This window comes from Oncorhynchus mykiss, chromosome 5 (genome assembly GCF_013265735.2).
Source record: "Oncorhynchus mykiss isolate Arlee chromosome 5, USDA_OmykA_1.1, whole genome shotgun sequence".
In the NCBI taxonomy this organism is placed as follows: Eukaryota; Metazoa; Chordata; class Actinopteri; order Salmoniformes; family Salmonidae; genus Oncorhynchus; species Oncorhynchus mykiss.
The window spans coordinates 48,606,270-48,880,463 of NC_048569.1; the positions used below are offsets into that span (position 1 = coordinate 48,606,270).

The 274,194-nt window shown below is 41.8% G+C and overlaps 3 protein-coding genes across 12 annotated transcripts; 1 reads left to right on the plus strand and 2 right to left on the minus strand.

The window, feature by feature from the left end:
• The first annotated feature begins 3,471 nt into the window (after nt 1–3,471).
• Nucleotides 3,472–35,399, plus strand: setd9 (SET domain containing 9). Of its 5 annotated transcripts, none has more exons than XM_036977746.1 (8): nt 3,474–4,005; nt 4,816–4,992; nt 7,999–8,192; nt 11,821–11,976; nt 19,789–19,912; nt 20,822–20,937; nt 21,108–21,213; nt 34,939–35,399. In XM_036977746.1, the coding sequence occupies exons 2-8, from the start codon at nt 4,895–4,897 to the stop codon at nt 35,024–35,026; spliced, it is 882 nt and encodes a 293-aa protein (XP_036833641.1). In that variant the 5' UTR covers nt 3,474–4,005; nt 4,816–4,894; the 3' UTR covers nt 35,027–35,399. The 5 variants fall into 5 exon arrangements, with proteins under 5 accessions (XP_021458901.2, XP_036833641.1, XP_021458902.2 ...); XM_036977748.1 differs by having other exon boundaries at nt 3,636–3,736; XM_021603224.2 differs by lacking the exon at nt 3,474–4,005 and adding an exon at nt 4,391–4,549.
• Nucleotides 35,400–40,636: 5,237 nt separating this feature from the next.
• Nucleotides 40,637–86,753, minus strand: mier3a (mesoderm induction early response 1, family member 3 a). Of its 4 annotated transcripts, XM_036977749.1 has the most exons (14): nt 86,613–86,753; nt 77,809–77,833; nt 73,722–73,867; nt 62,325–62,459; nt 60,867–60,987; nt 60,314–60,387; nt 60,094–60,166; nt 59,606–59,754; nt 59,453–59,534; nt 59,276–59,370; nt 58,662–58,789; nt 42,858–43,012; nt 41,851–42,314; nt 40,637–41,639 (listed from the first exon to the last, which is right to left on the minus strand). In XM_036977749.1, the coding sequence occupies exons 1-13, from the start codon at nt 86,619–86,621 to the stop codon at nt 41,851–41,853; spliced, it is 1,656 nt and encodes a 551-aa protein (XP_036833644.1). In that variant the 5' UTR covers nt 86,622–86,753; the 3' UTR covers nt 40,637–41,639. The 4 variants fall into 4 exon arrangements, with proteins under 4 accessions (XP_036833644.1, XP_036833645.1, XP_021458906.2 ...); XM_036977750.1 differs by having other exon boundaries at nt 40,637–42,314; nt 73,722–73,825; XM_021603231.2 differs by having other exon boundaries at nt 40,637–42,314; nt 73,722–73,849.
• A 36,960-nt stretch (nt 86,754–123,713) lies between these two features.
• Nucleotides 123,714–241,281, minus strand: LOC110523989 (calmodulin-regulated spectrin-associated protein 1-B). Of its 3 annotated transcripts, XM_021603236.2 has the most exons (20): nt 241,130–241,281; nt 240,423–240,592; nt 220,813–221,075; nt 193,169–193,330; nt 192,194–192,274; nt 169,378–169,519; nt 162,270–162,409; nt 161,514–161,610; nt 161,187–161,319; nt 155,431–155,522; nt 154,766–154,850; nt 151,973–154,469; nt 149,701–149,840; nt 148,922–149,139; nt 141,764–141,826; nt 132,936–133,026; nt 132,716–132,831; nt 127,737–127,855; nt 126,964–127,084; nt 125,319–125,448 (listed from the first exon to the last, which is right to left on the minus strand). In XM_021603236.2, exons 2-19 carry the CDS (start codon nt 240,589–240,591, stop codon nt 126,971–126,973), a joined length of 4,722 nt encoding a protein of 1,573 aa, XP_021458911.2. In that variant the 5' UTR covers nt 240,592; nt 241,130–241,281; the 3' UTR covers nt 125,319–125,448; nt 126,964–126,970. The 3 variants fall into 3 exon arrangements, with proteins under 3 accessions (XP_021458909.2, XP_021458910.2, XP_021458911.2); XM_021603234.2 differs by lacking the exon at nt 126,964–127,084 and having other exon boundaries at nt 123,714–125,448; XM_021603235.2 differs by lacking the exons at nt 126,964–127,084; nt 141,764–141,826 and having other exon boundaries at nt 123,714–125,448.
• Between the last annotated feature and the right edge of the window lie 32,913 nt (nt 241,282–274,194).

The following is a 274,194-nucleotide window of genomic DNA, read 5'->3' on the forward strand; positions in this document are numbered from 1 at the left end:
AACAGATTTTATCAATAAATCCATTCCAATAAGGCATGACAAGATATAGATACAACATCCTGCTGAAACAAGGTTCATATCGCTCTGTTGTTGAATGGACCAAAAGAGAAACAAATATTTTCTACTGATGAGTCAACAGGGTCAACAGAAGGTAGGCTCTGAGGGTCAGGTCTTGACATGTTCCTGAATAATAAAGCAACACCTGAGGGAATGGCATCTAAAACAATTGCAAAATCTTTAGGTGTTACAGGGATCTTGTAAAGTGATAAGAATTCCTTATAACTGAGTAAAAGACCCTCTGCATTTACCAGTTGGCTCACCAATAGGATATTATTTTGGAACCAATATTCTAAAAACAAAGAATTATTTTTATACAATATATCCCAATTATTCCATATATAATATCTGTGTGGAGGAAAATTATGCTTATAAATTAAGGACCATAACAAGAAAACCTGCCGATGAAAATCAGAAAGTTTCACTGGAACTTTGTCAATATTATAATTGCAAACCAACATGAAGTTAAGGCCACCAAAAGTAGAGAAGACTTGATGAGGAATAATAGAAGTGTGTCTACATAGAAGTGTGTCTTCTTAGGAATTGTTTTATCCAATTGATCTTAAGTATTATTTAAGATAGTAAAGTCCAGAAAATTCAGCCCACCATTCACATAAGTGTTCATTACAACAGTTTTCCTAATGTAATGGGTACGGTTTCTCCACAGAAAGTTGAAAAGCATCTGGTCTATCTCCTTGCTTATTTTACTGTCAAGATATAAAGATAGCGCACCATATGTTAGTCTAGAGATACCTTCAGCTTTGGTTATTAGGACTCTTCCTTTTAAAGATAAGTCGCTCTGTAGCCATTGATTTAGCATATTTCAATTTGATAGAGCTGTTACCTTTTGTATAGAGTCTTAATAGCCTTACAGAAAAAATCCCCAAAGCCAAGTCTCCCAAGGGAGTGGAAGAGGAACTAATCCTCTACTGTGTCAAATGCTTTATAAAACTCTAAAAATAATATGAAGCTATCCTCGGTTATTAGGTCTGAGCAGTCAAGTATGTCTAATACTAGTCTGATATTGTTAGAAATATGTCTGTTCCTCATGAAGCCAGACTGTGTTACATCAATGATTGCATCCAGGACTTCTTTCATTATTTTTGCAAGTAGTAAGGCTAATATCTTATAATCATTATTAAGAAGACAAATTGGACGGCAGTTATCGACGAGCAGCACTTCTTTTTTAGGCTTAGGTATCAGTGTTATTAATCCGACTCATTGTAGGAGAGAGAACATTGTTTTTAATACTCTCTAAAAAAAGACATCAAATAGGAAGGGAGCTACTTGTTTAGAAAATAATTGGTAAAATTCTGATGTAATTCCATCAACACCTGGTGATTTATTGTTCTTCAAATGTTTGATAGACTATAATCTCTTCAAATTTGATGGGTTCATCAAACTGTTTAGATTCTATATCACTGATAGAATGAACATTATTCAGTGAGTCAAAAAACATATCTGTGGATTCCTGATAGTAGGTAGAGCTATACAATTTTCTGTAAAAATTGCTCAAGTATTTAGCGATTCATTTCTGCTTATCTGTAATAACACCATCAATGTTTAACTTATGGATAGTGTTATTTGTAGAGTGAAATTTCTCAAGGCTAAAGAAAAAGGATGAATTCTGTTCTCCCTCCTCAATCCATTTTTTCCTAGATCTAATAAAGGCTCTGCTTTGAATCTATACATATTATCCAGTTTATTTTGTAACTCAATCAGTTCCATTTTCTCCTCCCCCGAGAGGCCGGCTGGGGACCTCTGAGAAAGGGAAGTTATCTTAATGATCACCTTTTCCTCCTCAGCTCTTCTGGTCTTAGCAAGATTGCTACCATATTTTCTAAGGTATTTGGACGCCTCAAATTTAAAGAGCTCCCAGTTCTTGCAATAAGATTTTTCTTCACAAGCCCTTTCCCAAAAGTGTGAAAGCAGATCTTTAACCTCAAACTTAACTATATCATTATTTAATAATGAGCTATTTAGCTTCCAGTAGGATGCTCTACCAAGGTTAGTATCAGGGGTAAATATTTTGATATTAATGTAAATGGCCCTATGGTCTGTGAAGGGAGTAGTACAAATATCAGTAGTAACACACTCACTATCAATACATTTGGATATAAGCCAAACATCTATTCTGGATTGTCTGGAACCTGTTTTGTTACTCCAAGTGAATGATCTGTCAGCCGGAAACCTCTCCCTCCATATATCAGTAAGATCAAACTTTTCCATAAAAAGTATTAAACCCAAATTCTGATTGGTTGGCCTCCCTGGGGGCCATCTATCAGTTGAATTATCTATAGTAATGTTAAAGTCCCCTCCTATCAATAATAACACATTTGGAAATTTAGATAACCAATGAAGTATGTTTCTCTATAGATTCAAGCAACTCATCATTCTCATGTTTGGTGTTGTACATATAGAAGTATACAGTAATGAGCGTAATGTCATTGTAACTGATCACAAGACAAATAAAGTGACCAAAGGGGTCACATTCCGAGTGTAGAATATTACCACCAAAGGTATTTTTCATTGTAGTGACACCAGCGGAGTGTTCAGATCCATGGGAAAGCCAAATATCATTGCCTCACTGTGACCTCCAGAAGTTGGCATCAGCCGAAATTGAGTCAGACTCTTGAAAAAAGCAAAAATCTTGTTTGAAATTGTTTAGCAAATAAAAATAAGGTCTTGCGCTTCACATTGTTTCGTAACCCCCTAGCATTAATAGAAACTATAGACAAAGACAAAATAACAAAGATTATATAAAGGTATAAACTGTAGTAGGATGAGTCAAAAACGTAGGAGCAGTGAACGTAAGCGATAAGGAACCGAGATCTGCACCATTTAAGTCAACTTAAAGTGAAAATAGCTTATTCCATAAACTCTGAGCTAGATGTTATCCGGCTTTTGAAATTCAACTCAACTGAAAATTATGTTCAAGACCAAACCAAGGGTTCTTTGCAGTAAGAGAGACTAAAAAGAGACTTTAGTGTAATCAGAAACTATTCTGAAAAATAAAATACAAAATAGTTTAAATAAGGGTTACCTACTATTTTAAGTGCATATGAAAACTGATCTTAAAAAATGAATAAGAAATGTTTTACATATACACGTTCCTAAGACCTTTTCACTTGGAAATAAGTATTAATAACTAAATGGAACAATTACCTTGTAAAGTCAGAGCAGACCTGTATGCCCTTTAAAACAGTATCTTAGTTACTGTATACATAAAAATATATATATATTTTTTTAACTTTGTCTTCTTCGTAAGTTTGTAAACAAAATAGGTCTTCAAGAACAATTTTTTTTTTTTTTACCTTTATTTAACTAGGCAAGTCAGTTAAGAACAAATTCTTATTTTCAATGACTGCCAAGGAACAGTGGGTTAACTGCCTGTTCAGGGGGTTAACGACAGATTTGTACCTTGTCAGCTCGGGGGTTTGAACTTGCAACATTCCGGTTACAAGTCCAACGCTCTAACCACTAAGCTTCCCTGCCTCCCCATAAATTGAAGTACCTGAGTATTCCGAAAAATAGTCACCTGATGCTTGTTAGTTAAAGTTAAACAATACCAGGAAAATGAGAATACCATGGCCGAAACCATCAATCTGTTCCTTCACGTGAGATTTTAGGGAGAAATATGGATTTCTGAACCGGTGATGAAGCTTCGTCCTCCTACGAAGTAAGCAGCCTTTCCCTCATTTTGTGCTATCTTGGTCATTGGCCACAACTTGTTCCTTCTTTCTATGTCCCCCGGGCTGAGATGCTCGGCGAAACGCATAACCATGGCTCGGAAGGAAGGCGTTCTTCCTAGCAGCTTTTCAGACTGCATCCCTGTAGAATCTGACAGTGAAGAGGATGACCCCTTGGTCTTGAATCGTTTTGCTGTCGCTTCTTGCCGAGGCGATGCACAACGTCGATGGTATCACCAACTGTTGTTCTTCTCTGCAGGTATAACTTCTTGGTAGATGGGGATAGCCTCTCCTCGCACATCCTCCACCTCTGGCACGCCGTAGAGTCTCAGGTTCTATCTTGTGTATTGTTCCAGATCAGTGAGACATCTATATTAGACATTGTTATTATTTTCCACGCTTTTTAATAACTTTTGGCACTCTCATTTTCACATCCTTTCACCACATGCAAACAGGAAAGTTGGAAAGTTGTTATATCTTGAATAACTAAAAATAGTAATGACTGTTTTTTTCCACAATCTTTCCGAAGTTTAGTGCGGAGCTCGGTAAAAAAAAAGCGTCTGTTCAAGCCGCCATGTTGGCCTCCTTCATAACGCTACAAACTCCGCCGTCACCCTCTTTCTTGCCCTGCCATGCCTACTGGTATGACTGTTTTTGCGTCACTCGTTTTAACGGAGCATAACTTGTTCACGGGCTGACCGGCAGATGTTTCCACCTTGCGCACGATTTGAACAAGTTCATGGTTAATATTGGACAGTTAGAAAAGATTGCATAACAATTTGGTAGTGAGGGTCTTCATAAATGTACGTATACAGTGTATATGTATCCGTGTATATGCTATTGTTGCATACAGTCATGGCTACTGGTATTCATTGTCTAATGGGCTATAATGACAATACCATCCATTTCAAAACGCTATGTGTTTTCAATGTTTTTGGGCTGCAAATTAACATATTTTTAAAACTAGGCTAGAGTAAATTCAACTTCTTCGTGTAGGTCTATAAACTATTGGTACGATGTGTTATTTTTATTTTACTGCTTAAGTAGGCCTGTTTCTCCCTTCTTTCAGCAGATGGCAGTAGCGGTTTTTTCCACCAGCTACTTGATTTACGGGGAGAACCCAACATGTCAGCCTCCATGTCCAGATTATGTTCAGATTTGTAATGAAAAGAATTCTAGACAATTGGAAGTCCTACAGACACAGATTCGTTCCGTGGATTGCATTGAATCTTCGTAAAAATGAGAGGTAATTCTGAAGCCTCTGAATTACGTGTACAATGTCAAGGGTTTTATGTATGAAGAAATTGATCGAGAAAGGTGCACAATTCAGTGCAATTGTGTTGGCCTATGTTAATATAATGGTAACAATTTAGTTAACTACAGTAATTTAATTCATGTAATTAAAGTACTTGCTAAAGGCAAGACCACTCTAGATTTCTGAAATACTCGTAATATTCCATTTATTCCCCTCGCTCTGGTGCTTAAACGATTTAAGCTATTAACAGGAAACGAACTTCTAAATGGGCAGACTGACCCAATTTAGATTGATTGATTGAGAAAATCTTAATGATAGCATATATACTTTTTGAACTGCAAAAATATTTAAATGAGCTCCCAATGCATTTCAATTGAAATTAAAAGGGCCAGAAAAACAAAACGTATAAATCTATATCTCTTTCACCGTTTAAGCTATCAACTCCAAACCAACTTTGAAATGTTAAGACTGACCGTACTTAATAGCTTTTTGAATATTATGTATCGTTTTTGAACTCTAACCAATTTTGAATGTGTATAACTTAACATGGATTTGAATGAGAACCATAGTTCTACAGAGGTAGCTATTCAAAATGGTCCTGCTCCTTGGCCAATTAAAGGTTCTATATGCAGAAATCACTATGGCATTTCACTGTATCACAATTCCAGTGAGTCAGAAGTTTACACGCACTAAGTTGACTGTTCCTTTAAACAGCTTGGAAAATTCCAGAAAATTCCATCATGGCTTTAGAAGCTTCTGATAGGCTAATTGACATAATCTGAGTCAGTTGGAGGTGTACTTGTGGATGTATTTCAAGGCCTAAACTCCATGCCTCTTTGCTTGACATCATGGGAAAATCAAAAGAAATCAGCCAAGACCTCAGAAAAAAAATTGTAGACCTCCACAAGTCTGGTTCATCCTTGGGAGCAATTTCCAAACGCCTGAAGGCATCATGTTCATCTGTACAAACAATAGTACGCAAGTATAAACTATGGGACCACGCAACCGTCATACCGCTCAGGAAGGAGACACATTCTGTCTCCTAGAAATAAACGTATTGTGGTACGAAAAGTGCAAATCAATCCCAGAACAACAGCAAAGAACCTTGTGAAGATGCTGGAGGAAACGGGTACAGAAGTATCTATATCCACAGTATAACAAGCCCTATATTGACATAATCTGAAAGGCCACTTAGCAAGAGAGAAGTCACTGCTCCAAAACCGCCATAAAAAAAAGCCAGACTACGGTTTGCAACTGCACATGGGGACAAAGATCTTTGAAGAAATGTCCTCTGGTCTGATGCAACAAAAATAGAACTGTTTGGCAAAAAGGGGGATGCTTGCAAGCCGAAGAACACCATCCCAACCGTGAAGCACGGGGGTGGCAGCATCATGTGGGGATGCTTGGCTGCAGGAGGGACTGGTGCACTTCACAAAATAGATCGAGATCAAGAGATAGGAAAGTTGCTTCAATATATACACAATGTCTCAAGACATCAGTCAGGAAGTTTAAAGCTTTGTCACAAATGGGTCTTCCAAATGGACAATGGCTCCAAGCATACTTCTAAAGTTGTGGCAAAATTGCTTAAGGACAACAATGTCAAGGTATTGGAGTGGTCATCACAACGCCCTGACCTCAATCCCATAGAAAATATGTGGGCAGAACTGAAAAAGCATGTGCGAGCAAGGAGGCCTATAAACGTCACTCAGTTACACCAGCTCTGTCAAGAGGAATGGGCCAAAATTCACCCAACTTATTGTGGGTGTGGAAGGCTACCCGAAACGTTTGACCCAAGTTAAACAATTTAAAGGCAATGCTACCAAATACTAATTGAGTGTTTGTAAACTTATGACCCACCCATTATACCATCTAAACCGCTGTGAAATATATTTTCAATAACCAAAAATATTGTATGTTCAGCTGTTTTGAAGCTGGTGTACAAAACCAAAAAACTCAAAAACAAAACTTATAAACGGGAAGCATAGAAATGGCAGACATAGAACAGATCTAGCGCTTCTTAGACTTGCGTTCAATTACAATAACATATCTATAGTTCTTTGTGAATTTGGTCAAGTCGCCCAAAAAGTTACATATTGTATTTTTAAGCTACAAGACCATAGAGATATAATAGAGGACTCTTCTGTGTATCTGTGCCATTATGACATCTGTGGCTCTATGGGCAATGCCATTGAGGCCATCTCCATTTTGAAGTAGACAATTTTTTTCTCTACTAATATGAGTTGGTATACAAACTGAAAGTGTGCATACTGCCATCTGGAGTGTGTTGTTTCGACAGGTAGAAAGCCAAGGTTGGCGAATTACTGCCACCTCCAGTTATAGAATGTTTGCTCAAGAGTGTAATTCATTGGTTGATCCCTTCTGATGACTTGGATGGAATCGTGATCCTTCCTCAATCCATAGGAAGTCCCACCTAGTTGACTGCTTCAAAATGTCCCTGCAAAAACAAGTTTTATCCATCTAGGGTCCTCTATCATTCTCTATGTATAAGACCAACTTTCAAATGTTCAAGCTATCCTAACTTTCTGTTCTTTTAAAACCTTTATTAACTCTAAAAATATGCATAAAATAACCCACGGACAATAACTCTTGACCGTTCAAGTTAGACACCAAACCAACATATTCAGGCTATCCTATCCAATCAATCAATCTTTCCATCTACCTACTTTTTCCAACTATAATCAGTCACTACCACTACTGCAGTCACTACTTATTTCACAACAATAGACACTTTAAGACAAGCTAACAAGCATATATTTTCTTTAGGAAATGTACTTTTCTAGTTTCATTGTCTTTACTTTGCATAATCTGCTGATTTATGTTGGCTATCCCCTTGATTATTAGGGCTTGCATTCTTGTTCTCAAGCAGGCAAGCACCTCTGTAGCATCCAGACATTTAGTGGCAGCATATTTTCTTTAGCCTCAAAGTAAGTGAAGAGCTGATTTGAAATTGCCTATTCTGTCTTTTTTTTCCCACAGAACTATTCGCCAGGTCACAGAGCGCTCAAAAGACAGGCTGGTCTCGGATGAGGTGGTGTCAGAAACACTACTACGCCTTTTTAGGGCACTGCTCAGAAATGACGTTGCACACCAGGGAGAGGCGTTACGTCTGCTTCCCGCCTCGACTCAAACCCGCTACCTCAGCCCAGAGACCACTGAGGGACCAGACATAGGTTGTGTTTTTGTTTCTGCCTTTTGTTAGGGAATGGAATCATGGGTGGGAAAGACATAGAAGCACAGCATTCGTTAAAACCGGCTCCTAGGCACAGGGTGTGCAGGCTTTTGTTTCAGCCCAGCACTAACGCAGCTTATTCAATGACTTAGGGGCTTGATGAGTTGTCGATTAGTTGAATTAATCGTGTTAGTGTTCTATTTACCAGTGATAAGAATCAGACCTAGTTCAAATGTATACAATATCATATACTTTTAAATACTTACTGACGTGTGCTTGATCTAAACTGTTCCAGTATACAGGGGAAACTAAATCAAGCACAGCTCAACTATTTGGAGTGATTCCTCACTAACCCTAGACAAATATTGACCATGATTTGGGCGATTTTCATGAAATGTAATCCGTAGAATGGTCCTTTGGAGGAAGGATTGTTGACATACAGTGCATTCTGAAAATATTCAGATCCCTTGACTTTTTCCATATTTTGTTACATTACAGCCTTATTCTAAAATGGATTCAATCATTTTTCCCCTCATCAACCTACACACAATACCCCATAATGACAAAGCAAAAACAGGTTTTTAGAATTTTTTTGTACACTTATTAAAAAAATAAAAAAACGCAATCACATTTACGTAAGTATTCAGACCCTTTACTCAGTACTTTGTTGAAGCACCTTTGGCATAGATTACAGCCTTGAGTCTTATTGGGTATGATGCTACAAGCTTGGCACACCTGTATTTTGGGAGTTTCTCCCATTCTCTGCAGATCCTCTCAAGCTCTGTCAGACTGGATGGGGAGTGTCGCTGCACAGCTATTTTCAGGTCTATCCAGAGAAGTTAGATTGGGTTCAAGTTGGCTGTGTGCGTAGGGTCGTTGTCCTATTGGAAGGTGAACCTTTGCCCCAGTGTGAGGTCCTGAGTGCTCTGGAGCAGGTTTTCATCAAGTTTCTCTCTGTAATTTGCTCCGTTCATCTTCCCCTCGATCCTGACTATTCTCCCAGTCCCTGTCGCTGAAAAACAGCCCCACAGCATGATGCTGCCACCACCATGCTTCACCATAGAGATGGTGCCAGGTTTCCTCCAGATGAGAGACTTGGCATTGAGGCCAAAGAGTTCTCATGGTCTGAGAGTCCTTTAGGTGCCTTTTGGCAAACTCTTAAGCGGGCTTGTTAGAGTTCTGCAGAGTTGGTTGTCCTTCTGGAAGGTTCTCCCATCTCCACAGAGGAATTCTGGAGCTCTGTCAGAGTGACCACCCTGACCAAGGCCCTTCTCCCCCAATTGCTCAGTTTGGCTGGGTGGCCAGCTCTAGGTAGAGGACAACCATCTCTGCAGCACTCCACCAATCAGGCCCTTATGGTAAAGTGGCCAGACGGAAGCCACTCCTCAGTAAAAGGCACATGACAGCCAGCTTGGAGTTTGCCAAAATGCACCTAAAGGACTCTCCGACCATGAGAAACAAAATTCTCTGGTCTGATGAAACCAAGATGGAACTCTTTGACCTGAATGCCAAGTGTCACGTCTGGAGGAAACCTGGCACCATCCGGTGAAGCATGGTGGTGACAGTGTCATGCTGTAGGGATGTTTTTCAGTGGCGGAGACTAATCAGGATCGAGGGAAAGATGAACGGAGTGAAGTACAGAGAGATCCTTGATGAAAACCTGCTCCAGAGCGCTCAGGACCTGAGACTGGGGCGAATGTTCACCTTCCAACAGGACAACAACCCTAAGCACACAGCCAAGACAACACAGCAGTGGCTTTGGGTCAAGTCTCTGAATGTCCTTGAGTGGCCCAGACAGAATAGAACCTAATCGAACATCTCTGGGGAAACCTGAAAATATCTGTGCAGCGACGCTCCCCATCCAACCTGGCAGAGCTTGAGAGGATCTGCAGAGAAGAATGGGAGAAACTCCCCAAATACAGGTGTGCCAAGCTTGTAGCGTCATACCCAAGAATACATGAGGCTGTAATCGATGTTAAAGGTGCTTCAACCATGTACTGAGAAAAAGGGTCTGAATACTTATGTAAATTTGATATTTCAGTTTTCTATTTTTAATAAATTAGCAAAAATGTCTAAACCTGTTTTTTGCTTTGTCATTATGGGGTATTGTGTGTAGATTGAGGGGGAAAAACTATTTAATACATTTTAGAATAAGACTAACATAATAAAATGTGTAAAAAATCAAGGGGTCTGAATACTTCCGAATGCACTGTATGTAAAAGCATTATTGAGAAATAATTGATCAAGTTTGCATATTTATGAAATTTTGGCCTTCTCCTCCTTTAAGACAACATAATGTTTCATTGGTAGGTGCTACAAAGCAAACATTGGTGTCATTTGAAGCTTTACCGCTTGTTCTGTATTATTTTGACCCCCCCCCACCAATTTTTTTTTCTTCTGAAATATAGCAAAATATAAACATGAATATTGGAAATATACAAATTTAGATTTGGCAATTTTTTTGTATATATTGTAGAACATAATATACTCAACGGGCATATTAGTTCCAGAGTGGCATCTCTGCTAGTTTTAAAGTTATGGCCCATTTTATACAGAGAAATTGGTGTAGTAGGCAATGTAACCAATCACAGACTTCCTTTTATTTATCTATTGCACTCCCTGCAAATCACCAGGAGAGGGTGACCCTTTTGAATCCATTTTCACAGTCAATCTGTTAAGGTTTACAAATCGGATAATAACTCTAAAAGTATCAGACATCCCACTCTGGAACTTTGATATGCCCGTGGAGTAAACTATGTTCAATAATATGTAGAAACATTTGCCAAACCAAAAATGGTATACAGTATTTTCAATATTCATGTTTATACAGTTTTCAAAAATTAATGTAATTCTTTATTGAAATCAAAATACTAGTTATATTACATATCAAGAGCTTCATATGACACTTTTTTGCTTTGAAGAACCTAGAGATGAATCATTAGGGAGTCATAAAGAAGTCCTGGGTAAAGCCAAAATGTCACTTTGAATGTATTTTAAGTGTTTGACTCAGGTCTGATGATGATGATGATAATAATAACACTTATACACTGAGTATACCAAACATTAGGAACACCTTCAGAACAGCCTCAATTCGTCGGTGCCTGGACTCTACAAGGGCCACCGGTTCGCCTGGAACCTACTACCATACCCCTTTCAAAGGCACTTAACTTTTGTCTTGCCCATTAACCCTGTGATTGGCACATATACACAATGTCTCAATCTATCACCTTCTCTTTGTCTACACTGATTGGAGTGGATTTAACAAGTGACATCAATAAGGGATCATAGCTTTCACCTGGTCAGTCTATCATGGAAAGAGCAGGTGTTCCTAATGTTTTGTACACTCAGTCTGTATTGATGTTATATGTGTAACTAACTATACCATGTTCAGATAAAAAAAAAATGTAAACTATTTGTTATTCAAAATAATGATGAGCCAACTCAAGAGCACACATCCTATACATCCTATCTATACATGCAACAAATAACAATCTGTACCGTTCCCTTCTCAGCCCTATTAATTGTGCATGTCTTCCTTTCTATACCTGTCTTTCAAATATCTGGCTGGGGCCAACCATATGGAACATGTTTTCCTAAAATGCATGACTAATTATTATAATTTGACACAGGAGAACCAAAAGGAGAGCATAGGCCCATCGAGACGATGTTACTCACGGTTGGGTTCTGTATTGAGCGAAAGCCTAGTTCCTTGCCGTTCGCTGGAACAGGAGTCTTTGTTACCAGGGGCTTTGTGCATAAAGGAACTACAGTGGCCATGTACCCAGGTAATTCTCACCACTGATGATGACTATGGCTGGGATTCAATCTGATCGCGCTTGTCGACAATGCACCATTTTAAAGGTAATTTCCAATTGAGCCCACATACGATATGTGTTTTTCTCCTATTCCCCCCCCCCCCCCCCCTTCAGGGGTGTAACATTATGATGTTACTATTATTGAGATGGGTTTCAAATACATGATCTGAGTATGTGTGAACCTAGAAGCATACTCAGTCTGTCAGTCTGATACTGTATGAGCAACATAGAGGCAAATTGTAGGGGAGAGTGGGGTAAGTTGAGTATACTTTAAAAAAAAATATTCAGCATCACTCCATCAAGGGAGATGTATAGCATTCTTTCCAACAAATATATCTACATATATTTCAAGATGTTGTGTATCCTTGGAAATAATCAGAATTCATATTAACATGCCAGTTTTGAAAACAGATTGTCCAAAAGAAAAGTAGTCTCTTGGTGCAATTTACCCGGGTATGGGGTAAGTTGAACCACCGGACAGGCTCAGTTAACCCACCTACAAATTTCTGTACTGAATGAAATATTACCACTACCTTTTTAAAACCATGTTTAGCTTTATTACTCGAACACAATCACAATCGCTTTCTTTGTATTTATTCATTTTAAGCATCTTTTAACACAGGTTTAATGCCTAACAAACACTTTGTACTTTTTATCGCTGGGATATGAACTTCCTTACCACTTTTTTTTTATTTTAATTTTTTCCATGTGGTTTCTTCCTCCACAGACTCCATGAAATGACCTCTTCCTCAATATTTTGTCAAATGATATATTTTGTTTATAGTTTCCTAGAAACAAGGGTGGGTTAACTTACCCCTTTGGCTCAACTTACCCCACTCTCCTCTATAGCTAGCAGGCTATGTGTTCGTAGTAGAGGTCGACCGATTATGATTTTTCAACGCCGATACCTATTATTGGAGGACCAAAAAAAAGCCGATACCGATTAACCGGTCATTTCTTATTTTTTTACAACAATACTGAATGAACACTTATTTTTAACTTAATATAATACATCAATAAAATCAATTTAGTCTCAAATAAACAATGAAACATGTTCAATTTGGTTTCAATAATGCAAAAACAAAGTGTTGGAGAAGAAAGTAAAAGTTCCTTGCTCAGAACATGAGAACATATGAAAGCTGGTGGTTCCTTTTAACATGAGTCTTCAATATTTAGGTTGTAGTTATTATAGGACTATTTCTCTATTTCATGTACCTTTGACTATTGGATGTTCTTATAGGCACTATAGTATTGCCAGCCTAATCTCGGGAGTTGATAGGCTTGAAGTCATAAACAGCGCAATGCTTGAAGCACAGCGAAGAGCTGCTGGCAAATGCAGGATAGTGCTGTTTGAATGAATGCTTATGAGCCTGCTGCTGCCTACCACCTCTCAGTCAGACTGCTCTATCAAATATCAAATCATAGACTTTATAATATAATACACAGAAATATGAGCCTTAGGTCATTAATATGGTAAAATACGGAAACTATCATTTTGAAAACAAAACTTTTATTCTTTCAGTGAAATACGGAACAGTTCGGAACACAACCTTCAATGTTATGTCATAATTATGTACAATTCTGGCAAATTGTTAGGAAGAAATGGTCTTCACACAGTCCGCAACGAGCCACGTAGCCCAAACTGCTGCATATACCCTGACTCTGCTTGCACAGAACGCAAGAGAAGTGACACAATTTCCCTAGTTAATAAAATAAATTCATGTTAGCAGGCAATATTAACTAAATATGCAGGTTTAAAAATATACTTTTGTATTGATTTTAAGAAGGGCATTGATGGTTATGTACACATTGGTGCAACGCCAGTGCTTTTGTCCTTGAATGTCCTTGTTAGATCATGACCCGTTTGGTGAAGTAGGCTGTTATTTGATGATAAATTAACAGGCACCGCATCAATTATATGCAACGCAGGACACGCTAGATAAACTAGTAATATCATCAACAATGTGTAGTTAACTAGTGATTATGTTAACATTGCTTGTTTTTTTTTTATAAGATAAGTTTAATGCTAGCTAGCAACTTACCTTGGCTCCTTGCTGCACTCAGGTAGTCAGCCTGCCACGCAGCCTCCTCGTGGACTGCAATGTAATCTGCAATAATCGGTGTCCAAAAATGGCGATTACCGATTGTTATGAAAACCCGAAATCGGCCGACCTCTAGTTCGTAGATCAACTGAGGTGAATGAAGCTACAGAAGCCAAGGTGATAATGGCTGGTGTCATTTTTGTTTTTCAATTGCATAGAAATGCAGTAAATGAGCTTCAACTTTCAAAAATGTATTGGAATACCATTTGGATCAAGTTCAGCTTTCCCCAATTTAGGTCCCACCCTGTTCATGCTCCCTCACTGATGCTTGCCTCGCCTAACGGTCCCCCACCACCTTGCTTGTCTTTCATTGAAAATGGATGGCTTCCGTTGTTTCATCGTCCCCAGTGGAAATTCACTGTTATCATGAATGTGATCTGCGAATACGGGAATATTGCCTTTAAAGCTGCATTGTCGACAGCCTGCGGTCGTATTGAATTCCAGTGGGGTGATACTGATGGTTTGTGAGGACTGATGGTTTGTTGACAATTGTAGCATTTTAGCTAAGCCAACCCAGCTACGGACAGAAGTGACATTTACGTAGCAGGTTATGAGAATTTAACGTAACAGGTTAGGAAAATGTATGTAGAAACTGGGATTATATGTAGAAGCCAGACAACAGTTTAAATTAAGCATTGCAAGTCGATAGATCGATATATCCCCAAGCAACCAGGAGAAAGTGAGCTGTCAGTTATGCACAACTGCAAACCAATCTGAGTAAAGCGACAGACTCGAACCTAACAAGCAATGGCTTCCCTTAAAGACAAAGAACAACTTGGCGATGCAAATGAGAGCAATGAACAGCTGAAGGATATCCAGGAAAACATAGCTAAAATGCTCTCTATGCTTACCACAAAAAACTGTTACAATCTGTTAAAGTAGATTTCCTCAAAAGGAAAGTAAAGTATCGTGTCAAATGTATATACAGGGCTGGCTCGTGGATGAACAAGACAAAATTGGCCTTCTGGAAACAAAGGTGCAAACTTTAAAAGTTTATCTGAATTAGCTAGAAAACAGACAAAATAATGAGAATATCGTCCCTACTGGAAGATGAGGAAAAAGGGGACCTTTCCAGCTACGTGATCAAGCTGATATCGGAGGAGCTAGGCGTGGATTTATCACCGGAGCATCTGGTGCGATGCCATCAGATCGGCGTGAAGCAGAAGAACGCTAAATACCCTTGCGATCAGATAGTCACGTGGAGGAGAAAGAAATCAAGTCTCAACTCCGAATCCCGGCAGTGGTTTTTGGTGGTGGTTATTTGTGAAAATAGAGAGGGGCTATATCCGGGGGATTGTGATGGGGTGACTGGGATCAGATACTTCTCTCGGAGGACCCACACTAAGTAAACCCCCCACCAGCAACTATACTTTAATTGCATTTATTAGGTAATACAAACCAATGCTCTATAATATGCCTTCGGAAAGTATTCAGACCCCTTGACTTTTTACACATTTTGTTACAGCCTTATTTTAAAATAGATTGTTTTTAAATGACATTTTCTTGGGTATTATGCTATAAGCTTGGCACACCTATATTTGAGGAGTTTCTTCCATTCTTCTCTGCAGACCCCCTCAAGCTCTGTCAGGCTGGATGGAGTGTGCACAGCTATTTTCAAGTCTCTCCAGAGATGTCCGATCAGGTTCAAGTCCGGGCTCTGGCTGGGCCACTCAAGGACATTCAAAGACCTGTCCCGAAGCCACTCCTGTGTTGTCTTGGCCATGTGCTTAGGATCGTTGTCCTTTTGGAAGGAGAACCTTCGCCCCAGTCTGAGGTCCTGAGCGCTCTGGAGCAAGTTTTCGTCAAGTATCTCTCTGTACTTTGCTCCGTTCATATTTGCCTCAATCCTGACTAGTCTCCCAGTCCCTGCTGCTGAAAAACTTCCATACAGCATGATGATGCTGCCACCACCATGCTTCACTGTAGGGATGGTGCCATGTTTCCTCCAGATGTGACTTAAAATGCGTCCTCAGATCTTCAAAAGGTTCTACATCGGCACCATCAAAAGTATCTTGACTGGCTGCATAACTGCCTGATATGGCAACTGCTCAGCCTCCAACCGCAAGGCACTACAGAGGGTAGTGCGAACAGCCCAGTACATCACTGGGGCCAGGCCAAGCTTCCTGCCATCCAGGACCTCTATACCAGGCAGTGTCAGAGGAAGGCCCTAACAATTGTCAAAGACTCCAGCCACCCAGTCATAGACTGTTCTCTCTGCTACCACACGGCAAGCGGTACCGGAGCGCCAAGTCTAGGTCCAAGAGGCTTCTAAACGGCTTCTACCCCAAGCCATAAGACTCCTGAACATCTAGTCAAATGGCTACCCAGACTATTCGCATTGCCCACCCCCTTCTCCACACCACTGTCACACTCTGTTGTCATCTATGCATTGTTACTTTAATTAACTCTACCTACATGTACATACTACCTCAACTAACCGGTGTCCCCGCACATTGACACTGTACTGGCACCCCCTCTATATATTGTTATTTTTTACTGCTGCTCTTTAATTACTTGTTACTTTTATCTCTTATTCTTATCCATATTTTTTGAAACTGCACTTTTGGCTAGGGGCTCGTAAGTAAGCATTTCACTATAAGGTCTACTACACCTGTTGTATTCGGCGCATGTGACTAATACAATTTGATTTAATGTGACGCTTGGCATTCAGGCCAAAGAGTTCAATCTTGGTTTAATCAGACCAGAGAATCTTATTTCTCATGGTCTGAGAGTCTTTAGGTGCCCTTTGGCAAACTCCAAGCGGGCTGTCATGTGCCTTTTACTGAGGAGTGGCTTTCGTCTGGCCACTCTACCATAAAGGCCTGATTGGTGGAGTGCTGCAGACATGGTTGTCCTTCAGGAAGGTTCTCCCATCTAAACAGAGTGACAGAGCTCTAGAGTTCGAGACCATCGGGTTCTTGGTCACCTCCCTGACCGAGGCCCTTCTCCTCCGATTGCTCAGTTTGGCCGGGCTGGCAGCTCTAGAAAGAGTATTGGTGGTTCCAAACATCTTCCATTTATGAATGATGGAGGCCACTGTGTTCTTGGGAACCTTCAATGTAGCAGACATTTTTTGGTACCCATCCCCAGATCTGTGCCTCGACACAATCCTGTCTTGGAGCTCTACGGATAATTCCTTTGACCTCATGGCTTGGTTTTTGCTCAGACATGCACTGTCAACTGTTGAACCTTTTATATAGACAGGTGTTCTTTTTCAAATCATGTCCAATGAATTTAATTTACCGCAGGTGGACTCCTATCAAGTTGTAGAAACACCTCAAGGATGATCAATGGAAACCTGCACCTGAGCTCAATTTCGATTCTCATAGCAAAGGGTCTGAATACTTATGTAAATAAGGTATTTCTGTTATGTTTAGCATATGGTTATCGAACACTTAGATTGTCAGTAGATGTGGTTTTCTTGCATGAGTTAAAACATTTTTTTTTTTTTTAAAGAAGATAAATTTAATATTTAAAGAGGGGCTGGGTTGAAGAGGCCTATGCTGCAACTTACTGTAGTAAAAGCAGAAGTGTAGGCATCCTTATAACTAAGAATACACTATTTTACCTTATTTTACCTTTATCCCAGAACCCTGTTTTCTAATGTTGAATTGTACCTTAATGGTTGTTAATCTCACCAGAGGCAAATCTAGTGGTTTTAGAATTCAAGCTATATTAGATCAAATCCAGACAGGAACTTTTATTTTAGCAGGTGAACTAAATCATACATTTGATATGATTGACAGACGTAGTAATAAAAAAGGCACATTCAGCCTCCAGAGGCTGAAAATGTTAATCTCTACAAATAGAGGACACCTGGAGATTATTATTACAAAATACTATTCAATTTTTTCTCAAAGTAAGAAAAGCTATTCAAGAATTGACTACATTTTTATTTCCAGAAATGCACTCAACTGGATTCAAAAATGTATGAAATGGTGAGATCATCAGTCAGATCATTCATGATACCAGATCATTCTCTGGTATCATGTTTAATTACATAATAGAAAATACACTTAGCAACCATTAGGAGAATGAATAGAGTGCATCTTCTGGACCCAAAATGTATTAAATACATAAACGAACAAATAACATTTTACAATTACAAATGTAGACCGAGGACAGAAAAACCAAACCCCAATATAATGTGGGATGCCTTTAAGGCATACATTAGGGGGATGATGATGATCTCAAGGCTTTTACTTGTGACATAGTTAAATGCACTAAAGAGGAGCAATGGGTACATATTTAAGATGTGCATGCTCATCCCCAGAATCGTTTTACTTGTCTATTTTCAAAGTAGTATAAAGCTAAGAATGTTAATAACTTCATAGTTTATAACAATGTGGAAGAAAATTAAACTTATTCTACAATAACCAATATAATTCCCTAAAAACACAGCCTTATCCTTACATAGCTTTTCAGAATTCAGATTTTTTATTTGATTTATTTTTTAAATATATATATTTTATTGGTCCACATGGAAAACTAAATGCATAGAAACCATAAATTACTTGGTAACAGGAAATACATTGATTTACATGACAGAATTAAAAAGCAATTTTGTCTGACCAATGTAGATGGTTTCAAATACACGCAACTTAAGTTACATTACACAATTAAATTTGAAATTTTGGACATCAGAGCAATCTTGATGGAATCTTTTTTGAGCCAGAAAAGGACATTCATAAGATATACAAAACCTTGCAGAGAGTATATCCAACTGACAATCTTTTTGAATCAAGACTGATGTTGGCACAAGACGGAGGGAAAGTTGGAGCATAAATAATGACATTATAGTTAACTAAAATGTACGCTTAATCTGGTATAAACTAATTTATTATACAAGAAACTAAATTCACAAATTCTACAGAACAACTGCAGAGTTATGTCTTAAGTGTAAAATGAATAATGACTCAATAAACCATGCTTTCTCGGAATCCTAAAAAGTCCAGAAGTTGTGGGCGGAGCTAGAAAGTTGGCTGTCAGAAGTATTACAATGTAAACTTCCTTTTAATCTGTGTCATATTTCAAGACGAGGCATATGTCCCAATGAGCTGGCCGATTCTTTTATCACTCATCCTGAAAAAACACATACTAAAAACTTGGAAATCAATCAATCCGCCATCATTAACACAATGGAAAAATCTAATGATTTATTGAAATAGCATGGGCGAATGAGGAAAAACAAATTGACACAATTTAAGACCAAGTGGCAAACAATAATGCAGGCACTAGGGATGGGGCTGTGAGCATGCGGGTCTGGGCATGGATGGGGGTGTGAGCATATGGGTCTGGGCAGATGAGATGTAGTCATTGTTTGTGTGTGTCTGTAAGTTGTTCGTATGTATAAGTTTGTATCTGGAGTGAAAAAAAACTGGGTTAGGCTCAGCTAAAATGCTATTGTCCACAACTGTTATCCCCAACAGGACAACTAGATGGAGCTGTACTGATAACCACAACGGTACAAACCATAATTTATCATAACGCCAACCTAAGAGGGATACGTATTTATACTCGTATCTTTTTAGTATAAGCAAGAACATGGTTTAATTAAGTACCCCTTTTAATACATAGCATAGCTATTTTGAAAGTAAATAAGGAAATGCATATCCCTTGGACAAGTGTTGTGATTTACCATTCTGTGAATGAGTGATTCATTTCTGTGTTATCTATGCAGGTACCATCTATCAGGCATATGAGCCCATTCTTTTCCAGTCCATTCGGAACCCTTTTGTATTCAGATGCATAGATCATGTTTTGATTGACGGCAATGACAAAGGCATCTCTAAAATAGTGTACAGGTAAGAAATGTGGCATAGAAAAATGGGTAACAATTTTACTTGACACCCAGTGTCATGACACGGTTATAACCATTGCATAATGTCATAACAGGTGACATAACTTGTCATAACACTGTCATAACACATATATTACGTTATTTTATGGCTGGTTATGACACCTCCATAAATGTCAAAACCCACATTTTTTTCACTGCCAAGAAGTTTCCTTTCATTTGAAAGTTTGTTTCTTAAATCCTTTGTTGTTGTAATTAATTCTCTAGTCATGTTTTTTTCAACATATAGCATGTTTTTGTTATTATAACTTTATGACTCTGTCAAGAAGTGTTATGACCATCCTGTGTCACTTTACTTGGACTAAGAAAATACACTTTATGACACTGTCAAGAAGCATTGTGACTGTCATAATCATACATGCCCTTATATCAGTCAAATAGAGGTTATCTTTTCCTGCACCTGAAATCTGCTCCTGCATTCATCCCAGTCGTCAACAGAGCATTGGGGTAGGTGCATGTCTGACATCAATGTGTCCGCAATTACAATGATAGTTTAATATGGTCAATTTATAAAATAAAAAAAAAATCTATAACAAACATACTGTTGTCATGTAGGATATGGTGTAATGGAATGTTTTGCCTTGTGTGGTAGGTTTTGTGGGTTTTGACACTCTTATGTGGGTGTCATAACCAGCCATAAAATAACACAATATATGTCACAACAGGTCTAAATATGTCATGAAAGGGTTATAACCATGTTATGTCAATTGGTATGACATGGTTATGACCGTGTTATGATGCTTGGTGTCAAGTAAAGTGTTACTGTAAAATGTCCTAGGGCTTGATGACTGTCCTACGACAATTTTTCACATGTAGATGGACAGCATTCATATTTAAAAGTATTGATGTTTTCCAGGTCGTGCAGTGGAAGAGACAGGCTTGGTCCTTTCAGTTTGAGTGACATCACTTGGTTGACAGCCAATACAAAAAACCCGCTAGCAGTGGGTCAATATGTGAACAACTGCTCAAATGGTACCATCACATCTCTGCTCACCCATAGGAGAAATGGGGCTAGCTATAATTAGATTAAATATTTATATATTTAATTTTACATAATCATTGCAATGTTGCGAATGCTGTGACCACTGACTATCTAAATATTCATTTTCCTTTTTTTGTGTAATTATACTCTTGTCTTTCAGAGAGGGCTGCAAATGTGTGCTATCAGGAGTATGATGTGCCTGAAACATTTCCTCTAGAACTTCGCCAGTACCTTCCCAATGTGAACTACAGACATGACACGCAAAGGCAAGAATTTAAAGGATGCATGAAATAATGTTGGTCCCTACTTCCTACAGTATTTGTTTGATTGTGTTACTGTTGACTGCTCCCATTGCAATCTCAAAAGTTAATTTATTAATTCAGCAGCTGTGTAGATTGATTCACTCATAAGTAAGCAATTAACAGTAAGTGTGTAGGCCAGAGCTATTAATATGGATACGGCTCTGGTCTAGGCTACTGGGGTGTTTATTTAACCGTTTTCTACCAGGGATAGCAAACCTAGTGTTTGTTTGAATTCACAGCTATAAATGTATTAATACAAATGTTAATGACTTTCTGTTTTGGCTCCATTTCCAAACAGCAGCTTTTGCTGTTGTTGACTACTGAGTAGTCTTCTGAGCCAGACTGTCTTGAACTGGCTTAGTCTCGATGTGGCATGTGGCAACGATTTCCATTGCCTGTCCAGCATAGCCACGCCTTATTACATAGAATAAAACCTAAATGTCCCTTGTCTGTCAAGAATGTTTTAATAAAATTAGGTTTGAACTTACTCTGACGATTGTTGGTTATTATTCGGGTTGAAATTTGAGACAAAATATCCACAGGAAATTATTATTAAACCAACTTCAAAACGCAGGTCTCTGTGTGGCAATCAAGATTTTTTTTGCTCATCCCCCTAAGGCACGTGCACAAGACTGAAGAACATGCATGCAATGCATACTAACCAAAGTCTTGCTCGTGTTTACATGGTTGTGCTTATGTGCCAGGTTATAGAAATCTCGATGTTGTGGCCTGTGTGTTCCAGCCGCTGACCCACATGTATGCCAGAGTCAGCATGGGTTCGAATCTGACCCACTGCCGTTTGACTCCCCAATCTCCCCTGTTTTTCCAACACTTTACTATCTCTTTAATGAATCAAAACAATTATGCAAGGAGTGGGACTGCCCCACTCCTTAAAAATAACTTTTTAAGGAATGTTATGGCAAAATGTAGATTTCCTTCAAAATATAAATACCCAAATGTAATTTATTTTCATGAGATGGCCATGAACAATAACTAGTAATGCTGCATATATCTACACAAGTCTAACTCACCTTTCTGGGAAAAGTAGTTGGAAATTCCTAAGGTGTACTCAAGTCTATACAAATATTCAGAAAATATAAAACACATTTTTTCCTATTCAACAAAAGTGGGGGAATAGGGCTTGCAATGACTGAAAGGTTTTTTAAATATAGTAACAAACAAGATACAAACAACTTACTTTAAGATTTCACCTTTATAACTGTAAAATAAATATGATCATATTTAGTGACAGTACAAATTTTCATATAACTGATGAGGGCATTTTCTGACAAGCCCCTCTGAGTGATGCAAAGACACCATTCGTATGTCTGCAGTGATTACGTCCCTCATTGACCAAGAGAATGTGGTCGTGCTTCAATTCTACAAAATTATTTAATATTTTTTCATGTTGAGTTCTAAATCCGGCTGAGAATATCACAGCGAGATGAAAGTACGATTGCTGAAATCGCTAGACTTTCCCCTCTAAAATGCCATCTCTCAGGCTGGGGGCTCTGTCACTCAGATGGAGGGGAGAGCAGACAGGTCAGGGTCTTTCTGGCATTATAAGGCACTGAACCCTGCGACATTCACAGAGCGCATTGTACACATGTCAGTCAGAACTGGTCCAGAACCGCTTCAATTCCCTTAAATAGAGGACTTAACATCTAAGCGGTTAAAAAGTTATAATAATCTCAACGGCAGTCCAATAAATAATACTTGAATATTTTGTCTCAAATTTCAAACCAATAAGAATCAACACCACAGACAATCAGCAGAGTAAATCCAAATGTCATTTGGGACGTTTTAAGTTTTCTTATATGTAATAATGCGTGGCTATGCTGGACAGGCAATGGAAAGTATCGCTATGGAGTCAAATCCGGTTCAAAAGTTGAAGGGGTGCCAGATGAAACCTCATTGCGTGTGCAAACAGAAGAAATGTGGTCGAACAAGCAGAGGACGGGTCCCACGAGTCCACAGGCCAGCTCAGAGCACAAATTAAACTTGAGAGCTTGCAAGTGTGACTTTGAGTGAGCAGAACATCAGAGCCACAGATAAAAAATATAAATTTCTTAAACAATAAATATAGAATTGTAATCAAAGAAATGTGTAACAAATACATTTTAAATCATTAAATTGTCCACCAGCAATAGTCACTTGTCATGGTCAAGTATTCACTGTCAATTTCTCAAGTTGCTCACTTTTAAGTCTTGCCACCTTGGGTTTGGTTCTATATTGTGGCGCTCCGCCCTATAGTGGGCTTTGCTCCTAGTGGTTTACCCCACTGCCTAGGCAGCCAATAGCCTGACAAAATAATTATGCATGTGCTCCAGCCAATTGGAGTACAGCTCTCCCTGTATATAGGAGCGCGCCGCTACAGTCTTCCTATTTTCTTCAGCGAGACTGAAGATTATTCTGAAGACTTGCATGGCAAGATAAGTCTCTAGATGATCCTGCCGCTGTTGATCCAGTGGGGTTACGCCATTCAATTTCGCTGCCCCTCCACCCTTTACAGGAGTCGTGTAAATGCTGATGGCGTCACCCGAGAAGGTTACAGCTCTGAACAAGGAAATTGCAGAGCTTCTGGTGAAGGAAGCGCTAACAGTAGTTCCCCCAGAGCAGAGAAACAACGGGCTTTACTCTTACCTATTTCCTCATGCCAAAGATGAGGCAGATTCTGGATATGCGGGTTTGAAAGAAGTCCGTACATGAGTGCCTTTTCGGTTTGCCCAAGCACCTCGCGCTCTGTCAACCCGACCTGAATGTCTCGCCATCAATGGTGATCTGAGCAGGGCGGTGTTGTTTCCTAATCCGGTGGTCATGCCTGTGATTATTAAGAGCTCTTACATATCGCAGACCTTAGAGCTATAGGCCTTTTTTCCTCCTCTTCATGCTGGAGAGAGGAACCACTCCATCTGTGTCCTGTCCCCACCTTATGTGAAGGGCACAGCAATGGTTAGCGGTTTGTGTGCTATGGTGCTGGAGCGCTTGGTCGACCACTCTCAAAACAGAGGTTGTCTCACTGGCTCTGCGATGTCATTGCCTTGGCCTATGAGACTAAGGGGCACCCAGTGCCTTAGGGCATTAGGGCTGGGTGGGTTTAGGGCATTAGGCTGGGTTTCTGTATATGCACTTTGTGACCTCTGCTGATGTAAAAAGGTCTTTATAAATAAATTTGATTGGCTGTCTACATCCCTCATTCTCAACTCTAGACCTCGAAGCCAGTTCCACTGTGCCCCCCCCCCCACACTAATCAGAAACTGATTTAGACCTGGGACACCAGGTAGATTCAATTATTTATCCGGTAGAACAGAAAACCAGCAGGCTCAGGACCTCGTAGTGTAAAAGCTGAGTACCACTGGTCTACATGTTTAGTTCAATACATGATTCTCTTGCCCACCAGCCTATTTATATATTTTTTTATTAACTCTTCCTGGGGTCCAGCAACATTAAGGCAGTTATATACAATTAGAAATATTAACTTTCATAACACTTTTCACAACACATTGTGTGCCCATAGGCCACTACTCTACCAAATATCTACAATACAAAATCCATTTGTACGTGTGTAGAGTGCGTGTGTAATCATGTGTATGCGTGTGAGTATCTGTGCCTGTCTCCGCTATTGCATAGGTCGGTATTTATTTTTATGATTCTACTGCTTGCATCAGTTACCTGATATAGAATAGAGTTCCATGTAGTCACTGTGCACCTCCCATAGTCTGTTCTGGACTGTTCTGGATTGTGAAGAGACCTCTGGTGGAATGTCTTGTGGGGTATGCATGTGTGTCCGAGCTGTGTGCTCGTAGTTTATATAGACAGCTTGGTGCATTCAGCATGTCAATACTTCTTAGACTTCATCACTACTTGTTTTTCTATCTCCTCTACTTTGAGCCCTGAGAGATTAACATGCATTGTGTTCATGTTAGCTCTCAATGTACATTTAAGGGCCAGCCGTCCTGCCCTGTTCTGAGCCAATTGTAATTTGTGGCACCTGACCACACGACTGGACAGCAGTTCATAGGGTTGTTAAGGCAAAGTAACACTTTATTAGGGACAGACTTCTCCCCATCTTAGTTACTGTTGCATCAACATGTTTTGACCATGACAGTTTACAATCCAGGGTTACTCCAAGCAGTTTAGTCTCCTCAACTTGCTCAATTTCAACATTATTTATTACAAGATTTAGTTGAGGTTTAGGGTTTAGTGGATGATTTGTCCCAAATACAATGCTTTTAGTTTTAGGACCAACTTATTTCTTGCCACCCATTCTAAAACTGACTGCGGCTCTAAGTGTTGCAGTAATTTCACTTGCTGTAGTAGCTTTACTCAAAGCCAGTGGCATGTCATTAGTAAAGACTTTTAAAAGTAAGGGACCTAGACAGCTGCCCTGGGGAATTCCTGATTATACACCCTCTGTGGTCTGTTAGACATACTGCCTGGTATGGCAACTGCTCTTACTCCGACCGCACGTTATCCAAGATGGCGTAGCAGTAGGACGTGTTGTCGTGTCCCTTGTATATATCGTTTGTTTTCGTTTCGTTTTCGTTTTTTTTCTTCACATATCTTTAAAACTTTTTGCTGAACCTCAACTTCTTCTAAATACTCTCCTGCAACCCGCCTCACCCAACGTAGCTTTTTTTCCTAAAGTATTTATATTTACTTCGGATCTGGAACCCCTCAACTGAAGCTAGCCAACTAACTACCAGCTTCAGCAAAACATTGCTAGCGGTCTTCAGCTAACCGGTCATCAGCTAACCTTTAGCTCGGAAAGCTCTCGCCAGTTCGAACAACGCGACTCTAACCAGAGCATAACGGACCTATTTATTATTTTATTTTTATTTTTCATCCCCGGATTCCCATCGCAAACGGAACATTTTGAGCTCCTGGGCTACAATATCCAGACCCACGACCGGTCCATTGATGTCACCGCATGAAGAGGAATAAACAGACTCCCCCCATCGCGACGTCCCCAAAGGCTAACTCTCTAGCCCTTGCTATCTCCTTGCTTGCAAATTCGGCCTGCTAACTGCTAGCTTGTTTAGCCCGGTCCGCTAACTGCTACCGTGTTTAGCACCGTCTACTAACTGTTAGCTTGTTAGCACAGGCCTGCTAACCATCTGAATCGCCGCGTCCCAAACACTCACTGAACCCATATTTACTTTCTATCCCTTTTCGATTTTTAATTTGTTTATACCTTCCGGTAACCTGCCTCACCCAATGTGATACGGAACCGCTATTATCTTTACATTTTTAGAACACACTCAAGAACCTTCAGAAGCTAACCAGCTAACTGGCTACAAGCTATTTAGTCATTGTTAGTTTTCTAACCTGGATAACACTCGCCAGTCCAGCTTCCCTGCCCCATCCACCGCTGCCCCTTGGACACTGATCACTTGGCTACATAGCTGATGCATGCTGGACTGTCCATTAATTCACGGTAATCCATTCTGCTTGTTTATGTTTTATCTGTCGGCCCCAGCCGCACTTAGGCTCTGTGTGTAGTTAATCCGACCCTCTCTGCCTAATCAATCGCCATTCTACCTGCTGTTGTTGTGCTAGCTGATTAGCTGTTGTTGTCTCACCTACTGTTTTAGCTAGCTCTCCCAATTCAACACCTGTGATTACTGTATGCCTTGCTGTATGTCTCTCTCAAATGTCAATATGCCTTGTATACTGTTGTGCAGGTTAGTTATCATTGTTTTAGTTTACAATGGAGCCCCTAGTTCCACTCTTTATACCCCTGATACCTCCTTTGTCCCACCCCCCACACATGCGGTGACCTCACCCATTACAACCAGCATGTCCAGAGATACAACCTCTCTCATCATCACCCAGTGCCTGGGCTTACCTCCGCTGTACCCGCACCCCACCATACCCCTGTTTGCGCATTATGCCCTGAATATATTCTACCATGCCCAGAAACCTGCTCCTCTTATTCTCTGTCCCCAACGCCCTAGGCGACCAGTTTTGATAGCCTTCAGCCGCACCCTCATACTACTCCTTCTCTGTTCCGCGGGTGATGTGGAGGTAAACCCAGGCCCTGCATGTCCCCAGGCACCCTCATTTGTTGACTTCTGTGATCGAAAAAGCCTTGGTTTCATGTCAACATCAGAAGCCTCCTCCCTAAGTGTGTCTTACTCACTGCTCTAGCACACTCTGCTAACCCTGATGTCCTTGCCGTGTCTGAATCCTGGCTCAGGAAGGGCAACAAAAATTCTGAGATTTCCATACCCAACTATAACATCTTCCGTCAAGATAGAACTGCCAAAGGGGGAGGAGTTGCAGTCTACTGCAGAGATAGCCTGCAAAGTAATGTCATACTCTCCAGGTCCATACCCAAACAGTTCGAACTACTAATTTTGAAAATTACTCTCTCCAGAAATAAGTCTCTCACTGTTGCCGCCTGCTACCGACCCCCCTCAGCTCCCAGCTGTGCCCTGGACACCATTTGTGAATTGATCGCCCCCCATCTAGCTTCAGAGTTTGTTCTGTTAGGTGACCTAAACTGGGATATGCTTAACACCCCGGCAGTCCTACAATCTAAGCTAGATGCCCTCAATCTCACTCAAATCATCAAGGAACCCACCAGGTACAACCCTAACTCTGTAAACAAGGGCACCCTCATTGACGTCATCCTGACCAACTGGCCCTCCAAATACACCTCCGCTGTCTACAACCAGGATCTCAGCGATCACTGCCTCATTGCCTGTATCCGCTACGGAGCCGCAGTCAAACGACCACCCCTCATCACTGTCAAACGCTCCCTAAAACACTTCTGTGAGCAGGCCTTTCTAATCGACCTGGCCCGGGTATCCTGGAAGGACATTGACCTCATCCCGTCAGTTGAGGATGCCTGGTCTTTCTTTAAAAGTAACTTCCTCACCATTTTAGATAAGCATGCTCCGTTCAAAAAATGCAGAACTAAGAACAGATATAGCCCCTGGTTCACTCCAGACCTGACTGCCCTCGACCAGCACAAAAACATCCTGTGGCGGACTGCGCTAACATCGAATAGTCCCCGCGATATGCAACTGTTCAGGGAAGTCAGGAACCAATACACACAGTCAGTCAGGAAAGCTAAAGCCAACTTCTTCAGGCAGAAGTTTGCATCCTGTAGCTCCAACTCCAAAAAGTTCTGGGACACTGTGAAGTCCATGGAGAACAAGAGCACCTCCTCCCAGCTGCCCACTGCACTGAGACTAGGTAACATGGTCACCACCGATAAATCCATGATTATCGAAAACTTCAACAAGCATTTCTCAACGGCTGGCCATGCCTTCCGCCTGGCTACTCCAACCTCGGACAACAGCTCCCCCCCCCCCGCAGCTACTCGCCCAAGCCTCTCCAGGTTCTCCTTTACCCAAATCCAGATAGCAGATGTCCTGAAAGAGCTGCAAAACCTGGACCCGTACAAATCAGCTGGGCTGGACAATCTGGACCCTCTATTCCTGAAACTATCCGCCGCCATTGTCGCAACCCCTATTACCAGCCTGTTCAACCTCTCTTTCATATCGTCTGAGATCCCCAAGGATTGGAAAGCTGCCGCAGTCATCCCCCTCTTCAAAGGGGGCGACACCCTGGACCCAAACTGTTACAGACCTATATCCATCCTGCCCTGCCTATCTAAGGTCTTCGAAAGCCAAGTCAACAAACAGGTCACTGACCATCTTGAATCCCACCGTACCTTCTCCGCTGTGCAATCTGGTTTCCGAGCCGGTCACGGGTGTACCTCAGCCACGCTCAAGGTACTAAACGATATCATAACAGCCATCGATAAAAGACAGTACTGTGCAGCCGTCTTCATAGACCTTGCCAAGGCTTTCGACTCTGTCAATCACCGTATTCTTATCGGCAGACTCAGTAGCCTCGGTTTTTCGGATGACTGCCTTGCCTGGTTCACCAATTACTTTGCAGACAGAGTTCAGTGTGTCAAATCGGAGGGCATGCTGTCCGGTCCTCTGGCAGTCTCTATGGGGGTGCCACAGGGTTCAATTCTCGGGCCGACTCTTTTCTCTGTATATATCAATGATGTTTCTCATGCTGCGGGCGATTCCCTGATCCACCTCTACGCAGACGACACCATTCTATATACTTCCGGCCCGTCCTTGGACACTGTGCTATCTAACCTCCAAACCAGCTTCAATGCCATACAGCACTCCTTCCGTGGCCTCCAATTGCTCTTAAACGCTAGTAAAACCAAATGCATGCTTTTCAACCGTTCGCTGCCTGCACCCGCACGCCTGACCAGCATCACCACCCTGGATGGTTCCGACCTTGAATATGTGGACATCTATAAGTACCTAGGTGTCTGGCTAGACTCTAAACTCTCCTTCCAGACCCATATCAAACATCTCCAATCGAAAATCAAATCAAGAGTCGGCTTTCTATTCCGCAACAAAGCCTCCTTCACTCACGCCGCCAAACTTACCCTAGTAAAACTGACTATCCTACCGATCCTCGACTTCGGCGATGTCATCTACAAAATTGCTTCCAACACTCTACTCAGCAAACTGGATGCAGTTTATCACAGTGCCATCCGTTTTGTCACTAAAGCACCTTATACCACCCACCACTGCGACTTGTATGCTCTAGTCGGCTGGCCCTCGCTACATATTCGTCGCCAGACCCACTGGCTCCAGGTCATCTACAAGTCCATGCTAGGTAAAGCTCCGCCTTATCTCAGTTCACTGGTTACGATGGCAACACCCATCCGTAGCACGCGCTCCAGCAGGTGTATCTCACTGATCATCCCTAAAGCCAACACCTCATTTGGCCGCCTTTCGTTCCAGTTCTCTGCTGCCTGTGACTGGAACGAATTGCAAAAATCGCTGAAGTTGGAGACTTTTATCTCCCTCACCAACTTCAAACATCTGCTATCTGAGCAGCTAACCGATCGCTGCAGCTGTACATAGTCTATTGGTAAATAGCCCACCCATTTTCACCTACCTCATCCCCATACTGTTTTTATTTATTTATTTTTATTTTTCTGCTCTTTTGCACACCAATATCTCTACCTGTACATAACCATCTGATCATTTATCACTCCAGTGTTAATCTGCATAATTGTAATTATTTGCCTACCTTCTCATGCCTTTTGCACACAATGTATATATAGACTCCCCTTTTTTCTACTGTGTTATTGACTTGTTAATTGTTTACTCCATGTGTAACTCTGTGTTGTCTGTTCACACTGCTATGCCTTATCTTGGCCAGGTCGCAGTTGCAAATGAGAACTTGTTCTCAACTAGCCTACCTGGTTAAATAAAGGTGAAATAAAAAAAAAAAATTTAAAAAAAAGGCACTGCTGAGGGTACTGCGTATGGCCCAGTACATCACCGGGGCCGAACTTCCTGCCAGCCAGGACCTCTCTAGCAGGCAGTGTCAGAGGAAGGCCCTAAAAATTGTCAAAGACTCCAGCCATCCTAGTCATAGACTGTTCTCTCTGCTACCGCTCTGCAAGTGGTACCGAAGCGCCAAGTCTAGGTCCAAGAGGCTTCTAAACAACTTCTACCCCCAAGCCATAAGACTCCTGAACATCTAAACAAATGGCTATCCCAGACTATTTGCATTGCCCCCCCCCCCCCCCCTTTTACGCAGCTGCTACTCTCTTATCTATGCATAGTCACTTTAATAACTCTACCTACTTGTACATATTACCTCGACTAACCGGTGCCCCCACACATTGAATCTGTACCGGCACCCCTGCTGCTCTTCAATTATTTGTTCATTTTATTTGTTACTTTTCTTTAGATATTTTTCTTAACCGCTTTCTTGGTTAAGGGCTTTGAACTGTAAGGCATACACCGGTTGTATTTGGCGCATGTGACAAATACAATTTAATTTGATTTGACATGTAACTTTTTATCCACAATATAGCAGTGGGTGTAAAGCCATAACGCATCCATTTTTACAGTGGCACTATGATCGATAATGTCAAAGGCCGCACTAAAGTCTAACAAAACATTTCTCTCAGCCAATCATCAGTCATTTGTGTAAGTGCCGTGCTTGTTGAATGTCCTTCCCTATAAGCATACTGAAAGTCTTGCCAGTTTACTGTTAAATAGCATTGTATCTGGTCAAACACATTTTTTTCCAATAGTTAGTTATAGGCTCGACAGGGATTTACCATTCTTGGGTAGCAGATTGACTTTTGCTTCCCTCCAGGCTTGAGAGCACACACTTTTTTTGTGGGCTTAGATTGAAGATATGGCAAATAGGAGTGGCAATATCGTCAACTACTAACCTCAGTTATCTACACTCACTTTTCAGAATTCAAAATTACAATGCTTGTCTTTCATAATTTGGTCAGTTATACTTGGATGTGTAGTGTCGGCGTTTGTTGCTGGCATGTCATGCCTAAGTTTGCTAATCTTGCCGATGGGAAAAAAAATCATTAAAGAAGTAGGCAATATCACTGGGTTTGTGATGAATGAGCCATCTGATTCAATGAATGATGGAGCTGAGTTTGACTTTTTGTCCCAAATTTAATTTAAGGTGCTCGAAAATGTGTTACTATCATTCTTTATACAATTTCTTTGTTTCATAGTATAGTTTCTTCTCTTTGTTCAGTTTAGTCACATTATTTCTCAATTTGCAGTACATTTGCCAATTGGTTGTGCAGCCAGACTTATTTGCCATTCATTTTGCCTCATCCCTCTCAACCATACTATTTTTCAATTCCTCTTCAATCTGCGGGGATTTACGTTTTTACAGTAATTTACTTAATGTGTTGATGCTTATTAGTGACTGGAATAGTCAACTTCATAAATGTGTCAAGTGCAGCGTCTGGTTGCTCCTCATTACACACCACAGACCAGCAAATATTCCTTACATCATCACAAAACTTATTGTATGACCTCATATACACTATATTAGGCCCAGCCTTTGGTACTTTGGTTTTCCTAGATATGGCTACTATATTGTGATCACTACATCCAATGGATTTGTAAAGCAAATTTCTGCAGCATTAGTAAAGATGTGACCAATACATGATTTCAATCCTGTGCTGTTTGTATATACCCTGGTAGGTTGACTGATAACCTGAACCAGGTTGCAGGCACTGGTTAGTTTGAAGCTTTCTCTTGATTGGGCAGCTTGATGAAAGCCAGTCAATATTAAGGTCACCCAGAAAATATACCTCTCTGTTGATATCACATACATTATCAAGAATTTCATACATATTTTTCCAGATACTGACTGTTAGCACTTGGTCTATAGCAGCTTCCCACAATAATAGGCTTCCTGTGAGGCAGGTGAACCTGTAGCCATACTATTTCAAAAGTATTTAACATGAGATCTGCTCTAAGCTTCACAGAATGCGGCTCTGAATATAGACTTCATCATGCCCCCATTGGCATTTGTCTTTTCTTTATGTATTTCTACCAGTGTATTATCTAAGTGTGTTTCAGAGAGTCAGAATATAAATGTAATATGTTACTAACAAGTTATTGATTTCATGAACCTTGTTTCTTAGGCTACATATGTTAAAGTGGGGTATTTTTAGCACTTTTCTGGGGTGCTTGATTTTTGTTAATCGCTTTACTGGGAAACTTAGACTTGACTATGTTATTCATGTTTGAGCTCATAGTACAGAGTGAGAAAAACAGTGGACTTCCTACTAGGGCACACTGCCTCAGTGCTAACAGTATAACTCTGGTTCATAGGCACATGATTGCTGTATACAATAGTTAGTTATAGGCTCGACAGAGGCATTCAGGGGAGTTAGAGGGACATAAATGAGATTACTTACATTGTGAATGCCAACACCCCTGGGATAATGTAAATCTGCTGCAGCATTACGACAAGTCGGCTACACAATGGCAGGGATTATCTGAGTTGGGCTTGGGTCATTGATAAATCATTGTCTCAATGCAGCCTTGAAATTCGTGGACAGAGTTCAGGAGCCAACATGACGCTGTCAGCACCCAGCAGCTGTCGTAGAACAGTTGGAAGCTGCCTTGTAACGTCCTGTACTCGTGCTCCAAGGTTTTTGCCCCAGGAACCAAGATGTTTCTTACCATAGAGCTGCCGATGACGACAGCTGGTGCAACGGCTGATAAGGTCCGGCCGTTCTTTCGCCTCGAGTGATTTCGCAAACCCCTCAAGGACCAAAGGGTGGTGGGACCCGATGGACCTGAGACAGCTGTAGTATCCATTGTGGATGATGAATGGGCCAGACTCTTAGTCTCACTGTCCCATGAGGGGGGGAAGCTCTGAAGATCTGAACCCGAGGTAGACTTCCATGGTGAGTGACATATCTCCACGGCTGGGAGGTAGGATCGTGAACAGGAATGTCGACTAAGTCACCAGACACATCCTCCTAAATCCATTCTCCAGAGAAGGCAGAGACTCCTCCGGGGAGGGATTCCTGCAGAGAACCGGCCAGTCGGCTGTGGCGAGCCAACACTTTGACTAGGTACGGCGAGTTGAGTTAGGTCACAGTAGTTGTTAGTCTATTGAACTACATTCTAGTACTTTGTGGCAGCCACAGCTGGGCCTTACCTTTTTTTCAAGGGAATTGTTGGGACCGGCAAGTAGTACAGACATCTAGCTCTATGATATAGAACTGGAATTACATACCCAGTAACTATCGATTTCAGGCTGATGGGGGGGGGGGGGGGGGGGGGGGGCGAGTGTCTAGAAACCTTAGCTTGTCTGTTATTCCAGTGAAAGTGGCCAAACTAACAAATTCCTTCCCTTGGCCAATCCAGTGTTGTGACTGGCTATTATTTGGCCTGTAACCCATTGTGTGATTGGTTGAGCCTTCTTGTTTGTGTGCCTTCAAACAGATGCACTGCAGAGCCGTCTGTTTAGCTCAGACTAAGGTTTAGCTTGGTAGCCTGCTTGAGCAGTAACCTCCAAATAAATTCAAATAGGCATACTATACCTTGAGTTGAGTGGAATCTACACGCTAGAGTAAGTTAGCTAATTACTTCTTAGCCAGCAACATTCATCTGTAAAACGAAAACCAGACAGTCAGCTCTAGCAAACACCATAAAATGAGTCCACTAATTGAAGGCAGGATCCAATATTTAGTGTATTAAGCCCAAGGACACAGCACAAATGGGGATTTTGAATTATATGTCCAAAATAATAGAAACTGACATGAATATGATAAACCAGCTAAACATGTCAGAATCTGCTTTATTTTCCCAGTACATTTGCATGTACAGGAATTTGACTCTGAAATGGTACTGTGACAACAAACAGACAAAATATATAGATGCAGAATTTCCACCCAGCATGCTTCTTTGCCCTGGAGTCGTGCAGGACCTTGGAGTGCAGGTGTTAGCCAATGTCCATCTCAGCAGACCGGACAATCCATTGCAGTGATTCAGGAGGTGAGGATGGACTGATGGTTGTTTAGAACTGAATCAGCACACACAGCATTCATGCAGCAATTCAGTTCTGCTCACTCAGTCACACTTGCAAACTCTCAAGTTTAATTTGCATTCACCACGCTGGCCTGTGGGACCTGTCCTCTTCTCACTCTACCACTTTTCTTCTTTCTCGACTCGTATTTGCTCACGCAATGTTTAATCTTGGTCGCATGGTCTATCTCACGCCCAATCGACGTTTGAATCGGCTGCGACTCTTTACATAGCCACATCTGGACAAGCACTGGCTCAGCTTGCATTGGCCAAAGCAAGTCTTAACTAGAGTGACAACAGCTTCTCTCTTGTCCTCCAGGCCTTTACGATGTGTGGTCCTTGTAGCATTAAGAGACATCTGTCCAGGGGAGGAACTATTTTCGAACTACTTCACTATCGTGCATTAGGTCTCATTTTAAAACCGGTACTACTCGAACTTGTTCAAGAAGAAACACTTGGCTAAAGTGTGCCTTAGTGCACACAACCCAGGTCTAAGATGTTTGAACACGTAAGATTATGAGAAGTACTTATTCAACTAGTCAAGTGAAAGCCCCTCTGAAGAACTGTGGCCAGATGATTCTGTGTAGCCTATGAGGGAAGGACAATGAAAGAGACTGAAGCAAGAATGGAGAACATGAAACTGAGAAGACCATATTCATAAGAACATTTTCCTTTATTTCTGCATCTGTACACATGATACGTCTGGAACAAAATATAAAATATTCAACGAAAGAGTATATAGTTTTATGAACAATAAACTTTACTTTTGAATTATGAGATTAAATCCTGTCTAGTCTACTTTACACTATAGTCTTAACCCCAATTGAACGGTCAACCTTCACAACTTTACTGTGGTAAGTCAAATACACTATATTTACAAAAAGTATGTGGACAAATGAGTGGATTCAACTTTTTCAGCCACACCCGTTGCGGAAAGGTGTATAAAATTGAGCACACAGCCATGCATTCTCCATAGACAAACATTGGCAGTAGAATGGCCTTACTGAAGAGCTCAGTGACTTTCAACGTGGAACCGTCATAGGATGCTACCTTTCCAACAAGGCAGTGCGTAAAATTTCTGCTCTGCTAGAGCTGCCACGGTCAACTATAAGTGCTGTTATTATGAAGTGGAAACGTCTAGGAGCAATAACTGCTCAGCAGCGAAGTAGTAGGTCACGCAAGCTCACAGAACTGCACTGCTGAAGCGCGTAAAAAATTCTGTCCTCGGTTGCAACACTCCCTACCGAGTTCTGGAAGCAACTTCAGCACAATAACTGTTAGTTGGGAGCTTCATGAAAGGGGTTTTCATGGCCGAGCAGCCGCTGACAAGCCTAAGATCACCATGCGCATTGCCAAGCGTCGGCTGGAGTGGTGTAAAGCTTGCCGCCATTGGACTCTCGGGAGCAGTGGAAACGCCACCTGACACAATGCATAGTGCCAACTGTAAAGTTTGGTAGCAAGTCCCCACAGCAATGTTCTAACATCTAGTGGAAAGCCTTCCCAGAAGAGTGGAGGCTATTATAGCAGCAAAGGGACCAACTCCATATTAATAACCATGATTTTGGTTATTAACACCATGGTTATTAACACCATGAGATGTTCGACAAGCAGGTGTCCACATACTTTTGGTCATGTAGTGTATTACAAAGGACTCACATTTTTCTGTACAGACGGAGGGAGAGGTCAAATATACACATTGAAGAAAAATGGTTACCACTAAATACTCTTTAACCTTTTACTTTAAATACAACCCTACATTTTGTTTTTCTAAAGCTCTGCAAAAAAAAGTGTTTGCTCCTCCAGAGTAGGGAGAAAATAACTGCACAACCTGTTACCCAATTGAGCATGTTTTTGTATGTCAAAATCAATGGTATAAATGCACTGAGTATACAAAACATTAAGGACACCTGCTCTTTCCATGACAGACTGACCCGGTGAAAGCTATGATCCTTTGTAAGCATTTCACTGTAAGGTGTATTCAGCGCATGTGACAAATAAAATGCTATTTTATTTTATTGATTGACAAATATTAATTTTCAAAGTCTGCTGCCTCAGTTTGTATGATGTCAATTTGCATATACTCCAGAATGTTATGAAGAGTGATCAGATGAATTGCAATTAATTGCAAAGTCCCTCTTTGCCATGCAAATGAACTGAATCCCAAAGCCCTGCCACAAAAGGACCAGCTGACGTCAGTGATTCTCTCGTTAACACAGGTGTGAGTGTTGACGAGGACAAGGCTGGAGATCACTCTGTCATGCTGATTGAGTTTGAATAACAGACTGGAAGCTTCAAAAGGAGGGTGGTGCTTGGAATCATTGTTCTTCCTCTGTCATCCATGGTTGCCTGCAAGGAAACACGTGCCTTCATCATTGCTTTGCACAGGCTTCACAGGCAAGGATATTGCTGCCAGTAAGATTGCACCTAAATCAACCATTTATCGGATCATCAAGAACTTCAAGGAGAGCGGTTCAATTGTTGTGAAGAAGGCTTCAGGGCACCCAAGAAAGTCCAGCAAGCACCAGGACCGTCTCCTAAAATTGTTTCAGCTGCGGGATCAGGGCACCACCAGTACAGAGCTTGCTCAGGAATGGCAGCAGGCAGGTGTGAGTGCATCTGGACGCACAGTGAGACGAAGACTTTTGGAGGATGGCCTGGTGTCAAGAAGGGCAGCAAAGAAGCCACTTCTCTCCAGGAAAAACATCAGGGACAGACTGATATTCTGCAAGAGGTACAGGGATTGGACTTCTGAGGACTGGGGTAAAGTCATTTTCTCTGAATCCCCTTTCCGATTGTTTGGGGCATCCGGAAAAAAGCTTGTCCCTACCATCAGTCCTGTGTCATGCCAACAGTAAAGCATCCTGAGACCATTCATGTGTGGGGTTGCTTCTCAGCCAAGGGAGTGGGCTCACTCACAATTTTGCCTAAGAACAAAGCCATGAGTAAAGAATAGTACCAACACATCCTCCGAGAACAACTTCACCCAACCATCCAGGAACAGTTTGGTGACGAACAATGCCTTTTCCAGCATGAAGGAGCACCTTGCCATAAGGCAAAAGTGGCTCTGGGAACAAAACATCTATATTTTAGGTCCATGGCCAGGAAACTCCCCAGACCTTTTAATCCCATTGAGAACTTGTGGTTAATCCTCAAGAGGCGGGCGTACAAACAAAAAACACATTTTGACAAACTCCAAGCATTGATTATGCAAGAATGGGCTGCCATCAGTCAGGATGTGGCCCAGAAGTTAATTGACAGCATGCCATGGCGGATTGCGGAGGTCTTGAAAAAGAAGGGTCAACACTGTAAATATCGACTCTTTGCATCAACTTCATGTAATTGTCATTAATAGCCTTTGACACAGTAATTATACTTCAGTATTTCATAGTAACCTCTGACAAAAATATCTAAAGACACTGAGGCAGACTTTATTAATTTATTTGTTAAAATTGTCATTCTCAACTTTTAGCCACGACTGTATGTGTGCCACAAATGGGCAAGACAAAATATTTAAGTGCCTGTATGGTAGTAGTTGCCAGGCGCACCGGTTTATGGCAAGAACTGCAACACTGCTGGGCTTTCCTGTGTGTAACAAGAATGGTCCACCACCCAAAGGACATCCATCCAACTTGACAACTGTGGGAAGCATTGGAGTCAACATCGGCCAGCATTCCTGTGGAACGATTTTGCGTTCTGAGGGCAAGTAGTGGGGGGTGCAACTGAATATTAGGACCGTATTCCTAATGTTTGGTATACTCTGTGTATACATCCTTCAAGTAAGTACATCAGGGAAAAACAATCAGTTACAAATTAATGGAAAGACCATGGGGAGGTACAAAAACAAACACTCAAAAGTGACTTTCCTGCAAAGTCCACCCTCATCCTCACTCAAATCATTAAACATGCCTGTATTCACACAACTGGATGTCAACCAACACAGCAACAAGTCGTAATCCTAGACAGGCCAAACATTCAGTTCAAACAAACTGTTTTTTCCTGTAGGTTGTGATACTAAGCACTTCAATGACATTCGCTTCCCTCAACACGTTAAATAGACAAGCAAAGACTAAAGGCTGTCTAGTACATTTTAATACTGCATACACCACTACTGCCATAGTTCCATAGCTAGCTCCCTAAGGACTTATCGCACACTGCTAGTTATATTTATGAGACAGTGAAATGACCCCAAGTACAGTCTGGGCACTGTACAGCGCAGGTCTATCAGATGCTCTTCAAAATACATAAATAATAGAAAAATGACAGTGGTTTAATACGGTTTATGCATCAAATAGCTTTGATGAGTACTCGTCTGTGGGACTGTGTATATAGAATTTCCACGACAGTAGACTGAGGGTTACAATTCCACGGAGAGGAAGGTTTACATACATCTTAACACATTTAGAAATTATTGCCTTGTAAAGAGGGAAGCAACACAGTACATTTGACTTCCAATAGAGTACCACATTAGGAGTCATAATGCCCATAAAACCTAGAGGTCAAACAGGGAAAGGGTTCCAATTGTTTTCCACCATTCATTTTTCCCCATAGGGGATTTTTAGAAACACTTAATAAGTGCTGTGTTTCGTGTTGGCTTACCCTCGCGTGACATTTTGATAACCGTGTAATTCTCTAGGACAAGGTGACATCAGTATATTAGCCTTTTTTTTCCTCCCCAAAATTAAATGCTAATTAGCTGTTAAAGAACTACAAATGCCATGATGATCTTGACAAGACTGCAGAATCGAGGTAAAGGTAAGAATCTCTGGATTAACTATCCAATGTTGGCTAAATGTAGTTTCATTAATTGGCTGCATTTCTTTAAAATTTGACAATTATGTGAATCGTCTTGTGCAAGTTTTAAATTGACACAATACCTTTTAGCAAAGGTGTCAGCTAGAGATGATGTGAAGGAGCTTGCATGGATGTAGTTTTGCATGTCTACTTTGATGCTAATTAGCATTCAAATCAGTAAATAGAGCTGAATATATTGATGTCACCTTGTCAGAGTGATTTACATGGCTATCAAAATGACACGCCAGGGTTAACCTACATGAAACAGACCTTATTTTAAGTGTTTCTAAAATCCCCTATGAGAAAAATGAAATGGTGGGAAACAATTTGAACAATTTCCCTGTTTGACCTCTGGGTTTTATGGGTATTATGACACCTCCACTGTGGGGCTCTATAGGGTTCAAGGGTGAGCACAGACAAAGCCCATAGTGATTAAGTCAAAGGAAAAGAGGATACAACTAAATCTGGTTTTACGCATTATGGGCTGGTTAATAAATTGCGTGTGTGGTAAATCAGGAAACGTTGGGAGCCCTAGATATGTTTGCACTTCAGCCAACCATAACTTCCGAACCAGCCTCTATAATTTCAATTGAAAACAAGTCAAACCTTTGCTAATAACCTCAAACACTCACACAGAGTTGCTCATCATTTTCAGATACACTTAATGCACTTCAAGTACTCAAAACCACCGACATTATCACGTCCATTCCAAGTGAGTTCAAATTATGCATAGATAAATGAAGTTGACTGAACGCTGGCCAACAGCACATCTTGACACACAGGTACAGATGGGGCAGAGGAGTAGAGACATTCACAGCAGCATTGTAAACCCCCAGGATTTGCATAATTGATGTTTAAGAGTGGGGGAATTCAACTCCCAAACAAGTCTTTTCACTACTTATGAAAAGTATAGCTTGCTGGATAAAAGATACATGCATTGTTTTAACTTAAAAATAACAATGTCAAACATAACTGTACTATAGCGCATTTAAAACTAAACAGCTGAATGTGCCCACGTCTGCTTACAAAGCATTTTCAGATGAACAAAGAATCTTATGTTGAGGACCATGTTGCAGTCCAATGTTTATAAATACCCAGGCCACCCAAGCTAGCCAACTGAAATTGGGAAAACATTTATCAAATGTAAATAAAACCAAAACTTAATTGATATTTTCATCTAATGAAATTCTGGGAAGGAGAGAAAAAATATTTTAAAAACAAGCCAATAAAACAGAATATACATCTCTTTATTTACAGTATATTTGGCGGCGCACAATCGGCCCAGCGTCGTCTGGGTTTGGCCAGGGTAGGCAGGCATTGTAAATAACAATGTGTTCTTAACGGACTTGCCTAGTTAAATAAAAGGATACACATACAGAGGCAAACATTTACAAAAAAGTGTTATGCACATGGATGACAAGTAGTATATCTGTACAAAATATACAAAACCTGGGGACCCTCTTACAAAATGCTACATTTAGGGCCAGGTCGTTGGTACCTGTAAACACTGGGAAAGTAGCAATGGTGAGAGAATGCTGCTCATACACCAGCGAGGAAGAGAACTAGTCATAGATGTCGTGGTAAGATTTGCCAACACTTGAAGGATAACGCTCATGGGATCCACTGATGTGGAACAGACCCCCAAAAGCACAAATCTCCCACCAGTAGTTCCGTTCACACAGTATTCGGACACAAATGGGCATTTCCCAAAATTCCGGACGGAAAAATAAATGGCTATATTCAATATTTTTTTTTTGCTGTACAAGAAGACATCACTGATGTCATAATAAAAAAACATCATATGTATATCATATAAACTGAGCGTACGGAACATGCTCTTTCCATGACAGACTGAACAGGTAAATACAAGTGAAAGCTATGATCCATTATTGATGTCACCTGTTAAATCCACTTCAAAATCAGTGTAGATTAAAGGGAGGAGAGCCTCGAGACATGGATTGTGCATGTGTGCCATTCAGACAGTGAATGTGCAAGACAAAATATTTAAGTGCCTTTGAACGGGGTATGGTAGTAGCTGCCATGTGCACGGGTTTGAGTGTGTCAAGAACTGCAACACTGCTACGGTTTTCAAGCTCAACAGTTTCCAGTGTGTATCAAGAATGGTCCACCACCCAAAGGACATCCAGCCAACTTGACACAACTGTCAGGATCCCTGTGGAATGCTTTCGACACCTTGTAGAGTCCATGCCCTGAAGAATTGAGTCTGTTCTGAGGGCAAAAGGGGGTGCAACTCAATATTAGGAAGCATTCTTAATTTTTTGTACAATCATACATACATATATGTATATATACACACGCACACACACACAAATGTATATATACACATATGTGTATGTATACACACACACACAATAAATATAATCTCCAATGAACAAATATGTACACAGATGGTGGGCTCCAGGCGTTCTCACACGGTTACCTAGCAACCATTCACTTCGACTGTAGGGCTGTGTGCGGTTGGTACCGGTGTCTTGTGTGTGCATGGTCGTGTTCCAATGTAGCCGTTGGCCTCATCGGTCACTAGGCTGCCAAAGTCTGTCACCGACACTGCCATCTTGCTGCTCGTGATAGGATGCGGGCGTGCCTCAGAATCCAGGCCCAGATTTTCTACAGTGGCCTCGGGCAAGCTCATTTTGAGGCGCTTGGAGGGGGGTCTGTCGTAGTTGTCCGTGCAGGAGGCCAACTGGCCCAGGTCGGAGTGGTAGAAGCCGGCGTCCAGCAGGTTGATGCAGTCGGGGTCTCCTGCGCCATTGGGGATGAATCCCAGGGACTCGTCATGGCTCAGGGAGCCCCGGTGGAGGCCCTCTAACGTAGGAAAGTTGTAGGACTCCAGGCAGCCCACGTCAGACGGGTTACATACAGACGCCACACTGCTGGTCAACGCTGGAGTGAGGGGGAGAAGAAAATTTAGAGAATTGGAGTTAACCTTGACTCTCCAAACAGACAACGTCTTTCATCAGAAACACTGCATTGTCGCTACAGACAGGAGTTTTTGGTGTCAATGTGACCTACTAGGAAAACATGCTATAGGGACCTAGGTTTTCCTTGTTCAAGTAACATGGTCAGGACCCTTCTCATAGCGGATGAGCTTGAAGATCAGGAGCCATATGTATCAAGCATCTTAGAGTAGAAGGGCAGATCTAACATCAGTTTCACTTTTATATCATAATGAATAACATTACATGGACAGGAGGGACCTGATCCTCGATTAGAACTCCTACTCTGAGAAGCGTACTATGTATGACCCCAGAAGCATACAGAGAAGAAAATAAAATCACTGCTTAAAATGTTACAGCCTCATGCTCCAAGCGGCTACCACTGCTAATCGCATTCTTCACTCTATCCATCAAAATTTATGTGGAGTTCACAAGCCTTCTCTCTCTCGTCTGCTCTGATTTCTCGGTCCTGGCCCGTGGCCCTGCTCACCAGAGAGGTCGCTGGCCGTGATAGAGTTAAGGAGGTTGAGCTGGTGCTCTGCCGAGTACTCCATCCGACCTCCTCCACTGCTACTGGAGCACACAGAGGCTGACCCGTCTACCACCAAGCCTTCAGCCTCATCCACCAGCCTGTCCATCAGATCTCTACAGGGAGGGTAGGAACAAACAAATAGGGGATTTATGTGAATAAAACAGTATCGTGTTCACCAAATTTTTGAAATGTGAGTAAAATAAGGAGGAACACCAAATTATCAATGGAATCCTCACATTTATGACATTAAAAAAAAAAGTGTGATTAGTTAATCTTTTTCTTAAATAGACCTCTCCCCCAATAACAGTTTTCCACTGGAGGGAATGCATATTATATTTGTAGTCAGTGATTTAAGGCAGAAACACCAATGACAAAATTGAGGGATTCATTATACTAATTATATTATAAAAGTACACTAGGGCTGTGGCGGTCATGAAATTGTGTCAGCCAGTGATTGTCAAGCAAATAACTGCTGGTCTCACGGTAATTGACAATTAAACATTTAGCATCTCCTGGATTCCACACACAGCCTACAAACCACTGATGCTGTACTTTGGAACAACTAAATTTGGAAAAAGTTGAATAAATCCATGTAATATAGCCTACACCATCAGGTCTATATGTTTCATATGACATGAAGAAAATTAAGTCTAATTCAGAAAAACAGAACATGATCTGGCTATGCCATATGGCTGTGGGCTACACTAGTTAATTTAGCAGAACTATATTATATTACTATATTATATTATGAAGAATACAATTGAACATATCCTTTGTATTTTATTCAGCTATTTTCTCTAAATGATTTGAAGGAGTGCACACATGCAGCTATTGTGTTGAGAGGTTAAACTGTTGAGTGTAGGGGGCAGTATTTTGATGTTTGGCTGGAAAAACGTACCCAAATTAAACTGCCTATTTCTCAGGCCCAGAAGCTAGAATATGCATATTTTAAATTGGCAGATTAGGATAGAAAACATTCTAAAGTTTCCAAAACTGTCAAAATAATGTCTGTGAGTATAACAGAACTGATATTGTAGGCGAAAACCTGAGGAAAATCCAACCAGGAAGTGCCTCTTATTTTGAAAACTCCCTGTTCCATTTCATGCCGTCCCTCCATTTAAAGGGATATCAACCAGATTATATTCCCTATGGCTTCCACATGGTGTGAACAGTCTTCAGACATAGTTTCAGCCTGTTATTCTGAAAAATGAGCGAGAACAATCACATCGCTTCATTGGATGGCTGGGTGTCCCTAGAGTTTTGCATGCGCCAACAGCTTGGAGCAGACATTTTCTCTCTCTCTGCTATTGAGAGAGCTACCACCCAGTTGAAATATGATCGATTGTTTATTGTAAAAACAACCTGAGGATTGATTATAAAAAAACATTTGACATGTTTCTACGAACTTGAGGGATACTATTTGGAATTTGCGTCTGCCCGTCATGACTTGCACGAGCCTGTGGATTACTAAACAAAACGCGCCAACCAAATGGAGGTTTTCGGATATAAAAATAATCTTTATCGAACAAAACAAGCATTTATTGTGTAACTGGGAGTCTCGTGAGTGCGAACATCCGAAGATCAAAGGTAAGCGATTATTTTTTTTGCTTTTTGTGACCAATCTACTTTGCTGCTAGCTGTTTAATGTTTTGTCTGCTGAGAGATGTCTTCACATAAACGCTTGGTTTGCTTTCGCTGTAAAGCTTTTTTGAAATCTGATACGCCAGGTGGATTAACAACAAGCTAAACTGTGTTTTCCTATATTGCACTTGTGATTTCATGAAAATGATATATTTTTTGTAATTTGAATTTGGCGCTCTGCAATTCAGCGGATGTTGACGAAAACGATCCCGCTAACGGGATGGGTGCGCCAAGAAGTTAACAAAGAAAACAGGTACTCGTATATGCTTCATTTAGAGTTGTAAAGTTGACAAGCACTTGATAATTCCTTGAATTTCCCATCTGAATCCCCTTTGTGTTACCATAACCCCCCCCCCCCCCCCCCCAAAAAAAATCTATGCCTTTAGTGGCGGTTGTGCAATGGGCTGAATATAATAATTATAAATTCCCTTCTCCCCGCTGCACCTCTCACTCACATGGCTCTGTCACATGATCGGGTCTTTCCCACAGGCTACAATTGAAGACAGACATCGGGGAAGCAACTGCGCTCGTCCTTAACGTTTCCGAAGCGTATATATTGGAAGAACTGTCCACATTTACTTTTCGTCAGCCAACAAGATGAGTAGCCTATCGAACAGCAAAAGCATTAGTGAAATTTATTTAGATTTTGAATGGACCATTATCCATACAACGGTCTCGATCTAAGCACTAAAATAGCAAATGGCGGACACATTTTCATGCCAGTCTGTTTTAAAAATAACCAATGTGCTTAATATTAGGAAGGTTGAGAAATAAATATAGTAGGTCTAGCCTATAGAAAGCTGATGGGATCTTCCTATTTTTAATAGAGGCCATCACTCTGATGTTTGAACAGGTTCAAGTCTGAGATCTGGCTAGGCCACTCAAGCACATGCAGAGACTTGTCCCAAGGCCACTCCTGCATTGTCTTGGCTGTGTGCTTAGTGTCATTTTCCTGTTGGAAGGGGAACCTTCGCCCAGTCTCAGGTGCTGAGCGCTCTTTTGGCAAACTCCAAGTGGGCTGTCATGTGCCTTTTACTGAGAAGTGGATTCCGTCTGGCCACTACCATAAAGACCTGATTGGTGGAGTGCTGCAGAGATTGGAGAACCTTTCAGAAGACAACCATCTCCACAGAGGAACTCTGGAGCTCTGTCAGTGTGACCATCGGGTTCTTGGTCACCTCCCTGACCAAGGCCCCTCTTCCCCGATTGCTCAGTTTGGCTGGGTGGACAGCTAAACCGAGCAATCAGGGGAGAAGGGCCTTGGTCAGGGAGGTGACCAAGAACCCGATGGTCACTCTGACAGAGCTCCAGAGTTATTCTGTGGAGATGGGAGAACCTTCCAGAAGGACAACCATCTCTGCAGCACTCCACCAATCAGGCCTTTATGGTTGACTAGTCATTAAAACTCGTTTTTCAACCACTCCACGTTTTTGTCAAGTTGAATGGGAAGAACGACAGAAAGACAATAGTAGACAGAATACTCAAGTCTCACAGAAGATGGCATACATGCTAGCTAGCCACAACGAGAACCAGAGTAGCATGGATACATAAGAAGCCACGAACTCAAGCAAGAGAAAGAACAAAACTGACCAGGATGAAATCCTTGCAACCTCAGACACCAATTAAAAATCCACAGGTGAAAAAAATGAAAGATGACATTTCCATGTCTGAACTTTTCTCTGCAATCCAGTCCCCGTCTACTAAACAAGACGCTACCCTCTCCAAAGTGTCCATCATAGAGTGGGCTACCGAAGAAACATCAAAGATCGATCATGTCAGAAACTATCAGTCAGCTACTCAACATTGTGAGCGAGAACAAGGAAAAGATAACGTTCCTAGAGAATGAGTTGAAGAAACAGCAATCCCAAAATAATGAGCTGTGTAAGAATGTATACAAACTTCAAAAGATACCCTCGCGGATGGAAACATGAAAATCCAAGGGGTAAAAGAGGTAGATGGAGAGGATATTAGTGAAGCAGTCATTAATATCCTGGGAATGGTGGCTCCGTGCATAAAAGACAAGCTAAGAGACGTGATCGACGTGGTACATCGACTTGGGAAACGAAGATCTGATGGACCCCCTCGCAATGTCATCTTGTGCTTAACTATGCGTCACTACAGAGACATCTGGAAAATGGCAAAGGGTAACAAGTTTCTGGACGAGCAGAAGCTCCGCATCAAAGAAGCTCTGATACCGCAGGATCAGATTGCCAGGGAGAAACTGTGGCCGCTTATACGGAAGGCACGACAAGAGGGAAAGAAAGCTGGGTTCAAGGGCCAACACGCGTTTATCGAAGGAAGAATGATTACTGGGTAACTCTGTTGACATTAACCAAACTGGAACTATAAGTCAAGAGTACAGTTAATGTACCGCCACGAGTAAATGTACCGTTTGAACTACAACTGATGAACACTTGCCAACTAAAAAAAAAAAAAGAAAAGGAAGTAAATAGATTTGTTATACTGTTAACCACCTACCCCAGCTGAGCGTAGTTTTCCGTCAGAGTAATCCTCTCAAGGTTCACTGGTTTGTTTTATTGTTCACATTACTACTTCTGTTATCTAATTTGTGTTCTCTTTAATGCAGGAGTTCGTTTAACTCACTCAGTATCGTTAGTCTGAATGCTAGGGGTTTGAGAGATCTTACAAAAAGGAAAGCCTTATTTTTATATTGTAAACGCAGTAACGCAGATTTTGTCGGGTGAAAGTGATTTGAAATTTTGGAAATCACAATGGGGAGACATAGCCTATTTCAGTCATGGATCAAACCATTCTGCTGGTGTTTTGACACTTATTCACAAGTTTGAAGGTAACATTCTAGAATCCACATCGTCACAAGATGGGAGATGGGTCAAAGTAACTGTTAAACTTGACAATTCTATTTTCATATTTTGTAATGTATCAGTGGGGCAAAAAAGTATTTAGTCAGCCACCAATTGTGCAAGTTCTCCCACTTAAAAAGATGAAAGCCCTGTAGTTTATCATCATTTATCATTCAACTATGACAGACAAAATGAGAAAAAAAAAATCCAGAAAATCACATTGTAGGATTTTTTATGAATTTATTTGCAAATTATGGTGGAAAAAAAGTATTTGGTCACCTACAAACAAGCAAGATTTCTGGCTCTCACAGACCTGTAACTTCTTCTTTAAGAGGCTACTCTGTCCACCACTCGTTACCTGTATTAATGGCACCTGTTTGAACTTGTTATCAGTATAAAAGACACCTGTCCACAACCTCAAACAGTCACACTTCAAACTCCACTATGGCCAAGATCAAAGAGCTGTCAAAGGACACCAGAAACAAAAATGTAGATATATAATATATAGATTTTTTCAAAATAAAAGCCTGAAACTATGTCTAAAGACTGTTCACAACATGTGGGAGCCATAGGAAAAGGAATATGGTTGATATCCCTTTAAATGGAGCGAAGGCAGGCAATGGAACAGAGTGCTTTCAGGAATAACACCACTTCCTGGTTGGATTTTCCCCAGGTTTTCGCCTGCAATATTAGTTGTGTTATACTCAGACAATATTTTGACAGTTTTGGAAACTTTAGGATGTTTTCTATCCTAATATGCCAATTAAAGTATGCATATTCTAGCTTCTGGGCCTGAGAAATAGGCAGTTTCATTTGGGTACGTTTTTCTTCCAAATTTCAAAATACTGTACAATTGAACACAAATTTTCTCTTTGGGTCACTTAGAATTTTCACCAAATCCAAAAGGTTTATCAAAGTCATTCGCATGTTTTACAAAGACATAAATAGATCTGTGTTACTAAATCTTAATACTTCCAAAAGATTCAGTATCAACAGAAGTGTACGACAGGGATGCCCAAGTTCGCCATTTTTATTAATTTTGGTTGTGGAACTTCTATCTCCAGATATTCTGAATAATGCAAATGTATATGGCTTAACCATTTTTAACAAAGAAATCAACATTTCCCAACTGGCTGATGATACTACTCTTTTCTTAAGAGACAGGTCGCCCACGCCCTTAATGCTATAACTGCATTTTCTATTGTATCAGGATTAAAACTGAATGTTTCTAAATGTGAAATCTTATGTTTATTTGACTCTGATAAAGAAATAGAAAATATTCCTGTAAAGGACTGCGTTAAATATTTAGGAGTACATCTGTCAAAAAAACAACATATGAATTTCTCTCCTAAAATTAAGAAAAACAAAAATATATTTAATAATTGGCTATAAAGAGATCTTTCTATACTTGGGAGAGTACTTCTGTCCAAGGCAGAGGAGAGGGACTGTCTTGTTTTGTGTACCCCTCATCATCTATTTTTGTAAATCCTGCTACTTGTAAAGAGATTAATAAGACCTTTCTTGACTTCATCTGGAAAAATAAGTCGTCTCAAACTAAAAAAGTCAGTCCTTTCTAATAAAAGAGCTGAAGGCGGTCTGCAAGTGTTGGATTTTGTTGACATAAATAACACTTTCAAGATCAACTGGTTGAAAAGATGGTTTGATAAATACTGATTCAATATGGTATTTCATTTCAAATAATGTGTTTAATAAATTGGGAGGTAATTCAGAAATGTAACTATATTCCTGAAAGATTAACCGCTAAATTGGCTAGGTTTCACCAACAAGCTTTAATGGCCTGGAAAATGTTTTCTGCACAATTTTTCCCCACATAAAGCTCTTTTGTGGAATAATTCAGACATAACTAAGGAATAAGTCATTGTTCTACCCCAGTTGGCGTGAGGACTATAGACTTTGTTCTTGATGTTTTCGACAACAAGGGTAATATTCTCACATATGAACAATTTGAGATCCAGGCTCTTCGCTGGCCATGGCAGAACACTGACATTCCTGTCTTGCAGGAAATCCGCCATACTGCTCGTTCTGTGAGTGGTGCATTGTCATGCTGACGGGTCACGTCAGGATGAGCCTGCAGAAAGGGTACCACATGAGGGAGGAGGATGTCTTCCCTGTAACACACAGCTTTAAGATTGCCTGCAATGACAACACGCTCAGTCCGATGATGCGGTGACACACCGCCCCAGAACATGACAGACCCTCCACATCGATCCCGCTCCATAGAACACTCATTCCTTCGACGATAAACGTGAATCCGACCATCACCCCTTGTGAGAGAAAACCGTGACTTGTCAGTGAAGATCACTTTTAGCCAGTCCTGTCTGGTCCAGCGGTGGGTTTGTGCCCATAGGCGACATTGTTTCCGATGATATCTGGTGAGGACCTGCCTTGAATTAGGCCTATAAGCCCCCAGTCCAGCCTCTCTCAGCCTATTGCAGACAGTCTGAGCACTGATGGCAGGATTGTGCATTCCTGGTGTAACTTGGGCAGTTGTTGCCATCCTGTACCTGACCTGCAGGTGTGATATTCAGATGTACCGATCCTATGCAGGTGTTGTTACACGTGGTCTGCCACATTGCAATTTATTGCCCTGGCCACATCTGCAGTCCTCATGCCTCCTTGCAGCATGCCTAAGGCACGTTCACACAGATGAGCAGGGACCTTGGGCATCTTTCTTTTGGTGTTTTTCAGAGTCAGTAGAAAGGCCTCTGTGTCCTAAGTTTTCATAACTGACCTTAATTGCCTACCGTCTGTAAGCTATTAGGGTCTTAATGACTGTTCCACAGATGCATGTTCATTAAACAAGCATGGGAAACAGTGTTTAAACCCTTTACAATGAAGATCTGTGAAGTTATTTGGATTTTTACTAATTATCTTTGAAAGACAGGGTCCTGAAAAAGGGACGTTTCTTTCTTTTCTGAGTATATAAGCACCTATCCACTACTGATATAAACCTTAATTTATAGTCAAGCAAAATTTCACCAATTATTTAAACTGGCATATCGGCTGCTGACTGGTCGAGTAACCTCTCTGCCAGGAAGTCCTTCATAAGGATTAGTGACACAGCCAATAAATACATCGCCATCCAGACAGATTGACTGGATGTAACACAGCCACCATCCGCTGGGATTTTGTGCTGTATCGCCACTATCCTTCTACAACACACACACACACACGCCATTATCTGGCAGCATTCCCACTCACACCAGTTTATGTTTGCCTACGCCGACCCTCTAGCTGACGTTACTGTTACGAGAACGAACTCTGATCAGGGAAAACGACCGGCTCAAACATGAACGGCTTCAGTAGTTTTATTAGCTCCCTAGCTAACATTATTTCATTCTCTGTAATAAACTCATTTTCAGACTCGGAGCTACTCTGTAAATTCAGCCATTTTTGGGAAAAGAATTGTCTCCTGCCAGTGACACAATGCCAATATGGCGATTTACAGTTAGCTTGCTTTCTAAATCATAGTGTTTCCATTGCCCTTTAAAATGGAAGAGGTTTGAACCACCAAGACTCTTCCAAGAGCTGACAGCCCGACTAAACCGGGGAAGAGAACCCGAAGGTCACTCTGACAGAGCTCCAGAGTTCCTCTGTGGAGATGGGAGAACCTTCCAGAAGGACAACCATCTCTGCAGCGCTGCACCAATTAGGCTTTTATTGTAGAGTGGCCAGATGGAAGCCACTCCTCAGTAAAAGGCACGACAGGCCGCTTTGAGTTTGCCAAAAGGCACCTAAGGGCCTCAGACCATGAGAAACAAGATTCTCTGGTCTAATGAAACCAAGATTGAACTCTGACCTGAATGCCAAGCGTCACATTAAATCAAATTTGCTTAGTCACATGCGCCGAATACAACAGGTGTAGTAGACCCTACAGTGAAATGCTTACTTACGAGCCCCTAACAGACAGTGCAGTTTCAAAAAATATGGATAAGATATCATCTGGAGGAAACCAGGCACTGCTCATCACCTGGCCAATAACATTCCTACAGTTAAGCATGGTGGTGGCAGCATCATGCTGTGGGGATGTTTTTCAGTGGCAGGGCATGGGAGACTAGTCAGGATCAAGGGGAAGATGAACAGAGCAAAGTACAGAGGGATCCTTGATGAAAACCTGCTCCAGAGTCCTCGGGACCTAAGACTGGGGCGAAGGTTCACCTTCCAATAGGACAACAACCCTAAGCACACAGCAAAGGCAACGCAGGAGTGGCTTCGGGACAAGTCTCTGAATGTCCTTGAGCGGCCCAGCCAGAGCCCGAACCCGATCGAACATCTCTGGAGAGAACTGAAAATAGCTGTGCAGCAACACACCCCATCCAACCTGACAGAGCTTGAAAGGATCTGCAGAGAAGAATGGGGAAAAACTCCCCAAATACAGGTGTGCCAAGCTTGTAGCGTCATACCCAAGAAGACTTGAAGCTGTAATAGCTGCCAAAGGTGCTTCTACAAAGTACTGAATAAAGGGTCTGAACACTTACGTAAATGTGATAAAATGTATTTATAATACATTTCCCAAAATTTGTACAATTCTGTTTTTGCTTTGCCACTATGGGGTATTTTGTGTAGATTGAGGTAACAATTTTTTATCAATTTTAGAATAAGGCTGTAACGTATCAAAATGTGGAAAAAGTGAAGTGGTCTGAATACTTTCCGAATGCACTGTAGTTGATTTGATTAAAACACATAGCCTGTGTGTTTTAATAAAATCAACTGTGTCTATATATTGAAAAATACACATTTAAAATTGAGCAATCGATTGGTCGAAGAACAGAATTTATTGGACCAAGATTTTTTTTTTATTAATAAAAAAAATAAATAAATTGGGGACAACCCTAGACCAGGTTTCCAATAGGAAAACATTTATCAAAGTGGGCAGAACAAGCAAGGAGGTGGGCAGAGCCAAGAATGAGTTAGTGAGATCCTATTGGTGTGTTTCAGCATTTATTTGCATATTTCTGTTAGGGAATACCTACTATGAAGTGTGGGTGTGCAATAACTCAATTCGCCCTTTTTACTTTGGCAAAGTCTACAAAACGCAGTCCACCATGTTACAGATTCTAGTTTTGGAAACAGAAAATTGAATGGAAATGTTTCATAGATGAGAAAATTTGCAGAATGTCGGCCAAAATCCATATCGTTCCATCTTCTCCCACTGCTGGCCACTGGGCTTCCTCTCATCACCATATTTTGTAGTGAGTGGAAAAGCCAACTTGGATGCTTCACATATAAATTCGGTGAAATATCTGGCGCATCTGTGGTTCAACTGTTTAACCCATCAGAACCATAATGTAAACAAATACTGTATATCTTCAAAACATGATTAAAACTATCATTAATTTGATCTCATGGTTGGTCAGTCCTTGCATCCCATAAGTCAGTCTATGAATTTAAGAGTGGTTACATTTCTCTAGGCCCATCCCAAGAGGTTTATCCAAAAAGGTGGCAGGTTGGTTGCCTTGTTGTTTGACCTGCAGATTGGCCCCTCAAAGTTTAGTTTGTGCATCTTTTACTTTTTTACACCATCTTCAAAACAGCAGAAAATGATAATTTGGGTTATTGAAAAGATTAACAGCAGTTTATATGTGAAAAGTATTTCTTCTTATGCTTGTTTTGTCAAACTGAAATAAGGCAAACATTTTAGAATGTTACTTTCACCGTAAAGCCTTTTTGAAATCTGACACAACGGTTAGATTAACAAGAAGTTCATCTTTAAGCCGATGTAGAACACTTGTATGTTTTATGAATTTTTATTATGAGTATTTCTGTTTTTGAATTTGGCGCACTGCAATTTCACCGGATTTTGACCAGGTGGGTCGCTAGCGTCCCACATACCCTGGAGAGGTTTTAACTACAAAAGCTAGTTACGAGACAACCCATATTGTTCCTCCAAAGACATTGCAACAATACTTCATTGGGTCGTTCCACAAAATTAGTGCCTTTTGCATCCTTTTGATATTTTAAGTAGAGAATATATACCAATATAGAATTTTAAAAGCCTGTTATATTAAATTAAGTGCCCTTTAATATTGACCAGATGGAGAACTCAATAAAACCTGATTTTTTTATGAATAAAGGCTAACGTTAGTTAAAGTGCGAAATTTCAGCATTTTGACATCCCTGTCACTTCTTGGAAGATTTAAACCCACTTAATTCCAAAATTTCACCATCATTGTAAAGCCCTAGTTATTTTGTTGCTTTAACAGTCATTTCCGAAGTTTAATTAATTTATGTCTGTCCCTCATTTTAAAAAGGTCAACCATGTTAAGGAAACTGAACTCTCGTTTTAATATGGTGAAACTATTCCTTTTAAATTATTTATTTCAAAAAGAAACATTGACCATCTAATAATAAAATCAGGGTAAAAGCAGGTGAGTTGGTTCTACTGTTTTTGGCAATTTCCTGGTGTGGAAAACTGAACATAAACACACCAACCCTGTTACCCATAGATAGACAGGCTAGAAATGTCTTAATAACTTTGTGAATCTTGCACTCAATTGCCACTCCACAAAACAACCTTCCATTCCCTGTGTCACAAGTTGGTTGATTTAAGAAGAAATGTTCAACCCTATTATGGTCAACCCTGTTACTGGTCTTAAAAAAAAAAAAATAATTAAACCAAGTTACGCTTCTCAAAAGGCATCAAAATGGTGGAATGACCGATGTTCTCACTGTTTTCGGGGCACTGAGCAAATTTCAGGTCTGGTGAGTGCAAATTAAACGCTGTGATAATGGCACCGGAGGGGATGGCTCCTAACTAACTGCTATTTTGTTAGTTTTTTCACCACTCATTTTGTACATAATGTTACTGCTACCATCTCTTATGACCGAAAAGAGCTCCTGGACAGCGATTAAGCACCTCGAACTGGACTAAGTTTTTTTCTTTAAGGAGTCTGATGCGAAGGATCTACTGCTTCCCCGAGACCAAGCCCAAATCCCCGTCATTCGTGTGAGGAAAATACGTAAATCCAGGGAGCAGAGGTCTGGGTGCCGTGTGTGAACTCGCCGGTGAGTGAGTAAACCACCACTACCCTCTGTATTATAGGCCAATGTGCAACCATTGGAAAACAAACGGGACGATCTACGATTAAGACTATACTACCAACGGAACACTAAAAACTTCTTATGTTTCTGTTTCCACAGACTTGGCTGAACGACGACACGGATAATAGAGCTGGCTGGCTTCTCAGTGTTTCGGCAGGACAGAGCAGCTACGTCTGGTAAGACGAGGGGGGGTGTGTGTGTGTGTGTGTATATGTCTAACTGCTGTTGCGCAATGTCTAATAATAAAGACGTCTCGAGGTATTGCACGCCTGAAGTAAAACACCTCATGATAAGCTGTAGACCACACCATCTATATTACTAGCCATCCATTTACCACCACAAACCGATGCTGGCACTAAGACCACACTCAACGAGCTACAGTTGAAGTCGGAAGCTTACATACGCTTAGATTGGAGTCATCAAAACTCGTTTTTCAACCACTCCACAAATGTCTTGTTAACAAACTATAGTTTTGGCAAGTCGGTTAGGACATCTACTTTGTGCATGACAAGTCATTTTTCCAACAACAGACAGATCATTTCCCTTACAATTCCAATGGGTCAGAAGTTTACATACACTAAGTTAACTGCATTTAAACAACTTGGAAAATTCCAGAAAATTATGTCATGGCTTTAGAATCTTCTGATTGACTCAAATGACATCAATTAGCCTATTGGAGGTGTACCTGTGGATGTATTTCAAGGCCTACCTTCAAACTCAGTGCCTCTTTGCTTGACATCATGGGAAAAGCAAAAGAAAATCAGCCCAAAAAAATTGTAGACCCCCACAAGTCTGGTTCATCCTTGGGAGCAATTTCCAAACGCCTAAAGGTACCACGTTCATCTGTACAAACAATAGTAAGCAAGAATAAACACCATGGGACCACGCAGATGTCATACCGCTCAGGAAGGATACGTGTTCTGTCTCCTATAGATAAACGTACTTTGGTGCGAAAAGTGCAAATCAATCCCAGAACAGCAGCAAAGGCCCTTGTGAAGACGATGGAGGAAACAGGTACAAAAGTATCTATATCCACAGTAAAATGAGTCCTATATCGACACAACCTGAAAGGCCGCTCAGCAAGGAAAAAGCCACTGCTCCAAAACCACCATAAAAAAAAGCCAGACTACAGTTTGCAACTGTACATGGGGACAAAGATCATACTTTTTTGGAGAAATGTCATCTGGTCATTTAGAACTGTTCGGCCATAATGACTATGGTTATGTTGGGAGGAGAAAGGGGAGGCTTGCAAGCCGAAGAACATCATCCCAACCGCGAAGCACGGGGGTGGCAGCATCATATTGTGTGGGTGCTTTGATGCAGCAAAATAGAAATAGACAAAATAGATGGCTTCATGAGGCAGGAAAATTATGTGGATATATTGAAGCAACATCAAGACATCATCAGTCAGGAAGTTAAAGCTTGGTTGCAAATGGGTCTTCCAAATGGACATGACCCCAAGCATGCTTCCAAAGTTGTGGCAAAATGGCGTAAGGACAACAATGTCAAGGTATTGGAGTGCCCATCACAAAGCCCTGACCTCAAGCCTAAAGAAAAGTTGCGGGCAGAACTGAAAAAGTGTGTGCGAGCAAGGAGCCTACAAACCTGACGCAGTTACACCAGCTCTGTCATGAGGAATGGGCCAAAATTCACCCAACTTATTGTGGGAAGCTTGTGGAAGGCTACCCGAAATGTTTGACCCAAGTTAAACAACTTAAAGGCAATGTTACCAAATACTAATTGAGAGTATGTAAACTTCTGACCCACTGGGAATGTGATGAAAGAAATAAAAGCGGAAATAAATCCTTCTCTACTATTATTCTGACATTGCATTCTTAAAATAAAGTGGTGATCCTAACTGACCTAAAACAGGTTATTTTTACTTGGATTAAATGCCACCCGGGAGGCCCTAGACTGGAATATTTTACAGGATTCCTCCAATGACATTGAGGAGTATACCACCTCAGTCACCGGCTTCATCAATAAGTGCATCAACGACGTCATCTCAACAGTGATCGTACGTACATTTCCCAAACAGAAGCCATGGATTATCGGCAAAATCCGCACCGAGCTAAAGGCTAGAGCTGCCGCGTTCAAGGAGCGGGACACTAATCTGGAACTTATAAGAAATCGCGCTATGCCCTCAGACAAACATCAAACAGGCAAAGTGTCAATACAGGATTAAGATCGAATCTTACTACACAGGCTCTGACGCTCGTCAGATGTGGCAGGGCTTGAAAATTATTACGGACTACAAAGGGAACCCTACCAGACGAGCTAAATGCCTTTTATGCTCGCTTTGAGGTAAGCGACACTGAAGCACGCATGAGAGCACCGAAGGTAATCTGCCGAAATGATTACTGCCCCATAGCACTCACGTCTGTAGCCATGAAGTGCTTTGAAAGGCTGGTCATGGCTCACATCAACACCATCATGCCAGAAACCCTAGACCCACTCATTCACATACCGTCCCAACAGAGCCACAGATGAAGCAATTGCACTCCCCACTACCCTTTCCCACCTGGACAAATGGAACACCTATGTGAGAATGCTGTATATTAAGTGCCTTGGTGTCCATGACACCAAACTATCATGGTCCAAACACACCAAGACAGTTGTGAAGAGGGCACACCACTTTTTTCCCCCCAGGATACTGAAAACATTTGGCATGGGACCCCAGATCATCAAAAAGTTCTACAGCGTCAAGATGCACCTTGCCAGTTGCATCACTGCCTGGTGTGGAAACTGCTCGGTATCTGACCATAAGGCACAACAGAGGGTAGTGTGTACAGCCTAGTGCATCACCGGGGCCACGCTTACAACCATCCAGGACGAGACGGTGTCAGAGGAAGGCCCTAAAAATTGTCAAAGACTCCAGTCTCCCAAGTCATAGAATGTTCTCTGTTACTGCACGGCAAGCAGTACCGGAGCGCAAAGTCTAGGATCAAAAGGCTCCTTAACAGCTTCTACCCCAAGCCATAAGACTGCTGAACTAAACTAATCAAATGGCCACCCAGACTATTTACATTGACCCCTACTCACCGTTTATTATCTAAAGTCACTATACAAATTACCTCGACTAACCTAACCTGTACCCCCGCACATTGACTCGGTAACACATTTCTTGTGTTGCTTTTTGATTGATTCAATTTTTTTTAAACTTTTTTTTTTATTAACTATTTCTTGAACTGCATTGATGGTTAAGGGCTTGTAAGTAAGCACTTCATGGCACATGTGACAAATAAAATTTGATTTGAAAATGCTGTGCAACTTCCTGTGATTGTTTACTGTGAACACTGAGGCTGTACCCACTTTAGTTAGTTTGAACAGTGGCCAAGTAGGCTACTGTGACTATTTGATCATGATGTTGGCCTAACAGAGTGGTCTACCATCAAAAACAATTGAGAAAAATGCATCCCACAACATTCTAAAAAGTATTCAGCCTACATTAGCAGCAAATGTGTGGTGTTCAATGTACTTTTGAAAAAAAAAAACATGCAGGGCTTAACATTAACCTGATTATCCACTTGTCCTTCAGACAAGAGCACATTGTGTGCTCTTGTAGGAAGCAACCACTCCCCCATTGTTGACTAGAAATTAGCTATAACTGGGCTAACTCACTAACTAGCAAAGAATATGAACAAAGCTCTCACTTTGATCTCACAACTACTCACTACCGCTCATGCTGTAAACACAATCCAGTTCAAAGTGAATGGCACATATCCATACTGTATATGGAAATGTCTATTTGCATATAGGCCTACTGCAGCTCTGATTGGTTATGAAACACCGGTCTGTGTCGAGTACGGGCCTGAGTCGTGCTTGTCAATGCAATAGAACCCTAAACCAATGCCCTCTGCCTACAATAAAATCTCTTGCACTGTTAGTTTTGCATACCATACCAAGTCTTGCATAGCTCATTTTGTTTCGAGATGTTACATTGAAAGTGCCTAATATTGCAATGATTCGAGCACAATTCCCACAGCAGAGCGAAACGTTGATAGGGAAAACTAAAGGGGAAAACTCTAGAAAGTTGAGCGAAATTTAATCTTGTGCTTCTCGGCGTAGGCTTGTATTGCTTCTGCGCAGCGGTCCAAGGGGAGCTGCGTGCCTGTGCGCAGCTTAGAGGGAACATTGGGAATGACCCCATTGTACTTTGGCAGAAGAGAGGGAAAGACACTTTCTGGGTTAACATCAGACAAAATGCGAGGTCAATCCATGACAAAGGGGCACTCACGTTACACCAGGGTAGCTGCTATACTTCTTTTTCCCAAACCGGTTCTGTTGGACAAAGAAGTCAAATCGTTCTGACTTTTTCCACATGTAGTAGAAGGCGACACATTCAGCGACTGTCCTTGTATTCACCTGAAGGAGAAAGAGTAGGTGAAGGGTTAAATGGAGAGCTGTATTAGGTCCTGTATCAAGAACATGACTGGCATTGAACAACAATATCCCCATTTCATCTAGAGTAGAACCTCAAAAGCTACAAAACTCAGGGCTGGTGTTCCAGACTAAGCATAGTCCTTGGAGAGGAAAAAAAACAGTTCCTATGGAGATCATCCATTGAGCATGATTTTTGGTTCAGAAACAGGCGTAATGTGTATGGGAAACTAGTCCTCAGTTACCAACTGACAGGTCAACTGAACAGGCAATATAAATGCAAAGAAAGAAGCTATAAAACACAGATTTACAAATTCTGGACAATTGATAAGTAAACATGTAAATATGGAATGGTTTGTTTGTTTTTAAATTAATTTCAAAGTTATAGATATTTCAGTGTTCCCGAACGAACTCCATTCCCGACATCATTGTATCTTTGAAGTCCTACTGTATTGATAAGACTGGTCTTACCTTATGTTTCTGGATGAGGTGAAAGTTCTTCTCATAAAGGAGGAGCGCAAGTTCAAAGTTTCTGCATTCTTCTTCTGACCAGGGAGGCATTTCACCTGAAATCAAAAGGTGGAACATTTATTTTTTACTCCACTGTTTTAATACAATATGAATCTGTGTGTAAAAATGTCAACTTACCCTCAGAGGACTTTTCACTCCGGCGATAACGCTCCAGTGCATCATGGACGGTGTAGTTACACTTCACAAGCTCATACAAGGCCTTGGGAGGGACAAATAACACTAATCAGTTAAGAGAGCTAGAGAGCAAGAGAGAAAGAAAGAAAAATGTACCTGCTCGTTGTCTTGAACGAGACCATTCTCCAGCGCAGGCCCCACCTTCCCATTAACTACTAGGGCGGAAGTGTCATGCAGGAAGTCTTTCACCGTCTGCTCCGGCAGGGCATCAGGTTGCCATAGCAACTGGTCTTCATTCTCATACACTAGGAGGATACATTTTTAGACAAGGACAACACTTGGACGCTTTGAAGGAAGTTTCCAACCTTTACATCATATCTGTTGAATATGACGTTACATACAGTATATTGAACAGATTTTGTACATATATTGAACAAATATCAAATCAAGTAAACTGATATCTGTTCAACATCTTAACATTCAATTTCACCACTTCACAAGCTAATACAATGCCTTGGAAAGGACAAAAAAAAATCACAAAAAAAAATCAATTTAAATTCAGAGTTGATCTTCAAGAGAGCTAGAGTGAGTGGAGTGTGCGAGAGAAATTCTAAATGTATATTTGGTATCTCACATACACTGACCTTTTTCATTGGCATCGTAGTAACAGACAAGGGCAGGGATTTCAGCTTGATACTGGGACCCGACCATGATTTCCTTTGAAATCAGATTTTTTTAAATTAGTAAATTTAAATACCATTATGTTGACATTTGCAGTGTAACAAGCCATCCACGTGTCATGAGCCTCATCTACTAGGAGTCGGTGGAGGAATGATTGATCATGAGAAGCACTGAAATACACACCTTCCTGGTGTCCTCAGGACACACACCATCTTCCTCACCCTCCGATTCCTTGTCTCCATCGTAAATAGCATTAGCTAGAGAAGCAGATAGTGGAAGGTGAGGGAAGTAAATGGGACTGCAGTGCATAGGGGGTGTCAACTTAAACTGTGAAACAGCGATACGAGCAGCAGTATGGAACAAAAAAATATTGCAGAAACATGATACAGGAGACCACACTTTTTAGCACCCACACAGAGCATCTGCACACACATGGGAGTTTGCTTCACTCTGCTACGAAGTGATAGCTGCATGGAAACAACAGTGGAGGAGATTAGCCTCTCACTTCGTTGTTGCCAAAGTCGGCTCGATATGCTACTTCCCGAAATTTGTATCGCGGACACTACCATTACACTTCACCACAAACCTTTTACATTAGGACTTAATCTCACAATATATTTCAGGTTGCTAAATGCACTGATGTCAGATGATGCATGTCAGTGGTAGCATTATAGGGAAACAAAAAGGAAGATATTCCACAGTTCAAGGAAGTGAATGATGCCAATGTTAAACTTACAACGTAGTGTTCTGGGGAAGAAATCACTGGTTTCATGGGATGTCACCGAGGGTGTGAGGTCATCAGCTGAGGACTGCGTTTCTTCATCGTCACCTGACAGAAGATCTTTTGCTATTTCTTCCTGATTAAAATACACCAATAAGTCAATACATACACTACCAGTCAAACATTTTAGAACACCTACTCATTCAAGAGTTCATTTGTACCATTTCCTACATTGTAGAATAATAGTGTAGACATCAAAACTACAAAATAACACATGGAATCATGTGGTAACCAAAAAAAATGACAAATCAAAACATACTTTATATTTGAGATTCTTCACCCTTCGCACACTCTTGGCATTCTCTCAACCAGCTTCATGAGGTCACCTGGAATCCATTTCAATTAACAGGTGTGCCTTGTTGGAAAGAAATTCCTTGTTGGAAAGAAATCTGTCCTTCGGTCTGGAGTCCAAATTGGAGACTTCTGGTTCCAACCGCCGTGTTTTCGTGAGACGCAATGTGGGTGAACGAATGATCTCTGCATGTGTATTTGCCACCGTAAAGCATGGAGGTGGAGTTATGCTGTGGGAGTGCTTTGCTGTTGACACCGTCAGAGATTTCTTTAGAATTCAAGGCACACTTAACCAGCATGGATACCACAGCATTCTGCAGCGATACACCATCCCATCTGGTTTGGACTTGAGACTATTATTTGTTTTCCCAAAGGACAACAACCCAACACACCTCCAGGCTGTGTAAGGGCTATTTGACCAAGAAGGAGAGTAGTGGAGTGCTGCAGCAAATGACCTGGTCTCCACAATCCCCTGACTTCAACCAAATTGAGATGGTTTGGGATGAGTTGGACCGCAGAGTGAAGGAAAGGCAGCCAACAAGTTCTCAGCATATGTGAGAACTCCTTCAAGACTGTTGGGAAAGCATTCCAGGTGATGCTGGTTGAGAGAATGCCAAGAGTGTGCAAAGCTGTCATCAAGGCAAAGGGTGGCTATTTGAAGAATCTCAAATATATTTGGATTCGTTTAACACTTTTTTGGTTACTACATGATTCCATATTTGTTTTTGTTTTGTTTTGATATCTTCACTATTATTCTACAATGTATAAAATAGTCAAAATAAAGAAACACCCGTGAATGAGTAGGTGTTCTAAAACTTTTGACCGGTAGTGTATATAATACATTAAAACAATGGTTTCGCTGAAACTTTTGGAAAAAGAGTGAAGTAGGAATACAATGTTCAGGATGTCATCACAATGACACCCCCAGTATCCAACAATGAAACCCCCAGCATCCAACAGTGAATCCGAGGCAAATTATTTTAAAAGGAAAGCCCTCTCACAACCTACTAACAATTTGTTTACAAATATGTTTTCACTGCAGGTGGGATAACTTTTCCAAGTGAATGGAAATATTACAGAAGACGAAGTCCAACGTACAAAATTGACACGGTGCTTACTTACTTTATCTAATGTCATATCAGGTAGCTCGTCCGTAAGTTCTACAGAAGAGCCGCCCACACTGGACCCTCCAGCGGTGCCAATTGATGCTTCGTATCTATACATAGCCAGCAGCTCCTCCAGTGGCATGTTGCCCTCCTGAATGATTAAAGATGACTTGATTTTGTTTTACAAATCATAACAAACAAAAGTTCATGCATAACAGTTAGGAAGATTTATGACAGAATGTTAACATAAAAAAATGGACAGTTCACTCAATACAAATTCATCTTGTTTCCCACACCTTGGCTGCTGTCAATCCACTGAGTCAGCCTTTCTAGCATTTTCTTGTACAGAGCGAGGCTAGTATTGTATTGAGGGGAGTTGTATCGGCCATTAATTATAGCCTGTTCAAAACTTCCAGTTGATCAACTATCCCATGTTAGCAAGGTAAGTTAGGTTAACCAGTTATTTAAATATTGCAGTTATCATGACCAGATTATGTTCCCATGAGGCCTCAACCACCAGGGGGGCCCCAATCAATTTTGTGGAGTCACTAAAGTATCATATGAACACGAGACAGGGCAAAATGTGTAGAATTCCAGGAAATTGGCTTTAAAACAGCAAAACAGTGTTTGCTCTGGAAAAAATGTAGAGCAGTGGGAGGAAAAAGTCACAGGGGGCAGCTCATAATAATGGCTAGAATAAAGTCAATTGAATGGTAGAAAACATATGTGGTTGATACCATTCCATGGACTTCATTCCAGCCATTACTATGAGCCATCCTCCCCTCAGCAGCCTCCACTGCCAGGGTCCCCCCAAAATTCTACTCCAAAATAAATAAAAAAATTATGCAGACACCATCTAGTTTAAAAGTTCCACCTCCTGAAATAACATACTGGTAAAATGATTTGTTAAAATATATTTGTTTTCATATTGGACCACACATATAGCCCATGCATGGTCCATATGATCAGGTATGCTATTAACAATAAGCATTATCACCTGTAGTAGCCTAACTGATGCAGCATAGTGGCTATAAATAAATAGGCTGAAGCATGGTGTTGCCTATCTGCAGTTACCCTATTGGGCTAAAACATAAATATCACATTTAGATTAGTATTCAGACCCTTTATTCAATACTTTGTTGTGAAGCCCCTTTGGCAGCGATTACAGCCTCGAGTCTTCTTGGGTATGATTCTACAAGCTTGGCACACCTGTATTTGGGGGGGGGGGGGGGGGGCATCTCCCATTCTTCTCTGCAAATCCTCTCAAACTCTGTCAAATTGGATGGGGATTATCGCGGCACAGCTATTTTCAGGTTTCTTCAGCGATGCTCGATCGGGTTCAAGTCCAGGCTCTGGCTGGGCCGCTCAAGGACATTCAGATACTTGTCCCGAAGGCACTCCTGCGTGGTCTTAGCTGTGTGCTTAGGGTAGTTGTCTTATTGGAAGGTGAACCTTCATCTCAGTCTCAACCTGCTCCAGAGCGCTCAGGTCCTTTCATCAAGGATCTCTCTGTACTTTGCTCCGTTCATCTTTCCCTTGATCCTGACTAGCCTCCCATTCCCTGCCGCTGGAAAACATCCTCACAGCATGATGCTGCCACCACCATACTTCACCGTAGGGATGGTGCCAGGCTTCCTCTAGATATGACGCTTGGCATTCTGGCCAAAGAGTTCAATCTTGGTTTCATCAGATCAGAGAATCTTGTTCTCAAGGTCTAGGAGTCCTTTAGGTGCCTTTTGGCAAACTCCAAGCGGGCTGTCGTGTGCCTTTTACTGAGGAGTGGCTTCCGTTTGGCCACTCTACCATAAAGCCCTGATTGCAGCACTCCACCAGAGACAGTTGGCCTTCTGGAAAGTTTTCCCATCTCCAGACTCTGGAGCTCTGTCTGAGTGACCGTCGGATTCTTGGTCACCTCCCTGGCCCTTCTCAGATTGCTCAGTTTGGCCAGCTCTAGGAAGAGTCTTGGTGGTTCCAAACTTTTTCCAATTAAGAATGATGGAGGTCACTGTGTTCTTGGGGACCTTCAGTGCTGCATATAGTTTTTGGTACCCTTCCCCTGATCTGTGCCTCAACACAATCCTGTCCTGGAGCTCTATGGACAATTCCTTCAACCTCATTGCTTGGTTTTTGCTCTGACATGCACTGTCAACTGTGGAACCTTATTTAGACAGGTGTGTGCCTTACCCAATCATGTCCAATTAATATAATTCCCTACATAAGGGATGCCAATGGCATTTCCCGTATGATTGATGAGGATCTCCATATTGCAAATGTATGGTCCCTTACTAGACGTCCGCAAATAGGCCAACAGCCTCAGGCCGTGCCCCAGGGTCAGATCTTCCAGGAAGTCATCAAATGAAGTCTCTCGGACATTTGGTTTCTGTTTTATTACATTTCGGTAATTTTTCCACTCTTCTGGAAAATGCCACCAGATGGCGACTGGCTGCTTATTGCAAATGGACAAAACACCAAAGTGACATGGCCATTTCCTGTAAACGGAGACGAAACTCGGTGAGCACAGGTTTGGCCAAATGGGCTTTTTAGCCCAGAAACAAGATGGCGTTGAGGCCTCAACACTGAGTTAAGGCCCATTTTCTGGGATTAAAAGGTCAAAAACTGTAATAAGCTTCGTCAAATTACATGAACCTACGGTGTCAGGAAAAAAGAACCAGCCATTTATCTACCGTAATTTATGAGAAATCGTACAATTGGTGATAGTTAAAGTACTTTTTTCAAAAAAGAAATTACAGCTCCAGTTGCGGCATTTCGGAGCTCTACGTGATTTTCTGAAATCATACACACGGGAGTGCCACAGTGTGAGGCCAATAGAAACAGAGCCTGCAAGTTACCTGCATTTGAACTATCAAAGAACCATCAGACCTAGAGCTCTGAAACTTTATATACATGTTCTAGAGCTTAAGTCGATAGTGCACTGTGAGTTGTGGCTCTAGAAGGTTCTCAGGCCAAGAAACAGCCTCGTACATTTGCAATGACTTCAATTCATTTTGACCATCGCAAAAATGATGACATTTAGAAAAGTCCCAGAGTCAGAAGACTAGGTGCATTGAAACCGCCTCGGCCCCTAGAGACGGACCCTAAAGTTTCTGTCCGATAGCTCTTTCAGGGATTCCGTAGCAATGCCCGGACAAAGTGCATTTTCAGCACTAATTAAGGTCGCTGCTTGAATGACCTATTGAGCCGAAACTCGGGATTTGGGGTCGCCTCAGCTAGGCCTACACAATATCATAACTGGACCCGCAGCTAGAATGTAACTACGTGATTTACGTTTTTATTATGGTTTAAACAGAAGGCGCTGTGAATTTTGGGCCTGCTCTGAAATATGTGATAGTTGGCTTCTAAACGTGTTGGACAAAGTGGGTTTGGTGTCAAAATGAGATCTTATTGACTGATGGACGCTGACTTTTGTCTATTTGCAATAAGTTTAAAAAGTGATGAACCATCACCAAAATGACAGACTGAAATCAACACCAACGATCGATGGAGAGGAACCACCATCGCTGCCCGGCCATCCCGAGTTCAACGGGCCAGTCAATTGGGCATTTCTGCAGCACATTAGAGCATGTCATATTCGTGATGGTAAATGCCCATTGTAAGTCATTGCAAATGGACAGCCATGCACCTGGTGATCGAAACTGATTTTTTGAAATGGTGTTTAATGCTAGGTAGGTAGGGCGCACCCCCCACCCGTGCACATCAATAGTTTGACGGGGGTTTTTAAAACCACAGAGTCCCACTTCTCTCTCATCAAACATGACAAATAGACCTAGGTTGATTCAGGGCTTAACATAGTGATATATCATTTGGTCAGTATAAATGCCATTTGGACATGGTTCACTGACTTTTGGGTTTGGAAACCGACTTCCTATGATCATATATGGCAAATGGACATAACATCCAGATTTGGTACTTTCCTTTCAAATATTTGTATTAAAACACACACAAGAATGGTGTATACAAGACATACAATTCTTATCTAAACATAAAAGAGCATACAGGAACAACAAGACCCAGAGTTCTGGGTGCAAAACAAATAATACAAAACACGCCATACAAAACAAGGACATGTAGAAAGAAAGAGGGTGGTGTCCGTCCGTCCGTCCGTCCGTCCGTCCGGCACTTATTCCCCCCTACCCAACTGCTCGGGTGGCAGGGCCAGCACATGCTGCCCAAAGGTAAATTAAAATATTACAATTGAGAGTGTGTTAATAAGTACAAATTCACAGCGCCGACTCGTCTAAGTAGGAGAGGAAAGGCTGCCAGATTTGATCAAATGTTGATAATTTATTGTTCAGAATATATCTAATTCTTTCTAAGTGTACAGTGTTTGCCAATTCGCTGAGCCATAATTTGGTAGAGGGCGCTTCCCTCCTTTTCCAAAACAACAAGATTCGTTTTTTTGACGAAATGAGACCGTAAGAGATTAGTTGTTTTGGGGGGGTTGGTTAATCCGTTTAGGGACTCAGATACTCCCAGGATTATCAGAAGCGGGTCTGGATCTATTGAAGTCTCCAAAACTTCAGAGAGGATCCCAAAAATTCCACACCAATAACCATGCAAGTTAGAGCATAGGGCAAAGCAGTGGAGTAGTGTACCCTGCGCAGCCTGACATTTATCACACGTAGGGGATGTATCAGGAAATATCCTATGCAGTTTAGTTTTGGAATAGTGTCATCTGTGTAATACCTTGAATTGTATGAGACGATGTCTGGAATTAATGGAGCATGTGTGGATATACTCCAAGCTCTCTTCCCAGTCTGCCACCGAGATGTCAGTCCCTAGTTCTTCCTCCATTTTGCCTTAATGGCATCTGTAGAAGTTGTGCTAACAGATTGAAAAGCATCATATAGACGCGATATCAGTTTCTGAGGTGGGGCATATTTTTATGCATCCGTCAAACATGGAAGGTTTAGCATTCCCAAATGTTGGGAGGTGTTTTCTAAAGTAGTATCTAATTTGTAGGCATCTGAAAAAATTACTTCTGGGAAGATAAGTTTCCCTCAGCAACTCAAAGGAAGCAAAAGGTCCCTTCTATGTATAAATCCCCTATGGTACTTATCCCCAACTCTCCCCATCGCTCAAAGGTGTTATCAAGGTTAGAGGGGGGCAAAGGAGGGATTCCTGGCGACAGGGAGCATGAATGACATTGGTCTAAGCTCAAAGTGGACTTTAATTTGCTTCCAGATTCGGACTGTGGTATGTATAACAGGATTGTTACAATAAAGTGACATCTCCAGATTGACAGGCGACAAAATCACAGCGCCGATAGAGAAGGGGTGACACTCCTCACGCTCCATACTAAGCCAGCTGGATGACAGAAGTGTGTCATCCAGCAGAAACGTAACAACGCGGAGGTTAGCGGCCCAGTAATAAAATATAAAATTTGGGAGAGACAATCCTCCTTCCATCTTGGATTTACAGAGGTGTTTTTTACCTATCCTGTGTTTTATAATCCCAGATGAAAGGATTGATAATTGAGTCCAGTTGTTTATGAAAGGATTTAGGTATGAATACTGGGATGTTCTGATATAGGTAGAGCAGTTGTGGGAGGAAGACCATTTTAATGGCATTAATTCTTCCGAGCAGAGAAATTGGGAGAGTTCTCCAAAATAGTACATTTGCCTTGAGTTTTTGTATTAAATAGTAAGGAGCATTGTTTGGTAACTACAATTCCCAGGTAGGTACATTTTTCTGAAGATGTTCTAGCCAGGAGGTGTTTTGCAACCGTATGGGCATTAATTCACTCTTGTTCCAATTTATTCTGTATCCCGAGAAGTTACCAAACAAATTGATCACATCAAGTATAGCTGGGATACTAGCCTGGGGTTCTGTTACAGAGGAGGATGTCATCTGCGTATAGGGAAATCTTATTTAGGAGTATCTTTAGTATTATAGCCGTGTATTGCTGCATGAGATCTAATCATCTGAGCGAGCGGTTCGATAATTAGGGCGAAGAGCATAGACGACAGCGCACAAACCTGCCTTGTCCCTCTGTAAAGGTTAAATCGGGGCGACAATGATTGGTTAGTGAGTATTCTGGCACAGGGGTTCCTATATAAAAGCTGGATCCAATTTATGAACCCATCTCCAATATTACATTTCTGTAGGACCTTGAATAGATTGACCAAGTTGAGCGGCCCTAAGGCCTTTCGGCGACAAGAGATATGACGGCAAGGTCCACGTTGGGTAACCTCTGAGAATACATAATGTTGAAGAGGCGCCTGAGATTGAAGAATGAGTTTCTGTTAGGGATAAAGCAGGTCTGATCCGAATGGACCAATTTGCCAATTAAAGTGCTAAACCTGTTAGCCAGAGTTTTTGCAAAAATCTTTTGGTTCTTATGTATAACTGTAATGAACGCTTCATCCAAAGTTGAAGGGAGAGCTCCATCCTCATTGGCCTGAACCAACATTTTGTGCAGGTAGGGAGACAGCATGTTGCTGAATGTTTTATAGAATTCACCAGGGTATCCATCTGGGCCCAGGGTCTTGCCACTCTTTAGAGATTTAATTGTTTCTCGAATTTCATCAAGAGATATTTCCTTATTCAGGAAGTTAGAATCTTCCTGGTTCAGGGCAGGACGATTACAGTCCTCCAAGAAAGTTTGCATAATTAAGGGGTTAGGATCCGCTTTAGATGTATATAGATTCCGTCAGTTTTATGAGACTGTCATTGATGTCTTTGGGGGAAGAGAGTAATTCCCCAGATGCAGATTTAACTTTGTGAATCATTCAGTCATTCATTTTTTCGTAGTTGTCTGGCGAGTAATTTGTGTGGTTTGTCACCAAACTCAATTTTTTGCTTGGCATAGAGAAAAGATTTAGCCATTTTAGCTGAGAGAATCTGATTATATTCAAATTTTAAAGATGTAATTTTTTATGTTTCTCCATAGATGGATGGCTAGCATTCTCCCTATCCAGTAAGTTAATTTGTCCCTCCAGTTCTTACAGTTTCTCTGTTTTGCCTACTCCTGGCAGCCTGAAAGGAGATGATACAGCCTCTCAGATAAGCCTTCAGTGTTTCCCACAATAATGCTGGGGAAGTCTCTGTGTTGTCATTGGTATCAAAGAAAAATGTAATTTGGTCTTTAAGATATTCACAGAATGTTGGTTCTGTGAGGATTCAACCTCCAGACCCTCTCGTTTGGTACAATGTCACCCAATCTCAGGGAGAAGGTGAGTGGACTGTGGTCCGAGATTATAATATCATGATACCTCACATTACAGGTATAGGGGAGTAGTCTAGCATCCATCAAAAAGTAGTCAAGTCGAGTGTAAACATTGTGAACATGAGAGTAAAAGGAGTATTCCCTACCCGTAGGGTTAGCGATCCTCCATATATCAAATAAGTTAGAATTTTTTACATAGGTATTCAAGAATTCGCTTGAATAGGAGGTAGGGGTAGAGGATCTATCCAAATATTGGTCTAGCACACAGTTAAGGTCCCCTCCAATGACCAGGTTAGTATGGGAGATATCTGGAATGAGGGCAAGGACTCTTTTGAAAAAAGAGGGGTTATCAATGTTTGGCCCATAGATATTTAGTAGAGTTACTGAGGTAGAGTGGATTTCTCCTATTACGATCACGTACCGACCCTCTTTATCCGCAATAGTGGTTTTATGTAGAAAGGGAATTCCTTTCCATACCAGAATCGCTGTGCCTCTCGTTTTCTAGTCGGGAGAGCGGCCCACGGCTAGACAAAGGCAGAACGGCACAAAACATCAACTTGCTAACCAGGTGTCCGCCCCTTCCCAACCATCACCCCCAGTCCCCTGCAAGCAATAAATAAATTAATTAATAAGAATAATGTAAGGATTGTAAAAAAAATGACGAAACAAAAACAAAAATGGGGGCAGTATATCCATCCGAAGGTGTCAGTGATCAAACCTGGAAGTAAAAATATGCATCGCTCTGAGCACAGCCGGGATGAAAGTGAATTTAACATTAAATGAGAGCTGACCGCCATCCATTGGTCAGCTCAGCGTCTTACATGTTCGGTAGCCCTTGTTGAGCCCGTTTAATACGGTTTCACCCATTATGGTATAGTATGGATTCGAGTCCATGAGCAGACACAATGACAAGGCATTCTAATCTGTACAAGGGATTGGCGTATATCCCCGGATAAACTTCTCTGCGTCCAAAACTGAGGAGAGCAAAATCTTCTCACCGGAAGGCGGGGTAATTCTTAGTCTTGCAGGGAAGAGCAAGGCTGGGCGAAGATGGAGTTTGTAGAGTTTGGTCATGACATCTCTGTAGTCGGTGCGGTGCTTTGCCACGTCGGGCGCATAATCCTCAGACACGGAATGGGTGCCCTTTATGTGACAGGTTGCCCCTCATTCGAGCTTCACGCAGGATAAGATCCTTGGTCTTGAAACTGACAACAGATGATTACTGGGCGAGGACGTTGACCCGGTCCAGGTACTGGGACAAGGGAGCGATGTGCACGGTCCAGCTGGGGATCCAAAGCCAAAACATCTGATCCCATTGCATCCTTCAATAGCTTGGCGAAGAAGTCGGTGGGGCGAGAGCCCACCTCTACCCCCTCTGCCAGACCAACAACGCAAAGGTTATTACGTCTGGATCGGCCCTCCAGGTCCACCACTTTCACAGAAAGCCTCTGCACACTATCCTGCAATGACGTGCAGAGCTTCTCTAACTCGTCAATCTTACCAGCGTTGAATTCAGAAGCTTTCTCAAGGCCCACAATGCTCTGGCCATGCGAAGCGACCGTTCGAATGATGCTCTCGATTTTGGTGTCCAGTTCAGCAATAGTGGCCTTAAGATTCTCAGCTATAGCAACATGTAGCTCCCCCAAAGCCCGGGTAAGTTCTGTAAGTGTCACGTTGTTGCATGTGCCTTCCGCCATGTCTGTCTCGTTTTTTAGTGGGGAGTAGGCCTCCGCTGTGGATTTATTGTCCTTTGGTCGCTTATTACTGTAACTTTTTATATGAAATGCCAAATCTTGAATTAGAAAGAAATGTTTGTTGTAAAAAGTGCCATAAAGTAGGTTAAATTAGATTATTTTGCAAAAAAGTTGCAGGAGCCTCACACAGCAGTTCACTCCAACATGCTAGCTCTGCCCCCCTGATTTGGTACATTCAATACCTATGTATGGCATTTGGACATTTCTTATGCCATTTGGCCATGGTTCACTGGGATTTTGATTTCCTAAGGTCATATATTGCAAACGGACAAAACCTATTTTATTGAGTTTGTCCATAAGGGCTAAGGTATGTTCATATAGTTGTTATATATGTATTATTGACAAATATATATATTTAAAAAGAAAAAGTAAATAATAAAAAATAAACTGTCCAGAAAGCACTTGAGGGAGTTGTATTTTATAATTAAAAAAAATAAATCCAAATTTGACCCTTGGGTCTTGACTTTATGTCCATTTGCAATATGAACATTTACGGTGGAGCACGCTCGCCATCTTTGGGATTTTAGCTGTGTGACACTTCGCATTTGCTTTGAATGAACTGCTGTCGATTTGAGTGGTATTTGCGATCGTGTATGTGCTTTGCCAAACAGCAATATGTTGCCAGTAATTTTTTGTACATTTCATGGGGTCTTCCAGGTGGACTCCAATCAAGTTGTAGAAACATCAAGGATGATCATGGGAAACAGGAGTCTCATAGCAAAAGGGTCTGGAATAAGGCATTTTATTTGTATATACATTTGCAAACATTTCTAAAAACCTGTTTTCACTTTGTCATTATGGGGTATTATGTGTAGATCGATAAGGAACATTTATTTAAACAATTTTAGACTAAGGCTGTAACGTAACAAAATGTGGAAAAAGTCAAGGGGTCTGAAAACTTTCCGAATGCACTCTGTCCCCCAAAAAACTTGCATAAACACACTGAATATAACGTAGACATACCTGTTAGGGTAACACGCCCCCTGCCTATATTTCTCACAGAAACCACTTAGTCTAAAAAAGGTTTAAATGGTGCAGTTTATACTTATTTAGGAGTTGAGAAATAAATTCAGAAAGGAACGCTGGGAACAAACACCATTAAAACTTGGGTCAGAATGGAGTACTCCCTCCCTGTGGCACTAGTAACTTGAATGCGCCTGGAAAGGAACATTTCTCACAGAACAAGCAGACTAGGTAAATATACTGAACAAAAATATAAAAATGCAACATGTAAAGTGTTGGTCCCATGTTTCATGAGCGGAAATAAAAAGACCCCAGAAATGTTACATCTCTGTTAGTGAGCGTCTCGTTTGCCAAGATATGCCACACCTGTTGGGTGGATGGATTATCAAGAAGTTGATTAAACAGCATGATCATTACACAGGAGCACAATGTGCTGGGGACAATAAAATGCCACTAAAATCTGCAGTTGTTTTACAACAAAGCCACAGAAGTCTCGTTGAGGGTGCAATTGGCATGCTGACTGGCGGAATGTCCACCATCCGGCTTCTTCACCTGCAGGATCGTCTTAGGAAGGAGGGAGGGAAGGGGAGTTGCTCAAGAGTATTTCTGTCTAATAAAGCCCTTGTGGGGAAAAACTCATTCTGATTGGCTTGTCCTGGCTCCCCAGTGGCAGGACCTGGCTCCCAAGTGGGTGGGCCTACGCCCTCGCAGGCCCACCCATGGCTGCGCCCATGCCCAGTCATGTGAAATCCATAGATTATGGTGTAATGAAGTTATTTCAACTGACTGATTTCCTTCTATTAAACTAACTCCATAAAACTTTGGAAATTGTTTCATGTTGCATTTATATTTTTGTTCAGTATAGATAAATTATTCTATGGGTTTGTCAGATTGTTCTATTCAGTACTAATTTTGTTTGTAGAGGAAAAGTAAAATGTGGACTGTTCTAACATCTTCAAAGTGACCATTGAAAAATATTTTTCAATGTTTCATATTTTTGAGGCGTGACGGCAATAATTTGCCGTGGCGCAGCTGCAAAGTGTTCTTTCCGCCAACAAGAGGTGTGTGAACTGTTTGGTGGTCGCGACTTGTAAGATTGTAACTACTACAGTAGTTGAGAACCCCTTACACACACACACACACACACACATTTATTATGTACCTCAAGGCTACACGTTGCTTTGGAGTGTCATGGAAAAACATTTGCGATTCAGAATATTGGCCCCATTGGATTACATTAGTGGGAGCTACTCTTTTGCCAGCGACAGCTAAAAGAAACAAAATATCCCAAATGTGAATGGTTTGTTTGTAATAAAATGCCCAAGTTCAATTTAGAAAAATCTGGTCCAACAAATATTGAACGATCCCTTAATTACAAAAAGAGCTCAAGTGTTCAATGAATGACATGTAAACCAATATGGGTGCATGCATGTGATGCATTATTTTAGATTTCTAGCCTGTCTAATTTTGCATCTTGTAACAATGACATCTGTGGAACATCAAATTGTACCTTCTCCAAATCTGCTATTTCAGCGCTGACGCTTGTCCCTTCCTCCTGCATCTCCTCGTCCTCCAAAGTTTGCTCATCGTCATAGTCATGGACCAACATCTCTGCTGTTGGATCAAAGTCATGATCTTCTGAAGACAGAGAGCCAACTGGATAATAACAACACAGTAACATTAGACTTTGCTAGTTAATACAGTGAATGAGGTAAAGTGCCAGTCAAAAGTTTGGACAGATCTACTCATTGAAGGGTTTCTTTATTTTTTCTACATCACAGAATAGTGAAGAAATCAAAACACACACATATGGAATCATGTAACCAAAAAAAGTGTTAAATCAATATATTTTATATTCTTCAAAAGTAGCCATCCTGTGCCTTGAAGCCAGCTTTGCACACTCTTGGCATTCTCTCAACCAGCTTCATGAAGACTGCTTTTCCAACATACGCTGAGCACTTGTTGGTTGCTTTTCCTTCACTCTGCGGTCCAAGTCATCCCAAACCTCCAGAGTGGAGGCCAGGTCATCTGATGAAGCACTCCACTACTCTCCTTCTTGGTCAAATAGCTCTTACACAGCCTGGAGGTATGTTTTGGGTCATTGGCCTGTTGAAAAACAAAATGATAGTGCCACTGAGCCCAAACCAGGTGGGATGGCAAAATCGCTGCAAAATGCTGTGGTAGCCATGCTGTTTTAAGTGTGCCTTGAATTCTAAAATATCATTGACAGCGGCACCAGCAAAGCACCATCACACCTCCTCCATGCTTAACGGTGGGAACCACACATGCAGAGATCATCCGTTCACCTACTCTGCATCTCACAAAGACATGGCAGTCAGAACCCCCCAAAAAATCTCAAATTTGGATTCGTCACACCAAAAGGACAGATATCCACCGGTCTAATGTCCATTGCGCGTGTTTCTTGGCCCAAGCAAGTCTTCTTATTGACATGCTTTAGTAGTGGTTTCAATGCAGCAATTTTACCATGAAGGCCTGATTCACAGATTCCTCTGAACAGTTGATGTTGAGATGTGTCTGTTACTTGAAGTCTGAAGCATTTATTTGGGCTGCAAGTTGAGGAGCAGTTAACGCTAATGAACTTAGCCTCTGCAGCAGAGGTAACTCAGTCTTTCAATTCAAAGTGTATTGGTCACATGCGCCGAATACAACAGATGTAGACCTTACAGAGAAATGCTTACTTACAGGCTCTAACCAATAGTGCAAAAAAGCTATTAGGTGAACAACAGGTAAGTAAAGAAATAAAAACAGTAAAAAGACAGTGAAAAACAGTAGCGAGGCTATAAAAGTAGCAAGGCTACATACTACCTCAATCAGCCTGACTAACCGGTGTCTGTATGTTGATATGGTTAAAGTAACTATGCATATATGATGAACAGAGAGTAGCAGTAGCGTGAAGAGGGGTTGACGGGTGGTGGGACACAATGCAGAAATCTTTTTATAGTTTCCTGAGGGGGAAATAGGCTTTGTCGTGCCCTCTTCACGACGGTCTTGGTGTGTTTGGACTATTCTAGTTTGGTCGGTGATGTGGACACCAAGGAACTTGAAGCTCTCAACCTGCTCCACTACAGCCTCGATGAGAATGGGGGCGTGCGCGGTCCTCCTTTTCCCGTAGTCCACAATCTCCTTAGTCCTGGTCAAGTTGAGGGATAGGTTGTTATTCTGGCACCACCCGGCCACGTCTCTGACCTCCTCCCTATAGGCTGTCTCGTCGTTGTCGGTGATCAGACACTGTTGTGTCGTCTGAAAACTTAAATGGTGTTGGAGTCATGCCTGGAAATGCAGTCGTGGGTGAACAGGGAGTACAGGAGGGGACTGAGCACGCACCCCTGGGATGCTCTGGTGTTGAGGATCAGCGTGGCAGATGTATCGCTACCTACCCTCACCACCTGGGGGCGGCCCGTCAGGAAGTCTAGGATCCAGTTGCAGAGGGAGGGTCCTTAGCGATGAGCTTTGAGGATACTATGGTGTTGAACGCTGAGCTGTAGTCAACGAATAGCATTCTCACATGAGTGTTCCTTTTGTCCAGGTGGGAAAGGGCAGTGTGGAGTGCAATAGAGATTGCATCATCTGTGGATCTGTTTGGGCAGTATGCAAATTGGAGTGGGTCTAGTGTTTCTGGGATAATGGTGTTGATGTGAGCCATTAACAGCCTTTCAAAGCACTTCATGGCTATGGACGTGAGTGCTACAGGTCTGTAGCCATTTAGGCAGGTTGCCTTGGTGTTCTTGGGCACAGGAACTATGGTGGTCTGCTTGAAACATGTTGGTATTACAGACTCAATAAAGGGACATGTTGAAAATGTCAGTGAAGACACCTGCCAGTTGGTCAGCAGATGCCCAGAGCACACGTCCTGGTAATTTGTCTGGCCCCGCAGTCTTGTGAATGTTGACCTATTTTTTAAGTGTTACTGACGTCGGCTACGGAGAGGGTTATCATAGTCGTCCGGAACAGCTGATGCCCTCATGCATGCCTCAGTGTTGCTTGCCTCGACGCGAGCATAGAAGTGGAGGGCTCGCGTCACTGGGCGGCTTGCGGCTGTGCTTCCCTTTGTAGTCTGTAATAGTTGGCAAGCCCTGCCACTTAATTAAGATGAGCGTCGGACCCGGTGTAGTATGATTCAATCTTAGCCCTGTATTGACACTTTGCCTGTTTGATGGTTCGATGCAGGGCAAAGCAGGATTTCTTGTAGGCTTCCGGGTTAGAGTCCCGCACCTTGAAAGCGGCAGCTCTGTCCTTTAGGTCAGTGCGAATGTTACCTGTAATCCATGGCTTCTGGTTGGGGTATGTACGTACAATCACTGTGGGGACAACATCCTCAACGCATTTATTGATAAAGGAAGAGACTGATTTGGTGTACTCCTCAATGTCATTGGAAGAATCCCGGAACATGTTCCAGTATGTGCTAGCAAAACAGTTCTTTAGCTTAGCATCTGCTTCATCTATAAAAAGAAAAGTGGTCAGATCAAGTCAACGATGCTTCCTGCTTTAATTTTTGCTTGTAAGCAGGAATCAGGAGGAACGAGTGGTGGTCGGATTTACCAAATGGAGGGCGAGGGAGAGCTTTGTACGCGTCTCTGTGTGTGGAGTACGGGTAATCAAGAAATTCTTTCCCCCTTTCCCTCCCGCTAGCTGAATATCCATGTCGTCATTCAGCCACGATTACATGAAACATAGGATACTACAGTTTTTGATGTCCCGTTGGTAGGATATTCATGATTGTACCTCGTCTTATTTATTGTCCAATGATTGCACGTTGGCGAGTAATATTGACGGCAACGGCAGCTTTCTCACTCGCCTTCTGCGGGTCCTCACAAGGCATCCCGCTGTGTCCCCTGTACCTGCGTTTCTTCCTCTTGCAAATAACGGGGACGTTGGTCCTGTCGGGTGTTTGGAGAACGTCCTGTGTGTCTTGCGTGTTGAAGAAAAAAACTGTCTAATCCGAGGTGAATGATCGCTGTCCTAATATCCAGAAGCTCTTTTTTGCCGTAAGATACGGACGGTCCTCATGAGAACCAGTTTCTTCATAGCACTTGATGGTTTTTGCGCCTGCGCTTGAAGAAACTTTCAAAGTTCTTGAAATTTTCTGCATCGACTGACGTTCTTGTCTTAAAGTAATGATAGACTGTCGTTTGTCTTTGCTCATTTGAGCTGTACTTGCCATAATATGGACTTTGTATTTTACAAAATAGGGCTACCTTCACACAACACAACTCATTGGTTCAAACATCCACAAATTAACATTTAACAAGGCACACCTGTTAATTGAAATGCAGTCCAGGTGACTATCTCATGAAGCTGGTTGAGAGTATGCCAAGAGTGTGCAAAGCTGTCATCAAGGAAAAAGGTGGCAACTTTGAAGAATCTCAAATATAATATATAACCCTAACACTTTTTTGGTTACTACATGATTCCATAGTTTTGATGTCATCACTATTATACTACAATGTAGAAAATAGTAAAAATACAGACAAACCCTGGAATGAGTAGGTGTGTCCAAACTTTTGACGGATACTGCACAACAAATTCATGGTTCCACCTGCATTAATACAACAAAAAGTCACAGGTAGAAAACTTACCTGGGCTTGTACTTCCAAAGGAAGCCTAAAAAAATAAGAGATAGTAGGGGGTGAGATTTGGAATAACGTTAGCTAGCTAGGCTACATCTAGTAAACAGGCAAAATCGTCGCAATGACAGTAAGTTATATATGAAACTATAACCCAATTTAGTTAACATAAAAGATAATCCCCCGTCTAGTTTACATCACCATATACAGTCATTGGTATTACCATTACACCATTTGCTGAGCTCTTAAATAGCAAGGTACTGGTAGCAAGTTATTTAGTTGAGTCAATTCAGGCGTTGTTGGGGGGGGGGGGGGGGGGGGGGGGGGGGGGGCGGCACAAATAACTGTTTATTAAATACTGATATCAACTTTGTCACTTCAGCATGCTTGTGTGTCAGTCTATCAAGCAGGGCTACAGACTAGAAGGCTGAGGGTTCACTGACCACCGAACTCTTCCTGCCTGTTTCATTACACTATGATCGGCTAGGGCGAAATCAGATTTTCTACATTTTGATGCAATATTCATAATTAAATAAAATATATGCAACACATTTTTCACCAACAGGCTTCTGTGTCAATGCAGAAAGCCAGTATGAGGGTTTGCGTTCAAGCTAGAATGAAAGGCGGCCGGCGCATGGAAGACAAGATATCTGTAGAGTTCAAAAAGTAATCCATGCTTGAAAGAATACAAAAAATGTGAAAGTGCAAGGTGCTAAAAAAAAAGGAACAAAGCATACATGTCAGCCTTATGCATTCACCAGAGCTGTAACAATGCACCGCATAATCAATTAACAAAGCATATCAACTTCAGGCACTTCAATAACATGGTTTGCGTGTTCAACACCGCAATAGTAGACTATGTCAATCTCGACAAACAGAAAAGACATCCCCCCCTACTAGAGCTAGCCCCATCTTGGTAGACAAATTTGAGTCGCCGCAAATATCTGATTTGCGCCAGTCTCAGTGGACTAATCCATTGCGGAGGCTGTGGGGATGGTACAGTCCATCACAAATACATGTGCTACTGAAATGTATAGGATTATATTATGTAAGAACAATGGTGCAACTAGGGTTGTAAAATCCCTGCAACTTCCTATAAATTCCCTGGTTTTCCAGAAATTCCAGTTTGAGGTGTGCTGGAATCATTATAGAATAAAACAGGAAATCCAGAATCCTCCAACCAGGTGCAACACTAATAAAAATGATATTTTATGACCAATGCGATTTCACCCGCGTTGGATAGCAGTCGCTGTCTGCAATTCTGAAATGGCACCTTTTCCTAGACCATGTTGATGTGCAAAACAGCAAAGTCAACCAGCATATTGGTGTTGAGAACAATGTGGCGAAGGCAGCAGCAGAGTGAGAATAGAAAACAGCGCTTGCCTTAATTGGCTAAGAAATGCGAGAAAACAAAACCCCAACTTAAGTTTGTAATCAATAGCCTAACTTAAACTATTCATGTATGTATGTATGTATGTATGCACGCACACAGTTGTTTCGGAAGTTTACATACACCTTAGCCAAATAGATTTAAACTCGGTTTCACAATTCCTGACATTTAATCCTAGTAAAAATTCCCTGTCTTAGGTCAGTTAGGATCACTGCTTTATTTTAAGAATGTGAAATGTCAGAATAATAGGGAGAATGATCTTTCAGCTTGTATTTCTTTCATCACATTCCCAGTGGGTCAGAAGTTTACATACACTCAATTAGTATTTGGTAGCATTGCCTTTAAATGGTTTAAATTGGGTCAAGCGTGTCGGGTAGCCTTCCACAAGCTTCCAACAATAAATTGGGTGAATTTTAGCCCATTCCTACTGACAGAGCTGGTGTAACGAGTCAGGATTATAGGCCTCCTTGCTCGCACACGCTTTTTCAGTTCTGCCCACACATTTGCTATAGGATTGAGGTCAGGGCTTTGTGATCTCCAATACCTTGACTTTGTTGTCCTTAAGTAATTTTGCCACAACTTTGGAAGTATGCTTGGGGCCATTTGGAAGACCCATTTGCGAACAAGCGTTAACTTCCTGACTGATGTCTTGAGATGTTGCTTCAATAAATCCACCGAATTTTCCACCCTCGTGACGCCATCTAGTTGTGAAGTGCACCAGTCCCTCCCACAATATAATGCTGCCACCCCCGTGCTTCACGGTTGGGATGGTGTTCTTCAGCTTGCAAGCATCCCCCTTTTTACTCCAAACATAACGATGGTCATTATGGCCAAACAGTTCTATTTTTGTTTCATCAGACCAGAGGACATTTCTCAAAAAAAGTATGATCTTTGTCCCCATATGCCGAAGCAGTGGCTTCTTCCTTGCTGAGCGGCCTTTCAGGTTATGTCGATATAGGACTCATTTTACTGTGGATAAAGATACTTCTGTACCCGTTTCCTCCAGCATCTTCACAAGGTCATTTTCTGTTGTTCTGGGATTGATTTGCACTTTTCGCACCAAAGTTTGTTCATCTCTAGGAGACCGAACGCGTTTCTTTCCTGAGCGGGATGACAGATGCGTGGTCCCAGTGTTATTACTTGCATACTATTGTTTGTACAGATGAATGTGGTACCTTCAGGCGTTTGGAAATTGCTCCCAAGATTAACCAGACTTGTGGAGGTCTACAATTATTTTTGAGGTCTTGGCTAATTTCTTTTGATTTTCACATAATGTCAAGCAAAGATGCACTAAGTTTGAAAGGTAGGCCTTGAAATACATCCACAGGTACACCTCCAATTGACTAAAATTATGTCAATTAGCCTATCAGAAGCTTTTAAAGCCATGACATAATTTTCTGGAATTTTGCAAGCTGTTTAAAGGCACAGTCAACTGAGTGTATGTAAACTTCTGACCATCTGGAATTGTGATACAGTGAGTTAAGTTTAATAATCTTCCTGTAAACAATTATTGGAAATTACTTGTGTCATGCACAATGTAGATGTCCTAATCTACAGAAGACCAACAAGAAATTTGTGGAGTGGTTGAAAAATTAGTTTTAAATTACTCCAACCTAAGTGTATGTAAACTTCCAACCCCAACTGTGTGTGTGTGTGTGTGTGTGTATGTACAGTGCCTTGCGAAAGTATTCGGCCCCCTTGAACTTTGCGACCTTTTGCCACATTTCAGGCTTCAAACATGAAGATATAAAACTGTATTTTTTTGTGAAGAATCAACAACAAGTGGGACACAATTATGAAGTGGAACGGCATTTCTTGGATATTTCAAACTTTTTTAACAAATCAAAAACTGAAAAATTGGACGTGCAAAATTATTCAGCCCCCTTAAGTTAATACTTTGTAGCGCCACCTTTTGCTGCGATTAAGTCACTTGGGGTATGTCTATCAGTTTTGCACATCGAGAGACTGAATTTTTTTCCCATTCCTCCTTGCAAAACAGCTCGAGCTCAGTGAGGTTGGATGGAGAGCATTTGAACAGCAGTTTTCAGTTCTTTCCACAGATTCTCGATTGGATTCAGGTCTGGACTTTGACTTGGCCATTCTAACACCTGGATATGTTTATTTTTTAACCATTCCACTGTAGATTTTGCTTTATGTTTTGGATCATTGTCTTGTTGGAAGACAAATCTCCGTCCCAGTCTCAGGTCTTTTGCAGACTCCATCTGGAGTCTGCATCATCAGGTTCTCCAGAATGGTCCTGTATTTGGCTCCAGCCATCTTCCCATCAATTTTAACCATCTTCCCTGTCCCTGCTGAAGAAAAGCAGGCCCAAACCATGATGCTGCCACCACCATGTTTGACAGTGGGGATGGTGTGTTCAGCTGTGTTGCTTTTACGCCAAACATAACGTTTTGCATTGTTGCCAAAAAGTTCAATTTTGGTTCCATCTGACCAGAGCACCTTCTTCCACATGTTTGGTGTGTCTCCCAGGTGGCTTGTGGCAAACTTTAAATGACACTTTTTATGGATATCTTTAAGAAATGGCTTTCTTCTTGCCACTCTTCCATAAAGGCCAGATTTGTGCAATATACGACTGATTGTTGTCCTATGGACAGAGTCTCCCACCTCAGCTGTAGATCTCTGCAGTTCATCCAGAGTGATCATGGGCCTCTTGGCTGCATCTCTGATCAGTCTTCTCCTTGTATGAGCTGAAAGTTTAGAGGGACGGCCAGGTCTTGGTAGATTTGCAGTGGTCTGATACTCCTTCCATTTCAATATTATCACTTGCACAGTGCTCCTTGGGATGTTTAAAGCTTGGGAAATCTTTTTGTATCCAAATCCGGCTTTAAACTTCTTCACAACAGTATCTCGGACCTGCCTGGTGTGTTCCTTGTTCTTCATGATGCTCTCTGCGCTTTTAACGGACCTCTGAGACTATCACAGTGCGGGTGCATTTATACGGAGACTTGATTACACACAGGTGGATTGTATTTATCATCATTAGTCATTTAGGTCAACATTGGATCATTCAGAGATCCTCACTGAACTTCTGGAGAGAGTTTGCTGCACTGAAAGTAAAGGGGCTGAATAATTTTGCACGCCCAATTTTTCAGTTTTTGATTTGTTAAAAAAGTTTGAAATATCCAATAAATGTCGTTCCACTTCATGATTGTGTCCCACTTGTTGTTGATTCTTCACAAAAAAAATACAGTTTTATATCTTTATGTTTGAAGCCTGAAATGTGGCAAAAGGTCGCAAAGTTCAAGGGGGCCGAATACTTTCGCAAGGCACTGTACATACACTGCTCAAAAAAATAAAGGGAACACTTAAACAACACAATGTAACTCCAAGTCAATCACACTTCTGTGAAATCAAACTGTCCACTTAGGAAGCAACACTGATTGACAATAAATGTCACATGCTGTTGTGCAAATGGAAGAGACACCAGGTGGAAATTATAGGCAATTAGCAAGACTCCCCCAATAAAGGAGTGGTACTGCAGGTGGTGAACACAGATCACTTCTCAGTTCCTATGCTTCCTGGCTGATGTTTTGGTCACTTTTGAATGCTGGCGGTGCTTTCACTCACATAATGGTAGCATGAGACGGAGTCTACAACCCACACAAGTGGCTTAGGTAGTGCAGCTCATCCAGGATGGCACAACAATGCGAGCTATGGCAAGAAGGTTTTCTGTGTCTGTCAGCGTAGTGTCCAGAGCATGGAGGCGCTACCAGGAGACAGGCCAGTACTTCAGGAGACGTGGAGGAAACCGTAGGAGGGCAACAACCCAGCAGCAGGACCGCAACCTCCGCCTTTGTGCAAGGAGGAGCACTGCCAGAGCCTGCAAAATAACCTCCAGCAGGCCACAAATGTGCATGCGTCTGCTCAAACGGTCAGACACAGACTCCATGAGGGTGGTATGAGGGCCCGACGTCCACAGGTGGGGGTTGTGCTTACAGTCCAACACCGTGCAGGACGTTTGGCATTTGCCAGAGAACACCAAGATTGGCAAATTCGCCACTGGCGCCCTGTACTCTTCACAGATGAAAGCAGGTTCACACTGAGCACATGTGACAGTCTGGAGACGCCGTGGAGAACGTTCTGCTGCCTGCAACATCCTCCAGCATGACCGGTTTGGCGGTGGGTCAGTCATGGTGTGGGGTGGCATTTCTTTGGGGGGCCGCACAGCCCTCCATGTGCTCGCCAGAGGTAGCCTGACTGCCATTAGGTACCGAGATGAGATCCTCAGACCCCTTCTGAGACCATATGGTGGTGCGGTTGGCCCTGGGTTCCTCCTAATGCAAGACGATGCTAGACCTCATGTGGCTGGAGTGTGTCAGCAGTTCCTGCAAGAGGAAGGCATTGATGCTATGGACTGGCTCGCCCGTTCCCCAGACCTGAATCCAATTGAGCACATCATGTCTCGCTCCATCCACCAACGCCATGTTGCACCACAGACTGTCCAGGAGTTGGCGGATGCTTTAGTCCAGGTATGGGAGGAGATCCCTCAGGAGACCATCCGCCACCTCATCAGGAGCATGCCCAGGCGTTGTAGGGAGGTCATACAGGCACGTGGAGGCCACACACACACTACTGACTCTCATTTTGACTTGTTTTAAGGACATTACATCAAAGTTGGATCAGCCTGTAGTGTAGTTTTCCACTTTAATTTTGAGTGTCACTCCAAATCCAGACCTTCATGGGTTGATACATTTGATTTCCATTGATAATTTGTGTGTGATTTTGTTGTCAGCACATTCAACTATGTAAAGAAAAAAGTATTTAATAAGAATATTTCATTCAGATCTAGGATGTGTTATATATGTTTTACCTTCATTGAACTAGGCAAGTCAGTTAAGAACAAATTCTTATTTACAAAAAAACTGCCCTATTGGACTCCGAATCACAGCCAGATGCGATTCAGCCTGGATTCGAACCAGGGACTGTAGTGTCGCCTCTTGCACTGAGATGCAGTGCCTTAGACTGCTGCGCCACTCGGGAGCCCACAACCAGTGACAATGTCGTTACCTTTTAATACTTTGGATGGAAACCTGTTTAATGTCAAGTCACTGAGGATGCTGAAATTATATTTCCTATGAATGTGAGCAGGCCTTCAAGAGACTTTTGAAGAAGCCTAATCAGATTAAAACATTGTGACTGGTTGTGTTGATGCCACATACAGGGTAAATATAAAATGTACTTTTTGGTCCACCAGCCAATGTGGCAGATAGATTTAAAAATCTACCACCCACTCAGATTTTTTACCAGACAAAATATTTTTTTCACCAACAAAACAAAATATGAGCATGCTTTAATGTTCCTAAAACAAATGTATTACTAGTAAGAAGTAATGTAGTAAATTGTTAACATTTATTGTTAACACAAGTCATGTTAGTGCCTGTGAGATTGAGACGCATTGTCTTCTCTTCTCTAGCAGTTGAAACGCAAACATAGAAAAACAACCTAGTGTGTGAACAAAACAATGTAAATCGACAAACAATGACAATGTCTCACTTCAGTAGACTTTTGTTTCAAGGAAATTAGACTAACTTTTAAGCCTGTGTGCAGCACTTTAAAAATGTATCTATCACTCAGCACTTCACATGTGCAGTCCCCAGCCAGGCAGTGTTGCAGCACCAGGTGGAATAGGCTATATGGGATTCATAGTGGACTTTGTGCGATTAATTTACCAGCTATGAAACAAAATGGCAGAAATACTTTGAAAAGTACTGCAGCATTTATTTTACTATAAAATGTGAACATACTTTCTATTCACAAATCCGAGTTACCTGCTCACACTGTGGAGCACTGACCACCCGCCAAAGTGGCTGGTGAAATACACATTTTACCCGCCAATGCCAAAATCTATCCACATTTGGCAAGTGTTAAATTTTAGGCCCTGGCCACATAAAAAGGTAATACATATTAAAAGTAAAATATTTAGGTTATATTGAAGTGTAGGTTCTAGGTGTGTGAAGAACAGCCTCTCGGAGAGGATGCACAGTGTGTACTACTAAGCTTTCCTGAATAACTGGGCCTGCCGGGAGCATATGTGGCCACATTATTATAGGATGATATGGGAGAATGATGATCTGCAACAGAGAGTATCAGTATCAGTATCAGTATCAGAGAGTACAGTATCAGAAGCAAAAATATAGCCAGACTGGCCTGCTACTCTTTCTAGACCTTATAAACTGTCAAGAGTAGACCCACAACTGAGCCAAATCGATTGAAACATTCAAATCACAGGGCTTTTGTGCAGTTACTCAAATTACATTTTCACTGCAACCTTGAGTAAAATGTTGTACTCGCTTGCATTGTTGTAGGATAGTCTAGGTAGGATAATTGCATTGCCCCTAAAGATCAATAGGGGAGCTTTTTGAGCTGTGTGTCATGTCTTCACTGATCTTTCATGCTCAATGATGCACCTGGCCTTTCCGATGCCTATCAGCTATTCCTATTTTTTTGTTGTGGATTTCTATTACAATTGATGCAGCTTTGAATTTTTTTATTGTGTGTGGTATGATCGCGAGTTAGCCTATTGCGGATCTGGACAAATTATCCCCCTACCACTATTGTCACTGAACGGTGGACAGAGTGCAGGATCGACCGTCAGACCACAGTGACCTGTGATATAGCGAAAGTTAACCGTGCATAAGGGATGTACCAAAACACCTTCAAAAATTTGATAAGGAAATGTGACTAGCATGGAAGAAATTATAAAGTAAAACCTTCGAATACCGAATGTAAACCGTGAGGGGGGCACTACCCTCCCCTGTGCCTAATAAATAAATAAAAATAACAACCCTCTCCAGAGCAAAAAATAATAATAGATTGCCCTCCCCCAGTAAATTGCATGAAATCTTAATCTATGTGCCTTCAGCAGTAACCACAATCTTGTAGCTAGTTAGCTCCCAGAAACGATAGCTTGTGTGCGAAGGAAAACTATGGCCCAACGCTGGATCTCGAGAGCTAACGCGTTAACGTTAAAGCCACTTAATGTAACGAAATGCAATGCCACTGAGCAGTTACCGAAAAAACGTTTGAATAATCTCAGTTGATATTGTAGAAAAATCGAATTTCACTGGATTTATCGGTACGAAACATTCTAGCTGTCCAGGTAACGTAGCTTGCTTACAAAGTATGCCCGATACGAACCCCTGCCATGGACCTAACGTTAGCGAACTGTTAGCTAGCTAGGCTACAACCACAGATAGGAGGGTTAGTTATAAATACATTTGCTGTAACCGAGGACGCCGCTGTGTTTGATTTTTTTTTAATGCTAAATGACAATACTGAAAATCGGCAATTCAGATTAAAACCTTAAAGACCACTGTCGATAGTGACACCGTTGACTTAACACAATCTATCTGAAAAATACATCTTTCAAATAGCTAAGATGCTTCTGCCCGGTTTTCTTACTCACCTCCGCCATATTTGTACATTTAATTCACAACGAAGATTGTCCTTTATGTTGACAAGATATTCAAGTGACCACTCTAACAATGGTAATACATGTCCTCAAAGATGGAAGTCAGGCGAGATCAGGTGGGAGTCGACCATTCTAGCCAATGAGAGGATAGATACGCGTGTGAACAACAGGCCATTGAGATAAATAGAGGGCTCATCTTTCCATCTCCTTTTTAAAGTAGTCAATTTTTATTTTTCATTGGCTGATTGCTCCCAACTCATAGGAATCCCCACCCAGTTTACTATTTTAAAATGGTGGAAGCCCTCATTGACAATGTCCATGCTAACATAGGTTACATCCATAATGAGTCCTCTATCAATCTCTATGACAACAGGCGCAACTCATTTTTGGTTATGGGACAAGATGTTTGTTTTTTGGCACAGCTGTACAAGTGGATAGTTCAGATGGTAGCGTTAGGGCAATTGATAACGGTGATAAAAAACAGTGATGATCAGCTAATTACACATGTTATAAATATGAGGAACAGGAGTAAGAGAAATCATAATTAGGGTGATGGGAGGGATGAATACCGCGAGTAGACCTGTAAAGTGCAGGACCACTCTAGAGAAAGAGGTTGGAGTAGAACGTTAGAAAGTTATGGTAGTGTCCCCAGAACCAGCTAGTAAATACTTCCAGCCTTTGCGTTTGACAAAAGCAATTAGGAAAGAGAGTGGGGTGATTAATGATGCCAAAACGCTGGATTATGGGAAGGTCCTGGTAATTTAAATAGTCAAATTGAGCAGGAGAACGTTTTGAAATGTAACTCACTAAATGGGGGTTGGGTGAAATGTCACATTCCAGGTGCTGTCTAAACTGAAAGGAGTAATTGCTGGGATGACATTGGAAATTACTATGGAATAAGTTTTTTATTTTTTATTTAACCTTTATTTAACTAGGCAAGTCATTTAAGAACAAATTGTTATTTACAATGACGGTCTACCCCAGCTAAACACTCTCCTAACCCGGACGATGCTGGACCAATTGTGCGCTGCCCTATGGGACTCCTGAGCACAGCCGGTTGTGGCCGCTCCAAGGAGGCTCCAAGGAGGCAGGTAGAACCTCTCCAATTGTTGATGTGATATGTGAGCATAAATACTTGATTATAGATAAAACCATGGCGGTAGATTATGGTAATAGACCATGGTAATAGACTTCTTGGCCTTCATCTGTAGGGCAATCAATATGACTGCTCCACATACGAGCAGGACTGCACAAATAAAATAAGTAGTGAAGGCAGCCAAAGATTTCTGGGTATTTCTGAAGTTACGATAAATATTATAAATCAGATGCTGAATCAAAATTGAAATGATGATCAGGATAATAAATACTTTTATGATGTTCCTTGTTCAATGGAACACTAGGAGTTTGATAGCCAAGGACAAGAATAAGAAGTTTATACATGATTTTGTTGTTTTACCGGATGTGGTGTGTATACAAGAAACATGGCTTAAACCTCAGTTGGATTATATTATATTATACCTGGGTTTATCTCTGTGAGAAGTGATAGAATGGAGGGTTTGGGTGGTGGGTGCGCTACATTTATCAAAGAAGGTGTAGGACATAAAATTCTGTTCTCCTATGGGAATGGAAACAACTGGGGGATGTGTTGAAAGGAAAGACAGTACAGATACCTTTGTTAGCAGAGTAAGATGTTATGGCTGTTTCAAATAGAAAAAGCAGACGCTCCAGGAAGAGCTTTTGCAGCAGTGCATATATTTGACAATCTAGTGATGAATGTAAAAGACATCTGGAAGAAAAGCTAAGAATACGTGAAGATGTATAGCATAAGTGTCACGTTCTGACGTTCTGACGTTCTGGACGTTCTGGAGGAAAGGAGTGCTAACATCAGGATGTTAAACGTGCTTTGGAGTTGCATTTTGTGAAGCCTGGTAAAGATTCATCCAGCGCAAATTAAAAGTACGTATCTCAGAGCATCGTAGCACCATTAGGTGCAAAAACTTGACTTGCCCAGTTGCGGCCCACTTTTTGGAGGCAAACCACTCGATTTCATCTCTGCGTTAGACTGGCATCGAACATCTCACCCTCCCTAGGAGAGGGGGTGACCTTGATAATTTATTGTTAATACGAGAGGCTGCCTGGATCTTTAACTTAAAGACCCTTGCTCCCTTCGGTCTTAACGTAGACTTTGATCTGAAGCCATTCTTGTGATTATTGTGACTTGTAATTGTAATTGTTTGTAAGCTTGTGTAGCCTAAAATGAATCTATGATTGTATGCTATCCATTTGTTGTTTATATGCCATTTGAATATTTGAGAATGAACCAATGATATTAGGACACCTATGTGTCTTTTGACACTATGTAAACACGTCATTCCGCAGTGTTTGTGATTATACCCTGATGAAGACAGCTTGGCTGTCGAAACGTTGGTAATTACATTTTTGCATCTGAGCGCCTAGAGTGTGGCTCTCTTATATTTTCAAGTTTTCTACTCCGCCAGCCAGCACCTAGCCTAAATTGGTGTGCGTTTCCTTTTCTTCTAGAAAGATCCATCCATTCCTACTAGTTGTAGACCTATTGCACTTACATCAAATCTCTAAACTAATGGAAAGTTGTTTGTAGGCAGATTGATGTATTATCTGGAACCTAGGGTTCTATTAAGTCCATACCAGAGTGGATTCAGAAAAGGAAGGACTACCCTTAATTAATTAAAGTTAGTACTGAGGTGACCAAAGCTTTGGCAATGATGGAAGGGATGTTAATAGTATACTTTGACATTGAAAAAGCATATGATATAATGTGGCGGAAAGGTCTACTAAAGAAATGGAATGGGTATTCTTTGCTTTTGCTCGGCTGGTGAGGGTTGTTTCACATGTGTTTTTGACTGTGGGTTCTATTGCTAGCGGGGTTAGAGGTAGCTAGTTGAGCTCTGGCATGCTGCTTTTTTAACTGTTTGTGTGAATTTCTGACATTTTATTGGATCTAAATCGCTGTCAGGCACCTGCCCACTGCCTCCTCTCTGTTCCTCCTGTTAGTGCTCTGTCCTGGATTACTATGGTTTGTCCCTCCCTGTTTTTCCTCCTACCAAATACTCCCACCTTGATCTTGGCCACCTGAATAATAACTATCGGCTCTCCTCTGATGTCCTTATCCCTGGCTGCTCATCGGGCATGGTGGCTCACGTCAAAACTGGTCTGTCAACTATACTGCTGGTAGCAGCATTAACTTTAACTTACTTTTGCTTGGCGACATGAATATTCATGTAGACTGATTAAACTCAAAACTTGCCTCAGATTTCTTTCCTGTTCTGGACTGTTTCAATATTACCCAACATGTACATTTTCCCACTCACGTCAAGGGACAAATATATATGATCTCGTCTGCTCGGTTGGCGTCTACCTAACTCATATTTCCCATTCCCTGTTCCCACTGTCTGACCACAAGATCCTGTGGAGAGAGAAATATCTTCCCTCATACGCCCCACAACACGGACAAATGCCTCATCTCTTTCCACAACATCAAAGCTGTTGACTCCCTCCAACTCTCTGATACCATCTGCTCTGCCCTGTCCCTTGACCACGCCCCCAACTCACCTGATGATCTAGCTGCCCAATTCAACCCCCAACTCACCTGATGATCTAGCTGCCCAATTCAAAACTGCTCTGTGTCCCTCAACTCGCTGAACCCCTTCCAAATGGAACCTGTCTCCACCTCCCCCTGGTTTACCCCTGAGCTCCGTGCCCCGAAGCAAACTGACCACCGCCTGGAGCGCCTGAGCAGGAAGTCTGGGCTCACTGTCCATAAGGCCTACAAACTCCACCTTACCTACAGAGATGGCCTCAGTGCTGCCAGGTCCACCTACTTCTCCAACATCATTAACAGCTCCAATAAGAACTCCTGGACTATTCTTCACTGTCAGAAAACTGCTTTAGCCCCGTGACGACAACTTTACTCCCTCCACTGAACTCGGTTTTTCAAGGACAAGACCAACAAAATGAACTCATCACTGACTGATTAATCCCCCTACCCCTGTCAACCTCCCAACCGTCACCCCTGAAACCCGGCTCTCCAAATTCGCCCCCCACTGACTCTCCCTATATCTCAAAACTCATTCAAGACTTGCTCCGTGGATCCTCTCCCCACTGTTCTCGTCAAAGCTTGCCTGCCTGCTCTCTGTCCATATATGACACGCATCGTCAACCTCTCCCTTCCCCACGAAACTGTCACCTCCAACTACAAAACAGCTACATTCACTCCCATCTTAAAGAAGCCCGGACTGGATACCGCCATCCTCAACTACCACCCCATCTCTAACCTTCCTTGCCAAGACTCTGGAACATACTGTTGCCTCCCAATTACAAACTCACCTGCTAATTAACAACCTGTTCGAGCACCTCCAGTCTGGTTTCCGCCTCCTTCACAGTACTGAATCTGCACTCCTCAAAGTTGTCATTGACCTCCTCATCCTGATTCTCATTGACCTCAGTGCCACTTTGACACAGTGAGCCATCAGATCCGCCTCACCAGGCTTGAGGTTCTGGGTGGTGAGGGTACCACACTCCTGGCTACAATCATACCTCGCAAACCGGACTCACTACATCTCCCTCAATGGCCACACATCAGACTCAGCTGCAGTTAGACAGGGTGTCCCCCAGGGCTCTTTTCTGGGTCCCTTACTCTTCACCATCTACATCCTCCCCGTTGGTCAGATCCTCCGTCACTTCAACCTCGACTTCCACTGCTATGCCGATGACACCCAGATCTACCTTAGCACCAAATCCCCCCTCAACCCACATCGAATCCTGCCTCTCTGGAATAACAACATCGACGCAGCAAAACTTCCTCAAGCTCAAATGTGATAAAATAGAACTCCTCATTTGCACCAAATCTACCTTCACCATAACTGTCAACATCACCATTGACGACACCACTGTTTCTTCCTCCCTCCATGCTCGTAACCTTGGCGTCATCCTGGACTGTCAAACCTCGTTCTTCCACCTCTGCAACATTGCCAAAGTCAGGGAGGACCTTTCCCAACCTTCTGCTGAAATCCTCATACATGCATTCATCTCCCATCTTGACTACTGCAACTACTCTCCGGCATCAACTCAAGCTCCCTTCATAAGCTCCTGTATGGCTCAACTCTGCAGCATGACTTCACCGACATGATGTTCTCGAAGCACATCACCCCTGTCTTCCTTGAACTCCACTGGCTCCCTATCTTCCAATTTGTTGATTACAAAATCTTCCTTCTGACCGACAAAGCCCACTACTCTCTTCAACATACGGAGCACCACCTAACCCAATCCCTTACCCTACTCCTAACCCTAAACTGGGTTCGTATCTTAACCCAAACCCTACCCTCCCCATACACTGATAAATCACTTTTTCCCTTCCTTGAGCCCACCCCTCTCTTTGGTCCTAGCGGTTAAGAGCATTGGGCCAGTAACCGAAAGGTCGCTGGTTCAAATCCCTGAGCTGGCAAAATGGAAAAATCTGCCATTCTGCCCTTGAGCTAAGCAGTTAACCCACAACAACTGCTCCCTGGGCGCTGATGACATGGACGTCGATTAAGGCAGCCACTCGCATCTCTCTGATTCAGAGGGGGTTGGGTTAAATGCTGAGGAGTAGCTTCCGTCTGGCTACACTACCATAGAGACCTGTTTGGTGGAGTGCTGCAGAGATGGTTGTCCTTCTGGAAGGTTCTCCCATCTCCACAGAGGAGCTCTGTCAGAGTGACCATCGGATTCTTGGTCACCTCCCTGACCAAAGCACTTCTCCCCCGATTGCTCAGTTTGGTTGGGTGGTGTCATGATGTGTCCTGGGGGTAGGATCATAGTCCCCCTCACTCTCTCTCTCTTTCTCCACAGTTTATGACAGTCGTAAATACTCTGCTTCTGGGTATGTAGTATTGAGATTGGAATGTGTCTCCACAGTCTCCACAGTCTCCACAGACTTGGCCAAACTCCTAATCCCCAAAATGGGAGAATTAAACAATATTTCTACATTTGAGAATGTGGGAATGGTCCGTGGACACTTAAGGGACAGTCATGACGAGTGTTTCATTTTTCCAGAGTATAAAACCCACTTCCTACAATCTACATCAAGTCAGAGAACGCCGGGGTTGGAATGGCTACAAATCTATAGGCAATACAGCTGTAGTTTTGGCTAAAAGGCTGGAAATGGTTAAACTGAGACTATCGATCACTACAGAATAAGAGCAAATGTTAGGTAATTTCTAACTGCTAGTTATTATATGTCTAAGTCTAGAATGAGAATACCGACAACTGAAACATCTATTCTATGCGACAACCATGGATACACTTGACGTATCCATTATGAACACAACCAGAGACTTTGATTGACTCTCCAGCAGACGGACCAGATTCCCACGGAGGACAACAATGACATACGGGCGTAAATATATACATTGCAATTATTCTCGAATGAGCGGCCGTTCATGTGCAAAGGTTTAGCATTTCAATTATTATAATTATCCACTGTATGTAGTGAATCCATTTTGTCTTTCCCGCTCTCTCAGTCCCCACCCCTTTCCTTTGTCTACCAAGCCGTCATATCGGCTTAGCCCACTAGGGACTTTTCTATCATTAATAACCAATATGCATTTCTGTGATTTATTTAGTTAGTAAATAAATAATTAAGCCAATTTGTATATTGCTGATTCATTATGGAACCTAGGGTTTGTGCAGATATCCAAGGGTTTACGACATTCAGTAATGAGAACTGATGAGGTAATTTATTAATAGAAGAATAATCGTGTTATGCTCTGTAAATCTCAACATTTTCCGTGGTATCCCCGACTTCCTAGTTAACGTTTACATGATTAGTTTAAATCACATAATAATTAAACCTAGAGTACTGATTTGATATAAATAAGTCTTCACACTTAATGATAGTCCAGACACGACAGCGGCCAACTCTAGAAAGTCTTGGTGGTTCTAAACTTCTTCCATTTAACAATGATGGAGGCCACTGTGTTCTTGGGGCCCTTCAATGCTGCAGAAATGTTTTGGTGCCCTTCCCCGGATCTGTGCCTCGACACAATCCTGTCTTGGAGCTCTATGGCCAATTCCTTCGATCTCATGGCTTGGATTTTGCTCTGACATGCACTGTCAACTGTTAGACCTTATATAGACAGGTGTGTGCCTTTCCAAGTAATGTCCAATCAATTGAATTTACCACAGGTGGACTCCAATCAAGCTGTAGAAACAAAGGATGATGAATGGAAACAGGATGCACCTGAACTCAATTTCAAGTCTCATAGCAAAGGGTCTGAATACTTGTGAAAATAAGAGATGTTTGTTTATTTTTAATACATTTGCACACAAAAAACTAAACCTGTTTTCGCTTTTCATTGTGGGGTAGTGTGTAGATTGAGTGAAAAAATATTTTATCAATTTTAGAATAAGCCTGTAACATAAAATGTGGAAAAGGGAAGGGGTCTGAATGCACATGCAATTACAAAATGTCTTGTTCCAATTGTAACTAACATGCTTCTGTAATTACACATTTGAGGTCTCCTGTGTAGCACCATGTTAACAATGCATCCTAATATGTAACCTTGTTACATGTAACTACATAAGTCTCTACTACCAAAATAAGCTAGGCTAGGACTCTGTCAGCTGTGGTAACAATGCACACCATATCATTAACTACAGCTTCAGTTATCTTATTTCCATATTATTTGGCTTAAAGGATGTACTGAATTAAATGTAAGAGCAATGTATTTACAATGGATATACATGTATCTACACAGGAGCAAGCAAATTAATGTAAAGTGAAACACAATGGTATAGCTTTTGTAAATACTATGTATTGGTTTATTTCCCAGGCTTCAAAGGTGTAATGTAAGTGAAATGTTGTTCAAAATAATATAATGTTAATATACTCATGAGCAAGCAGCTTCAAATAAAGTGAAACACAGTAGGGTAAAACTTATTACATTTGGGAAAATACACTTCAATGTAGAAAAAAATGTGTAACTACTGTACTTTCAAAGCAATTACATATTTCACAGGATCTCAAAATTTCAATTTTTACATTGTAATAACTATTGTAACTACAATGTTTCTACACAAGCAACTAAATGTAAAGTAAAACACATAATGAATGACTTATGTAGTTATATGTTACAACTTAGGCAGACGCAATATAATAGTTCTAGTTGTGATCACTGGGAATCTCTCAAATCTAGGAAATGTTGTTACAGCACATTTGATGTGTAATTACTATATACTTTCAATATTATTAAACATTTTGCAGGGTATATCAATGTGTTATTACAATGTCATTTGAAAGAAAAGTATCATAAATACAATGTTTCTACACAGGAACAAGCAACTTAATGTAAAGTGAAACGCATTTAATGTCCTCATGTAATTAATATGTAGTTATTATGTTACGTGTTTTTGATTGTGGTAGGCGAAGTTCGGTAATACACTTTGAGTGTTGGTGCATAGCCTGTTGATCGGACAGTGATATGTTTGGAAGCAATGGAATCCATTGTCTCCTGTTTCATGTGACAAACATTTTTACATGGAGTGACCCAAAAAACACTGATAGCAACAAAGCCTGCTTATAACCGTGTCAAAAGAATGAAACATTAATTTGCTGTAGGATATTAGTTCCAAAAACAATCTGAATTGATTGATATAAATTCATAGTTGAGAATGTTGTTTTTCGGCTAAAAAGAGCTTACATGGGTTGTGTGCATTTAAAGGGCCGGTATTAACCACTAGTTAAATTACTCCCAGTTCCTTCTGGAAAGTGTTTGGCATTTGGTTTTCACAAATGCAACCACACTTGAAATTAGTGATGGTTGGGTGTTATATATGTATATACAGTGCCTTGCGAAAGTATTCAGCCCCCTTGAACTTTGCGACCTTTTGCCACATTTCAGGCTTCAAACATAAAGATATAAAACTGTATTTTTTTGTGAAGAATCAACAAGTGGGACACAATCATGAAGTGGAACGACATTTATTGGATATTTCAAACTTTTTTAACAAATCGAAAACTGAAAGATTGGGCGTGCAAAATTATTCAGCCCCCTTAAGTTAATACTTTGTAGCGCCACCTTTTGCTGCGATTACAGCTGTAAGTCGCTTGGGGTATGTCTCTATCAGTTTTGCACATCGAGAGACTGAATTTTTTTTCCCATTCCTCCTTGCAAAACAGCTCGAGCTCAGTGAGGTTGGATGGAGAGCATTTGTGAACAGCAGTTTTCAGTTCTTTCCACAGATTCTCGATTGGATTCAGGTCTGGACTTTGACTTGGCCATTCTAACACCTGGATATGTTTATTTTTGAACCATTCCATTGTAGATTTTGCTTTATGTTTTGGATCATTGTCTTGTTGGAAGACAAATCTCCGTCCCAGTCTCAGGTCTTTTGCAGACTCCATCAGGTTTTCTTCCAGAATGGTCCTGTATTTGGCTCCATCCATCTTCCCATCAATTTTAACCATCTTCCCTGTCCCTGCTGAAGAAAAGCAGGCCCAAACTATGATACTGCCACCACCATGTTTGACAGTGGGCATGGTGTGTTCAGGGTGATGAGCTGTGTTGCTTTTACGCCAAACATAACGTTTTGCATTGTTGCCAAAAAGTTCAATTTTGGTTTCATCTGACCAGAACACCTTCTTCCACATGTTTGGTGTCTCCCAGGTGGCTTGTTGCAAACTTTAAACAACACTTTTTATGGATATCTTTAAGAAATGGCTTTCTTCTTGCCACTCTTCCATAAAGGCCAGATTTGTGCAATATACGACTGATTGTTGTCCTATGGACAGAGTCTCCCACCTCAGCTGTAGATCTCTGCAGTTCATCCAGAGTGATCATGGGCCTCTTGGCTGCATCTCTGATCAGTCTTCTCCTTGTATGAGCTGAAAGTTTAGAGGGACGACCAGGTCTTGGTAGATTTGCAGTGGTCTGATACTCCCATTTCAATATTACCGCTTGCACAGTGCTCCTTGGGATGTTTAAAGCTTGGGAAATCTTTTTGTATCCAAATCCGGCTTTAAACTTCTTCACAACAGTATCTCGGACCTGCCTGGTGTGTTCCTTGTTTCTTCATGATGCTCTCTGCGCTTTTAACGGACATCTGAGACTATCACAGTGCAGGTGCATTTATACGGAGACTTGATTACACACAGGTGGATTGTATTTATCATCATTAGTCATTTAGGTCAACATTGGATCATTCAGAGATCCTCACTGAACTTCTGGAGAGTTTGCTGCACTGAAAATAAAGGGGCTGAATAATTTTGCACGCCCAATCTTTCAGTTTTTGATTTGTTAAAGTTTGAAATATCCAATAAATGTCGTTCCACTTCATGATTGTGTCCCACTTGTTGTTGATTCTTCACAAAAAAATAGTTTTATATCTTTATGTTTGAAGCCTGAAATGTGGCAAAAGGTCGCAAAGTTCAAGGGGGCCGAATACTTTCGCAAGGCACTGTATGTATGTATGTGTGTGTGTGTGTGTGTGTGTGTGTAGTATGTATGTATGTATGCGCCTTGTTAGGGAGATTAAGTATCATACATAAGGTGTTATGTAGTCAAGAAAATGTGTTATTGCTGACAATACCATTTACGCAATGACACATATTCACCATTTACTATAAAGTGTCAGAATAAGGGCCATAAATATTAAAGTGTATGTCATCAGAAACATTCAACTCTAATTCCAGTTAACTACATAATGATCCTTGGTTAGGTGCACATCTAATGTACTTCTATGTTCATCCTTCATACTGTAGGAAATGTATTTTTCTACGATATGTTTAGAATTGTGATTGAAAAAATGCTTGTCATGTTATAACTAGTATTTATTACCTCACCCACAAGCCATTTGTGGGGGTGCAGAGTTTAAAACTATTAATGATGGAGAAGGAACAAAAAACAATGTGTTTCAACTTATTTCCAGTAACCTACTTGCGTGGCCTTTTTCAAGCTCAACTTCACATTTCACTTATCCTAGCTTTTATTAAATGTATTTTGACTAACAATAGACGGTTATTTTTGATGTTTGTTAATTTAATATTATTTGAATCAACTTAAACCTTTTATTTTAACACTAAATGTGGAGTTCTAATACCTAAAGCTACATTATTGTTGACAAATACAGTCAAGTCAACTGCTTAATTTCAGTGTAAGTTACTATTTTCATTTGAATCAACTTAAACATGTATTACGTCAACATTAAATGTTGAGTTATCATAGCTAAAGCAACATTTATGTTGACGAATAAAAAACATTGAAGTCCACATGTCAGTATGACCAACCCTTTTTAGTTGAATTAATTTCACATTGTTACGTCAACTTTCAAATAAGTTATTGTAACTAGTAATACATTAATCATAACTACATTTAAAGTTTTCATAACAAAATGGTCTATGCAAGGATAACGTGAAATGCCAAGTGCTCTGAGCTTGAAAAAGGCAGTGCAACTAGATGTCTGGAAATAACAAGTTGAAACAAAGCTAGAGTTATCTGATCTAAAGCCACATTTAAAAGAGTTAACCATTTGCTATCCTTGTTCAATTAACATGCACTTAAGCCAAGCCTACTTCATATTGAGTTATTGAGTTAAGAGTTCTCCATTTCTGGCTATGAGCAAGTCAAGCAGGCAACACATAAATACACACAGTTGAAGTCAGAAGTTTACATACACCTTAGCCAAATACATTTAAACTCAGTTTTCCTGACATTTAATCAGAGTAAAAATTCCCTGTCTTAGGTCAGTTAGGATCACCACTTTATTTTAATTATGTGAAATGTCAGAATAGTAGAGAAAATGATTTATTTCAGCTTTTATTTCGTTCATCACATTCCCAGTGTGTCAGAAGTTTACAAACACTCAATTAGTATTTGGTAGCATTGCCTTAAACAATTTAAACTTAGTTCAAGCGTGTCGGGTAGCCTTCCACAAGCTTCCAACAATAAGTTGGGTGAATTTTGGCCCATTCCTCCTGACAGCTGGTGTAACTGAGACAGGTTTGTAGGCCTCCTTGCTCGCACACACTTTTTCAGTTCTGCCCACAAACTATCTATAAGATTGAGGACAAGGCATTGTGATGGCCACTCCAATACCTTGACTTTGTTGTCCTTCAGCCATTTTGCCACAACTTTGGAAGTATGCTTGGGGTCATTGTCCATTTGGAAGACCCATTTGCGACCAAGCTTTAAAACCTCTTACAGCTACCCCCCTACTTTTTTCAATTTCTGCCTGAAGACATACCGAAATCTAACAGCCTGTAGCTAAGGCCCAGAACCAAGGATATGCATATTCTTGGTTTCATTTGAAAGAAAACACTGAGGTTTGTGTAAATGTGAATTGAATGTAGGAGACTATAACACAATAGATCTGGTTTAGATAATATAATGAAAAAAACATAAATAGTTTATTTTCATTGTTGTATCATCTTTAAAATGAACAGGACAAAACAAACATTCAGACAGGATGATGGGGACAATTTCAGTGAAAAACATAAGAGGGCAACTGTACTTGTGCAAAGTTTCAGAATGATAACTTCCAAAACGAGTGTGCTACATGACATTTTTCATGAAGTCACCCAGGTGTCCCTCACAAGTAGCCCAAATGTACTCAAGTGGCTAAATTGGTGAAGTTATACATTTTGAATGGAATAACTATATACAAAATACCAAAATGGTATTCTAACACACACACACACACACACACACACACACAAAAAAAAAAAAAATGGAGAAAAAACATGAAAAAAATATATATACATTTACAAAATAACACTTTCAATATTTGGAAGACCCTCAGTCCAATACACAATATTGTGCTGCTGATGCCAGGTGCCATAGCAGTCTCTTTCTGCTGTAAAGCAGAGGGTCACCAAGCATGTGGTTCAGGTGATGGGGGACTTCATTTTGCAAAGAACACAGCGACGCCTCCATGCTGTGCCCTTTTGGCCCTGAGGCACATCCATGCCTGCAGAAATAAATTTGGGCAGATGAACACCACTTGTGGCAGGAGCAGAAGGGACAGAGGTAGAGTGGCCAGAACGTGGTGCAGCAGCCAGCAAGCTCCTTGATGAGCAGCTCTCTGAAGGCTAGCTGTGAGATGGGGAGGCTTTCCACAGCTCTTAGCCATTTCCTTGTGTAGGATGAATGCATTCACCACAGCAATGTCGATGAAATGATAGGTCTTGTACCATTTCATCGTCTTATGGAGAACATTGCAATAGCCTATCAGCGCATCTGACAGGTCCACATCTCCCATGCTCTTGTTGTAGTCCTTTATTGCAGTTGGAATGGGGAATTTTTTTGCGGTCCATGTAGCGCTGAGACAACAGGTGTCTGGCTGGATGAACCAGCTTCAGTGGGGGATGGACACCTTGGCACTGGGGGCTCCCATTCGGAGTCAGTCACTGTGAAAGAAAAGGTTCCGTTAGAATAGTTTCACATATGCAATCTCAACCACACTGCACACTGCCCTAACCCATCTGGACAAGAGGAATACCTATGTGAGAATGCTGTTCATCGACTACAGCTCGGCATTCAACACCATAGTACCCTCCAAGCTCGTCATCAAGCTCGAGACCCTGGGTCTCGACCCCGCCCTGTGCAACTGGGTACTGGACTTCCTGACGGGCCGCCCCCAGGTGGTGAGGGTAGGCAACATCATCTCCTCCCCGCTGATCCTCAACACTGGGGCCCCACAAGGTTGCGTTCTGAGCCCTCTCCTGTACTCCCTGTTCACCCACGACTGCGTGGCCACGCACGCCTCCAACTCAATCATCAAGTTTGCGGACGACACAACAGTGGTAGGCTTGATTACCAACAACGATGAGACGGCCTACAGGGAGGAGGTGAGGGCCCTCGGAGTGTGGTGTCAGGAAAACAACCTCACACTCAACGTCAACAAAACTAAGGAGATGATTGTGGACTTCAGGAAACAGCAGAGGGAACACCCCCCTATCCACATCGATGGAACAGTAGTGGAGAGGGTAGCAAGTTTTAAGTTCCTCGGCATACACATCACAGACAAACTGAATTGGTCCACTCACACAGACAGCATCGTGAAGAAGGCGCAGCAGCGCCTCTTCAACCTCAGGAGGCTGAAGAAATTCGGCTTGTCACCAAAAGCACTCACAAACTTCTACAGATGCACAATCGAGAGCATCCTGGCGGGCTGTATCACCGCCTGGTATGGCAACTGCACCGCCCTCAACCGTAAGGCTCTCCAGAGGGTAGTGAGGTCTGCACAACGCATCACCGGAGGCAAACTACCTGCCCTCCAGGACACCTACACCACCCGATGTCACAGGAAGGCCATAAAGATCATCAAGGACATCAACCACCCGAGCCACTGCCTGTTCACCCCGCTATCATCCAGAAGGCGAGGTCAGTACAGGTGCATCAAAGCTGGGACCGAGAGACTGAAAAACAGCTTCTATCTCAAGGCCATCAGACTGTTAAACAGCCACCACTAACACTGAGTGGCTGCTGCCAACACACTGACACTGACTCAACTCCAGCCACTTTAATAATGGGAATTGATGGGAAATGATGTAAATATATCACTAGCCACTTTAAACAATGCTACCTTATATAAATGTTACTTACCCTACATTATTCATCTCATATGCATACGTATATACTGTACTCTATATCATCGACGGTATCCTTATGTAATACATGTATCACTAGCCACTTTATACTATACTATGCCACTTTGTTTACATACTCATCTCATTTGTACATACTGTACCCGATACCATCTACTGTATCTTGCCTATGCTGCTCTGTACCATCACTCATTCATATATCCTTATGTACATATTCTTTATCCCCTTACACTGTGTACAAGACAGTAGTTTTGGAATTGTTAGTTAGATTACTTGTTATTACTGCATTGTCGGAACTAGAAGCACAAGCATTTCGCTACACTCGCATTAACATCTGCTAACCATGTGTATGTGACAAATAAAATGTGATTTGATTTGATTTGATTTGATTTGACATATGAGCCCTGTATCAACAGGTATAATAAACAGATTTATATAGAGTACAGGGAACATAAGGTTGGATATATTATTAGACCTGCTAGATCTACTGTTTCATTTATATTACGACAGACCAGCTAGATCTACTGTCTATTTTATATTATGACAGACCAGCTAGATATACTGTCTCCATTTCACATTGACCATTGTTGTGGGCCTGCCCTCCCCTCAACAGCCTCAAATAGGCTATTTCATGTGGGGGTGGGGTGGGGTGGAGCGGCAGACACATGCATCTCGGCCATGCTCCCTTTAATCCACAATATGTGTATATATACACACACACAAACATAGGTTATGGGTCATACATACCCACAATGTATAGCCAACGTGTACTTTACACGTCATTACATTTTTATATATTGCTACTAAAATTTTAAAAAATCAAATAATATGTTTTATTATTAATTACAAACAATGGCATTAGCATGAGAAGAACTTACCAATCCAAAACGATGTCCTCTCCGTTCAAAAAACATTCCTCCATTTGGGAATCAAAGCTATGCTAGCTAAATGAATCGTCCACCAACAATATCTGTCTCACTTTACTGATCAATTTCTTTTAAAATTGTTTTTACATCTGTATATCTAGACTTAGATTTAGCTTTCCCTGACTTAGTCGCCATACTGATTGATATATATAAACAGCTGAAGATGCGCTTTACCAAAATAGCGCTGTGCGTAACATGCGTGGCTTCCAGTATGAATCTTCAATGGCGAATGACCCTCTTTACGCCGTAGTTTACTACATGGGTTGGTCTTCCAACACATAACCATTACATATTGCAGTTTACCTCAGCTCATTGGCTATCGACCAAGCTAGATTTCAAGACGATCAGTGGTCATTGGGTTAAAATACAGTCAATCAACGAAACAGCGGTCATATCATTGGTGCACAATGATGTCATTACTTGCCTTAAAATCAGTTTATTTCAGTCAATATGTCCCGCGAAATGACCCATCAATTTGGTTGTGTTACAAACAACCAGTTGATTACAATGAAACCAAACATGACTGGATAAAGTCACGTTTAGTGTGTGTATTTACATCGAATGTGTCGTCAAATTGAATGAGACGGAATTCGCGACCACAAGTGGTTCACAAAATGTTTTGTGTTAGGCTATAAAAATGAATTTGATCAAACAAAAGACCATTCATTGTGTAACAATGAGCATTGGGATTGCAAACAGAGGAAGATCGTCAAAGGTAAACTATTTATTTTATTGCAATTTGTGATTTTGTTACGCCTGTGCTGGTTGAAATAGTTGTTTTTTATGGGACTCTGTCCTCAGATAATCGCATCGTATTCTTTCGCAGTAAATCCTTTTTTAAATCTGACAACACAGTTGGATTAGCAAGATTCTAGGCTTTCGAATCATGTGAGACACTTGTATTTTCATGAATGTTGAATATGACTATTTATGTAGCAATCACCGTATGTTGTCGAATTTAATCCCGCTAACGGGTTCGGTGCGCAGAGAGGTTAACTAACTGATGTCTTGATGTTGCTTCAATATATCCACATCCTTTTCCCCCCTCATGATGCCATCTATTTTGTGAAGTGCATCAGTCCCTCAAAGCACCCCCACAACATGATGCTGCCACCCCTGTGCTTCACGGTTGGAATGGTGTTATTCAGCTTGCAAGCATCCCCCTTTTTCCTCCAAACATAACGATGGTCATTATGGCCAAACAGTTCCATTTTTGTTTCATCAGACCAGAGGACATTTCTCCAAAGAGTACAATCTTTGCCCCCATGTGCAGTTGTAAACTGAGGTCTGGCTTTTTTAATGGCGGATTTGACTTCTTCCTTGCTGAGCGGCCTTTCAGGTTATGTCGATATAGGACTCGTTTTACTGTAAATATACATACTTTTGCACCTGTTTACTCCAGCAACTTCACAAGGTCCAGGATTTGCACTTTTCATACCAAAGTACTGTACGTTCATCTCTAGGAGACAGAACGCGTCTCCTTCCTGAGCGGTATGACGGCTGCGTGGTCCCATGGTGTTTATACTTGCGTACTATTGTTTGTACAGATGAACGTGTTACCTTCAGGCGTTTGGAAATTGCTCCCATGGATGAACCAGACTTGTGGCAGTCTACAGTTTTTTTCTGAGGTCTTGGCTGATTTATTTTGATTTCCCCATGATATCAAGCAAAGAGGCACTGAGTTTGAAGGTAGGCCTTGAAATACATCCACAGGTACACCTCCAATTGACTCAAATGATGTCAATTAGCCTATCAGAAGGTTCTAAAGCCATGACATCATTTTCTGGAATGTTTCCAAGCTGTATAAAAGCACAGTCAACTTAGTGTATGTAAACTTCTGACCCACTGGAATTGTGATAGTGAATTTTAAGTGAAATAATCTGTCTGTAAACAATAGTTGGGAAAATGACTTGTCAAAACTATAGTTTGTTAACAAGACATTTGTGGAGTGGTTGAAAAACAAGTTAATGACTCCAACCTAAGTGTATGTAAACCTCCGACTTCAACTGTAACTATACTATAGTATACTAGTCTTTTCGTGTATTACACTATGTATTAACAAACAAATAAATAGATTTGCAACAATGTATTATTCCCTAGAATACATTTTGATTGTCATAAAAAAATCTAATCCAACAATGCATATTATTAGATGCATGTTTTTGGGTATATTTCAACGGGCAGGCAAATTCTGCTGTCACTTATTGGTCTTTTAACCAATATAAGCTAAGTACATTTTTTTCTAAAGATAAATGTTTTGTCAAACTTTATTTTTATTCCACCGTCCAATAAACCCATGTAAATTTGTAAATGGCACCATTGAAACATGACTTTATGGCAGGGTAAATACAAATTCAAACACTGAGCAAAGACAGCCATCACAATGGTTAAGACAAGGTGTTGAGTGTGATTTTTTTTATTTTTACATGTTGTAAACATTTTCAGAATGCACTGTAGTTAATGGAAAGAGATGATAGCAAATCAATGGTCTCTAACAAAAGACGGTTGTAGTTTGTAGACTGAAGGTCACACGTAAAAATAGAATAACTTAAGTCTTCCCAAAACTGAGATTTGTAAGATTTAGGCAAATAACAGCATCGTCGGAGGAGGAATTAACTCAACTACCGCGAGTAAAACAAAAGCACACCAAATCGTCTTAACGAAGAAGACGGTTCTTCAGTCCATGCACTTTTGCTGTACAGTTTTCTGCTCCTGTCTTCAATAATATTTTCTGAACTACCTCAAAAGTGTAACTCAAATGTTTTGGGTGTTCAGACATTAAAGAAGTCCAAACAAAGTGGCAAAGGCATTTGGGACATTGTGAAGCTCATGTATGATCGATCACCTGCTCTTCTATCACAAGGGCAACGTCCACATTGTCAGCTGGCATTGGGTCATCTGCTGCAGCTCCATCCACAACGACCCCGTTTTTCACTCCGCGGGTGACTCTGAAAAACAGAACAAAAATATGCAAAGATTAGAGGCATTGCCCTACAAAACATCCTCCAATACAATTTTTATGTGAAACTGTCTGCAAATGTACTGTTGCATATTGATGCAGGCAAGTGGGATGGCGGGTAGCCTAGTGGTCAAGAGCATGGCACCAGTAAACAAGCATGGCTCTTAAGCACGTCAGTCAGCCATGATTCCTCCCAGGTCAAGATAGAATGTGTTCTTAGTTGAGGTAAAACATGTCTGTTATTTTCCTATTTGCAAAACAACTATTGATTGTCCTCTATAGCACCACAAAGGCCCATGGTCATCCAACACTGTATAAAGCCCTGCATTTGTGTGACCTATAAACAGTCAGTCATGATTTTTACACCCAGGCTAAGAGCCCTACAGATAAAAGGAATACATTTTTGAAAAGCATATTACATTAATAACTTATGCAGTTCCTTGTGTCTCTAATCACCTTAATCTCAAAATGCTCAAAGGTCTGAAGGGAGACAAGCTCCTGAGGTATGAGAAATTGTGTATATTATTAATTTCAACAATCATAGAAAATCTTATTTGACCTTTTGCAGATTTTAAATAAGCACTTGTCTGTCTGTGAACAGTGCTGGCCATCTAGATTTGATGTCAATCACAAGGGGCTCATCTTCCATAATCTCCTTTCTTCTTAATCAGAAAGTAGTCATCATTGCTGCATCAACAGTTACCCAGTCAGGAATTATTTTCTGAATCTCTTCTTGCATATAATACTTATTGTTGAAATGACTTCTCAAATGAGAAAAGTACTGCTTAACATTACAGGGCTCAGGTCACATTTTATACAAGCAGTAACTGTTTCATGAACATTTCTTCCATGTCGAGTCAAATGCTTCTTGAGTGCTATTTCTGTTTTAAAGGTGCACAGACAGTCTTGATGGATACATGGTAATGGACAGGTTCTTGTATAATGTCCATTCTTGAATTTGTAATGTCTAATAAGGGTGCGTTGATTTGATGTGTCTAATCTGCAGTACTTAAAGTTCCACTACAGCCATTGAAGGAATAATGCTTTTGGATTTCCAAGAATCTAAAAAATAACGCTTACATAAACATTTTTTTGTCACTTTAGCTAATATGTTAATTATTAACAACTTATTCGGGAATTTATCAAATATTCAAGATATAAGTGCTATCTAGGTAAACCTGTTTACTAACTACAAAATTCATTTTTATAACATTGTTTGTTTATCATAACATTAAACTCAAATTAACAATTGTAAAGAAACACATATATACTAACATTACTACTTGCAAATTAGGCTAATTATATATTATTAGAATATTATTAGGTTCTTAAATCATATATTTTGTAAAACAATAAGGGTTTAAAACCCAATACTAATTAGAAGCATGGCTAGCAAACGTCTTTCCTTTGTACTATTATGCAGGTTTTCAAACTATTTCCAAGATAGCCAACGCGCATCTTTTATCAGCACATGTGCAATTCCGACCACCTATCTGGCGCCATGCTAACTAAACACACTTTAACTAACCAGCACGTTAAATTTAAATTCCGACCAACTATCTAGCGCCATGTTAACTAAACGCACTTTAACTAACCAGCACATGTGCAAATTCAGCCACATGTCCTAACGGTCCTAACTAACACTATGCTAGCTAACAACATGCTAGATAGCGCGATGCTAGCTAACCGCATACTAACAAAATGCCACAACATACCCTGGAGAATTTACTTAGCTACACATGCCTGTATCTGATGTTTGGCTAGCAAGTCACTGAATACAACCACAATAGTAAAATAAACTGACAACAGCTCGTTACCACCCAATCTAATAGTAATTATAACTACAAGCGTAACTACAGTTAGCTTTTGTAGCTAGCTACTGTTTTACAGGTCATCAAACAAATGACAAAATACATGGAGCACAAATAGCATGTCTGCAAGTTGGCGCCATGTGTGCTGCTCGCTAGAGCGGTACTATTTAACAGCATGATAACAGCTGTTAGCTACAATTACAATACACGTAGCAGAATTGCACAAGAAATCCGATTGTAAACGGATATAGTAAAATACTATTTGCCAAATGTAGCCATTTTAAAATTACCATTTTAAAATGGTGTGTGTGAGGTGCTGACCAGCTAGCTCGCATGTAACATAGTGGCTAATGTCCTTGCTATTCTTGAGCTGAAAAGTCATCAAGGGCACTTGTTAACTTACCCAGTAAATATTTATACCGTGTAGGTTACCAAGTAGGTAAATAACATGCTAGTGGTTATTGTTTTGTTTTAAAGGAGATACTCACCTTTTGCCAAGCTGTTCAGCTTGGAAAGCTGAATGCAGTAGAGGAGTTGCCGAAGCATGGTCTTGATGGTCAAGCCATGGTCAAGCCACTTCCTGAAATGTGCCACAGCCTATAAATTACCACTGAGTTCTAAAATAAATTGTGCTAGTACGACAAGGCTTCAGTAAATAAAAAATGTTTGATTCTAAACATTATACACTTTTGTTTAAGAATGAATTGATTACTAGAATTACAAGGAGTAAGTGCTAAACCAAATTAAGTTTGATCTATATCCCCTATCAATGCGCAAACAAGGAGCAAACTCTACACAAACATCACACATTGGGTTAGGTGATCTGATGCATTCACATAGTTTCTGTTGTAGTTCATCTCTTTTTATAACCAATTGTGACATGACACATATTACTTTCACTACATTGGCCTCACCAAACACCAACTGTTAGATGGCTAACCATAAAAGCTTACACCCAATATTAGGATCGCTAATACATGTACATGCATAGAGAAATAGTATATGTAAATCATTCTCCTACAGTTTAGTCAGTTACCAGATGCTCTTATCCAGAGCGACTTAGTTAGTTTTTCAGGAATAAGCCATTTGCTTACTTGCTAAGCAAGCAGCTTGGCCTTAGTTACACATGTGTAGACCTTCATACAGTAAAAACCTGTAACCCTCAGCTAACACAATATGAACCCATTGCCCACAAAATTGACACAGCTCATGCTATGTGGCTCCATATTCTTTCAAATTTGCTGTATTGGTGTCAGAAATGAGAAAATTAGATATTGCACATTACCCTTTCCCACAGACAAAACATGAATTTACTGACTGCAAGGAATATGGGGGAAGTCGCTCCAGCAAAGTTGCACCAAATCAAATTAAATTTAAAACCAACCATCAACAAAATGACAATTGTTGGCACCCCATAGGGATTCTTACTTGTGAAAAAAGGAGCCGTATTGTGGCCTTCTATGGCTCCCCTTAACTGGGAAATACAAATAAGGTAATATGCATGGAATATGCATTTTTCATCAAATCACAATGTGGAAAGGCAAAAACACAAAAATAAAATAAAAATGGTTTCCACTATTAAACAATAGGTACAGTATTATGGCAATAATTAAGAAGTTCAGACTCAAACCCACACAACAGTACATGTGCACCGGAGGCAGTTGCACAGACCACTGATTTGACTTCTTGGTTCTGACTTGAAAGTTAAATTAACACACAGGTCTTAGCTGATTTAACTTTATTTTGTAAGAAAAGTTCATGTCAAGATTTGTAGTTATACTAACTTGACATTTAAAGTCAACTTGACACTTAAAGTCAAAACAACTTGTCTTTATTTTGTTAATTTGACTTATTGGATCTAATTTGAAAGTTGAGTGAACACGGTTTATTGCTGATTCAACTTGATTTTGTAAGTTAAGACAATGTAATGGCTTGTAGTTATTATAACTTGCCATTTTTCGTCAGCACAACTAGGATCTTTGTTTAAGTTTGACTTATTAGTCCTGATTTGAATGTTGACTGTGCAGATTGTTCTTTGCTAACTGAACTAGATTTTTTATTTTCACAGCTTTTGTTGAGTTGAAGTCAACTTCACTTAACATGATTGTTAAATCAACACATTTTGCACATTTAGTTGGCTTCAATAGATTAAATAAGTTAGACTAAATTGCAAAAACCTTTCTTTTTTTTTTACAGTGAAAGAGGACTTTGTGTTTGTTGACCTGACAACAGCAACCACCATCTCGCAATTCTTTCTTCGCCACAATTCTTTCTTCACCACTCTTCCAAATGTGTTTCATTTAGAAGAGTTATTGTCCGCTCATTTCAACAGATTTTTCAGTTTATCACAATCCTTTTTCAGTTTATCCACAGACCTGGACTTGTCATTGAGTCCTTTCTTGTCCTCTTGGCCCAGTGCTCCGTGATTTCACTGATTGCAATGTTGTGTTGGTCACATTAGAATATCTTGTAAGGTCACCCAGCAGTATCCCACTCCAAAGGGGGAAAATGGCCATGTAAGTGTCCATTAGAACATTGATTATCTCAGGGCAGAAAAACACATTTTCAGGCACTGTCTGTGTCTCCTCCAGAAGACTCTGCGAATGATTAACGACTGACTTGTGAAGGGAGATTGGCCACATGTTTTGTTTTTTGCGGACATTGCACTTTCTTCATAACTGTCCTCTCATCACATCCTCCACTTTCACCTTCTCTGACTTCATAATACTCTCATCTAAATACTTTTGTGATTCATCCACAAGATTACTTTTATGTTGTGATTTGAAAAGCACAGTGCCTCGAAGAGGTGCTGTTGAGCAACAAGGCACAGAAAAAAGTTGTATACTCTGAGCCCATTGTCAATTGTCTTCCCAAATCCCAGATGGAGCACTGTCAAGTCTTTGCAATCTTCTTTTTCCTCCAAGGAAACTATGCTGTGGGCTCTGTTTAGATAAGTGATGCTCTCTTTGTTAAATGAGAGCAATATACTTCCAATCATCACCCAGCGGAAATCAGCCTCCATCTGTCTCACCTTGCAGCTTGTCATTTGTGAGACCTTGCATACTGTCTCCATTAACCAAAAGCTTATTGTTGGGATGGAGTGCTGAACACTAATCATCTCGGATACGGGGATGGTGTAACGAGTGCGCTGAGAGTCGGGAACAAGTAAGAGGTGTTTTAAGTGTTTTAATAAATAAACACGAAACACAAACAACGCACCGACATGAAACAGAGTCAATAACACCTGAGGAAAGAACCAAGGGGAGTGACAGATATAGGGAAGATAATCAAGGAGTTGATGGAGTCCAGGTGAGTGTCATGAGGTGCGGGTGCGCTTGACGATGGTGACAGTTGTGCAGGATAATCAGCAGCCTGATGACCTAGAGGCCGGAGAGGGAGTATACCTGACATAGGGGTGGTTTAGCCTTGCCCATTCCGGGCAGAACCAGAGCAGAGTACAAATCTCTTTTACTTTGATTGCTAATCTTAGACACAACCTCACCAGTGGCATCAAGATGAAGAGTCACTGGACTGCACTTTCTCAGATATACAACTAGGATCTTCAAACACTTTTCTGTGTACAAGTGAATGCCAAACAGCTCGACTTGGAGATGTAGTAGCTGAAGTTGTGGCACACTCCTTCAAAACCTTTAGTGTAAGCATGAGCTCTAGCATCATGCCATTGTGCAGCCTTGTGCGCTTTCTGATTTCAGCCCCAATCACTTTGAGAATATCTTTTGAAAGGCTTCTTTTAATGTTGCCTGCCAAAATCTCCTCTGTATGTATGTTTTTTAACTGTCTGTAGTGGTGGTTGCTAGCACCTTTTTGTACTGCACCTCTGCGATTATATCTTACAGGCCTACATCTTCTCTCACTTCATTGGGTGTGTCACCTCACTAAATCTGAATACCATGATATTGACATATTTACTATATTTGCTAGGCCTTTGTCGTCAAAACATGTATTTCACTTTACATGACTGAAAGGTGCGGATGGCCGAGGCACAGGAGTACGGTGAGGCTTTTTTCCGGCTGTGACTAGCTTTGATATGCTGGTATTTGAATGCCAAGGTGCAGCATGGATTGACCTTATTAAATTCAGAATAAAGCACATCTGTCCATGGCTGTTTTTTTAATATATATTTTTTAAATATTTGAGGTACCTGGTAAGGGCTTTATTTTCATCCTTGAAAATAAAGGAGAGCCGCACACTCTAGGAGCTCAGATGCAAAAATGTAATATCCAACGTTTTGACAACCAAGCTGTCTTCATCAGGGTATAATCACAAACACTGAGGGATGACTCGTTTATATAGTGTCAAAAGACACACAGGTGTCTGGATTCATGGCCAAGAGTGGCCTAATATCATTGGTTAATTCTCAAATATTAAAATGGCATACAAAGAACAACATACAAAAAACAAATGGATAGCATATGATCATAAATTCATTTTAGACTACACAAGCTTACAAACAATTACAATGGCAAAGTCACAATAATCACAAGAATGGCTTCAGATCAAAGTCTACGTTGAGACCGAAGGTATGTAGTATGATCTCAATCATTGAATCTCTTGATCTTCTCCCTGAGAATACCTTGTATTTACTTTTGATGTTGAGTCGTTATGCACTAATATTCCACACGAGGGCGGTATTGAAGCTATGGAACATTTTCTTCTGCAACGACCCTAATGAACTACCTTCCAGTGCCTGCATTATAACATTGGCTGAAATAGTACTCACACATAACTATTTCATGTTTCTAAATGATTTCTTTATTCAGACGAAGAGTACTGCTATGGAATCCCCCATGGCTCCTAACTATGTTACTTTGTATGTGGGTTACATGGAGAAAGTCTATTTTCAATCCTCTCAAAAATGTTTTGTTGAATAACATCATTATTTGGATACGGTATATTGATGATATTTTTGTTCTATGGAGGAGTGATGCCAAACAGCTCCAGACGTTCCATGCTTTTCTTAACTCCTGTTCTGATCATTTGAGATTTACTATGCAATCTGATACACTTCAAATCAGTTTACTTGATCTTCTGATCTTGTGTGAAAATAATGTTCCATACACTGATCTTTACAGGAAACCTACTGATTGTAACAGTTTGTTGAGGGCTCACAGTTGTCACCCACTTCCCTTGAAAAATAGTTTGCCCTACAGCCAATTGTGTCGAAAGAATTAGCAAAAAACGATCAGATTTCGACAGAAAATATGGCTGAGATGCAAAGAAAGTTCAAGGACAGGGGGTACAGAAATGATCAGATTAATATTGCCATTGAGAAAATTCAAAACAAAACGAGACATGACCTTTTTCAAGGTCAGTCTCTCAAAAATAAGCATTCTTGCGTTCTAACTACCCGCTACTCAAAGTGTTCTGAACAAATTGAGGGAATCATTCACAAACATTGGCACATTCTAAAATCCGATGATAGTCTCGGTAATGTGTTTTCGGACCTTCCCTTGGTCGTATTCTCACAGGGCAGAAATCTCAGAGACCAGTTGGTACATTCTGATTTACCACCCCAAGATATTCCTGAACAACATCTATTTGTGCCCCTACTGTAGATGGATATTACATGTGTAATGGCTGTGCTCAATGCAATGGCACTTGTAAATGCAGATCCTTCAAACACCCTCAAACAGGGAAATCAATCCCAATCAAAGGTGTTATTACGTGCTCCACTAAGGCAGATATTTATCTTATAACTTGTCCTTGTGGTAAAAATGATGTGGGTAAAACAAAGCGCGAATTAAAAGTACGTATCTCAGAGCATCGCAAAAACTTGACTTGCCCAGTTGCGGCCCACTTTTTGGCAAACCACTTGATTTCATCAAATCAAATCAAATGTATAGCCCTTCGTACATCAGCTGATATCTCAAAGTGCTGTACAGAAACCCAGCCTAAAACCCCAAACAGCAAGCAATGCAGGTGTAGAAGCACGGTGGCTAGGAAAAACTCCCTAGAAAGGCCAAAACCTAGGAAGAAACCTAGAGAGGAACCAGGCTATGTGGGGTGGCCAGTCCCACAGAACATGGCCAAGATGTTCAAACGTTCATAAATGACCAGCATGGTCGAATAATAATAAGGCAGAACAGTTGAAACTGGAGCAGCAGCACGGCCAGGTGGACTGGGAACAGCAAGGAGTCATCATGTCAGGTAGTCCTGAGGCATGGTCCTAGGGCTCAGGTCCTAGGAGAGAGAAAGAGAGAATTAGAGAGAGCACACTTAAATTCACACAGGACACCGAATGGGACAGGAGAAGTACTCCAGATATAACAAACTGACCCTAGCCCCCCGACACAAACTACTGCAGCATAAATACTGGAGGCTGAGACAGGAGGGGTCAGGAGACACTGTGGCCCCATCCGAAGACACCTCCGGACAGGGCCAAACAGGAAGGATATAACACCACCCACTTTGCCAAAGCACAGCCCCCACACCACTAGAGGGATATCTTCAACCACCAACTTACCATCCTGAGACAAGGCTGAGTATAGCCCACAAAGATCTCCGCCACGGCACAACCAAAGGGGGGGGGGGGGGGGGGGCGCCAACCCAGACAGGATGACCACATCAGTGAATCAACCCACTCAAGTGACGCACCCCCTCCAGGGACGGTATGAGAGAGCCCCAGTAAGCCAGTGACTCAGCCCCTGTAATAGGGTTAGAGGCAGAGAATCCCAGTGGAAAGAGGGGAACCGGCCAGGCAGAGACAGCAAGGGCGGTTCGTTGCTCCAGAGCCTTTCCGTTCACCTTCCCACTCCTGGGCCAGACTACACTCAATCATATGACCCACTGAAGAGATGAGTCTTCAGTAAGGACTTAAAGGTTGAGACCGAGTTTGCGTCTCTGACATGGGTAGGCAGACCGTTCCATAAAAATGGAGCTCTATAGGAGAAAGCCCTGCCTCCAGCTGTTTGCTTAGAAATTCTAGGGACAATTAGCAGGGCTTCACCATGTTTCATTGAAATGTACAGCTGTGTGTCATCCGCATAGCAGTGAAAGTTAACATTATGTTTTCGAATGACATCCCCAAGAGGTAAAATATATAGTGAAAACAATAGTGGTCCTAAAACGGAACCTTGAGGAACACCAACATTTACAGTTGATTTGTCAGAGGACAAACCATTCACAGAGACAAACTGATATCTTTCCGACAGATAAGATCTAAACCAGGTGTAGACCGTGTAGACCATTTTGGGTTTCCAATCTCTCCAAAAGAATGTGGTGATCGATGGTATCAAAAGCAGCACTAAGGTCTAGGATTACGAGGACAGATGCAGAGCCTCGGTCTGATGCCATTAAAAGGTCATTTACCACCTTCACAAGTGCAGTCTCAGTGCTATGATGGGGTTTAAAACCAGACTGAAGCATTTCGTATACATTGTTTGTCTTCAGGAAGGCAGTGAGTTGCTGCGCAACAGCCTTTTCTAAAAAATTTTAGAGGAATGGAAGATTCGATATAGGCCGATAGTTTTTTATATTTTCTGGGTCAAGGTTTGGCTTTTTCAAGAGAGGCTTTATTACTGCCTCTTTTAGTGAGTTTGGTATACATCCGGTGGATAGAGAGCCGTTTATTATGTTCAACATAGGAAGGCCAAGCACAGGAAGCAGCTCTTTCAGTAGTTTAGTTGGAATAGGGTCCAGTATGCAGCTTGAAGGTTTAGAGGCCATGATTATTTTCATCATTGTGTCAAGAGATATAGTACTAAAACACTTGAGCGTCTCTCTTGATCCTAGGTCCTGGTAGAGTTGTGCAGACTCAGGACAACTGAGCTTTGAAGGAATACGCAGATTTAAAGAGGAGTCCGTAATTTGCTTTCTAATAATCATGATCTTTTCCTCAAAGAAGTTCATGAATTTATCACTGCTAAAGTGAAAGCCATCCTCTCTTGGGGAATGCTGCTTTTTAGTTAACTTTGCGATAGTATCAAAAAGGAATTTCGGATTGTTCTTATTTTCCTCAATTAAGTTAGAAAAATAGGATGATCGAGCAGCAGTAAGGGCTCTTCGGTACTGCACGGTACTGTCTTTCCAATCTAGTCGGAAGACTTCCAGTTTGGTGTGGCGCCATTTCCGTTCCAATTTTCTGGAAGCTTGCTTCAGAGCTTGGGTATTTTCTGTACCAGGGAGCTAGTTTCTTATGAGAAATGTTTTTAGTTTTTAGGGGTGCAACTGCATCTAGGGTATTGCGCAAGGTTAAATTTAGTTCCTCAGTTAGGTGGTTAACTGATTTTTGTCCTCTGGCGTCCTTGGGTAGACAGAGGGAATCTGGAATGACATCAAGGAATCTTTGTGTTGTCTGTGAATTTATAGCACGACTTTTGATGTTCCTTGGTTGGGGTCTGAGCAGTTTATTTGTTGCAATTGCAAACGTAATAAAATGGTGGACCGATAGTCCAGGATTATGAGGAAAAACATTAAGATCCACAATATTTATTCCATGGGACAAAACTAGGTCCAGAGTATGACTGTGACAGTGAGTGGGTCCAGAGACATGTTGGACAAAACCCACTGAGTCGATGATGGCTCCGAAAGCCTTTTGGAGTGGGTCTGTGGACTTTTCCACGTGAATATTAAAGTCACCAAAGATTAGAATATTATCTGCTATGACTACAAGGTCCGATAGGAATTCAGGGAACTCAATGAGGAACGCTGTATATGGCCCAGGAGGCCTGTAAACAGTAGCTATAAAAAGTGATTGAGTAGGCTGCATAGATTTCATGACTAGAAGCTCAAAAGACGAAAACGTCATTTTTTTTTTTGTAAATTGAAATTTGCTATCGTAAATGTTAGCAACACCTCCGCCTTTGCGGGATGCACGGGGGATATGGTCACTAGTGTAGCCAGGAGGTGAGGCCTCATTTAACACAGTAAATTCATCAGGCTTAAGCCATGTTTCAGTCAGGCCAATCACATCAAGATTATGATCAGTGATTAGTTAATTGACTATAATTGCCTTTGAAGTAAGGGATCTAACATTAAGTAGCCCTATTTTGAGATGTGAGGTATCATGATCTCTTTCAATAATGACAGGAATGGAGGAGGTCTTTATCCTAGTGAGATTGCTAAGGCGAACACCGCCATGTTTAGTTTTGCCCAACCTAGGTCGAGGCACAGACACGGTCTCAATGGTGATAGCTGAGCTGACTACACTGACTGTGCTAGTGGCAGACTCCACTATGCTGGCAGGCTGGCTAACAGCCTGCTGCCTGGCCTGCACCCTATTTCATTGTGGAGCTAGAGGAGTTAGAGCCCTGTCTATGTTGGTAGATAAGATGAGAGCATCCCTGCAGCTAGGATGGAGTCCGTCACTCCTCAGCAGGTCAGGCTTGGTCCTGTTTGTCGGTGAGTCCCAGAAAGAGGGCCAATTATCTACAAATTCTATCTTTTGGGAGGGGCAGAAAACAGTTTTCAACCAGCGATTGAGTTGTGAGCTCATCACTCCCCCTAAATGGGAGGGGGCCAGAGACAATTACTCGATGCAGACACATCTTTCTAGCTGATTTACACGCAGAAGCTATGTTGCGCTTGGTGATCTCTGACTGTTTCATCCTAACATTGTTGGTGCCGACGTGGATAACAATAGCTCTATACTCTCTACACTCGCCAGTTTTAGCTTTAGCCAGCACCATCTTCAGATTAGCCTTAACGTCGGTAGCCCTGCCCCCTGGTAAACAGTGTATGATTGCTGGATGATTCGTTTTAAGTCTAATACTGCGGGTAATGGAGTCGCCAATGACTAGAGTTTTCAATTTGTCAGAGCTAATGGTGGGAAGCTTCGGCGTCTCAGACCCCGTAACGGGAGGAGTAGAGACAAGAGAAGGCTCGGCCTCTGACTCCTACTGGCTGCTTAATGGGGAAAACCGGTTGAAAGTTTCTGTCGGCTGAATGAGCGACACCGGTTAACAGCATTTCCTTCCAGAAACCATGAGAAAGTTGTCCGGCTGCGGGGACTGTGCCAGGGGATTTATACTACTATCTGTACTTACTGGTGGCACAGACGCTGTTTCATCCTTTCCTACACTGAAATTACCCTTGCCTAACGATTGCGTCTGAAGCTGGGCTTGTAGCACAGCTATCCTCGCCGTAAGGCGATCGTTCCCCTGTATATTATGAGTACAGCGACTGCAATTAGAAGGCATCATGTTAATGTTACTACTTAGCTTCGGCTGTTGGAGGTCCTGACGAACCGCGTCCGGAGTGAAAAAGGGGGAAAAAAATATAAACGGTAATTAAAAAGTAAAAACCGTAAAGTTGTCAGGTAGCAAAATAGGTTGGCAACAAAACGCACAGCAACACGTAAACAAGTCTGCAAGTTGTGACCGGAAAATGTATAGTTTTTGTGTGCTCTAGGTCAAAGGTGTCTAGATGGATTTTGTATTTGTGGTCCTGGCGACTGGACCTCTTTTTGGAACACCGTTATTTTGATCTTACTGAGATTTACTGTCAGGGCCCAGGTCTGGCAGAATCTGTGCAGAAAATCTAGGTGCTGCTGTAGGCCCTCTTTGGTTGGTGACAGAAGCACCAAATCATCAGCAAACAGTAGACATTTGACTTCAGATTTTAGTAGGGTGAGGCTGTGTGCTGCAGACTGTTCTTTTTCATCTCTGCGTTACATTGGCATCGAACATGTCACCCTCCCTAGGAGAGGGGGTGACCTTAATAATTTATTGTTAATACGAGAGGCTGCCTGGATCTTTAACTTAAAGACCCTTGCTCCCTTCGGTCTCAATGTAGACTTTGATCTGAAGCCATTCTTGTGATTACTGTGACTTTGCCATTGTAATTGTTTGTAAGCTTGTGTAGTCTAAAATGAATTTATGATTGATCGTATGCTATCCATTTGTTTTTTGTATGCTGTTCTTAGTACGCCATTTTAATATTTGAGAATTAATCAATGATATTAGGCCACTCTTGGCCATGATTAGACACCTGTGTGTCTTTTGACACTACATAAACGAGTCATCCAAACAAACAAGTGTTTGTGATTATACCCTGAAGACAGCTTGGCTGTCAAAACGTTGGATATATTACATTTTTGCATTTGAGCACCTAGATTGTGCGGCTCTCTTTTATTTTCAAGTTTTCTACTCTGCTAGCAAGCATCTCGCCTAAATAAGTGTGCTTTTCTTTTTCTTCTACTTTATTTTCATCCACCTTAATAGAAATGGAAAATGACTGCCCCTGGTCTGGTCATTCTTTTAGCATCACTCACTTGTTTTGTCCTGTATGTCATCTTTTCTGTCCTCTAGTCTCTGCCTCACCTTCTGTCCCTCTGTCTTTGGAGTAATCATCTAGTTGGTGTTCACTGAATTTCTGGCCATCGATATTTCCCTTTCCATTGTCTCCTTTATTAGCCAGTTTCATGACACGCTCTGTTTCTAATGTGTTGTTAACTCAGTCATGTTGTTGTAATTTTTATGTAATGACATTAAAAGTGAATCACTATGTCGATACCTTTACGTCACTCAGAAATACAAAAAGCTATCAATGTAAGTTGATCACTGCACAGGAAACAATCTGTATTATCAATGTGTAGTTGTGGTGTGAATGTTATACATTTTGGTGTTAGAAATAGTAGGCCATGCATCAAATAACTATTTTCATCAGAAAAAGTCATCCTCAAATGCAAATGTTTTTTTGAACACCCATGTGAAACGAAAGCCTGCAGAACTTCCTCTGCCTTTTTTCCACAGATCTGATTCCGAGCTTCTGTGGACTTTTTCAAACCTAACTAATGAGACATATTTTCTTCTGTATAAAGACATTTTCACATTTGACAATGACGTTAAAATCCCGTTAGTCTCACAGTCAAGCTGACAATAGTTTGGGATATATTCGTGAGTGGGCAAATTAACTGTGGCGCATGTCTATTGTCAAGCCTTATATACTATGGACTAACATAGCCAGTGAAAATACGTGAAAAAGCTTATTTGTCAATAGGTAGGTAAAGGCGCAGCAGGGTTAAACCGTTGCCATGTTAGCACCCGCTATCAATTTCTAGTTGCTTATTACTGTCACGTTAGTCATAACGAGGAGACCAAGGCGCAGCGTGATATGAATACATCTTCTTTTAATAAACGAAGATCACTTAACAAACTATACAAAACAACAAAACGAACGTGACGCTAATACGAGTGCTGACATGCAACTACACATAGACATAATAATCCACGAAATACCCAACAAATATGGCATCCTAAATATGGTCCCCAATCAGAGATGATAAACAACTGCCTCTGATTGAGAACCAATCTAGGCAAGCATAGACATAACACCTAGACTAGAGCAACCCTATAAACATACAAAAACCAGATAAACACATACAGATAAACACATATATCACCCTCGTCACACCCTGACCTAACCAAAATAATAAAGAAAACAAAGAATACTAAGGTCAGTGCTTGACAATTACAATATTTTAAAATATGAAAACAGATCATCACAATACGAAAAATCCACTCCGCACAAAACCACTTATTTGTAAGAAATTAAAAATCTTCTTTTTTTTTTTTTTACTGGACAGTAAATTACTTACAATGTCCTCTTTGCAATAAGGGCTGTGCAAGCAAAACTGGACTCTTGAGGCAAAGAGCTGGGTGACAAATTAAAATATTAAACAAACTTATAAAAGTATGCTTTAGACTAACAACAACCAGATTAGTGACAACATGACAACTAATGTCACAGTACCATGCAGCTGTACACGCCAACTACAAAGGACAGTTACATGTATTTCCAAACAAACGTGGACAAAAACATGACAATAACTATTACAAACAACAGCAAGTATTGCATGGAGTGCATAAGGATGACCAGTGTACAAGCAAACAAAAGTTGCAATGATCTTGTGTTGATGGCAAAGTTGGCAGATATTCAGAGCATCAAGGCCCTCAGGAGCACCCTTCCCTGCAGTTCTAGAAATTACATTGCCATAATCTAATATGAGAAGGATGGTTACATGGATCAGGGTTACTTGTTAGAGGGAGAAATGTAGGAATGTTTTATTTATGTTTGTCTGTATATAAGCAATGCACTGGGACCAATGTATTTTGCTCATTGATGTGACCCAACACGTTTGGCCCTGTGGGGGCAGCCCTTCTCTGCCTCAAGTAGTTATGGCCCACAGTCATATTGATGACGGGTTAGGGTTCCCTTTTGGGAACGACCCCTCCCACGTTCAGCTGGAACGTGGTGCATGGAACGCAAAAATATTCTTAGAAATATTTAACCTCCACACATTAACAAGTCCAATACCTCAAATGAAAGATAAACACCTTGTTCATCTACCCAGCATGTCAGATTTTTAAAATGTTTTACGGCGAAAACACACCACATATTTATATTAGACCACCACCGAAACGAAGACAAGAGGCAGCCATTTTGTCCCAGAAAATATAAAATTATAAAAGCAGGATTAAAAAATAAATCATTCACTAACCTTTTGAAAATCTTCATCAGATGACAGTAATAGGACATGTTACACAGTACATTTTTTTTCTTCTCAATAATATGCCATTTATATCCATAAATGTCCATTTACATTGAATTAATGTTCAGAAAATACTCAAAAATGTCAGCAGAAAATATAGGTAGCGCCGCAAGATAACGTAAATAGACATCATAAACTTTGACTAAATATACATGTTCTACATATAGTTAGAAAGATACACTGCTTCTTAATGCAATCGCTTTGTTACATTTATTTTTAACGTTACAGAAATCGCTCACTATTCAATATTCTGAGACGGCGCTCAGATATAAGCAATATTTCTCCGCTATGTTGGAGTCAACAGAAACACACAATTTCAGCATAAATATTCCCTTACCTTTGATGGTCTTCGTTCAGAATGTACTGGAAGGGTTCATACTTACCCAAAACATCGTTTGGTTTCAAGTCTTGTGTCTTTGTATTAGCATCTGCTAACAATATCAGCTGAAATGCACCCAAAATGTCCTCTGGTCCGGAAAAGTTGCGCATCAAAACTTCAAAATTACATATTATATGTCGACTAAACAGGTCAAACTAAGTGCAGAATCAAGCTTTAGGATGTTCTAAACGTACAAAACAATTTTCAATTCAACCGGTCATTGTTAGTTCTCCTCCGGAGTGCTGGAACAAAGGAATGGATGGGACCAATTCGCGCCCTAACGCACAGGTATTTTCTCGCGGCACTCACTCAATTCACTCCCATAGGGCCAAAACTCGTGGGATTTGAACGATTAAACGCTCTACTGAATGAGGACATCTAGTGGAAGACATAGAAAGTGTCCCCAGATCCATAGCTGGTTGGGAAGGGTGGGGGCGATCACGTCAAAGTTGCCCCAACTTTCATGACCACAAAACTAGTTTGGAAGAATGCCTGCCCTGTGAGTTCTGCTATACTTACAGACATAATTCCAACGGTTTTAGAAGCTTTAGTGTTTTCTATCCAATAATAATTATTATATGCATATATTAGCAATTTTTGACAGATTCTTTTTCAGTTTACTATGGGCACGCAATTCCTCCAAAGGGAGCAGTATTCTGCCTAGCCTTAAGAGGATTATTAAACAGGATGATGTCATAGGCCAGCTGTACAGTTTATTTACTCTTTAAGAGGCCACCCTCCGGTAAATGAGTCCGGTACATCTGGACCAGAACCAGGTTATTCTCCATTGCTGTGAACCTCATCAAAAAAAGTCCAGAAAATAGTGGTGACTCTACTGTCACTACAATAGCATCCCCCTCTACTGTCCATATCCCACAGCTATTTTAACATTTACCATTGCACTGAGCTGTAGTATTTGTTTATTAACATTCATACAGCTGTGCAACCTATTTATTTTACTTACTTGCTGTGCTGTTTCGCTGTTCATTTGTTCAGGATTTTATCATACATGTCAAGCAGTAACATTTCAGCTCTGTCTGTCCGTGGCCTCTTCTGTCGTGGGTCCTCTTCCTCTGTGCGCACTGTCACTGTGTCCGTTTTCATCTTGTCCATCTGTGTCTGTAACATTTCATGTAAATCCTGTTTCTTGTCTGCTTCGAAGTAGCGGTCCTTGTAACTAGCATTGAGCGTGGTGGCGACACAGTAAAGAGGCTCAGAGAGAATGCCACCGAATCGCTTGTTCACAGCTTCTAGTATAGTACTTTTGCAAGTTTTAATCCCACGGTCTGTCTGCAGTTTTGTTGAGCAGGCGTTTCAGTCCATGACAGAGGGTATCACGTCTGCTGCAGACGCAGTTGATGAGTTTATTTCCCGAGTCAGTTGTTCGAATGAAGCTAGGAGTGTGTTCATGTTTCAAACGTTCTCAAATGCCATTGAAATGGCAGCAGCGGTATGAGAACCAGCACATTCTTGAGCATGCAATATGGCTTTCCTCAGTATGAAATCCTCGTCGACCCACTCTGCTGTCAGACTCAGCATGCACATGGAGCTGACATCGCTGGTCCAAATGTCAGTCGTGAAGCTAATAGCAGTGACATCCATAGCAAGTAGCTCATGGATGTGCGTTCAACAATACTGTGTTACTCCGGTAGGGCAACATCTGAAAAATAGCGCCTACTTGGTAGTGTGTTCTGGGACTCGAGGTGCTCGACCAGTCGGCGAAAGCCAACATCACCCACGACAGAGAACGGTTGATTGTCAAGGGCAATGAATTCCATTATCTTGGCTTTAATGGATTTCACCCTTGGGTTGTCTGGCTGAAATATTCTTACTCATTCAAATTACTAATCAACTTGAACTTATTTAGTTGTGTGAAGTGTGTGCTTAGTTTTTTTCTGCTTTCGTTCTAAGTAGTCGCTGAATGTCTGGGGGTGATGCACTTTCAAATTGAGTAATTAGGATTGTGGTATTGAAAGATTTCACTTTCTCCCCTCTTCTGGAAATAATAGCAGCACAAACATTGCATATGGCCTTTTTGTTATCTTCCTTCAAAATATATCCACACTGCAGATATTGTGGGCTAGGTTAGGAATGCTATGTTGCACGTGTAGTGCTATTTTTCGTGGCATCATTAAGTCACCTACCTACGTTACATAGGCATGCACGTCAGCTTTGACATCGGTTTTGCACATCGGCGTTAAACTAGACATCGGGCCGATGTTGGCATTGTTAGCTAATATCGTTCGATTCCAACATGCTTACCGATATGTCGTGCATCCCTAATATTTACAGATGGCATACAAGTTCGTTATTAAGGCACATGAAAGTTCATTCCAGAAAGCATTTCTGCCCCCAAAATATTTTGATTAAGTAGTAATGTGCGATATACGTCAATCTTCTTGAAACGGGTCACATAAAAGATACATATATTTAACCCCTTATTTGTGGCACTAAAAAAATCTCCATATACTGTATACTTCCATTTATTGTTTCCCACTGGTACCGGGGGACCTTCAGACGAGTCTTGTGTAGCCCAGCAGGACTATCTTTAGTTCTCCAGACATATGGTATGTTTATAAAGACATTTTATAAAATAAAGATAGTGTCCACCTGGCTGGCCCAAGGATTAGTTTTCCAAATAAAAAGCCGAAAGCATGCTTAAATCATAGGCTACACTTCAGACTGTAGTGCTATTTGTATGTGACTTTTCCAATGCTCTGCTTGCCCTCTATCCCCCATGATGCAATAATGACACGATAAATCAAGATCTTAATCCAGTTCAGAAGCAATGCATTATGATCAACAGCTGAAAAAAAAACACAATACAAATAAATATTCATGAATTAAATGAAATCATGGGCAACAAAGCAAAGGAACCATTGTTCGTTTACCAGTATTATTTATTACACTAGTGTTTTTCAAAATAAATATATAGTAGAATATTTTAAAGAAACAAATACAATCTTTAAAGCCAGTAATGAAAAATTCAATTGCGCCAACTTTTAGTAAACATAAGGTGGTACAGTATATACAAAACCACTACTCACATGTACAAAATGCAGCAAATAATATCAAGTATTGTCCAGTTTCCCTTGAATTTAATGAACTTGAGGCATAGTCAGTCATGGTAGAGCTGCTCTTAGTGCTCACAGACAGCAGGTTTAGGTCATGAATGGGGCCAGGACTTTTCCCCGACCATGAGACTAGGGAAAAATCCTGGCTCATGTTATAGGCTGCAAGTAGGGCCAATAGTTACTTCAGATCAGGTTCCAGTGTGTTAGTGAAAAGGAGCAGAAGACCTTGGTGTCTCTCTGCTGGTAAGAGTGAGCTGAGCATTCAGTGGATTTGGATCTTCATGAGTACCATTGATCGTGGGCCAGTATTCTGCTGTAACATACTGTAGATAGAGTGCAATAGACTGAAACCCAAAGCGTGCTCGTTTGGAACCGAGTAAATACTAATCACCACCTCACCACTAACAATAACACTGAGAAAGTGATGAGCCTCCCTTCTCCTGGGACAAGAGCATTCATCTTTTAACTGAATTAAACAGTGGTGGAGCTTATTCCACTGCATGATAAAACCTTTGTTAAAGCATAATTTAACGAGTAAACACATTCAGAGACACACACAGCCACGCATTCCCAACCCCCCTTTCCACAAACATCTGCAAAAACACACAAAAAGACTTGACCATATCTTTCTCATCATTTTCAAAAATGTTAAGTAAAGTTTATTCATGGTAAAATAACTTAAAAGCCCATACTAGTATTATTGAATAAATAGCCTTTTGAAGGAGATCAGAGGGGTCACAGCTGCAGGATTTTGCCCGACTAGAACAAGCACTTTCAAACAATTTTGACAATGGCTGTGGTTTCTATTATTATAAGTCTGTAGCGTCTGTACTTTCAGTGCTGCCTCTATTTGCACTTATTTCAGTAGTCTGTAGTTTCAGTATTACTTTGTTTTGTCTTTTTGATCCACTACATACGTATAGAAGAAGTGTGTTTAGTGCTAAACTATAGGCTTTTCCTTAGTTAGCATAAAACCCAATACTTCAAACATAAAAAGTGCCACATGCAGAAAACATTCCTAATCTTTAAAAGACTAATTTGGTTAGTTGGAAGGTGTTCATTAAAATTCTCAGGTCCATCTCCACGGAGACCGCCATTTACACCAATCCGAAGACTACACACACACAGCAATAGACCAATCCCTCTTCATCAACAGGCCAAACCCACAGAATGGTCATATCCGAGACTACTGGGTCCTGCCCAATCGTAGAATGAATGCCTATGGTGTGCCTTCTTGTCCTCTTCTTCTTCCCTTCCTCACTTCTTCCTAGAAGATCCGCTGGGTCTCTTGATCTGCCACAGGTGGTTGTGTATGGTCAGGGCATCCACGCTGACTGACACGGTCTTGGCGGGGATGCAGTTGAACTGCTTGCGGTCGGAGCTGTACTTGTAGAGCTTGTCGATCATCTTGCGGCTGATGCTGCGTGGCCCCATGCCGGTGAACTTGACAATCTCCTCTGTGTCGGGGGAGAAGGAGTAGATGGCTCGGAACTGGCAGCTACCGTCCCTGAACAGAATCATCAGGTGGTTGGCCTCACACCTCTCCAGCTCCTGGCATTGGAGAGACAGATGGAAGAAACAACCATTAGTAACCATGGGAAGAAGTACATCACTCTACTATACAGTGGGAATCAGAGGGATATATAACAAAACAGGATAACCAAGTTAGCTGTATAAACACTGACAAATAACTAGTCTATTGATGTTCTGGTTCATACTTGAACAAATTGGTTGTTGAATCAATTATACCATGTCAATTTCAAGCTGATCTTTCTAAAACACATTTTTCCTCAAAACATTTAGGCCAAACATTCTGATGTTTTTATTGACTCAGACTGTTTTCTCTTTTACTGTATATAACTTCTTGACACTAGTAATGAGGACAATTAATTGGCTATAGTAAAATCAGACTCTTTCTAGAACTACAATACTATTGACTCACCTCAAATAATTTTCACAGGTAATGAGGAAAATTAATTGTCTATACTGAAATTGCAGAGGCCTTCTGCACTGAACAAAATATAAAAGCAACTATTTTTTACTGAGTTACAGTTCATATACGGAAATCAGACAATTGAAATAAATTCCTTATGCCCTAATCTATGGATTTCACATGACTGGGAATACAGATATGCATCTGTTGATCACAGATAACTTAAAATAAATGGATCTCACAATGGGCCTCTGGATCTCGTCACGATAAAATGCAATTGTGTTAGTTGTCCGTAGCTTATGCCTGCCCATATCATAACCCCATCGCCACCATAGGGGACTCTGTTCACAAAGCTGACATCAGCAAACCGCTCACCCACACGACACCATCTGCCCAGTACAGTTGAAACAGGGATTAATCCGTGAAGAGCACACTTCTCCAGAGTGCCAGTGGCCATCCAAGGTCAGCATTTTCCCACTGAAGTCGGTTATGATGCAGTCAGGTAAAGACCCTGAGAACGAGGAGCACGCGCATGAGCTTCCCTGAGACGGTTTCTGACAGTTTGTGCAGAGTGACCAAAAGTATGTGGACACCTGCTCATCAAACATCTCATTCCAAAATCATGGGCATTCATATGGAGTTGGTCCCCCCTTTGCTGCTATAACAGCCTCCACCCTTCTGCGAAGGCTTTCCACTAGATGTTGGAACATTACTGTGGGGACTTGCTTCCACTCAGCCACAACAGCATTATTGAGGTCGGGCACTGATGTTGGGCGATTAGGCCTGGCTCGCAGTCTGCGTTTCAATTAATCCCAAAGGTGTTCGATGGGGTTGAGGTCAGGGCTGTGTGCAGGCCAGTCAAGTTCTTCCACAAAGATCTCAAAAATATTTCTGTACGGACCTCGCTTTGTGCACAAGGGCATTGTCATGCGGAAACAGGAAAGGGCCTTCCGCAAATTAGTCACAAAGTTGGAAGCACAGAATCGTCTAGAAAGTCATTACATGCTGTAACGTTAACATTTCCTCACACTGGAACTAAGTGGCCTAGCCCGAACCATGAAAAAACTAACTTTACAGTTGGCACTATGCATTCTGACAGTTTGTGCAGAAATTCTTTGGTTGTGCAAACTCACAATTTCATCAGCTGTCCGGGTGAGTGGTCCCAGATGATTCCTCAGGTGAAGAACCCGGATGTGGAAGTCCTGGGCTGGCGTGGTTACGCGTGGTCTGCAGTTGTGAGTTCGGTTGGACGTACTGCCAAATTCTCCAAAACAACGTTGGAGGCGGATTATGGTCGTGAAATGAACATTCAATTCTCTGGCAACAGCTCTGGTGGACATTCCTGCAGTCGCAAGCCAATTGCACATTCCCTCAAAACTTGAGACATCTGTGGCATTGTGTTGTGTGACAAAACTGCACAATTTAGAGTGGCTTTTTATTGTCCCCAGCACAAGTGTAATGATAATGCTGTTCAATCAGCTTCTTAATATACCACACCTGTCAGATGGATGGATTATCTTGGCAAAGGAGAAATGCACACTAACAGGGATATAAACACATTTGTGCTTATGGAACATTTCTGGGATATTTTATTTCAGCTAATTTTTTACATTTATTTAACCTTTACTTAACTAGGCAATGACGGCCTACCCCGGCCAAACCTGGACGATGCTGGGCCAATTGTGCACCGCTCTATGGGACTCCCGATCACGGCCAGTTGTGATACAGCCCGGGATCGAACCCGGGTCTGTCATGACGCCTCTAGCACTGCGATACAGTGCCTTAGACCGCTGCGCCACTCGGTCCCCGAAACATGGGACCAACACTTTACATGTTGCATTGATATTTTTGGCTATAGTAAAATCATGGAGACCTTCTAGTACTACCATACTATGGATGGACTGACCTCTAGGATGGTGTTCTTCTGGGCTTCATTAACCTTGCCAGCCAGGCAGCAGTGGGTGATGGCATTGTGGATTATTGGCTTGTTGGACTTGGAAACACACTCCTTAAACAGCTTGGGACCTGCAACGAGGACAGAAACCATAATGCTCACCATTGTACTCTGGTGTGTATGTAATACTCACCATTAGGGATGTGACAAATGAAACATTTTGCTCAATGTTTAAAAAGCCATTTTCCGTTAAAGCGATAACAAAACAATCATTAAATTCCACGTCAATTTACAATGCAGAATAATGGTCCTATTACGTATGTATGACTGCTAGGGCCGGGCAATTAAGTTATATCTACTACAGTCATATACCCTTAAAAGAGCCTTGGCTACAGCATGTTTGTTTGTCTGTAACATGCTGACCAGACACCATCGGGAGCATGTTGATGTTGTCTCCCCACACCAAACGTGATTAGGACATGCAGGTTGAAATATCAAAACAAACTCTGAACCAATTATATTATTGTGGGACAGGTCGAAAAGCATTAAACATTTAGGGCAATTTAGCTAGCTTGCTGTTGCTAGTTCATTTGTCCTGGGATGTAAACATTGGGTTGTTATTTTACAATGCACACGGTCCTCTACGCTGACAATTAATCCACAGACAAAACAGTAAACTGAATTTGTTTCTAGTAATTTCTCCTCCTTCCTTCAGGCTTCTTCTTCAGACTTTATATGGCGGTTGGCAACCAACTTTAAGGTGTATTACCACAACTGAATGGATTCTGGACCTTAGTTCTTCTTTCAATCACCCACGTGGGTATATGCTCCTAAAAACCAATGAGGAGATGGGAGAGACAGGACTTACAGCGCGTTGAGCGTCACAAATAGAACCAACTTCTGCAAACGCTCGCGAGCAGTGTGGGTGCAATGATTGAATAACATGTATGTGTACGTTTATTTTGAAACCCTCACACACGTGACGTGTCCGGTCTAGTCAGCATGTAAGGGCACACTACGGCTTTTTAATAAATGCAGACACAAAACCTTCTCTGGAGATAGTTTCAAAGCGCCACTGAACGGTAATTTTACTTGTCTGTCAAGGAATGCTGCTTCTAAAGTAGGACTAATCACTAAGTGAACAGAACTGTCAGTCAAATAATCTTGCTTGCCTACTGCGTGCAGACCACTCTTTCCTGAAAAAGTACTTTAAATTGATTGGGGACGTATTTGTGGAGGAATATAACCGTTTTTATAGGTGATTTGTGATGTTTTATTGGTGCTTACCATGACTGTGTATTTTTGTGTGTGTGCGTGTGCGTGCATGTACAGTTGAAGTCAGAAGTTTACATACACCTTAGCCAAATACATTTAAACATTAAATACGTTTTTCACAATTCCTAACATTTAATCCGTAAAAAATTCCCTGGTAGCATTGCCTTTAAATTGTTTAACTTGGGTCAAGCGTGTCGGGTAGCCTTCCACAAGCTTCCCACAATAAGTTCTGTGAATTTTGGCCCATTCCTCCTGACAAAACTGGTGTAACTGAGTCAGGTTTGTCAGCCTCCTTCCTCACACACACTTTTCAAAATTCACTCAACTTATTGTGGGAAGCTTGTGGAAGGCTCCCTGAAACTTTGACCCAAGTTAAACAATTTAAAGGCAATGCTACCAAATACTAATTGAGTGTATGTAAATGTCTGACCCACTGGGAATGTGATGAAAGACAGGGAATTTTTACTCTGATTAAATGTCAGGAATTGTGAAAAACTGAGTTTAAATGTATTTGGCTAAGGTGTATGTAAACTTCCGACTTCAACTGTATGTACAGTCGTGGCCAAAAGTGAGAATGACACAAATATTAATTTTCACAAAGTCTGCTGCCTCAGTTTGTATGATGGCAATTAGCATATACTCCAGAATGTTATGAAGAGTGATCAGATTAATTGCAAAGTCCCTCTTTGCCATTCAAATGAACCGAATCTCATAGCCCTGTCACAAAAGGACCAGCTGACATCATGTCAGTGATTCTCTCGTTAACACAGGTGTTGACGAGGACAAGGCTGGAGATCACTCTGTCATGCTGATTGAGTTTGAATAACAGACTGGAAGCTTCAAAAGGAGGGTGGTGCTTGGAATCATTGTTCTTCCTCTGTCAACCATGTTTGCCTGCAAGGAAACACGTGCCGTCATTGCTTTGCACAAAAAGAGCTTCACAGGCAAGGATATTGCTGCCAGTAAGATTGCCTAAATCAACCATTTATCGGATCATCAAGAACTTCAAGTAGAGCGGTTCAATTGTTATGAAGAAGGCTTCAGGGCGCCCAAGAAAGTCCAGCAAGCGCCAGGACCGTCAACTAAAGTTGTTTCAGCTGCGGGATCAGGGCACCACCAATACAGAGCTTGCTCAGGAATGGCAGCAGGCAGGCATTTGCACTCACAGTGAGGAGAAGACTTTTGGAGGATGGCCTGGTGTCAAGAAGGGCAGCAAAGAAACCACTTCTCTCCAGGAAAAACATCAAGGAAAGGTCATTTTCTCTGATGAATTTTCCCTGTCCGATTGTTTGGGGCATCCGGAAAAAAGCTTGAAGACAAGGGTGAGCGCTACCATCAGTCCTGCCAACAGTAAAGCATCCTGAAACCAGCCATGGGGTTGCTTCTCTTTTTTTTTTATTATACATTTTTACCTATTTTTCTCCCCAATTTCGTGGTATCCAATTGTTTAGCTACTATCTTGTATCATCGCTACAACTCCCGTACGGGCTCGGGAATGTATCGTCCTCCGATACACAACCCAACCAAGACGCACTGCTTCTTAACACAGCACCATCCAACCCGGAAGCCAGCAGCACCAATGGAGGAAACACCGTGCACCTGTCAACCTTGGTTAGAGCGCACTGCGCCCGGCCCGCGACAGGAGTCGCTGGTGCGCGATGAGACAAGGATTTCCCTACCGGCCAAACCCTCCCTAACCCGGAAGACGCTAGGCCAATTGTGCGTCGCCCCACGGATCTCCCGGTCGCGGCCGGTTACGACAGAGCCTGGGGGCGAACCCAGAGTCTCTGGTGGCACAGCTGGCGCTACAGTACAGCGCCCTTAACCACTGCGCCACCCGGGAGGCCCTGGGGTTGCTTCTCAGCCAAGGGAGTGGGCTCACTCACAATTTTGCCTAAGAACACAGCCATGAATAAAGAATAGTACCAACACATCCTCCGAGAGCAACTTCTCCCAACCATCCAGGAACAGTTTGGTGACGAACAATGCCTTTTCCAGCATGATGGAGCACCTTGCCATAAGGCAAAAGTGATAACTAAGTGGCTCGGGGAACAAAACATCGATATTTTGGGCCCAGACCTTTGTTCCATTGAGAACTTTTGGTCTATCCTCAAGAGGCGGGTGGACAAACAAAATCCCACACATTCTGACAAACTCCAAGCATTGATTATGCAAGAATGGGCTGCCATCAGTGGGCCATCATGTGGGCCAGAAGTTAATTGACAGCATGCCAGGGCGGAATGCAGAGGTCTTGAAAAAGAAGGGTCAACACTGCAAATATTGACTCTATGCATAAACTTAATGTAATTGTCAATAAAAGCCTTTGACACTTATGAAATGCTTGTAATTATACTTCAGTATTCCATAGTAACATCTGACAAAATATCTAAAGACACTGAAGCAGCAAACTTTGTGGAAATTAATATTTGTGTCATTCTCAAAACATTTGGCCATGACTGTATGTATGTGTATATGTGTATAGTATCATTCAAAAGTTTTGGGTCACTTAGAAATGTCCTCGTTTTTGAAAGAAAAGCACATTTTTTGTCCATTAAAATAAATCAAATTTATCAGAAATACAGTGTAGACATTAATGTTGTAAATTACTATTGCAGCTGGAAATGGAAGATTTCTAATGTAATATCTACATAGACGATTATCACTCCTGTGTTTCAATGGCACATTGTGTTAGCTAATCCAAGTTTTAAAATGATAAAGTCTAATTGATCATTAGAAAACCCTTTTGCAATTATGTTAGAACAGATGAAAAACACCAACTTCAACTTCAACAGTGAAGAGGCGACTCCGGGATGCTGGCCTTCTAGGCAGAGTTGCAAAGAAAAAGTTGTTCAGCTGTGCTAACAATTGCGAAAGGGTTTTCTAATGATCAATTAGCCTTTCAAAAATTATAAACTTGGATTAGCTCACACAACGTGTCTTTGGATCACAGGAGTGATGGTTGCTGATAAATGGGCTTCTGTAGATATTCCATTAAGAATTAGCCGTTTCCAGCTACAATAGTCATTAATGTCATTTACAACATTAACAATGTCTACACTGTATTTCTGATCAATTTGATATTATTTTAATGCACAAAAAATGTGCTTTTCTTTCAAAAAGAAGGTCATTTCTAAGTGACCCCAAACTTTTGAACGGTTGCGTATATTTATGTTGTAATATACAGGGTGCATTTGGAAAAGAGTCCTATGTCTCAATAGGTCTCCCATGTTAAAATAAAAGTTTCAGTATTTTGAACAGAGGAGACTGATTAGTTGCTGTACTTCCGAGAACACAAACACTTGCATCTTTTATAGCGAGCTAGCGAGGGACGGAGAGAGTGGGGAGTCGCACAGTATGGGCATGTTGGTCACCAGGCAGAGACAGTCAGAACTTTGCACAAGGCCTATCTATCTGCAATCAAAAGCTGTATCTCGCAATGGAATGCTGTATTTCGCAATTTCTTGGCTTGCAATGTCTTGGAACTTTAGTATAGCAGGGCCTATCATCAATGAATAGGCTACAATATTCCACACGCAACAGAGTGAAGACACACTCGCATCATTAGTGAAGAGTAATCAAGCCCAGCTACAATGTGATTAAAATGTTGTGATTTTCTTTTCTTTTTGTTAGGATCCCAATTTTGTTTACATTTAAAACATTCACACACCTACTCACCATTGTACTCAGGTGTGTGTGGGTGCATGTTTAATACTCACCATTGTACTCTACTGTAGATGTGATGGAGGACGCTGTAGAGCCGTTCTCCCAGTCTCTCTCCATGTTCCTACTGGAGTTCATTCTTAGAAGAGGGAACGACTCCACCGACCCACGCCTGGAACACACACACACACACAGTTAACAGGGTGTCTGTCTGACACATACTCACACTAACAACCACACGCACCCAACCCTGCACATACGCGCGCACACACACACCTCTGTGGTTTGGCTCCTCCAAAAGTGACACTCTCTGTCTCGGTGGCCAAGGAGAGAGTGGAGCCTGATTGGAAACAGTGGAGAATGTCCTCTGGAAGTCAACGAGACAAGAGTTAATCAATACCATAGAACAAGAAGTCGCTTTGGATAAAAATGTCTGCTTCATGGCATATATTATTATTATTGTAAAAACACTATGTCTGTGTGCACCAAATAAAAACAGACACTGAACAGTCATTTCACTGGTATTCATTAACCATCCACATACAAGCAGCATAGGAAGATATTCTTTCAAATGCCCATCCCTAATAAAGGTTGTCTGCTCGAGTACGCAAACATGTTTTGGTACTGAAGTACTGGCATGTTCATGTAAAACTATTGTAAAACTAAATATTTGTCGTATGCTAGTCGTTCCAATTACTGTTTGTTCTGATACACAGCTGAAAACCAAACTGAACATATTTTCACTGCACTTGACATACTTCTAACAATCAAAATGTCTTCTGTAACTTGGTTAGTGGTTATAACGTAATCTGCTCAATAGATGCATTTGTAAATTTAGAGTACATGTATTTAATTATTAGCAAACTAATACAAACCTTTCCCAATTCTTGACAATCACTGACACCCATGGTTGGGGTGTAACAGATTACATGTAATCTGTTACAAAGGATTTTTTTTTAAAACGGTAACTGTAATCTGTTACAAGCTAAAATATTGTAATCAGATTACAGATACTTTTGAAAAACTAGATGATTACTTGTAGGATTACTTTTGAATTCAGAAAGGATTTTGGTGCAAAAAAACTTTGACACTTCTCTTTTTTGTCAATGACATTCAAATCAGCATTGAAAAAAGGCGCAAGTTTAAGTTTGTTCCACCTGAGCGAGTCTGACCATTAGTCAGAGACCACTATGATGACACACCAAATGTGTTTGATGGATCCCAGGAAAAGAGCAGGAATAGGCTTTTGTAGGTTACAGTCTAAGCTATGTCTTCCAAAGGGCGACTGCTGTCGGCATCCAAAGATTATCCAACTTGAATAAACGCTTGGAGGTAAGGATGACAGCAGTGGTGTAGTCTACAGCGATACGGATATCACTTATTATTTATATCTACATAGCGCATTGATGTCAATCATACCGCTGCTCTCTCATTTAACTATTTGCGCCTTACGTATTGTGGTTGTTCTGGATGGCTGTTCACATATCTAAAAGTACATTTGAAACCAAAAATGGTTGAATTCAAGAAGTTTAAGCTGCCTATCAATCATTGTTTTTGAAACCATTAGACAGCCATTAAAAAATGCGCTATTGCAACAGCTGAATTGTGCGGATCACAGCCTGTGGAATAAAAGTGGGGCTTTTATTGCTCAATCGAACTTAAAAAAGACCAAGATCCAAATCAAATTTTATTGGTCACATACACATGGTTAGAAGATGTTAATACGAGTGTAGCGAAATGCTTGTGCTTCTAGTTCCGACCATGCAGTAATATCTAACAATTTCACAAAAACTACCTTATACACTGTCATGACGTTGGCCTGGGGGGTAGGTTTATGACAGTCATAAATACCTCTTCCCCCCTTTTTTCCCTCTCTCTACCCTACTGAGGTTACATTTGAAAAACCCTTGGTTAACATAGAGATTCTGGGAACATCAGTAGGTGGGGGGAAATGAACTGTATTGTGGTAATCCGAACAATTGAACATGGTGGTACTTAATGAATATGATGTCAGTTCGGTTGGTATCTGAGACATTCTCATCAATGATAAGATGACAAACTCTACAGTGGAAAGTCTACACATCAGAGTTATCGGATTCACATGGAATTGTTGTTACATTTAAATGTTTGAATATTAGATGATTCGTGATGGGATGAAATTTGATTTTAGCTTCTAAAATGTGAGATGTGGGTTTTCATAAGATAGGGCTGCTCAATCAGTGGCCCGCCCCTGTGAAGGGACATGGGCTATATGTCTTTTCAAACACGCCCTCCTCTCCCTTCCTATATAAGCCTTTGAAGACAATACAACTTCCTGTTCCGATGATGTGAGGACGACGGTCCAATGTCAGTATGGTTCAGATAATAACTACAGAACGAAGCCAACATCAGCGTGAGCTTGGTTGCGAATGGTATGAATTTTGAACTCTTATTCACTACAGAAGTGATACCTCCTAGCCGTTGAGTTAGCAACAGCAGATGCAACAAGGGTTAGGAAGGAACAGACAGAGTATTCCATCTATCACATTACTACAACGTATCCAATTGACAACCAGAGACATTCTTCAAAGGATTCGGTTTGGCAACACAGCCTTCCATCTACCACCAACCTACCGGAGCACAGCTCAGAGTACATATTTATTGCATTTTCCTTTTCCAAATAATAACAAGTAATTTAGAATGCATCAGATACTGTATTTACGATAGCACAGCTTCTCCCTGTGTCCCTCAGTCTTCCCGCTCTTTCACTCAAACCCAGCCGTTTTCCTTTGTGTAACAAGCTGTCATATCTGTTCCGCCCGCTAGGGACGTTTTCGTTTATGACATAATTTGTAATCAAGTTATGATTTAAGTATGTGTAATTCTGTGTGATTAGTTAGGTATTTAGTAAATAAATAATTAAACCCAATTTTGTACTGCTGATTCAAATTGTTAGCCAGGGTTCGTGCAGATAACCAAGAATTTACAACTTTCAGATGAGTCTGAATTAAGATGAGGATTGATATTGACTGCTATTGATGTAAAATATTACTAGGTCTTTAAGAGTTTATTCGGAAGATAACAGCTCTATAAATATTATTTAGTGGTGCCCGACTCTCTAGTTAATTACATTTATATGATTAGCTCAATCAGATTATATTAATTACGGAGAAATTATTTTATAGAATAGCATGTCATATCACTTAATCCGGCATAGCCAAAGACACTACAGCACACACAAGTGTAAAGGAATGAATAAGAATATGTACATATACATTTATGGGTGAGCGATGGCCGAACGGCATAGGCAAGATGCAGTAGATGGTATAGAGTACAGTTTATACATATGAGTAATGTAGGGTATGTAAACATTAAATAAGTGGCGTTGTTTAAAGTGACTAGTGATACATTTATTACATCCAATTATTATTGTTAAAAGTGGCTAGAGATTTGAGTCAGTATGTTGGCAGCAGCCACTCAATGTTAGTGGTGGCTGTTTAACAGTCTGATGGCCTTGAGATATAAGCTGTTTTTCAGGCTCTCGGTCCCAGATTTGATGCACCTGTACTGACCTCGCCTTCTGGATGATAGCGGGTGAACATGCAGTGGCTCGGGTTGTTGTCGTCCTTGATGATCTTTTTGGCCTTCCTGTGACATCGGGTGGTGTAGAGGTCCTGGAGGGCAGGTAGTTTGCCCCCGGTGATGCGTTGTGCAGAACTCGCTACCCTCTGGAGAACCTTACGGTTGTGGGCGGAGCAGTTGCCGTACCAGGCGGTGATACAGCCCGACAGGATGCTCTCGATTGTGCATCTGTAAAAGTTTGTGTGTTTTTGGTGACAAGTCAAATTTCTTCAGCCTCCTGAGGTTGAAGATGCGCTGTTGTGGCTTCATCACACAGTCTGTGTGGGTGGACCATCTCAGTTTGTCTGTGATGTGAACACAGAGGAACTTAAAACTTTTCACTTTCTCCACTACTGTCCCGTCGATGTGGATATGGGGGTGCTCCCTCTGCTGTTTCCTGAAGTCCAGGATCATCTCCTTTGTTTTGTTGACGTTGAGTGTGAGGTTATTTTCCTGACACCACACTGTGAGGGCCCTCACCTCCTCCCTGTAGGCTGTCTCGTTGTTGTTGGTAATCAAGCCTACCACTGTAGTGTCGTCTGCAAACTTAATGAATGAGTTGGAGGCGTGCATGGCCACACAGTCATGGGTGAACAGGGAGTACAGGAGGGCTGAGAACGCACCCTTGTGGGGCCCCAGTGTTGAGGATCAGCGGGGTGGAGATGTTGTTTCCTACCCTCACCACCTGGGGGGCGGCCCATCAGCAAGTCCAGGACCCGCAGATCCTTTTGTCCAGATGGGTTAGGGCAGTGTGCAGTGTGCTTGCGATTGCGTCGTCTGTGGACCTATTGGGGCGGGTCTAGGGTGTCAGCTAGGGTGGAGGTGACATGATCCTTGACTAGTCTCTCAAAGCACTTCATGATGACGGAAGTGAGTGCTACGGGGCAATAGTCGTTTAGCTCAGTTACCCTAGCTTTCTTGGGAACAGGAACAATGGTGGCCCTCTTGAAGCATGTGGGAACAGCAGACTGGGATAGGGATTGATTGAATATGTCCGTAAACACACCAGCCAGCTAGTCTGAGCATGCTCTAAGGAAGCGGCTAGGAATGCCGCCGGGGCTGGCAGCCTTGCGAGGGTTAGCATGTTTAAATGTTTTACTCACGTTGGCTGCAGTGACCCCGCAGGTTTTGGTAGCGGGCTGTGTCGGTGGCACTGTATTGTCCTCAAAGCGAGCAAATAAGTTGTTTAGTTTGTCTGGGAGCAAGACCTCGGGGTTCGCGACTGGTCTGGTTTTCTTTTCGTAGTCCGTGATTGACTGTAGACCCTGCCACATACCTCCCGTGTCTGAGCCGTTGAATTGCGACTCTACCTTGTCTCTGACGCTTAGCTTGTTTGATTGCCTTGTGGAGGGAATAGCTACACTTTTTGTATTCGGTCATGTTTCCGGTCGCCTTGCCCTGATTAAAAGCAGTGGTCCGCGCTTTCAGTTTAGCACGAATGCTGCCATCAATTTACGGTTTCTGGTTGGGGAAGGTTTTAATAGTCGCCGTGGGTAGAACTTCACAGATGCACTTGCTAATAAACTCGCTCACCGAATCAGCGTATACATCAATGTCGTTGTTCGACGCTATCCGGAACATATCCCAGTCCATGTGATCGAAGCAATCTTGAAGAGTGGAATCAGATTGGTTGGACCAGCGTTGAACAGACCAGAGCACGGGCGTTTCCCATTTTAGTTTCTGTCTTTAGGCTGGGAGCAACAAAATGGAGTCGTGGTCAGATTTGCCGAAAGGAGGGCGAAGGGGGGCTTTATATGCGTCGCAGAAGTTAGAGTAACAATAATCCAGAATTTTGCCAGCCCAGGTCGCACATTCGATATGCTGATAGAATTTAGGGAGCCTTGTTTTCAGATTAGCGTTGTTAAAATCCCCAGCTACAATAAATGCAGCCACAGGATGTGGTTTCCAGTTTATATAGTGTCAAATATTTTTTTTTCAGGGCCATCGAGGTGTCTGTTTGGTGGGGGGATATACACTGCTGTGATTATAATCAAAGAGAATTCTCTTGGTAGATAATGCTGTCGGTATTTGATTGAAAGGAATTCTAGGTTAGGTGAACAAAAGGACTTGAGTTCCTGTATGTTGTTATGATCACACCACGACTCGTTAATCATAAGGCATACACCCCCGCCTTCTTACCAGAGAGATGTTTGTTTCTGTCGGCGCGATGTGCGAAGAAACCAGGTGGCTGTACAGACTCTAATGTATCCCAAGTGAGCCATGTTTCGTGAAACAGAATGTTACAATCTCTGATGTCTCTCTGGAAGGAAACCCTTGCTTGGATTTCGTCTACCTTGTTGTCAAGAGACTGGACATTGGCGAGTATTATACTCGGGAGCGGTGGGCGATGAGCCCGTCTATGGAGCCTGACCAGAAGACCGCTCCGTCTGCGACGCCGTCGTTTTGGGTCGCCTGCTGGGGTCCGATTCATTGTCCTGGGTGGTAGACCAAACAGAGAATCCGCTTCGGGAAAGTCGTATTCCTGGTCTTATTGTTGGTAAGTTGACGTTGCTCTTATATCCAATAGTTCCTCCCGGCTGTATGTAATAACACTTAAGATTTCCTGGGGTAACAGTGTAAGAAATAATACATTTTAAAAAATCCATAGCCCTAATTGACACATGCTCAAACTCGCACACTTTTGATAGACTTAAAAAAGGGGCAATCTGTAGTTGCTACATCCATTTTTGGATTTATAAATTATATATATTAATGTAATGATAAAATTGAATCGTGTTATTATATGTAGTAGAAAGAGATGGGTTAGAATAAGCCTACATAACCAACCCATAAAGTAAAATTAAACATCCATGTATGGCCAGCTATGTAAACTTTAACATTGATTTATCCTGCAATAGATGTTGTTCAATTGTTAACATACAATTACTAACATACATCCCTCTTAAGGGGAAAGTAATCTAAAAGTAACTGAATGTAATCAGATTAAGTTACTGAGTTTGGGTAATCCAAAAGTTACGTTACTGATTACAAGTTTGGACATGTAATTAGTAACGGATTACATTTAGAAAGTAAACTACCCAACCCTGCTCACACTCACACCCTCACCCCAAATGGTTAGGTGATGTCAACCTGTTCTATTGTGATTATGTACACATAAAATATCATTGTATATGATGCTCTTGCCCCTATTGGCCACCCTTCCCCCAAAAACGACAGTTGGGCTATAATGCGGAATCGAACTCAAGTGGACAAATCATGACAAAATATCATGTTGTTGAATACTTGGGCAGAGGCTAAGTGAAGGCAATGGCAAATATTTTCTAATATTCCTTTCTGGTTGAGAAGCATAACAGGTCTGTGATGAGGAGCGGGCTGCCTCTTTAGGTATAGGGGGCAGCATTTTCACTTTTGGATAAATAGCGTGCCCAATTTCAACTTCCTTCTACTCATGCCAGGAATATAAGATATGCATATTATTAGTATATTTGGATAGAAAACACTGACGTTTCTAAAACTGTTTGAATCATGTCTGTGAGTAAAACAGAACTTATGTAGCAGGCAAAACCCCGAGGACTAACTGTTCAGAATATTATTTTTTTTGGCCTCTGTCTGTTCCTGTTTTCAGTTCCTACCGCTTCCACTGGATGTCACCAGTCTTTGGAATTTGGTTGAGGTTATTCATTTGTGCAATGAAGAAGAAGGCCATCTAGGAACTGGGTAACACGGTTGAGCGTTGCGCAAGACGTGAAAAGGAGCATGGTTTGTTTTCTTCCTGTATTGAAAACAGATTGCCCCGTCTACAATTTGATCGATAATTAACGTTTAAAAATACCTAAAGTTGTATTACAAAAGTAGTTTGAAATATTTTGGCAAAGTTTATAGGCAACTTTTGAAATATCTTGTAGTGACGTTGCGTTTTTTGGAAGCTGTTATTTATGGATCAAGCGCGTCAAATAAATTGACATTTGGATATATATGGACGGAATTAATCGAATAAAAGGACCAATTGTGATGTTTATGGGACATATTGGAGTGCCAACAAAAGAAGCTCGTCAAAGGTAATGCATGTTGTATATTTTATTTCTGCGTTTGAAATATGCTACTCTCTTTGTTGACATTGTGGTATCATCAGATAATAGCTTCTTATGCTTTCGCCGAAAAGCCTTTTTAAAATTGCTGGATTTACAACGAGTGTAGCTTTAATTGAGTATCTTACATGTGTGATTTAATGAAAGTTTGATTTCATATCATTTGTAAAAAAATTGCTGCATTGCATTTTCCCTGTTTTTTTTGCCCAAGTGGGACACGACTGTCCCCTAGCCCCAAGAGGTTATAGGCCTACATCATGGGCTGGAAGGAAGCAGTCTTCACGACTGGAAAATAATTGTTTATTTGCCTCATAAAAAATTGCCTATGCCTAGGCTATATTCTTTCATTATTTTTATTCTTTAAAAGCTTGAATATTTGGGAAATACGCTACTGTTCATAACTTTAACTTGTCTTAAAGCTTTTATGATAGGCTTTGTAGGACAATTTGGCCATTTGCTTCTCAACCTCGCATTGAGGGATTTTCCTGACCCGCATAGATAATTTATTACTTAATAAACTTAAACTTGACTAAGCTTGTCGTTGGATTTTTCTGTAGGCTATTGATATTGCTTGTTCAATCATTATTAGTCCTCTGGCTACCTTACGTTTTTAGACTATTCAAATCACTTTTTGAGATGGAAAAATTGGTTTAGGCAGAGAGAGGATAAACAATATTTTCTGACTAGACATTTTGTGCTGCTTTGGTGGAATTCTCTGCTCCGTCTGGTCTACATTCCTCTCTTGGGTTCTGTAGGCTATAAATCACATTTATTAAAAAAAGGATATAGCAATATGCAAATTACTCGGAATGTCCCTTGGGTCCCTGCTGAGCATTGTGATACGTTTTTGTACTGCGCAGCGCCAGTCAAGTTCCAATAGGCTAAACCATCATCTGTTACATATCAATGTTGTAACCATGGTCAATGGCTGTCAATCATCGTTGATAGACGATGCTATTGTAATATCGCCCAACCCTAACCCATGCTTACACAAGCCAGGAAGGCACAACGCAGCAGGCACAGTGTGATGTCACATTAGCAGTGGACTGATATGCAAACCTTTTAAAATGTTTCATTGCAAACTCAGGCATTGCTCTCTGCTTGCTCAGCCAGGCACAATCAGGTTCTTACCCTCATGGCATGCCACGAGAGAGAGAGTAAGAGAGATACCGAAAGAGAGAGAGAGAGAGAGATGGAGAGAAAATTCCCCCGATCCTATAAGTGGGCAAAGTAAGCCAATCACAGTACACAAATCTATGCAATTCTCTCACATCTGCTTAGGGGGAAAGGGGCTAGTGGTCCACATGATCAGACTTTCTGAAGGGGTTGTGGGTTGGGCTTGGAACTTCTTTCCCGACATGACCTGACCAGGAAAAACCATCATACCATACCATATGAGGTATGGTATGATGTTATGAGGTCAGGTGGTCATGCAGATGAGATTAGATGTTTCACCTCCCCTACTGCCTGCTGCTGATCCCTGGGCTCTCATCAACATGGATGCTCTCAGAGAATAACCTGGGTGACAAAAACACACACGCGAGGGCTAAACAGACAATACACACACAGGAAAGCTAAACAAAGAATACAAACACACACACAACACATTGTGGTATTCATGGGATGCACCTACAGTACCAGTCAAATGTTTGGACACCTACTCATATGTAGAATAATAGTGAAGACATCAAAACTCTGAAACACATATGGAATAATGTAGTAACCAAAAAAAGTGTTAAAGAAAATGGAAATATATTGTAACATACTTAAACACATTTTTTTTGCACCCTTATGTAGAAATAGCTCCACCCACATCCATTCCATGCATCAAATGGGGTTGGAGTTGAGGGAAAAAAAGTGTCACCAATGTAATACCCTGGTTAAAACCAAGTATAGAGATGATTTGTTTTAATTAATTGGTATTAGATTTAAAAGGTGATCGAATTGCTCCTGAACTGTAATGTCGTTAATGCATATATTTTGCATAGCTTGCCAGTAATTTGGACATGGGTTGTGAAAAAACATTGGGGTTTATTATTTTCATTTATTTTGATGTGGTACATTGAAAATGTGATAATATCCATCTTGAACCTTATGTCTGTTGCATTGATGGAGTCATTTACTATTTCTGTTTCATTTTAATGCATGGGAAAGCGTATCCTTATATAATAATAAGGATCTATAATCATTCTATCGGAAGTTAATACCCTAGTTGTCATCACTCTAGTGAGTTTACAATAGGGATTCTTATTGGAGATGTCCTTCTCACCTAATATCCCATGCTGTTGAGATATTCTAAGGTAATATCGTGAGAGTCAAATTCGAGCCGGATGAGAGGGTTACACCAAATATAACAATGTGCATTTCATAAATATTCTAATAAAATGTGTACATGAAACGTATCAAACAAGTCACCGGCCCAAGCAAGTCTCCTCTTATTATTGGGGTCCTTTAGTAGTGGTTTCTTTGCAGCAATTCGACCATGAAGTCCTGATTCCCGCAGTCTCCTCTGAACAGTTGATGTTGAGATGTGTCTGTTACTTGAACTCTGTGAAGCATTTATTTGGGCTGCAATTTCTGAGGCTGGTAACTAATGAACTTATCCTCTACAGCAGAGGTAACTCTGGGTCTTCCTTTCCTGTGGCGGTCCTCATGAGAGCCAGTTTCATCATAGCGCTGGATGTTTTTGTGACTGCACTTGAAGAAACGTTCAAAGTTCTTGCCATTTTCCGGATTTACTGACCTTCATGTCTTAAAGTAAGGATGGACTGTTTCTCTTTGCTTATTTGATGTGTTCTTGCCATAATATGGACTTGGTCTTTTACCAAATAGGGCCATCTTCTGTATACCACCCCTACACAACTGATTGGCTCAAACGCATTAAGAAGGGAAGGAATTCCACAAATTAGCAAGGCACACATGTTAATTGAAATGCATTACAGGTGACTACCTCCATGAAGCTGGTTGAGAGAATACCAAGAGCGTGCAAAGCTGTCATCAAGGCAAAGTGGCTACTTTGAAGAAACTCAAATTTGATTAACACTTTTTTGCTTACTACATGATTCCATGTGTTATTTAATAGTTTTGATGTCTTCACTATTCTACAATGATTTTATAGTAAAAATAAAGAAAAACCCTGGAATTAGTAGGCTATTGTTATGAATGTTCAAGACGTTCTCAGCAATAGTGACTCCCGAAAGTCAAGTGGTGCCCAATCATTCTCAACAGGGGCTAATGGTTGTTTAGTGTCTAAATTACAGTATAGTAGCTTGGAAATACGATGGCATTGCTAAAGTAGGCAAATAATTAGTACGAAACAACTTTGTCATCATTATGATGTAGTCAAATTTACTTTAGACCGAGGCAATGTTGCCATTAGCTACAAAAGTTTGTCAAAAATACCTAGCAGTTAGCTAGCCAACATCTGGTGCTCTCCCCGCAATCTTAGGTACCATCTAAATTCAATCTGCCGACATCCCAATGACAAAGGCATTTCCTACTGGGCGATTCCACAACAGGCCATATTTTGGACATCTCAGATAGTTCTGGCAATTTTCACTTAGAAACTTAATTGGGAGGAAGGACTTTTGACATGACCACACCAATAGCAGACTACTGTTAGAATCATACTGCTACAGAGCCTTCAGAAAGTTACAAAATGGAATTAAAATGGATTTGTCATTTTTTGTTGTCAATGAACTTATCCTCTACAGCACAAAATACTCTGTCAAAGTGAAATATTTTTATTTTTTATTAATGGAAAATAACATCTTGATTAGATAATTATTCAACCCCCTGAGACAATGCATGTTAGAATCACCGTTCGCAGCAATTACAGCTGTGAGTCTTTTCTATGCATGTCTTTAAGAGCTTTCACACCTAGATTGTAAAATATTTCTCATTATTCTTTAACATATTATTCAAGCTCTGTCAAGTTGGTTGTTGACAAGCATTTTCAAGTCTTGCCCTACATTTTCAAACTGATTTAAGTCAAACATGTAACTAGGTCACTCCGGAACATTCAATATTGTCTTGGTAAGCAACTGCAGTGTATATTTGGCCTTGTGTTTTAGGTAATTGTCATGCTGAAAGGTGAATGTGTCTCCCCAGTGTCTGGTGGAAGCAGACTGAACCTAGTTTTCCTCTAGGATTTAGCCTGTGCTTAGCTCTATTTTGCTTATTTTTACCCTAAAAAACGAGTCCTTGCCGATGACAAGCATACCCATAACATGATGCAGCCACCAACATGCTGACAATATATAGAGTGGTATTCAGTAATGTGTTGTATTAGATTTGCCCCAAACATAACGGTTTGTATTCAGGACAAAAAGTGAATGTCTTCGCCACATTTCTTTGCAGTAGTACTTCAAGTGCCTTATTGAAAACAGGTACATGTTTTGGAATATTTTTATTTTGTGCATGTTTTGGAATATTTTTTTTTGTACAGGCTTACTTGTTTTCATTCTGTAATTTATGTTCGTATTGTGGAGTAACTACAATGATCCATCCTCAATTATCTCCCATCACAGCCATTAAACTCTGGTGAAATCCCGTTAGGAAGGGCGCCTGTATCTTTGTAGAGTAATTAATAACTGCACCATGCTGATTGTTTTTTTTAACCTATCAGACATTGAATATCCCAATAGTTATATCTACCAATAGTTGGTCTTCTTTGCAAACCATTGGAAAACCTCCCTGGTTTTTGTGCTTGAATCTGTGCTTGAAATTCACTGCTCGATTGAGGTAACTTACAGATAATTGTATGTATTGTATGGGGTACAGAGATGTGGTAATCATTTAAAAATCATGTTAAACACTATTACTGCATTATTATGTGAATGCGTAAGCACATCTTTACTCCTGAAAGTACAGTGCATACAGAAAGTATTCAGACCCCTTGACTTTGTCCACATTTTGTAACGTTACAGCCTTATTCTAAAATGTATTAAATTGTTTTCCCCCCTTAATGTACACACAATATACCCCATAATGACAAAGGAAAAGTTTTTTTTTTTTCATATTTGTTAAAAATAAAAAACGGAAATACATAAGTATTCAGACCCTTTACTCAGTACTTTGTTGAAGCACCTTTGGCAGCGATTAAAGCCTTGATTCTTAGGTATGACGCTACAAGCTTGGCACACCTGTATTCGGGGAGATTCTCCCGTTCTTCTCTGCAGAACCTCTCAAGTACTGTCAGGTTGGATGGGGAGTGTCGCTGCACAGCTATTTTCAGGTCTCTCCATTTCGCTTCACCCGCAATAACATCTGCAAAAAATGTGTGTGACAAATAACATTTGATTTGAGATGTTCGATCGGGTTCAAGTCTGGGCAACTCAAGTACATTCAAAGACTTGTCCCGAATCCACTCCTACGTTGTCGTGTGTATGTTTAGGGTTGCTGTCCTGTTGGAAGGTGAACCTTCGCCCCGGTCTGAGGTTTTCATCAAGGATCTCTCTGTACTAGGTGCCTTTTGGCAAACTTCAAGCGGGCTGTCATGTGCCTGTGACTGAGGAGTGGCTTCCGTTTGGCTACTCAACCATAAAGGCCTGATTGGTGGAGTGCTGCAGAGATGGTTGTCCTTCTGGAAGGTTCTCCCATCTCCACAGAATAACTCTGGAGCTCTGTCAGAATGACCATCGGGTTCTTGGTCACCTCCCTGACCAAGGCACTTCTCCCCTGATTGCTCGGTTTGGCCAGGCGGCCAGCTCTAGGAAGAGTCCTGGTGGTTCTAAAATTCTTCCATTTAAGAATGATTGAGGCCATTGTGTTCTTAGGGATCTTCAATGCTGCAGACATTTTTTGGTACCATTCCCCAGATCTGTGCCCCGACACAATCCTGTCACGGCGCTCTATGGACAATTCCTTCGACCTCATGGCTTGGATTTTGCTGCGACATGCATTGTCAACTGTGGGACCTTTTATAGACAGGTGTGTGCCTTTCCAAATCATGTCCAATGAATAGAATTTACCACAGGTGGACTCCAATCAAGTTGTAGAAACGTCTCAAGGATGATAAATGGAAACAGGATGCACCTGAGCTCAATTTCGAGTCTCATAGCAAAGGATCTGAATACTTATGTAAATGTATTTTTGCAAACATTTCTAAAAACCTGTTTTCGCTTTGCCATTATGGGGTGTTGTGTGTAGATCAGTGACAAAATCTCAATTTAATCAATTTTAAATTCGGCTGTAACATAGCATTTGGAAAAAGTCAATGTGTGTAAATACTTCTGAAGGCACTGTATGTCAAGAGGACAGATCAATAACTGATTAATTAACATAGACTGTTAAAGATTAGCAGGCCTAACAAAACTTTATGTGAAGGAAGGTATTAGCACAACAGATGTCTCTGCCATGTCCATTTCCATGCACGCAGCGAAGCGCACTGAACTACCGCAACACGTTTCCTTTTGCCTGTCAGTGCGCTCTCGCCTTTACCTGGCTACCTAGACTCCTTGATCCGGCCAAACGCTACGCCACGCCCACGGATGTTAGTTCCTTGAAGTGAATGACAGAGCTGCGGAATAATTTAGTGTGAGTCGTCAGGGTACTCGCGCCTACTACTTCCGTTGCGGAGATCAAAGCATGTGTGGACAAAAAAGGGTTCTTGCTTAGTTGACTAAACGCTGTACTAACTACCTTAGTCATAATGGCACTTTAGCTAAGGAGCTAACTACAAAATAAAATTGGGGATGTGCATGACTAACACATACAATTTTGGAAAATATATTTGGCAAACAGTTCTCCATTTTCCCTACCTCTTGTTACTCACACGTCAGTGGTATCAACAGACAAAGTGCGAAGTGAAGAAATGTTTTGAGTCAATAAGTATTCAACCCATTTGTTATGGCAAGCCTAAATAAGTTCAGAAGTATAATATTTGCATCTCTGTACCACACACATACAATTATTTGTAAGTTCCCTCAGTCTATTTTGTCGATGGGTAAGGGCATCTATTGGTCGATGGGTAAAACAAAAAGCAGACATTGAAAATCGCTTTGAGTATGGTGACGTTACTAATTACACTTTGGATGGTGTATCAATACACCTAGTCGCAACAAAAATACAGGTGTCCTTCCTAACTCCGTTGCCAGAAAGGAAGGATACTGCTCAGGGATTTCACCATGAGGCCAATGGTGACTTTAAAACATTTACAGAGTTTATTGGCTATGATAGGAGAAAACTGAGGATGGATCAACAACATTGCGGTTACTCCACAATATTAACCTAATTGACAGAGTGAAAAAAAGGAAGCCTGTACAGAATACAAATATTTCAAAACATGCATCCTGTTTGAGTACCACTCTCCATATTTTGAAGCATAGTGGTTGCTGCATCATGTTATGAGTATGCTTGTAATCGTTAAGGACTGGGGAGTTTTTCAGGATAAAGAGGACTAAAAAAAGAAACGTAATGGAGCTAAGCACAGGCAAAATCCAAGAGGAAATCCTGGTTCGGTCTGCTTTCCACCAGATACTGGGAGATGAATTCACCTTTCAGCAGGACAATAACCTAAAAACACAAGAACAAATCTAGACTGGGCTTGCTTACCAAGAAGACACTGAATGTTCCTGAGTGGCCGAGGAACAGTTTTGACTTAAATCTACTTGAAAATCTATGTTAACACCTGCAAATGGTCGTCCAAAAATGATCAATTTGACAGATAATAACTATAGGATAATGTTTCACAATCCAGGTGTGGAAAGCTCTTAGAGACTTACCCAGAAAGACTCACAGCTGTAATCGCTGCCAAAGGTGCTTCTACAAAGTATTGTCTCAGGGGTGTGAATACTTATGTAAATTACATATTTCTGTATTTCATTTTCAATAAATGTACCAAAAAAAAATCTAAAAACACATTTTCACTTTGTCATTATGGGGTATTGTATGTACATGTCTGAAAAAAGTATATTTAATATATTTTGAATCCAGGCTGTAACAACAAAATGTGGATTAAGTCAAGGGGTATGAATACTTTCTGAAATCACTGTACATGCCTCCAGATGTCTGTATCATGTTTGTTTCATGGCTCATAGGGACAGAAGGCATGTACAGTGCCTTCAGAAAGTGTTCGCACCCCTTTACTTTTTCCACATTTTGGTGTGGTACAGCTGTCTGCACCACCCTCTGTAGCACTTTGCGGTCAAGGGCGGTGCATTTGCCATACCAAGCAGTAATGCAGCCAGTCAAGATTCTCTCGGTGGTGCAGCTGTACAACTTTCTGAGGATCCGAGGGCCCATGCCAAATATTTCCAGCCTCCTGAGGGGGAAGACGTGCTGAGATGCTCCTAATATTTTCGAGCTGTCTTGGCGTGACATCGCCCTACTAATTATTTGTCAGCTTTTCTAATGGCATTGTGTTTCCAAGCCACTATAATGTGAAATCTTCATCAGCGCCAATTGAAAATGCATTGAGTAGAACGTAGAACAGTAGAACAGTCCTCAAGAGAACGTCAATAACAATGGGGTGACGCTACGTGCAACCCATGAATAGGGTGAGACAGGGTTAGTTAGAGACTAGAGGGAGGATGAGATTAGTTGGGAGGAGGCTCAAAACTGTAAAGGGGAGATAGTGTTGGTTTGGGTTATAGTGTTTTAGTGTAGGCCTACGTGTGGAGGATCCCTTGGAGAAGCCAGTGTCGGAGCAGGACTCTCCACGATGCAGGGACTTAGGCCGGATCTTCCTGGCTTTACACCTGGGCCTGGGCTTAACCAAACCCTGCTCCTCTATCAGCTCCTGCTGCTTCCTCCTCAGGTACTCCTGCTTGATCAGCTCCCTCCGCACCTTCTCCTCCTCCTTCCTCACACGGTCCTCTTCTGCCTTACGCCTGGGGGGAAAGAGACACACACACACACCTGTTTTATGTTTGCCTTCACAAACAACACACACACACTTGCTTTATCCCTGCACACTGACACAACATACACACACGCCATGATGGAATATGTTCTGTATCAGGGTCTGAAACCATCTTTGGCCTACCAGCCACTGATGTGTTTGTATAATTGAGATACTAGAGAGCTCTTCTCAATGGCTGCTTCTGTGACAGCATGGGAAGCGCCATGGAGGGCGTTCACCATTTTGTAGTAGTCAAGTTGGTATGACTTGCTATGGGTTAAGGAAGGATCACGTAATTCCATTCAGGTCAGCAGTAGGGGGCAGCCAATAATTATATTTCTAAGCAAACATTCCTTAATTGTAGGTGGCAGTAATTCACCAACCTTGGCTTTATACCTGTTCAGATCATACATACTCCATTACAGTAGGTGGTACTACACTTTTTCAATGTATTTACTAAATATTTCAGAAATGGACTACTTGCTCTCCCCATTCTCTCAAAGAGGTGGCCATTGGGAACAGCTCACTAGTACAAATCTATATTTTGTACCTGGCTTCGTCTCGTTTCTGTTCGCTCTCAGCCTCCGTCTGCAGTTTGCGGAGCCGTGCCTCCTCCATCTTCCGCTGCTGTTTGAGGAGAAAGTGAGCACGACGCTTTGCCCTCTCATCCTCTGCCATCTTCTCATCGTCCTTTGGGAGGGGGGGGGGGGGGGGGGGCAAATTGATTTACTACTAGAACAATATCCATTTCATTGCTAAGGCACATGACAAAATCTGCACTGATCTGAAAACTCTGAATCGGTTAAAGCAATAAGCCTCTTTGGGAATTTCAGTTCCCCTGTCCGGTGCTTTCATCAATCAAATTCAACACAAATTAGTTGGGTTAATTGCATGATTTTCAGTAATTAATTTAGATTAATTTCAATTTTGATATGGGTTAAAGGCCCAGTGCAGTGAACATGATTAGCCTGGTTTTATATACACAGTGTACAAAACATTAAGAACACCTTCGTAATTTATTGAGTTGGACCCAATATTCCCTCTAATGTTTTTTCGGCACTGAGCAAATTTCAGGTCTGCTGAGGGCAAACTTAAACATTACGAAAATTCTGTGCAACTTCCGGCACGAGTTTACTGTGAACACTGAGGAGAAAATGCATCCCATAACATTTTAACATGGAAATAGCTGTCCTATCAGTCAGCCTGTGTGGTGTTCAATGTAAGCCTACATTCCATGAGACTTTTGAAAAAACATGCAGGGCTTGACATTACCCTGCTTATCCAAATGTTGTTGTTTGATGAAAGAAACCACTTTACAAAATACAATTCATTATTATTCCCATACCATTATTACAGAGAATCAGATCAATTATGCTAGCATCTGCCTATTGGCGACTTAGCTTATTCAAGACCGTCTCAAAAAACAACACTGCCCCTTTAAGCCATAAAAAAAGCTCTTCACTCGACTTGCTTTTCAAAGTTGTCTAGAAATGCAAAAATGTTTTTCTCTTGTAGGAAGCAACCACTCCCCCATTGTTGACTGGGCTAATAAGTCACTAAATAGCAAAGAATATGAACACATGTGCAGTGGCGGCTACATGCAACTCTCGCTTCGATCTCAAAACAAGCGCATCTAGTCGAGACTGCTCATGCTGTCCAGTTCAAAGTGAATGGCACAGATCCATATATGGCAATTTGCATATAGGTCCTTCTGCAGCTCTGCTTGATAATGGCGCACCGGTCTGTGTAGAGTACGGGCTGAGTCATGCATGTCAATGAAATAGAATCCTACACCAATGAGAGCTGCCTATAAGAAAATATCTTGCACAGTTAGTTTTGCATACCAAGTCTTGCATTGTTAATTTTGTTTCGGTATGTTACATTGAAAGTGGCTAATATTGCGTTGATTCGAGCACTATTCAGACAGCACAGCGAAATGTTGATAGTATTAACTAAAGAGGAAAACTAGAAAGTTCAGTGAAGTTCAATCTCGTGTTTCTCTGCCCAGATGCGCAGTCTGAGGGGAGCTGCCCACCTGCCCATGCGTGCAGCTTAAAACAGCCTCAAATCGTCAGGGCATGGACTCTACAAGGTGTCCAAGTGTTCCATAGGAATGCTGGCCCATGTTGACTCCAATGCTTCCACAGTTGTGTCAAGTTGGCAGGATGTCCTTTGAGTGGTGGACCATTCTTGATACACACAGGAAACTGTTGAGTGTGAAATACCCAGCAGCGATTTAACAAGTGCTCATAACTTTCACCTGGATTCACCTGGTCAGTCAGTCATGGAAAGAGCAGGTGTTCATAATGTTTGGTACAATCAGTGCATATTTATGAGGTTGGAATAATACTGTGAAATTGTGAAAATTATGATAATGCCCCTTTAGTGTAAGAGCTGTTTGAAAAGACCGCCTGAAATTTCTGCCTGTCTTGGCGGGACGGAGTTTTGACCTTCCATGGTGACATCACCATGTGGTAAATTAGACCACTCCCAGACAGTCCTAGCTAAATTATTGCCTGAGAATCAATTTTTATTTCATTTGGACCATTTTAATTGCAAACAATCACACTAAGGTACTTAATTGTTATCCAGAAAGTATTTGATAATGAGATAAAAATGGCTGCATTGGACCTTTAAGGGTTTCTCACCAACCTTTTGGGTGAAATTTTTTTTACAAATAAATTACAATTGTAAAAGCTAACTGTCATTAACACGTTAACTTTGACAGCCCTAATACAAATGTATTGGCCCTCAAGGGGAAATTCATTACTTCAGACGGGGAGAGACTATTGAGATGCTGCCACTTTTAGTAAAATTCCTACCCTGAAGAAGAAACCCAGTCCTGACTTCTGTTCTCCGTCTGCCGAGGTGTCCCCTATATCGGAGTCTTTTCCCGCCGATGGTTCCTTCAGGTCAGACAGGACTACCTCGATCAGCTGGCCTTTCCCTCGACCTCCCTCCTTGCCGGGCTCGATCTCCTTCCCTGAGCCGCTACGCTCCCGCCCCTCAGCCACGTCCACACAGTGGTGTGTGAGAGGGGTGCCACAGGGGGTATGCTTAGGGTTAAGGATGGGCCTGTCTCTGTGGCTGCGCTGGTTGGCCTCATCTCTGATCTTGAAGGTGGTGCTACGGAGCGTGCCTCTCTCCAAGGCCCTTGGGCTCTCTGTGAATATCACGCAGGTGGGGCTGCTGTTCTGACTCCGGTCCCTATCCTGCTCCCCTCGGGAGGTGGCGTGCCACCCCGGGGAGCGCCTAGGGTCTGTGTTGGATGCAGGGGTGCCGGTCTTGGAAGCCGGCATGCCATTCTCCTTGGTCAGTTTGAGTTCTGCGGGTTTGGTCCTGGGGCTGCATCCGGAGCTCAGTTTGGGAGGGCGGCGGGCGGGTGGAGCGGTGGTGATGGTCTCCATGAAATGCACGGCTGGGCGGAATTTGGAGTCGGTGGGGGTAGCGGTGGAGTCTGAGGAAGGAATTGAAGAGGTGTCTTGGGTGGGTGTAGGGGCTGATGGCAGGGATAGAAGGGAGGCGGCATGCGGAACCCCTAGGGGTGACTGGACGCTCTGCTTTATCAGACGGTCCTGCTGTAGAGACAGCTGCATCATCTGTTGCTGAATGGCACCGATGGCTTCATTCAGCAACTCTATGGAGCGGCTACACTCGCTCAGGTCTGGCTCGACCCCCGCCTCGTCCGGCGGCCCTGCACCGCCACTGTTTGTTCTGTTGTCCCTGTCCCTCTGCTGCTGTCCCTCCTTCCTCTGACCCTTCAGGACATCCAAACACGAGTCGTCCCTGCAAGCTTTGTCCTTGCCGGCCGTCTGATATTGGGTCTCCAGGTGTTTGAGGGGCTGGGGCAGCGTGTTGTTCTTGCCACCCCCCTTCTTGACAATGTCGAGGAAGGCAGCCTTGCCCAGCTTGAGTCGCTGGCACGCCGATATGGTCTCCATCTTCTTCTTTTGGTGCTCTATGGCGCGCCGCTGCTCCTCCAGCTGCATGTGGAGCTGCACCAGCTCTGAGGCCAGGACGTTGGTGGTGCCAACCTCCTTTCTGACCCGCAAAGCGCCGTCTTTAGCCAGCCGACATGGGCTAGGAGCCTGCAGGCACCACAAGCCTCCTAGAGTGTAGGGGGCGCTCTCCGAGCCATTGGGTGTGGTCTTTTGGGAGCTGCTGTTATTGGAGCAGTTGTCAAGAAAGCTGTTGACCTTTCGGTGGAGCTTGCGCTCTGCAAAGCTGGTCATTCGCATGGTGCCGCTGTTGCACACACTGCTGGCCCAGGACGCCGTGCTAAGGCAAGGGCTGGACGGTCCGCTCCAGGCTTCCAGGCCTTCCTTGTCCTCGCGCTCGCACACCTTCATGTCCTCCCGGAGCTTGGCCGACTCGCCCTCGCCCCCCTCCGGTTCCCCTTTGCTCTCCCCTCCCTCTTCCAGACACTTCCCCATGACCCTCCTCACCACTTCCTTGGCCAGCTCCATCTGATCCTCCTCCTCCTCCTCCTCCTCTTCCAGGTTTGCAATCTCAGAGTATGAGTCCCGGCCCACCCAAGCTGTAGTAATGGCGGTGGGGAAGGGGCTGTAGCTCGGTGCCAGCCCCAAGAAGGTCGTCGTCTGGTCCCCGGGCTCCGGTGACAGGTGGAGGAAGAAGCCACAAGACTGATCCCTGGTGATGGGCTCTGCTGCCCCCATCAGAGGGAGCTGAGAAGAACCCGTACCCCCCTTCGTGGGTGGTCTGAAGGGACCAGAGGTGGCCTCCACATTGGGGATGGGGGTGAACGTGCAATTAAGACCCTCAGTGGTTCTCTTAAGGACCGCTTTGCTTGTACTCTCCCCGCTTTCCTCCTCCTTGTTCAGGCTGATGCTCTTCTCTTTGGCGGTCTTAAAGACGGCTGGCATCAGGGGCTCCAGGTAGAAACTCTCAGCCTGGGGGTCGGGGTGAGGGGCAGCGAGGCAGTAGGCGTGCCGAGCACTGGACACTCTGGAGGTCACCACACTCTGGACCTCCAGGTCGTCCTGCTCCATTTCGTCACTCTCGGGGGAGGCATGGGGGCCGTAGCACCTGGCCAGAGCCGCCGGGTGGATGATGGCCACCAGCTCTTCCTCCTCCATCTCCTTGTCCTTGAAGCGGATGTGGCCCATCATGTCCTGACCGTTGAGCCTGTGGGGGGGCAGTTGTACACCCATCCCCGGCCCACCAGGCATGTGTTTGGGTGTGATGCTGATGATGTTGGATCCCAGGCTGTCCTTGCCGATGGAGTGGGCCAGGCTCAGGCCATCGCACTCTCTCTCCAGGGGGAAGTGGAGGGCGTAGGGCACCGGCTGGGAAAGGGGTCTGGGTGGGTGGGTGGGGAGGGGAGTGAGTGGGAGAGTAGAACGGGGTGAGATGAAAAGAGGGGAGGAAAGAGGAGAAAGATCAAAGCAAGACCATGATACTGCCATAACAATATCTTTCAACATCACTATCTAACGAAGCCAGAGGTGAACTTGAACATGCAGGTGGAAAGGGTTCTGAGAAGTATGAAAGGACACTGTTGTAGTTCACCTTCCCTAGCTGCACATACTTGAAATCTCGCTTTTCATTTATCTTGTTTCAGCATACATTACTGAAATGTTAAATGAACCACTCACCTCTGTCTTCTCTCTGGCCAGGCCAGGCTTGACCCCTGAACTTGACTGTCCACACGTGACAGAGAGTTGGACCTGTTTCTCTGCCCTAAACACAGACACAAAATATTAAACAATAGCCTTATAATGCCTTTGTGACATTATGGGATTGAGATAAAAATCCAAAATTGTGATGAGCATTACTCATTTGTGAAAATTAACATCACTAATTTACAGTACTAAGTCTGATATTGTGCTTCTCATGTTTCATGCTTCTCATGCTAGTTAACTCAAGGATGCTCGGGTCTCCACCGAACTAGGTATATCTGCTTTTATTTTTAAAAAGCAACTCATTGCTGAAACCAAATACAAAATAAATTACAATTGGATGTTCTGGTGCTTGCGGACCTTCTTATTGAGGAATGTCATTGTTTTTTTTTTATATTTGTGTTGTGCTGTATTTGACTTGTTTTTAATTTTGTCTTGTGAAATTGTGCATGCAGGGCTCCCTTGTGAAAGAGATCCTAGTCTTAATGGTGGCTCCCTGCTTAAATAAAATGTCAAATAAATGCCCGATTTACACTATAGGAGCAAGCCAAACCGTGCTGGGCTGGCCTTATTAGGCATAAAAAGGACAATGTGAAAAGAAAATATACAATTTAGCATAGTACAGTTCAAGTCAATCTTACCTGAGGTGTCATTCTCCTGTATGGACTTCTGTTGCCTCTGTCTCAGTGGGAGTAATAAGTGTGAGGGGCTAGACGCAGGACTGACTTTGGTACTGCAAAAGAAAGAAATCGGGCATTAGTTTCCCAAACACGCACACACCAGGGTTTGCGTCAGGAGAATTTGGCGCTGGACAATTGACAGTGAAGATTTGAATTTATCGGACATTTGAGAAATGTACCGGTCATCCATATGCATCGGGTATGTAACCCATTAGGCCACACATGAGAAGCTTAGGCCTAGTCCCAGAGAGAAAGAGAGAGAGATCGAGATATGCGATTACGATATTACAATTAGAATATTTTCTGTAAATATAATATAATGCTTAACTCTGGTAAGCCTAAAACAGTGGTTCCCTAACTTTTTAAAGTCTCGTACCCCTTCAAACATTCAACTTCCAGCTGCGTACCCCCTCTAGCACCAGGGTCAGCGCATTCACAAATGTTGTTTTTTGCCATCATTGTAAGCCCGCAAAGGCAAACACACAATACAATACATTTATTATACATAAGAATTTGTTTTTGTCACAACCCGTCTCGTGGGAAGTGACAAAGAGCTCTTATAGGACCAGGGCACAAATAATAATAATCAACCATTATGCTCTTTATTTAGCCATCTTACATATTAAACCTTATTTGTTAATCAAAAACGTGAATAATTCAGCACAGGTTAATGAGAAGGGTGTGCTTGAAAGGATGCACATAACTCTGCAATGTTGGAGAGAGTCTGAGTCTTAAATCATTTTCCACACACAGTCTGTGCCTGAATTTAGTTTTCATGCTAGTGAGGGCCGAGAATCCACTCTCACATTGGTACGTGGTTGCAAAGGGCATCAGTGTCTTAACATTGCGATTTGCCAAGGCAGGATATTCTGAGCGCAGCCCTATCCAGAAATTTGCCAGTGGTTCAAAATTCAATTTTCACAGAATCCAATTTCGCTCTCTTGTTCAGATATTGTTAAGTGGACTGGAGGCAGGCCATGAAAGGAATAACTAATCCAGTTGTTTGTGTCATCCGTTTCGGGAAAGTACCTGTATAACGAGTGCGCTGAGAGTCCGGAAGCAAGTACAGGGAGTGAGTGCTTTAATAAATAAACAAAACAATGAACACAAACAACGCACCGACATGAAGTCAATAACACCTGAGGAAAGAACCAAAGGGTTGTGACAGATGTAGGGAAGATAATCAAGGAGGTGATGGAGTCCAGGTGAGTGTCATGAGGCGCTGGTGCGCTTGATGATGGTGACAGGTATGCGGGATAATCAGCAGCCTGATGACCTAGAGGCCGGAGAGGGAGTATACGTGACAGCACCCCCTCCCCGACGCGCAGCTCCAGCCGCAGGACGCCGACAAAGGGGATGAACCCAGGGATCAAAAGCGGACCGGTCACCCCTGCTGAAGCACGGGAACATGTCACGCCGGCTGAGGCGCGGGTACCTGTCGAGCTGGCTGGGGTGCGGGAACATGACAGACCGGCTGAGGCAGGGGCGCCTGGCGATCTGGCAGAGGCATGAAAGCCCGACGAGCCGGGTGAGGTAGGGGAGCTGGTTGAGGCAGGGGAACGTGGCAATCCGGCTGTGGCAGGAGAGCCCGACGAGCTGGCTGAGGCAGGGGAGCCTGGCGATCTTGTGGAGGCATGAAAGCCCGAAGAGCCGGCTGAGGCAAGGGAGCTTGACGAGCCGGCTGAGGCAGGGGAGCCTGGCAATCTGGCTGGGGCATGAAAGCCTGACGAGCCGGCTGAGGCAGGGGAGCCTGGCAATCTGGCGGAGGCATAAAAGCCAGACGAGCTGGCTGAGGCAGGGTATCCTGGCGATCTGACGGAGGCATGAGAGCCTGTATCAGCTCCCGGACCCGACGTCATTAACACTGACAAAAAAAACACTTCCTGACGCTTCCCTTAGGTGAGGTGTTATTCTGTAACGAGTGCGCTGAGAGTCCGGAAGCCAGCACAGGGAGTGAGTGTTTTAATAAATAAACTAAACAGTAAACACAAACAACGCACCGACATGAAACAGAGTCTATAACACCTGAGGAAAGAACCAAAGGGAGTGACAGATATAGGGAAGGTAATCAAGGAGTTCAGGTGAGTGTCATGAGGCACTGGTGCGCTTGATGATGGTGACAGGTGTGTGGGATAATTAGCAGCCTGATGACCTAGAGGCCGGAGAGGGAGTATACGTGACAACCTGCGTAATTGCGCATTCAGCTCACTCAGGTGCTTCGCTATATCACATTTGACATCGTCCGTAAGCTTGAGTTCATTTGCACACAAAAAATCATACAATGATGGGAAGACCTGTGTTGTCCTTGTTAATGCAAACAGAGAAGAGCTCCAACTTCTTAATCATAGCCTCAATTTTGTCTCGTACATTGAATATACTTGCAGAGAGTTCCTGTAATCCTAGATTCAGATCATTCAAGCGAGAAAAAACATCACCCATATAGGCCAGTCGTGTGAGAAACTTGTCATCATGCAAGCAGTCAGACAAGTGAAAATTATGGTCAGTAAAGAAAACTTTAAGCTCATCTCTCAATTAAAAAAAACATGTCAATACTTTTCTCCTTGATAACCCATATCACTGCATAATGCAGAAAATACACGAGTTTAGGGGCCTTGCTTTAACTTTAGGGTAGGGGGCAGCATTTGGAATTTTGGATAAAAAGCGTGCCCAAATTAAACTGCCTTCTACTCAGGCCCAAAAGATAGGATATGCATATAATTGGTAGATTTGGATAGAAAACACTCAAGTTTCAAAAAACGGCTAAAATAGTGTCTGTGAGTATAACAGAACTGATTTGGCAGGCAAAAACCTGAGAATAATCCATTCGGGAAGCAGGATTTTTTCTTCTCTTTTTTTTGTTTTTATTCAATGCCATTACAGCAGTTCCTATACCTTCCACTAGATGTCAACAGTCTTTAGAAATTGTTTCATGCTTGTATTCTGAAAAATGAGGGAGTAAGAGCAGTTTGAATGAGTGGACCCTGCTGTGTCACAGAGCTTTTTCATGCGCAGTCGAGAGAGTGCCTTTCTTGTTAACCTTTTATATTGACGACGTTATTGTCCGGTTGAAATATTATCGATTATTTAGGCTGAAAACAACCGGAGGATTGATTATGAACATTGTTTGAAATGTTTCTACAAACTTTACGGATACTATTTGGATTTTTTGTCTGCCTGTTGTGACTGCGTTTGAGCCTGTGGATTACTGAAGAAAACGCGAGAACAAAACGGAGGTTTTTGGATATAAAGAGACTTTATCGAACAAAAGGAACATTTATGGAATAAATTAATTTCTTCTGAGTGCAACCATATGAAGATCATCAAAGGTACGTGATTAATTTTAGCTCTATTTCTGACTTGTGTAACTCTTCTACTTGGCTGGTTACTGTTTGTAATGTTTTGAATTTTAATTTGGCACTCTGCAATCTCACTGGATGTTGACAAGGTGTGACGCTAGCATCCCACATACCCTAGAGGTTAACAAAGTTCCCCATTTTCACTGTAGTGTTCAAAACATCTTTCAAGCTGTCAGGCATTCCCTTGGCAGTAAGAGCTTCTCGGTTGATGCTGCAGTGTACCCAAGTGGAGTTGGGAGCAACTGCTTGTACGCGCGTTACCACTCCACTATGTCTCCCTGTCATGGCTTTTGCGCCATCAATACAGATACCAACACATCTTGACCAAGTCCATTTGATGTCACAAAGCTGTCCAGTACTTTAAAAATATCCTTTCCTGTCATCCTGGTTTCCAGAAGAGGATGTCTTCCTTAATTGACCACATATAAACGTAACGGACATACAGTGACTTGTGTAAGTATTCACCCCCCCCTTCGCATTTTCCCTATTTTGTTGCTTTACAACCTATGGGGGTTGTAATCATTTGATTTACACAATATGCCTACCACTTTGAAGATGCAAATATTTGGAGATCTCATTAGTCTTCATGGTGCCGCTTGCTTGGTGGTGCCCCTTACTGAGTGTTGTTGCAGACTCTTGAGGACTTTCAGATAAGGTGTGTATATATATATATACTGAGATTATGTAACAGATCATGTGACACAGATTTCACACAAGTGGACTGTATTTAACTAATTATGTGACTTCTGAAGATAATTGGTTGCACCAGATCTTATTTATTTATTTTTGCTTCATAGCAAAAGGAGTGAATACACATGCACGCACCACTTATCAATTTTTTTGAATTGTTTGAAGCAAGTCATTTTTAACATTTCACTTCACTAATTTGAACTATTTTGTTTTTGTCCTTACATGAAATCCAAATAAAATGTGCATGTTTCGTTTCTAAATGTCTGCGCAAAAGTGAAGGTTTCAGCTGTGAGATAGTACTTCGGCACATTTAAGAGGCTCCTCTGTCCTCCACTCATTACCTGTATTAATGGCACCTGTTTGAACTTGTTATCAGTATAAAAGACACCTGTCCACAACCTCAAACAGTCACACTCCAAACTCCACTATGGCCAAGACCAAAGAGCTGTCAAAGGACACCAGAAACAAAATTGTAGACCTGCACCAGGCTGGGAAGCCTGAATCTGCAATAGCTAAGCAGCTTAGTTTGTAGAAATCAACTGTGGGAGCAATTATTAGGAAATGGAAGACATACAAGACCACTGATAATCTCCCTCGATCTGGATTTTTTTTCTCATTTTGTCTGTCATAGTTGAAGTGTACCTATGATGAAAATTACAGGCCTCTCTAATCTTTTTAAGTGGGAGAACATGCACAATTGGTGGCTGACTAAATACTTTTTTGCCCCACTGTATTCCATTAAAAATCTGCCGTTACCAGCTACAATAGTCATTTACAACATTAATGTCTACACTGTATTTCTGATCAATTTGATGTTATTTTAAATGGACAAAAAAATAGCTTTTCTTTCAAAAAGAAGGACATTTCTAAGTGATTCCAAACTAGTGTATATATTTTTTTATGTAACCTTTATTTAACTAGGCAAGTCAGTTAAGAACAAATTGTTATTTATAATGATGGCCTACCCCGGCCTATGGGACTCCCAATCACAGCCGGATGTGATACTGCCTGGATTCGAACCAGGTACCATATTGAAGCCTCTTGCACTGAGATGCTGCGCTACTCGGGAGCCCAAAAAGGAGAGAGTGCAGCAGCATGCCCCCGCGAAACAGGTACTTTGGCATGTAGACACTTTCATTACAGAAATCATGAGGATATAGTACTTTACTGTTTGACCAAATCATGGTTTTAGCCTCCTAAAAAAATAGGACGTTTTTAGTGAGGTGAATGATTCTGAATCTGCAGCCCGCACCGATATAACCAATACATTTTTGAACTCGCACAGCCAAGTCAAAGGGTCGCAGTCTAAAGCCCTGCCTTTTAGGCTTTTCACTATATTTTACTTCAATGAAAAAGGCCTCCAACTTCGCCATCAACAGCAGCCTAGGCCGAGGCTCCTCTCTTGTTTTCTCTCTCTCCTCAGTAGCATGTCAGCTCTGGACAATTTGGCCGGTTACAATTTTATTTATCAACTTTTCATTTATTTTTAAATCGGCCAAAAGCCAGCAATTACCGGCTAACAGAAACCCTGACACACACAAGCACGCCTGCACACACACAGGTACGCGCACACACACACACGTGAGCAAAGGCTTATTCCAATCCTAGCAGAAAACTAAGATAACACACAGACAGAAACAGACTGACAGAAAAGTGAGTTTCAAGTAGTACCTGTTACAGATATCTGGGCTTTGGGACGTTGTTATGATGTCAGGAGAGCCAGGTGTGGCCAGGAAGCTGCGTTTGGTAGCATTGGAGATGGAGACATGGGGGCGGGAATCCTTGGGCTGCAGCAGTGACCTCACTATGAGATTGATGGCAAAGAGTGTCAACCAAAACACTGAGGAACCTTATAGATTCGTGTTCTTATGAGTAGCTCAAAGACAAATTCAAAAAACCTGATGAAAACATTGGCTCTGTATGAATGAAAGGCAGTAGCACATATTATACAACAGTGTAAAATAATATATTATAAGAAGAAGAATACAACGTTTGTACCGTCTTTGACTTCTTGCAAGTCCCGGGGCTGGACAAAGTCGGGCTTGAGGATCTCAAACCACCAGAATAGCTCTGCGATGAACACCATGACATTGTGCTTTGGAAAGATGTCAGAAACAACAGAGTCAACACCACAACATTGGAGAGTGTTTAAATAACTGGTAACTGCCAAAATAATGGAAACACTTAAGCAAATGAGGGATACATAGTGTATTGAGACAGAGTTTTCCACGACCCAAAACAAAAAATTATGGAATTTCTTGTGGAAGAACGGAACTCTATTGGAGGGATGCGACACCAAACAATTATAGAATCTATGTCAATGTGCATTTAAGCTGTTCTGGCTTGTTGTGGCCCAAATCCCTATTAAGACCCTTTATGTTGGTCTTTCCTTTATTCTGGCATTTACCTGTATGTCTGCTAGTAGTGAGTGCATTGAGGTCCTGTTTAAATGCTTTCAAGATGCATCCTACTTCCCTCTTTATAGAACTGGCCAATGTTCTGATAGGATTGGATAGGTTAAAGCCATGTAATGGAACCCCTTATTTAGTTTGAATCACAGAAGGGAGGGAGCAGAGATATACATTAAAAGTATTCAAACAGGGTCTCTTTGTATTTCCTAAATTCCTCCTGAAACACAATGGAAGAGGTCTGACCTCCTACAATGCACTATGAGAAGCAATGAGTGAGGCTAATCAAGAAAGAATGATAGCCTCTGTTTCTCCACTGAGGTAAAGTAGTAGAATGGGGGCTCACCTTCAGCACTGGGGGAGCATACAGCACATCTTCTGGACGCAGGTGGAAGCTTCGGTTCAGGTACTCATTACAAAACTCCCTCAAGAGCTGGATGTTGTACAGGCTGTCTGCTATGGAGGACACCACTTTCAGGCAAATATCTGGAAGACACATAGAAAGGGCTTTAAAAATAAATATGATTGATTTTTACTTCACTGTTAGAATGAGGCTATATTAGCTAACCTTGTCATACATATTGTAATCTCTCGAGGAGAGACACAATATAACTAGTACAGAAACACGACCAGTGTTGGGGGATGACTTTAAAGTACTCAATACTTTGTGGTAACTAATAACCTAACGCGTTAGTTTTTATGTAATCCGTTACCTAGTTACTTTTACAACATTATTGACCTTTTCTTTGTTGGCAAAATAAAAATTCTTCCCCTTAGGATATGTTCGTCGCGATATTTCTATTCCAGCACAAAAGTTGTGGCGCGTAGCTGGGCAGGGTAACTTGTAGCTAGCGAGATGGCAGAGACAATAGCCTTAATCGTGGACGTATTCACATTATTTTGAATGGGTAGAAGAAAAGGACAGATCTTGACGCTACTTACACGCGCACACACAGGATCATCGGGTTCAGGTGAGTGCTCCATTTACTGTATGGTAATAAAGCAGACAACGTAGCTAGGTGATCAATTTAGGCTCAGTTGATAAGAATTTAAATCTAAAGCTCCGTCGTCGCCATAAACATAAAGGAAAGGGCACTACAGAATCTGTCTGCCCAGATGGAGGACAGCTTCTTCAACATAATAACATGGTCTACAGTACACTATGGAGGACAGCTTTTTCAACAGAATAACATGATCTACAGTACCCTATGGAGGACAGCTTCTTCAACAGAATAACATGATCTACAGTACCCTATGGAGGACAGCTTCTTCAACAGAATAACATGGTTGACAGTACCCGATGGAGGACAGCTTTTTCAACAGAAAACCATTGTCTACAGTAACCCTATGGAGGCCAGCTTCTTCAACAGAATAACATGGTCTACAGTACAATTAGGAGGACAGCTCCTTCAATATAATAACATGGTCTACAGTACCCTATGGAGGACAGCATCTTCAACAGAATAACATGGTCTACAGTACCCTATGGAGGACAGCTTCTTCAACAGAATACCATGGTCTACAGTACCTTATAGAGGAATGCTTCTTCAATAGAATACCATGGTCTACAGTACTCTATGGAGGACAGCTTCTTCAACAGAATAATATGGTCTACAGTACCCTATGGAGGACAGCTTCTTCAACAGAATAACATGGTCTACAGTACCCTATGGAGAACAGCATCTTCAACAGAATAACATGGTCTACAGTACCCTATGGAGGACAGCTTCTTCAACAGAATAACATGGTCTACAGTACCCTATGGAGGACAGCTTATTCAACAGAATACCATGGTCTACAGTACCCTATGGAGGACAGCTTATTCAACAGAATAACATGGTCTACAGTACCCTATGGAGGACAGCTTATTCAATGTAATATGGTCTACAGTACCCTATGGAGGACAGATTCTTCAATATAATAACATGGTCTACAGTACCCTATGGAGGACAGCTTCTTCAACAGAATAACATGGTCTACAGTACCCTATGGAGGACAGATTCTTCAACAGAATAACATGGCCTACAGTATCCTATGGAGGACAGCTTCTTCAATATAATAACATGGTCTACAGTAGCCTATGGAGGACAGCTTCTTCAACAGAATAACATGGTCTACAGTACCCTATGGAGGACAGCTTCTTCAACAGAATAACATGGTCTACAGTACCCTATGGAGGACAGATTCTTCAACAGAATAACATGGCCTACAGTATCCTATGGAGGACAGCTTCTTCAATATAATAACATGGTCTACAGTAGCCTATGGAGGACAGCTTCTTCAACAGAATAACATGGTCTACAGTACCCTATGGAGGACAGCTTCTTCAATATAATATGGTCTACAGTACCCTATGGAGGACAGCTTCTTCAACAGAATAACATGGTCTACAGTACCCTTAGGACAGCTTCTTCAATATAATAACATGGTCTACAGTACCCTATGGAGGACAGCTTCTTCAACAGAATAACATGGTCTACAGTATCCTATGAAGGACAGCTTCTTCAACAGAATAACATGGTCTACAGTACACTATGGAGGACAGCTTCTTCAACAGAATAACATGGTCTACAGTACCCTATGGAGGACAGCTTATTCAACAGAATACCATGGTCTACAGTACCCTATGGAGGACAGCTTATTCAACAGAATAACATGGTCTACAGTACCCTATGGAGGACAGCTTATTCAATGTAATATGGTCTACAGTACCCTATGGAGGACAGATTCTTCAATATAATAACATGGTCTACAGTACCCTATGGAGGACAGCTTCTTCAACAGAATAACATGGTCTACAGTACCCTATGGAGGACAGATTCTTCAACAGAATAACATGGCCTACAGTATCCTATGGAGGACAGCTTCTTCAATATAATAACATGGTCTACAGTAGCCTATGGAGGACAGCTTCTTCAACAGAATAACATGGTCTACAGTACCCTATGGAGGACAGCTTCTTCAACAGAATAACATGGTCTACAGTACCCTATGGAGGACAGATTCTTCAACAGAATAACATGGCCTACAGTATCCTATGGAGGACAGCTTCTTCAATATAATAACATGGTCTACAGTAGCCTATGGAGGACAGCTTCTTCAACAGAATAACATGGTCTACAGTACCCTATGGAGGACAGCTTCTTCAATATAATATGGTCTACAGTACCCTATGGAGGACAGCTTCTTCAACAGAATAACATGGTCTACAGTACCCTTAGGACAGCTTCTTCAATATAATAACATGGTCTACAGTACCCTATGGAGGACAGCTTCTTCAACAGAATAACATGGTCTACAGTATCCTATGAAGGACAGCTTCTTCAACAGAATAACATGGTCTACAGTACACTATGGAGGACAGCTTCTTCAATATAATAACATGGTCTGCAGCACACTATGGAGGACAGCTTCTTCAAAAGAATAACATGGTCTACAGTACCCTATGGAGGACAGCAATTCCAGATACAATAGTAATTTACAACGTTAACAATGTCTACACTGTATTTTTTTATCAATTTGATGTTATTTTACAGACAAAAATGTGCTTTTCTTTCAAAAACAAGGACATTTCTAAGTGACCCCAAACTTTTGAACGGTAGTGTATATATTTCCGAAACGTTCTTATACATTATCTGCTAGATACAGGACAAACACTTCAAAACCTTGTTTCTTCTGATTTATTTTTTGACTGTCTTTTTTGCCATTTAATTAATGTGTTTCTCTGGGCTATAGTAGTGAAGGCCAAATCCAATATTTTTTTTTAAATATTCTTTTTTTTACCCAAAGGAACCTAAAATTCAAAATCAAATAGCTAAATGATCCATAGTATGACCATCTTAAAACAATTATATTTTGTCAGCTTCAAATCTTTTGTGAAGATTTAAACCAAGTGTTTTTCTTTTTTCTTTTTTTTTCGGCCAAATTAAGTTCCAACGGTAATGTTGTTTGCCGCAGTATAATATCTTGCAGATACAATAGTCATTTACAACGTTAACAATGTCTACACTCTATTTTTTTAAATAAATGTGATGTTATTTTAATGGACAAAAAATGTGCTTTTCTTTCAAAAACAAGGACATTTCTAAGTGACCCCAAACTTTTGAACGGTAGTCTACGTATGTCCACATTACCAGTCAAACATAATAAAAACCTATTTGTTTCACTTACTTGCTGTGCTTTTTCATTGTTCATTTGTTCAGTCATTTCATTCTCAACCAAGATCTATATGGAACGCCATTTGGGTCAAATAAGCTTGTTGAATAATCAGGACATGAATATGACTGCACGTCACATAATAATTGAACGTGTTCCTAATTTTTTTACGTAGTTATTACACATTGATTACACTATCACTCGTATTTCATATGTCACAACGATTCATCAATACATATTCTATGATGCTGGTAATGTTGTCTCGCGCACCTACAGTGCTAGTCATAAAAAAAAGCTAGCTAGCTCAAGGTTGCAAACAATGTTCTTCCCCAAAAACATAGCAAAATGACAATCTGTTTCAGTAGCTATAGTTAGCTAGCTGGGCGTCTGGATTGATAAAGGTCTAACGTAAAAAAAAAAATTGTGATGTGATAGTTAAAAAGCTAAGATTTAAAACAGGCTTATTTTTTAGGAATAGATCTGGCCTCTCCATGAATAAAAGGACGCAGATTGTGCAGTTAACTTTCCTGACAATTCTTGACTCTGGTGACATCATTTACCAGAATTCAGCAGCCACTACTCTTAAAACTTTGGATGCCGTGTCATCATCTAAAATAACTCTAATTTCTAAGACAGTTCTAATTTGATTAATGGTGGTCGGACTCATCCATGTGAAGCTAGCCACAATAAGAATTAGTCACAATAGTGGACTTTGCGATTAACTTTCAAAATAAAAGTATGGCATAACTCTACTATCTCTATTCATTTGCATCACTGTCAATGACATACTTTTATTTTGAAGGCAAACCACAAATTCCACTATTGTGCCTAATCCTTATTGTGGCCAGCTTCACAACACATAACCCAGTCCGGTCGAGCCTCACTAGTCAGATGAAGCTAGCTGGCTGCTTATAACATTAGCTCTGGGCAACAGGGTTAAGTAGCTGGCTAGCTATTTATTTTCATGAACTGAAGTTCAATTTCAATAGGCGAACAACAAGTGGCAAACTAGCTAATAAGTACTCACAAGGATTCCTAAATCCTTGCTAAGAATAATGAAAATGACTGCAGTTTCTACTGGTCATTGTTTTCAGGCTGGTTGTATTGGTGCTAGCTAGGTACCAAGCTAAAGCTAGCTACCCCAGAAGTTGCTTTATTACCATGGCGGTATTGTAAACACATCGTTCTTGGCCAGTGTTTGCTTGTTTGCAGATGTTTTTTGAACAGCTTTGACAGTGCTACTGTATTTTTTTGACATGCAAAGACCCAAATGGCATTCCATAGTATGCATGTCGTGAAGCTAATAGCAGTGACGCTATTACTGTGCAACTCATGTAGGGCAACATCTGAAAAATAGCTAACTTGGTAGTGTGAACCAGTGCTCGACCAGTCCCACGACAGAGAACGCTTGATTGTCAAGGGCAATGAATTCCATTATCTTGGCTTTAATGGATTTCGCTTTTGAGTTGTCTCGCTGAAATTTTCTTACCCTTTCAAATGACTGCTCGATCCACACAGCAGACATTGTGTGGACTAGGTTAGGAATGCTGTGTTGCACGTGTAAAGCAAAATTTTACTTGGCTTCATTACGTCATGTCAATCTGCTTCCTTCCCTCCTACGTTATATAGGTATGCACGGTAGCTTTGACATCGGTTTTTAACATCGGCGTTAAACTAGACATCGGGCTGATACCGATGTTGGCATTTTTAGCTAATATCGTCCGATTCCAATATGTTCACTGATATATTGCACATCCCTAACAATTACATTACATCAGGTTATTACATAACTTATAATAATAATAAATTGAAACAATTGCACATGTCAGTAAACTCATGTAATAAGAGTGTTTTAAACTACCCTATCAGCACCCAGGAATTCAGGTGCAATTTGTTTTGTAAGGTATTCCATAACTGCAGTGCGTTAAATCTAAAGGTGAATTTACCAAACTTTGTGGAGACAAGCGGAACCTCAAGAGTTAACCAATGTGTTTGGTATCTCATATTTATTTTAGTAAATAGGGAAGTGAAGTATGTTGGAAGCTTGTGGAGCAGAGCTTTGTAAACAAGAAGAAAGTAATGAAGTGATCTACGGAACTTTAGTGAGGTCCAGGCGACCTTCTGATACAGGATGCAGTGGTGAGTATTAAACCTGTCACCTGTGATAAAACGAAGGGCGCTACGGTAGACGGCATACAAAGGTTTAAGAGTAGTGGCTGCTGAATTCTGGTAAATGGTGTCAACAGAGTCAAGAACTGTCAGGAAAGTTGACTGCACAATCTGCTTCCTTCTGTTCATGGAGAGGCAAGATCTATTACTAAAAAATAAGCACATTTTAAATTAGCTTTTTAACTATCACATCACAATTTGTTTGTTTTTTAAACATTAGACCTTTATCAATTCAGATGCCCAGATATTTATAGGCGGGAACCAGCTCGATGAGAGAGCCATTCGATTATTTAATATGTAGCCCATCAGAGATTTGTCTGTGAATTAGAGAACATTTATTTTGTTTTTCCCGCATTAAGTACAAGTTTTAAATCAACAAGGGATTTCTGTAATGCAACAAATTCCGATTGCAGCTCTAACATAGCTTGGTCAACAGTCGGTGCGATGGCTTACATAACCATATCATCTGCGTACAGATGAATATTATGTCAAATGCATTGGAAAGGTCTATAAATAGGGCAGGACAATGTTTTTTATGATCTAGGCAATTTACCACATCACATTAAACAAGCATAGTGGCTGAAACAGTGCTATGTCCAGATCTAAAACCAGAATGGTGCATATTTAGAATAGAGTGAGAAGTTTAAAAAGTTAATCACTGAGACACTGTTTTGCAATGAAGGTCTACAGTAGCCTCAACAGTACTCTTTGAGGTAGCACCATGGTGTAGCCGGAGGACACCCATATTCCGTCCTCCTTTGGGTGCCCTCTAGCCCAGGGGCGTGTAACAAATTTTTCACCGTGGGACGCATTCGGTCTTCACCGAGGTCCAGAGGGCCGCACTGAAAATAGGCAATACTTCCTTGCTGTCAAAATTTGCATAAAATTGTCCTCTAACCATCCTTTTTTAAATGTTCAATGCTTGGCGCTTTGATGATTCAAGTGAAGAGACTTTATACAGGTCTATTATCATCTCTACACAGTTTCTATTAGGTTGTAGTAATTTAAATGTAGATTGAGTTATCATTTTTTTTACTCAAACCACCAGCATTGAATCGGCTCGCAGGCCGGATCCGGTATGCTTGATACCTCTGAACTCATAAGTTCAAGGCAGTTAGAAGACAACCTACCCTCTAGCCTCATACATTCGGGGCAGTAGAAGTGCACCACTGACAGCAGAGCGGCGCCATCACACATGTCCTTCATGAGGTTATCCAGCATGGGGAAGTGCTGGAGCTGCCGGCCAGAGAGGTTGTCTCTACGATATCGCACCTACACACACAGAAATGGGTCAGAGGTCAGACAGGGGAAAGGACTGGGTCAGCCTGTTTGGGATGAACAGTCCTTCTCACACACAATGCACACACACAGCCTGTGTGGGATGAACAGTCCTTCTCACTCACTCACACTCACACACACACACAATCAATCCACTGTAGTGGGTGTCTTCTTGGCTTCAGAGCTTCAGTAGTTTATCCTGGGCCAGAGACAGTTGAGATCACGATCCTCCTCTCTGCATGGACTTAGAAGGTAATTTGAGGAGCTCTGCTTTGTTTGTTTGTTAAGTCATCAGCAGAAGTTGCATGCCAAGAAGAGCACAGCAAGAACAACAAAACTACCACCACACCAACAGCCAGGAATCAGTGACAGAGTAAGTAGCTATCACATTCATTATGTAAGCTACACAGATAACACTGACCCTTACAATAAGCTCTTCTACAAGAGTAGAGATATGCGACCAGTATGGAATAAAAAGATTTCTAGATTTTTTTTCAACATTTATGGTCAAATCACAATATACAGTTGAAGTAGGAAGTTCAAACACTTAGATTGGAGTCATTAAAACTCGTTGTTCCTCCACTCCACAAATTTCTTGTTAACAAACTATAGTTTTGGCAAGTCGGTTAGGACATCTGTGTGCTTGACACAAGTCATTTTTCCAAAAATTCTTTCCAGATAGATTATTTCACTTATAATTCACTGTATCACAATCCCAGTGGGTCAGAAGTTACCATTCACAAAGTTGACTGTGCCTTTAACAGCTTGGAAAATTCCAGAATATGATGTCATTGCTTTAGAAGCTTCTGATAGGCTAATTGACATCATTTGAGTCAATTGAATGTTTGAAGGCCTACCTTCAAACTCAGTGCCTCTTTGCTTGACATCATGGGAAAATCAAAAGAAATCAGCCAAGACCTCAGAAAAAAAACATTGTAGACCTCCACAAGTCTGGTTCATCCTTGGGAGCAATTTCCAAATGCCTGAAGGTACCACGTTCATCTGTACAAAAAATAGTACGCAAGTATAAACACCATGGGACCACGCAGTCGTCATACCGCTCAGGAAGGAGACGCGTTCTGTCTCCTATAGATGAACGTACTTTGCTGTGAAAAGTGCAAATCAATTCCAGAACAACAGCAATGGACCTTGTGAAGATGCTGGAGGAAACAGGTACAAAAGTATCTATATCCACAGTAAAAAGAGTTCTATATCGACATAACATGAAAGGCCGCTCAGCAAGGAAGAAGCCACTGCTCCAAAACCGCCATAAAAAAAGCCAGACTACGTTTTGCAACTGCACATGGGGACAAAGATCGTACTTTTTGGAAAAATGTCCTATGTTCTGATGAAACAAAAATAGAACTGTTTGGCCATAATGCCCATCGTTAAGTTTGGAGGAAAAATGGGGAGGCCTGAAAGCCGAAGAATACCATCCCAACCATGAAGCACGGGGGTGGCAGCATCATGTTGTGGGGGTGCTTTGCTGCAGGAGGGGCTGGTGCACTTCACAAAGTAGATAGCATCATGAGGCAAGAAAATTATGTGGATATATTGAAGCAACATCTCAAGACATCAGTCGGGAAGTTAAAGCTTGGTCGCAAATGGAAGCATACTTCCAAAGTTGTGTCAAAATGGCTTAAGGACAACAAAGTCAAGGTATTGGAGTGGCCATCACAAAGCCCTGACCTTAATCCCATAGAAAATTTGTGGGCAGAACTGAAAAAGCGTGTGCGAGCAAGGAGGCCTACAAACCTGACTCAGTTACACCAGCTCTGTCAGGAGGATTGGGCCAACATTCACCCAACTTATTGTGGGAAGCTTGTGGAAGGCTACCCGAAATGTTTGACCCAAGTTAAACAATTTAAAGGCATGGTTACCAAATACTAATTGAGTTTATGTAAACTTCTGACCCACTGGTAATGTGATGAAAGAAATAAAAGCTGAAATAAATAATTCTCTCTACTATTCTGACATTTCACATTCTTAAAATAAAGTGGTGATCCTAACTGACCTAAAACAGGGATTTTTTACTCAGATTAAATGTCAGGAATTGTGAAAAACTGAGTTTAAATGTATTTGGTTAAGGTGTATGTAAACTTCCGACTTCAACTGTATATCTCAATTATTTTGTTTTGTTTTCTCTACATGAGCTTTGTTGCTAAATTAAAAGGTCAATACACTGCATTTCAAACAGTCAGGAATAATCTAATAAATTCAGGGCTTGTAAAATGACTCCTAAACTAAAAAAGTTGAAAAAACTGAAAAGCTTTTAGGTGTAGCGCTTGCCACCCTCTCGGCTTTCCATCGGCCTGTACTGGAAACTACATCTGCTCCAAGGTGCTTCTCTCCTGGCTATCATACTGGTAACACAGCCTCCATCGCGTTGCTGTTTTGATCGGCCTCAGCATTTAATCGCACTGAGTAAGTCACCACTCTCTCTTTGCTGTTGTTATGTTGGCCAGTTTGGCGCATTGGTTGTGTTTATTGTGGGTCCTAGTGCTGTCTGGTTTCTAGTGTTAGGTTCTGAACAAACAGAGTAAAAACTAGAAAAAGCTCAAACCAAGTTCATTCACCCACTGGGAGCAAAGACAAAGAGATGTTTACACAAGCACATATATTTATACCCTCCTACTAGGCGGAGTCAACTCTTTGCACATCTCGACAGCCAATACCTCTGTTGCTAGTCATGAACTTAATTGGTTCCTCTCACTGGAGTCATGGCCCTGCCTCATGCTAGAACCTTCATGGGCATGGAAGTATGTGTGTGGGATAGGACTGTTCCTTCTCACTACATCTGACCTGACCTCGGGCCGAATTTCTCGCTCTTCCCTTATCCACGAACCACCTTATCAGTGACTGAAACCAGACTGTAGACCTTTGCCTCCCTCTTTAGGAGCCACGAGATTTAACAATACCATGTTTTGATCAAATGTAAACTTTCTGCACTCCCCCTTCCTCACTCAGTATCTTTCCATACACCTAGTTCTTATCCACTTTCCATTGACCCCAACATAGACATTCATTAGATATGTAAAGTAATCAATAAGTTCTCGTACAGTAACATGAATAAGTATATTTCAAGCTAGAACCCAACACTAGTTTGTGATTGGGTTTTGGCTTGCTGCCTATAACAGTGGTGATCCTACAAACTGTGTGATTCAGTCTAACTAACTATCTCAATGTGTGGATTGGTTGACTTTTAGCTGATTCCTCAACAACCTATTTTATTTGCATGGATTTTAACAGAATTGTTCCAAAATGGGTCTACCACTTTCTGCCACATGGGGAAACTGACTTTTTACAGATTGGCAGCAACCACGTTCAGAGACTATGGTGAGACATCCAATCCCATGTAGGAGCTGCACTATTGGCCAGCCAAATTACTAATGTGGAAACTGTCAGCTTATTGAGGAATATATGTCTGAGCTGGACGTCCAGGAGCAAATTAAGACATTGCAGAGTATCCTGGATAGGTCCCCCTCTGAGACCTTTTCCTCTTCTACTCCTCAGCCTGGTCATTGTGCCACTGCCTCACTACAATATTGCCACTCTCTGACTGGCCAAGGGCTGATCTCCCTAGTGAAGTCACCTCTCCCCTCACACCTGCCCTTCCCATCCTACCCCGACCTCCCATCCCAGGAGCCTGGACCCTCTCTTCATATTTCAAGACTGCATTAAGACATTGACTCGGAGACAGACCAAGCCCCGCTCAGATAGAAAGGATGGGAGGTAGTAAGCATTATCATCGTACTGTTGTCAGTTGTAATCTTTAACCCATTCATATGAACTCCACTCTTAGATCTGCTATTGTTAGCGCAAAAGATGAGTTCACTGTGGTCTGCTCACCCAGTGCTTTAAGTTCAAATGTGAATTCCATAAACTTGAACACCCCCAAATCACGTAGAGGGCTTGGACTGTTGCATGATAGCAATCAAAGCTCATGTATGTCCGTTTCTAACATTCCATCATTGGTTACTCTGAGAGTTCCTCGTATTGACATTGGCTGCAGCCTCAGGCCCTATGGTGTTAACCTTGGAAAAGCATTTCCAATATTTTTCCTTCCTCTATTACTATTAGGGATAGACCAAATGGTGCAGTTCTATGCAATCTTATAGTCATTACAACTATATCAATATCAACCATCAGACAGGGCCTGCAACCGCCTATTGAACCTAGCTTGTTTGAGTTGGATTTTAAAATTGTGACTTTAAAATTTGTAAAGGACTTGGGTTGATGCATCTGAACATTAGGAGCTTACTTCCTAAACTGGATTACACCAAGATCTGGGTTATGCAGACAAATCCGGATATTCTGGTATTGACTGAATTTTGGATCTCTCGGGACATTCTGGGCTCTGATATTAATATTGAGGTTTATCATCTGTTCAGTCCACTTGAAGTTTGCTAAAAGACAACTAAAGGACTCTCAGACTGAGAAACAAGATTCTCTGGTCTGATGAAACCAAGATTGAAGGCTTTGGCCTGAATGCCTAGTGTCTTGTCTTTAGGAAACTAGGCACCACTCATCACCTGGCCAATACCATCCCTACAGAGAAGCATGGTGGTGGCAACATGTTGTGGGGATGTTTTTCAGCGGCAGGGACTGGGAGACTAGTCAGGATCGAGGGAAAGATTAACAGTACAAAGTACAGAGAGATCCAGAGAACTCAGGACTTCAGACTGGGGTTAAGGTTCACCTTCCAAAAAGACAACGACCCTAAGCACACAGCCAAGACAATGCAGGAGTGGCTTCGGAACAAGTCCCTGAATGTCCTTGAGTTGCCCAGCCAGAGCCCGTACTTGAACCCGATCGAACATCTCTGGAGAGACCTGAAAAAAGCTGTGCAGTGACGCTCACCATCCAACCGGAGAGCTTAAAAGGATCTGCAGAGGTGTATGGGATAAACTCCCCATGTACAGTAGTGCCAAGCTTGTAGCTTGATACCCAAGAGGACTCGAGGCTGTAATCGCTGCGAAAGGTGCTTCAACAAAGTACTGTGTTTCTCCCATAATACTTTTTTTCCATACATTTGCAAAAATGTCTAAAAACCTGTTTTTGGTTTGTCATTATGGGGTATTGTGTTTAGATTGATGAGGGGGAAAAAGTATTTAATGCCTTTTAGAATAGAGCTGTAACAACATTTTGAAAAAGTGAAGGGTCTGATATATAGACAGTATCTATTGTGTTTAATGTGTATGATATATTGTATTCTACAGGGCACATTTGGAAAAGTGAAGGGTCTGATATATAAACAGTATCTATTGTGTTTAATGTGTATGTTATATTGTATTATAAAGGGCACATGTGTTTAATGTGTATGTTATATTCTATTATAAAGGGCACATTTGGAAAAGTGAAGGGTCTGATATATAAACAGTATATAATGTGTATGTTATATTATACATTTCATCTTTGTAGTTGTAAGTGGTAGGGGCTTGGTGCCTGTGAGCGAGTGGGAGTTGCACACAGAACAGAAGGAGCGAATGAGACGAGTCCATAAAGACAAACGCTCATATAAATGACAAAATATAAAAACATTGATACTTGCATTAACAGCATTTGGAACATCGCACTGAAACATACTATTAAATTAATTTGATATATTGCCCAGCCCGAGAGTCAAGAGACAGTGGTGAATTTTAAATTTTTTTTTTAGGCAAGTCAGTTAAGAACAAATTCTTATTTTCAATGACGGCCTAGGAACAGTGGGTTAACTGCCTGTTCAGGGGCAGAACGTCAGATTTGTACCTTGTCAGCTCGGGGGTTTGAACTTGCAAACTTCCGGTTACTAATCCAAAGCTCTAACCACTAGGCTACCCTGCCGAATGGAGGTTGTATACAGGGGATAGCAGTGTAGCAGGTTAGAGGCGGTGAAAGGGCCGGGTTAATGGGGTGTACGTTACCACGCGAGACAACGCCACTGGTTCCAATAAGCCAGTGCATGCATGAGATCAGGCTGGACAGAGACACAGAGAGATGATTATGGACGCATGCGGTCCCCAGTCGCACACAAGTACGTATTAAATACACACATTTAACCCCTTATTTTTATGACAAATATTCCTCATTTAAGTGATAACGCCAGAGAAGCCGGTGTTTGGAAGATATATTAGCACGGGTGTTGTTAGGCCCGAGATAAAGTCAAGTTGGCAAAAGGTAGTATTTTTAGGGCTGGCTCTTTCACCAAAGGCTATAGCCTACATGGCTCATATATTATATTTACAAAAGTGTGTACACCCCTTTCAGTGAAGGGAAATATTAATGCTACAGCATACAGTGACATTCTAGATGATTCTGTGCTTCCAACTTTGTGGCAAAGTTTGGGGAAGGCCCTTTCCTGTTTCAGCATGACAATGCCCCCGTGCACAAAGCGAAGTCAATACAGAAATGGTTTGTTGAGATTGGTGTGGAAGAACTTGACTGGCCTGCACAGAGCCCTGACCTCATCCCTATCTAACACATTTGGGATGAATTGGAACGCCGACTACGAGACAGGCCTAATTTCCCAACATCAGTGCCCGACCTCACTAATGCTCTTGCTGCCGAATGGAAGGAAGTCCCCGCCACAATGTTCCAAAATCTAGTGGAAAGCCTTCCCAGAAGGGTAGAGGCTGTTATAGCAGCAAAGGGGGGACCAACTCCATATTAATGCCTCCGATTTTGGAATTAGATGATCGATGAGCAGGTGGACATATACAGTGGGGATAACAAGTATTTGATACACTGCCGATTTTGCAGGTTTTCCTACTTACAAAGCATGTAGAGGTCTGTAATTTTTATCATAGGTACACTTCAACTGTGAAAGGCGGAATCTACAACAAAAATCCCGAAATTTTGCATTTTATTGCATGACATAAGCATTTGATCACCTACCAACCAGTAAGAATTCCGGCTCTCACAGACATGTTAGTTTTTCTTTAAGAAGCCCTCCTGTTCTCCACTCATTACCTGTATTAACTGCACCCGTTTGAACTCGTTACCTGTATAAAAGACACCTGTCCACACACTCAATCAAACAGACTCCAACCTCTCCACAATGGCCAAGACCAGGGAGCTGTGTAAGGACATCAGAAATAAAAGTGTAGACCTGCACAAGGCTGGGATGGGCTACAGGACAACAGGCAAGCAGCTTGGTGAGAAGGCAACAACTGTTGGCGCAATTATTCAAAAATGGAAGAAGTTCAAGATGACAGTCAATCACCCTAGGTCTGGGGCTCCATGCAAGATCTCACCTCGTGGGGCATCAATGATCATGAGGAAGGTGAGGGATCAGCCCAGAACTACCTGGTCAATGACTTGAAGAGAGCTGGGACCACAGTCTCAAAGAAAACCATTAGTAACACACTACGCCGTCATGGATTAAAATCCTGCAGCGCACGCAAGGTCCCCCTGCTCAAGCCAGCGCATGTCCAGGCCCGTCTGAAGTTTGCCAATGACCCTCTGGATGATCCAGAGGAGGAATGGGAGAAGGTCATGTGGTCTGATAAGACAAAAATAGAGCTTTTTGCTCTAAACTCCACTCGCCGTGTTTGGAGGAAGAAGGATGAGTACAACCCCAAGAACACCATCCCAACCGTGAAGCATGGAGGTGGAAACATCATTCTTTGGGGATGCTTTTCTGCAAAGGGCACAGGACGACTGCACCGTATTGAGGGGAGGATGGATGGGGCCATGTATTGCGAGATCTTGGCCAACAACCTCCTTCCCTCAGTAAGAGCATTGAAGATGGGTCGTGGCTGGGTCTTCCAGCATGACAACGACCCGAAACACACAGCCAGGGCAACTAAGGAGTGGCTCCGTAAGAAGCATCTCAAGGTCCTGGAGTGGCCTAGCCAGTCTCCAGACCTGAACCCAATAGAAAATCTTTGGATGGAGCTGAAAGTCCTTATTGCCCAACGACAGCCACGAAACCTGAAGGATCTGGAGAAGGTCTGTATGGAGGAGTGGGCCAAAATCCCTGCTGCAGTGTGTGCAAACCTGGTCAAGAACTAAAGGAAACGTATGATCTCTGTATCAAATATTAAGTTCTGCTTTTCTGATGTATCAAATACTTATGTCATGCAATAAAATGCAAATTAATTACTTAAAAATCATACAATGTGATTTTCTGGATTTTTGTTTCTCACTTGATTTCTTTGTCTCTCACAGTTGAAGTGTACCTATGATAAAAAATTACAGACCTCTACATGCTTTGTAAGTAGGAAAACCTGCAAAATCGGCAGTGTATCAAATACTTGTTCTCCCCACTGTACATTCGGTCATGTAGTGTATTATAAGACAGGTGTGCCATTTTAGCAATGAGCATGCTCCTGTAGCTTAAAAGAAGTAGTAGCATTGTGGCAAAGTTAAAGATGGCTGAAGGATGGGGTTGCCTTTCTGCATTTGTTTAGGCTACCCCAATGGGTTAATCATTAGCTAGTATAATGATACTCAATACCATAACAATACCACTGGGAAAAAACACCTTAAAGTCAAATATACAGCACGGTTACTGTATAAAACATGTGGTCAACTCTCCATGCAGGGAGCTAGGCCACTGGCTGTGCAGGCTTTTGATCCAGCCCTGCTCAAACACACCTGAGTCAGCTTAACAATGTCCTGTTGAGCCGTTGATTTGTAGAATCTGGTGTGTTAGAGTAGGGCTGGAACAAAAGCCTCCACACCCAGTAGCTCACCTGGTGCTATGCTATAACATTAGAACATTATTAGACAAAAAGTCTAATAAAATCAGGTATCAAATGGCAAAGCTTTGAAGCAAGATAGCTAAGTGGAAGGGCTCTAGACTGACTTTTTCCAGTGCCAGGTAAGACATGTTTGAAGTTAGGTATTTCATCTAATACCTTCATTTTTATTGAACCTTTAACTAGGCAGGCAAGTCAGTTAAGAACAAATTCTTATTTACAATGACGTCCTTCTCCAGCCAAACCCAGACGGGCCAATTGTGCACCGCCCTATGGGACTCACTGCCGGATGTGATAGCCTGGATTCGAACCAGGTACTATAGTGACGCCTCTTGCACTGAGATGCAGTGTCTTAGAATGCTGCGCCACTCGGGTTCACTTTGATGCATAACTCGTCAAAATAGGATCCAGAAAAATCTGATATATTTTTTGGCTGTATCGAAATGAATTTGCCTGCATGTTTTTTGTGCATATTGGCCTAGGCTATACTTATATGCTACATAATTTGCCAACTGAGGAAGTGGAACTCAAAACACATTAACTAGATAGCTAACTCTAAATAAGACATTGTTGCTAGAGAGCCATGCAATTGATCCAACAGTAAATGTAATATCCTACAAAAACATTCCATTTGTAGGCCATATTTAGGCCACTATGTATTTACCGCAAATGGGGAGGTCCGCTTCATTACGCTGGCATAGAGTGGGCAGCCGCTAGTGGGCCCTATGGATCATTTGTGCTTGATGTGTACAGCCAGTAATACACTTGTGCATAAAACACATTCTCCATTCAGGCTGTAAAGGCTTTCCTACTCAACCAGATTGAATGGCAAGAAGGTAGAGAAAACAGGGAAAATAGGCATACAGAAGTGTATTACAGGCTGTGCACATCAAGCCCATACGATAGTGGAGATCCATAGCGCCCACTAGCGACTGCCCAGGCTACCGCTGGGGCATCGTCTCAATTACAGTTGAAGACGGAAGTTCACATACACTTTAGCCAAATACATTTAAAAACTCAGTTTTTCACAATTCCTGACATTTAATCCAAGTAAAAAGTCCCTGTTTTCAGTCAGTTTGTATCACCACTTTACTTTAAGAATGTGAAATGTCAGAATAATAGTAGAGAGAATGATTTCTAACAGCTTTTATTTCTTTCATCACATTCCCAGTGGGTCAGAAGTTTACATACACTCACTTACTATTTGGTAGCATTGCCTTTAAATTGTTTAACTTGGGTCAAACATTTCAGGTAGAATCCACAAGCTTCCCACAATAAATTGGATTAATTTTGTCAGAGCTGATGTAACTGAGTCAGGTTTGTAGGCCTCCTTGCTCGCACACGCCTTTTCAGTTCTGCCCACACATTTTCTATAGGATTGAGGTCAGGGCTTTGTGATGGCCACTCCAATACCTTGACTTTGTTGTCCTTAAGCCATTTTCCACAACTTTGGAAGTATGCTTGGGGTCATTGTCCATTTGGAAGACCCATTTGCGACCAAGCTTTTACTGATGTCTTGAGATGTTGCTTCAATATATCCACATAATTTTCTTGCCTCATGATGCCATCTATTTTGTGAAGTGCACCAGTCCCTCCTGCAGCAAAGCACCCCCACAACATGATGCTGCCACTCCCGTGCTTCACGGTTGAGATGGTGTTCTTCGGCTTGCAAGCCTCCCCCTTTTTCCTCCAAACATAAGGATGGTCATTATGTTAAAACAGTACTATTTTTGTTTCATCAGACCAGAGGACATTTCTCCAAAAAGTATGAAGTTTGTCCCCATGTGCAGTTGCAAACAGTGGCCTGGCTTTTTTATGGCGATTTTGGAGCACTAGCTTCTTCCTTGCTGAGCGGCCTTTCAGGTTATGTTGATATAGGACTCGTTTTACTGTGGCTATAGATACTTTTGTACCCGTTTCCTCCAGCATCTTCACAAGGTCCATTGCTGTTGTTCTGGGATTGATTTGCACTTTTCGCACCAAAGTACGTTCATCTCTAGGAGACAGAACGGGTCTCCTTCCTGAGCGGTATGACGGCTGTGTGGTCCCATGTTGTTTATACTTGCGTGCTATTGTTTGTACAGATGAACGTGGTACCTTCAGGCGTTTGTAAATAGCTCCCAAGGATGAACCAGACTTGTGCAGGTCAACCATTTTTTTTCTCAGGTCTTGGCTGATTTCATTTGATTTTTCCATGATGTCAAGCAAAGAGGCACTGAGTTTGAAGGTAGGCCTTGAAATACATCCACAGGTACACCTCCAATTGACTCAAATTATGTCAACTAGCCTATCAGAAGCTTCTAAAGCCCAGACACCAAATAATGGTTTAAGCAGGAACGTTGTGTAGCCTAACTGCCAACATTACCAATGTAAGCAAAATTGCTTCGGTAAGAGGTCAATGTAGGTGTTGGTAATTTTTGGTTTATCGTTCCACCTCTAGTTAGTGTTGTCTATCAAATTTTATACAACTGGTGGGTCTAATCCTGAATGATGATTGGCTAAAAGCACATTCCAGAAGGTGTCTAATTCCACAAGTTACCACCAGCTAAATATATGATGTTAAAATGCCTATTTACTCTGTTCTATCTGACTGCGGCAATACACTGTCTCATCAGCCCAGGCAGGGAATGTATAAACTTGATATCCACTATAAAAAGCATCTCGACATCTCACATTTCTTTTAGACTAATATTTAGTTTTCAACAGCGATTTGTATAAACCTTGATTATTGAGTTTTAGCTGTCAGAGAAAAGCATCTAAAACAAAAATATTAACACAAAATGTAAAATGTTTGGACCCATATTTCATGAGCTGAAATAAAAGATCACAGAAATGTTCCTTATGCACAAAAAGCTTATTTATTTACAATTTTGTGCACAAATGCGTTTTACATCCCTGTGAGTGAGCATTTCTCCTTTGCCAAGATAATCCATCCACCTGACAGGTGTGGCATATCAATAAGTTTATTAAACAGCACGATCATTATATACATTACACATTACCTTGTGTTGGGGACAATAAAAGGCCACTAAAATGTGCAGTTTTGTCACACGACACAATGCCACAGATGTCTCAATTATTGATGGAGCGTGCAAATTGGCATCCTGTTTGCAGGAATGTCCACCACAGCTGTTGCCAGAGAATTTAATGTTAATTTCTCTACCATAATCCTCCAATGTCGTTTTAGAGAATTTTCTAGTACATCCATCCGGCCTCACAATTGCAGACCTCGTGTAATTCCGCCAGCCCAGGACCTCCACGTCTGGCGTCTTCACCTGTGGGATCGTCTAAGACCAGCCACCCAGACAGCTGATGAAACTGTGGGTTTGCACAAGAAAATAATTTCTGCACAAACTGTCAGAAACCGTCTCAGGGAAGCTCATCTGCGTGCTCTTCGTCCTTACCAGGGTCTCAACCTGACTGTAGTTCGACGTTGTAACCGACTACAGTGTGCAAATGATAACCTTCGATGGCCACTGGCACGCTGGAGAAGTGTGCTCTTCACGGATGAATCCCAGTTTCAACTGAACTGGGCAGATTAACGGTTTGCTGATGTCAACGTTGTGAACAGAGTGCACCCCATGGTGGCAGTGGGGTTATGGTATGGACAGGCATATGATATGGACAATGAACACAATTGCATTTTATCGATGGCAATTTCAATGCACAGAGATATCATGATGAGATCCTGAAGCCTGTTGTGGTGCCATTCATCCGCCACCATCACCTCATGTTTCAGTATGAAACCCATGTCGCAAGGATCTGTACACAATTCCTGGAAGCTGAAAATGTCCCAGTTCTTCCATAGCCTGCATACTCACCAGACATGTCACCCATTGAGCATGTTTGGGAATGTTCTGGATCGACGTGCGTGTACGACTGCATCGATCCATTGATTTCCTTATATGAACTGTAACTCTTGGAGATGTTGCGTTTATATTTGTGTAATTTCAAATATTGAGACAAGAAGAAGGGGAGGGCTGCATGTCAAAGATATAGGCAAGTCCCTCTCCAGAATGGCTCAGCTGTCTCCTGTCAATTCTTGCACATTCATTGTTTCATTATGTGAATTGTTCGCGTTCGATAAAACTGTTTAATCAATTCTCAATTACATAGGTCACCAGTAGTATATGTACCGTTAATCCATGTTACTTGGTTACATTTATTTCTGTTAATGCATGTATTAATTAGTCATTTACCATTCTCAATGGAAACACTGTTTACAGAGTTCACAACCTGCTACACTAGTGAGAAATAACCATATTTTACATGTCAATTTTTTAATTGTCTTTTGTTTGGAATGCTCCATGTGAGCAATGGGCATGTGTCTGGCTTCTCTGTCCTGATAATGTTGACGGAGCGCGCGTGCCTGGGCATGCATAGAAGTACCTGGCCTGCTGCACGGAAATGTAGGAAAGTGTTTTTTTTTTAACATCCATTGCGAATGATTTATTAAAACTATAGTTCCTCACAGTATGCCCCCCAAAGCCAATTCCTCCTTCGGCCGCCTTTCCTTCCAGTTCTCTGCTGCCAATGACTGGAACAAACTACAAAAATCCCTGAAGCTGGAGACTCATATCTCCCTTACTAGCTTTAACTACCAGCTGTCAGAGCAGCTCACAGATCACTGCACCTGTACATAGCCCACTTGTAAATAGCCCATCCAACTACCTCATCACCATATTGTTATTCATTTTATTTATTTTTCTACTTTGCACCCCAGTACCACTACTTGCACACTCATCTTCTGCACATCTATCACCCCAGTGTTTAATTTGCCATACTGTAATAATTTCGCCACTATGGCCTATTTATTGCCTCACCCCCCTTATCCTACCTCATTTGCACACACTGTATATAGACTTTCTCTATTGTATTATTGACTGTATGTTTGTTTATTCCATGTGTAACTCTGTGTTGTTGTTTGTGTCACAATTCTTTATCTTGGCCAGGTCGCAGTTATAAATGAGAACTTGTTCTAGCCTACCTGGTTAAATAAAGGTGAAATAAAATGTAAAAAAATAAAAACCTATTTTAAAAATCTTTCCAACAATCTCCCTTCAATAATCACTCATCTTGAAAGAGCAACTATAGGCCTACTGCTGCATTGGCCTATAGGCTATGAGTTCCATGCACTAATTTCTTTAGCCGGCAATTGATCACGGTGTATCAATGTGTCCATATGGCTGAGGCTGGTGCTCTCACATTAGTTTAAATTTGAACTTTTAGATTTGTATAATTTTAATTCCCATTTTTATGATTAACCATGTAACAATGATTTTGAGAAATTAAAACGTTATGATTTAAATGAAACTGTTCCACGAAAATGTGCATTTGAAAATCATAACTGGCATGTAGAAATGGTAGGATAAATTGTAAGCTTCTCCAAATTTGAAACTCACGCGCCGCGCCGCCTATGAAGTGTTATTTTAATTGCCTCCGCGTTTCCATGGTCGGATTTTGCCTATAGGCTACTTTGAAGCAAGGTAAGACCTAACTTATAATATGAAATAATACATTCAGATTTTAAACAATTAAGTATGTTTTCAAAATGCATACTGCCTCCAGCTCACATTGTAAAGTAGTGTGTGAAGCGCTGACACTTGAATGGTGAATGGGAGTCGCACTTAAATGACTAGTTGAGAAATAAAAATAGTAGCTATTTTTAGTCGTGCACCGAAAAAAATTTAAACACAGGATTGTATTAAGAATTGTTGCGCAATGAATGGTCTTGCAAAAGCACATGTTTTACTCCAGCAACAAACCAGTAGAGGAATAGGCTCTGTATGCTGTGTGTGATAGTTGTGTTGGTAAATAAGATACATGTTCACTAACAAAAATACACACAGGCTAATTTCATTCCACTCAATTATGCAAATTAAACTATAGTCCAATAAACATGATGGTCAAAGGCATTTACATTGACTGGTATTTCCATCAATGAAGAAAAAGCAATATTTAGCATTTGCATTGGGATTTTATTTATCCTGGTCATTTTGGCCAACAAAAGTTTTATTTATCGGCTTCTTATATAATTTTTGGGGCCAAAAGCAATTGGCAGCTAATGAAAACCTGAGACACACACACTAGCAGAAGCTGTAGTCATTTCCACTTACAGGTACAAGCTTCCAGTAACATTTGGAGGGAGACTAAGTATTCAAGAGACAGGGGGTGAGGAGTTTAGGGAGACAAACAGCAAGAGCAGCAGACAGTTCAAAGGTCAGATGCAGTGACAGGAAGAGATCAGGTCCACACTTCATGGTTAGACTATGGGTCGCATCTCAAAATAACACTATTAGCCTGTATAGTGAACTACTTTTATTGGCTAAGGTCTAAAGTAGTGCACTATATTGGGAGAATAGGGTCTCTAAGAAGGTTCAAATCAAACATTTAGAGTTGATCGTAACAGGCCAATACAGGGACCAGAAAAATACAGGCTGACATGGAAATGCTCATGTTAATTATAACATCAACCTAAAATGTAGTGTTTCACCCAGGTTTTTTTATTTGGCGGGGTGCTGTAACTAGAGGCCCCAGAAACAGTATCCAGGGCTGCTAACACCAACATTTCCTGTTACAAACAATTAAAGGCACACATTGTTTTAGGGAGAGGGTAGAGGTAGGTAGGGAGCCCGTCCGCGCCTTAGCAATGGTATGTGAACACTGAGGGATGGTAATAAGACATTGAAGAGAGAGAAAGTGTATTATAAGACAGGTGTGCCATTTTAGCAATGAGCATGCTCCTGTAGCTTAAAAGAAGTAGTAGCATTGTGGCAAAGTTAAAGATGGCTGAAGGATGGGGTTGCCTTTCTGCATTTGTTTAGGCTACCCCAATGGGTTAATCATTAGCTAGTATAATGATACTCAATACCATAACAATACCACTGGGAAAAAACACCTTAAAGTCAAATATACAGCACGGTTACTGTATAAAACATGTGGTCAACTCTCCATGCAGGGAGCTAGGCCACTGGCTGTGCAGGCTTTTGATCCAGCCCTGCTCAAACACACCTGAGTCAGCTTAACAATGTCCTGTTGAGCCGTTGATTTGTAGAATCTGGTGTGTTAGAGTAGGGCTGGAACAAAAGCCTCCACACCCAGTAGCTCACCTGGTGCTATGCTATAACATTAGAACATTATTAGACAAAAAGTCTAATAAAATCAGGTATCAAATGGCAAAGCTTTGAAGCAAGATAGCTAAGTGGAAGGGCTCTAGACTGACTTTTTCCAGTGCCAGGTAAGACATGTTTGAAGTTAGGTATTTCATCTAATACCTTCATTTTTATTGAACCTTTAACTAGGCAGGCAAGTCAGTTAAGAACAAATTCTTATTTACAATGACGTCCTTCTCCAGCCAAACCCAGACGGGCCAATTGTGCACCGCCCTATGGGACTCACTGCCGGATGTGATAGCCTGGATTCGAACCAGGTACTATAGTGACGCCTCTTGCACTGAGATGCAGTGTCTTAGAATGCTGCGCCACTCGGGTTCACTTTGATGCATAACTCGTCAAAATAGGATCCAGAAAAATCTGATATATTTTTTGGCTGTATCGAAATGAATTTGCCTGCATGTTTTTTGTGCATATTGGCCTAGGCTATACTTATATGCTACATAATTTGCCAACTGAGGAAGTGGAACTCAAAACACATTAACTAGATAGCTAACTCTAAATAAGACATTGTTGCTAGAGAGCCATGCAATTGATCCAACAGTAAATGTAATATCCTACAAAAACATTCCATTTGTAGGCCATATTTAGGCCACTATGTATTTACCGCAAATGGGGAGGTCCGCTTCATTACGCTGGCATAGAGTGGGCAGCCGCTAGTGGGCCCTATGGATCATTTGTGCTTGATGTGTACAGCCAGTAATACACTTGTGCATAAAACACATTCTCCATTCAGGCTGTAAAGGCTTTCCTACTCAACCAGATTGAATGGCAAGAAGGTAGAGAAAACAGGGAAAATAGGCATACAGAAGTGTATTACAGGCTGTGCACATCAAGCCCATACGATAGTGGAGATCCATAGCGCCCACTAGCGACTGCCCAGGCTACCGCTGGGGCATCGTCTCAATTACAGTTGAAGACGGAAGTTCACATACACCTTAGCCAAATACATTTAAAAACTCAGTTTTTCACAATTCCTGACATTTAATCCAAGTAAAAAGTCCCTGTTTTCAGTCAGTTTGTATCACCACTTTACTTTAAGAATGTGAAATGTCAGAATAATAGTAGAGAGAATGATTTCTAACAGCTTTTATTTCTTTCATCACATTCCCAGTGGGTCAGAAGTTTACATACACTCACTTACTATTTGGTAGCATTGCCTTTAAATTGTTTAACTTGGGTCAAACATTTCAGGTAGAATCCACAAGCTTCCCACAATAAATTGGATTAATTTTGTCAGAGCTGATGTAACTGAGTCAGGTTTGTAGGCCTCCTTGCTCGCACACGCCTTTTCAGTTCTGCCCACACATTTTCTATAGGATTGAGGTCAGGGCTTTGTGATGGCCACTCCAATACCTTGACTTTGTTGTCCTTAAGCCATTTTCCACAACTTTGGAAGTATGCTTGGGGTCATTGTCCATTTGGAAGACCCATTTGCGACCAAGCTTTTACTGATGTCTTGAGATGTTGCTTCAATATATCCACATAATTTTCTTGCCTCATGATGCCATCTATTTTGTGAAGTGCACCAGTCCCTCCTGCAGCAAAGCACCCCCACAACATGATGCTGCCACTCCCGTGCTTCACGGTTGAGATGGTGTTCTTCGGCTTGCAAGCCTCCCCCTTTTTCCTCCAAACATAAGGATGGTCATTATGTTAAAACAGTACTATTTTTGTTTCATCAGACCAGAGGACATTTCTCCAAAAAGTATGAAGTTTGTCCCCATGTGCAGTTGCAAACAGTGGCCTGGCTTTTTTATGGCGATTTTGGAGCACTAGCTTCTTCCTTGCTGAGCGGCCTTTCAGGTTATGTTGATATAGGACTCGTTTTACTGTGGCTATAGATACTTTTGTACCCGTTTCCTCCAGCATCTTCACAAGGTCCATTGCTGTTGTTCTGGGATTGATTTGCACTTTTCGCACCAAAGTACGTTCATCTCTAGGAGACAGAACGGGTCTCCTTCCTGAGCGGTATGACGGCTGTGTGGTCCCATGTTGTTTATACTTGCGTGCTATTGTTTGTACAGATGAACGTGGTACCTTCAGGCGTTTGTAAATAGCTCCCAAGGATGAACCAGACTTGTGCAGGTCAACCATTTTTTTTCTCAGGTCTTGGCTGATTTCATTTGATTTTTCCATGATGTCAAGCAAAGAGGCACTGAGTTTGAAGGTAGGCCTTGAAATACATCCACAGGTACACCTCCAATTGACTCAAATTATGTCAACTAGCCTATCAGAAGCTTCTAAAGCCCAGACACCAAATAATGGTTTAAGCAGGAACGTTGTGTAGCCTAACTGCCAACATTACCAATGTAAGCAAAATTGCTTCGGTAAGAGGTCAATGTAGGTGTTGGTAATTTTTGGTTTATCGTTCCACCTCTAGTTAGTGTTGTCTATCAAATTTTATACAACTGGTGGGTCTAATCCTGAATGATGATTGGCTAAAAGCACATTCCAGAAGGTGTCTAATTCCACAAGTTACCACCAGCTAAATATATGATGTTAAAATGCCTATTTACTCTGTTCTATCTGACTGCGGCAATACACTGTCTCATCAGCCCAGGCAGGGAATGTATAAACTTGATATGCACTATAAAAAGCATCTCGACATCTCACATTTCTTTTAGACTAATATTTAGTTTTCAACAGCGATTTGTATAAACCTTGATTATTGAGTTTTAGCTGTCAGAGAAAAGCATCTAAAACAAAAATATTAACACAAAATGTAAAATGTTTGGACCCATATTTCATGAGCTGAAATAAAAGATCACAGAAATGTTCCTTATGCACAAAAAGCTTATTTATTTACAATTTTGTGCACAAATGCGTTTTACATCCCTGTGAGTGAGCATTTCTCCTTTGCCAAGATAATCCATCCACCTGACAGGTGTGGCATATCAATAAGTTTATTAAACAGCACGATCATTATATACATTACACATTACCTTGTGTTGGGGACAATAAAAGGCCACTAAAATGTGCAGTTTTGTCACACGACACAATGCCACAGATGTCTCAATTATTGATGGAGCGTGCAAATTGGCATCCTGTTTGCAGGAATGTCCACCACAGCTGTTGCCAGAGAATTTAATGTTAATTTCTCTACCATAATCCTCCAATGTCGTTTTAGAGAATTTTCTAGTACATCCATCCGGCCTCACAATTGCAGACCTCGTGTAATTCCGCCAGCCCAGGACCTCCACGTCTGGCGTCTTCACCTGTGGGATCGTCTAAGACCAGCCACCCAGACAGCTGATGAAACTGTGGGTTTGCACAAGAAAATAATTTCTGCACAAACTGTCAGAAACCGTCTCAGGGAAGCTCATCTGCGTGCTCTTCGTCCTTACCAGGGTCTCAACCTGACTGTAGTTCGACGTTGTAACCGACTACAGTGTGCAAATGATAACCTTCGATGGCCACTGGCACGCTGGAGAAGTGTGCTCTTCACGGATGAATCCCAGTTTCAACTGAACTGGGCAGATTAACGGTTTGCTGATGTCAACGTTGTGAACAGAGTGCACCCCATGGTGGCAGTGGGGTTATGGTATGGACAGGCATATGATATGGACAATGAACACAATTGCATTTTATCGATGGCAATTTCAATGCACAGAGATATCATGATGAGATCCTGAAGCCCGTTGTGGTGCCATTCATCCGCCACCATCACCTCATGTTTCAGTATGAAACCCATGTCGCAAGGATCTGTACACAATTCCTGGAAGCTGAAAATGTCCCAGTTCTTCCATAGCCTGCATACTCACCAGACATGTCACCCATTGAGCATGTTTGGGAATGTTCTGGATCGACGTGCGTGTACGACTGCATCGATCCATTGATTTCCTTATATGAACTGTAACTCTTGGAGATGTTGCGTTTATATTTGTGTAATTTCAAATATTGAGACAAGAAGAAGGGGAGGGCTGCATGTCAAAGATATAGGCAAGTCCCTCTCCAGAATGGCTCAGCTGTCTCCTGTCAATTCTTGCACATTCATTGTTTCATTATGTGAATTGTTCGCGTTCGATAAAACTGTTTAATCAATTCTCAATTACATAGGTCACCAGTAGTATATGTACCGTTAATCCATGTTACTTGGTTACATTTATTTCTGTTAATGCATGTATTAATTAGTCATTTACCATTCTCAATGGAAACACTGTTTACAGAGTTCACAACCTGCTACACTAGTGAGAAATAACCATATTTTACATGTCAATTTTTTAATTGTCTTTTGTTTGGAATGCTCCATGTGAGCAATGGGCATGTGTCTGGCTTCTCTGTCCTGATAATGTTGACGGAGCGCGCGTGCCTGGGCATGCATAGAAGTACCTGGCCTGCTGCACGGAAATGTAGGAAAGTGTTTTTTTTTTAACATCCATTGCGAATGATTTATTAAAACTATAGTTCCTCACAGTATGCCCCCCAAAGCCAATTCCTCCTTCGGCCGCCTTTCCTTCCAGTTCTCTGCTGCCAATGACTGGAACAAACTACAAAAATCCCTGAAGCTGGAGACTCATATCTCCCTTACTAGCTTTAACTACCAGCTGTCAGAGCAGCTCACAGATCACTGCACCTGTACATAGCCCACTTGTAAATAGCCCATCCAACTACCTCATCACCATATTGTTATTCATTTTATTTATTTTTCTCCTTTGCACCCCAGTACCACTACTTGCACACTCATCTTCTGCACATCTATCACCCCAGTGTTTAATTTGCCATACTGTAATAATTTCGCCACTATGGCCTATTTATTGCCTCACCCCCCTTATCCTACCTCATTTGCACACACTGTATATAGACTTTCTCTATTGTATTATTGACTGTATGTTTGTTTATTCCATGTGTAACTCTGTGTTGTTGTTTGTGTCACAATTCTTTATCTTGGCCAGGTCGCAGTTATAAATGAGAACTTGTTCTAGCCTACCTGGTTAAATAAAGGTGAAATAAAATGTAAAAAAATAAAAACCTATTTTAAAAATCTTTCCAACAATCTCCCTTCAATAATCACTCATCTTGAAAGAGCAACTATAGGCCTACTGCTGCATTGGCCTATAGGCTATGAGTTCCATGCACTAATTTCTTTAGCCGGCAATTGATCACGGTGTATCAATGTGTCCATATGGCTGAGGCTGGTGCTCTCACATCAGTTTAAATTTTAACTTTTAGATTTGTATAATTTTAATTCCCATTTTTATGATTAACCATGTAACAATGATTTTGAGAAATTAAAACGTTATGATTTAAATGAAACTGTTCCACGAAAATGCGCATTTGAAAATCATAACTGGCATGTAGAAATGGTAGGATAAATTGTAAGCTTCTCCAAATTTGAAACTCACGCGCCGCGCCGCCTATGAAGTGTTATTTTAATTGCCTCCGCGTTTCCATGGTCGGATTTTGCCTATAGGCTACTTTGAAGCAAGGTAAGACCTAACTTATAATATGAAATAATACATTCAGATTTTAAACAATTAAGTATGTTTTCAAAATGCATACTGCCTCCAGCTCACATTGTAAAGTAGTGTGTGAAGCGCTGACACTTGAATGGTGAATGGGAGTCGCACTTAAATGACTAGTTGAGAAATAAAAATAGTAGCTATTTTTAGTCGTGCACCGAAAAAAATTTAAACACAGGATTGTATTAAGAATTGTTGCGCAATGAATGGTCTTGCAAAAGCACATGTTTTACTCCAGCAACAAACCAGTAGAGGAATAGGCTCTGTATGCTGTGTGTGATAGTTGTGTTGGTAAATAAGATACATGTTCACTAACAAAAATACACACAGGCTAATTTCATTCCACTCAATTATGCAAATTAAACTATAGTCCAATAAACATGATGGTCAAAGGCATTTACATTGACTGGTATTTCCATCAATGAAGAAAAAGCAATATTTAGCATTTGCATTGGGATTTTATTTATCCTGGTCATTTTGGCCAACAAAAGTTTTATTTATCGGCTTCTTATATAATTTTTGGGGCCAAAAGCAATTGGCAGCTAATGAAAACCTGAGACACACACACTAGCAGAAGCTGTAGTCATTTCCACTTACAGGTACAAGCTTCCAGTAACATTTGGAGGGAGACTAAGTATTCAAGAGACAGGGGGTGAGGAGTTTAGGGAGACAAACAGCAAGAGCAGCAGACAGTTCAAAGGTCAGATGCAGTGACAGGAAGAGATCAGGTCCACACTTCATGGTTAGACTATGGGTCGCATCTCAAAATAACACTATTAGCCTGTATAGTGAACTACTTTTATTGGCTAAGGTCTAAAGTAGTGCACTATATTGGGAGAATAGGGTCTCTAAGAAGGTTCAAATCAAACATTTAGAGTTGATCGTAACAGGCCAATACAGGGACCAGAAAAATACAGGCTGACATGGAAATGCTCATGTTAATTATAACATCAACCTAAAATGTAGTGTTTCACCCAGGTTTTTTTATTTGGCGGGGTGTTGTAACTAGAGGCCCCAGAAACAGTATCCAGGGCTGCTAACACCAACATTTCCTGTTACAAACAATTAAAGGCACACATTGTTTTAGGGAGAGGGTAGAGGTAGGTAGGGAGCCCGTCCGCGCCTTAGCAATGGTATGTGAACACTGAGGGATGGTAATAAGACATTGAAGAGAGAGAAAGTGAGGGTGAGTGAAAATGAAAGAAATCGTGAGAAAAAAATGAAAGAAATGCAGATAGTGCCAAAATAGCCCTTTAAATTGAATTGAAAGAACACGAGATGGCTCGCGCGAGAGTGAAAAAGACAGCGAGAGTGAGTGTGCGAGACAGCGAGGGGAAAACGCAAGAATACCTTTTGGTGGCTGGGAGACTCTAGCAGATGCTGCTTGATTTTGCTCTCTTTCTCTGCGATCTCCTTCATCTTCATATTCACCTGGGAGACAGAAAAGGGTCAGTAAACTACACACATAGTCCCGCTTTCTCACACTCACACAATAGCAGGCTTTTGTCCGATAAAATAATAGAAAACCTGAAAAATAAAATTGCCGCCAGCCAACAGTCTGGGAGAAGAAATTCCTGTTGCATAATAATGCTTTTTAGCCTATTCATTTTTGGAAATGTAAATACATTTGACTGGTCATGCTTAGCGGTTAATTTTCTTAATTTAGTGGAATTAAATTGGCGCGTGTACAGTATCTTCGTCATGATCTTATTTATCACACGCCTACTGACGCAGCCTACTGACTTTAGCATATTAATGCGCTTACAATGTGAAGAAATACGTTTATAAATATGTTAAGCTAAACATTCTGATCTTTTGCATCAGACTCATTGTTTTTCAAAGTAAAATTTTAAAAAAGAACATGTAAACTATTGTAGGCCTATTGGTTATATGAATTTGGGATCTATCGTCCCACAACTGTCCCCGAGTCTGTTTGGAATAGGCTATTTATTGCTCGACAAGCTGACCAATAGAACAGGTAGCCTAAACTTTTCTACTATAGTAGAATGACATAGGATAGTGATTTTGCCGTTGGTTACTTGTCGTGTTGGCTGAGGAAAAGTAAAAAAGTAGTTATCAGAATTCAGTAAGAAGGACCGCACATTGTTGCATCCTCGACTTGCATGTTCGGTTAATATGAATGACCATATTCTAAATGTAATTTCTGTCATTCTGAGCACCGTGGGTGGACGCCGTGATCAGGTTACGCACCCAATGCATATGGATTCGGTAAATTTCTTAAATGTCCGATAAATTAAAATGTTGCCGGTCAAATGTCCGGTGACACATTTTCCTAACGGAAACCCTGACGCACGCACGGCTCACCTTATTGATCCAGAAGACCATGGCGTCCTCCAGGTCAAAGGGCAGCTCCTTGGAGGCGCTGAAGGTGGAGAAGCGTTTGACGCAGCCTACCACCTGCTCTATGCTGATCATCTCCACTGTGTAGGCCATCATCAGGGAATCAATTAATGGTATGTGGGAACTCTGTACACACAGGGGAGAAACAATATATGTTTAGCATGTTTGCTCCTACCCTACTCGATTGATCGTTTAAGGCAGTGGTTCCCAAGCTTTTTATAGTCCCGTACCCTTCAAACATTCAACCTCCAGCTGCGTACCCCCTCTAGAAACAGGGTCAGCAAATGTTGTTTTTTGCCATCATTGTAAGTCTGCCACATACATTTATTAAACATAAGAATTCGTTTTTGTCACACCCCAGCTCGTGGGAAGTGACAAAGAGCTCTTACAGGACAAGGGCACAAATAATAATAATCAATAATTTTGCTCTTTATTTAACCATCTTGCATATAAAACCTTATTTGTTAATTGAAAATTGTACTGTAATTGTATATATAATATACAAAAGTACTGTACCAGTACACCTACTCCTTCCAGGTTTTTTTTAAAATTGTTACTATTTTCTACATTGTAGAAAAATTGTGAAGACATCAAAACTATGAAATAACACACATGGAATCATTTAGTAACCGAAAAAGTGTTAAACAAATCAAAATATATTTTATATTTGAGATTCTTCAAAGTAGCCACCCTTTACACACTCTCTGCATTCTCTCAACCAGCTTCATGAGGCGGTCACCTGGAATGCATTTCAATTAACAGGTGTGCCTTTTTAAAAGTGAATTTGTGTAGTTTCCCGATTACAATATACACATTTTAAACTATTCATGCATAAATACATGTGTAGGGTTGGGTACTGTACAGTGGGCTCCAAAATTACTGGCACCTCTGATGGGCAATGCACCAACAATACTATAGAAAGAAACTCAAAATACTAACATGTGAGAATTTCACAATTAATGGCAACCTTAAAGATTATAGTAAATAACATCTACCAAAATTAAACCAGGAATTAAATTCCACTTATTTAAGTTTATATAAAAGTGTTAAGGAACTATATTGAGCCATTACATCACTTCCTGTTTCACTAGGGTATAAAAACATGGTAACACGCATGCAATGTCCCTTTGTCATTCAACACCATGAAGAAAACAAAAGAACTGGCAGTTCAAAAGAGACAGATGGTCATAGACCTTCATAAATCTGGTAACGGCAAGAAGATACACAAATGATTGAATATACCACTGAGCACTGTCAGGGCAATTATTAAAAAAATCAAAAGATATGGAAGAGTTAACCTCACGGATAGAGGACGCAAATGCAAATCCCTCCAGGATAGGGAGGATGGTGAGAGAAGTAACAAAATCCCCAATAATCACTGAGAAAGAATTGCAGGCCTTGGTGGCGTCTTTTCCAACAAGACAATGACCCAAAACATACCTCAAGATCCAACAAAATCAATGTTCTGCCATGGCCATCTCAGTCGCCGGACCTTAATCCAATAGAAAACCTGTGGGCTGAGTTAAAGAGGGCAGTTGATAAGCTCAAACCCAAGAATGTGAAGGATCTTGATAGGATCTGCATAGACTCCATGCTCCTTGCCAGAGGTAGTTGCACTAAGCACTAAATGAGTGCCAATAATTATGAAACCTTGATTTGGAGGACATTGATTTTTTAAATTAAATCAATAAATCATTTTGGTGGTTCCATTGAAACATGAATAAAGTACGGTATTTCTCACATGTTGGCATTTTGAGTTTCTCTATTATTATATTGTTCATTTTTTAAAAGTATTGTTTGTGCATAGCCAGTCAGGGGTGCCAGTAATTTTGGAGCCAACTGTATATCGGGGTGTTTTGAAATATCCATGGTATGAATTGCCAAACCATCCGAACTAGAGTTTTTTTTTAAATATTATTATATTTGAACTAGGTTAATAGATAAAGATAAAGCAGTTTACCCAGCTGTGTATTTGGTTTGCTAACTTGCTATTTAAGTGGCCTCTTGTTAAGAGCAGTCAGAGAAAATCCCCTTTTGGATTAAGATCCCTGCTGTTTAGTAATATTTGTTTTGTGCGTGCAGAAAACTGAGTAGCCTTTGAGATAATTGTATAACTTTATGAACTGGGTTGTCCGTCCTTGCAATTAGTTTGTTTGCACTCGTTAGCATTTAGCCAGCACCTGCTATGGGAATTTGCTAGTACTTGTTAGCATTTGTTAATATTCTGGTAACAGGTCACATGGAACAAATCGGAAGCAAACAGGGATGGACTACCTTAACTACATTCTAGCTGTCTAGTCTGTGTTTTATAAATGTGCAATGAGTATAAATCGACACATTTATATAAGGAATTGGCAACTCGTTCTCATTCTGAGAAATAAGCATCTTCTTATCCAGTTAGGCCACTTGATTTCAACATCTAAACAAAGTGAACAGGCTATGTTGTTCAAACAGTTGGAGACATGAACGATGTATTTATAACAGTTTAACAGTTCTACCTTGTTTAGCAAGCAAATGGATCAAAGTTGGCTAGACTTGAAATATAAAGATGAGCTGGCTACTCGCTAGCATGTGGGCTTGTGCTTGAGAGATTGTTTATGATACCCGTGTTAGTTTTCTATATTGCCTGCTACCAGAAGTGTCATTATTAGTGGAAATGCATTGTGCATGTTTCTGGTTAAGTTTGTAACAAAAATAGCATTTTCATAGACTTGAAAGCCAAATCAGTGATTATTGATAAAATAATTAAATTGGTCTTATGGTTCTGGAAGGCTTATATTTATCCTAGGTATAATTTTACAAGCTTATTACAAGATTATTCTTGACGGTTTGAAATGCAGTGTATTGACCTTTAATAGTGCAACAATGCTCATTTAGAGAAAACTCGCCCATAAGTTTAAAAAAAAGGAAAAAAGCGTTTGTTAAGTGTTAATCTTGTGTTAAAATATGCTTACAATGATGTTTAAAAATTGTGATGTGTTGAATTGTGTTTGGAAAATAAAAAATAGACAGGGGTATGCATATTTTCCTTTCAAGACGATTCCATACGTACTTTATCTAGATACATGGGCTCCGATACGATACATTTTAGTTTGAAACGTTTGAGTAGAGAACGAATCAATGCAATTCGGTTCGGTTCGATGCACTAACATTTGTTGCATAAACACATTCATTCATTTCACATTAATTTCCATTCTAAATTCAAATCTGTTGCTGATGGAGTTCATGAGCTGGATCTGTCTGAGCTTGACGTGTGTGTAAATTATGCATGTATACGATGTTTGTACTGTGTGTGTGTGCGTAAATTGTCTATGTACTATGTAGGCACCTGATCTGAGTCATAAAGGACACTAGGGATCTAACACCCCACTACCACTATCAAACTAGGGAGGGCAATGTAGCCTGTCTTCTGTCCCCCACACTTTGGTTCTGAAATCACCATCACCCACTAATTAAATTGTCATTTTGCAAATTAAGTGTTTGAGCTAGTAAGGTATCAATATTTCAAATTTACAAATGAGCAATGGCATAGCCAATGAATATATAGTACAACTTTGGATTTCACCCCCATCTCAAAATCAAATGGTTTTGATCGTTTGTCATTTTTTAGTGAGCTTCTTCTCTACTCCCGTGTAGGCCATGCAGTGCACCTCGCAAATGATCAACCATACACTGTATATCAAACGATGACCAAATATACAAAGATTGTTTAAAGCAAAACTATTCTTTAAAAAATGGTTCCAGAAGGGTTCTTCGACTGTCCCCATAGGAGAAACCTTTTTGTTCCCAGGTAGAACCAACCTACCTGGAACTAAAAATTGTTCTTTAAAGGGTTCTTCTAAGAGGACAGTCAAATAACCCTTTCAAGTTCTAGACAGCACCATTTTTTCTAAGAGTTTACCAAAACTATTGCTGATGTTGAACCTGAAAAATCTGAATAAAATCTATTGTAAACTCCGTTAAGCAGGTAGCCTAAAGCTGAATGGGAGTTGCGTCTCCGGTAAACTCACTTTTATTCTGATAAAAGAGCATTTTCAACAGTGCATATATAACAATTACCTATAAAATTACATAGCTTGTCACTTAACTAATAAAGCCCAATCTAATGCAAAACATGTTGTGGGTGCCACACAGATGTGCAAGACCAGGAACAGGCCACCTACCTCGCGTTGGTCATCGTGCGAAACTGGGCACAGTGCACAGTTTGACTAGGCTACTGATATAGCCTAGGGTTGTTCGGCATGCACAATGACTTGTAGATCAATGACTGTCAACACAGTTAACGTTGCATGCTTAGGAGGACGCATTGGGTATAAAAAAAGAAAAAGAGCAAAACATTTTTGTGACTCCGCGATGCGTAACGTTTGAATCGATTTTTTGACCGATGTATGCTACATTTGGTTCGGTTTGGGGTCCGTGTACAGATGCAGTCAGTCGAATCTTAAACATTTGAATCTTAAACATTTGAATCGGGACCGATTCATATGTGAATTGTTACATACCTAATAGACATGGTTTTAAAAAGGTGGTGGTAATATTTACCTTACAGAAAACCGGTTTCTGGCAAACATTTGGACAATTTGCAACTTGTGAACTTCTGGCAAACAACTCTGGGAAACTCAGTACGAATATTAAAATTATATCAGGGTTTTGGTTACTGTGTTTTAAACATTGAAAAGTATATACATAAACAAAGTCACAACTTTAAATGAACTTACTTCACAGAGAAAAAAACGAAACATACTAAATGTAGTAAATATACTAAACAACGTGTATTCAATGTCTTAACAGATAAAATAAATCCAATACAACTTGAAATCATCAGCATGGTAATGAAGAAAATAGCAGACGGGATATTTCCCAAATAAAATGTTTCATCTTTTTATGCAGCTACAACATTTACATGAGAGAAATGTGAAGTGAACACTATGGGGACATTGACCTTAGGATGTTTAAAGGGATAACAAAATAATTATTTACATGAGCCAAGTGATAACTGAGCAATAAATTAACCAATGGAAGTTTAAAAGATAATTAGCTAATTTTTAAATAATTAAAACAACAAAAACTAAATCAAACCCAGTTCGGAACTATTGCCTTTTTGAGTGAACTTTGGAGATTGTGACCCTGTGAAAGTCCTTCTTCCAAAGCTTGTTGAATGCATGCACTATAACAAATCAGAAAACAAAAAAAAATTAGGATACTGAAAACAATGCATATTTTGGCATCTTAAAAGGTAGAAATTTAGTTATGCCTAATATGGCAATATTATTTCCCCAAAATGAACTATTGTTACTATAAAAAATGCTGGGTTTAAAATAATCCAATTTGGGTAATTTTGACAACCCAAAAATAACCCAATTTGGGTAATTTTGACAACCCAGCGCTGGGTCAATATTGGACAAAACAAAGCATTGGGTTAATTCAACCCAGTGGATTTGGGTTTTGCTTCTAACCCAGCAACTTGGGTTGAGCGCTTCACTCAACTATTGGATAAATTAGACTATATTGCTGGGTTAAAACCACCCAGCGTGTTGGGTAGTGACATAAACCCAGCACATTGGGTTTGGGGATTGACCCAGCAGCTGGGTCATTTTTTTTCTCTCAATCTAATCCTAATTTCAATTTTGCCTTCTCTATCATCCCACCACCTCTGTTTCTTACACACACCTAATCAAGATACAATGTTGAATTTCAAACAATTAATTTCTATTGCCTGCATTTTAAAACATACATCACATCAGAGAATATACAAGAATATATACTTTTTTTTTTTTTTTAAATAGCACATTGAAACAAAGCCCTATTGTCTAAATATGTTTACCCATGCCAGATCGAATGGACATTCACATTAACTGACAAACATCAGCTAGCTTAGGCTATCTTCAGGGGCGGCAGGGTAGCCTAGTGGTTAGAGCGTTGGACTAGGAACCCGAAGGTTGCGAGTTCAAACCCCCGAGCTGACAAGGTACAAATCTGTCGTTCTGCCCCTGAACAGGCAGTTAACCCACTGTTCCCAGGCCGTCATTGAAAATAAGAATTTGTTCTTAACTGACTTGCCTGGTTAAATAAAGGTAAAATAAAAAATAAAAATATCTTAGGTGACAGTACACACCATGCTGTTGTTTTGCCATCTTCATTTTGGTCGAGTTAAATCATTGTTACACAGATCAAGTGTAAAATATTACATTTGAAGTTCACTCGGAATGGCCGATTAATTAGGGCCGATTTCAAGTGTTCAATCGGTAATCGGCATTTTTGGACTCCGTTCATGGCCGATTACATTGCACTCCACGATGAGACTGCATGGCAGACTGACCACCTGTTACACGAGTACAGCAAGGAGCCAAGGTAAATTGCTAGCTAGCATTAAACTTGTCTTGTAAAAAAACAATCAATCTTAACATAATCACATTGTTGATGATATTACTAGTTTATCTAGCGTGTCCTGCGTTGCATACAATCAATGCGGTGCCTGGTCATTTATCATCGAATAAAGCCTACTTCGCCAAACGGGTGATGATTTAACAACCTCATTCGTGAAAAAAGCACTGACGTTGCACAGACGTTGCACCAATGTGTACATAACCATCAATGCCTTTCTTAAAATCAATACAAAAGTATATTTTTAAACCTGTATATTTAGTTAATATTGCCTGCTAACATGAATTTCTTTTAGCTAGGGAAATTGTGTCACTTCTCTTGCGTTCTGTGCAAGCAGAGTCAGGGTATATGCAGCAGTTTGGGCTGCCTGGCTCGTTGCAAACTGTGTGAAGACCATTTCTTCCTAACAAAGACCGTAATTAATTTGACAGAATTGTACATAATTTTGACATAACATTGAAGGATGTGCAATGTAACAGCAATATTTAGACTTAGGGATACCACCCGTTTGATAAAATACAGAACGGTTCCGTATTTCACTGAAAGAATAAACGTTTTCAAAATGATAGTTTCCGGTTTTTACCATATTAATGACCTAAGGCTCGTATTTCTGTGTTTATTATATCCTAATTAAGTCTATGATTTGATAGAGCAGTCTGAGCGGTGGCTCTTAAGCATTCATTCAAACAGCACTTTTGTGCGTTTGCCAGCAGCTCATCGATGTGCTTCAAGCATTGCGCTGTTTATGACTTCAAGCCTATCAACTCCCGAGATTAGGCTGGCAATACTAAAGTGCATATAAGAACATCCAATAGTCAAAGGTATATGAAATACAAATGGTATAGAGAGAAATAGTCCTATAATTCCTATTACTACAACCTAAAACTTCTTAACTGGGAATATTGAAGACTCATGTTAAAAGGAACCACCAGCTTTCATATGTTCTCATGTTCTGAGCAAGAAACTTAAACGTTAGCTTTTTTACATGGCACATATTGCACTTTTACGTTCTTCTCTAACACTGTGTTTTTACATTATTTAAACCAAATTGAACATGTTTCATTATTTATTTGAGACTAAAATGCATTTATTGATGTATTATACTAAATTCTAAAAAAAGTGTAAATTCAATATTGTTGTAATTGTCTTCATTTTATATATATATATATATATATATATATATATATATATATATATATATATATATATATATATATATATATATATATATATATACACAGTGCCTTGCGAAAGTATTCGGCCCCCTTGAACTTTGCGACCTTTTGCCACATTTCAGGCTTCAAACATAAAGATATAAAACTGTATTTTTTTGTGAAGAATCAACAACAAGTGGGACACAATCATGAAGTGGAACGACATTTATTGGATATTTCAAACTTTTTTAACAAATCAAAAACTGAAAAATTGGGCGTGCAAAATTATTCAGCCCCTTTACTTTCAGTGCAGCAAACTCTCTCCAGAAGTTCAGTGAGGATCTCTGAATGATCCAATGTTGACCTAAATGACTAATGATTATAAATACAATCCACCTGTGTGTAATCAAGTCTCCGTATAAATGCACCTGCACTGTGATAGTCTCAGAGGTCCGTTAAAAGCGCAGAGAGCATCATGAAGAACAAAGAACACACCAGGCAGGTCCGAGATACTGTTGTGAAGAAGTTTAAAGCCGGATTTGGATACAAAAAGATTTCCCAAGCTTTAAACATCCCAAGGAGCACTGCGCAAGCGATAATATTGAAATGGAAGGAGTATTAGACCACTGCAAATCTACCAAGACCTGGCCGTCCCTCTAAACTTTCAGCTCATACAAGGAGAAGACTGATCAGAGATGCAGCCAAGAGGCCCATGATCGCTCTGGATGAACTGCAGAGATCTACAGCTGAGGTGGGAGACTCTGTCCATAGGACAACAATCAGTCGTATATTGCACAAATCTGGCCTTTATGGAAGAGTGGCAAGAAGAAAGCCATTTCTTAAAGATATCCATAAAAAGTGTCGTTTAAAGTTTGCAACAAGCCACCTGGGAGACACACCAAACATGTGGAAGAAGGTGCTCTGGTCAGATGAAACCAAAATTGAACTTTTTGGCAACAATGCAAAACGTTATGTTTGGCGTAAAAGCAACACAGCTGAACACACCATCCCCACTGTCAAACATGGTGGTGGCAGCATCATGGTTTGGGCCTGCTTTTCTTCAGCAGGGACAGGGAAGATGGTTAAAATTGATGGGAAGATGGATGGAGCCAAATACAGGACCATTCTGGAAGAAAACCTGATGGAGTCTGCAAAAGACCTGAGACTGGGACGGAGATTTGTCTTCCAACAAGACAATGATCCAAAACATAAAGCAAAATCTACAATGGAATGGTTCAAAAATAAACATATCCAGGTGTTAGAATGGCCAAGTCAAAGTCCAGACCTGAATCCAATCGAGAATCTGTGGAAAGAACTGAAAACTGCTGTTCACAAATGCTCTCCATCCAACGTCACTGAGCTCGAGCTGGTTTGCAAGGAGGAATGGGAAAAAATGTCAGTCTCTCGATGTGCAAAACTGATAGAGACATACCCCGAGCGACTTACAGCTGTAATCGCAGCAAAAGGTGCCGCTACAAAGTATTAACTTAAGGGGGCTGAATAATTTTGCACGCCCAATTTTTCAGTTTTTGATTTGTTAAAAAAGTTTGAAATATCCAATAAATGTCGTTCCACTTCATGATTGTGTCCCACTTGTTGTTGATTCTTCACAAAAAAATACAGTTTTATATCTTTATGTTTGAAGCCTGAAATGTGGCAAAAGGTCGCAAAGTTCAAGGGGGCCGAATACTTTCGCAAGGCACTGTATATATATATATATATATATATTTTTTTTAAATCGGCCAATTCATCGGTGTCAGCTTTTTTTGGTCCTCCAATAATCTGTATCGGCGTTGAAAAATCAGAATCGGCCGACCTCTACACTATACTAAGGACATGGACTAATGACTCATTACCTAATGTTCATTCATACAGCACTTCAGTCCCCAAAATGTAACATTTGTATTTAAAATAAATTGTTGTCATAGAATGAAAGTGTACCAGAAGGCACCAGTAGTTGAATTAAAGGCAAACAAGCCACACACACATTACTGTAGGCAAAAAATAGGCACAGATGCATTTAAAAACAAACTAAATGTCAAATTAACAGAACTATAAATAGTTCCTTAAGAGCATATTAGCATTGGAATGAGATACTCATGGCTCATTGATCTATTAATTCACAGGAACACATAAGCTGGAGGGATGTGCTTCCTCCTGTCACTTCTCACATACAAGAGTGGACACTTATACACTACTGTTCAGTGGAAAAAAGACATGCTCGCAACATTCTTACTGTGGGGGATTCTGTTCCTGGCAGCTGATACAATGCTGGGGAACAGTGGGAAGGTTAATGTCAAACACATAATAGGACTTGAAGCACACATCCAGTGCCACAAGCAGTGTACCTTGCTCCAATGCCAGTCCATTAATGGCTGTAAACACCTGTGTGCAGTCCCCAGAATGGGGTCTGGTCCAGGGACCTAGCCAGAATTTTAGGGGGGGTATAGGCCTAGAAAAATTTCGATAAGCATTTTTTTATACTCATTAATTTAAGAAATAAATTGCGACGTGCACCGTATATTATTTCGTAATAGAATAGTTTTATACTTGTGCATAGTATTTGGAAGAACCTCGTTACATATACAAATAATTAAATATCCCAGAATATTAAAATTAGACAGTAACTTTATACCAGTTGCCAACAACATAAAACTCATCTTCAGATGCACTTTACTCTCGATGGGCAAACAAGCCTATATTTGATGTTACAATTTATACCACGGCGGGTAATAGTACTACAAAATGGTACCTTATCTTTAGTAAACATATCATAAGGTGTGACCTACATCACAAGGCGCAGACGGCGAGTCTGAGTTGAATATGGTGCTGATTTTATCATAATCCAATGTATGTCAGTTCACGCTCAAAAGACAGCAAACTGAAGTGGTTCAGCCCGGCGCTTGTCATTGCCGGGCGTTTGTCATCATACCTTGAGATTATTAAATAAATTATGAACTTCACTGAATGGTGAATGTGTAAAGTGATGAGGTTGATAAATACTCCAATAAATATTGAGGGTCTTATTCTGGTGACATGATGATCGATGCTTGGCTGCCGTTTGACAAATACAGTTGAAGTCGGAAGTTTACATACACCTTAGCCAAATATACTTAAAATCGGTTTTTCACAATTCCTTACTCCTTACTCCTTCCACCACTTTATTTTAAGAATAATAGTAGAGAATTATTTATTTCAGCTTTTATTTCTTTCATCACATTCCCAGTGGGTCAGAAGTTTACATACACTCAATTAGGATTTGGTAGCATTGCCTTTAAATTGTTTAACTTGGGTCAAATGTTTTGGGTAGCCTTCCACAAGCTTCCCACAATAAGTTGGGTGAATTGTGGCCCATTCCTCCTGACAGAGCTGGTGTAACTGAGTCAGGTTTGTAGGCCTCCTTGCTCGCTTTTTCAGTTCTGCCCACAAATTTGCTATAGGATTGAGGTCAGGACTTTGTGATGGCCACTCCAATACCTTGACTTTGTTGTCCGTAAGCCATTTTTCCACAACTTTGGAAGTATGCTTGGGGTCATTGTCCATTTGGAAGACCCATTTGCGACAAAGCAGTTCTATATGTTTCATCAGACCAGAGGACATTTCTCCAAAAAGTACAATCTTTGTCCCCATATGCAGTTGCAAACAGTAGTCTGGCTATTTTATGGCGGTTTTGGAGCAGTGGATTCTTCCTGGCTGAGCGGCCTTTCAGGTTATGTCGATATAGGACTCGTTTAACTGTGGATATAGATACTTTTGTATCTGTTTCTTCCAGCATCTTCACAAGGTCCTTTGCTGTTGTTCTGGAATTGATTTGCACTTTTCGCACCGAAGTACATTCATTTCTAGGAGACAGGACGCGTCTCCTTCATGAGTGGTATGACGGCTGTGTGGTCCCACCCTGTTTATACTTGCGTAATACTGTTTGTACAAATGAACGTGGTACCGTCAGGCGTTTGGAAATTGCTCCTGTAACCGATGTGAAATGGCTAGCTAGTTAGCGGGGTGCGCGCTAATAGCGTTTCAATCGGTGACGTCATTCGTTCTGAGACCTTGAAGTAGTTGTTCGCGGGCCGCGGCTTTTGTGGAGCGAAGGGTAACGATGCTTCGAGGGTGGCTGTTATCTATGTGTGCAGAGGGTCCCTGGTTCGAGCCCAGGTAGGGGCGAGGAAAGGGAAGGAAGCTATACTGTTATACTGTTCCAAGGTAGGCCTTGGAATACATCCACAGGTACACCTCCAATTGACTCAAATTATGTCAATTAGCCAATATGAAGCTTCTAAAGCCATGACATCATTTTCTGGAATTTTCCAAGCTGTTTGAAAGCACAGTCAACTTCATGTATGTAAACTTCTAGCCCACTGGAATTGTGATACAGTGAATTATAAGTGAAATAATCTGTTTGTAAACAATTTTTGAGAAAACGACTTGTGTCATGCTCAAAGTAGATGTCCTAACTGACTTGCCAAAACTATAGTTTGTTATCAAGCAACTTGTGGAGTGGTTGAAAAATTAGTTTTAATGACTCCAACCTAAGTGTATGTAAACTTCCGAATTCAACTGTAATATCGCTCTTATCCATAATAGTCTCATCATCTAGCTGTTGGCTAGAGCTCATGTGCCAAGACCAGAGTTGGAACATTTGCTATATAATGCAACAGTTTGTGACAAAACCATTAGTAGAGTTGAAGATGCGATGGAAACCCATTAAACTTGTTAATTGTGTGGCAAAAGTTATTTTTATGTACACTATGTCATCACGCACAGCCTTTTATCCACAAAAAGTCTGTTCACTGGAAATATTTATGGTCGGAAAATGCGCATATTGTTTTATGCTGATTTTGAAATATTTGCATGGAAATCTGTCGCAATTTGAATGGAAATCTATCCAATGTCTTGTAATGTGAAGTTATGCATAACAACTTACAGACTGGTCTCACTGAAGCTGGGTCGGAAATGTCTTCCTGCCTACCTTGTAGACTGTTGGGAGGACCACTGGCAGAAGTCTTAAAGTGATGTCACCTTGTGTATCTGGAGAGAAGAATGTTTAGTGAATAACTTCTTAGTTTCAGGCAACAAAAAAAGAGCGTAAAACAAAAAATTTTGCTATTGACAAAGTCAGACATATGTATTTTTCATGCATTGGATGTGTCTCAATCCACCACATCTGACAATTTCTCACTTCCATAACTGTGGTGAAAGGTGAGAGAGCTAGAGCGGTGTTTGTCAGACCATGAGACATCCCGAAAATCTGTCTTCTCTCAAAATCTTCTGTAGCATCTGAATCGTTTGGCGATCTCACGTTTTCACACGATGGTGATCTCCGTTTTGCTCTACGACTCCCAAAAGCATCTTGGGAGTCATTGGAAGTCGGTACAGCCGATCTGCCAACTTCGTCCGAACAGTCTGGGCTACACACTAATATGACCCCTCTGTGTAAAGGTGAGACTCTCACGAACGCGTACATGTCGGTGTGAGTGGAAGTATATATGGAGACTGTTTAGTGCCAAAAATAAGGGGTTCAATATAAAAAAATAAAAATTTCTCTCTCTCTCAGACATAGGTCAGAAACTTCTGAACAAACTTCCTTTAGATTACATTGTGGGGACTGTTGTTCCATGTAGTTTATTTGTTATTCAATGCGTTTGTATTGGATAATAACAGTAACAGACACATTTTTATTTTACCTTTATTTTACTAGGCAAGTCAGTTAAGAACAAATTCTTATTTTCAATGACGGCCTATTTAATGGGTTAAAAAACAAGAAAAAAGCGGCAATAGTACTGCTTGTCAACTTTGAGACCCAGTAGCCAGTATAAACTTCCTCAAAGTAGTCTGAATTGATCTAAGATAAATATTTGAGTTAATACATTTTTATGTTTTTGCTGAAAAGATCTTAGTTTTACATTTACAATTTTACATATAACTAAGGTATTTTTCTAAATGAGAAAATGTGTATGAAACTGAAAGTCGTCTCTCGTTGAATGACAACGACTTTACTTTAGAATCTTTACTGTTGACCAATCACCGACGAAGGGGCGTAGACTTCAGCTATCGACTTCGGCTTGCCTCCTCCCAAAATGTGGTGTGCCCGAAAACCCGTAACGAAGTCCAAAACGAACAAAAATGTCACAAATTGTCATCATAATATATGCACAAACTCTTCCTTACTGTTTCGTCAGGGAAGCATGCGGACACCTTAATGCACCACCAGCAGGGTCATTTCACACTATACCTACACTTCCAAGACAATATCTTGGGCCTGGTTCTCTCTAGGCTGGCGAAACAAAGACCCCTAGCTGGATTTAAAATGTGTAAGTCCTGAGCAATGTGTAGTAAAAAAAACAATTACTTTTTTTGTGATATTTTATTCTACTTTGTTTTGTTGACAAACAAAAACATACATTGACAAAAGCAAGACAACTTAACATTTACATACATATCCACAAACATGAATGACATCACACTTGCTCAGATCCACATGTTCTCACTGTATCCACACCCAATGCTGTTTCTAATGTGTTGTTGTAGCCAGACAAACAATTACTTTTCCATTGCAATTAATCACTCCTGACGGGATGTGGGTGTCCTGAAGTCCTCCTGACTTCAGAGTCTGGAATTTATTTTATTTTTATTTTACCTTTATTTAACTAACTAAGAACAAATTCTTATTTTCAATGACGGTCTAGGAACAGTGGGTTAACTGCCTGTTCAGGGGCAGAATGACAGCTCGGGGGTTTGAACTTGCAACCTTCCGGTTTCTAGTCCAACGCTCTAACCACTAGGCTACCCTGCTGCCCAAGTGGGAATGACTGATGTTGTTGGCACAATGTGTCTTTAATAAAGGGGACTGTGCTTTTACTGGTTGGCTCTCTGTGTCTTTCTCATTTAAAACACCCACAGCCACACACAGCCCCTGAGCGCCGCCCACTTCTATTACAATGATTGGATTTTCAAATTCAAATATTTGAGAGAACCAATCAAACCCTGTCGCACAATTTATTTGCCAATATTGAATTAACAAACAGCCTCCTTTCTAGATGTGTGTTGTCACAGCTCTCCCTGTGAGTCAAGTGGGTCTAATCAGAATCAAATTCAAGTCTAATGTTTTAGTAAAACATGCAACCCACCATGCCTGGAGTATTCAGCAGACACAGATACTCTCAAGACTGTCTTGGCCCCATTCTGTCTGGTCCACTGAGCCTTCTGGATCGCGGTCTCCTTCATGTACTCCGCAACCTGGTTTGCCAGCCAGATGTTGTTAAGCCAATTGTATGGAGGTACATTTGTGTATTTTTGTCGAGAGCAATTTTTTTTCTCTTTTCAATATGTTTTTCTTTCCGAAAGCGAAAACGAGGCTTTAAAATAAAATTAGCAATCAAATATTTTGTAATAACAAAACTTGATGCATTTTATTCCCCATTGATTACAGCATTACCCCAAAAATGGAGAAGGCAGGTGGCAGTGGGAGGAGGTAGGGAACTGGTCTGTCTGCCCAATATAAAAGATCAAAACTGGTGGAGGAATAAAAATAGCATAAATAGGAAAGTATACCAGTTTCATTTGAAGATCAGGATGTTGACAGCTGTGCCATACAGATTGCAAAATAGTTGGGAAGAGATTTTTTATGTACCGATTCCATGGTACAGGGTGTATGAGTTGATATAAACGCAGCAAAAAAATAAGTCCTCTCACTGTCAATTGCGTTTATTTTCAGCAAACTTAACACGTGTAAATATTTGTATGAACATAACAAGATTCAACAACCGAGACATAAACTGAACAAGTTCTACAGACATGTGACTAACAGAAATAGAATAATGTGTCCTTGAACAAAGGAGAGGTCAAAATCAAAAGTAGCAGTCAGTATCTGGTGTGGCCACCAGCTGCATTAAGTACTGCAGTGCATCTCCTCCTCATGGACTGCACCAGATTTGCCAGTTCTTGCTGTGAGATGTTACCCCACTCTTCCACCAAGGCACATGCAAGTTCCCGGACATTTCTGGGGGGAATGGCCCTAGCCCTTACACTCCAATCCAACAGGTCCCAGACGTGCTCAATGGGATTGAGATCCGGGCTCTTCGCTGGCCATGACAGAACACTGACATTCCTGTCTTGCAGGAAATCACGCACAGAACGAACCTGCAGGAATGGTACCACAAGAGGGATATCTTCCCTGTTTCATACAGCGTTGAGACTGCCTGCAATGACAACAAGCTCAGCCCGATGATGCTGTGACACACCGCCCCAGACCATGACGGTCCTCCACCTCCAAATCGCTCCCGCTCCAGAGTACAGGCCTCAGTGTAACGCTCATTCCTTCAACAATAAACGCAAATTTGTCAGTGAAGAGCACTTTTTGTCAGTCCTGTCTGGTCCAGCGACGGTGGCTTTGTGCCCATTGGCAACGTTGTTGCCAGTGATGTCTGGTGAGGACCTGCCTTACAACAGGCCTACAAGTCCTCAGTCCAGCCTCTCTCAGTCTATTGCGGAGTCTGAGTACTGATGGAGGGATTGTGCGTTCCTGGTGTACTCGGGCAGTTGTTGTTGCCATCCTGTACCTGTCCCGCAGGTGTGATGTTCGGATGTACCGATCCTGTGCAGGTGTTAACACACATGGTCAGCTGTCCGTCCTGTCTCCCTGTAGCACTGTGTTAGGCGTCTCACAGTATGGGCATGGCAATTTATTGCCCTGGCCACATCTGCCGTCCTCATGCCTCCTTGCAGCATGCCTACGGCACGTTCACACAGATGAGCAGGGACCTCGGCATCTTTCTTTTGGTGTTTTCAGAGTCAGTAGAAAGGCCTCTTTAGTGTCCCAGGTTTTCATAACTGTGACCTTAATTGCCTACCATCTGTAAACTGTTAGTGTCTTAACGAACGTTATACAGGTGCATGTTCATTAATTGTTTATGGTACATTGAACAAGCACGGGAAATAGTGTTTAAATCCTTTAAAATTTGATCTGTGAAGTTATTTGGATTTTTACGAATTATCTTTGATAGACGGGGTCCTGAAAAAGGTAAGTTTCTTTTTTTGTTTATTTTGAGAACAAAAAATGTATTTGAAAACAAAACTCAAATTTAATTTCCCTAACAAACCTGTTTTGGCTAGACTGCCCCCTTTGCTTTCAGTGCTTCTTTTTTTTGTTTTGTTTGAAACACTAGTTCTTCGTTTGCACTTTTGACCCCACAGCTGTGAGCGGGCTTTAGTGGGAGGTGTGGATGTGGCTTCTCCATTTGTCAGCCATTATTTGAGTGTCAGTTTGGTTACAACCATTACTCTTCAGCCTTTCTTTCCGACACAAAAGAAGTCATAGTGGACACCGACAAAGAAGGACTGTGTGATGATGGCATCTCAGGTAAGCAGCACGGTGTTCTTCTGTCCAACTTTTATATAGCTAGTAGTTAGCTCCCACGATTCAGTGTCAGTTCAAAACATTCTACTATATTACATACATACATACAGTAGAGTGATAAATCATGCAATTATTATTTTCAAGCTAACCAAAAGCATTTAGCTACGAACGACTGTTCTCACCATTTTCAGTTGAATTCATCTAACTTTCTTTCATGGCAACTCATAAGCAGGCCATGTCCTATTTATTTCATAGTCGATATATAATCATATTTCATGACAGTATAACGATTAGCTTTTTTTGCAGAAAAATGTTACTGCGTTTCCATTAGCTAATGATACATAGGCCTACTTTAAAACACACACTTGCACTCAGTGTTATCATATACGCATTGTTTTTAATCATATAACATTAACTAATTGGAATATTGTTTCATTGCAGGGAAGAATGGCTCAGCAGATTAGGGTGAGAGATAGGTTAATATCTATAATCATCAGATTACCCATTGATTTTTAATATCTCCTGTTTGTATGCACACAAGAGTTAGTTTGTTCGAGCTGGGGTAAATAAATTATATTGATATTCCCGCGGAGATGGTAGATGGTCTGCAACAGTTTATTGAAGTTGTCAGCACCGATCTCACACAATGTTTTCCCTTCACTATTTAATGAAGTTGTTATCAGTTCTTATAGTGGGAATGTAGGATGGCCAAAACGAGAAATTACTCGTGTGACACTTCAAAGTATCCTGGATACGGCTTTTCCTCTGGCTAACTTAGCTGACATGCATGGCATTTAAGGGTCGACCATTTACATCTGGATGAAAGAACTGTGTCTGTCAGGGAATGCTATTCTGATATGTCAGATGAAGAGTTAGACCAGAAAGTCAGAGTCATTAAGGGAAGGATGCCCCATGCGGGCTTTAGAATGGTCAAAGGAAGTCTCCGAGCAATGGTCTATCGTGTACAATGGCGAAGAGTTAGGGAGTCTTTGCAGCATGTAGATGGTGCAGGTATCATATTTTATAGTTGACTCATAACAACAACAAAAAAAGATGTGTCAAAAGTTGTCTATTGTTGAACATGGAAAATATGTTTGTGTACTAAACACTACTTTTTAAGCTGCTGGCTACACTACCTGGCCATCTCGTTTGGAACGGCTTTTAATCTTTTTAAATGAATATCTTATTAACACTTTGTTCTAGCTAGCTATTTGTGTAGTTAGCTATCAAGTAAACCAGACAGGGACAGCTATGATAACTTAGCTAGCCAGATAACGTTAGCTAATGAGTGAAACAGTGTCCGAGACAGTCCAGAAGAAGTGTCAGACTTAGCTAGCTACCGTTAGACACTGACATAGTTAGGTAGGTCGACAAATAACATACATTTCGTTATATTCCACGACAACACTTCAGTAAACTAGAATACTTGCATGGTCGCTAGCTTGCAAACGTTACCACAGCTAGCGATATTAGCACAGGAAATTGCTAGCTAGCTAACGGTTGAGAGCTAACTAATGCACAAGCTAACATTAGCTAGCTACCTAATTATGATAGGACAACCTATTTAACCTGAATGACCATCAAATTCATAATTTACAACATTTGTTACTTACTGTTTCCACGGTTTTCAGTCAGCCAAAGCAACATTAGTCTGTCAAAATAATGTTAGCCGTTTTCCACTTATCAGTCACATTATTCTGGTGTACTTCACATGTTGGTGGGTGGAGAATTAACCCACTTGCTGGGTCAAATAGTCATAGCCCAACCTTAATAGCCCAGCACAAACAACCCAACCTTGCTGTACTTACAGAAAACAACCCAATGCCTTCAACCCAGCAATTGGGTCATTCAAACAACCCAATTATTTTTTGTTTTTGTGTAATTTACATCTCAAAGCCTTACATACAATAAGCCTTGACCTGTCTGGTGAACACATAATTCTCTGTTCTCAGTTTGATTGAAGGCCTAAACCTTTATTTTTGTAACTGATTGCTTCTAGAAAGAGAGAAGGAACAACATGATCAATACGAGCTAGCTACTAGTTTTTATTTATTTAACTAGGCAAGTCAGTTAAGAACAAATTCTTATTTACAATGACGGCCTATCGGTAAACAGTGGGCTAACTGCCTTGTTCAGGGGCAGAACGAGAGATTTTTTACCTTGTCAGCTCGGAGATTTGATCTAGCAACCTTTCGGTTACTGGCCCAACACTAACCACTAGGCTACCTGTAGCCCCAATTTAAAGCAATGAAAGATCCAATTGTTACAAAGAATGAATGTATGGGCTACATTTATGAGAATGAATACATGCATTTACTTACCTTATCAATCTTGAAAACGATACTCATTTATCACTCAAAAACAGTTGTGAGTGCACCACAAACATATTTCCAGGGTGTTGATGCATCCTCCTCCCAATACAGCCTCTCCCAACACCATGGGTAGGTCAAGGGTATCAATCTTCAAAAGTTACGTTTTGCTTTGATGTCAAATCAACTCATATTGTTGCTAGCTAGCTGCCTTAGCTATTGTGCTATTGATATGCATAATTGTACCAAAAGACAGCAACGTGTTCACCAAAAAAATGTGTTTAGGGAAATCATTAGTTAGCTAGCTAACGGTAGTTACCTATCACATGAATTGTGCAAAAATATAATAGCTAACGTTAACTAGCTAAGCGTTAGCCAGTCAATCAGTGGCGCTGACAGATTTAAACTGGTATCAACAAAATGTGTTTCACTCTATCCCATAAAACATGACATTGCTAACTAGACATCATTTAGCTAATAAAATGTTCAAGTTGAATAACTTAGACACTCACCAGACAACTTTGGTAGATACTGTAGCTAGCTAGATAGCTTGATTTCCATTTTCCAACATCATCAACGGTTACTGGTCTTGGAACTCATGTGCTCACCAGAAACTAGGGTTGCACGATATATCGGTGAACATATCGGAATGTCTAGCTTAACACCGATGTCAAAGCTACCGTGCATACCTATATAATCAGGTACATGACGTAATGGCGCCACGTAAAATTTTGCGCTACACGATGCAACACAGCATTCATAACCTATCCCACACAATGTCTGTTGTGTGGATCTAGAAGTCAACAAGTCGAACAGTCATTTGAAAGAGTAAGAAAATATCAGCGAGACAACTCAAAGGCGAAATCCATTAAAGCCAAGATAATGGAATTCATTGCCCCTGACAATCAACAGTTCTCTGGCGTGGGTGATGTTGGCTTTCGCCGACTGATCGAGCACCGGTACCACACTACCAAGTGCGCTATTTTTCAGATGTTGCCCTATCAGAGTTACAAAGTAATAGCGTCTCTGCTATTAGCTTCACGGCATACATATTATGGAATGCCATTTGAGTCTTTGCGAGTCAAAAAAGATACAGTAGCACTGTCAAAGCTGTACAAAACTGTCTGCAAACAAGCAAACCCCGGACACAAACGATGTGTTTACAATACCGCGTTGGTAAAAAAGCATCATTTGTTCGACTGCAACTTCTGGGGTATATAGCTTTAGCTTGGTACCTAGCTAGCACCAATACCACCAGCCTGAAAACAATGACCATTAGAAACTGCAGTCAATTTCATTATTCTTAGCAAGGATTTGGGAATCCTTGTGACTAAGTATTAGCTAGGTTGCCATTTGTTGTTTGCCTATGGAAATTGAACTTCAGTTCATGAAAATAAATAGCTAGCCAGCTACTTAACCCTGTTGCCCAAAGCTAACGTTATAAGCAGCTGGCTAGTGAGGCTCGACCAGACCGGGTTATGTGTTGTGAAGCTAGCCACAATAAGGATTAGGCACAATAGTGGAATTTGCAGTTTGCCTTCAAAATAAAAGTATTTAATTGACAGTGATGTAAATGAATACAAATAGTAGAATTATGCTTTTTATTTTGAAGGCTAACCACAAAGTCCACTATTGTGGCTAATCCTTATTGTGGCTAGCTTCACATAGATGGGTCCAACCACCATTAATCAAATAAGAACTGTCCTTATAAATTAGGGTTATTTTAGATGACACCTAGCTATATAGTTAGTTAGCTAGCTATAGCTACCGAAACAGATTGTCGTTTTGCTATGTTTTTGGGGAAAAACATTGTTTGCATCTATGAGCTAGCTAGTTTTGTTTTATGACCAGCACTGTAGGTGCGCGAGACAACTTTACCAGCAACATAGAATACATACCGATAAATCATTGTGACATATGAAATACGAGTGAGTTTAATCGATGTGTAATAACTACGTAAACAATTAATGAACGTGAATGTGTTAAATTATTATGTGACGTGCAGTCATATTCAGGTCCTGATTGGGCAACAAGCTTTTTTGACATGCAAAGACCCAAATGGCGTTCCATAGAAATCCTGGTTGAGAATGAAACGACTGAACAATGAAACAACACAGCAAGTAAGTGAAAGAAATAAGGTTTTGATTATGTTTTATTGGTAAGGGGGACATTCATAAATGCCAACAAAATACCTTTTTGGTTAGTGTGTGTGTGTGTGTGTGTGTGTAACCTTTATTTAACTAGGCAAGTCAGTTAAGAACAAATTCTTATTTACAATGATGGCCCGGACGATGCTGGGCCAATTGTGCGTTGCCCAATTGTGCGTTGCCCTATGGGACTCCTAAACACGGCCGGATGTGATACAGCCTAGATTTGAACCAGGGACTGTTGTTATGCCTCTTGCACTGAGATGCAGTGCCTTAGACCGCTGCATCCATGTGTGTGTGTGTTACCTATTTAACTGCACTAGAATGCTTAAAAGGCCACTAAAATTTTAAATATCGGTTTTATTTTTTGGCAAGGAAAATATAGGATATCGGTATCGGCCAAAAATGTCATGTCGGTGCATCACTACCAGAAACGGCTCCTGGTAAACTGTTTGCCACGAGTGGCAATAAATGTTGCGGTCACAGGTTTGCCAAAGATCAAATAGAATCTTGAGAGAATTGTCTGGCAGAAAAAAACTTACTAAAAAAGATACCTCCTCCCTCCATGTCAACAAAACGAAGGAGCTGATCGTGGACTTCAGGAGACAGAGAGAGAACCCCCCAATCCGCAGTGGAGAGGGTGGTGAAAATGTATGAACTTACATATTTATTCAGTGTTGCCCAATTGAGACCAAGGTCTCATTCCAAATGGTACCCTGAGTACAAAAATTCTCACAACAGGAAGAACAATTTACATTACAATTAAAACAAGAATACAAATAACCACAAGACAACCTCAACATCACAATTTCAACAAATAAAACACTATCATTAATTGAAACAACTGTAATTAATTAATTCAACGCCAGAGTCCTAAACTGCCCTAGCGGCACCAGGGAATCAAGACGCAAATAATTTTGTAGGTTTTTCCAACAATGCGTGGCATTAAAATTAAAGGAGGATTCACCAGAGGACCTCAAGAGTTAACCAATCCTGTGAACGAGTTTGGTAGTGCATTATTTTATACATTAGCAATGAAATTAGGCAATTAGAGTTTTTAAACCTGCATTTAGTCTTACCTGCATTAAGTACAATTTTTAAAACAACCAGGGCTTTCTGTAAATTAACAATGTCAGATTGCAGCTCTAACATATCCTGGTCAACCGTTGGGGCAACGGCATATAGACCAATATTATTTATATAAATATTAAAGAGAACTGGTCTCAGTACCGACCCCTGCGGTAACCTTTTGTAATATCCAGGAAATACCAGAGATCACACATTGATTTCTGTCTGACAATTGTCAAACTACTTGATGATACAGTAAATGGTATTAAAGGCCTTGGAAAGGTCTATAAATAAGGCAGCACAATTATTTTTAGGATCCAAGCAATTTAATACACCTAAAATAAGCGTAGCAGCTGAAGCTGTGCTATGTCCAGGTCTAAAACTGGATTGGTGCACATTAAAAATAGAGTGAGAAGTTAAAGTATTTAGCTGAAAGTTGTTAATGGATTCTAAAACTTTGGAAAGGCAAGATCATTTGGAAATTGGACTGTAGTTATCTAAGTCATAAAGATCTCCTTACATTGGCTGCTTGCCAGATCATAGGGATAACACCAGAAACAATTGGTTCTGCAATAAGTGGGGCAGAGCTGCAGTAAGAAGAGATCGACTGAATCAGTCCCTATGCTGTTGTTTTTTAACATCAATCCTTAGCAAAGTACTTAGTACATCATAGACATCAAAGGGTTGAAATGAAAATAAAGTATGTCAGTCTGTTAATGCATCATTCTCTACAATCTGTTCTGATGTGACTAAAGGATGTTTCAATTTTCAGAGATGATCCTTCTAAACAGGTGGCCAGATGAAGCAAAATGGTTATTAAAAGCATCTCAAATCTCCATTTAGTCTAAAATGGGACCAGAGGCTGTCAAAACCTGCCGGGGCAACAAGGGGGTGGTTTAGTTTTAAAGATTTGACCACATTTCAGAAATTGTCTGGATTACAACAACTCTGATACACAATTCAAGAAATATGTTGATTTAACTTTTTTAACCAGGGATAGGCATCTATTTCCCAAATGTCTGAAGGACTGCCAATCAGTAGAATCAGTCCGTCTGGCCTTAGCCCAAGCTACATTTATTTCCTGTAATTTCTCAGACAATTTATGCGTACACCAAAGATTACATCAGCCCTTTAACAGGAAGATAAAACAAAAATAAGCTTCAATTTCCTCAGCGTGCACATCACAGACAACCTGAAATGGTCCATCCTCACAGATGTGATGAAGACGGCGTAACATCAGGAGGCTGAAGAAATTCGGCTTGCCCCTAAGACACTCACACAAAAATGCACAATTGAGAGCATCCTGTCGGGCTGTATCACCGCCTGGCAAGGGCAATTGCACCGTGCACAACCGCAGGGCTCTCCAGAGGGTGGTGCAGTCAGCCCAACACATCACCGGGGCAGGGTTTCCGTTAGCTGTTAATAGCCGGCTTTTGGCTTGATTTTTCTTTATAGAAAAGCCAATAAAAATGTCCCATTGTCAAATAATGTTTTTTTTTTTGCCTATTCATTGATAGAAATACCAGTTGATGTAAATACATTAGACGGGTCATGCTTATCGGTCTATGGTTTAATTTGCATAATTTGGTGTACTTAAATTGACTCGCCTGTGTGTATATTCATTATGCATCTTATTAATCACACAATCAAATGTTGTTGGTCACAGATGTTATTGCGTTCCTAGCTCCAACAGTGCAGTAGTATGTAAAAATTCACAACAATAAACACAAATTGAAAGTAAAAGAATGGAATTAAGAAATATATGAAAATTAGGATGAGCAATGTCGAAGTGGCATCGATTAAAATACAGTATATTACAGTACCTGCCAAATCTGGACACACCTACTCATTCAAGGGTTTTTCTTTATTTTTACTATTTTCTACATTGTAGGATAATAGTGAAGACATCAGAACTATGAAATAATACATATGGTTTCATGTAGTAAACCAAAAAAGTGTTAAACAAATCAAAATACATTTTAGATTCTTAAAAGTAGCCACCCTTTGCCTTGCTGACAGCTTTGTACACTCTTGGCATTCTCTCAACCAGTTTCATGAGGTGGTCACCTTGTCACGACTTCCACCAAAGGTGGCTCCTCTCCCTGTTCGGGCGGCGCTTGGCGGTCGCCGTCACCGGTCTACTAGCTGCCACCTATCCATTTTTCCTTTCTGTTTGTTTTGTCTTGATTGTTTTCAACTTTTGCTCATTTTGGTTCATTATGTGGTCTATTTAAACTTCTAGTGCCCGCTTGCTGTTGTGCGGGCTTTTCCTTACTGTCAGTGGTGCTGTTGTTTTTTTCGCCTGCGTATTATGTTCTTTCCCTGTTTTGGAGACATGTTCTATGGGCATTGCCTTTTTGTTTGGCTAGACTATGCGCAATAAACACATTTCTTTGGAAGCTTGCTCTCTGCGCCTGACTCTACACCCACCACTCCTAGAAATACATGACACACCTGAAATGCATTTCAATTAACACGTGTGCCTTGTTAAAAGTTAATTTGTGGAATTTCTTTCCTTCTTAATGCGTTTGAACCAATCAGTTGTGTTGTGACAAGGTAGGGGTGGTATATAGAAGAGAGCCCTATTTGGTAAAAGACCAAGTCCATATTATGGCAAAAACAGGTCAAATAAGCAAAGGGAAATGACAGTCCATCATTACCTTAAAACATGAAGGTCAGTCAATCCGGGAAATTTCAAGGACTTTGAAAGTATCTTCAAATGCAGTCGCAAAAACCATCAAGCACTATGATGAAACTGGCTCTCTTTTTTTTTTTTATTTTTTTTTTTACCTTTATTTAACCAGGCAAGTCAGTTAAGAACAAATTCTTATTTTCAATGACGGCCTGGGAACAGTGGGTTAACTGCCTGTTCAGGGGCAGAACGACAGATTTGTACCTTGTCAGCTCGGGGGTTTGAACTCGCAACCTTCCGGTTACTAGTCCAACGCTCTAACCACTAGGCTACCCTGCCGCCCCTCATGAGGACCGCCACAGGAAAGGAAGACCCAGAGTTACCTCTGCTGCAGAGGATAAGTTCATTAGAGTTACCAACCGCCCAAATAAATGCTTCACAGAGTTCAAGTAACAGACACATCTCAACATCAACTGTTCAGAGGAGACTGTGTAAATCAGGCTTTCACGATTGAATTGTAGCAAAGACACCACTACTGAAGGACAACAATAATAAGAAGAGACTTGCTTGGGCCAAGAAACACGAGCAATGGACATTCAACCGGTGGAAATATGTCCTTTGAGATTTCGGGTTCCAACCGCCAAGCATGTGTGGTTCCCACTGTGATGCATTGAGGAGATGGTGTGATGGTGTGGGATGCTTTGCTGGTGACACTGTCTGTGATTTATTTAGAATTCAAGGCACACTTAACCAGCATGGCTACCACAGCATTCTGCAGTGATACACCATCCCCCCTGGTTTGCGCACATTGGGACTATCATTTGTTTTTCAACAGGACAATGACCCAACACACCTCCGGGCTATTTGACTAAGAAGGAGAGTGATGGAGTGCTGATCAGATGACCTGGCCTCCACAATCCCCTGACCTCAACCCAATTGAGATGGTTTGGAATGAGTTGGACCACAGAGTAAAGGAAAAGCAGCCAACAAGTGCTCAGCATATGTGGGAACTCCTTCAAGACGGTTGGAAAAGCATTCCAGGTGAAGCTGGTTGAGAGAATACCAAGAGTGTGCAAAGCTGTCATCAAGGCAAAGGGTGTCTACGTTGAAGAATCTCAAACATAAAATATATTTTGATTTGTTTAACACTTTTTTTTGTTATTACATGATACCACATGTGTTATTTCATTTTTTGATGTATTCACTATTCTTATATATACACACACACACACACACACACACACACACACGACCAGAAGTATGTGGACACCTTCTCGTCGAACATCTCATTACAAAATCATGGATATTAATATGGAGTTGGTCCCCCCTTTGCTGCTATAACAGCCGCAGTCGGTGTTCCAATTCATCCCAAAGGTGTTCAATGGGGTTGAGGTCAGGGCTCTGTGCAGGCCAGTCAAGTTCTTCCACACCAATCTCGACAAACCATTTCACAATGTGTTGGTATTCCTGATTGTGCTCTCATCAGGCATTATATGACTCATGATCATATATGGAATCAGGAATACCAACACTTTGGATTTTCTTAAATGAACTCAAATTAATTCTGGATCTCTACAGATCGGTGTCCCACCCACGGGACGGTTGAGCTAATGTGCTCTAATGTGATTAGCATGGGGTTTAAAGTAACAAGAACATTTCCCAGGACATAGAGATATCTGATATTGGCAGAAAGCTTAAATTCATGTTAATCTAACTGCACTGTCCAATTTACAATAGCTAGTACAGTGAAAGAATACCATGCTATTGTATGAGGAGAGTGGACAGTTATGAACTTAAAAAGTTATTAATAAACCAATTAGGCACATTTGGGCAGTCTTGACACAACATTTTGAACATAAATGCAATGGTTCATTGGATCAGTCAAAAACAATTGCACATACACTGCTGCCATCTAGTGTCCATATCTAAATTACGCCTGGGCTGGAATAATACATTATGGCCTTTCTCTTGCATTTCAAAGATGGTACCAAAAAAAAAATCCTTAAAAGAGGGAGCTTTTGGCAATTAATTTTCCCGATGTACCCGAAACGTGACTCAAAAAACGCAATTACGTACAAAACCCGGGTTACACCCCTAAAGTATAGTAAAACAAAAACACACGTACACGATGTGTTACAATTCTTACTAACACACACAGTGCTGGTGGCTGTGCTGCTAATTTGGCCAGAAGGCAGGGTCAAAGCAGATAGATGGCCTTCCTTCCCAATCGTTCCCCTACTACTGACAGGATTTACAAAACTGTCACTGTAGCACCACATTTACTGTTGTAAACACCACCATGCATAGCTGCTGCACTAAAAGTATAAAAACAAAACAGAGTGCTTGATATTTCCTATCTCCTATCTGGTATACAAACATTTTATTAGGGTGACTTCATTTGTATCAATAAAACTGTGGGGGAGAAAAATGAAAACTTCAAAAGCCAGACCCAAATATGGATGCAGACATACCCTCCCACACCAAGCTTTCCCAGTCCTAAACCTCAAACCCATAATCCCCAACTACAACTCTCTATCCAGCCCAGTACGTTCTACTCACCATCTTGATGGGGCTACAGTCCAAGTCACCGTCAGAGACTGGGTTGTTGTCGCTCTCCAGGACGTAGATGCCTTTCCGGGAGAGGGCCTGGATGACGGACAGGTGGGACTGGAGCGCTGAGGCCTGCTCGCCCTTCAGGATGAGGCCGCAGACACGGCAGTACAGCTCCCCGGACAGCAGCAGTCTGATGACGGGCGGCTTGATGTGCTCCTGCTCATACTGGTCCGTGTAGAAGGGGTCACATAGATCTTCTGGGATATGGTCTGGAGGAGGGGAAGATGAAGAGAGAGAAATGCAGAGAGGGAGGTGGAGAGAGAAAAAAAGAGATACAGTTGGAAGTTTACATACACCTTAGCCAAATATTTAAACTCAGTTTTTCACAACTCCTGACATTTAATTCTATTACATATGTCAGTTAGGATCACCACTTTATGTTAAGAATGTGAAATGTCATTAAAATAGGAGAATGATTTATAACAGCTTTTATTTCTTTCATCACATTCCCAGTGGGTCAGAAGTTTACATACACTCAATTAGTATTTTTTAGCATTGCCTTTACATTGTTTAACTTGGGTCAAACTTTTAAGGTAGCCTTCCACAAGCGTACCACAATAAGTTGGGTGAATTTTGGACCATTCCTCCTGACAGAGCTGGTGTAACTGAGTAAGGTTTGTAGGTCTCCTTGCTCGCACACGCTTTTTCAGTTCTGCCCACACATTTTCTATAGGATTGAGGTCAGGGCTTTGTGATGGCCACTCCAATACCTTGACTTTGTTGTCCTAAAGCCATTTTGCCACAACTTTGGAAGTATGCTTGTGGTCATTGTCCATTTGGAAGACCCATCTGTGACCAAGCTTTAACTTCCTGACTGCGGTCTTGAGATGTTGCTTCAATATATGCACATCATTTTCCTCCCTCATGTTGCCATCTATTTTGTGACGGGCACCAGTCCCTCCTGCAGCAAAGCACCCCCACAACATGGTGCTGCCACCCACATGCTTCACGGTTGGGATGGTATTCTTCGGCTTGCAAGCATCCCTCTTTTTCCTCCAAACATAACGATGGTCATTATGGCCAAAGAGTTCTATTTTTTGTTTCATCAGGCCAGAGGACATCTTTGTCGATCTTTGCCTCCATGTGCAGTTGCAAACCGTATTCTGGCTATTTTATGGCGGTTTTGGAGCAGTGGCTTCTTCCTTGCTGAACGGCCTTTCAGTTTATGTCGATATAGGACTGTGGATATTGATACTTTTGTACCTTTCCTCCAGCATCTTCACAAGGTCCTTTGCTGTTGTTCTGGGATTGACTTGCACTTTTCGCACCAAAGTACATTCATCTCTAGGAGACAGAACGCGTCTCCTTCCTGAGCGGGGTGACGGCTGTGTTGTCCCATGGTGTTTATACTTGTGTACTACTGTTTGTACAGATGAACGTGATACCTTCAGGCGTTTGGAAATTGCTCCCAAGGATGAACCAGACTTGTGGAGGTCTACAATGTTTTTTCTGAGGTCTTGGCTGATTTCATTTGATTTTCCCATGATGTCAAGCAAAGAGGCACTGAGTTTGAAGGTAGGCCTTGAAATACATCCACAGGTACACCTCCAAATGACTCAAATGTTGTCAATTAGCTTATCAGAAGCTTCTAAAGTCATGACATAATTTTCTGGAATTTTCCAAACTGTTTAAAGGCACAGTCAACTATAAATATTTAACTTTCATAAAATCACAAGTGTAATACATCAAACTAAAGCAACAAGTCGGTTGTTGTAAATCCAGCCGCCATGTCAGATTTCAAAAAGGATTTACGGCAAAAGCAAACCATGCGATTATCTGAGGACAGCGCCCCGCATACCAACACATGAAAAAAATATATCTACCAGGCAGGTGCGACACAAAAGTCAGAAATAAAGATATAATTAATTCCTTACCTTTGAAGATCTTCTTCTGTTGGCACTCCAAAATCTCCCAAAAACATCACAAATGGTCCTTTTGTTCGATAAATCCCTTCTTTATATCCCCAAAATGTCCATTTATTTGGCGCGTTTGATTCAGAAATACACCGGTTCCAACTCGCCCAACATGACTACAAAGTACCTAATAAGTTACCTGTAAACGTGGTCCAAACATTTCAAACAACTTTCCTAATCCAACGTTAAATACCCTAAAACGTAAATAATCGATAAAATTTAAGACGGAATATACTGTGTTCAATGTGTTAATGACTCCAACCTAAGTGTATGTAAACTTCCAACTTCCCACTCTTTCTATTCTGGTTAGAGCCAGTTTACTCTGTTCTGTTGTACGAGATCTTCAGTTTCTTGGCAATTTCTTGCATGGAATAGCCTTCATTTCTCAGAACAAGAATAGACTGACAGGTCTCAGAAGAAAGTACTTTGTTTCTGGCTATTTTGAGCCTGTAATCGAACCCACAAATACTGATGCTCCAGATACTCAACTACTCTAAAGAAGGCCAGATTTATTGCTTCTTTAATCAGGACAACAGTTTTCAGCTGTGCTAACATAATTGCAAAGGCTTTTCTAAAGATCAATTAGCCTTTTATAATGATTAACTTGGATTAGCTAACACAATGTGCCATTGGAACAGAGGAGTGATGGTTCCTGATAAATGTAGATATTCCATTAAAAATCTGCCATTTCAAGCTACAATAGTCATTTACAACATTAATGTCTACATTGTATTTCTGATCAATTTGATATTATTTTTAATGGACAAATTTTTTCCTTTTCTTTCAAAAACAAGGACATTTCTAAGTGACAACAAACTTTTGAATGGTAATTTATATCTATATACATACACATATATTCATATATATATATATATATATATATATATATATATATATATATATATATATATATATATATATATATATATAAACATTCATACATATACACACACATACATTTTCTTTTCACAAGAACTGTTCATCGGGAGCTTCATCAAATGGGTTTTCATGGCCGAGCAGCCGCACTCAAGGCTCAGATCTCCATGCCCAATGCCAAGCGTTGGCTGGAGTGGTGTAAAGCTTGCCGCCATTGGAGTCTGGAGCAGTGGAAATGCGTTCACTGGAGTGATAAATCAAGATTCCCCATCTGGCAGTCCGATGGATGAATCTGGGTTTGGCGGATGCCAGGAGAACGCTACCAGCCCCAATGCATAGTGCCCACTGTAAAGTTTGGTGGAGGAATAATGGTCTGGGGCTGTTTTTCATGGTTGACATTCTAGACAATGCTGTGCTTCCAACTTTGTGGAAGGCCTTTTCCTGTTTCTGCATGGCAATGTCCCAGCGTACAAAGCGAGCAGGTGTCAAAAAACTTTGTCATATTGTGTATATATTTCCATACTATGAAGTTGGAATATCATCAAGTCAAATTAATTCATAAAGCCATTTTCACAAATCACATACACCTCAGCAGATGTCACAAAGTGCTTATACAGAACCCAGCCTAAAATCCCAAAAGAGCAAGCAATGCAGATGTAGTGACAAGGTGGCTGGCAAAAACTCCCTAGAAAAGGCAAGAACCTAGGAAGAAACCTAAGAGCGAAACCAGGCGCTGAGGGGCGGCCAGTCCTCTTCTGGCTGTGCAGGAGGTAGATTATGATAGTACATGGCCATTAAGGCCAGATTGTTCTTCAAGATGTTCAAACGTTCATAGACGAAAAGCATGCTAAAATAATAATCACAGTAGTTGTAGAAGGGAAAACAGGTCAGCACCTCAGGAGTAAATGTCAGTTTGCTTTTCATAGCCGAGCATTCAGAGGTTGAGACAGCAGGTGCGGTAGAGAGCAAGCGAGAGAGACAGAGTAGGAAAGGGGGATACCTAGTCAGTTGTACAACAATGCATTCAACCGAAGTGTGTCTTCCGCATTTAACCCGAACCCTCTGAATCAGAGCGGTGCGGAAGTTTGCCATAATCAACATCCAAGTCTTCGGTGCCTGGGGAACAGTGGGTTAAATGCCTTGCTCAGGGGCAGAACAATATATTTTTACCTTGTCAGCTCAGGGATTCGATCCAGCAACCTTTCGATTACTGGCCCAATGATCTAACCACTAGACTACCTGCCGCCCCAACACTGTGGAATTCGTGAAAAGTATGATAATGCCCTTTAAGCATAAGAGCTGTTTGATAAGACCACCTGAAATTTCAGCCTGTTTTGGTGGGATGGAGTTTTGGCTTGCCTGGCGACTTTTATTTTACCTTTAAATTTACGAACACACCTGTAGTCTCAATGGGACTCCCTGCTGTATTAATCTGGAGTGCCAGAGTGTGCTCTGGGCTTTCCTAAACTCGTTGTCAGATTGTCCGTTTGCTCCCTGAGCTTTTAGAGCGCACACTGGGCGCTCTGGATGAAAAGTAGGGTGGATCCGAGCGTTCTGATCTAACAGCAGTAGTCAAGCACCAAAACTAACTGGCTAACATTGGCTAGCTACTTCCAGACACAAACGAGAGAACAGCTCACTCTGACCATTTTACTCGCTGTAGCAGAGCTGGTTAGGCTGTTTTCATGTTATCCAGAGTGTTGGAGACTGCAACTGTGCTGCTGGCAACAATTTAATTACGTTTTTTTGGCCGGTGTTTTTTGCTGACACTGGCAATATTCAACAGGTGTTGAGCATTTGTAAATTCGTCAGTTATTCTGCGCTCTGGCAAACAGAAGAGAGTGCACTGAAATCAGAGTAGACAGCCAAAGCGAATTTACCAGCTACGTCTATCGACAGTTGTCGCAGTGATGTCATAAACATTCTACTGAAATAGTTACTTGCAATAGTTACTTGCAGTCTTTTGTTTAGACATTTAGCTACCTAGTTAAACAATGAACCATAATCCCAACTCATAACATTACTACCCTGCATGAATCTGCAGTTAGCTAACCAGCCAGCCAGCTAAAGTTAGCTGGCTAGCTAACAGTACACTAACTTGAAATGAAAACCACTGACAAAATCAGAAACGTGTAATATCTGAACATGTAGCTAGGTAGACTCTCTTACCCGTATACATGGATGGACGCTTCTCCGTCTCTGTCACAGATGCCGTGGTTGCCCTTATTTTGAAGATGTAATCCGTTGACAGGTGTTTTATACAACAGCCTTTCAACTCAGTCTGCATATATGCAAACAAATGCCCGAATTTTCTCCATCTCCTTAGCTATCATACACTAATTCCAAAACTTGGTCCTCCAGAAAGTGGTAAGCAACACTTACGCAGTTCTACTACGTGATATCTTTCAAAAAAGCCACGTTAGAAAGGATTACCTACACATACTGACTAGCTCATATTATAGACAGATGCGGGCTACATGGCAGACCAATCCAAACTCATCTCTCGGCATGTCCAGCCCACTCATTATCTCAGCCAATCATGGCTAGCAGGAAGGTTGCTGACTTTTTCCGTGGCTAAACCTACTAGGCTCGTAATTTAAATACTTTATTCGTATTTACAGACAGCATACACGTTTGTTATTAAGGCACGTGAAAGTTTTTCCGTGGCTAAACCAACTAGGCTCGTAATTTAAATATTTTATTTGTATTTACAGACAGCATAAACGTTTGTTATTAAGGCACGTGACAATTCACATGTTCAAAAAGGCATTTAAAAAAACGCATTTTGATGGGAAAAAAAACATGTTAAGTTCAAATGGCGCTCCTGTTAAGTAGTAATGAGCGACATAACTAATTTCCTGAAACTAGTCACATTTTGTCTCGGAAACAGGAGTGGAGAAATATGATGTATTTCTTTGATCTTCAGAAAATGCAAATAAGTGCCCAGGGACCGTGTTGTGTTGTCTAAATACTCAATTTTCTTCAGCGGCATTAAAGCTGACAGTATTTCACTTTCAGGCACGTAAAACATGTATCCAAAATAAAATGTACTATCAGAAACATGTTGGATCGTTTTCACAGCTTTTCATTATGTAATTGAATTGGAATTGTAAAAACATTTAATCTTTGGAATTTAATTGGAATTGTATTTTTCCCAGTTAATGAAACTAATGCAATTAGTATCAAACATTTACTGCAGGATATCTTCAAAAATCATTTCAACTTGTATTTCTAAATTTCCAGTATAGCTAGGCTGTCAGCCAATTGTATGGCACACTGAAGATGTTTCAGAACCGCAGACAGTAACAATATCCAACGCTGGAAAAAGCGCAAAAATAATATTATTAGATTAGTGTTGCACCATTATTTTTTACATACTATAACCATATACAATTTCAGTATCACATGTCTTAGCGTGATCGACTGTGCCATCCCCGTGGCCTTCGCAATTGATTAGTCCAATGAGAGACGCGAATCAGACCGGTGTCTTGTGCACCATGAAAAATGCAATAAATTGCGACTGCTCAACTAAAATCTTGGTTGACCAACAGCCTATCAACCAAACAATCAACTAAATGGGGTCAGCTCTAGTTGATACCATTCTCTTTAACGTTTTACTTTGTAAAAAGAGGCTGTTTACAAGACTGTTTTATTTACTATAACTCAATTACTAATCCATTTTTTGTAAGGAAAACAAAAACATGCTATGTGTTGCAGTAGGCCTTTAGAATAATGCAAAAACATATCCTTAACTCTATCCAAGTTGATGAGAAGGAAACAAATGATGCCTGCCAGCATGCAAAGCCGGCCCATCGAAACTATGACACTTTGTCAAACTCAAAATATAAGAAGATGTAGCTCTATTTGAAAATGTCACTTTTCCCAAGAGTATCCCTGCTGTCCATGCATTCAGCACATAACCAAATTGCTCTGGCTACTAAGCAAGAACTAGTAACATAATAACATTAAAAAATTATATTCTGTGGTCAATGGATGAATGGACGACAGAAACCAGATAGAAACTCATAATGGTGCATATGACGTGTTGAATGAATTGAATGATTATGAGGGTTATTGAATTTGATTGATCTGAATGATGAGGGTGAAGAGGATGATTGAATTTAGAACAATAGTGTAATGTTGTGGGCAGTCTAATTATTTTATTATGAAATGGTATATGGTATATAATTTCCCCTCAGAGTCAAATCAGACACTGAGTACAACAGAACATGTGTAGTTCACAATGGCAAGACGAACCAAACGAATGGATGCACTGACAGTATTGCAAATGCTGCAGAATTTAGAAGAGTTGGAGTCGGATGGAGGATCGGATATTGAGCTTAAAATCAACTTTGAAGAATGAATAGTCTGATGTTAACTTCGAGCCTCCGATGCCGGAGCCACTTCGCAGATAAACCAGAAAAGAGCCAACTGAGAAGGTGAGTGTGAAACAGTAATATATAATATAATGGTCGCCAGAGGGGATGGCTACCGTTTTACAGGCTCCTAAACAACTGTACTGTTATATTAGTTATTTTCCGCATTGTTTGTAACTTATTTTGTACATAATGTTGCTGCTAAAGTTATTCGCATGAAGAAAATACAGAAATACAGGGGGCAGAGATTTGGGTGCCCTGTGAGAATTTGTCGGCGAGTGTAAACTGGATGATCTCAGTTCGAGATTATCCTACCAACGGGACATTAAAAACTCTAATATCATGCTTCACCGAGTCGTGGCTGAACGACGACACGGATCAAATAGAGCTGGCTGAGTTTCCCGTGCATCGGCAGGACAGAACAGCTACATCTGGTAAGACGAGGGGTGGTGGTGCATGTCGATTTGTCAATAACAGCTGGTTTGCGATGTCTAATATTAAAGGCTGGTCATGACTCAGACCAACACCATCATCCCAGAAATCATAGACCCACTCCATTTTGCATACCACCCCAACAGATCCATAGATGATGCAACCTCAATCGCAGTCCACAACTGCCCTTTCCCACCTGGACAAAAGGAACACCTATGTGAGAATGCTGTTCATAGACTACAGCGCAGCGTTCAACACCATATTGCCCACAAAGCTCATCACTAAGCTAAAGACCCTGGGACTAAACACCTCCCTCTGCAACTGGATCCTGGACTTCCTGACGGGCCTCCCCCAGGTGGTAAGGGTAGGCAACAACACATCTGCCCCACTGATCCTCAACAGTGGGGCCCCTGAGGGGTGCGTGCTCAGTCCCCTCCTGTACTCCCTGTTCACCCACGATTGCATGACACAACAGTGGTAGGCCTGATCACTGACAGCGATGAGACAGCCAATAGGGAGGTGTTCAGAGAAATGGCAGTGTGGTGCCAGGACAACAACCTCTCCCACAATGTGAGCAAGACAAAGGAGCTGAACGAAAACATCATTTTTTGTCTAACAAGTATGAGGAGGACCTTTTCAGAGACGCCATGCCACTCAACCGCTTCAAAGAGACTAGAAGTCGACCGATGATTTTTCAACGCCGATACCGATACCTATTATCGGAGGACCAAAAAAGCTGATGCCGATTTTTATTTATTTATTTGTAATAATGACAATTACAACCATACTGAATGAACACTTATTTTAACTTAATATAATACATCAATAAAATCAATTTAGACCCAAATAAATAATGAAACATGTTCAATTTGGTTTAAATAATGCAAAAACAAAAAGTGTTGGAGAAGAAAGTAAAAGTGCAATATGTGCTATGCAAGAAAGCTAACGTTTAAGTTCCTTGCTCAGAACATGAGAACATAAGCTGGTGGTTCCTTTTAACATGAGTCTTCAATATTATCAGGTAAGAAGTTTTAGGTTGTAGTTATTATAGGAATTATAGGACTATTTCCCTCTATACCATTTGTATTTCATTCATTAACCTTTGACTAATGGATGTTCTTATAGGCACTTTAGTATTGCCAGTGTAACAGTATAGCTTCCGTCCCTCTCCTCGCTCCTCCCTGGGCTCAAACCAGGAACACAACAACAACAGCCACCCTCGAAGTAGCGTTACTCATGCAGAGCAAGGGAAACAACCACTCCAAGGCTCAGAGCGAGTGAATGTTTACGTGCCTGCTTCTGCCTACCACCGCTCAGTCAGATACTTAGATACTTGTATGCTCAGTCAGATTATATGCAACGCAGGACACGCTAGATAATATCTAGTAATATCATCAACCATGTGATTATGATTGATTGATTGTTTTTTTATAAAATAAGTTTAATGCTAGCTAGCAACTTACCTTGGCTTACTGCATTCGCGTAACAGGCAGTCTCCTTGTGGAGGGCAACGAGAGAGAGCCAGGTCGTTATTGCGTTGGACTAGTTAACTGTAAGGTTGCAAGATTGGATTCCCTGAGCTTACAAAGTGAAAATCTATCGTTCTGCCCCTTTAACAGGCAGTTAACCCACCGTTCCTAGGCCGTCATTGAAAATAAGAATAAGAGTTCTTAACTCACTTGCTTAGTTAAATAAAGATTAAATAAAAGTGTAAAAAAATAATAATAATTAAACGGCAAAATCGGTGTCCAAAAATACCGATTTTTGATTGTTATGAAAAACTTGAAATTGGCCCTAATTAATCGGCCATTCCGATTAATCGGTCGACCTCTAAAAGAGACTATGCGAAATCCGCAAAGAGACAATGCGAAACCTGCGGCAGGTGCACACGAAAACGGCAGGAGCACACGAAAACTGTGTACAACGCAAGCAATTTGTTTGTAGGGCTTGCTCACACAAAGCCCCGAAGCTTTATGCTGACTGTGGACCCGAAGCATAAAGAGAAGACAAATTTGATTAATGCATAAAGGCATGTGTACAGGGTCACAATAAAAATTTCTGTTTTTATATCTTGTCATAAATTTCCACAAATATTAATTCGTGCAATCCTTTACAATTGTTCATGCACTGGTGATTTTGTTTAGGAATATGGAAAATAATTTCACCTGTGCACCTGGATGGTTATATAAAAATTTTTGTTTCAACGTTGTCAAAAGAAGCTGTAACTGGACTTAATTGGGATGGGCAGTCTGTGTTTGTTTTTCTATGTTGGTTTTTGTACGCCCAATTTTTCAGTTTTTGATTTGTTAAAAAAGTTTGAAATATCCAATAAATGTCGTTCCACTTCATGATTGTGTCCCACTTGTTGTTGATTCTTCACAAAAAAATACAGTTTTATATCTTTATGTTTGAAGCCTGAAATGTGGCAAAAGGTCGCAAAGTTCAAGGGGGCCGAATACTTTCGCATGGCACTGTATATATATATATTTTATCTTCGAGTATATTTTGGGGATTTTTCTTTCCCCAACTTCAACATACCCTCCTGCAACCCGCCTCAACCAATGTGGTATGGATCTGATATTTTCTTTACTTTAGAACCAGAACCCCCAACAGAAGCTAGCCAGCTAACTAGCTACTGGCTAGTAGTCAGCTAGCCGCTGCTAGATGTCATCAGCTAACCTTTATCCCGGACAACTGCTGCCAATCTGCTCAGTACGATTCAACCCAGAGCTTGTGACAAGAGATGAAAAGAATCTGCCCACTCCATCAAGCAATGGGGACAACAACACAGGGCATTCACAGGACCTCATGGAACCATGGACCGCACCTGCGGAAACTGGACAACAGGGAGAAGCAGAGGAGATACCTATCATAGACTTCTCCCAGCTGACGCTTGACATACCACCTACGCCACCTCCAGTGGTAGAAACAACCAGCTGGTATGATTGAGTAGAATCAGCCAACAGTAACACGGAAGCAGCAATGTGAGAGTCAGTAGTGCATGACATTAAATGGTAATAATAGGAAGCTTCCGTTTAACACACAGGCCTAAGGTTATGTAGGTCTACAGCGCCAGTGGGAACTTCCCCTGTAAAAAGGTATATAAAGAGAACAGAGATCATAAGACAGTGTGATCCTCGTTAACATATGAGACAGACTTCATATGGAGGATCATCACAGGTAAATTTACTATTGCACTATACTCTTTTTGTTAGACTATAACAATATTTGAGAACTGGATTATTATTATTTGAATATACTTGGTTGAATTTGGTGACCCCGAGACTGAGTCTACGAAACACAGAGGTCTAAACACCTCTTGAATACAGACGAAGTGGCAGTCACTCAGTGAGACATCAGGTACAGATGTGATTAGCAATACAAGGAAACAGCAAAGTACCAGTTACAATAAATTGAGTCTATACACAGAGTTGGAAGTGAATAGTATTAGGATATACGCTTTTTGTTGGACTAGAACAATATTAGAGAATTTGATTATTTTGCCTAAGTACTTATTGGATCACTATCTGAATATACTTGGTTGAATTTGGTGACCCCGAGACTGAGTCTACGAAACAGAGGTCTAAACACCTCTTGAATACAGACGAAGTGGCAGTCACTCAGTGAGACATCAGGTACAGATGTGATTGGCAATATAAGGAAACAGCAAAGTACCAGTTACTTTACAGTTGAGTCCATACACAGAGTTGTAAGGATATTAAGATACTGGAATTCGGAATCTAGCGTCATAGATGCGAGAATACCGATTACGGGAAAGTGACCAAGGGGCTGAGCCTTTAAGGTAATTGAACTATTTTTGCTATTTAGTCAATATTGTTAGAAGTGTTAACGCATTTAAAGTTTTGCAATATTATCTGGCATAGCTTAAAGCATTAAGGATTGATTGAGCATTATTGTTGTATTGAGAAACTGTATAACCATTGAATTGTAATGATGTGTATAAGACAAAAAACAGAGTGACTTAATAAAAGCTTGAAACTTTGACAACTAGGCCAGATGAACGATCTGGAGAGCAAACGCCTTTGACACTCTCACTGAACAGAAAGTGACCCTGGTTATAGGTTAAAGTGATTGCACTAAAGAATATTTCATTGTGTGGACAATAATATATTTTTAAGAGAGTCAAAACATATACCAATACTAGTTTCCGAGTGACTACTAGCTGACGAGCATAATAACTACAAGGAGTTGTTATTAGGTATTGATATATACATAGGTAAAGATAACTTGAGGGTAAGGAAATATAGGAGGAATCCATAACGCTTAAGAATATTTAAATAGGAGTATATCTATCCAAGGCCTCATACTAGACCGGAAAATAAGGGAGTGACAACGTGAAAGAAGGAACAAACCCAACTCACGCGAAGGGCCATTACGATTACATAGGAAGGTTGGTAGGGCCGCACGGCAAGGCCCTTGTTACACCGAAGTAACTAAAATCCTAAAGTACTCTGCCTAGCCAGAGGACGGGGTAGAGGCTTTTGCTGCAGGTATTGGGCAAAAGTCAGCACCGTGACAAGCTTATTGGACTTCTTTTTTCATATCAAATCAAATTTTATTGGTCACATACACATGGTTAGCAAATGTTAATGTGAGTGTAGCGAAATGCTTGTGCTTCTAGTTCCGACCATGCAAGTAATCTAACAATTTCTCAACAACAAAGGAATGAATAATATGTACATATAAATATATGGATGGCAAGATGCAGTAGATGGTATAGAGAACAGTATATACATATGAGATGAGTAATGTAGGGTATGTAAACATTATATAAAGTGGCATTGTTTAAAGTGACTAGTGATACATTTATTACATCCCATTTTTAATTATTAAAGTGGCTAGAGATTTGAGTCAGTAGTTGGCAGCAGCCAGTCAATGTTAGTGATGGCTGTTTAACAGTCTGATGGCCTTGAGATCTCCATATTCCTACCGCAAGCTCTGAACCTCTTCACCTGGATCATCGCAGCTAGCAAGCTGCTACCCGATTGGCTTCACCTGGCTAACGTCTCTGTCCCAAAGCAAGCACCAATTAGCCTGGACCTAGCCTATGCTAGGCCCATCTCCCGGCTAGCTGAAGAGGTCCATCAGCCACTCCTTAGGCTACAATACCTATTGGCCTGGACCCCTTTTATTGCCAATACGGAGCCCCGCCGATCTATCACGACTGGACTACCGACGTAATCCGCCAGAGGGGATTTTTCAGCCACGGCCCACTAGCCGTCTAGAGCATACCGGACTGTTAGCTGAAGAGGTCCATCAGCCAATTTCTTGGACTACTAAACCTTTTACTACACGGACCCCTGCTGATCCATCACGACTGGTCTGCCGAAGTAACCGCACAAGGGGGCTACCACAGACTTCCGTTGCGACTTCCCTCTAAGGCCCTTCTGCTAGCCCCGGCCCGATAGCTGTCTAAATCGTCATGTCTCCAGCCCGCCCAGCTACTCACTGGACCCTATGATCACTTGGCTACGCATGCCTCTCCCTAATGTCAATATGCCTTGTCCATTGCTGTTTTGGTTAGTGATTATTGTATAATTTCACTGTAGAGCCTCCAGCCCTGCTCAATATGCCTCAGATAAACACTTTTGCCCCACCTCTGACACGTGCAGTGATGTCACCTGGTTTAATTGATATCTCTAGAGACAATACCTCTCTCATTGTCACTCAAAGCCAGGGTTTACCTCCACTGTATTCACATCCTGCCATACCTTTGTCTGTACATTATGCATTGAATCTATTCTACCGCGCCGAGAAACCTGCTCCTTTTACTCTCTGTTCCGAAGCATACTAGACAACCAGTTCTTATAGCCTTTAGCTGTACCCTTATCCTACTCTGCTCCTCTGGTGATGTACAGGTGAATCCCTGCAGTGCCCAGCTCCACTCCCATTCCCCAGGCACTCTCATTTGTTGACTTCTGTAACCATAAAAGCCTTGGTTTCATGCATGTTAACATTAGAAGCCTCCTCCCTAAGTTTGTTTTATTCACTCCTCTAGTACACTCTGCCAACCCATATGTACTAGCCGTGTCTGAATCCTGGCTTAGGAAGGCCACCAAAAATCCTGACATTTCCATCCCCAACTATAACATTTTCTGACAAGATAGAACTGCCAAAGGGAGCAGAGTTTCAATCTACTGCAGAGATAGCCTGCAGAGTTCTGTCTTACTATCCAGGTCTGTGCCCAAACAATTTGAGATTCCACTTTTAAAAATCCACCTTTCCAGAAACAAGTCTCTCACAGTTGCCGCTTGCTATAGATCACCTTCTGCCCTCAGCTTTGCCCTGCCCTCAGCTTTACACCATATGTGAATTAATTGCCCCCCATCTATCTTCAGAGCTCGTGCTGTTAGGTGACCTAAACTGGGACATGCTTAACACCCCAGCCTTCCTAAAAATCTAAGCTTGATGCCCTCAATCTCACACAAATGATCAATGAACCTACCTGTTACAACCCAAAATCTGTAAACACAAGGCACCCTCATAGATATCATCCTAACCAACTTGCCCTCCAAATACACCTCTGCTGTCTTCAACCAGGATCTCAGAGATCACTGCATCATTGCTTTGGTCCGTAATGGGTCTGCGGTCAAACGACCACCCCTCATCACTGTCAAACGCGCCCTAAAACACTTCAGCGAGCAGGTCTTTCAAATCGACCTGGCCCAGGTATCCTGGAAGGATATTGAACTCATTCTGTCAGTAGAAGATGCCTAGTTATTCTTTAAAAGTGCTTCTCTCACAATCTTAAATTAGCATGCCCCACTCAAAAAATGTAGGACCAGGAACAGATATAGCCAGCCCGTGGTTCACTCCAGACTTGACTGCCCTTGACCAGCACAAAAACATCCTGTGAAATTTGCATCCTACAGCACAAACTCAAAAAAGTTCTGGGACACTGTAAAGTCCATGGAGAAGAAGAGCACCTCCTCCCAGCTGCCCACTGCACTGAGGCTAGGAAACACTGTCACCACCGATAAATCTACGATAATTGAGAATTTCAATAAGCATTTGTCTACGGTTGGCCATGCTTTTCACCTGGCCACCCCTGTCCTGGTCAACAGCCCTGCACCCCCCACAGCAACTTGCCCAAGCCTCCCCATATCTCCTTCACCCAAATTTAGATAGCTGATGTTCTGAAAGAGCTGGAAAATCTGGACCCATACAAATCAGCTGGGCTAGACAATCTGGACCCTCTCTTTCTAAAATTGTTGCAACCCCTATTACAAGCCTGTTCAACCTCTCTTTCGTATCGTCCGAGACCCCCAAAGATTTGAAAGTTGCCGCGGTCATCCCCCTCTTCAAAGGGGAGACACTCTGACCCAAACTGCTACAGACCAATATCTATCCTACCCTGCCTTTCCAAGGTCTTCGAAAGCCAAGTTAACAAACAGATCACCGACCATGTCAAATCCCACCACACCTTCTCCGCTATACAATCTGGTTTCCGAGGTGGTCAAGGGTGCACCTCAGCCACATTCAAGGTCCTAAACGATATCATAACCTCCATCGATGAGACAATACTGTGTAGCTGTATTCATAGACCTGGCCAAGGCTTTCGACTCTGTCAATCACCATATTCTTATAGGCAGACTAAACAGCCTTGGTTTCTCAAATGACTGCCTCGACTGGTTCACCAACTACTTCTCAGATAGAGTTCAGTGTGTCAAATCGGAGGGCCTGTTGTCCGGACCTCTGGCAGTCTCTATGGGGGTGCCATAGGGTTAAATTCTTGGGCCGACTATTTTCTCTGTATACATCAATGATGTCGCTCTTGCTGCTGGTGATTCTCTGATCCACCTCTACACAGACGATAGGCAATCACTTGATCAAACGATCCAATATACAGTGTAAATGGGGTCAGATTGAACTTCTTAAGGCTTCCACTAGAAGTCAACAGTCTTTAGAATGTTGTTTCAGGCTTCTACTGTGAAAGCGGAGCGAATAAGAGCTGTGTGAACCAGTGGTCTGGAAGAAAGCCTTTAGTTTAGTCACGCACAAGTTCCGTTCCCTTTCATTTCTAAAGACAAAGGAATTGTCCGGTTGGAATATTATTGAAGATTTATGATAAAAACATCCTAAAGATTGATTTTATACATCGTTTGACATGTTTCTACAAACTGTAATGGAACTTTCTTTACTTTTCGTCTGGACTTAGTGCCCGCGCCTCCTGCATTTGGATTATTGGACTAAAAGCGCGAACAAAAAGGAGGTATTTGGACATAAAGATGAACTTTATCGAACAAAACACACATTTGTTGTCTAACATGGAGTCCTGGGAGTGCCATCCGGTGAAGATCAAAGATTAGTGATTAATTTTAACGCTATGTCTGTCTTTTGTGACATCTCTCCTTCTTTGGAAAATGGCTGTATGGTTTTCTGTGGCTAGGCGCTGACCTAACATAATCGCATGGTGTGCTTTTGCCGTAAAACCTTTTTGAAATCAGACACTGTGGCTGGATTAACAAGAAGTTTATGTTGAAAATCGTGTTTAATACTTGTATGTTTGAGGAATTTTAATTATGACATTTATGTTGTTTGAATTTGGAGCCCTGCACTTTCACTGGATGTTGGTCAGGTGGGATGCTACCGTCCCACTGGTGCCAGACAGGTTAACTAACCTCTAGACGAGCTTCAACGTCATTCAACTCTCCTTCCGTGGCCTCCAACTGCTCTCAAATGCAAGTAAAACTAAATGCATGCTCTTCAACCGATCGCTACAAGCACCTGCCCACCCGTCCAGCATCACTACTTTGGACGGTTCTGACTTAGAATATGTGGACAACTACAAATACCTAGGTGTCTGGTTAGACTGTAAACTCTCCTTCCAAACTCACATTAAGCATCTCCAATCCAAAATTAAATCTAGAATCGGCTTCCTATTTCGCAACAAAGCATCCTTCACTCATGCTGCCAAACATACCCTTGTAAAACTGACTATCCTACCGATCCTTGACTTCGGCGATGTCATTTACAAAATAGCCTCCAACACTCTACTCAGCAAATTGGATGCAGTCTATCACAGTGCCCCATACACTACCCACCACTGCGACCTGTATGCTCTCGTTGGCTGGCCCTCGCTTCATATTCGTCGCCAAACCCACTGGCTCCAGGTCATCTATAAGTATTTTCTAGGTAAAGCCCCGCCTTATCTCAGCTCACTGGTCACCATAGCAGCATCCACCCGTAGCACGCACTCCAGCAGGTATATTTCACTGGTCACCCCAAAAGCAAATTCCTCCTTTGGCTGCCTTTCCTTCCAGTTCTCTGCTGCAAATGACTGGAACAAATTGCAAAAATCACTGAAGCTGGAGACTATCTTCCTCACTAACTTTAAGCACCAGCTGTCAGAGCAGCTCACAGATCACTGCACCTGTACATAGCCCATCTGTAAATAGCCAATCCAACTACCTCATCCCCTACTGGTATTAATTTATTTTGCTCCTTTGCACCCCAGTAACTCTACTTGCACATTCATCTTCTGCACATCTATCACTCCAGTGTTTAATTGCTAAATTGTAATTATTTTGCCACTATGACCTATTTTTTCTATTGTGTTATTGACTGTATGTTTGTTTATTCCATGTGTAACTCTGTGTTGTTTGTGTTGCACTGCTTTGGCCAGGTCGCAGTTGTAAATGAGCTCTTCTTCTCAACTAGCCTACCTGGTTAAATAAAGTTGAAATAAATCAAATACGTAAATGCCAACAAAATAACTTCTTGTTCAGTTTGGTGTGTAACCTTAATTTAATTAGCCAAGTCAGTTGAGAATAAATTCTTATTTACAATGACGGCCTACCCCAGACGATGCTGGGCCCTATGGACCTCCCAATAAAGGCCGGATGTGACACAGCCTGGATTCGAACGAGGGACTGTAGTGACGCCTCTTGCACTGAGTTGCAGTGCCTTAGACCGCTGCGCCCGTGTGTGTGTGGTACCTATTTAACTGTACTAATCAAATGTATTTATATAGCCCTTCGTACATCAGCTGATATCTCAAAGTGCTGTACAGAAACCCAGACTAAAACCCCAAACAGCAAGCAATGCAGGTGTAGAAGCAAGGTGGCTAGGAAAAACTCCCTAGAAAAGGCCAAAACCTAGGAAGAAACCTAGAGAACCTTCTGGCTGAGCCGGGTGGAGATTATAACAGAACATGGCCAAGATGTTCAAATGTTCATAAATGACCAGCATGGTCAAATAATAATAATCACAGTAGTTGTCGAGGGTACAGCAAGTCAGAACCTCAGGAGTAAATGTCAGTTGGCTTTTCATAGCCGATCATTAAGAGTATCTCTACCACTGCTGCTGTCTCTAGAGAGTTGAAAACAGCAGGTCTGGGACAGGTAGCACGTCCGGTGAACAGGTCAGAATTCCATAGCCGCAGGCAGAACAGTTGAAACTGGAGCAGCAGCACAGCAGGTGGACTGGGGAAAGCAAGGAGTCATCATTCCAGGTAGTCCTGAGGCATGGTCCTAGGGCTCAGGTCCTCCTACTAGAATGCTTAAAAGGCATTCTAAAATGTTAAATATCGGTTATTGGTATGGTTTTTTTTGGCAAGGAAAATATCAGATATCGGCCAAAAATGTCATATCGGTGCATCACTAATCCAGAGCATCCAAAACATGCTCAATGGGTGAGTATGCAGGCCATGTAAGAACTGGGACATTTTCAGCATCCAGGTAGTGTACAGATCCTTGCGACATTGGGCCGTGCATTGTCATGCTGAAACATGAGATGATGGCGGCGGATGAATGGCACGACAATGGTCCTCAGGATCTCGTCACGGTATCTCTGTGCATTCAAATCGCCATCAATAAAATGCAATTGTGTTTGTTGTCCGTAGCTTATGCCTGCCCATACCAAAACCCCACCATGGGGTACTCTGTTCACAATGCCATACATGCTATCTTCCCAGTACAGTTGAAACTGGGATTCATCCTAGAAGAGCACACTTCTCCAGCGTGCTCACTTAAGCCGGTTACGACGCCAAACTGCAGTCAGGTCAAGACAACGAGCACGCAGATGAGCTTCCTTGAGATGGTTTGACAGTTTGTGCAGAAATTATTCGCTTTTGCAAACCCTGTTTCATTAGCTGTCCGGGTGGCTGGTCTCAGATGATCCCATAGATGAAGTGTTTACACCTGGTCTGCAGTTGTGATGTAGGTTGGACGTACTGGCAAATTTTCAAAAACAATATTGGAGGCAGCTTATGGTAGAGAATTTAACATAAAATAATCTGGCAAGAGCTCTGTTGGACATTCCTGCAGTCAGCATGCCAATTGCACACTCCCCCATAACTTGAGACATCTGTGGCATTGTGTTGTGACACAAAACTGCACATTTTAGAGTGGCCTTTTACTTCCCCCATTACAAAGTGCACCTGTGTAATGATCATGCTGTTTAACCAGCTTATTGATATGGCACACCTGTCAGGTGGTTGGATTATTTTGGCAAAGGAGAAATGCACACTAACAAGGATGTCAACAAATTTGTATACAAAATTAGAGTGAAATAAGTTTTTTGTGCATATGGAACATTTCTGGGATCTTTTATTTCAGCTCATGAAACATGGGACCAACACTTTACATGTTGCATTCATATTTTTGTTCAGTGTACAAATCTACCACTGTTTACACCACAGGAATATGGTGCGTTTTGGGTTGGGTTAAAGTTGGGTTAAAATATTTATTTGACAGAGGGAGACATTTCAATTTGTCTGGTAAATTGGACTGCCTAGAGGTTATATATATGCTTTTATTGACAAGAAGTCGGCTATACTGTGGCATGGTTATTTTCCCGTCGCCATCTACCAAAACGAAGTACAACTCAGGGAGTCCAAGCAATAGACAGACTCCCGAAGTGTCCCAAAGCTAACAGTAGCGTTTCAATATTCAAAACACAAAAGATTGCGAGCACTCGCCCAAGAGAAAACACATACCTATACCGTAAGCTTTGGCTAACAGCCAGCGGAGATTTGCATCTATTTTCGCTCTAGCGGAGTCATAGAGCTCCAGAGGCACGGTCGCCATTGCGCCTCCTTCACCTGCATGAGCCGAATCAGCTTTTCCTTTGGTACTGTTCCCGCCTGCACACACGTCTAAATCCATCCTGCACCAGACAAACCACATACTAGTTAGAAAGAGCAATGGCATTTACCATTGTCAACTGTATGCACTAGCTAATTTACTAACAAAGGAACTGCATTCTAATGTACTGTATAAATACAATAACAGACAGTAACGCTAGATGACTAGTTAGTTCATGTGCTAGTATAACAAAATAAATGCATCGTGGCGCATGAATGAAACGCCCACCTCTGGAAAAACAAGATTATAGCGGATGGTCAACCACCAAACGTAACTAACCATAGTCTCGATTCATAATTATTGTAAAATAAAACGACACACAATTAGCACGTTAATTGATTAAATTCCCTTAAGAGTTGGTTGGTTAGCCAGCTAGATGTAGCTACCAGCCAGGCTGTGTATGAATGAGCTTCGTTAGTTTTCTAGTCTAGCAGCAACGCTAAGCCGATTTGAGAGATGACACGGCTAACCTTAGCCAAATTAGTTAGCTATGCTAACTAGCTAGTTATCAAATACAGTCATTGTACAGTTGATTCATTTTAAAGCAATAAAATATTACTTTTAAATGAGCACGAGATCCACAATCCAGCTTTGACGAATAGTGACGTATCCTTAAAATCTAAAGAACAAAAAAAACATCGCTTTCACCACAGCTAAAGTTACAGTTTGGTCCTCCCCAGCAAGACAATATGATGTGCAGTTCTTCTTAGATTGAGGTTTAACGGCGGTTGGCATCCAATAAATGTTGCATTACCGCCACCTACTACCCTGGAGTATAACTCCCTTATACATTGCACTTTCTTTTTTTTTTACATTCAAAGGAAATAAATCAACAAATACCCTACCATCCAACACTAAACTTGTAAAATAAAAAGAAATAAAAAACACACCCTGTCACCACAACCTTTCTGCGACTTCCCTGTACTTCTTACTGAAGCATATATCACTTGTTGGCCTACCTCTCTGTTCACACCACTCCTCTCAGGATCCCTTCACCTTGACCCATCTTCCTCTACTTTCTTCACTACCTCAACATCTGACAACTTCTACACTACTCTAACCCTGGAAAACTCAACCTGTCTCTTTCGCACCATATATTTCAGATCCCCAGCTCCATGGGCACCCCAACAATTGACACATACCTTTTCTTTCCCCAATGCTACACATTACTTTGTCATTTGCCCTTCTGCACACTTCTCACACCTCCCTCCTACACTCTGCTGCCACATGCCCATAAGCTTGACACCTGTGACAACGTAATTTATTAGGCATCTTGTACAGGTTAACTTATATTTACTTACTTATTTACTTTATAATACTGAATGAACACTTATTTTAACTTAATATAATACGTCAATAAAAATCCATTTAGCCTCAAATAAATAATGAAACATGTTCAATTTGGTTTAAATAATGCAAAAACAAAGTGTTGGAGAAGTAAAAGTGCAATATGTGCCATATACAAAAGCTAACATTTGAGTTCCTTGCTCAGAACATGAGAACATATGAAAGTGGGTGGTTCCGTTTAACATGAGACTTCCATATTCCAAGGTAAGAGGTTTTAGGTTGTAGTTAATATGGAATTATAGGACTATTTCTCTCTATACCATTTGTATTTCATATACCTTTGTCTATTGGATGTTCTGATAGGCACTATAGTATTGCCAGTGTAACAGTATAGCTTCCGTCCCTCTCCTCGCCCCTTCCTGGGCTCGAACCAGGAACACATCGACAACAGCCACACTCGAAGCAGCTTTTACCCATCGCCCCACAAAAGCCGCAGCCCTTGCAGAGCAAGGGGAACAACCACTCCAAGTCTCAGACCGAGCTGCTGGCAAAACGCACAAAAGTGCTTACGAGCCTGTTGGTGCCTACCATCGCTCAGTCAGACTGCTCTATCAAATCATAGACTTAATTATAACATAACACACAGAAATACGAGCCTTTGGTCATTAATATGGTCGAATCCGGAAACTATCATTTCAAAAACAAAACGTATATTATTTCAGTGAAATACGGAACCGTTCGGTATTTTATCTAACAGGTGGCATCCCTAAGTCTAAATATTCTTGTTACATTGCACAACCTTCAATGTTATGTCATAATTACGTAACATTCTGGCAAATTAGTTCAATGAGCCAGGCTGCCCAAACTGTTGCATATACCCTGACTCTGCGTGTAATGAACGCAAGAGAAGTGACACAATTTCACCTGGTTAATATTGCCTGCTAACCTGGATTTCTTTTAGCTAAATATGCAGGTTTAAAAATATATACTTCTGTGTAATGATTTTAAGAAAGGCATTGGTGTTTATGGTTAGGTACAGTCGTCCAACGATTGTGCTTTTTCCGCAAATGCGCTTTTGTTAAATCATGCCCCAGCGCTGCATCGATTATATGCAACACCGGACACGCTAGATAAACTAGTAATATAATCAACCATGTGTAGTTATAACTAGTGATTATGATTGATTGTTTTTTCTAAGATAAGTTTAATGCTAGCTAGCAACTTACCTTGGCTTCTACTGCAGTCGCATAACAGGCAGGCTCCTCGTGGAGTGCAATGAGAGGCAGGTGGTTAGAGCGTTGGACTAGTTAACTGTAAGTTTGCAAGATTGGATCCCCCGAGCTGACAAGGTGGAAATCTGTCGTTCTGCCCCTGAACAAGGCAGTTAACCCCCCGTTCCTAGGCCGTCATTGAAAGTAAGAATGTGTTCTTAACTGACTTGCCTAGTCAAATAAATGTATAAAAATACATTTAAAATAAATAAAAACAAATAAAAAAATCTGCAAAATCGAAGCCCGAAAATACTGATTTCCGATTGTTATGAAAACTTGAAATCGGCCTTAATTAATCGGCCATTCCAATTAATCAGTCAACCTCTACTCTAAACCACACTGTGGCAGGGTCTACAGTCAATCACGGATTACAAAAAGAAAACCAGCCCAGTCACAGACCAGGATGCCTTGCTCCCAGGCAGACTAAATAACTTTTTTGCCCGCTTTGAGGACAATACAGTGCCACTGACACGGCCCGCAACCAAAACATGCGGACCAAAACAGGCAGCCGAGGTGAGTAAAGCATTTAAACGTGTTAACCCTCGCAAGGCTGCAGGCCCAGACGGCATCCCCAGCCTCGCCCTCAGAGCATGCGCAGACCAGCTGGCTGGTGTGTTTACGGACATATTCAATCAATCCTTATCCCAGTCTGCTGGTCCCACATGCTTCAAGAGGGCCACCATTGTTCCTGTTCCCAAGAAAGCTAAGGTAACTGAGCTAAACGACTACCGCCCCATAGCACTCACTTCCGTCATCATGAAGTGCTTTGAGAGACTAGTCAAGGACCATATCACCTCCACCCTACCTGACACCCTAGACCCACTCCAATTTGCTTACCGCCCAAATAGGTCCACAGACGATGCAATCTCAACTACACTGCCCTAACCCATCTGGACAAGAGGAATACCTATGTGAGAATGCTGTTCATCGACTACAGCTCAGCATTAAACACCATAGTACCCTCCAAACTCGTCATCAAGCTTGAGACCCTGGGTCTCGACCCCGCCCTGTGCAACTGGGTACTGGACTTCCTGACCGGCCGCCCCCAGGTGGTGAGGGTAGGTAACAGCATCTCCACCCCGCTGATACTCAACACTGGGGCCCCACAAGGGTGCGTTCTGAGCCCTCTCCTGTACTCCCTGTTCACCCACGACTGCGTGGCCACGCACGCCTCCAACTCAATCATCAAGTTTGCGGACGACACAACAGTGGTAGGCTTGATTACCAACAACGACGAGACGGCCTACAGGGAGGAGGTGAGGGCCCTCGGAGTGTGGTGTCAGGAAAATAACCTCACACTCAACATCAACAAAACAAAGCAGATGATTGTGGACTTCAGGAAACAGCAGAGGGAACACCCCCCTACCCACATCGATGGAACAGTAGTGGAGAGGGTAGTAAGTTTTAAGTTCCTCGGCCTACACATCACAGACAAACTGAATTGGTTCACCCACACAGACAGCATCGTGAAGAAGGCGCAGCAGCGCCTCTTCAACCTCAGGAGGCTGAAGAAATTCAGCTTGTCACCAAAAGCACTCACAAACTTCTACAGATGCACAATCGAGAGCATCCTGTCGGGCTGCATCACCGCCTGGTACGGCAACTGCTCCGCCCACAACCGTAAGGCTCTCCAGAGGGTAGCGAGGTCTGCACAACGCATCACCGGGGGCAAATTACCTGCCCTCCAGGCACCTACACCACCCGATGTCACAGGAAGGCCATAAAGATCATCAAGGACAACAACCACCCGAGCCACTGCCTGTTCACCCCGCTATCATCCAGAAGGCGAGGTCAGTACAGGTGCATCAAAGCTGGGACCGAGAGACTGAAAAACTTCTATCTCAAGGCCATCAGACTGTTAAACAGCCACCACTAACATTGAGTGGCTGCTGCCAACACACTGACTCAACTCCAGCCACTTTAATAATGGGAATTGATGGGAATTGATGTAAAATATATCACTAGCCACTTTAAACAATGCTACTTAATATAATGTTTACATACCCTACATTATTCATCTCATATGTATACGTATATACTGTACTCTATATCATCTACTGCATCTTTATTTAATACATGTATCACTAGCCACTTTAAACTATGCCACTTTGTTTGCATACTCATCTCATATGTATATACTGTACTCGATACCATCTACTGCATCTTGCCTATGCCGCTCTGTACCATCACTCATTCATATATCTTTATGTACATATTCTTTATCCCTTTACACTTGCGTGTACAAGGTAGTAGTTGTGGAATTGTTAGCTAGATTACTCGTTGATTATTACTGCATTGTCGGAACTAGAAGCACAAGCATTTCGCAACACTCGCATTAACATCTACTAACCATGTGTATGTGACAAATAAAATTTGATTTGATTTTGATTTGACAAACAAACTTTGTTGCCTTGTCTCCCATAGTCCACACGGCTGGGAGAACCTATTCAAATAAGTAAATACATTTGAAAAATGTAAAAAATAAAAAATAAATAAAAACTATTTATTATTAGCTTGCTACAGTGGAGGCTAACTCAAGTGAGCTGCTAACGAAGCTAGCTAGCCAACTTTACATACTGTATAGATGGCTAAGTGAATTTAATATCACCAGCTACCTAACTTCATATTAGCTAGCTATCTTGGTGTATTTATCATTGTATGATTAAAAACACAAACTCCAAATGCATTTGTGGGTAGCTAGCTAACAGCCATGGGAGAGGGTGAAAGGATAGCAGCTCCAGCTGTCAAAGAAGTGTGACGTATACACAGGGAGAAAGGAACGAGGTTCAGAAAGACAGTTTAATAATAAGACAAGGCGCCTCCCTAGTGGTTCAGTGGCCTAAGGCACTGCATCGGAGTTGCTAGCTGTTCCATTACAGATCCTGGTTCGACTCCAGGCTCTGTCGCAGCCGGCCGCAACCGGGAGACCCATGGGGTGGTGCACAATTGGCCCAGCATCGTCCAGGTTAGGGGAGGGTTTGGCCAGCAGAGATCTTCTTGTCCCATCATGCTCTAGCCAGTCCTGTGGTGAGCCAGGCGCATGCACGCTGACACGGTCGCCAGGTGTACAGTGTTTCCTCCAACACATTGGTGTGGCTGGCTTCCGGGTTAAGCAGGCATTGTGTCAAGAAGCAGTACAGCTTGGTTGGGTCGGGAGCCTCACTACAGTGGTGGTCCGCCTGCTCCTTCTGGACACGGAACCACTCGTCCACCGCAGGGGATTCGGTCTGGCTCGAGGTCCACGGGGCCAGGGCTGGCTGACATCCCAGGATGCACTGGAAGGGAGTCAGCCCGGTGGAGGAGTGACAGAGTGAGTTCTGGGCGTTCTCCGCCCAGGGAAGGAACTGGGCCCACTCCCCCTGCTGGTCCTGGCAGTGACTCGTAAGGAACCTCCACAGCTCCTGGTTGGTTGTCTCCACCTGGCAGTTGGACTGAGGCTGCTACTCGGATGTGAGGTTGGCCGTGGCCCCCAGCTTCTCCATGAAGACTCTCCATACCAGCAACGTGAATTGAGGGCCACGGTCAGAGACGAGGTCCTCCGGAAAGCCATACTGCTGGAAAACCCACTGGAACAGTTCCTCAGCGAACTGGAGAGAGGTGGAGAGACTGGAGAGAGTGACAAAATCCATGGACAGATGGGACCAAGGCCGCTGAGGCACGGGTAGGAGTTTTGCTGCTGGACCAAGTTGGGGAGATTTTGTTTGGGCACATACTGAACATGAGTTGACATAGTGGGCGACGTCCTGTGCCAAGGTGGGCTAACAGTACTTAGGGGAGATGGATTGAATGGTGCGGGTGATACCTGGGTGTCCAGCTGTGAGGGATGTGTGTGCCCAGGTCAACAGCCGATCTCTTACCCCCGTGGGGACATATATGCATTCAGGAGGGCAGAAAGCAGGAGCTGGTTCCCTCTCCAGAGCCTGGCGGATGTCCACATCTACGCCCCAAAACATGGGGCCAATGATACAGGAGGACCGAATGATGGGCTGGAGGGCACTTACAGGACTCTCAACAGATGTGGAACCACAGGGTACGGGAAAGCAAGTCTCCTGGCATCCTGGTGCCCAGGTAGTGATTTTCATCCTCGACCAGGAGATGGTGGGGTTATGACATTGGAGGAAGACTTTGTGTATGGTGATGATGAGGAAGGGAAGGCTTTCCTGGGGCATGGGTCCCACGCTAAGGGTGAATGGTGCTGTGATGTGCGTAATTGTACCAGGCCCCAATGGTCGATTTTCCAGGGCTTAGACTGGAAAAGGAGAGGAGAGCAGGTACGAGGTTATGTTCAGGGAAGATGCGAGGGCCTGGTCGAAGAAGTTACCCGTGGCACCGGAGTCCACTAAAGCTGTAGAGACAAAACCGGAGGGACAGCCAGCCAGTGAAATGGAAACCAAAAAGGGTTTGGCGGAAAAAGATGATGATGGAATACTCAGGCCTATCCTGGGAGACGGAAGATCATGGGGCCGCCCCTCTGCCCTAGTCGAATCCAGGTTGAGAAGCACAGGACACCACTGAAGCTGGTGCCCCTCCTGGCCGCAAATAGGACAGAGCCCCGCTCTGCCACAGAGAGATATGTGGCCCCTACCTCCATGGGTTGAGGTTCTGCCTCAGGACAGCCAAATGAGGGGGGCGAGGAGAGACATTGGCGCCAGCGCTCCCGAAGAAGGTTGTCCAGATGTATGGCCATCAGTCAGTATGTCATCCATTCGGTCATTTGTATGAGCTGCAATAGGAACTAAATCAAAGAGAATAGAACAATGTTATTAATTTGTTTATTGAAATTATCTAAATTCTCCAAAGTTCTTTAGCGTATCACTTTAAAAAGAGACCCTAGCTCATAGGCCTCTAAATACATTTTAAACAAAATAGTTGAAGAAGCACGTGAAGTGGCTGACAGGGAAAACAGATTTGGCAATAAGAATAGGCTATAGATAGTCTTGACCATTTGGGACCCCTAGCTATTTCGCTCAGGACAGGTTATAGCCAAGACTTAATCAATATTTTGTTTTGTCTCATTTATTGATATGGATATAGCCTCTGCGGGGTGGGGTTGTTCAAAAGGCTATAATTATCACACCTACTCCCGTTCCCTCTCTCCGGTGCTCGACGTCGCCGGTCTACTAACCACCAGTCTTGGCAACCCACAGTTCGCACACCTGGCAACCATCAATACGCACACCTGCTCCCCATCGTTATGCACACCTGGACATTACCTTGATTACTTCCCCTTTATTTAGTGGCTGGAGTTGAGTCATTATCTTGGCAGCAGCCACTCAATGTTAGTGGTGGCTGTCTGATGGCCATGAGATAGAAGCTGTTTTTCAGTCTCTGGGTCCCTGCTTTGATGCACCTGTACTGATCTCGCCTTCTGGATGATAGCAGGGTGAACAGGCAGTGACTCGGGTGGTTGTTGTCCTTGATGATCTTTTTGGCCTTCCTGTGACATCAGGTGGTGTAGGTGTCCTGGAGGGCAGGTAGTTTTCCCCCGGTGATGCGTTGTGCAGACCTCGCTACCCTCTGGAGAGCCTTACGGTTGTGGGCGGAGCAGTTGCCGTACCAGGAGGTGATACAGCCCGACAGGACGCTCTCGATTGTACATCTGTAGAAGTTTGTGAGTGTTTTTGGTGACAAGCCAAATTTCTTCAGCCTCCTGATGTTGAAGAGGCGCTGCTGCGCCTTCTTCACAACGCTGTCTGTGTGGGTGGACCAATTCAGTTTGTCTGTGATATGTACGCCGAGAAACTTAAAACTTACTACCCTCTCCACTACTGTCCCGTCGATGTGGATAGGGGGGTGCTCCCTCTGCTGTTTTCTGAAGTCCACAATCATCTCCTTTGTTTTGTTGACATTGAGTGTGAGGTTATTTTCCTGACACCACACTCCGAGGGCCCTCACCTCCTCCCTGTAGGCTGTCTCGTCGTTGTTGGTAATCAAGCCTACCACTGTAGTGTATTCTGCAAACTTGATGATTGAGTTGGAGGCGTGCATAGCCACACAGTCGTGGGTGAACAGGGAGTACAGGAGAGGGCTCAGAACGCACCCTTGTGGGGCCCCAGTGGAGATGTTGTTACCTACCCTCACCACCTGGGGGCGGCCCGTCAGGAAGTGCAGTACCCAGTTGCACAGGGCGGGGTCGAGACCCAGGGTCTCAAGCTTGATGACGAGTTTGGAGGGTACTATGGTGTTAAATGCTGAGCTGTAGTCGAACAGCATTCTCACATAGGTATTCCACTTGTCCAGATGGGTTAGGGCAGTGTGCAGTGTGGTTGCGATTGCGTCGTCTGTGGACCTATTGGGCGGTAAGAAAATTGGAGTGGGTCTAGGGTGTCAGGTAGAGTGGAGGTGATATGGTCCTTGACTAGTCTCTCAAAGCACTTCATGATGACGGAAGTGAGTGCTATGGGGCGGTAGTCGTTTAGCTCAGTTACCTTAGCTTTCTTAGGAACAGGAACAATGGTGGCCCTCTTGAAGCATGTGGGAACAGCAGACTGAGATAAGCATTGATTGAATATGTCCGTAAACACACCAACCAGCTGGTCTGCGCATGCTCTGAGGATGCGGCTGGGGATGCCTTCTGGGCCTGCAGCCTTGCGAGGGTTAACACGTTTAAATGTTTTACTCACGTCGGCTGCGGTGAAGGAGAGTCCGCAGGTTTTTGTAGCGGGCTGTGTCAGTGGCACTGTATTGTCCTCAAAGCGAGCAAAGAAGTTATTTAGTCTGTCTGGGAGCAAGACATCCTGGTCCGCGACCGGGCTGGTTTTCTTTTTGTAATCCGTGATTGACTGTAGACTCTGCCACATACCTCTTGTGTCTGAGCCGTTGAATTGCAACTCTACTTTGTCTCTATACTGACGTTTAGCTTGTTTGATTGCCTTGCGGAGGGAATAGCTACACTGTTTGTTTTCGGTCATGTTTCCGGTCACCTTGCCCTGGTTAAAAGCAGTGTTTTGAGCTTTCAGTTCCGCACGAATGCTGCCATCAATCCACAGTTTCTGTTTTAGGAATGTTTTAATCGTTGCTGTGGGTATAACATCGCCGATGCACTTTCTAATGAACTCGCTCACCGAATCAGCGTATTTGTCAATGTTGTTGTTGGACGCAATGCGGAACACATCCCAATCCACGTGATCGAAGCAGTCTTGAAGCTTGGAATCAGATTGGTCGGACCAGCGTTGAACAGACCTGAGCGCGGGAGCTTCTTGTTTTAGTTTCTGTCTGTAGCCTGGAAGCAACAAAATGGAGTCGTGGTCAGCTTTTCCGAAAGGAGGGTGGGGGAGGGCCTTATATGCATTGCGGAAGTTAAAATAACAATGATCCAGGGTTTTACCAGCCCTGGTTGTGCAATCGATATGCTGATAGAATTTAGGGAGTCTTGTTTTCAGATTAGCCTTGTTAAAAATCAATGAATGCAGCCTTCTGACTTCAACTGTAGATTGTTATCTCTCATACATCTGGCAACAGTGTGTTCTGACACATCAAGGACTTGTGCAATGCTTTCTACTGGCAAAGACAGGGCAAGCAGTTCCTGGAGCTGATTCTGAGATAGTGTATCTGGGCGGACCTGTTGGTCCTTGCTCTAGGTCTAGTGGATCATCTTGAGGCAAATCAACTTCTCGACCTCTGACACGGTTCAGCAGTTTTGTCAAAGCTCATAAAACTTATTCAGGGATCTGAATGACGTTAGACACAACACTGATGAAAGTGAGCTTTGATTGCAGGTGAATTCTAAAAAGTCAAAATCGATCGGTGGGTAATTGACCACCCGCAAGAGCCTGGTCTGAAGGCTCTCCAATATGTAATTTCTTAGTAGAACCTGAAGACACAAGGTTATTATTGATGTCAGCTAAACTTGCGTTAGGCTACTTAGCTAGCTAACTTACTTACTCTTTGATAACTCATTAGAAAAACGAATAACGCCAATCAGAAACGTATACCTAGGTACTGGATGTAAGTCCTTTACTAGGGCAACCTTGTGCACAGGAAACTTTCTCCTCCCTTGATAGATCTTCTCATCCTCCATTGCCATAATAGTAATTGGTAGTTAAACAGTGCTAGCTAGACACTGAGGCTTACTCTTACTCATGAGCTAACTAACTAGTTAACACTAGCTAGCTAGCTAGCTAGGCCATATCATATTCCATAAGCCGAGATCGACTGTAAGCTAAGTTAGCTAGCTACATGTCATTAGCTAGCTAGTGATATCTAGACTTGCGCTGGGAAACAAATCCATTACATTAGCTACCTAAATGTGAAGTAAACTCAACTAAGGAGTAATAACTGACAGCACAATCCTTACATGAGAATTAAGCGGGCCACCATGTTCCTCTGCCATGTCGTTCTTCTCACAAAGACTAATGGCTACGCCGTCGGGAGCATGTGGATTCAGTTTGCACTACGAATTGAGAATGGAGACTTTTAATTTGAAAACGTGCAGGATACCTCTTTCCGGTTTGTTATGCTTGTTTGCATAGCACTCCTCACAGGCCGTTTTGGTGTACATTTTTTTTGTTGGTGAGATGAAATTGCTGTAATCGTGACATGGTGTTTGTATGTTCACAGATGACATTTTACGCATGTCTTTTCTTACAATCCTAACAATTTGCGTATGGATTTTATGAACCTAATGATTGGTATGTTCAACCTTTTGGCAGCTATTTCGCTCCATAGACGTGCTTCGACCACAAACTGTCTATCACGTGCATGCAATTTATTTTTGATTTGATCATGCTGCAGGCAGCATATAGAAGGAAAATACATTTTTAGAACTGATAATTGATCGCCTGGTTTAAGAATGTATGCAATTAATTGATTATTGAATGTTATCAATGAACACAATTTTGTAGAACTTAAACATAGGCTACACAGGCTGCCTCTGCTCAACACTCAAAACTCGAGAAGTCTCAGTCACAAATGACAGCTCCAATAAGCCCTCTATGGTGAACGAGAATCATAACTCTTTCGAGTTTTCAATTCATTGTTTGCTGGTAGGCGGTCCTGCATTCTCTGGACATTACTCAATCAAATTAACAAAATGAGTCGAAATATTCATTATTTTTACTGAACAAGTTGAAAAGATCAGAGGCAGTGAAAATATGTAATAATGCCTGTGTGTAGCTGGCAAACAAGCATGGGGGAACAGAGGTAATTGGGGAATTGAAACCAGGTGTGTAAGACAAAGACAAAACAAATTGAATATGAAAAGTGGATCGGCGATGGCTAGAAGGCCGATGACGCCGAACACCGCCCGAACAGGGAGAGGGACCGACTTTGGGGGAAGTCGTGACAGTACCCCCCCTTGATGCGCGGCTCCAGCAACGCGCCGACTCCGACCTCGGGGACGACCAGGAGGACGAGGCGCAGGGCAATCCGGATGGAGACAGTGGAACTCCAGCAGCAACGAAGGGTCCAAGACGTCCTCCACCGGCACCCAGCATCTCTCCTCTCGACCGTACCCATTCCACTCCACGAGATACTGAAGGCCCCTCGCTGTTCGGGTCCAGGATGGCTCGAACAGCATACGCCGGGGCCCCCTCGATGTCCAGAGGGGGCGGAGGAACCTCCCGCACCTCAGACTCCTGGAGTGGACCAGCCACCACCGGCCTGAGGAGAGACACATGGAACGAGGGATTAATATGGTAATCTGGGGGAAGCTGTAACCTGTAGCATACCTCGTTCAGTCTCTTCAGTCTCCACAAACCACGGGCCCAAACCACGGGCCTCACTGCGGTGGCGGTCGGCGTTCGCCTTCTGCCGCCTCACGGCCCATTGCAGATGCACATGGGCGGCGTCCCAGGTCTCCTCCGAGCGCTTAAACCATTCGTCCACCGCAGGAGCCTAGATCTGGCTCTGATGCTAAGGTGCCAGACCCGGCTGATACCCCAGTATGCACAGGAAGGGGGAGAGGTTAGTAGATGAGTGGCGGAGTGAGTTTTGGGCCATCTCTGCCCAGGGGATGAACGCTGCCCACTTCCCCGACCGCTCCTGGCAAAATGCCTGCAGAAACCTACCCAGATCCTGGTTTACTCTCTCCACCTGCCCGTTACTCTCGGGGTGAAAACCTGAGGTGAGGCTGACCGAGAGCCCCCAGACATTCCATGAACGCCCTCCAGACCCTGGACGTGAACTGGGGACCCCGATCAGAGACTATGTCCTCAGGCACCCCGTAGTGCCGGAAGGTGTGAGTGAACAGGGCCTCCACAGTCTGTAGGGCCGTAGGGAGACCGGGAAAAGGAAGGAGACGGCAGGACTTAGAAAACCGATCCACAATGACCAGGGCGTGGTGTTTCCCTGTGATGGAGGAAGATCCGTCAGGATGTCCACCGATAGATGTGACCACGGCCGTTGTGGAATGGGTAGGGGTTGTAACTTCCCTCTGGGCAGGTGCCTTGCACTGGGTGCACACCAAGCAGGAGGAAACATAAGCCCTCACGTCCTTGGTCAAGGTGGACCACCAGTACTTCCCACTAAGGCAACGCACCGTCCGACCGATGCCAGGATGACCAGAGGAGGGTGACGTGTGTGCCCAATAGATCAATTGGTCGCGGACAGCAGACGGAACGTACAGCCACCCAGCTGGCTCTGTCCGTAACGCCCGCTTGATGTCCACGTCCAGCTCCCACACCACCGGTGCCACCAGGCAAGAGGCCGGAAGTATGGGAGTGTGATCCATGGACCGCTCCTCTGTCATACATCCGGGACAGTGCATCTGCCTTAGCGTTCTGGGAACCTGGTCTGTAGGACAGAGTGAAAACAAAACGGGTAAAGAACATGGCCCACCTTGCCTGGCGAGCGTTCAGTCTCCTCGCCGCCCAGATGTACTCTAGATTGTGGTGGTCATTCCAGATGAGAAAAGGGTGTTAACCCCCTCAAGCCAATGTCTCCATGCCTTCAGAGCCTTGACAACAGCCAACAGCTCCCGGTCCCCCACATCATAGTTTTGCTCCGCCGGGCTGAGCTTCTTCGAAAAGAAAGCACAGGGGCGGAGCTTTGGTGGCATGCCCAAGCGCTGAGAGAGCACAGCTCCCATCCCAGCCTCGGATGCGTCCACCTCCACTATAAACGCCAAAGAGGGATCCGGATGAGCCAGCACAGGAGCCGAGGTAAACAGAGCCTTCAGGTGACCAAAAGCCCTGTCCGCCTCAGCCGACCACTGCAGTCGCACCAATCCCCCCGTCAGCAGTGAGGTAATGGGCACTGCTACCTGACCAAAACCCTGGATTAACCTTCGGTAGTAGTTGGCAAACCCTAGAAACCGCTGCACTTCCTTTACTGTGGTGGGAGTCGGCCAATTACGCACGGCTGAAATGCGGTCACTCTCCATCTCCACCCCTGAAGTGGAAATGCGGTACCCTAGGAAGGAGACGGACTGTTGGAAGAACAGAAATTTCCCAGCCTTGACGTACAGGTCATGCTCCAACAGTCGACCAAGCACCCTGCGCACCAGGGACACATGCTCAGCGTGTGTAGCGGAGTATATCAGAATGTCGTCGATATACACCACTACACCCTGCTCGTGCAGGTCCTGGAAAATCTTGTCAACAAAGGCCTGGAAGACTGATGGAGCATTCATCAACCCGTACGGCATGACGAGGTACTCATAGTGCCCTGAGGTGGTACTAAATGCTGTCTTCCACTCATCCCCCTCCCGGATACGCACCAGGTTGTAAGCGCTCCTGAGATCCAATTTTGTGAAGAAGCGTGCCCCGTGCATTGACTCGATCGCACTGGCGATGAGAGGCAGCGGGTAGCTGTACCTCACAGTGATCTGATTGATACCCCGATAGTCAATACGTGGGCGCAGACCTCCATCCTTCTTCTTCACAAAAAAGAAACTCGAGGAGGCAGGGGAAGTGGAGGGCCGAATGTATTCCTGCCCCAGGGATTCTGAGACATGTGTTTCCATAGTCGCCGTCTCCTCCTGTGACAGAGGTTATATGTGGCTCCTGGGAAGTGCTGAGTCTACCCGTCGATGGGGTGGTAATTGAGTCGCCTTCTTCTTACAGAAGGTGAGAGCCAAATTGGCATATTCTGAGGGGATGCGCACAGTGGAGACCTGGTCTGGACTTTCCACCGTAGTCGCATCGATAGAAACCCCTACACACCTCCCTGAGCACTTTCGGGACCACCCCTTGAGAGCCCTCTGTTGCCACGAAATAGTGGGGTCATGACAGGCCCAGCACCACGGGAAACGCAGGAGAATCAATAAGGAAAAGACTGATTCTCTCCTTGTGACCCTCCTGCGTAACCATGCCTAGTGGAGCGGTGGCCTCCCTAATCAGCCCTGACCCTAATGGTTGACTATCTAGGGCGTGCAGAGGGAAGGGCAGATCCACAGGAACAAGGGGGATCCCTAAACTATGGGCAAATGAACGGTCAATAAAATTCCCAGCTGCACCTGAATCTACGAGCGCCTTGTGCTGGGAATGCAGGGAAAACTCAGGAAATTTAATAAACACATAAATGTGAGCAACAGGGGGCTCTGGGTGCCTACTCTGGGTGCCTACTCACCTGGGCTGAGAACGATAGTGCCCTGCCTGCTTTCTCGACTTCCTGAGGAACCCCCCCCAGCACTGACCAGCAGTGTGCCCTCTGCGGCAACAGATGGTGCAGGCAATGGCCCCTCCTCTGGTCGCCCTAAGCGCAGCACCTCCCAGCTCCATGGGCGTCGGAGCGGAGGTGCTGGGGTAGGGAACTGACAAGCCCCGATCCGGACGTCCGCGGGTAGCCAGCAGGTTGTCCAGCCGGATGGACAGGTCCACCAGCTAGTCCAACGTGAGGGTGGTGTCTCGGCAGGCCAACTCCCGACGGACATCCTCGCACAGACTGCACCGGTAGTGATTGATCAGGGCCCTGACGTTCCATCCTGCGCTGGCGGCCAGGGACAGGAAGTCCAAAGCGAAATCCTGCGCGCTCCTCGTCCCCTGCCTCAGGTGGAACTGACGTTCACCCACCGCTCGACCCTCAGGCCGGTGGTCGAAAACTGCCCGAAAGCGGCAGGGGAACTCTGAATAATGGTCCAACGCTGCATCTCCCTCCCGCCATACGGCGTTGGCCAACTCCAGGCCGGAGACGAGGGCGGACACGCTCTCACGTCCCGAAGCAGCCGGGTGGACGGTCGCCAGGTAGAGTTCCAGCTGGAGTATGAACCCCTGGCATCCGGCAGCCGTCCCATCCTACTCCCTCGGAAGCGCGAGCCGAATCCTGCTGGGACCGGGTGAAGGAGGGGTGCACAGTGGGGCCTGCTGTAGTGGGGCTGGTGGAGGCGCTGGAAGACCTCCTCCGCTCTCCCAACGATCCATCGTCTGCAGCACGCGATCCATGGCGGTGCCCAGACGTTGCAACATGGTCGCGTGCTGCTGGACGCGCTCCTCTACCGCCACAGGGAGGGCGTCTGCTCCTGCTGATTCCATTAGTTGGTTGAGTGATTTGGTAATAATGCCTGTGTGTAGCTGGTGTAGAGGAGTCAGGCGCAGGACAGCAGATATGAGTAAAAAACTGCGCAAAGTCATAGAGAGAGAGAGACACAACTATGACAAAACAACAAACAAAAACAGGTCACAACTCCTGCAGCTCTGTTGCATGCTGGGTCTGTACATAGTCGTAGGCTTTAAGGAGACCATTAGGTACACCTACAGATCATCCCCTGGCAGTAATACTGTGGATTACTTCATCACTGACCTCAACCTAGAGTCTCTTAGAGTGTTCACAGTCAGCCCACTGACACCCTGACACCCAGATCCCAGCAAAATCACAATCTACTTGAACAGAGCAATACTCAAATCATGTGGCATCAAAGCTGAAGGAGCTGCATAATATTAAGAAATGCTATAGATGGAAGGAAAGTCGAGTGGAAATCTACCAAAAAACATTTAGGCAACAACTAATCCAATCCCTTCTAGACAACTTCCTGGACTAAACATTTCACTGTAATAGTAAAGGTGTAAACTTGGCAGTAGAAAGCCTAAACAGTACATTTGACCTTTCAGCTTCTCTATCAAATCTAAAGATTTCAAGCAGACAACCTAAGAAAATAAAAAACAATGACAAATGGTTTGATGAAGAATGCAAAAACCTAAGAAAGAAATTGAGGAACCTATCCAACCAAAAGACTGAGCCTACGCCTTCACTATGGTGAATCACGAAAACAATACAGAAATGCAATATGGAAAAAGAAGGAACAGCACATTAGACACCAACTCAATGTAATTGAGGAATCCATAGAATCTAACCACTTCTGGGAAAATTGGAACACACTAAACAAACAACAACACAAAGAGTTACTGTATCTATCCAAAACGGAGATGTATGGATAAACCACTTCTTTATTTTTCTTCAGCTCTATAACAAAGAACAAACAGCAAAAGTATATACATAATCATTTCAATCAAATCAATATCAAATTACATTTTATTGGTCGCATACACGTATTTAGCAGATGTTATTGCGGGTGTAGCGAAATGGTTGTGTTCCAATGCAGTAATATCTAACAATTCACAACAATACACACAAATCTAAAAGTACAAGAATGGAATTAAGAATTTAGAAAATGTACTTAACAAGTGTCAAATTGGCTTTTTACCAAATTATCATACGACAGACCACATTTCACCCTGCACACCCTAATTGTCAAACAAACAAACCAAAGCAAAGGCTTTGTTGATTTCAAAAAACCTTTTGACTCAATTTGGCATGAGGGTCTGCTATACAAATTGATGGAAAGCAGTGTTGGGGGAAAAACATGTACACAAACAACAAGTGTGCAGTTAAAATTGGCAAAAAACACACATTCCTTTGTACAGGGCCGGGGGGTGAGACAGAGATGCAGCTTGAGCCCCACCATCTTTAACATATATTTCAACAAATTGGCGAGGGCACTAGAACAGTCTGCAGCACATGGCCTCACCCTACTAGATTCTGAAGTCAAATGTCTACTGTTTGCTGATGATCTGGTGTTTCTGTCCCCAATCAAGGAAGGCCTACAGCAGCACCTAGATCCTCTGTACAGTTTCTGTCAGACCTTGGCGCTGACAGTAAATCTCAGTAAGCCAAAAATAATGGTGTTCCAAAAAAGGTCCAGTTGACAGGACCACAAATACAAATTCAATTTATACACCGTTACCCTAGAGCACAGAAAACTCCACCTACCTCGGCCTACACATCAGCGCCACAAGTAACTTCAACAAAGATGTGAAAGACCTGAGATACAAGGCAAAAAGGTCCTTCTACGACATCAAAAGGAACACAAAATACTTCAATCAGTTAAAGAACCCATTGCCCTTTATGGTTGTGAGGTCTGGGGTCCGCTCATCAACCAAGAATTCACAAAATGGGTCAAACACCAAATCGGACTCTGCATGTAGAATTCTGAAAAATATCTATGTATATCTATATGTATATCTATATGTACAACGTAAAACATCCACTAACACTGGCAGAATTAGGCCGATACCGGCTCAAAATCCAGAAAAGATCTGTTAAATTCTACAACCACCTAAAAGGAAGTGATTCCCAAACCTTCCATAACAAAGCCATCACATACAGAGAGATGAACCTGGAGAAGAGTCCCAGAAGCAAGCTGGTCCTGGGGCTCTGTTCACAAACACAAACACACCCCACAGAGCCCCAGGACAGCAACACAATTAGACCCAACCAAATCATGAGAAAACAAAAATATAATTATTTGACACATTGGAAAGAATTTACCAAAAAAACTGAGCAAGCTGGAATGCTATTTCGCCCTAAACAGAGAGTACATAGTGGCAGAATACCTGACCACTGTGGCCGAATACCTGACCACTGTAACTGACCCCAAATTAAGGAAAGCTTTGACTATGTACAGACTCAGAGCATAGGCTTGCTATTGTGAGAGGCCACCATATTCAGACCTAGCCCTCAAGAGAAGACAGGCTATGTGCACACTGCCAAAAATTTGGTGGAAAATGAGCTGCATTTCAAACCCTTCTGCTAAATGTATGACCATATTAGAGACACATTTCCCTCAGATTACACAGACTAACAAAGAATTTGAAAACAAATCCAATTTTGATAATCTTTCTTATGTATTGGGTGAAATACCACAGTGTGCCATTACAGCAGCAAGATTTGTGACAGGTTGCCACAAAATTGTGAGTGAGCCCACTCCCTTGGCTGAGAAGCAACACCACACATGAATAGTCTCAGAATGCTTTACTGTTGGCATGACACAGGACTGATGGTAGCGCTCACCTTGTCTTCTCCGGACAAGCTTATTTCCGGATGACCCAAACAATCGGAAAGGGGATTCATCAGAGAAAATGACCTTACCCCAGTCCTCAGCAGTACAATCCCTGTACCTTTTGCAGAATATCAGTCTGTCCCTGATGATTTTCCTGGAGAGAAGTGGCTTCTTTGCTGCCCTTCTTGACACCAGGCTCAAGTAGGGTACAGTACTCAGTACTGGTGGTGCCCCGATCCCACAGCTGAATCAACTTTAGGAGACGGTCCTGGCGCTTGCTGGACTTTCTTGGGCTCCCTGAAGCCTTCTTCACAACAATTGAACCGCTCTCCTTGAAGTTCTTGATGATCCTATAAATGGTTGATTTAGGTGCAATCTTACTGGCAGCAATATCCTTGCCTATGAAGCCCTTTTTGTGCAAAGCAATGATGGCGGCACGCGTTTCCTTGCAGGCAACCATGGTTGACAGAAGAAGAACAATGATTTCAAGCACCACACAGTCTATTATTCGAACTCAATCAGCATGACAGAGTGATCTCCAGCCCTGTCCTCGTCAACACTCACACCTGTGTTAACGAGAGAATCACTGACATGATGTCAGCTGGTCCACTTGTGGCAGGGCTGAAATGAGTAGAAATGTTTTTTGGGGATTCAGTTCATTTGCATGGCAAAGAGGGACTTTGCAATTAATTGCAATTCATCTGATCACTCTTCATAACATTCTGGAGTATATGCAAATTGCCATCATACAAACTGAGGCTTTGTGAAAATTAATATTTGTGTAATTCTCAAAACTTTTGGCCACGACTGTACATACCTACATGTACGTGAGGATAATGCTTTGAGTGAGGTCCAAATGGGGAAGTGAACATGACTTTGAAAGTAAACACTGTTATTGCCACACTTTCACTAAACTTACTAGTGATGTACAGGTCAGCTGTAAACTCTAATAACCCACCCCAAACCGCTGGACTATATGTGATATCTGAGACCTGGACCTGACCCTAACCCGCAAATAGGGCTATAGAAAATGCTGTACATGCCAGAAAGATTTCTTGACAGAGGTGCAGGATAAAAAATAAAATAATTTAGATAGGCCTATGTTTCTGCTTATAATATTTCCAACATTTCTTAATCAACTTGTCTGTAATTACTGTAGATACATGCAGCTTCTCTTCTGTTATTAGGCTACTTGTTGCCTTTGAAGCATCCTTCTATCTAGTTGACATTGGTGAAGTTCTCCTGCAGCAAAGACGTTTAGGGACCGGGTAGAAAATGCAATAACTAAAACATTTCCAAATGAGTTTGACCGTATTTAAGGGAACTAAAAGCTGTGAAAATGACCAAACATGTTTGGCTTGGATGCATATTTTATCAGCTTTTATGATGCTGATAAAGAAAGCACCTTTACACAGATGGTCCCTAACCACGCATTAATTCTCTCAAGATGCTGAAGTAAATGAATCAATTGTGTTCCCTAGTAAAAATATAAATTTGGCGTAGGCCTATACTTTTACTGCAAGAAGTGCTTGATTCTACAAGAGTTAACATTATATTAGGCTATGTGAGAGATTATAGAACCACAGTCAGTGTCCAGATTTCAGTTAGGCTACTATTCCATTTAATTTATCTGAACAGTAGCCTACAGTTCCCTTGACGCAACATATTTAAAGTCCCTGTCTTGTGACTGTCTAATTTGTGTAGCACTACACAATCATCACACAACATATTTCCCAAACATTAGGCTACTGTTCTGGCCCTTCCTTCTCTTAATTTTGAACTCTTCTGTCACGTCTGCTCCTGCGTACAACGTCGCTAGAGTACCAACCACCGATCCTGGGATTCTTCATTACGCACACCTGGCACTCATCATTACGCGCACTTGTGAATCATTATGATACACATCTGGACTCCATTACCTTCATAATTGTTCTTGTGTATTGGCATTCTGCCTTATGTTAGTGCCGTGTTCTTGGTTTTGTTTTATTAAAATGTTTCACCTGCTTCCGACAGTTGCCCCATCATTAAATCTCCATTTTGCAGTTTTTCTCTTATTGAATTAATCTCCGACTTTGTCTTTTATGCCTCAGTGGATGACGTTAAATCTTTCTGCTCAAGATTCCAAAAGCTTCTCATAATTGGCTTGTATTTGGCGCTTGTACAGCTAGGCCTAAAGCTTAAATGTGAATTGATTCTCAATTGCAATACGGTTCTAGAAACATAAAGCACTTTTCACAAATGCAAAATACACACTTACTGTTTCCCAGTGGCGGTCAGTGCCGTTTAAGATGAGGGAGGATCATTTTTGTTTTTATGAGCATTGCCTTATTTCTATTATAGCATATTTTGATGAGTCATTCATATTCCATTCAACCAGCACAATTTAACATCGATGGGTTAAGGCTACTACATGATACTAAAATGTTCCCTCTATCCATCATGTGGTTGCTACAACCTAGCCTATGAAAAGTTTACAACAGGGTGACAAGGTGACAGTGACACATTCAATACCGTCTTTCCTGCATCTAGCTGATCTAGGGAGTAATTTGTTCAACATTTTTCTTTCTGAGACAACTACTTATCACATTTTATGCACTGCAGTGCTAGCTAGCTGTAGCTTATGCTTTCAGTACTAGATTCATTCTCTGATATTTTGACTGGGTGGACAACATGTCAGTTCACGCTGCAAAAGCTCTGATAGGCTGGAGGACGTCCTCAGGAAGTCATTACTGTGTAAGTCTATGGAAGGGGGTGAGAACCATAAGACTCCTAGATTTTGTATGGAAGTCAATGTACGCAGAGGAGGACAGAAGCTAGCTGTCCTCCGGATACACCATGGTGCTAACCTACGGAGTTGGCACCACTTATTTTTATGAAATTCACTGAGGAGGAGGGTCCCCTTCTTCCTCTGAGGAGCCTCCACTACTGTACACTGTTTTAACCGTGCAGCCGACAGTTGCAGCCGACAGTATTTTTCAGTGACAACACATTTCTGGTGGCCTTCTTCTGTTCCACACATGCTAGATAGCCAATTAGCACAGGTGGTTCCTCTGCCTTCCGTAAACACGCACTGTAACATGGAGATAGAGCCATGTGAGAACACTAACCCTAACTCTATTTATAAAGGTGTGTATCAATTTAATGTTTTTTGATTATTCTTGCTGATTTGAAAGATAAGCTCCTTATGCTTCCAAAACCGCAGGCTGACGAAGGAGGCTATAATAAACCCACAGGCTTAGACATCTGAGATCTACTCTGGCTCATCCCTCCCTCCCCTCACCAGAAAATAACCCAAAGCAAAATACAAAATAAACTACAAAAAACTGGTGCCAAACATTTTTTCAAGTAACATTTGCAAGTCCAGGCTGTATCACATCCGGTCATGATTGGGAGTCCTATAGGGCGGCGCACAATTAGCCCAGCATCGTCCGGGTTACGGGAGGGTTTGGCCGGGGTAGGCTGTCATTGTAAATAAGAATTTGTTCTTAATGTTTTTAACTGACTTGCCTAGTTAAATAAAGGTTAAATAAATAAATAGATACATCTCTAAATAGATAAATGTCTCTTTCTCTCTCTGTCTCTCGCTCTCTCTCTCTCAATTTAATTAAATTCAAAGGGCTTTATTGGCATTAGAAACACAAGTTGACATTGCCAAAGCAAGTGAAATAGATAAACAAAAGTGAAATAAACAATCAAAAATTAACAGTAAATATTACACTCTGAAAAGTTTTAAAGGAATACAGACATTTCAAATATCATATTATGTCTATATAGTGTTATAACAATGTGCAAATAGTTCAAGTACAAAAGGGAAAGTAAATAAACATAAATATAGGTTATATTTACAGTGGTGTATGTTCTTCACTGGTTGCCAGAACACAGCCATGAATAAAGAATGGTACCAACACATGCTCCCGAGAGCAACTTCTCCCAACCATCCAGGAACAGTTTGGTGATGAACAATGCCTTTTCCAGCGTGATGGAGCACCTTGCCATAAGGCAAAAGTGATAACTAAGAGGCTCGGGGAACAAAATGTATATTTTGTGTCCATGGCCAGGAAACTCCCCAGACCTCAATCCCATTGAGAACTTGTGGCCAATCCTCAAGAGGCAGGTGGACAAACAAAAACCCACAAATTTTTACAAACTCCAAGCATTGATTATGCAAGAATGGGCTGCCATCAGTCAGGATGTTGCTCAGAAGTTAGTTGACAGCATGCCAGGGCGGATTGCAGAGGTCTTGAAAAAGAAAGGTTAACATTGCAAATATTGACTCTTTGCATCAACTTCATGTAATTGTCAATAAAAGCCTTTGACACGTATTAAATGCTTGTAATTATACTTCAGTATTCCATAGTAACATCTGACAAAAATATCTAAAGACACTGAAGCAGCAAACTTTGTGAAAATTAATATCTGTGTCATTCTCAAAACTTTTGGCCGCAACTGTAGAATGTGGGTTGTCAATATAGAAGGGCTCTTGTGATAAGAAAGATCCTTTCAGGGTTGGGGCACAGCCTGAGCCAGAACAGGCAAGCTGGGTTTAATTTTATTTTTCTCTCTAATGTATTGGCATTGGTCAGAATCACACGACTAATTTCCATCTCCCCCCACAAGGTGGCACGTGTTTACCACAAATCAAGGCTTTTTTTCTGACGCACACACAGAGACAAAGGATGATAAGCACATGTTTTCGTTCAAGATCCTAATTGATTGTTATAATTACTGCACTGTTTGAAGCAGCTGGATAAATGTATGTAAGCCGTACATTTGTAAACAGATTCACATTTTCTTAAGGCTTATGCAATCCTGTTTTCTCCACAATGGTCCACACTGCTTAATTCTATTGTCTGTCTGTCAAACTCCCAACTTATCTCTCAAAGGACAGCACAGAAAAATTGCCAATATTGCATAGGTGTTCAAACAACTATAAAGAGTCACCCACCTCTGTTTTGATAAAAAGCTGAGGGATGGGGCTGGAGAAATGTAAGCACTCTCAAATGTATAGACAATGCTATGGATGCAAGGACTTACCATCAATTGAGATGGTTTGGGATGAGTTGGACCACAGAGTAAAGGAAAAGCAGCCAACAAGTGCACAGCATATGTGAGAAATCCTTCAACACTGTTGGAAAAGCATTCCAGGTGAAGCTGGTTGAGAGAATGCCAAGAGTGTGCAAAGCTGCCATCAAAGCAAAGGGTTTGAAGAATCTCAAGTGTAAAATATATTTTGATTTGTAAACCACATTTTTGGTTACTACATGATTCCACATGTGTTATTTCATAGTTTTGATGTCTTCACTATTATTCTACAATATAGAAAATAGCAAAAAATTAAGAAAAACCCTTGAATGAGTAGGTGTTCTAAAACTTTTGACCGGTAGTGTATATGACTGAGAACACCCCCGTTCATGAAAATTGATCATTCCTACCTTTTTTGGGGGGGTTGCCTGTTTTGTATGCTATTTTGGCATTAATATGTGTCACATATCAGTTTGCAAACTGATATGTAAAGAAAAATATATTGTTGAGTTAATAAAGCTGCATACAAACACGGTCTCTTTTTTGTTTTCCTGAGTAAAGCATCTCCAAAATGCAGGTGTTTCAGCCTAGCTATAAGAACGTTATATGTACAGTAGCTTTGATTGGACTGATCATGTCAACCACATACTTAAAAAATCTTCGCCAACAGTATCAAGTCAACAATCTACTGGCAAATCCTTTTTAATCCTTGTCATATGAAGAGAAATAACGAAGAGAAATTAGCGATAAAACGTATCATTGCTCATCGGCCATTGGACATAAACATTACACAACAAGTTGGACATTGCAAATTCAACAATGAGTAGTTTAGAAGGAATCAGTGACAGTGGCTGTGTGGTCCCAAATCTGGGATTCATTTTTTCCCCCAAGTTTAAAATGATAAACATCCAACATTGGCCATGCTGTCAATAAATATTGATTTGTGCCGTACTGAAAAACAACTGTTATTTCTTTGGGGTAGGGGGCAGTATTTTCATGTCCGGATGAAAAGCGCGCCCAGAGTAAACTGCCTGCTCCTCAGCCCCAGGCTAGGCTATGCATATTATTAGTAGATTTGGATAGAAAACACTGACATTTCTAAAACTGTTTGAATGATGTCTGTGAGTATAACATAACGCATTTAGCAGGTGAAAACCTGAGAAAAACCCAACCAGGAAGTGGGAAATCTGAGGTTTGTAGTTTTTCAAGTGATTCCCTATCCAATATACAGTGTAAATGGGGTCAGATTGCACTTCCTAAGGATTCCACTAGATGTCAACAGTCTTTAGAACGTTGGTTCAGGCTTCTATTGTGAAAGGGGAGCGAATAAGAGCTTGTTCAACCAGGGATCAGGCTGAAAGCCTTGAGTTGTTTATTGCGCGCGGCCGTGGGCTCCGTTCCCTTTCATTTCTGATGGCAAAGGAATTGTCCGGTTGGAATATTATTGAAGATTTATGATAAACACATCCTAAAGATTGACTCTATACATCGTTTGACATGTTTCTACGAACAATAATGGAACTTTTTTGACTTTTCGTCTGGACTTAGTGCCTGCGACTTGTGCATTTGGATTACTGGACTAAACGTGCAAACAAAAAGGAGGTATTTGGACATAAAGATAAACTTTAGCAAACAAAACAAACATTTATTGTCTAACATGGAGACCTGGGAGTGCCATCAGATGAAGATCATCAAAGGTAAGTGATTAATTTTAATGCTATATCTGTCTTTTGTGACACCTCTCCTTGGTTGGAAAATGGCTGTATGGTTCTCAATCAGAGGCAGCTGTTTTTCGTTGTCCCTGATTGAGAACCATATTTAGGTAGCCTGGGTTTCACTGTTGGTTTGTGGGTGTTTGTTTCCGTGTGAGTGTTTGTCGCCGCACGGTACTGTTTCGGTTTGGTTATTTCACATATTCGTTTATTGTTTTTGTATTTGATAGTGTTCAGTGCTTTTCTTATTAAAATCATCATGAACACTTACCACGCCGCATCTTGGTCCAATCCTTACTCCTCTTCAGACGAAGAGGAGGAAATCTGCCGTTACACACCCATACCGGATCCAGGATAATTGTCATCAGCAACGCTGAATAGCACAGTCAAATAATATTACTAGAAAATATTCATATTCATGAAATCACAAGTGCAATATTGCAAAACACAGCTTAGCCTTTTGTTAATCCACCTGTCGTCTCAGATTTTGAAATGATGCTTTACAGCGAAAGCAATACAAGCATTTGTGTAAGTTTATCGATCGCTCGACAAAACAATAAGTACACTTAGCATCAGGTAACTTGGTCACGAAAATCAGAAAAGCAATCAAATTAATGGTTTACCTTTGATGATCTTTGGATGTTTTCACTCACGAGACTCCCAGTTAGACAACAAATGTCCTTTTGTTCCATAAAGATATTTTTTATATCCAAATACCTCCGTTAGTTTGGTGCGTTATGCCCAGGAATCACGACAACACAGAAAGTAATTCCAAATTCTATCCATAATGTCCACAGAAACATGTCTGACGTTTTTTTATAATCAATCCTCAGGGTGTTTTTAAAATATCTATTCGATAATATATCAACCGGGACAGTTGGCTTTTCACTAGGACCGGGAGTAACAATGGCTGCCTTTCTCTTTTGTGCACAATTCACTCTGAGAGCCCCCACCTATCCACTTACGCAATGTGGTCATTCACGCCCATTCTTCAAAATAAAAGCCTGAAACTATGTCTGAAGACTGTTGACACCTCGAGGAAGCGATAGGAAAAGGAATCTGGTTGATTTCCCTTTAAATGGAGCAATGGGAAGCTATGGAACATGGAGTTTTCAAAATAGAAGCCACTTCCTGGTTTGATTTTTCTCAGGGTTTCGCCTGTAATATCAGTTCTGTTATACTCACAGACAATATTTTGACAGTTTTGGAAACGTTAGTGTTTTCTATCCTAATCTGTCAATTATATGCATATTCTAGTATCTGGTCCTGAGAAATAGGCCATTTACTTTGGGAACGTTATTTTTCCTAACATAAAAATAGTGCCCCCTAGCTTCAAGAGGTTATTAAGCATGTCAGCCATATCAGCTATGTTTTTTAAAAGGCAGTAAATGAGGCTGAATGAACTGTTAAACTGCCAGACAAGGCTTCGCTGATAGCCAGATGTAGCAGTGGTAAGATGTTGGGACTGCTGTTGGGACAGCTTTATGTAGGCCCTAACAGTTTGTGGGCACTGTTTGTCACCGTATTAGCGCAATTGATGTATTGTTTAGTGTTGTGTAGTGGCTTTGCTGGCATGCATCCCACTTTTTTTGTTTGTTTGTTGCCCCACCAAGATTTACATGCTAAACTTTCCCCTGGTTCCTACAGACAGTGAGTCCTGTGGCTTGCTATAAAAAAGCAGGCAGACAGGCATTGAGGCATTCAGTTACTGTTCGATTGAACGTTAGAATGGGAAAAACAAGTGACCTCAGCAACTTTGAGCATGTTATGATCGTCAGTGCCAGGCATGCCGGATCCAGTATCTGAGAAACGGTTGCCCTCCTGGGCTGTTCACGTACGACAATGTCTAGGATTTACAGTGAATGGTGCGACAATCAAAAAACATCCAGTAAGCGGCAGTCCCGTGGGCGAAAACAGTTTGTTGATGGGAGAAGTCGAAGGAGAATGGCAAGAATCGTGCAAGCTAACAGGCTGGCCACAAACAGACAAATAACGGCGCAGTACAACACTGGTGTGCAGAATGACATTTCAGAAAGCACAACCCTTCGACCTTTGTCACGAATGGATATTGCAGCACACAACCACACCGGGTTTCTCTCCTATCAGCTAAAAACAAGAAGCAGCTCCAGTGGCCCCGCCATCACCAACACTGGACAATTGAGGAGTAGGAAAACATTGCCTGGAACCAATGGCTTGTATTCATGTATACAAAGGGAAGCCAGGCTTCCCCAAATATAAAAAATAAATACAAATAAAAAATGTATCTTTCGTCTCTCTGTTTTCATAATTTTCTGTCAATTCGCAAGTGACTGAATCTCACCAGAGAAATCATCTGAGCGAGGGAAACAGCGCCTCTCCATCTCAGTATGTGTAGCCCATGTATCTGATGCTGTGAGGAACAAAATAGTATGACATATGCCAGCAAGCATTTGGCTTCCCTTGATAAAAACAATAAAAAATAATTAGCCAATCAGCGTTGAGCTAAGCTCAACTGTGGGTTGCCCTGGCACAGCAAAACGCCCACCAAACGCCCCCCACACACCAATCAAATCACATCCTGAGCAAAGGTCATCATTGTCAGAAAAACGTGTCTTAATGATCTGTACAGGCCAATGATTATGACGGCGATTCTGACCGAACCATAAATGAATATGTTGCACAACTGGCCTGAGACGATTGAAGTTCAATATGTAGCCTAGCAGTCTCACGTTAACTAGCTAGCTAACTTAGCTGGTTCATTCAAAGAAGTTAGGCTAGTAAGCATTTTAGCTAGGTAGCCTATGAAAACAAAAAGTAAAAGGGTACAGACAATTTTGCCAACATGAGAGAGGACGGCATTGTCGTTCAACTAGTCTACAAGTAGGGCGAGTCCCCCCAAAATGGTTTTCACGCACACACACACAGATAGACAAATCTGTATCATGGACAGCCACATGATATTTAGCCACACCGATGAGGCTAAATTGTATTTTGTATATTTAAATTTTTCTGCAGTGTATTAAACTAAGCATATATACTGTATATATATATATATATATATATATATATATGCTTAGTTTAATACACTGCAGAAAAACTTAAATATACCAAATACAATTTAGCCTAATCTCTCTCTCTCGCTCTCTCTCGCTCTATATATATATATATGTATATAGTCTAGTTGATTTGATTTTGTTTAAATGTTTAATAACTTCTTATGGCTGGGGGGGCAGTATTGAGTAGCTTGGATGAATAAGTTGCCCAAAGTAAATGGCCTGCTCCTCAGTCTCAGTTGCTAATATATGCATATTATTATTAGTATTTGATAGAAAACACTCTAAAGTTTCTAAAACTGTTTGAATGATGTCTGTGAGTATAACAGAACTCATATGGCAGGCAAAATCCTGAGGAGAAATCAAAACAGGAAGTGAGAAATCTGAGCTTATTATGTATTCACCACAGTTCCCAATGAAATCCCGTTGAGATATTAATGATGTCGCACTTCCTAGGGGTTCTACTAAATGTCAACCATTTCAATCAATTTGAATGAGACTTATACTGTGTTGTCTGACTGAATGAGAGCAGAATCTATCAGGTGACTGGCAGTCAGCCATTTTCTGATCACGCACATTCCTCATGGTATCCACTTGCGTTCCATTGCTCATCAAGACACAAAGGAATACTCCGGTTGGAACTTTATTGAACCTATATGTTAACATCCTAATGATTGATTCTGTACTTAATTCGAAATGTTTCTTCGACCTGTAATATAACTTTTTGAAGTTTTTGTCCTACGTAATGCTGACCAGAATGAGCGTTTGGATATATATACCAAACGCGCTAACAAAAGAAGGTATTTGGACATAAATAACGGACATTATTGAACTAAACAAACATTTATTGTGGACCTGGGATTCCTGGAATGCTTTCTGATGTAGATCATCAAAGGTAAGGGAACATTTATCATGTAATTTCTTGTTTATGTTGACGCCAACATGGCGGCTATTGTGACTATTTCTTCTGAGTGCCGTCTCAGATTATTGCATGGTTTGCTTTTTCCGTAAAGTTTTTTTAAATCAGACACAGCGGTTGCATTAAGGAGAGATATATCTATAATTCCATGTGTATAACTTGTATTATCATCTACATTTATGATGAGTATTTCTGTTGAATGATGTGGCTATGCAAAATCACTGGATGTTTTTGGAACTAGTGAATGTAACGCGCCAATGTAAACTCATATTTTGATAAATATGAACTTTATCAAACAAAACATACATGGATTGTGTAACATGAAGTCCTATGAGTGTCATCTGAGGAAGATCATCAAAGGTTAGTGATTAATTTGATCTCTTTGTGCTTTTTGAAACTCCTCTCTTTGGCTGGAAAAATGGCTGTGTTTTTCTGTGGCTTGTGTTTGTGGTGCTTTCCCTGTAAAGCCTATTTGTAAATCGGACACTGTGGTGGGATTAACAACAAGAATACCATTAAAACGGTATAAGATACATGTATGTTTGAGGAATTTTAATTGAGATTTCACTGGTTTCACTTTCACTGGCTGTTGTCATATCATCCTGTTAACGGGATTGCAGCCATAAGAAGTTGAAATGGTGCTGAAATAGCAGAGGCAGTGCTCCTGTTGTCTTTGTGCGGACTTGCGGTAACTGTGGTTCTAAAGCAGTAGTTGTTTAGTAAACTGTCAAAATCGTTAACTTGCTTGACCATGCAGCAGGTCATAACTTTTTTACATGCAATATTTGCTTCGTGGACTTCACGATGCAGTTTGTCTTTTCAGTTGTTGCTCTCCGGTTTTGTGATGAAACAATTGTGTACATTAATTTATTCCTCCACTGTGTGACTGACTTTTTTTGTCATGGCCTTATTGTATATCACGATGGCGTATGAACGATTGAGTTGTAGAGCCAACAACAGTTTATTTCAAAACATAGGCTGTAATATTGCTTTTTTTACTGGGATTGGCTTACCTAATGATTTTACCCACGCACTGTTCTAGCCTGGAACTTGACAGCAAGTTCAGTTTACTTGAGTGCCTTGTGCAGTTCCCAGACCTCAACCCAAAAGAGCATCTTTGGGATGAGATGGAATGGGCTGTTCACAGCATAAATGTACCGCCATCCAATCTGCAGTAACTGCGTGATGCCATCATGGACCAACATCCCTGTTGAACATTTCCGACATCTTGTAGAATGCCCCGAAGAATTCAGGCTGTTTTTTGAGGCAAAGGTGGGTCCGACCCAGGTACTAGATGGGTGTACCTGTCACACCCTGGTCAAAGTATTTTGTGTTTATCTTTATTTATTTGGTCAGGCCAGGGTGTGGCATGGGTTTTTGTATGTGGTGTGTATGTATGGGGATTGTAGCTAGTGGGGTGTTCTAGCTAAGTCTATGGCTGTCTGAAGTGGTTCTCAATCAGAGGCAGGTGTTTATCGTTGTCTCTGATTGGGAACCATATTTAGGCAGCCATATTCTTTGAGTTTGTCGTGGGTGATTGTCCTTAGTGTCCTGATGTCATTGTTCTGTGTTAGGTTACACAAGTATAGGCTGTTTCGGTTTTCGTTAAGTTTATTGTTTTGGTAGTGTTTGTGTTTAGTGTGTCACTTCATTAAACATGGATTGCAATAGACACGCCGCATTTTGGTCCGACTCTCCTTCTCACCAAGAAAACCGTTACAGAATCACCCACCACAAAGGGACCAAGCAGCGTGTCAACAGGCAGGAACAGCCCAAAGTGGAGTACAGTATGGACTATACTTCTTGGGAGGAGATAGACAGGTGGTCGGTCGACCCAGGGAGAGTGCCGGAGCCCGCCTGGGATTCGATGGAGCAGTGCGCGGAAGGATATAGGAGAATGGAGTTTGCGAAGCAAGCAAGGCGGCGCGGACGGAGGCCCCATAGTCAGCCCCAAAAATTTATTGGGGGGGGGCTCAGGGAGAGTGTGGCAGAGTCAGGAGCCAGACCTGAGCCAACTCTCCCTGTTTATCGTGAGGAGCCAAGGAGGAGACCAGAACCAGAGCCGGTGTTGGAGGTGAGCGAAACAGAGACTGTGAAGGAGTTAATGGGGAAATTGGAGGAGAGAGAAATGAGGGAGTTGCTGTGTTGGTGTTTTAAACATGGAATTCGCCCGACGGAGCGTGTCGGGGATTTGATGGCACCTGGGTCAGCGCTCCATACTCGTCCTGAGGTGCGTGTTAGTCGGCTGGTGAAGATGGTGCCAGTCTCACGTACCAGGCCTCCTGTGCACCTCCCTAGCCTTGCACGTCCTGTGCCAGCACCGCTCTCAAGATCTCCAGTACGCCTTCACGGTCTAATCTACCCAGTACCACCTCCTCACCCCAGCCCTCCGGTAGCAGCTCCCCGCACCAGGCTTCCTGTGCGTGTCCTCGGCCCAGTACCACCAGTGCCAGCACCACGCATCAGGCCTACAGTGCGCCTCGCCTGTCCAGCGCTGTCGGAGCCCTCCTCCTCTCCAGCGCTGTCGGAGTCTCCCGCCTGTTTAGCGCTGTTAGAGCCTTCCTTCTCTACAGCGCTGCCGGAGTCTCCCGCCTGTTCAGAACTGCCAGTTAGCATAGAGCTGCCAGTTAGCATAGAGCTGCCAGTTAGCATAGAGCTGCCAGTTAGCATAGAGCTGCCAGTTAGCAAGGAGCTGCCAGTTAGCAAGGAGCTGCCAGTCTGCATAGAGCTGCCAGTCTGCATAGAGCTGCCAGTCTGCAAGGAGCTGCCAGTCTGCAAGGAGCTGCCAGAGCTGCCTGTCTGCAGGATGCCGCCAAAGCTGCCAGTCTGCAAGGAGCCGCCAGAGCTGCCAGTCTGCAAGGAGCCGCCAGAGCTGCCTGTCTGCAGGATGCCGCCAGAGCTGCCAGTCTGCAAGGAGCCGCCAGAGCTGCCAGTTAGCATGGAGCAGCCAGGGCCGCCAGTCAGCATGGAGCAGCCAGGGCCGCCAGTCAGCATGGAGCAGCCAGGGCCGCCAGTCAGCATGGAGCAGCCAGGGCCGCCAGTCAGCATGGAGCAGCCAGTCAGCATGGAGCAGCCAGTCAGCATGGAGCAGCCAGAGCAGCCAGTCAGCATGGAGCAGCCAGAGCTGCCAGTCAGCATGGAGCAGCCAGTCAGCATGGAGCAGCCAGAGCTGCCAGTCAGCATGGAGCAGCCAGTCAGCATGGAGCAGCCAGAGCTGCCAGTCATCATGGAGCAGCCAGTCAGCATGGAGCAGCCAGAGCTGCCAGTCGACCAGACTCTCCCAGATCTGCCAGTCGACCAGACTCTCACAGATCTGCCAGTCGACCAGACTCTCCCAGATCTGCCAGTCGACCAGACTCTCCCAGATCTGCCAGTCGACCAGACTCTTCCAGATCTGCCAGTCGACCAGACTCTTCCAGATCTGCCAGTCGACCAGACTCTTCCAGATCTGCCAGTCGACCAGACTCTTCCAGATCTGCCAGTCGACCAGACTCTTCCAGATCTGCCAGTCGACCAGACTCTTCCAGATCTGCCAGTCGACCAGACTCTTCCAGATCTGCCAGTCGACCAGACTCTTCCAGATCTGCCAGTCGACCAGACTCTTCCAGATCTGCCAGTCGACCAGACTCTTCCAGATCTGCCAGTCGACCAGACTCTTCCAGATCTGCCAGTCGACCAGACTCTTCCAGATCTGCCAGTCGACCAGACTCTTCCAGATCTGCCAGTCGACCAGACTCTTCCAGATCTGCCAGTCAGCCAGGATCTGCCGAAACCGCCAGCCAGCCAGGATCTGGTAGATTCATCAACCTGCCTGAGCTTCCTCTCACTCCTGAGCTTCCTCTCACTCCTGAGCTTCCTCTCACTCCTGAGCTTCCCCTCAGTTCCGAGCTGCCTCAGTTCCGAGCTGCCTCAGTCCCGAGCTGCCCCTCAGTCCCGATCTGCTCCTCAGTCCAGTGGGGTTCTGGGTGAGGACTACTAGGCCATGGTCGGCGGCGAGGGTGGACTATCCAGGGACGCGAGGAGAAGGGACTAAGACATTGATTGAGTGGGGTCCACGTCCCGCGCCGGAGCCGCCACCATGGACAGACGCCCACCCGGACCCTCCCTATTGTTTTGAGGTGCGTTCGGGAGTCCGCACCTTAGGGGGGGGGTTCTGTCACACCCTGGT

Coding starts and splice junctions, on each gene's coding strand:
- setd9 (XM_036977746.1), top strand. CDS start 4,895: ATGTTCAGATTTGTAATGAAAAGAATTCTAGACAATTGGAAGTCCTAC. Junction 20,938..21,107: donor TGTGAACAACTGCTCAAATG/GTACCATCACAT, acceptor CTTGTCTTTCAG/AGAGGGCTGCAAATGTGTGC. Junction 21,214..34,938: donor TACAGACATGACACGCAAAG/GCAAGAATTTAA, acceptor CTTGTCCTCCAG/GCCTTTACGATGTGTGGTCC.
- mier3a (XM_036977749.1), bottom strand. Junction 60,388..60,866: donor CTTCCCCAGAACACTACGTT/GTAAGTTTAACA, acceptor CTGCTTCTCTAG/CTAATGCTATTTACGATGGA. Junction 59,371..59,452: donor GAGTGAAAAGTCCTCTGAGG/GTAAGTTGACAT, acceptor TTTTGATTTCAG/GTGAAATGCCTCCCTGGTCA.
- LOC110523989 (XM_021603234.2), bottom strand. CDS start 240,591: ATGGATTTAGACGTGTGTGCAGGCGGGAACAGTACCAAAGGAAAAGCT. Junction 162,410..169,377: donor CGAATGTATGAGGCTAGAGG/GTAGGTTGTCTT, acceptor TGTGTCTTCCAG/ATATTTGCCTGAAAGTGGTG. Junction 133,027..141,763: donor AGCAGCAGGCAGTAGGGGAG/GTGAAACATCTA, acceptor GTTGACTTCCAG/AGGACATTCTCCACTGTTTC.